General features: G+C 46.9%; 3 protein-coding genes and 1 pseudogene across 3 annotated transcripts; 1 reads left to right on the top strand and 3 right to left on the bottom strand.

The window, feature by feature from the left end:
* Window positions 1-32,996: 32,996 nt before the first annotated feature.
* On the bottom strand, window positions 32,997-33,875 carry LOC148517724 (uncharacterized). The gene has a single exon (XM_088478326.1). The coding sequence runs from the start codon at window positions 33,873-33,875 to the stop codon at window positions 32,997-32,999; it is 879 nt and encodes a 292-aa protein (XP_088334452.1).
* A 109-nt stretch (window positions 33,876-33,984) lies between these two features.
* Window positions 33,985-35,236, bottom strand: LOC148517723 (uncharacterized). Its single transcript, XM_088478325.1, has 3 exons — window positions 34,945-35,236; window positions 34,125-34,656; window positions 33,985-34,006 (listed from the first exon to the last, which is right to left on the bottom strand). The coding sequence occupies exons 1-3, from the start codon at window positions 35,234-35,236 to the stop codon at window positions 33,985-33,987; spliced, it is 846 nt and encodes a 281-aa protein (XP_088334451.1).
* Window positions 35,237-81,026: 45,790 nt separating this feature from the next.
* Window positions 81,027-277,019, bottom strand: WNT7B (Wnt family member 7B). The gene is made up of 4 exons (XM_088478371.1): window positions 276,495-277,019; window positions 163,213-163,439; window positions 88,149-88,420; window positions 81,027-82,394 (listed from the first exon to the last, which is right to left on the bottom strand). Exons 1-4 carry the CDS (start codon window positions 276,563-276,565, stop codon window positions 81,915-81,917), a joined length of 1,050 nt encoding a protein of 349 aa, XP_088334497.1. The 5' UTR covers window positions 276,566-277,019; the 3' UTR covers window positions 81,027-81,914.
* LOC148517722 (kelch domain-containing protein 7B-like) lies at window positions 125,194-139,118 on the top strand (annotated as a pseudogene).
* Window positions 277,020-288,358: the final 11,339 nt, after the last annotated feature.

Genomic DNA, 288,358 nt, shown 5'->3' with positions numbered 1-288,358 from the left:
GTGAGTTGCTGAGCACGCCTGGGAGCAGGGGAGGAGAGGGGCTGGTCCGGGGTGGAGCCGGTCACTGGAGGTGTGAGCGGTGCGGACCAGCAGGCGGGTGGGCTGAGAGCTTTCTGCACTGGTGGTCCCTGGTGGGGATGGGGATCTTTAGTGGAGGTCAGCCTGGATCGGTGTCGGGTTTGATGTGAGGGTCTCCAACGCGTTTCGGCACAGGTGCCTTCTTCAAGGAGCCCACTACCACAGTTTGCTTGACCAGTTTCCCTGTGTTGTAGTGAAACAGGACTTTTGGAAGTTTATGACCGATGAGGCAGCCATTTTGTGGGTTGAACCAATATCCATGAGATATGGCCCATCACGTTACATATAAAGTGCTTTATTCATCATATCATGAACATCTATAAATACTTTAAACATTAGGTACTTCCATTCTGTGTGCTACCAACAGCTCATTGCCTATCTGTGTGGGGTTTGCATGTTCTTACCTTGTTTTTTTCTCCGGCTGCTCTGGTGTCCTACCACACTCCAAAAACTTTACGGTAGGCTACTTGGATTTTGACAAAATTAACTAGGGAGGCCAATTCAGGCCCATTTCTTTAAATCCCGGGATTGAATTGTATTTAAATGTAACCCGCCCTCGCCGCTCCCCCCTTCCCCCGCTGCCCTGTTCAGAATTTACAAAAAAATAAAAGAAATCAGCACTTACTGACCGACCGGGGATGAAGTTTTGCATAGTGTTACAGTATTATTTTGTTGCCCGACTGGCCGGCTGTATGCAGCATGACCTCGCTGACGTCATGCCGCACACAGCAAGGCAGCTGGGGACGGGCAGCGTCTGAGGCCCAAAATAATACTGTGACACTATGCAAAACTTAATCCCGCGATTCCTCTTCTTTTATCCCCAGCATCTCCTGGCCTCCCCTATTTCTTCCTTGGCCCTTCCCCTTGAGGCCATGGCCCTTTTTCTGGTGTGTTTCTTGTGTCCCTATTTGAAAAATAATTGGGGGGGAGGGCCAATGGTCTTTCCTGCACAGGGCACCAAAAAGTCTAGTTAAGGCTCTGCACACAACGCATTAAATTGAATAGCTGCGGGAGCTCCCTCCCGCAGCTATTCATCACCGCGCTGAATTGAATTCCCCCCCTTTGACTGTAAGCTTCAATGCATACTTGCCTACCCTCCCGATTCGACCAGGAGCCTCCCGAAAATCAGGTGCCGCTTCCGCCCCCTGGAAAGGCAGGCAAGCCTCCCCGCGACCCGTCCGCTTCCACCCATTGCAGTGTAAATCCCCGGCAGCAGGGGGCCAGTGACGCGATTCGCGCTGAATCGCGTCATCGTGGCCCAGCCCCCTGCCTCACAATGCCATTAATATTGGCATTGTGAAGAGGGGGCGGGCCAATGGTGATGTGATCGCGCTGTCACGCCCCAAACTCCACCCCCAAAATTGCGTCATTTGCCGGCCACGCCCCATTTTTACCACGACCCGCCCCCCCCACCGAGAATGCCTGACAGCTCCCTCCCGGAAGGAGGGAGCAAGAAGTTGGCAAGTATGCTTCAATGGGGCACGGACTGATATGAATGATATATATTCTCTGTACAACGCTGTGAAAATTTGTGTCACTATATAAATAAATTATAATAATAATATATATGGAAAATAACTGAATATATTCTAGTCATGGCCTTGAGCATACCTCCTTGGGGTATATTTACTGGAATCGGTATGAATTACCGCTGGAACCGTGGCCAGCGGTTCAAATCCCGACAGCGGCTGGTCGACAGAGGAGGAAATCCCAATCGTCCCCAGGTAAGTATAAACTAACCTATTTTTCCCCCTAACCCTCCTTTAGGGTGCCTAACCCTAACCTCCTCACCCTGTGCCTAAACCTAACCCCCCCTTCCCTGTTGCCTAAACCTAAGTCCCACGGGGGGTGCCTAACCCTTATCTCCCCCGAGGGTGCCTAACCCTAACACTCCCTCCCCCTAGCCTAACCCTAACCTCCCGGGGGGGTGCCTAACCCTGAGTCCCCCCGGGAGCCCTAAACATAACCCTCCCCCCCGCGGCTGTCCGCTGCGGCGCCCGGCATCCTCTCGATCGGGATGGCGGGCGCCGGTCTCCCGGCATCGGTAAAATGACAGGCGTCTAGATTTAGACGCCTGTCATTCTTCCCTCGTCATGATTAAATTGTCTGGAAGCCGGTGGTCGGCATTCCGTCCGCCGGCTTCCTAAACGTATACCTATTTACTATAGTGCGGGTTTTTAGAAGTGGAGATGTTGCCCATAGCAATCAGATTCTAGCTATTATCGTCTAGAAGGTGCTAGATAAATGATAAGTAGAATCTGATTGGTTGCTATGGGCCACATCTCCACTTCGAAAAACTCTCACTTTAGTAAATATACCCCCTAGAGGCTCTATTTATTAACATTATTTTTACTAAAATAAAGTGAAAAAGGGTGTTTTCACACCCTTTTCACATTATTTTAGTATCACGTAAAGTTACTACAGGGCAATTGGAGTAGAACTCGTAAAATTCTACTCCAAGCCTTAATTATCACTTATTTTTAGTAATCAGATCGCATTTCCCATAATTGTAATGGGAAATGTGATCTGGCCAATGTTACTAAAAATAAATTGTGGAAAAATACCGGGGAAAGCCCTGTGATAATAACGCCACCTGGACGTGGCGTTATCCAGGGTCTCCCCTGGTTACCGGACTCCTGCTCCGCTCTGACGGGCAGAGCAGACCCCGGAGCCGGGCCCAGTGATCAGCTGTGTGGTCTAAACAGACCACACGCTGATCTCTGCTAAAACAAAGAAAAACAATTAGTAAAAAAACAAGGGACCGGTGATCGGGGCTCCGCGTGATAACCTCCCTCCGGTCAGCTGGTCTCCCAGTCTGCACTGGGGCCCGATCGTCACCTGACTGAGCACCAGTGCAGTATGGGATGTCAGCTGACCGGAGCCACGGAGGACATCACATCTATTTACTAAGCAGTGTTAGGAGACAGAGTGAAAAGTGATAAAGTACCAGCCAATCAGCTCCTAACTGTCATTTTTCAAACAGCCTGTGAGATGGCAGTTAGGAGCTGATTGGCTGGCACCTTATCACTTTTCACTCTGTCTCCTAACACTGCTTAGTAAATAGACCCCTTAAGCGGTGTGTTTAGTCACAAGAACTGACATTCTCCAACTAAAGTGTCGGCCGCAAGCTGTTAGCGCTAAGCTAAGCAGGAAAACAGCCGTGCGGCAGCCACTTAAGTCGGATTTCTTTAGTCGGATCCGCTCGCGAGCGCCGAGAGCTCGCAAGCAAGTCGATGTTGGGCCAGTGTGCATGCCGGGTCCGTCGTGCACATGCGCGAGACCCGGATAGCGACAGGCAAGCCGTCGCTATGGGTCTCGCTACAAAGGGGGCGTGCTGTCGATGGTGAGTGATAGCACGCCTCCTTTGATGGGCGTGCCAGGGGCGTGGCTGGCCAGACGGAGGTGTTCCCATGGGAACGCCTACCGTTTGGGGCCGGCCCCACTGACATCACATGTGATGTCAGTGGGAGTGCTTTTGGCTCTGATAGAGCCAAAAGCACTCCAGGGCATGCGGCAGACGAGACCCTACCACAAGGGTCTCGTCGCAAGCCCGATGGTCGCGATGGTCTTGACCATCGCGACCATCTTTTTGGCCGCTCGCTATAGCTGTGGGTGGCCGCTCTAAAATCAGGAAGGACAACCCTGATTCAGAGCGAGCGCTCTGTCAGAGCGTCCGACTCTGAATCAGGGCCTGAGTTGATTCAATTCCCGCTGAATTGAAACGGCCCCAAAGTTTTAAAATACATTCCTACAAACACCATGAATTTATGTAGAAGCCCCAGCTATTAACACATGATTTGGGAAATTATTTTCTCGAAAATCAACTTATTGATCCGCTATCAAAACTCATCCCTTGATCCGAACCTCAGCTATCTGCATACCCCACAGACCGTGCGACTAATCTCCATGGGATTTCATACAGAGATCTTCTCATCAGAAATGAAGTAATGTCCTCTACAAGATGGAATTCCAGGCTGATCCCCTCTCTGCCGCAGCTGATCACTGATACCAATCTTTGGCTTAAGTGCCCGGCATTAAAAGGTTTAATTTGAAAGTGGTCAACATTCCAAAGGTATCTAAAAACCGCGTGGCCCGCATTAGCACATACCCAGTGTGCTTCCTCCTGCCAATTTGGACAGGGTACAACCGGGAACAGATGCTCTGAATTCTAGGTTTCCAATTACAAAGCTGTCTTATCTGTGCTTTGTGTTTCAACACCATTTGTTCAATTACCTGCAGTTAATATTTTACATCAAATAGCTGTGTGTTCACGTGAAGTCTCACAAGCGCTGATAATGTAACGACAATTACATTAAGTGCTTGTGAGAGGGTCTAGTGCGGATGCCATTCCTCACATGTGGACCACACCCAGCAGCTGAAAACTCGTACATGTATGCCAGGGTCTGTGTGTGTGTGTGAGGACAGTGATAGAACATGCATTTATCCATTGAATAAAAAAATAAGTATCATTTGAAGGAAAGGTCCACATCCATGTTTTGTGTGGGGGGGTTAACCATATTCCTTAACACCTCCCACCCCCAAGTTGTCAGCATAGTCGTAAGGCAAATCAGTATTGGGGTACCATAGTTCTCAGATTCACACATTGATTAAAATTGAATTGCCCCCTTATGTTGGGTAGACTCTATGCGATATGTCGTTCAATCAGTCGTCAAACGACATATCACATAATGCCTCTGTAGGTCCACATATCAAATAGGCCCTGCTGCACAGCCGATGCTGATAACATGCGAGCCAGATGCTTCGCTCTGCAAGATAGATCAGTGCCACTGGCTATGTGTACAGGCGACCTGCCAACCGCAAGATACACTGGCCGCAGGGACCGCCAACACTGAGCTCTCAACTGAGCGGGCAAGTTTACAGGTCCACCCAGTTATGATGTCAGCCCATACATTTCTTGGTAAGTGTGTATTGGCATGCTAATTGCTAGGGATGTGCGCCGGACCATTTTTGCCGGATTTGGATTTGGTTCTAATTCGTCGTCCGGATTTGGATTTGGATTTGCCAAACTGCGGTGACTGGCTTTGGATTTGGATTTGGATTTGGATTTTTTTACAAAAATTGACAAAAAAAGCTAAAATCACATAAATTGGTCTTTTTTTTCTTCCTAGAGTATTATTAACCTCAATAACATTAATTTCCAGTCAATTTAGACCATATCACAGCTTATAATATTGTTTTCAACATTATTGGCCAAAGGTTGCAGTGAGCTGACTGGTTACTAAGCGACAAAGCAGCGGCACAACGACACAGACACCACAGTATAAAGCACATCTATGACACATTGCCACACAGCAGTGGCAGAAATGAAAAGTAGTGCACCCACCCAGTGGGGTACGGCCAGCAGAGTCACAGTACTTGTTTACAAAGTGGGCTACGGCCCTAGGAGTCACAGTGCACAATCTTATTAGCATTACACCGCACATAGGGCCTGATTCACATTACACCATAAAGTAGTGTCTCTTATTTATGTTACGACACACAGTAGTGCCCCTTTTACACAATGCCCACAGTAGTGACCCTTTTACACAATGCCCACAGTAGCGGTGTCCCTTACACAATGTCCCCCAGCAGTGGTGCCCCCTATGCAGTCCCCTTAGTAGTACGGTCCACTATGCAGTGCCCCCAGTTGAATGCTCCCCAGTAGTATGCCCCCCATTAGCAGGCCCCCCCAGTAGTATGTCCCCCATTAGCAGGCCCCCCCAGTAGTATGCCCCCCATTAGCATGCCACCCAGTAGTATGCCCCCCCAGTAGTATGGCTCCCCCAGTAGTAGGCTGCCCCAGTAGCAGGCCCCCCCAGTAGTAGGCTGCTCCAGTAGTAGCCCCCCCTGTAGTATGGGCCCCCCCTGTAGTATGGCCCCCCCTGTAGTAGGCCCCCCCAGTAGTATGGCCCCCCCAGTAGCAGACCCCCCCCCAGTAGTATAGCCCCCCCCAGTAGCAGGCCCCTCTGTAGTATGGCCCCCCCAGTAGTATTGCCTCCCCCAGTAGCAGACCCCCCCCAGTAGTGCAGACCCCCCCCCCAGTAGTATAGCCCCCCCAGTAGCAGGCCCCTCTGTAGTATGGCCCCCCCAGTAGTATAGCCCCCCCCCAGTAGCAGACCCCCCCAGTAGTGCAGACCCCCCCCCCCAGTAGCGCCCCCGGACCTTTGACAAGTAAAAAAATAAAAAAAATAAAACTTACCTGTATCCCCGCTCCCGCGCCGTCCGCTCTGTCACACGCTGAGGAGGGAGCCGGAAGACGGAGCTCATGTGTGAGCTCCAGCCGGCTCCCTCCGTGCAGCAGCCAATGAGAGTCTGTGTGACTCTCATTGGCTGCTGTAACAAACACACAGCTGCCGCTGGCGGCTGTGTGTCTGTGTCTGTGTAGGGCAGAGCGCTATCACTGCGCTCTGCCCTACACGCGAGGAGACCTGATGTCGGATTCTCTAGTGAGAATCCGACATCAGGCGGCCGCCGTTCGGCCCCGAACGGGGATCCGAGTCAGGCGGTGAACACCCGAACAGGGTTCGGGTGGACTCGGATCCCCAATGTTCGGAGCGGTTCGGATTCCACAGAATCCGAACCGCTCATCTCTACTAATTGCTCGGTTGGAAGATCCGTGAGTCGGCGGACAAGGTGTGTACCCAGCTTTAGTGTTTCTTTCCCTATTTATCCACTACGAAGTTACACAGGAGATTCTCCATTAATGTATATGTCAAAATACATATGTCACTTTAAACCCCTCCCCCCTCATTGACCGAATACCAAGAGTCTTCATAATGGAGGCGAGTTTACCAAAAATCTGGTATTTGGTATTCAATTGGGTGCAAGGTTTTGATTTTCTTCTGAAGCGCCTCCAGAGCAGGTCTAATATATATATTTTTTAAATCCACATTTTAAGGAAAAAAAAATTGTCGGGATTTGCTCTGAATCGCACCATTCATATAGACATTACTAAAAGGATATTTATCCCTTATCTTATATACTGAACCGGAAGTGATGTCACAGGAAATGATATCGCGTTCCTGAAAAATGCGGGAACTTCAGCCCTGTAACAAGGTATAAATAGCTGATCATACCTAAGGCATAACATCCCCTTGAAGAAGTCCATTAGGAGACGAAAAGCGTTGGCAGCCTGCACTTTACCGAAGATAAGATACTTATCAATTTTCCAGCCATTGATCTATCTATCTATTTATATGTTTTTATCTATGTTTTTATTTTCTTACATTTTTGTCTCATTTCGTTACTTGTTTTAACATTGTATGTATGTCATACATGTATTGTGACACTCTATTAAATTAATATATGTTTTATGTTTTAATATACCTGTCTGTGTGACAGTTTCTTACAAGGCCATGACCATATATGCTGGCTTATTAGCTGCATAATACAGTTCCTTGTGATAGGTCATCTGCACTATATATGCACCAATAGCACTTGCACTTTATACTGGTACATGTTAAGTTATTAACATATTGATGTTAAGTTATTTTTTGTATGATACAGTTCCATGTTATAGGTTATCTACACTATATATATATATATATATATATATATATATATATTAATAACACTTGCACCTTATACTGGTATACACTACATGGTATGGTATGACACCGTAGGCGCTCTGATCCAATTTCATTGTCTGCACACTTGTTTTTAAGGGGCTTACCACCCCCTTTTTATTATTGGAGTGAGCTGACATCCCGTTTTCTTCGGGGGTGCCCTGCCATCACTGACAAAAAATTTTTGGGTCTTTATACACTTGTACTTGTATGTAATCTATTGATTCCTGGCACGGATTACATATTGACTGTTTTTGCCTTACACGTCGGTAAATCACAACTTCCTGGCGCTCTAAGAATTCTCTAGCTACACATATATATATATATATACAGTACACACACACATTAGGGATGTGCGCCGACCCCCATATTTTGGTTTTGGATCTGGATCTCCCCTGGTTTTGGGGTTTTGGATCTGAATCTGGTTTTGGATTTTTTTCTTGGTATTTTGTTTTTAGGTTTTGGTTTTGGTTTTGGATCTGTATTTTTTCCCAAAAATTATATAAACAGCTAAAACCACATAATTTGGGCCTGTTTTTGTTCCTACAGTATTATTAACCTTAATAACAATAATTTTCAGGCATTTCTAGGCATTTTTAACCACCTCACAATATTGATTTCACTATTTGTCACCAAGGCTGCAGCGAGCTGGCTGGCTAAAGTAAGCAACAGAGCAGCGGCACAAATGCATGGCAGTTTAAAAAATTATAGGACATCTATGAAACATTACCACACAGCAGTGGCAGACAGGATGGCAGTTTAATAAACTATAATAATGTCAGTCAGCAATGCTCCAAATTGTGCCAAATGTAAAAGAAAGAGGTGCAAGATGGAATTGTCCCTCCCACCCACTCTTATGTGGGATATTAAAAATGGACATGCACAGTTTAACAAACCAAGCACTTAAACCTTCTATCGGATGAGGTGTTGTCATGTGTGCAAACCACTTATCATACTAACATAAAATAAAGACACTGAGACGTGGATTTGGCAGATAACTTGATGGCGATTTATTGGAGCAATAATAATTATTATTTATTTAAGGATGTATGGTGGCAAAGAAAGGACGGCCAGAAATCAGCCAGATCTGCTATGCCCACACACAAACAACAAAAGGCATAGCAGGCGTAGATCGCCCAGAGTGCATACACATAACCATGTAACTCATATCATCAACAAAAGGTAACGCTCACCCCCATCTTGACTTCCCACCCGTTTAGGTGGTGATACTGCCCCCCGTTAGGTTGGTACAGCCAACTACCAGTCAACGAAGGGAGCGCCCTTAAATCATAATTGCACCCGGACTGGCGACCTGCCGTTCTTTCCCGCCACAGCAAGGTTCTGCTTATAGAACCGCCGCACCGCCACCATACCAAGTACTACCCCAATAACGCCAACTCCTCAAAAAGATCCCCAATAAACAATGACAAACCCTCCTCTGTTAAATGAACTCCATCAGGTCTATACATATAACTAAATCGAAATTGAATGTTCTTATGGTAAATGAAACGGCCATAATTGGCCATCACAAATTTGGCAACTGCGAAATTAAGTTTCTTCCTAGCTTCGTCATTAGCAGGAAAACTCCTAACCCCACGCCAGACCTGTCGAGGTACAATGCAAGACCAAATTAATTTACACAAGGGCCAGGCCGATAGCACCCTCGCCAAATCGTTGACAATATCAACTCGTAATTCTACAGTGGACCTCTGCCCTAAGTCGTTGCCTCCTAAATAAGCCACCAAAATACGTGGCCTACCAAAAAGCCTTGCATACTCTAACAGTTTAGGACAAAAGGAATGACAATCTCATACCTCTGGAACCTATCCAACGGACCCTAGCTGAATATTAAAAAATTGGAGCTTGATCTGAACTCAAACCTAGCAGCCCAGAAAATATATGAGTGGCCTATAACCCAAATGTCCTGCGTGTCAAAGAGCAATCATAAAGGTGGAGGAAAGCAGTAAATAAAAAATTAGTAATTGTCATAAAACAATAAAATTTTATGGTGTATTAGTGGGATCTGATAGAACATAAGTGAGTATCTGCCAAAAAGAAAAATTTTCTATTGGTCGCCGACTTTACTATTTGAAGTGGCTGAGACAAACAGAAGACACAAAGGGGAAGAATGGGTGGGGAATTGGGAAAAAACAGGTGAACTCGGCAAGAGGTAAAATAAAAACCTGCTGAGGGATGGACTATGGCCTAATTAAATGATTGAGAATAGCCGAATTGAATCCGTCAGTTCAGGTAAAAATTGTAAAATCCCTCAAGACTCCCATTGCCAGCAATGGCGAGTAGCTAATCCCGAGTAGGACGGACAGGGGTAACAGACAAGACAGGACAGTACATGAGACAAGACAAAAACCAGGCAAGCATAAAATATAAACGTAACCGGAACAGACTGTGAAATGACTTTAAAACAAAGGGCCTTCACGCCTAGGTCGAATGTAACCTTTATAACTATCCGATTTCCAACGTCCTAGGTCCTTAATTTCTGATGCCGAGAAACCCGCAGCTGCCGCCGAAGTTGCGGCTCCGATCAGAAACGAGTGTGTACCAAAATCTTGAGGCGGGAGGCCTAAAACTGATACACACCTCTTCAAAAACCAACCAAACCGGTATTTGGTAAGCGGAGTCCTGTCCATATGCATGAGTCATGAACCAGGAACATCCGGCCGCAATAACTCATACCGCATAGCTAGTGCCACGGGGCAGATCTGTTCGTACCTAGATGGACCCAACGAGATCCACCTACCCCTACCAGTCTGGTCGGTCTTTGACCGCCGAATCCTACAGAGAACAGACCTCTCACTGACCAGGATATCCGAGAGGAGCATGGCGGCATCAACCCATTTGGATGATGCCACCAGCTCCGATACCCTCAAGGTGCCGTGAAAAGCCTCTGAAAACACCACTTGAATCAGGACCGCCTCATACGCAGTAAGAGCCACTCCGAGAACCGCCCCTAATACTGCCGGAAGCAGATGAGCGTCCACAGGTCTCCTACGGTCAGCTACTGGCCGGGAGACCCGTGCCCAACCCTTTAAAGCCTTCACAATCAGAAAACTTTTAGTAAAGTCAGGTTGGCCCTTCAATTTACAATAAAATGCAATGCCCCCCAAAGAGCGCGCAACAGAAGCCCTGGATCTGCCAGCCAAATGGAGACTCCAAATAAAAGAAAGCATCGAACGATGCTGACTCTTACCTGCCTGTTTGCTGCTACGGGAATAATCTTCCCATTCATTCCATGCCTGCCGATATGCTCGCAACGTGGAGGGGGCTAAAGACTGTTCTGCTAAGCCCTCCATGCCGGCTCGATCACCTGCCAAACATAAGAGGGGCAAAGCACAACGTCAGCACCAGGGGCCACAGATCGGGACCTAGCCCACTGGAAACGTGATAACGCATCGTCTATCTCATTCTCCACCCCAGGAACGTGTCTTGCCTTAAACATGATGTTACAGCGCAAACATGTGAGCACAGCTGCGCTAGCAAGCGCAAAACCAGCAGGGAAGCCGCATGTTGCTGATTGTATCGCATGGACCACGCCCAGGTTGTCACACCTGATAATGATGCTGCGATTGCGTAACCATTCCCCCCAGATTTCCAAGGAAACCATTATGGGAAAGAGTTTGAGAAGGAGTAAGTCCTTAGTCAAACCCTTTCCCACCCATTCTTCCAGCCAACGGCCAACGCACCAGGAGCCATCAAGGTAACATCCGAACCCTGTGGTGCCTGCTGCGTCGGTGAACAGCTGCAGCTGCAAATTGTCAGCGGCTGGAGACATCCACAACCGAACGCCATTAAAATCCCGAAGAAACGAGACCCAGACAGAGAGGTCCTGCTTAATCTCTGAGGATAAACGTAGCAAATGTCTCGGTTAGTGACACCAGCCGTGGCCCTTTCCAATTTACGTGAAAAAGCTCTGCCCATTGGAATTACTTTACAGGCCCAGGAGGGATTGCGCCTGCCGCAGGGTAATTCTACTGGAAGCCGTGCATTCCGCTATGGCATTACGCAACTTGACAGGCTTTTTTAAAACATATTTTTATTGTAAAACCGCAATAAACAATATAACATATTGATCAGAAAATGACAAGACATCAACAGGACCACAACAGTGATGTGCAATACAATGTATCCATGAGGAACGTAACAATACAGGAATTAAAATGGTGGTTCACCTGAAGACAAGGTTTCTTCATTATACCAGGCTGTAAGTTGAACTGCAGCTCGAAGCGTGTCTTTAACCTGAGGTGTTAATGTGTGAACATATGGGAGCCAAATATTAAAGAACTTCTCTGCTTCCTTGTCTTTATTAAGGGATAGTTCTAACCAATCCATATTAAATAGGTGCGTAATTCTAGGTTGTAAAAGACTGAGTGTTAAAGTGTCAGTGGATATCCATTGAGATAATATTGTTTTTTTCGCAGCTGCTGCAATCTTTGCTAGTAATAGACGGGCACCTCCAGGGGCACAGGATGATCCAGATGATGGTACAATATCCCACATAGCCCACTCGGGTGTTAGTTCAAAGGCAATTCCCAACTTGGTGGAAATATAGGTGTGTACCAAGGACCAGAACCTCTGTACCTCCGCACAGTGCCACATACAATGCATTAGATCCGCATCAGGTTGACCACATTTAAAACAATTTGAGTCTGTGGAAGTACCTGTGATGAGTCTTAATTTGGGGGTGAAATAGGCACGATGCAATAATTTATACTGCATTTCCGCGTATGAAGCCGAAATTAATTGCTTATTGAGTCTAACAAAAGATTTCAAAATGGTGGATAGGGGTATGTTAGGGAATGTGGAGCGCCACTTGGCAAATCCCACCGTCTCCACTTCCAAATTTATTTCCCGGCGTATATAGGTGTATAGCATAGAAGTGGAAAATGACATAGAGAGGCAGCGAGACAGCACATCATCCAAACCATTTTTCCCAGGTATAATGGGAATTTTAGGGAGTAAAGTATTGACATAACTACGTATTTGGAAATATATAAATAAAGGGATTTGGATACAGGGAAATTTTTCCTGTATTTGGTTATGAGAGTAAATAGTCATTGTGGAGAGATCCAATAATTGATATATGTAACGCAATCCCTGTGTGTTCCAGGTTTTGAAAGTCTGTGTTAGAAAACCAGCATCAAACCCTGGGTTATGGCCGATAGGAAGGAACAAGGAGACATTGGGAGGGACTCTCATTTGAGTTCTGGCTCGGCGCCAAGCCAAGCATGTAGTATGTAGTAGTAGATTTTGTGCTACGTGAGGTGGAAAGGACAAGGGTCGTGTGTGTAGCAAACTAGCTAATGGCATTTCAACACTAAAAGATTGCTCTATTAGCGTGTCAGCAAATCCATTTGTTCCTCTAATCCAGTCAATTGCGTATCGGTAATTTGACGCAATAGCATAAGATTTTAAGCAAGGGAGATTAATTCCGCCTAAAGCAGGTGGTTGTCTGAGTTTGAATAATGAAATCCTGGGTTTTTTGTTCGCCCAAATGAACTTGCTGATCGCTTTGTTAATCAATTTTAAATCAGATTCTAAAGGAAGCAAGGGGAGCATCTGAAAAAGATATAAAATCCTAGGAAAAGATATCATTTTAATTAATTGACATCTACCGAGATATGAGAGTGGGAGATGTTTCCATTTTTTAAAATCTAAAAGTGTACGTTGTATTAAAGCAGGGAAATTGACTGAGTATAGGGCGGAGGGATGTGCCGGGATATTAAGGCCTAGGTATTTTAGAGTTGTTTTGGCCCATTTAAATGGGAAAGAATTTTTCCAGTTTTTTGTGACGTCCGAGTGTAGGGCCAAGGCCTCTGTTTTGTTATAATTTATCAAAAAACCAGAGATAATATGGAAGTCTTTCAGGATATGAAGGAGTTTAGGTATGGCAGAATGTGGGTTCTCAATATACAGTAATAAGTCATCCGCATACGCGGAGACTTTCAAAGTATTATTTCCGATATTTATTCCCTGCCATTGTTGACATAGCAAAAAGGTGCGGATAAGAGGATCTATAGCCAAGTTAAATAATAAAGGAGATAGGGGACAACCCTGTCGGGTTCCCCTATGTAGTCTAAGGGATGGAGTATTCAGGCCGTTAACTGTTAGGAATGCTATAGGGGTGTGGTATATTGTTTTGAATAATGTAATAAATTCGGGACCAAAATTTTGTAGCTGGAAGATGCGCAGTAGGTGGTTCCACGACACCCTATCAAAGGCCTTGTCAGCGTCGCAGCTGACAAGGAGCGTTTGGTTATTTCTCATTTGGTGAGATTTAGTTAATCCTGCAATCAAATGTCGGACGTTGATCACTGAGTGTCGTCCTTTCATAAACCCAGTTTGTGCGGTGTGTATGAGATGTGGCAATACTAATTGTAAACGTTGAGCGATAATACCAGTGAGGATTTTGAAATCCTGGTTGAGCAGAGATATTGGCCTATATGATTGGGTCAGCGTAGGGTCTTTCTCAGGTTTCAAGAGAAGGATAATTCGGGCCTGGTTAAAGTCTGGTGGTGTTGAGGTTCCCTTCAATATTGAATTAAATAAGGAAACTAAATGAGGGGTTACAAGTGGATTTAATATTTTGTAGTACTCGGCACTAAGGCCATCTGGGCCGAGTGTCTTTCCGTTGGCCAGGGACTTGATAGTTAGAGCAACCTCCAACTCCGAAACAGGAGTTGTTAGGGAGTCGCGGGCCTCTTCAGAGAGGGAAGGTAGATTAGCCTCTTTCAAAAAGTTCATCCCCAGAACAGGGTTATCATCCTGTGCGGAGTATAAGTCTGTGTAATATTGTAAGAAAGAGGCCGCAATGTCCTCGTTGGTATGTAATGATCCTAGGGGACCTTTAAGAGAAAGAATGGGAGAGGATGTTTTCTGACTTCTCACTATATTAGCTAGCAGTTTGCCCGCTTTATTTCCCCAACGGAAATAGCGATGTTTCTGGAAATCTAGATAATATTGGGCTCTTTCAGTGCACAATGTGTCATATAAATTTTTGTTATTCAAATAATTCCGCCGTGTCTCTGTGTTGTTATTTTGCAGCATAATGGCATACGATTGTGATAGGGCGTTACTCAATTCCGTGAAACGTGTGTTAAGTTTACGGCGTTTATGGGAAACATATCCCATAATATGCCCTCTCACTACTGGTTTAGATGCGGCCCAGAACAATGATATGTCGCCAATATGAGAAGCATTATCATTATTATAATTAAGAAATTGTTGTTCTAAGTATTTTTTGAAGTCTGGAGAAGTGAATAAGTATGAGGGGAATCTCCAATTGAAGGAAGATGTTTTGGGGGTAGATAGTTGTAACGTGAACCATGTAGGCGCATGATCGGAGATGACTATGTTTTCTATATGAGATGTTTGAATCCTATTAATTAATGAGCTTGAGACCAGCCAGAAGTCCAATCTAGCTGAGGAGTGATGGGGGTGGGAGTAAAACGTGTAATCACGTGCTAAGGGGTGGAGGTGTCTCCATGGGTCTACTAGGGCGAGGGATTCAATTAGTAGTTGTAGCGTTGGAGATGTGCTGCCCCGCCACTCACCGGATGCTCCCGTTCTGTCCAGACTAGGAGAAAGAGTAGTGTTGAAGTCTCCTCCTATGACGAGGGCGCCTTCTGCCCAATTCTGGAGTCGGGCGTAGAGATCGGAGAAGAATGCATTGTTGTGACCTGTGGGAGCGTACAAAGTGACAAGCGTGATTAATTCACCTTCTAAATTCAGTTTAAGAAAAAGAAATCTGCCCTCGGTGTCCAGGATCGAGTCTACAACTGTGTATTTTAAAGATTTATGGAAAATCACCAGCACCCCTCTTTTTTTAGATGTGAAAGATGCAGCTGTATAATCTTTTATCCATGAGTCTCTAAGAGTATTAGGGTCACCCTGTCTCCAATGGGTCTCCTGTAGCACTGCTATGTCAGGTTTAAATTTTTTAAGTTGTTGTAGTATTTTACGCCGTTTACTCGGGGTGTTTAAACCCTCTACGTTCCAAGTTAAAAATCTTATGTTTTTTTGTGTTTTAGTGAGATCAGCAATAGAGTGAGACATTGTGTTATCCTATACCTGTTCTGTAGATCAAAAAAATGAACCATCGTAAAGAGACCATCACGCTCTCAGTCCCAGCATGCAGAGAGCGCCTGCAGTAAAACCTTGAAAGTGCCATTACAAAAATACACATAACACAAAAACAAAAACATGACCTGCCATAATGTATGGAATATAACAAACATAATGCAGTCTTACAATTTTTGAAAATTTTAAGAACCAAAAAATAAGGCTCTACGGGCCTATTTAAACCCAGTGAGGTATAAAAGTATCGATAATTGAAAAAAAGAAATAAAAGAAAATAAAAAAGGGGATATGAAAGAGGAGGAATGGTAAATGTGTAAAAGGAAGGGGAGAAAACAACAAACCAGAGATTATCTTGACAATTCTGCCGTTGACGTTTAGCAGTTGTTAAAATAACCAGAAATCTTGAAAACAAGCATAAGATATATATTTCCAATAACAAACTCTCCATGTTTACGATAGGAGACGGATTTGTACAATTAAATGTATCTTCTTAAGTCACGATATCATTTTGAGGAGTGATTTGGTCAGTTAGAGAGTCCAGGAAAGTCTTTGCAGACGATGGAGAATCGAAAAAGTGTTGTTTGCCGTTATGTAGGACTTTCAGCTTCGCAGGGTACATTAATGCAAATCTCAGTCCCAGATCAAATAATGCTTTACAAATAGTAGAGTATTCCCTTCTTTTCATTGCTACTTGATACGAGAAGTCCTGAAACAACAACAATTTGTGTCCCTGATAGGTGAGGCCTTCTGATTTGCGGTAGGCGTCCAGTATGCGAGTTTTGTCTAGGTAGTTCAACATTTTCATTATGACAGGCCTAGGTCTTCTCTGGTCAGAAGCACGGTCAGGGCCTATGCGGTGAACTCGTTCTATGATGAGGGTATTGGAAGAAGCCGAGCAATTGAGCTCAGAGGGTAACCATTTAGAGACGAAATCCATGAGATCTCTTTGCTTAACAGATTCCGGTAGGCCTATTAACCTTAAATTGTTGCGGCGATTCCTATTCTCTAAGTCTTCCAATTTTTCCTGCATAGCAGAGATCGCTGATTCCTGTGTACGTATTACGCTTTGTGCCTCTGTTAGCTCATCTTCAACATTGGAGATACGTTGTTCTGCTTCCGTAAAGCGTCGACCATGTTCCTTAAGTTGCGAAACTGCTGATTCTATAGCTTCTTTGAGGCCGGACAGTTTTTTGTCAAGCAAGGGAGAAAGAAGCTCAGATATTTCTTGGGCTTTAGCTATTGAGGCGGTACTAAATTGAGTCGATTTAGAGGTTCCGTCCAGAATATTGTCAGCTGGAGGTGAAGTAGGAGAGTCAGGAGATGATGATGGAGCTACATTTTTGTCTTTCCCTTTAGTAGTTTGACCTTTAGGTGCACGCTGTGGTCTGGCCACAAACTTCTCCATGGTATAGGGATGTGATGTGCGATTTAATCAGGAGCCACTAGGGGGAGCCCCAGGTGTTCAGGATATATATGACACTGGGTCTGTAAATTAAAACTTATAGTATGGCTTGTGAGCACTATCTTTGGACCAGACAAGACAAGATCACAGTATGAGGACCCAGCAACACCACCCTGCTCCCTGGTGTGAGCAGCAAACAGAGAGGATTGTGAAAGGAGGTAAGCGCTTGCTGCAGCAGCTTAATCAGGTCTCAAAAAATGGCGGCCGCGGGTGATGTGTGGCCAGCGGGGAGCTTGTAACTGAGGGACGTCCCTGAAACGGTGTCCAGGCGTCCCGCTTGTTCCTATGGGTCTAATAATAGCTCCGGTGGCTGTTGCTGAAAGTGGGGAGGGGAGAAATTATGCCCGGCCGCGATCCAAGATGGCGGCCGCGGGCAGTGCCGCTTTTCCAATGCGGCTGTACTCCGGTGTTGTGGGGCAGTGCGGGGGGCCGGGGCATGCGCCGCTCTTACCCGCGTTATCCTAGAGACCTCAGGGTGGCTTTGGGTGAGGCAGTGAGTCTCTCCGGCGGCGCTATGTCTCGGCTATATGGAGCCGGCTTGGGAGCCCATTAAAAGTGCGGCCAGGTCGTTTGGTCCGCCCACCGGAAGTCAACTTGACAGGCTTATTGAGAGGAAAGCGACAAGAACCCGCCGAGGTACAGATCTCGATACCCAGGAATGACAAGGGGAAGGGCCCTCCGTTTTGTCCGCAGCAACGGGAACTCCAAATGAGAAAACAGCGCTCGTAAAGAAAACAAAAGATAACTGCATCTGCCTGAACCGGAAGGGCCGACACACAGAAAGTCATCGAGATAGTGGGCTATTTCATGACTACCGCAAAAATTAAATAAATAAATTCCGCGCACCAGTGTAGGAAGGTGCTAAAATGCTCGAAAAACGCACAGGACACAGAACACCCCATAGGCAAGCATTTGTCTATGCAATATCCGTTGTCCAAGCTAAAAACCCATAAACTGGAATGACTCTGGGTGCAAAGGAAGTAGACGAAAAGCTGACTCAACATCTATCTTAGCCATCAGTGCGCCCGGACCATAACACCTAATGACGTCCAAAGCATCGTCAAAAGACTGGTACACCACCGAGGAAACCTCAACTGGTATGGCATAATTTACTGACGAGCCTGGCGGATAAGACAGATGTTGCATGAGCCTGTATTTTCCTGGAATTTTCTTGGGAACCACTCCCACCGGGGAATTCACAAGATCCCTAATGGGGGTTCTGCAAAAGGCCCTGCAATGCGCCTGACGCTAACCTCGCCAGCCACTTTTTTCCTAAGAATGTGAGGCAATTCAAAGGCAGACTTCAAATTTCTAGGCGAATATGTGTCGACATCCCTGCAAATAGGTAAACGAAAACCAAAACTGAAGCCTTTTAACGAAAATTCTGCGTCCTGCAGAACCGGGTACCAACTCAACCATTTTGCTATCGCTGTGACACGGACAGGGGATGGAACTTTACTTAGCACTTGTGCCTTTTGCTGGCTGTGCAGGCTGCTGCTGGGCACCCCCCTTGAAACACTTGGCAACTGGGTGATTGCCACCACATCGCAAGCAGAGGTGACGAAAACGACATTTTCGTCCCTGCGTACAGGTGGAATTATTAAAGGCGAAGCATTTTCCCCAGACGCCTGCTGTTAGCCCTGACGAACTGAACTAGCTGCTTTGCTCGCGTTGTACCCCTCATAGGCAGGACGCGAAGGCTGCGTGACCTCCAGCAATGTATATTTGTGGAAGTAGGAGCATAGCTGAGAATGGAGCTTCCCGGTGATAGCTGCTTGGGGCAGTGATTGCAATAATAAGCTGTGCACCCTGTAGAAATTCACTGTAGCACATGTATTCTGTCTATTTTGTAAGGTAAATGCTCAGAATACAGTATATAATACAATCTCCTCTATTGACTGATAATATGATTCAAAGGAGATAAAAGCTAGATCTTAGGTGCTATAGATAAAATATGAGATATGGTAAGAACTTACCCTTGTTATCTCTATTTCTACGAAGTCCATAGGGTTCCACAGGATACCTTGGGGTATAGGTGTGACGTCAGTCGCAGGGCACCAAAGAGTTAAGCTTTCAGCCTCCCAGGATGCACTAGGTCCCCCTCCTATACCCCGCCCCCGGGCCAAGGCACCTCAGTTAGTTACCAAGCCATAGGCCGGAGGAGGAGAAGGAAGAGAGAGAACAAAGATCTGGACACATACAAGAATCACATTCTCACCAGAGGGAGACGGAAAACCGGTGACCAGAGCAAAGCCCATCTGCAGCACAGGTGCGACAGGGCGGGAGTCCTGTGGAACCCTATGGACTTCGTAGAAATAGAGATAACAAGGGTAAGTTCTTACCATATCTCATATTTTCTACTTCAGGGTCCATAGGGTATCCACAGGATACCTTGGGGATGTCCCAAAGCAGTATCCTTTAAGGGTGGGGACGCTCCTGTGCAGAAAGGAGAATCCGCCGCCCGAAGGAAGCATCCTGAGAGGCGAAGGTGTCAAACCTGTAGTACCTCACGAAGGTATGGACAGAAGACCACGTAGCAGCCTTGCAGATCTGAACTGCCGAGGCACCACGTCGAGCTGCCCACGAAGGACCCACAGACCTAGTGGAATGAGCCTTCAGAGAAGGAGGGACCGGTAGGCCTTCATGAAGATAAGCTTCAGAAATAGCCATACGGATCCAGGCTGCCAAAGTTTGCTTTGAAGCAGGCCAACCCTTTTTACGGAAGCCATAGAGGACAAACAAAGCGTCCGACTTCCTAAACGAAGAAGTGCGGTCAACATAAGTCCTTAAGGCCCGCACAACATCCAAAGAGGCCTCACCCACGGAAAGACCCGGTGAGTTAAAGGCCGGAACAACTATTTCCTCGTTAACATGAAACTGGGAAACAACTTTGGGAAGAAACTCGGGCCGAGTGCGGAGTACTGCCCTGTTCCCATAAAAAACCAAGAAAGGGGGTCTACAAGAAAGAGCCCCTAACTCAGAAACACGTCTGGCCGAAGCAATGGCCAGAAGGAAAACAGTCTTAGCTGTTAGCCATTTAAGATCCACTGAGCCCAGTGGTTCAAACGGCGGTCCTTGGAGAGCCCTCAGGACCACAGCCAAATCCCAAGGCGCCACAGGTGGAACAAAGGGCGGCTGAATGCGGAGAACACCCTGCATAAAGGTGCGCACATCCGGGATTGTAGCAATCCTACGGTGAAACCAGACAGATAGGGCCGAAACCTGTACCTTCAAAGAAGCAAGGTGAAGCCCATGATCTAGTCCCGCTTGCAGGAAGGCGAGAAACCGAGACAGACGAAACTCCCGCGGTGCATAACCTCTCGGTCGACACCACTGGAAGAACGTATGCCACACGCGATGGTATATCCTCGCGGAAGACGGTTTCCGAGCTCGTAACATGGTACGCACCACAGAGCTGGAAAACCCCCGGGACCTCAGCATGGCCGTCTCAACAGCCACGCCGTCAAAGACAGCCGAGTCAGGTCCGGGTGAAGGCAAGGACCCTGAGACAGAAGGTCCGGTCGTAGCGGCAACCGCAGAGGACTGTCCACGGACAGACCCTGAAGGTCTGAGAACCAGTGCCGTCTGGGCCACGCGGGAGCTATCAACAGGAGCGTCCCTCCTTCCTGTTTGAATTTCCGGATTACCCGTGGAAGAAGGGAGACCGGAGGGAACAGGTATGCGAACCGGAACGTCCACCGGACGGACAGAGCATCCACCAGAGACGCGCCTTCGTCTCTTGTGCGAGACCCGTACACCGGCAACTTGTTGTTGTGCCGGGACGCCATGAGGTCGATTTCTGGAAGACCCCACCTGTCCACCAGTAGTTGAAAAACGTCCGGGTGCAGGGACCATTCCCCCGGATGAACGTCCTGGCGACTTAGAAAGTCCGCCTCCCAATTGAGCACTCCCGGGATGAAGACCGCTGATATGGCCGGAAGATTGCGCTCCGCCCAAACCAGGATCCGAGAGACCTCTACGAGAGCCGCCCGACTGCGAGTTCCTCCTTGCCTGTTTATGTAGGCCACGGTGGTAGCGTTGTCCGACTGGACCTGCACCGGGCGACCCTGGAGAAACCGCTGTGCCTGCTGGAGAGCATTGAAGACCGCACGGAGTTCCAAGATATTTATTGGAAGCTCCGCTTCTGTCGGCGTCCACCTGCCCTGGAACAAGTGTGGACCCGAAACTGCTCCCCAGCCCCGAAGACTGGCGTCCGTTGTCAACAGGACCCAATTTGGAACCCAGAACGGACGTCCCTTGTTGAGGTGGGTCGTCTGTAACCACCACGTAAGGGACAGGCGAACCTCCTGGGTGAGCACAATCGTCTGGGACTTCAGAGACTGAGTCAGCCCGTTCCACTTGGACAGGATCAGGTGCTGCAGAGGTCTGGAGTGAAACTGGGCGTATTCCACCATGTCGAACACCGACACCATGGAGCCCAGTAACCTCATCGCCGAGTGTAAGGACACCCGGCGGCTGTGCAGGCAACTGCGCACCCTTGACTGTAAAGTAGAGATCTTGTCCTCCGTCACGAAGATCCTTTGCTGTCCCGAGTCCAATAAGGCTCCAAGATGCAGAATCCTCCGAGACGGGATTAGAGTGGACTTCTGCCAGTTGATTAGCCAGCCGTGCCGTTGCAGCAGTGCAATGGTCAGGTCCAAGTGGCGTAACAGGAGCTCTGGAGATCCTGCCACCAATAACAGGTCATCCAAATACGGTAACATGCGGACTCCCTGCAGCCGCAGAGAAGCCGCCATGACCGCCATCACCTTGGTGAAAACACGTGGTGCTGTTGCCAGGCCAAAAGGTAACGCCCGAAACTGGAAGTGGTCGCTGCAGATTGCAAACCTGAGGAACTGTTGATGGCGCAAAAGAATAGGGACATGCAGGTAAGCGTCCTGTATGTCCAATGACACCAAGTAGTCCCCAGGTTCCAGCGCCAGAATGATGGACCGTAGGGTCTCCATCCGAAACTTCGGGACCCGCAAAGACTTGTTGAGTGCTTTGAGGTTGAGAATCGGACGATATGACCCATTGGGTTTCTGTACCAAAAATAGATTTGAATAGAAACCCTGGCCCCTCTGGGAGAATGGAACAGGCACTATAACTCCAGCCTGGAGCATAGTGTGCAATACCTTCCGCAGCTCCGTAGCCTTGTTCCGGTCTGATGGGAGACCCGTGGTGAAGAAGCGAGCCGGGGGTCTGTGCCGGAAGGAGAGGGCGTATCCGTGGGAAACCACCTCCAGAACCCAAGTGTCTGTCGTAGTGGTCGACCAACACTGGGCGAACTGTAGCAGGCGGCCTCCCACCCTGGGATCCCCCAAAGGGAGGCCCGGACCGTCAGGCCGCAGGCTTGTCATCTGGCTTGGGGGCCGGACGTCTGGTACTCCATGCCTGCTTCCGGGGCTTGACCGATTTCTTAGGGCCAGCCTGTCGAGGAAACGACTGTGGTTTGGGCCTGCCCTGGGCCCTAGATGACCGAAAGGACGATGGTCCCGAACCAGAAGGAGCAGCGGCCGACGGGAGACAAGCAGATTTGGCTGCCGCCAGCGTGGCCACAATCTTATCCAGATCCGGACCGAAGAGAACTTCTCCGGTAAACGGCAACGCTTCCAGACCTTTCTTAGAATCTGCGTCCGCCTTCCAGGATCGCAGCCACAAGGTGCGACGAGCAGCTACCGCTGCTGAAGAAATTCTAGACACCAGAGTACTAATGTCTAGAGCCGCCTCGTTGATGTAGGTGGCCGAATCACGGAGATTGCCAATCAACTCCGCCTGTTCAGCCGGACAGTCGGATTCAAAAGAAGCCTCTAATGAATCCGCCCAGCGCTCCATCGCTCTGGCAACCCAGCAAATGGCCATAGCCGGCCGTGCTGCCCCCCCTGCAAGGGAATAAGCGGACTTCAGGCAGATTTCTACCTTGCGGTCCGTAGCATCCTTAAGGGAGGACATGGATGGCATCGGCAATGTGGCACTACGGACAAGACGGGTCACGTGAGAATCCACCTGTGGAGGGGATTCCCACTTAGCAAAATAATTATCCGCGAACGGATAAGCCACCACCAGGCGTCTCTGCGGTTGGTATCTTTTGCCAGGTTGTTTCCACGCCTCCTCTAAATGGTCCACCAACTGACCCGAAAGAGGAAAGACTGTGGCATCGCCCTTCACATCTTTGAAAAAGGCATACTTAGATTTAGCCGCTGGGGGAACTTCGTCCTCAATCACCAAGGCTGTGCGGACCGCCCGAATAAGTCCAGGAATATATACTTTGGACTTAGCATCAGCGTCCTTAGTATGGAGAGGTTCCTGATCGTAAGGATCCAGAATCTCCCCATCATCAGACGTCCCTTCGTCATCCTCATAAGGAGCGGACAGAGACGCCACCGGCCTTTTATGAGGCCGATCACAGACTCCCCTTGCAACACATCCGACAAGTGCTGTACAGAACTCGTCAGGGAGTTAACCCACGCTGGCTCCTGAGAACCCGGGAGCGGGGAAATAGGGAGACTGTGGGGTACCACCAATTGTCGTGGGAACCCCTGCATGGGTGACGACACCACAGACTGCTGGGACAAACCCATCGGAGTAAACGCGGGCTGCGGAGCTAACTGGCCCACTAAAGCTGTTAACGCCTGAGCGAAACAAGCCCAGGGCGGCTCCTGTACCGGTGCTGTAACCGTAATAGGCCGCGCCATGGACAAACACTGCCGGCAAAGGCCCTCCGCGCTACCCTCCCCCTCCGCTAACGGTACTTTGCACGTGGTACACTGTAGCCGGAGGGGAAAATCACTTTCAGACATGATGGCACCACGTATGTGACCTCTCTCACCAATTAAGTATTAAATAGGCGAGAGACCACCTTGCAGCACCGCACCGCAAGGGCTTTAGCAGAAGAACAGGGACAGTAATAAAGCTGACAGTTTAGAGAAGAAAAGTTACAGGCAGCGCTAGCACAGTCACATACAATGCAGAGAAATAACAATTCCTGCACTAACAGCGCTGATTACTCAACTACACAGACACAGGGCCTGGTAGGACACAGCGCTGCATACACAGACCTGAGCCACAGCGGAGGAGAGGTATGCGGGGGGACCCAGACCACGATGCTTCCGTCCAGCGCTTCCAGCAGCGTTCACCATGCGTTCTGGAGAAGATGGCCGCCGAGGAGCAGAGAGGAGGCTGGCCTGGGGGAGGAGCGCTGCCACAGGACCAGTCGGCAGCATGCAGAGAGGGCTGTGTGCAGCGGGGGAGGCGCCGGCTGTGAGACAGGGAAGGCGCGCTCCCCTGGCATGCATTTAACCCCTGGGACGCCGCAGCGCTACCGCTCTGCTGCGGTCCGCTGTCCCAGGGGGTAGTGGAAGCGCAGGTTGGTCGCCTGGCTCCACGCTGCAGCCAGTCCCCAGGGAGCCCCCTGCCTGGGGACTTAGGACCATGTGATCAGCGGGGACCCACCGCGGGACCCCGCTGCTTACCTCTGTCCCCCTTGAATCCGGCCATGGTCCGGAGCATCTGGGGTCACCGCTAGCTGTGACCCCAGACGCCCACCAGCATCCCCGGATCAGTACCGGCGTTCTGGTACCGGCGGGGTGTAGGGAAGACAGCATGGACGTCAGGACTGACTGTCCATGCTGTTCATCCAGATGTGCAGCCACAGCTGCATGAAGAAAAAGCTTCAGGGGCTCTTCTAGCCCCCACTCCAACAGGTGCACCCGACTCCGGCCGGGCACCAAACTAAACTGAGGTGTCTTGGCCCGGGGGCGGGGTATAGGAGGGGGACCTAGTGCATCCTGGGAGGCTGAAAGCTTAACTCTTTGGTGCCCTGCGACTGACGTCACACCTATACCCCAAGGTATCCTGTGGATACCCTATGGACCCTGAAGTAGAAATAAAGCAGTGTCAAAGCCATTACCCCTTACTGTCAGATAACGCATCACTAAAGCATTCTATTCCCCCAATGATACCTCAATGCCCAGCATAATACTGACACTGTTTGCTGCAACTGTTTTCTACCATTAAGAGGGCATAATCAGCACTTAAACCATCTATAAAATACATCATACGAATGTACTGAATGATATAATTCTGGCATATACAGGACCAGCAAACACAGTAAGCAATTATATGTAGAAGTAGAGCCATCCTGTCTGAGCTGAATCTTTTTATTTCATGTGCAGGCTCCTTTACAGATCATATGAGCAAGTTGGGGAATCTGGGGGAGGGCAGAAAAAGAAACCATGCACTGTCCTGGACATAGATGCACAGATTGGTCCTGTTATGTACTGGATGGTGTATTATCCAGTATTAATAATTGATCCAATAGGTGATCCATATCAGTGCACCCCGTACAGTGCATGTTTTCCAGATCTAGTTGGTGCACAACAATATTCATTACTGGCTTTTTAACTTTTTCTACTGGCTGACACATTTAAATGATCAACAGGGACTGTAGTGCTAGTTATTTCATTTGTGACACTGAGGGGATCCTAAAAAACATGCAACTTTAGTATTATATGCTATTTCTATTGTAGTCATCATGGTGTGGGCTGAGGGGGGGTTCAGGCAAGGCACTCATAAACCCCTCCTGCATTTGCCTATGGTGCTGGCCACTGCAGCCACAAAGATGATATTGACCAGGGGCATTAAGGACTGAAGGGAAGCACCCCTCCCCCGCACTGGCACACCTTCCACAAAGCTGCTGCAGCAGCCTGAGGGGGGATAGAACTATCAATAGGGGAACCACACCTGCAGCTCCTAATAACATGGGGGCACTGTGGAGCCAGGGACCAGGGTCTGGGGAGGCTCATTACTAGGCAGGACATAGCTACACCCACCCCCAGCAGAACAAGAAATCAGAAAAGACAGTGATTGAGGACAGAAAGGAAAAGTAAAAGCAATGATATGAAGTAAATGAAAAGAGACTAAATACAATAAGGAAAAGGAGGAGAGAAGAAGGAGAAGCACTAAGAGAGTTTTATTAAGGAAAATGACAACTGACAAAATGCACTTCCCTGTCCTGGAGGAATCTGGAACAAAGAGGCTTTGGCCCACACTTTTATCCCACTATATAATGTTCCTGTTACAAACCCGCCCCTGCTTGCCATAGGCTAACTCCCACAAGTAATTTGCATACATGCCTGCCCCCATCCTAGAGGTTTAAAACACCTCTTTTCTTATGCAATCTTTCGGTTTCTCTTAGCCACTAGGACTGACACTTTCGTGGCTGAACTCCTTGGTTTGTTTGGGCCCCACAAAACATTTTTTGGAAGGACTACCTTCAATTATTAAGGAGGAGGTTGATGATGAGGGTGTTGGTGGTGGAGATTGCATGTGCTGGTCCAAACTGCTGGTAGCTGATACTGGACTGCTTGTTATTAATTTGCAAATTATAATTTCGTTAAACAAATTGCATGAACTCGCTGCAAATGATGTAACAAGGAGGAGGTGCCTAGATGGTTAACGTCCCTTCCTCTGCTAACTTTGGCTTTACAAATGGAACAGACGCCTTCACAACTGTTGTGAGAATTCAGGTTAAAATAATTCCACACCCAAGACATTGCTTTTCTGGCTTTCTTTTTATCATTAGCAAGAACTGCTGCCACTGGTGGCTGATTTACCCAAACCACATCCTTATCATCAACATCCACATTAGCATCAGATAGGACACAAATTTCCCCCTCATCCTCCTTTTGCACTTCCTCCACACTATCATCCTCATTTTTTATTTCACCATCTAATACTAGCACAGCCGTCATGGCGTCAGTGATCCGCTGTGAAACTGGGTGACAGCTGTTATACATACTTCCTCTATCAAAGGACTGTTTAATAGTCGATTGTTTTTTAAATGACTTCTGATCATGAATGAGGATGTTGATGATGATGCAGGTGTTGGTGGTCGAAGGTGCTTGGATCCCACAGAGAGGGAGCAGGTAGGTGACACTGGACTTGTTACGTTTTGAGTTTTGGAACTTGGCGACATACACTTTGATATTTGAATGCACTCCAAGTGACGTAACAAGGAGGAGGTTCCTAGGTGGTTTAGGTCCATCCCTCTACTCACTCTTGCATGGCAACAGTCACATATGGCTTGACAACTGATGTCCGGATTGGGGTGGAAATAATTCCACCCTGAGAAGTAGATTTTTTTGTCTTTTGTCCCGGGATGACAACAGTGGGCTTTGGCTTTTTCAATCCATGAGCAACACAAAGGACATCCTCGGCATCAACATCTTCATCATCAACATCCTCATCATCCTTAGCACCTTCAACTCAGGGTTGCCTACCCTCCCGATTCGGGCGGGAGCCTCCCGACAAACGGGTGCAGCTCCCGCCCCCCCGGAAAGGCAGTCAAGCCTCCCACCTGCCGCCGATCCCCCGACTCCCCCCGCCAGTACCTGTTAAACCCCTGCAGTAGGGGGGGGCGCTGACGCGATTCGCGTCATTTTGGCCCCGCCCCCTGCTTCACAATGCCTGTTTTTCGGCATTGTGTAGTGGGGGCGGGGCCACAATGACGCGATCGTGTGGGCCCCACCCCCTGTCACACCCACAAACTGCCCTCAGCCCGCCTGGCCGTGCCCCCTTTTGCCAGCCACGCCCCCTGTGCTGCCGATCTGGCTGCTCCCTCCTGGAAGGAGCAGCCAGATAGTCGGCAAGTATGCTTCAACTACCAAAATATCCTCCTCCTCTATGTGCAATTCCACAAAAGCATCCTCAATTACTACGTCTGCAAGATGTTGACTGCCCTTCCCCACATTTACAGGAGGCACACAAATGTTGGAACTTGGAGGATCCCCCAGTACACTAGTATTTAGGTCAGGCTCACACATGGCAACCACTCTCCTCTGGGATTTGTGATTTTGATTTCTCAGGGCACACAGTTGTTTTTTTCCGAAGGGCTATCAGAATCAGCAGTCTTCCTAAAGAAAGGCTAATGCCTTATACTTTCCTTGCCACTTCGTGTAGTGAATGGCATATTGCCAATTTTTTGTTTATCTAAAGGCAAATTTCCTTTCAATTTTTTTTTCTTAACTTCAGTACAAGTAGCTTTACCATATCGATGGCATGACTTAAGCCCAGGGGCATGGGCCTTCATAGAGGATGAGGAAGTTGACGGCCTTGCACTGCTGGCGGCAGCTACAACATCTGGTTCTTGGCCTTGCTCTCCTGTCATGTGACAGCCCTCCATATTTTCTGTGGTCTTGAAGCAGTGTCACAAGCACCAATAGTGTTGCCAAGGTGCGGTTACAAAATTCACACACGTGCAGTCGTGCACACACACAAAAATATTAGACAGAAAAAGAGAATTGATTTTGTATTTTTTTTCAGCTCCAGAACTTGAACCCAGAGCACCGATTGATCACGACTGGAGTCAGGCAGCACTAGGTTGCAACTTGCGTTGCTGGCTGGATCTTGTGCGGTTAAGCCTAACACGCACGCACACACACACAGAAAAATATTACTCTAAAAGACACTTTTATTTTATTTTTTACAATATATTTATTTTTGGGGGGAGTCCAGAACTTGGGCCCAGATGGACGCAGCACCAGCCCAGATGTATTCTGCACTAGCCCAGATGAACACAGCAGACAGCAGAGCACCAGCCCAGAATGGATTAGCACTCAGCAGCACCAGCCCAGAATGGATCAGCAGTCACCAGCCCTGGACACAGCAGGGGGCACAGCACCACTCTCCCAGCCCTACACTACCCACCCTCCCTGTTCAGTCTCCACAGTTGGAGTGAAATGTCGTCCGCCGCGTAGTTCCTATATACTACATTGATCATAGAGACGTAAGATTGCGCACCGCAAGATTTCCAACTCTATGGTTTTGTCTCAGTATTGAGATCCGAGTCAGGCGGGAAACTCCGAGCCTGCTTGGATCCGACACGGATTTGCAAAATTCGGGTGGGCTCGGTTCTCTGAGAACCGAACCTGCTCATCCCTAATATATACTGTGTATATATGTGTATATACTGTGTGTATGTATGTATTGTGACACAGTCAGGTTAGGGGGTCCCTCTCCTGGGTAGAGGACTCCTTCCTTACACACACAGCAGCTGGGAAACAGTACGCCAGACTGGATTTGAGTACAAGCTGGTCGGCGCCAGTCTTTATTGTACAATGTCAGAAATAACATAAAGAAAACATAAACATAAATCCTAGCCCTGTCGGGGCACTAACTTCACAAGTGACTTCCCTCACTACAAGAACCTGGCAGGGCCTAATGCCCTCGCCAGCAACAAAGGCACAGCACAGCACTTACAAATAGGTTTTTCAAGTGTCTCTGAGCAAACTCCCTGCCTGCTCTCCCAGGTGAGACACTCAGCCCTAAACACACTAGGCTTATATTGGCCACTCTCAGGTGGAAACCCTAACAAGCCTGTTACCAGGCTGCGAGAACCAAAACCTGGAGTGGCCGTGGGTGGAGCCCTCCCTCTCCTCTCACCCACAACCCCCAGGTCCCAAACAGGCTTTTCAAAAAGCCGAGACTCAAGCCTGCTACACTGCAGACTTTCTCCTGGAGGTTTAAAACACATAAGACAGGAATCTGGGACAAATGTACCTGCCACAGACCACTTTACCAGTGATCCTATCACAGTATATATATATATGTATATATATGTATACAGGTGTATATATATATATATACAGTATATATATATATATATATATATATATATATATCTGCATATGCACAACTTATCCAGACCTCCACCTGTGCAAAGTCATTTTCACCTGAGGGACTAAGGGCTCTATTTATTAACATTATTTTTACTAATATAAAGTGAAAAAGGGTGTTTTCACACCCTTTTCACATTATTTTAGTATCACCTACAGTTACTAAAGGGCAATTGGAGTAGAATTCATAAAATTCTACTCCAAGCCCTAATTATCACTTATTTTTAGTAAGCAGATTGCATTTCCCATAATTGTAATGGGAAATGTGATCTGGCCAAAGTTACTAAAAATAAATTTAGAAAAAATACCGGGGATAGCCCTGTGATAATAACGCCACCTGCAGGTGGCGTTATCCAGGGTCTCCCCCGGTTAACAGACTCCTGCTCCGCCCTGACGGGGAGAGCAGAGCCCGGAGCCGGCCCCAGTGATCAGCTGTGTGGTCTAAACAGACCACACGCTCATCACTGCTAAAAAAAATAAAACAAAAAAAATTAACTTACCTGACTTCAGGGACTGGAGTTCGGGGCTCCGGTGATGTCCTCCCTCCGGTCAGCTGGTCTCCAATACTGCGCTGTGGCCCGGTCATCAGGTGACAGGGTCCCAGTGCAGTATGGGATGTCAGCTGACCGGAGGACATCACCGGAGCCCGGATCATGCAGGTAAGCGTTATTAAAGGAGCGAGAGGGGGGGGTGTTGTGGGGGGCGGGGTAGCGATTGCAGGGGGTGGGGCTTGGCAATGGGGGTGGGGCTAAGCGCGGGGGTAGCAGCGGCGGTCGTTTGGCGCATGTGCGGGACACTTGTCACAGTATTTGTCGGCGAAAATACCGTAACTAGTGTGCTGAGGGGATTCGCAGGGACAGAGCTTTCTCGCAAGCTCTGTCCCTGCAAGGGATTTGTAGTAAATCCCTGTGATATTGCCTTAAACCTTCTATCGGATGAGGTGTTGTTATGTGTGCAAACCACTTATCATACTAACTTAAAATAAAGACACTGAGACGTGGATTTGGCAGATAACTTGATGGCGATTTATTGGAGCAAATAAATTATTATTATTTATTATTATTTAAGGTTGTATGGTGGCAAGGAAAGGACGGCCAGAAATCAGCCAAATCTGCTATGCCAACACACAAACAACAAAAGGCATAGCAGGCGTAGATCGCCCAGAGTGCATACACATAACCATGTAACTCATATCATCAACAAAAAGGTAACGCTCACCCCCATCTTGACTTCCCACCCGTTTAAGTGGTGATACTGCCCCCGTTAGGTTGGTACAGCCAACTACCAGTCAACGAAGGGAGCGCCCTGAAATCATAATTGCACCCGGACTGGTGACCTGCCGTTCTTTCCCGCCACCCAAGACAAACCCACTTCATACAAAAATTTATAGGGGAGGGAGGGCGGGAAATCTGGAACAAAGAGGGTTAAGCCCACACTTCAAGCCCATTATATAAAGTTCCTGTTGCAAAAACGCCCCTAACTGCCATAGGCTAACTCCCACCAGTAATTTGCATACATGCCGGCCCCCATCCTAGAGGTTTAAAACACCTCTTTTCTTATTTAATCTTTCGGTTTCTCTAAACCTTCTATCGGATGAGGTGTTGTCATGTGTGCAAACCACTTATCATACTAACTTAAAATAAAGACACTGAGACGTGGATTTGGCAGATAACTTGATGGCGATTTATTGGAGCAAATAAATTATTATTATTTATTATTATTTAAGGTTGTATGGTGGCAAAGAAAGGACGGCCAGAAATCAGCCAAATCTTCTATGCCAACACACAAACAACAAAAGGCATAGCAGGCGTAGATCGCCCAGAGTGCATACACATAACCATGTAACTCATATCATCAACAAAAAGGTAACGCTCACCCCCATCTTGACTTCCCACCCGTTTAAGTGGTGATACTGCCCCCCGTTAGGTTGGTACAGCCAACTACCAGTCAACGAAGGGAGCGCCCTTAAATCATAATTGCACCCGGACTGGTGACCTGCTGTTCTTTCCCGCCACAGCAAGGTTCTGCTTAAAGAACCGCCGCACCGCCACCATACTGAGAACTACCCCAATAAAGCCAACTCCCCAAAAAGATCCCCAATAAACAAAGACAAACCCTCCACTGTCAAATGTACTCCATCAGCCCTATATAAATGCCTAAACCGAAATTGGATGTTCCTATGATAAATGACCCGGCCATCATTGGCCATCACAAATTTGGCTACAGCAAAGTTAAGCTTCTTCCTAGCTTCGTCAATAGCAGGAAAACTCCTAACCCCACGCCAGACCTGCCGAGGTACAATGCAAGACCACATTAAGATACACAAGGGCCAGGCTGAGAGCACCCTCGACAAGTCGTTGACCATATCAACCCGTAATTCCACAGTGGGCCTTTGACCTAAATCGTTACCTCCTAAATGTGCCACCAAAATACGTGGCCTACCAAAAAGCCTTGCATATTCCAACAGTTTAGGACAAAAGGAATGCCATCTCATACCTCTGAAACCTATCCAACGGACCCTAGGTGAATGTTCAAAAGATGGAGCTTGATCTGAACTCATAAACCTAGCAGCCCAGAAAATATATAAGTGGCCAATAACCCAAATGTCCTGCGTGTCAAAGAGCAATCCTAAAGGTGGAGGAAAGCGGTAAAGAAAAATTAGTATTTGTCATAAAACAATAAAAATTTTACGGTGTATTAGTGGGATCATAAAGAACATAAGTGAGTATCTGCCAAAAAGAAAATTTTTCTATTGGTCACCAACTTTACTATTTAAAGTGGCTAAGACAAACAGAAGACACAAAGGGGAAGAATGGGTGGGGGGGAATTGGGAAAAAACAGGTGAACTCGGCAAGAGGTAAAATAAAAACCTGCTGAGGGATGGACTATGACCTAATTAAATGATTGAGAATAGCCGAATTGAATCCGTCAGTTCAGGTAAAAATTGTAAAATCCCTCAAGACTCCCATTGCCAGCAATGGCGAGTAGCTAATCCCGAGTAGGACGGACAGGGATAACGGACAAGATAAGACCAGACCAGACAGTACAGGAGACAAGACAAAAAACCAGGCAAGCATAAAATATAAACGTCACAGGAACAAACTGTGGTATGAACAGAGGACCTTAACGCCTAGGTCGAATGTAACTTTTATAACTATCAGATTTCCAACGCCCGAGGGCCTTAATTTCCGATGCCGAGAAACCCGCAGCTGCGGCCGAAGTTGCGGCTCCGATCCGAAACGAGTGTGTACCAAAATCATGAGGTGGGAGACCTAAAGCTGATACACATCTCTTCAAAAACCAACCGAACTGGTATTTGGTAAGCGGAGTCCTGTCCAAATGCATGAGCCATGAACCAGGGACATCCGGCCGTACCAATGCAAAGCGGGTAGCTAGTGCCACAGGGCAGATCCGTTCGTCCTTAGACGGACTCAACGAGATCCACCTGCCCTTACCAACCTGGTCGGTCTTTGACCGCCGAATTCTACACAGCACAGACCTTTCACTGACTGCGACATCCGAGAGGAGCATGGTGGCATCAACCCATTTGGAAGATGCCACCAGCTCCGATACCCGCAAGGCGCCGTGAAAAGCCATTGCAAATGCCAATTGGATCAGGATCGCCTCGTACTCGGTAAGAGCAATTCCGTGAATTGCCCCCAACACTGCCGGCAGCAAATGAGCATCTACAGGTCTCCTACGGTCAGCTACTGGCCGGAAGACCCGTGCCCAACCCTTTAAAGCCTTCTTGATCAGAAAGCTTTTCGTAAAGTCAGGCTGACCCTTCAACTTACTATAAAAGGCAATGCCTGCCAAAGAGCACGTGACAGAAGCCCTGGATCTGCCAGCCAAACAAAGACTCCAAATAAAAGAAAGCATCGACCGATGCTGACCCTTACCTGCCTGCCTGCTGCTACGGGAATAATCTTCCCATTCATGCCAAGCCTGACGATATGCTCGCAATGTGGAAGGAGCTAGAGACTGTTCTGCTAAGCCCTCCATGCCGGCCAAACATAAGAGGGGCAAAGCACCGCGTCAGCGTCAGCACCAGGGGCCAAAGAACGGAATTTAGCCCACTGAAAACGTGATAACGCATCGGCTATCTCATTCTCTACCCCAGGCACGTGTCTTGCCTTAAACATGATGTTACAACGCAGACATGTAAGCACCAGCTGCGCTAGCAAGCGCAAAACCAGCAGGGGAGCCACGCGTTGCCGATTGATCGCATGGACCACACCCAGGTTGTCGCACCTGATAATGATGCTGCGATTGCGTAAACGGTCCCCCCAGATTTCAAAAGAATCCATAATGGGGAAGAGTTCGAGAAGGAGCAAATCCTTAGTCAAACCCTTCGCAACCCATTCCTCCGGCCAACTGCCAACGCACCAGGACCCATCAAGGTAACAACCGAACCCCGTGGCTCCTGCTGCGTCAGTGAACAGCTGGAGCCGCAAGTTGTCAGCGGCTGGAGACATCCACAATCGAACTCCATTAAAATCCCGAAGAAACGAAACCCAGACAGAGAGGTCCCGCTTAATCTCGGAGGATAAACGTAGCAAATGTCTTGGCTTAGTGACCCCAGCCGTGGCCCTTTCCAGCTTGCGCGAAAAAACCTTGCCCATTGGTATGACCTTACAGGCGAAGTTCAATAGGCCAAGGAGGGATTGCGCTTGCCTTAGGGTAATTCTACTGGAACCCGCGCACTCCGCTATTGCATTGCGCAACTTGTCGACCTTATCGAGAGGCAGGCGGCAGGCGCCCGCCGAGGTGTCGATCTCGATACCTAGAAATGATAAGAAAGAGGAAGGGCCCTCAGTCTTGTCCGCAGCAACGGGAACTCCAAAATGAAAAAACAGCGCTTGCAAAGAAAACAACAAAAAACTACATCTATCAGAACCGGCAGGGCCGACACAGAGAAAGTCATCGAGATAGTGGGCTATCCCATGACCACCGCAAGAAAATTCCACGCACCAGTGTAGGAAACTGCTAAATCGCTCGAAAAATGCACATGACACAGAACATCCCATAGGCAAACACTTGTCTACGTAATATCCGTTGTCCAAGCGAAAACCCATAAATCGGAATGACTCAGGGTGTAAAGGCAAAAGGCGAAAAGCTGACTCAACATCAATCTTAGCCATCAGAGCGCCCGGACCATAAAACCTAACCACGTCCAAAGCTTCATCAAACGACTGGTACACCACCGAGGAATCCTCAACTGGTATAGCATCATTCACTGACGAGCCTGGCGGATAAGACAGATGCTGAATAAGCCTGTATTTTCCTGGAATCTTCTTGGGAACCACGCCCACCGGGGAAATCACAAGATCCCTAATGGGAGGTTCCGCGAAAGGACCCGCCATGCGCCCTAAGCTAGCTTCACCATAGACCTTCTCCCTAAGAATGTGAGGCAACTCATCACGCAGACTTCAAATTCCTAGGCGAGCCTGTGTCAACATCCCTGCAAATAGGTAAACGAAAACCAAAACTGAAACCGTTTAACCAAAATTCTGCGTCCTGCGGGACCGGATACCAATTCAACTATTTTGCTAACGCGGTGACGCGGACAGGGGATGGAGCTTTATTTAGCACTAGCGCCTTTCGCTGGCTGAGCAGGCTGTTGTTGGGAACCCGCTTTGAAACACTTGGCAACTGGGTGGTTGCCACCGAATCGCAAGCAGAGGTGACGAAAACGACACTTTCGTCCCTGCGTACAGGAGGCATTATTAAATGCGAAGCATTTCCCACCAGACGCCTGCTGTTGGCCTTGACGAACCGAGCTAGAAGTTTTGCTTGCGTTGTACCCCTCATACGAAGGACGCAAAGGCTGCGTGACTTCCAGCCACACCTCCACGTCCTTCCACCCTAGATCCACAACCTGTCTGCCATCCTGCTTGCGACGAAATTCTTCGTCATAAGTGCGCCAAGCCATGCCCCTGGCGGATAACTGCATGCTGTGAATTAAATGCAGATATCTAATGACGTTCAGGTGCTCAATTGGACGCGTCTCCAAATAGCAAGCCGAGAAAATGCAAAAACCGGCCAGCCAATTATTGTACGATTTGAACGCCTCTAGGCCTATACCGCCTTTTGCCCTGGCCGCCTTAAATGCCTTCTTAGCTTTCTCGGTAAGACCAAAGAAATCCACATAGTCTCCCTTGCGTATCTTACTGCGTCAAGTTTCCCTTAAACCTCGTAAAACTGCAGTGTTGTCGCAGTGTACGCCTGCGGCACCCTCCAACCCTTTCTCTATATTCTTACCCTTAGGGGTGCGATGCCTACGCCTCGAGCGCCGCCTTGCTTCCAGTTTTGCATATTTCGCCGCTCGCTTGCGGGCTCTGCCAGCGCTGTCCGCGTTGGAGATAGAGGAAGCAAAAGAAGATGTCAAGGAACTAGAGTCTGAGGAAGACCCACCTGAACTCTCCGATGCCACGGAATCAGAGGAAAATCGGGACGGCCCCTCCCCGACATCCATGTCCACCAACTCCCCTTCCTCGAGATCGTCATCTGAAACAGAAGAAAGGACACCCGCTGCCGCCTCTGCGGCAGGCGACGCAACAATCGCACTGCTCTGACTCAAACTCTGACTCAGCGGTAGGGAGGGTGCGGAAGCGCCTAAACTTTGCGGGGCCAAACTAGGTGCGATAGCCCTCAATGCCTGCACCAACTGCTCAATCTCCGACTCCCCTTGGACCCTCGCAGGGTTAGCGTAAGCGGGCGCAAGAGTTTGGTTAGGCAAAGGGCCTGCAGGCAGAGCTGCTAAAAATGGGGCGAACACAGCAGCCAGGGTTGACAATGCAGAAACAATGGCTGAGGGTTCTGGCTGTACAGCAGTGGAGGGAGGGGCAGCAACAGGCAACACTGCAGGGGCTGACTGTGATTGTGCCATCATACTAGCACTAGGAGCCTGGGACAAGCTGGCCGCAAGATGGCTGCCCCCTCTACTAAGCCCCACCCCCCACTCACTAACATGGCGGGCGCCCCGCTGCGAGCGGGGAACGGGAAGGGCCCTAGGCACAGCAGAGCCCTGCTGTGCCCTAGATGGAGCTCTGTGCCCCCGGCGGGACCGACTCCTTTTACCGGAGGTTATATCCCCAGTGTAGGACGGGAGCACACGCCCGCGTACAGCTGACGCGGCATGCCCCCATCCGCGACTATGAGAGGGAGCCACAGCCGGGCGCCGGCGCGAACTCCTCTCCCCAGCCACAGCGGCGTCAGGGGCAACACCCGCCGCATCCGCGGCAGGGGCCACCCCGCGACGACGAGACCCAGACAACACAGCGGAGGCAGCAGCTCCCCCACGCCGACGAGGGATCCGCGGCGATTCTTCAATGCCGCCGGAAGCAGCAGCCGCCGCATCCGCGGCAGGGGCCACCCGGCGACGCCGGTCAGCGTTAAGAACAGCGCCGGGAGCCGCACCCACCGCGTCCGCGGCAGAGGCCGCCCCCGAACCCCGGAGCGGGTCCCTCAACAAAGCGGCGCCATGAGCAGCAGCCTCTGCATCCGCAGCAGGGTCCGCTCCACGACGCTGGGGTGGGCCTTGGTCACCATCAGGGTGAATAAAACGGGCAGGAGGGGGCACAGAGCGGCGGGGACGCATGGTAAGGAGCGGGATGAATGAGGCCAGCAACAGGGAGAACTAAAGTGAAAAATGGACAGGCCAGGAAAGGGAGGGAAAGAAGGATGTAAAGAAATGAAAGAAGAATATGTATAGGGATAAATAGGGAGAGATAAATCAAGCAAAAAGCACCAATATAATCAGTATTAACTGTCAAACTCTGTCACTGACCGAAATCTGGAACAAAGAGGGTTAAGCCCACACTTCAAGCCCATTATATAAAGTTCCTGTTGCAAAAACGCCCCTAACTGCCATAGGCTAACTCCCACCAGTCATTTGCATACATGCCGGCCCCCATCCTAGAGGTTTAAAACACCTCTTTTCTTATTTAATCTTTCGGTTTCTCGAATTCGCAATGCGAATTCACTCGGTAATATCACACTACAATCTGCATTACCAATACGGATTTTAGTAAATAGAGCCCTAAATGAGTACAGGAGGGGGAGAAGCGCAGGCAGAGGTTTTGCCTAGGTTGCCTAGAAGCCTTGCACCGGCCCTGCTCCTAGGTCTCTCAGCGTCGCAGACAGCTTCCATGGACCGGCCAGGCACAGGACAGGTACTAACCCTTACCCCACTACTCCTAACCATGCACACACTACACTACACGTGCTCCCTGCGTACGCTACCTACACAACACTACACTACCACCGCTAATCTGCACCTACCCCCCGCGCACACTACCTGACTACACTACCACCGCTAACCTGCACCTGCTCCCAACACACACTACCTACACAACAGTACACTACCACCGCTAGCCTGCACCTGCCTCCCGCGCACACTACCTACACAACACTACACTACCACCGCTAACCTGCACCTGCTCCCAACATACACTACCTACACAACAGTACACTACCACCGCTAACCTGCACCTGCCTCCCGCGCACACTACCTACACAACACTACACTACCACCGCTAACCTGCACCTGCTCCCAACACACACTACCTACACAACACTACACTACCACCGCTAACCTGCACCTGCTCCCAACACACACTACCTACACAACACTACACTACCACCGCTAACCTGCACCTGCTCCCTGCGCACACTACCTACACAACACCACACTACCACCGCTATCCTGCACCTGCCTCCCGCGCACACTACCTGACTACACTACACTACCACCGCTAACCTGCACCTGCTCCCCACGCACACTACCTGACTACACCACACTACAGCTGCTAATCCTGCACCCACTCCCCACACACTACCTGACTACACTACACTACCACCGCTAACCCTGCACCCACTCCCCACACACTACCTGACTTCACTACACTACCACCGCTAACCCTGCACCTGCTCCCCACACACTACCTGACTTCACTACACTACCACCGCTAAACCTGCACCCACTACCCACACACTACCTGACTACACTACAACCGCTAACCCTGTACCCACTCCCCACACACTACCTGACTACACCACACTACCACCGCTAACCCTGCACCCGCTCCACACACACTACCTGACTACACTACACTACCACCGCTAACCCTGCACCTGCTCCCCACACACACTACCTGACTACACTACACTACCACCGCTAACCCTGCACCCGCTCCCCACACACTACCTGACTACACTACACTACCACCGCTAACCTGCACCTGCTCCCCACACACACTACCCGACTACACCACACTACAGCTGCTAATCCTGCACCCGCTCCCCACACACTACCTGACTACACTACACTACCACCGCTAACCCTGCACCCACTCCCCACACACTACCTGACTTCACAACACTACCACCGCTAACCCTGCACCTGCTCCCCACACACTACCTGACTTCACTACACTACCACCGCTAACCCTGCACCCACTACCCACACACTACCTGACTACACTACAACCGCTAACCCTGTACCCACTCCCCACACACTACCTGACTACACCACACTACCACCGCTAACCCTGCACCCGCTCCACACACACTACCTGACTACACTACACTACCACCGCTAACCCTGCACCTGCTCCCCACACACACTACCTGACTACACTACCACCGCAAACCCTGCACCCGCTCCCCACACACTATCTGACTACACTACACTACCACCGCTAACCCTGCACCCACTCCCCACACACTACCTGACTACACTACACTACCACCGCTCACCCTGCACCCACTCCCCACACACTACCTGACTACACTACACTACCACCGCTGACCCTGCACCCACTCCCCACACACTACCTGACTACACTACACTACCACCGCTCACCCTGCACCCACTCCCCACACACTACCTGACTACACTACACTACCACCGCTAACCCTGCACCCGCTCCCCACACACTTCCTGACTACACCACACTACCACCGCTAACCCTGCACCCACTCCCCACACACTACCTGACTACACTACACTACCACCGCTAACCCTGCACCCGCTCCCCACACACTACCTGACTACACCACACTACCACCGCTAACCCTGCACCCACTCCCCACACACTACCTGACTACACCACACTACCACCGCTAACCCTGCACCCACTCCCCACACACTACCTGACTACACCACACTACCACCGCTAACCCTGCACCCACTACCCACACACTACCTGACTACACTACAACCGCTAACCCTGTACCCACTCCCCACACACTACCTGACTACACCACACTACCACCGCTAACCCTGCACCCGCTCCACACACACTACCTGACTACACTACACTACCACCGCTAACCCTGCACCTGCTCCCCACACACACTACCTGACTACACTACCACCGCAAACCCTGTACCCGCTCCCCACACACTACCTGACTACACCACACTACCACCGCTAACCCTGCACCCACTCCCCACACACTACCTGACTACACTACACTACCACCGCTAACCCTGCACCCACTCCCCACACACTACCTGACTACACTACACTACCACCGCTCACCCTGCACCCACTCCCCACACACTACCTAACTACACTACACTACCACCGCTGACCCTGCACCCACTCCCCACACACTACCTGACTACACTACACTACCACCGCTCACCCTGCACCCACTACCCACACACTACCTGACTACACTACACTACCACCGCTAACCCTGCACCCGCTCCCCACACACTACCTGACAACACCACACTACCACCGCTAACCCTGCACCCACTTCCCACACACTACCTGACTACACTACACTACCACCGCTAACCCTGCACCCGCTCCCCACAAACTACCTGACTACACCACACTACCACCGCTAACCCTGCACCCACTCCCCACACACTACCTGACTACACTACACTACCACCGCTAACCCTGCATCCGCTCCCCACACACTACCTGACTACACTACCACCGCTAACCCTGCACCCGCTCCCCACACACACTACCTGACTACACTACACTACCACCGCTAAACCTGCACCCACTCCCCACACACTACCTGACTACACTACACTACCACCGCTAAACCTGCACCCACTCCCCACACACTACCTGACTACACTACACTACCACCGCTAACCCTGCACCCGCTCCCCACACACTACCTGACTACACCACACTACCACCGCTAACCCTGCACCCACTCCCCACACACTACCTGACTACACTACACTACCACCGCTCACCCTGCACCCACTCCCCACACACTACCTGACTACACTACACTACCACCGCTAACCCTGCATCCGCTCCCCACACACTACCTGACTACACCACACTACCACCGCTAACCCTGCACCCACTCCCCACACACTACCTGACTACACTACACTACCACCGCTAACCCTGCACCCGCTCCCCACACACTACCTGACTAAACTACACTACCACCGCTAAACCTGCACCCGCTCCCCACAAACTACCTGACTACACCACACTACCACCGGTAACCCTGCACCCACTCCCCACACACTACCTGACTACAGTACACTACCACCGCTAACCCTGCACCCGCTCCACACACACTACCTGACTACACTACCACCGCTAACCCTGCACCCGCTCCCCACACACACTACCTGACTACACTACACTACCACCGCTAAACCTGCACCCACTCCCCACACACTACCTGACTACACTACACTACCACCGCTAACCCTGCACCCCCTCCCCACACAATACCTGACTACACCACACTACCACCGCTAACCCTGCACCCACTCCCCACACACTACAGGACTACACTACACTACCACCGCTAACCCTGCACCCGCTCCCCACACACTACCTGACTAAACTACACTACCACCGCTAAACCTGCACCCGCTCCCCACAAACTACCTGACTACACCACACTACCACAGCTAACCCTGCACCCACTCCCCACACACTACCTGACTACACTACACTACCACCGCTAACCCTGCACCCGCTCCACACACACTACCTGACTACACTACCACCGCTAACCCTGCACCCGCTCCCCACACACACTACCTGACTACACTACACTACCACCGCTAAACCTGCACCCACTCCCCACACACTACCTGACTACACTACACTACCACCGCTAACCCTGCACCCCCTCCCCACACAATACCTGACTACACCACACTACCACCGCTAACCCTGCACCCACTCCCCACACACTACCGGACTACACTACACTACCACCGCTAACCCTACACCCGCTCCCCTCACACTACCTGACTACACCACACTACCACCGCTAACCCTGCATCCGCTCCCCACACACTACCTGACTACACTACCACCGCTAACCCTGCACCCGCTCCCCACACACTACCTGACTACACCACACTACCACCGCTAACCCTGCACCCACTCCCCACACACTACCTGACTACACTACCACCGCTAACCTGCACCCGCTCCCCACACACTACCTGACTACACTACCACCGGTAACCCTGCACCTGCTCCCCGCGCACACTACCTGACTACACTACACTACCACCGCTAACCCTGCACCTGCTCCCCACCCACACTACCTGACTACACTACCACCGCTAACCCTGCACCCACTCCCCACAAACTACCTGACTACACTACACTACCACCGCTAACCCTGCACCCGCTCCCCACACACACTACCTGAATACACTACCACCGCTAACCCTGCACCCACTCCCAACACACTACCTGACTACACTACACTACCACCGCTAACCCTGCACCCACTCCCCACACACTGCCTGACTACACCACACTACCACCGCTAACCCTGCACCTGCTCCCCACACACACTACCTGACTACACTACCACCGCTAACCCTGCACCCACTCCCCACACACTACCTGACTACACTACCACCGCTAACCCTGCACCCACTCCCCACACACTACCTGACTACACTACACTACCACCGCTAACCCTGCACCTGCTCCCCACACACTACCTGACTACACCACACTACCACCGCTAACCCTGCACCCACTCCCCACACACTACCTGACTACACTACCACCGCTAACCTGCACCCGCTCCCCACACACTACCTGACTAGACTACCACCGGTAACCCTGCACCTGCTCCCCGCGCACACTACCTGACTACACTACACTACCACCGCTAACGCTGCACCCGCTCCCCACCCACACTACCTGACTACACTACCACCGCTAACCCTGCACCCACTCCCCACACACTACCTGACTACACTACACTACCACCGCTAACCCTGCATCCGCTCCCCACACACACTACCTGAATACACTACCACTGCTAACCCTGCACCCACTCCCAACACACTACCTGACTACACTACACTACCACCGCTAACCCTGCACCCACTCCCCACACACTACCTGACTACACTACCACCGCTAACCCTGCACCCACTCCCCACACACTACCTGACTACACCACACTACCACCGCTAACCCTGCACCCGCTCCCCACACACTACCTGACTACACTACACTACCACTGCTAACCCTGCACCCACTCCCCACACACTACCTGACTACACTACACTACCACCGCTAACCCTGCACCCGCTCCCCACACACTACCTGACTACACCACACTACCACCGCTAACCCTGCACCCACTCCCCACATACTACCTGACTACACTACACTACCACCGCTAACCCTGCACCCACTCCCCACACACTGCCTGACTACACCACACTACCACCGCTAACCCTGCACCTGCTCCCCACACACATTACCTGACTACACTACCACCGCTAACCCTGCACCCACTCCCCACACACTACCTGACTACACTACCACCGCTAACCCTGCACCCACTCCCCACACACTACCTGACTACACTACACTACCACCGCTAACCCTGCACCTGCTCCCCACACACTACCTGACTACACCACACTACCACCGCTAACCCTGCACCCACTCCCCACACACTACCTGACTACACTACCACCGCTAACCTGCACCCGCTCCCCACACACTACCTGACTACACTACCACCGGTAACCCTGCACCTGCTCCCCGCGCACACTACCTGACTACACTACACTACCACCACTAACCCTGCACCCGCTCCCCACCCACACTACCTGACTACACTACCACCGCTAACCCTGCACCCACTCCCCACACACTACCTGACTACACTACACTACCACCGCTAACCCTGCACCCGCTCCCCACACACACTACCTGAATACACTACGACCGCTAACCCTGCACCCACTCCCAACACACTACCTGACTACACTACACTACCACCGCTAACCCTGCACCCACTCCCCACACACTACCTGACTACACTACCACCGCTAACCCTGCACCCACTCCCCACACACTACCTGACTACACCACACTACCACCGCTAACCCTGCACCCGCTCCCCACACACTACCTGACTACACTACACTACCACCGCTAACCCTGCATCCGCTCCCCACACACTACCTGACTACACTACCACCGCTAACCCTGCACCCGCTCCCCACACACACTACCTGACTACACTACACTACCACCGCTAAACCTGCACCCACTCCCCACACACTACCTGACTACACTACACTACCACCGCTAACCCTGCACCCGCTCCCCACACACTACCTGACTACACCACACTACCACCGCTAACCCTGCACCCACTCCCCACACACTACCTGACTACACTACACTACCACCGCTAACCCTGCACCCGCTCCCCACACACATTACCTGACTACACTACCACCGCTAACCCTGCACCCACTCCCCACACACTACCTGACTACACTACCACCGCTAACCCTGCACCCACTCCCCACACACTACCTGACTGCACCACACTACCACCGCTAACCCTGCACCCACTCCCCACACACTACCTGACTACACTACACTACCACCGCTAACCCTGCACCCGCTCCCCACACACATTACCTGACTACACTACCACCGCTAACCCTGCACCCACTCCCCACACACTACCTGACTACACTACCACCGCTAACCCTGCACCCACTCCCCACACACTACCTGACTACACTACACTACCACCGCTAACCCTGCACCTGCTCCCCACACACTACCTGACTACACCACACTACCACCGCTAACCCTGCACCCGCTCCCCACACACATTACCTGACTACACTACCACCGCTAACCCTGCACCCACTCCCCACACACTACCTGACTACACTACCACCGCTAACCCTGCACCTGCTCCCCACACACTACCTGACTACACTACACTACCACCGCTAACCCTGCACCTGCTCCCCACACACTACCTGACTACACCACACTACCACCGCTAACCCTGCACCCACTCCCCACACACTACCTGACTACACTACCACTGCTAACCTGCACCCGCTCCCCACACACTACCTGACTACACTACCACCGGTAACCCTGCACCTGCTCCCCGCGCACACTACCTGACTACACTACACTACCACCACTAACCCTGCACCCGCTCCCCACCCACACTACCTGACTACACTACCACCGCTAACCCTGCACCCACTCCCCACACACTACCTGACTACACTACACTACCACCGCTAACCCTGCACCCGCTCCCCACACACACTACCTGAATACACTACCACCGCTAACCCTGCACCCACTCCCAACACACTACCTGACTACACTACACTACCACCGCTAACCCTGCACCCACTCCCCACACGCTACCTGACTACACCACACTACCACCGCTAACCCTGCACCCACTCCCCACACACTACCTGACTACACCACACTACCACCGCTAACCCTACACCCGCTCCCCACACACTACCTGACTACACTACACTACCACCGCTAACCCTGCATCCGCTCCCCACACACTACCTGACTACACTACCACCGCTAACCCTGCACCCGCTCCCCACACACACTACCTGACTACACTACACTACCACCGCTAAACCTGCACCCACTCCCCACACACTACCTGACTACACTACACTACCACCGCTAACCCTGCACCCGCTCCCCACACACTACCTGACTACACCACACTACCACCGCTAACCCTGCACCCACTCCCCACACACTACCTGACTACACTACACTACCACCGCTAACCCTGCACCCGCTCCCCACACACTACCTGACTACACTACACTACCACCGCTAACCCTGCATCCGCTCCCCACACACTACCTGACTACACTACCACCGCTAACCCTGCACCCGCTCCCCACACACTACCTGACTACTCCACACTACCACCGCTAACCCTGCACCCACTCCCCACACACTACCTGACTACACTACCACCGCTAACCTGCACCCGCTCCCCACACACTACCTGACTACACTACCACCGGTAACCCTGCACCTGCTCCCCGCGCACACTACCTGACTACACTACACTACCACCGCTAATCCTGCACCCGCTCCCCACCCACACTACCTGACTACACTACCACCGCTAACCCTGCACCCACTCCTCACACACTACCTGACTACACTACACTACCACCGCTAACCCTGCACCCGCTCCCCACACACACTACCTGAATACACTACCACCGCTAACCCTGCACCCACTCCCAATACACTACCTGACTACACTACACTACCACCGCTAACCCTGCACCCACTCCCCACACACTACCTGACTACACAACACTACCACCGCTAACCCTGCACCTGCTCCCCACACACACTACCTGACTACACTACCACCGCTAACCCTGCACCCACTCCCCACACACTACCTGACTACACTACACTACCACCGCTAACCCTGCACCCACTCCCCACACGCTACCTGACTACACCACACTACCACCGCTAACCCTGCACCCACTCCCCACACACTACCTGACTACACCACACTACCACCGCTAACCCTACACCCGCTCCCCACACGCTACCTGACTACACTACACTACCACCGCTAACCCTGCATCCGCTCCCCACACACTACCTGACTACACTACCACCGCTAACCCTGCACCCGCTCCCCACACACACTACCTGACTACACTACACTACCACCGCTAAACCTGCACCCACTCCCCACACACTACCTGACTACACTACACTACCACCGCTAACCCTGCACCCGCTCCCCACACACTACCTGACTACACCACACTACCACCGCTAACCCTGCACCCACTCCCCACACACTACCTGACTACACTACACTACCACCGCTAACCCTGCACCCGCTCCCCACACACTACCTGACTACACTACACTACCACCGCTAACCCTGCATCCGCTCCCCACACACTACCTGACTACACTACCACCGCTAACCCTGCACCCGCTCCCCACACACTACCTGACTACTCCACACTACCACCGCTAACCCTGCACCCACTCCCCACACACTACCTGACTACACTACCACCGCTAACCTGCACCCGCTCCCCACACACTACCTGACTACACTACCACCGGTAACCCTGCACCTGCTCCCCGCGCACACTACCTGACTACACTACACTACCACCGCTAATCCTGCACCCGCTCCCCACCCACACTACCTGACTACACTACCACCGCTAACCCTGCACCCACTCCTCACACACTACCTGACTACACTACACTACCACCGCTAACCCTGCACCCGCTCCCCACACACACTACCTGAATACACTACCACCGCTAACCCTGCACCCACTCCCAATACACTACCTGACTACACTACACTACCACCGCTAACCCTGCACCCACTCCCCACACACTACCTGACTACACAACACTACCACCGCTAACCCTGCACCTGCTCCCCACACACACTACCTGACTACACTACCACCGCTAACCCTGCACCCACTCCCCACACACTACCTGACTACACTACACTACCACCGCTAACCCTGCACCCACTCCCCACACACTACCTGACTACACTACACTACCACCGCTAACTCTGCACCCGCTCCCCACCCACACTACCTGACTACACTACCACCGCTAACCCTGCACCCACTCCCCACACACTACCTGACTACACTACACTACCACCGCTAACCCTGCACCCGCTCCCCACACACACTACCTGAATACACTACCACCGCTAACCCTGCACCCACTCCCAACACACTACCTGACTACACTACACTACCACCGCTAACCCTGCACCCACTCCCCACACACTACCTGACTACACTACCACCGCTAACCCTGCACCCACTCCCCACACACTACCTGACTACACCACACTACCACCGCTAACCCTGCACCCGCTCCCCACACACTACCTGACTACACTACACTACCACCGCTAACCCTGCACCCGCTCCCCACACACACACTACCTGAATACACTACCACCGCTAACCCTGCACCCACTCCCCACACACTACCTGATTACACTACACTACCACCGCTAACCCTGCACCTGCTCCCCACACACACTACCTGACTACACTACCACCGCTAACCCTGCACCCGCTCCCCACACACTACCTGACTACACTACCCTACCACCGCTAACCCTGCACCCACTCCCCACACACACTACCCGACTACAATATACTACCACCGCTAACCCTGCACCCGCTATAGATCATTTTACTTGCATATGAATTTTGGACTTTTTGACAAACAGGCCGCCAAATGAATGACTGAGGCGCTTCATGCCCCCGTCATTATCTGCGCTGCTATGACTAGATAGGGCGCTGATCTGGATTTAAAGGTTGTGAACGGCCAATTACCTTGACAGTTCCAACAAGTGCAGATATTAATTTCAGCGGCTCCAGCTGTCGCTACCACACACACAGCACTGTCCCTGGCTGTCGGAATATGCAGCCAGGGATTGTGCTTACAAAAAAATTAATAAAGGTTTTTTTTTCCAATATTAGTCTGTCAGCCGTGGGTGACGCTGGAAAGCTTAGATTGGCGCATTGCTGAAAAAGGGAGAGTGTGATTTGACGTAAAGGTGATTTACCACTCTGCCTCTCCAGCAAATACATTTATAATACATACCGTCGGTAAGTGGTCCTGCTTCGCCACGATAAAGGGTGAAGTCGAGCTATGCATTTAACGAACTTTACACGCAGGAATAATACTTCTAACCCCAAATATGGACGAAAGTGGACATATGCCTCTATGCAGAGATGTATGCTATACTGTATGTGACCACACCACCCCCTAACCCTCCTCAAAACTGGCTTATATTCAACTCTGCTTCAGCTCCTGTCTTTTAGGGGTCTAGTTACTAAGCAGTGTTAGGAGACAGAGTGAAAAGTGATAAGAAAGTGATAAGGTACCAGCCAATCAGCTCCCAACTGTCATTTTTCAAACACAGCCTGTGAGATGACAGTTGGGAGCTGATTGGCTGGCACCTTATCACTTTCTTATCACTTTTCACTCTGTCTCCTAACACTGCTTAGTAAATAGACCCCTTAGTCCGTTGTAATGCTTTATTGTTAATTGGTTTAATTATTATACATAACTTTTTATTATATGGTGTTCTATCCATTCAAGCCCACGCATTGGGGCCCCTATTTATTTTTATCACCGTACCATTATAGTTCTCAAGCGTCTCAAATTCGAATTCCAAAATCACACAAATAAAATAACAATATAATACAGGGTGTTTCACTCGCTACTATAAGTTTTTCCACCAGATACTGAAAGGTGATTTTTGCCGGTGGATTCTGATCTCCAAACTGCTCAATAAATTGTCTTCGGCAGGCGTTCATCAACTCAGTTTTCCAGTACGTCTGGACAATAAATACGCGTTGTTCAGCTGTGTACCGGTTCATATCACACAGACATGCAGGCTCGGACTAGGCTGCCGGGGAATTGGGTAATTCCCCGGTGGGCCTCAGTGCATTGTAGCCAAGCCCCTTTCAGGGAGGGGGTGGGGCTTAGTGGGCCGCGAATGAAGGTACGCTGCCGTCAGGACGTAACAATGGGCAAGTGAAGCTCCAGACCTCTGCCCATTGAGCCAATTAAGCTCCGGCCAGTAACGGGCGGCCATAGCTCCACCCACTTCCCGGGTAAAGTAGTTTCCGACCATGTACCTCGGGATGTCACGCGCAGCAAGCGGGGGAGGAGCCCAGGCTGCTGCAGGCGCTCACTAGTCGTCACTACGCAACACAGAGCAGAGAAGCCATCCATCCTATCCTCCCTCTGGGCAGGTAAGTGTGACTGGTAGTGTGAGAAATGTTCTAGTGTTATCTAAAGGGGTTGGTATATGGGGAGAGGGGTGGATTTTTTTTTTTTTCCGGGGGATGCTGTTTTTTAATATTGTCTATGGTGGTGTATTAATGTTGAATGCATACCTCCCAACTGTCCCGCATTCAGCGGGACAGTCCCTTTTTTCTGGGACTGTCCCGCTGTCCCACCCGCGGGCCACAGTGTCCCATGTTGGGGTGAAAGCTGGGGGAAGCATACACCGCTGCTCTGCATAGCAGAGCAGCGGGTATGCAGACTGAGAATAGATGCTGTGCGCATGCACACAGCATGTATTCACAGCACGGGGTGAAGCCCGGGGGCAGCCCAGCATCTCGGAGATGCTGGGCACGCCTCTTAGTGATGTAAATGGGGGCGTGATGTTAGGCCACACCCCCTTTACTAACCGGCCACGCCCCCTTTCCAGGCGCGCTCGAAGTCCCACATCTCCTTTTACAAATGTTGGGAGGTATGTAAATGTGTGTGTCGGAGTGGGGTGTATTAATATTCCGTGTGTAAAGGGTGTATTCATATTTGTGTTATATTTAGGTCACTGATGCTCTCTGTATTATATAGGGCTCTATTTACTACAATCCGCATATTGAATGCGGATTATAGTGTGATATTACCGAGTGAATTCGCATTGCGAATTCAGGCAATATCACAGGGATTTACTATAAATCCCTTGCAGGGACAGAGCTTGCGATAAAGCTCTGTCCCTGCGGATCCCATCCGCACTCTAGTCGCGGTATTTTCGGAAAAAATACCGCGACTAAGAGCCCGCGCATGCGCCGACCCACCGTCGCTACTACCCCCCCACCGACGCTAAGCCCCGCCCCCGGCGCTAAGCCCCGCCCCCCGCGATCGCGGACCCCGCGACCCCCCCTCCCCCCCCCCCGCGACCCCCCCCCTTTCATTACACTTACCTGCACCTCCTGGCCTCCGGTGATCTTCTCCGGGCTTCCCGATCAGGTGATCTCCCATACTGCACTGGGACCCAATCACCTGATGACCGGGCCCCAGTGCACTGTGGGAAACCAGCTGACCGGAGAGGAGCCATCACCGGAGGCCCGATCACCGGTCCCTGGATTCAGGTAAGGAAAAAAAAAAATGTTTCTTTTTTTTTCTTTTTTTTACAGTAATCAGCTTGCGGTCTGCTTAGACCACACAGCTGATTACTGGTACCGGCTCCCGCCTCTGCTCTCCCCGTTAGAGCAGAGTGGGAGCCCGGTAACCGGGGGAGACCCTGGATAACGCCACCTCCAGGTGGCGTTATTATCACAGGGCTTCCCCCGGTATATTTTTACAATTTATTTTTAGTAACTTGCACACAGATCACATTTCCCATTACAATTATGGGAAATGCGATCTGCTTTACTAAAAATAAGTGATACTGGGGGTTGGAGTAGAATTTTACTAATTCTACTCCAATTGCCCTGTAATAACTACAGGTGAAACTAAAATAATGTGAAAAGGGTGTGAAAACACCCTTTTTCACTTTATTTTAGTAAAAATAATGTTAATAAATAGAGCCCTTAGTGAGCAATGTGACACTCTGCATTATATGGTAGGTGCTGCGGCACTCTCTACTAATATGGCGGTAACTGTGGCATTTACTGGATTATATTGTGGTCACTGTGGTACTGTGTAAATATATGTCGGTCACTGCGGCACTCTGCACTATTTGGTGAACACTGTGGCACTCTGCAGTATATGGTGAGCACTGCGGTACTCTCTGCATTATATGGTGAGCTCTGCAACACTCTGCATTATATAGTGAGGACTGCTACTCTCTGCATTATATGGTGAGCACTGCGGCACTCTCTGCATTATATGGTGAGCACTGCGACACTGCATTATATGGTGAGCACTGCGACACTCTGCAATATATAGTGAGCAATGCGACAACTCTGCGGTGGCACCTTAATGTAATGGGACTGACAATGGCTTTTTCCCTCAACATACAGACATTTCAGACATTACAATGCTGATAGCTGTATCCAAGCTAGCCCAGGGTGACTAGAGCCACAGCTTCTAAACCCTATGCCTTCAGGAGACTGGACATAACAATTATTACTTACCTGGTTTTAAACTATAGCTAGAATACCAGATTCAGTGTTATTGTTCTTATTTTTTCTTTTTAATTTGGCTCTGGACCTGTGCATGTTTAAAAATGTACTTATGCTCCTCTGCTAGCTAGCCACACCCCTTTAGCTTTGCACCGCCTCATTTCAATTTGCCCCTACCATTGCATTCCCCCTGTGGGCCCTTCATGTCCCGTCCGACACTGCAGACACGATGAATGTGGGCACCTCAGTACACAACACCAGTGTCAGAAGCAGGAATACCTGCTGACTAGCAGTGGTAGCTCCAGAGGTAGGGCTAGAGCCAGAGGCGCTTTAAGAGAGGAGGGGTACATGTGTACAGGCTCTGATCAGGCCCCCTCCTCTCTGGCGGTGCAGTAGACTCAGGCATTGAGCCAGAGTCTACTGCACATGTGCATATCTCCGGGAACGTGGTGCCCTCCCCGCGTTCCCGAGACATCTCTACTGGCATGCGTGAATCACCGGGAAATTGGCCACAGTGGCCATTTTCCCAGTGTTTTCTGCAGCCAGCGCTGGGCTGACGGAGAAGTAAGTATGTTTAAATGGGTGCAGGGTGTGCATTGTGTGGAACCCCACTGGGCCCAGGCACCCATTACAAATATGCCCCTGGCTACAGCGCAGTCCAAAATTCAATTAGGAGAACCACACAAACTGGCATCGTCACTGGTTATATACTCACTCGCATCCTCACTGGTTATATCCTCACTGTTACTGTATATCCTTACTGTTATATCCTCACTGGTTATATCCTCACTGGCATCCTCACTGTTATATCCTCACTGGTTATATTCACTGTTATATCCTCACTGGTTATATCCTCACTGTTATATCCTCACTGGCATCCTCACTGGTTATATCCTCACTGTTACTGTATATCCTCACTTGTTATATCCTCACAGGTTATATCCTCCCTGTTATATCCTCACTGGTTATATCCTCACTGGCATCCTCACTGTTATATCCTCACTGGTTATATCCTCACTGGTTATATCCTCACTGTTATATCCTCACTGGTTATATCCTCACTGTTATATCCTCACTGGCATTCTCACTGGCTATATCCTCACTGTTATATGCTCACTGGTTATATCCTCAGTGGTTATATCCTCACTGGCCTCCTCACTATTTATAACCTCACTGGCATCCTCACTGGTTATATCCTCACTAGTTATATCCTCACTGGCCTCCTCACTGGTTATATCCTCACTGGCATCCTCACTGGTTATATCCTCACTGGTTATATCCTCACTGGCCTCCTCACTGGTTATATCCTCACTGGCCTCCTCACTGGTTATATCCTCACTGGCCTCCTCACTGGTTATATCCTCACTGGTTATATCCTCACTGGCCTCCTCACTGGTTATATCCTCACTGGCCTCCTCACTGGTTATATCCGCACTGGCATCCTCACTGTTATATCCTCACTGGCAGTTGGTGTGTCTCCCCTATTTGAATTTTGGACTGTGCTGCTGACTAGGGTGGAGAACAGCTGCCTTCGTTTCACGAATGCATGTACAGCTGGCCTGGATGCTAACGGCTAACACTTTAAGCACTTGCTAAGACTGCATGTTTCTCATAGACCAAGGTATGTCTGTGTTACGTTTTACTAAATTACAGTACGTCAATTACTTTAAATGTTATAGGGAAAAACATTGGGGCCCATAGCGAGTGAAAACACCCTGTATATATCCATTGCTCCTATCAGTTACGTAACCATTTTTTATTTACCTCCTGTGTGTTTCTCTATTTCTCCCGTGATGAGCACCGCCTGCCAAATTTTGATTCAACCGCTAGTGACAGGATTGTGAAAGGTATTAGAAAATTATTATAGGATTAAGTGCGAGAATATTAATTTGAGCTCAGGAAACATGTTGGTTCCTTGTCCTGTGCAGATAGTGCAACAAACAAGGGCTGCAGGGGACGTGGCGAACAATCATCTAGATTTCAGCTATTTGTGTTACAAATTGACTCTGACCCTCGAGAGTATTCTAGTTCTCTAATTAGGGGATTATCGTGTGCTGATAATTCTAAGCTGCAATAATCGGGGTGGTTGTGTAAAGGGAGCCAAATTAATAACAACACAAAAAGAGGAGTTTGCGTTTCGTAGTCGTTTCATGTAACTTTTCCTCTTTCTTAGTTTGTAAATTAACTAATAGCATATAGGTACCTTATAAACTACCTATGCAATTTAGGGGGGGATTTTGCCGTAGAAAAGATGGATCTGTTGAACAGATCATTGACAACCTGAGGCTGTCTCCACGTCTAGAACTATAAAGTACAGCATGTTTTGCCCAAACATTTACCAGAGATAGCCCATTTGTGTAGAGGCATTAACATTATTTTATTACTATTATTTGTTTTTGCAGGTCTCCTGTGCTCAGAGACTGCAAGCATTTACTAAATAGGCTAATCCCACTTGCAAAATGACATAACTTTGGGCTCTATTTATTAACATTATTTTGACTAAAATAAAGTGAAAAAGGGTGTTTTCACACCCTTTTCACATTATTTTAGTATCACCTATAGTTATTACAGGGCAATTGGAGTAGAATTCGTAAAATTCTACTCCAAGCCCTAATTATCACTTATTTTTAGTAAGCAGATCGCATTTCCCATAATTGTAATGGGAAATGTGATCCGACCAAAGTTACTAAAAATAAATAGTAAAAAAATATCGGGGAAAGCCCTGTGATAATAACGCCACCTGGAGGTGGTGTTATCCAGGGTCTCCCCCGGTTACCGGGCTCCTACTCTGCTCTAACGGGGAGAGCAGAGCCCGGAGCCGGTCCCAGTGATCAGCTGTGTGGTCTGTACAGACCACAAACAAACAAAAAAAAGCCTTTATTATGAGGCTTTAATTGGCATACATTACATTTGGGGTGAGCGTCTGGGCGTAGGGCCCCCGAGGCTGTTCTGGCTGGGCCTCCTGAGGGCATCACCACTTAATACACATAGTTAATTTTCACATCACCTTTTTATATTTGTTTATTATTCATGTAATTTTTCACATATATTTTAACCCCTTAACACTTAGTAACTACTCGCACACTTCTATACTTTACACTGCACTGTCACTCTTTTTCCATTTTTTGTGTGATGCCCTGGGGGGATCCAGGGCTGGACGTTATTTTGGGGTGCTCTGCGCCCCGGACGTGAACCATTTAGTGTAGGGACTGCTAGTGACAGAGAAGCCTTGACAAGGCCTAGCAGCATCCCATGTATTTGCAAATGCATGCAACTAATATCTCTGAAATTCTATTACCATATAGTGTTCATATATTGTTGCTAGTATAATTCAGTGTGCTGAGGAACAATAGGGGGTTAAACCCCTCTCTCTTTTCTACTTGGTAGGACCCCTCCCTTTCATGCACCTGAAAAAAGTACTACCAAATTGATTGAGCAGCTGCCATTTTTTTGTTTGTGGTTATGAGATGCATGAATGAGCCAGCATTAGTAGGGCATGCTAGTTCTAGTAGTGCTAGTTGGAGTTCCCTGGGGTGACTCCCAGGTAAGCTGGCTCTCAATTCGGATGCATTTATGTATATGCCTTAATCATGAGGCCTTACATTTGCCAGAAATATATATGTGCCTTTATTATGAGGCTTTAATTGGCATACATTACATTTGGGGTGAGCATCTGGGCATAGGGCCCCCGAGGCTGTTCTGGCTGGGCCTCCTGAGGGCATCACCACTTAATACACATAGTTAATTTTCACATCACCTTTTTATATTTGTTTATTATTCATGTCATTTTTTACATACATTTTAACCCCTTAACACTTAGTAATTACATGCACACTTCTATACTTTAAACTTCCCCTTACACTCTTTTTCCATTTTTCATGTGATGCCCTGGGGGGGTCCTGGGCTGGACGTTATTTTGGGGTGCTCTGCGCCCCGGACGTGAACCGTTTAGTGTAGGGACTGCTAGTGACAGAGAAGCCTTGACGAGGCCTAGCAGCATCCCATGTATTTGCAAATGCATGCAACTAATATCTCTGAAATTCTATTACCATATAGTGTTCATATATTGTTGCTAGTATAATTCAGTGTGCTGAGGAACAATAGGGGGTTAAACCCCCCTCTCTTTTCTACTTGGTCTAAACAGACCGCAAGCTGATCTCTTCTAAAAAAAAAAAAAATAACTTACCTGAGTCCATGGACCGGTGGTCGAGGCTCCGGTGATGACTCCCCTCCGGTCAGCTGGTCTACCATGGTGCACTGTGGCCTGGCCATCAGGTGATCGGGTCCCAGTGCAGTATGGGATATCAGCTGACTGGAAGACATCACCGGGGCACCGATGACTGCAGGTAAGTGCTATTAAGGGAGGGGGGGTCGTGGGGGGTTCCGCGATGGCAGGAGGCGGGACTTAACGACCGGGTCCGTGACTAGTGTGTGGAGGGACAGAGCTTTCTCGCAAGCTCTGTCCCTGCAAGGGATTTGTACTAAATCCCTGTGATATTGCCTGAATTCGCAATGCGAATTCAGTCGCTAATATCACACTACAATCTGCATTACAAATGCGGATTGTACTAAATAGAGCCCTCTGTTAGAGCTGGTTGCACATTGACATTTTCAGCAAAAATTTTAACTCCTGTACGATGTGGGGATTTGCGTATATTAAGGTGTATGAAACATCAATGTATGACAAAGGTGGCCGAGCAGTGATCGTTTTAGTGAAGCAAGTCAATGAACGAACTAACGTCCGAGCACTTTCTTGGCTTACGCTGCCTAAACCGTTAAAGATACAGTATATCACAACAATGGACTTTTTTTATACCATGTAGAAATTGACACGTATTATCTTGTTTCTCCAGAAAAATTGATGAAAGCCATGTTTATCGATACAAAAGATCAGTAGTTTCCTTTTTTATTGTTCCTTTTTCAGGTGAATAACAATTCTATAATTTCAAACGAGTCCAATTCCCGGTAAGAGTCTGCTTTGGCCTGACAATAAATAAACACAAGGACAGACACTTAGGGGGGTATTCAATATGGCTACGAAAAGCCGTCATCGGCGATAAATTATCGCCGATGACGTCATTTTCGACTGTTTCAATTATCCCCATATTCAATTTCAAAGACTTTTCGAAAAGTGCAGAATTGGGGTTTAGGGGTGTAGGCTTAAAAAAAAAAAAATAGCCTGCACCCCTGGGAGAGTCCCCAAAAAGTATTTTGTGTAAAAAAAAAAAAAAGTCCTCAGGACACCCCAAAAAAGGTGTTTGAATTTTGGGGTTAAAAAAAAATAATAATGGGGGACAAACTTCTAAACTAACGAAATTGATTCCTGAGGGGTTCCCAAGTATGCGGCAGATGTTTTCTAGAATGCAGCTGGTAGCGGCAGGTGCATTTTTGAAGAATTTGCAAAAATTATTTTAGGGACTTAAAAATATGCTTGCACCCATTTTCATGTACCCCAAATTTGATGGGACTAGTTATTTCCCCCCCCAAAAAAAAGCTAAGTGCTATTCTTCACCACCTTCTTCCAGGCGCATTTATGCACCTGCCGCAACTATTTAAAAACCCGACTTACCTTTACCAGGCAAAAATGGGGGTAACCATAGTGATCCCCCATGTCTGGACATCTTTAGGGGGGTCCCAGGAACATTTCCCGAAAATTCCCTTTTACTTTCGATACTTACCTTTCCGCCGGGTCCTGTTTTCACTGATTCCTAATTGAATACAGGGATAAGCAGGCACGCGCCCGATACTTTATCCCCGTCAAAACCTCCGATGTGAAGCGAAAAGTCCAGCATGGACTTTTCGCTCCAAATTGAATATGCCCCTCAGGAGGATAAACGACTAGTGTATTTGATGTTTTGTTTTTCTTTTTGTTTTGTTTTTTTCTTCCAAATACACTGTAAATTCTCAACTTCTAGCAATAGTCCCATTCTGGGAAGTAAATGATGACCTATGGAAAACCCACCAAAAAAATGAATTATGTATTTGTCTCTATGCCTCCCTTTATCCAGTGATTCAAACGCTTTGTGGTCAGTGACCATCCATTTAAAAATCATTACTCCCCCCCCCCACCCTCCAACTTACAAATGAGTTGGCGAGAGCCTTGTACAGAGCAGTAGTAATGGCTCAATTATGGGCAATTGGCATCCAATATGCTTAAATGAAAATTGTGACAGTGGCAAGAGTTTCTTAGCTCAGCTTGCCGGCTACGCTCCAGGGCTCCCAAGAACAATCACTCAGAATGTTTTTGTCTGGCGCGTTTCTCCGCTAATTGCTATGGTTTCATCAAAGGAGAGAGCCACATGGTTTGGGTAGCCATCAAAGTCACACCATAACTGGCTGAGCTGTTTAATCCTTAGAGGATGAGTCTTGAGGTACAACGATGGTTTGGAAAAAGTAGAATTAGTAGAAAACTGTCGAATTGTGAGGGAGAAACCAAAAGTAGATGGGTGGGAAAATATAGCATCATGAAGGACAAAGCCAAATTCAGCTTAATATTATATGGGTGTTCTTAGAGGAAGCAATCGGGAAGCCGACTGCCTAAATACCGGCAGCCGGCTCCCGACTGTCATTTCCTGGCAAGGGTGAAATGCCGGGCGTCTAGATGTAGACGCCAGCATTTCCCCGACACCGGGAGACCGGCGCCCGATCGTAGTGATGCCGGGCGCCACGAGCGGACAGCTGCGGGGGGCGGAGGGTTAGGTTTAGGGCTCCCGGGGGGGACTTAGGGTTAGGCACCCCCCGGAAGGGTTAGGGTTAGGCTAGGGGGAGGGAGGGTTAGGGTTAGCCACCCCCGGGGGGGACTTAGGGTTAGGCACCCCCCCGGGGGACTTAGGTTTAGGTAGCGGGGAAGGGGGTGGTTAGGGTTAGGCACTTAGAGGGGGGATTAGGGTTAGGCACTTGGGGGGGAAGTTAGGGTTAGGCACCCCTAAGGAGGGTTAGGGGGGTTAGGTTAGAATATACTCACCTATCCACGATTGGGTTTCCAGCACTGAAAGGGCTTCCGCTGCTTCTAACTCTGCTTTTGTCGGGCTGCCGCTGACGGGAATCGAACCATTCCTTTCTGAGCAAGGTCAAAAGGTGATAAACACCACCTTTTGCAGTCTGTCCACAAAAAAAAAAAAAATTACAAAGTTGGGAGGTGTGGCTTTATGTTATCCTTCTGTGTAATCTATATGAAAACTTTTTGGTTCTTATAAAACCTGGCTTCCCCACATCTCATTCAATAAAATAGGATAAAAGTCCCTAAAATATAGTGAAGAGAAGTCCACACCACCCCCTTACTGTACATTGACTGCATTTAGGGCCGCTTCTATAAAGTCCTACAAACACCTGTCTGAAGCCAGGTACACGCTAGACGATGTCTAGTGTGCCCGAGATCTTCAGTGATGGGGCCTGGCGGGGGAGCCGGCGTCGGTAAGCGCATGCACACTCGCCGATGCCTGGAGCGACGGTGGGGGTCATGTGGCCCTTGCTAACAATATCCCCCCATCGGACTTGCATGCAGGGCCGACGGAGGATGTCACTGACAATGCGTGGGAGCGCGCATCGTCAGCAAGATAGCAGGTCCACACTAGCCGATGTTCCCGATATGTCGCTCCGATCCGCCGGATCGGACGACATATGCATACGGTCTAGTGTGCACTCGGCATAAACCCACCTTGTATTAGGGAATCACATGTCTAAAGATGCACATGCCAATTAACAGAAAGAGGAATTTGAAGCAAAAAATCAGCAACTTGCGTTTACGTTCTGAATAAGGGCCTGATTCAGAGGCACTCGCTGCTGGCGAGTACTCGCTCTGAATCAGGGCAGTTTTGTTTGTTTTTTTTGCCGCCTCCTGGCCGCTCGCCTAGCTGTCGATGACCACCCACAGCTTGTGCGAGCGGCCTGGCGATGGTCGCAATTATCGTGACCATTGGGCTTGCGACGAGACCCTGTGGTAGGGTCTCAGCTCCCTCAAGCCCGAGTGGACTTCCTGCTCTAATAGAGCAGTCACGAGAGATGTCAGTAGGGCCGCCCACAAATGGCAGGCGTTCCTAAGGGAACGCCTGCGTTTGTGCAGCCACCCCCCTTCCCTGCCTACAAAACGGGGCGAGCTGTCAGTCAACATCCACAGTTGCCCTGTCTTGTAGCGAGCCTCGGAGCGACTGAACTTCAGTCGCTCGCTGGGGCTCGCACATGCGCACCCCGGACGCAGCGCATGCGCAGGGGCCAAACATCGACCCGCTTGCGAGCGGGTCTGAATCAGGCCCTAAGGCCTAATATATCTCTACTTGGGAAAATTGCTGAAAGGTTTGGCATAAATTAGTATGGTTTCCCCTATTAGTATGGATGTGGGACTTGGTGGAATCTTAAAAGTTGTTTTGTTTTTTTATTTGATTTTTGCTCCTGTCTATGGTTCAATTCCAGAAAACAATAATAATTCTCCCAAATATGTTAAGAAAAGAAAGCCCCATTCTTCCCCCAAATAATATAAAATGTATTGGGCTGAATGAAAATAATTAAATGTTATCTTTGGTGAATGTCACTCTGTAATCATGTGAATATGGGTCTGGTCCTTGGGATGCAAATAAATCTAAATTAAAAGCTCCACTTAATGATTGAGAGTTAAACGAGGAAGTCATCGCAGCTTTCACCTAACTTTTGAAGCAGGAATATTGCGCCAAACCTTTTTAAGTTTGGTACACACTAAGAAATATATCAGACGATATATCATTCTGACGTGGATCAAAACACTATATCGGCCACATATGGGGGATCGCTTGCTCCCATGCGTCGTTCGTTGCACGGCAGATGAGAAAGTCCGGCAGCCGATTCTATGTTTCTGGATGCAGTGGGGGAACTATATATATATACACCATATTGTGCAGTTTGTACATGCTGCCCAATATATTGATTGTGCCATCACGTCTACAAGCGCTGGGTACACACATCGTCCAGTGCGTACGACTTATATGTTTTACTAAAAATGTATAAGAAATGAACGGACGATAACCCCAATTTATAACCAGCTTCCCTTTATGATAAGAACTTTTTACAAATTGGTATCTAGTCAAATCCAACCTGATGACGAACTCTTCAGCTTGATCGGTACCAGGGCTGGATTAAGGCTTGTGGGGGGCTCTGGGGCAACTAAGTTGTGGAGGTCCCCATCAAGCCACATGGAGCCTTGGCAGGGTCACACCGGCCCTATGTGGGCAGGGGTAAACATAGGATTTTTTGGGGGGGTTCTAATATAAATATTAGGGGTGTGCACCGGCCACTTTTCGTGTTTTGTGTTTTGGTTTTGGATCTGGATCTTTCTTCGTGTTTTGGATCTGGATTGGTTTTGCCAAAACCACCCTTCCGTGTTTTGGGTTCTGGGTTTTGTGTTTTGGATCTGTATTTTTTTTTTAAAAAGCATAAAAACAGCTAAAATCACAGAATTTGTAGGTTTTTCTGCTCCTATGCTATTATTAACCTCAATAACCTTAATTTCCACTCATTTCCAGTCTATTCTGAACACCTCACACCTCACAATAGTGTTTTTATGTCCAAAAGGTTGCACCGAGGTAGCTGGATGACTATGCTAAGCGACACGAGTGGGCGGCACAAACACGTGACCCATCTAGGCGTGAAACTGCAGTGGCAGACAGGATGGCAGTTTGAAAAACTAGGCCCCAAACTGTACATAATGCAAAGAAAAAAAAGAGGTGCAAGATGGAATTGTCCTTGGGCCCTCCCACCCACCCTTATGTTGTATAAACAGGACATGCACACTTTAACAAACCAATCATTTCAGCGCCAGGGTCTGCCACACAACTGTGGCTGAAATGATTGGTTCGTTTGGGCCCCCACAAAACAAGCTGGCAATTAATGTGTCCCTGCACAAACTGGCTCTATGGAGGCAAGATGTCATCCTCATCCTCCTCATCCACCGATTCCTCACCCTCTTCAGTGTGTACATCCTCATCCTCACAAAGTATTAACTCGTCCCCACTTGAATCCACCACCACAGGTCCCTCTGTACCTTCTGGAGGCTGGTCTCCCTGGAAGAGCTGATAATTCATTTTGATGAACATCATCTTCTCCACATTCTGTGGAAGCAACCTCCTACGCCTTTCGCTGACAAGGTTCCCGGCTGCACTAAACACTCTTTCGGAGTACACACTGGAGGTGGGGCAACTCAGGTAAAATAGAGCCAGTTTGTACAGGGGCCTCCAAATTGCCTCTTTTTCCTGCCAGTACAGGTATGGACTGTCTGCCATGCCTACTTGGATGCTGTCACCGATGTAATCCTCCACCATTCTGTCAATGGTGACAGTATCATATGCAGTGACAGTAGACATGTCAGAAATTGTTGCCAGGTCCTTCAGTCCGGACCAGATGTCCAAACTTGGTCCTGCCTGCCCTGCATCACCGCCAGCGGGTTGCTTAGGATACCTAAGTTTTTTCCTGGCAGCCCCAGTTGCAGGAGAAAATGAAGAAGGAGCCGTTGACGTGTCACGTTCCGCTTCAGCTGACAGTGTGTTCACCAGCAGGTCTTTGCACCTCTGCAGGCTTGTGTCGGCCGGAAAGAGAGACACCACATAGGCTTTAAACCTAGGATCGAGCACGGTGGCCAAAACGTAGTGGTCTGATTTCAACAGATTGACCACCCTGGAATCCTGGCAAAGCGAATGAAGGGCTTCATCCACAAGTCCCACATGCCGAGCGGAATCGCTCCGTCTTAGCTCCTCCTTCACTTTCTCCAGCTGCTTCTGCAAAAGCCTGATGAGGGGAATGACCTGACTCAAGCTGGCAGTGTCTGAACTGACTTCACGTGTGGCAAGTTCGAAGGGCTGGAGAACCTTGCACAAAACGGAAATCATTCTCCGCTGCGCTTGAGTCAGGTGCATACCCCCTCCTTTGCCTATGTCATAGGTGGATGTATAGGCTTGTATGGCCTTTTGCTGCTCCTCCATCCTCTGAAGCATATAGAGGGTTGAGTTCCACCGCGTCACAACCTCTTGCTTCAGGTGATGGCGGGGCAGGTTCAAGAGTGTTTGCTGGCGCTCCAGTCTTCGGCACGCAGTCGCTGAATGGCGAAAGTGGCCAGAAATTTTTCGGGCCACCCAAAGCGTCTCCTGCACGCCCCTGTCGCTTTTCAGAAAATTCTGCACCACCAAGTTTATTGTGTGAGCAAAACATGGGACGTGCTGGAATTTGCCCAGATGTAATGCCCGCACAATATTGGTGGCGTTGTCAGATATCACAAATCCCCAGGAGAGTCTAAGTGGGGTAAGCCACTGGGCGATGATTTCCCTCAGTTTCTCTAAGAGGTTGTCGGCGGTGTGCCTCTTACTGAAACCGGTGATACACAGCGTAGCCTGCCTTGTAACGAGCTGGCATTTCTGAGATGCTGCTACTGGTGACGCTGCTGCTGTTGCTGCGTAAGGTGATACATCTACCCAGTGGGCTGTCACAGTCATATAGTCCTTAGTCTGCCCTGTTCCACTTGTCCACATGTCCGTGGTTAAGTGGACATTGTGTACAACGGCATTTTTCAGGACACTGAGGACACTTTTTCTGACGTTTCTGTACAGTCTCGGTATCGCCTGCCTAGTGAAGTGGAATCTAGACGGGATTTGGAACCGGGGACACACTACCTCCATCAATTGTCTAAATCCCACTGCACCAATGGCGGATACCGGACGCACGTCTAACACCAACATAGCAGTCAAGGCCTCAGTTATACGTTTTGCTTCAGGATGACTGCTGTCGTACTTCATCCTCCTCGCTAAGGACTGTTGGAGGGTCAATTGTTTAGTAAAAGTAGTGGTGTTCCTACTTCCTCTCTGGGATGATGAACGACTCCCAGCAGCAGCAACAGCAGCAGCGGCAGCAGTAGGCGTAGCAATGCAGGATCCTCCAGAGGAATCCCGGATAGGAGAGTCAGTCATGCCAGTGACATGGCCTGCAGGACTACTTCCGATCCTGACTAAGGAGGAAATTGACGAGGAGGGAGTTGACGGTGTGGTTTGCAGGCGCTTGGATACAACAGGACAACGGGATTTAGGTGTCCCTGGACTGCTTACGGTCTTAGCCAAAGTTTCTGAACTTGACAGTAACTTTTTATGAACGCGCTGCAGGTGCCGTATAAGGGAGGATGTTCCTAGGTGGTTGACGTCCCTACCCCTACTTATTTCACCTTTACATATGGTACATATGGCAAGACAGTTGTTGTCCGGATTTGGATAGAAATATTGCCAGACCAAAGAGGTGGAATGTTTGGTCTTCTGCCCAGGCATGACCGTGATGGGCTTTTTCATCCCACGGACAACAACTGTCTCCCCCGGAGCCTGATTTAAACAAACCACATCACCATCAGAATCCTCCTCGCCAACTTCCTCCTCAGCGCCAGCTACACCAGTATCCTCATCCTGTTGTACTTCAACAGTGACATCTTCAATTTGCATATCAGCAAGTGGACTGTGGGTGCTCCTTTCAGCACTTGCAGGGGGCGTGCAAATGGTGGAAAGAGCCACCTCTTCCCGTCCAGTGCTGGGAAGGTCAGGCATCGCAACCACCACCACACTTGGACTCTCCTTGGGGATTTGTGATATCTTCTTAGAAAGCACAGTTCTTCGCTGTGCTTTTGCCAGCTTAACTCTTTTGATTTTTTTAGTGGGAGGAGGGCTTCCATCGTCATGTGAAGCTGAACCACTAGTCATGAACATACTAGGGATCGACCTTAGCCGTTCCTTGCCACTCCGTGTCGTAAATGGCATATTGGCAAGTTTACGTTTCTCTTCAGCTGATTTAAATGTCTTTTTCAAGGTCATTTTCCTGAACTTTGCCATTTGGGATTGTATGTGCCCTCTACTATGACATTGGGCATCGGCCTTGGCAGACGACGTTGATGGCATGTTATCGTCTATGTCATGACTAGTGGCAGCAGCTTCAGCACTAGGAGGAAGTGGTTCTTGATCTTTCTCTATTTTATTTTTAGCGGAGAAAGTTTGGTCCTCCATTTATGTTATATCGATTTGATATATACGTGCGGCTAAACACAGAAAATAATTTTTTTTTTGGTTTGGACTGGAGTGTACTTTGTGGGTTACAGCACCCTTTAACGGTCAAGCCAGCCGGCCCTTTACTTATGACACAGGCGCACGCTTGGCACTACTTTGTTGATGCACGTGCGGCTACTGCGCACACAATTCACAAACACAGAAAATAATTTTTTTTTTGGTTTGGACTGGAGTGTACTTTGGGGGTTACAGCACCCTTTAACGGTCAAGCCAGCCGGCCCTTTACTTATGACACAGGCGCACGCTTGGCACTACTTTGTTGATGCACGTGCGGCTACTGCGCACACAATTCACAAACACAGAAAATAATTTTTTTTTTGGTTTGGACTGGAGTGTACTTTGGGGGTTACAGCACCCTTTAACGGTCAAGCCAGCCGGCCCTTTACTTATGACACAGGCGCACGCTTGGCACTACTTTGTTGATGCACGTGCGGCTACTGCGCACACAATTCACAAACACAGAAAATAATTTTTTTTTTGGTTTGGACTGGAGTGTACTTTGGGGGTTACAGCACCCTTTAACGGTCAAGCCAGCCGGCCCTTTACTTATGACACAGGCGCACGCTTGGCACTACTTTGTTGATGCACGTGCGGCTACTGCGCACACAATTCACAAACACAGAAAATAATTTTTTTTTTGGTTTGGACTGGAGTGTACTTTCGGGGGTTACAGCACCCTTAACGGTCAAGCCAGCCGGCCCTTTACTTATGACACAGGCGCACGCTTGGCACTACTTTGTTGATGCACGTGCGGCTACTGCGCACACAATTCACAAACACAGAAAATAATTTTTTTTTGGTTTGGACTGGAGTGTACTTTCTGGGGTTACAGCACCCTTTAACGGTCAAGCCAGCCGGCCCTTTACTTATGACACAGGCGCACGCTTGGCACTACTTTGTTGATGCACGTGCGGCTACTGCGCACACAATTCACAAACACAGAAAATAATTTTTTTTTTGGTTTGGACTGGAGTGTACTTTCGGGGGTTACAGCACCCTTAACGGTCAAGCCAGCCGGCCCTTTACTTATGACACAGGTGCACGCTTGGCACTACTTTGTTGATGCACGTGCGGCTACTGCGCACACAATTCACAAACACAGAAAATAATTTTTTTTTGGTTTGGACTGGAGTGTACTTTCTGGGGTTACAGCACCCTTTAACGGTCAAGCCAGCCGGCCCTTTACTTATGACACAGGCGCACGCTTGGCACTACTTTGTTGATGCACGTGCGGCTACTGCGCACACAATTCACAAACACAGAAAATAATTTTTTTTTTGGTTTGGACTGGAGTGTACTTTGGGGGTTACAGCACCCTTTAACGGTCAAGCTAGCCGGCCCTTTACTTATGACACAGGCGCACGCTTGGCACTACTTTGTTGATGCACGTGCGGCTACTGCGCACACAATTCACAAACACAGAAAATAAAATTTTTTTTGGTTTGGACTGGAGTGTACTTTCGGGGGTTACAGCACCCTTAACGGTCAAGCCAGCCGGCCCTTTACTTATGACACAGGTGCACGCTTGGCACTACTTTGTTGATGCACGTGCGGCTACTGCGCACACAATTCACAAACACAGAAAATAATTTTTTTTTTGGTTTGGACTGGAGTGTACTTTCGGGGGTTACAGCACCCTTAACGGTCAAGCCAGCCGGCCCTTTACTTATGACACAGGCGCACGCTTGGCACTACTTTGTTGATGCACGTGCGGCTACTGCGCACACAATTCACAAACACAGAAAATATTTTTTTTTTTGGTTTGGACTGGAGTGTACTTTGGGGGTTACAGCACCCTTTAACGGTCAAGCCAGCCGGCCCTTTACTTATGACACAGGCGCACGCTTGGCACTACTTTGTTGATGCACGTGCGGCTACTGCGCACACAATTCACAAACACAGAAAATAAAATTTTTTTTGGTTTGGACTGGAGTGTACTTTCGGGGGTTACAGCACCCTTTAACGGTCAAGCCAGCCGGCCCTTTACTTATGACACAGGCGCATGCTTGGCACTACTTTGTTGATGCACGTGCGGCTACTGTGCACACAATTCACAATCACAGAAAATAATTTTTTTTTTGGTTTGGACTGGAGTGTACTTTGGGGGTTACAGCACCCTTTAATGGTCAAGCCAGCCGGCCCTTTACTTATGACACAGGCGCACGCTTGGCACTACTTTGTTGATGCACGTGCGGCTACTGCGCACACAATTCACAAACACAGAAAATAATTTTTTTCTTGGTTTGTACTGGAGTGTACTTTGGGGGTTACAGCACCCTTTAATGGTCAAGCCAGCCGGCCCTTTACTTATGACACAGGCGCACGCTTGGCACTACTTTGTTGATGCATATGCGGCTACTGCGCACACAATTCACAAACACAGAAAATAATTTTTTTTTTGGTTTGGACTGGAGTGTACTTTCGGGGGTTACAGCACCCTTAACGGTCAAGCCAGCCGGCCCTTTACTTATGACACAGGCGCACGCTTGGCACTACTTTGTTGATGCACGTGCGGCTACTGCGCACACAATTCACAAACACAGAAAATAATTTTTTTTTTGGTTTGGACTGGAGTGTACTTTCGGGGGTTACAGCACCCTTAACGGTCAAGCCAGCCGGCCCTTTACTTATGACACAGGCGCACGCTTGGCACTACTTTGTTGATGCACGTGCGGTTACTGCGCACACAATTCACAAACACAGAAAATATTTTTTTTTTTGGTTTGGACTGGAGTGTACTTTCGGGGGTTACAGCACCCTTAACGGTCAAGCCAGCCGGCCCTTTACTTATGACACAGGCGCACGCTTGGCACTACTTTGTTGATGCACGTGCGGCTACTGCGCACACAATTCACAAACACAGAAAATAATTTTTTTTTTGGTTTGGACTGTAGTGTACTTTCGGGGGTTACAGCACCCTTAACGGTCAAGCCAGCCGGCCCTTTACTTATGACACAGGCGCACGCTTGGCACTACTTTGTTGATGCACGTGCGGCTACTGCGCACACAATTCACAAACACAGAAAATAATTTTTTTTTTGGTTTGGACTGGAGTGTACTTTCGGGGGTTACAGCACCCTTAACGGTCAAGCCAGCCGGCCCTTTACTTATGACACAGGCGCACGCTTGGCACTACTTTGTTGATGCACGTGCGGCTACTGCGCACACAATTCACAAACACAGAAAATATATTATTTTTTTAGCACTTGGGGGGAGCACCCCTGATGGACAGAGCACCCCCTGGACAACACTTCAGCACCCCTTTAGGACTGGGACACTGCACAGGACTTTGGAGTGGACACAGCCCCTATGGAGAACTGACTGCACAACACAGTCCAGCCAGCCCCTATGGACTTTGAAGTAGTGGACACAGCCCCTATTAACAACAGCAGCACAGCACAACACAGCCAGCCCCTATGGACTTTGAAGTAGTGGACAACAGCAGCACTACACTACACTACACTACACTACACAGCCCTAACTCCCACCCTCCCTCTTCACTGTCCACAGCCGAGTGAGAAAATGGCGCCGACGTGTGTACCTTATATAGGATCCAAAACCCGCGAGACTCGGAAGGCGGGAAGATGACGTTTTGCCTCGATTTCAGATCCGAGTCAGGCGGGAAAAGTCGAGCCTGACTCGGATCGGACTCGGATCGGGGGGGCTCGGGGGGGTTCGGATTTCAGAAATCCGAACCCGCTCACCCCTACAATAAACCAGTACACAACACATACACTTACATTTATGCAGCAGATGCCGGTTGGTAATGGGGGTGGGCACCTCACATCATTAGGCCTCGTAATGCTGCGATTCACTTCGCCAGCTGTAAAGGGGCATTTGTCCATCGGGTGGGGTTCTAAGTACTCAGAAACCCCCTTGCATGGCCTAGTTGTGGGGGCCCCCTGTTGTCCTCGCTTCCCCCCCTTCCTCTGTCCCTGATTAGTACGTTGCATTCCAATGAAAAGTAAAGCACTTGCATGATATCTAGTTAATTACACAGGTCTGTGAAATTTAAGGTACTGAAAGCTTTTTTAATAATACTTTTATATTCTTAATTATACTCCTGTGCACATCAATAAATAGTATATTAAAAAAAATTACCACATCACATTTACCTATAAGGGGGTTACATACATTTTTAAGAAAAAAAACAAGAATTTTAATTGTTATTAACATTTATTGTGAAATACGAAGAAGTGTAGATGATATCACTGTGTTTTTGTGTTAATTACATAATAAAATAACAATAAAATCAAACAATGATAGAAACAAAACCATAATTATTGAAAAAAATCGTTAATATCTTGTTTTTTTGTCTTATAAGCTGTTTCTGTGTCATCTCTGTGTATCATCCAGCAGTAGTCAGCCATCATGCTGATGTCCCAACGACCCTGGTATCTTCTTTCTACATCTTTAACGTCTTGGTGGAACCGTTCACCCTGTTCTTCACTGTGGTCTCCGTGATTATTCGGGAAATGCGCAATATGGGAATTCAAAAAATGTACCTTTTATTGCAGCCAAGGTTTCTATAACTTTTAAGCATTTCCCTGACAATTTCTTTGTAGTTTGGATCCTTGACATTGCCTAAATTTTTTTAAATCACTTGTACTGTATGAGTGGTGTGTACTGCATATGTACTATGTGTGTACAGTGTGTACTACAGTGTGTACTTTGTATATGTGTGTATGTGGTGGTAGGCAGGGATTAAAATGAGCTGGCATGGGCCAAAACTGTTTTGTATCTCCTGTATTTGGTTCCATCTTCGCCAGCTCACCTTGTAGTTGTTGTGTGTGCAATGTTCCTTTAGACAGTATGGGGTTTAGGCCCTTTGTAAATTTCAGCTCCAGGACCATGTGGACCTTAATCTGGCACTGGGCAGGGGGGAAGTTTTATGACGAGAACCGAATTGCAACGTTCTATACAACCGACTGAATTCATATGTTTTATAATAAATGTAGGCAGAATACATTTATTACTTTAAAGAATATGAAAAAAATGACTTATTCACAAATAGACAGTTTGCAGAAAAACGTGCTGTGATATGCAAAATTGGGAGTCATTTTCATGTCCAGAAGCCAAAAATCTATAAGTATCACATAAATTCGTTAAAAAAAAGCTTTTTCATCGCAGACCTGTGTTATTGGCACAGAACCCACCTATGTTAGCTGCACAGGCCCCTACAGCGGAGTGCGTCGCATTTTCCGAAAGCAAAGGGCGCGCATAAATGACCACGGATTCACATCGGAGGTAGATTTCAGCCATTGACAGAGTTAGCATCATGGTTTCAAAGCTCTTTACTCCCTTCTTCAGTCTGGCTTCTATTTGAAATGCAGACAGCTGTCCCGGAAAGAATTAGGGAAGAACATTAGCTTGCAGAATATATACCACTGAGCTAATGATTTTGACACATCCACAATACCAGCTTTGTAGATGGCCAGTTCTGTTTTTCTATCTCCTATTTTTTAATGGGTGACTGTTTGTAGGAAACAAAATGGATTTATTATGCTCAATCCTAGGTATAATATCAAGGCTTATCGAGTTCCGGGCCTCGGGACTTCAGACAACTAACAAAACACATCTTACTTCTGCTTCGCTAGCCGCCTGTTATTCTTTTCACAGGCAGGAATAAAGGCAGAGGGAAAAATGGAACTAGAAAGTAAATCAGCGTCCCTTCTCGCCTCACGTCTTACCGTACAAACCAATGTATTAAAAAAAAAAAAAAACCCTGGAAAAAAATTTCCGGAAGCGATTGTGATTCACCGCCAATTATCTGTCGAGGAATAAGATGTTTATTCAGCTCGTAACTGCCGCCGTGCAGAGGAGAGTGAGCGATGACACTTAGGGGTATATTTACTAAAAGTGCAGGTTTTTAGAAGTGGAAATGTTGCCCATAGCAACCAATCAGATTCTACTTAGCATTTATCTAGCACCTTTTAGAAGATAATAGCTAGCATCTGATTGGTTGCTATGGGCAACATGTCCACTGCTACAAAACCTGGGTAAATATACCCTGTAGAGGGGGTTTCCAAAAACTTTTCGCCTGATAAAAAGTTTCATGGTGCGGTTTGTACGTGCTCTTTGAAAGGTTTTGCTATTTACGTGGCTTTTTCTTTCATGTACAGATTTTTCTTATGTTGCCCTTGGGTATGACAATGTTTAGCTTTGGATATCATCCTATCCACCGTGCAGTTGTGTGTTGTATCCAAGGGCGAGAAAGAAGAAACAACTCTAGAGGACCTTGAGGTGTTGGATATAAAGAAATAAAACTCAGATGGAAGTCAGAAATGTAAAGCCACATATTTAGTAAAAGCTGCAGGAATGCATGTGCAAAATGATGAATTTAAGTTGTCTAAAGGTGGGAAATTTCTTAATACATGACTGTTTAACACAGTTTGATTTCACCAGGTCAAATCAATGTTTTCCAGCAATCATGAGCTTGTGTTAACTGAATAACAATAAAGCTGCATACACACACAACGATTTTTTGAACGATTATCGTTAACAATATCGTTTATCGTTCAATCGTTGTAAAAATCGTTCACTTTCTGAGTTAAAACGATGAACGATTATCGTTCATGCGCATTCACGTTTGTAGTTCGTAGTTCAGTCAGACTGACCAACTGAACGATTTTCATTAAGGGAATAGGCAAAAATCGTTTGTAGTTCAAAAAAATCGTTCATTACACTTTAAAAAATCTGTCAGAAAATCGTTCATAAAATCGTTGGTAACAAAATCATTGTGTGTATGCAGCTTTACTCCTAGATAGGCTCCATGGCTCATGTTTTCTCTAATGACAGTTCGGCCCTGAAGACTTGCATGTAGAATCTGCTGTTCAGTGCTACTCTGTACACTCAGATTTTCCAAAATGGATTATTTTACACAGGAGCATGAATGCTACAATATGTCTTGTCATGTTGGGTCAACTTCTGTCTATGGTGCCCATTATGGTAGGGTCAACATCGATAATTGATATTGTGCGAGCATGATGTTTTACACCTCTCTGAATGGCTTTCATGATTTCTATATACTATTAAATGTATTGTGTTCTCTTTTTGGATTCTTTCTGTGCCTGTTAGCCATGCAGTTATATCATCGGACAGAAGTGGTGTTGCCCTGAGATACCACACAGTTCTGTCACATTCTTTGCATTGCATAAAATTATAGCAACTTTGTGTAATATGCAAGGGACGATGGAAATAAATAACTACCAGGTTTACCAGGTAAAAGAGACATGGATGAAAAGCACAGAAAAAAAAAGAGCCATAAAAGAAATGTGTTTTGTAATCCGGCGATCAAACATGGACATAATGTAAATCTCAGCTAAGCAGGTTTGTATCAACTTGAGGGATAGAAATCCCAGCTTACTGTAGTTTTTGTTTTGCCATAAATAGTGGAGAAAAGAAAAACCAAATACAGTACTGGGTCGGCACGTACTGTAGGTGCGAAAATTCTCACAGCTGTGAAATGCGCATAGCCGCTTCATTCCACCACTGGGGGCAGCGCAGGATGTGTCAATCAGATAACATGGGGGGCTCAATGGTGAGTTATCATATTTATTGTTCCTCGATGACAAATTTCACAGAAACTTACGTTATCAAATCCCATCCCCACTCACTTAACTAGGGAAGAGTAGGCAAGTGTACCATACAGTGGGTCCCTTGTGATCCCTCGAGAAGCCAAGATGGGGTTGGGACCCAGCAGTGGCAGATTATTGTGGGGCTCCAACCGTCCATAAATGACTCTATCTGAACCACATTAAACTTGAGCAAAGGAGGCTGCTATTAGTCCATAAAGTCATCATCCCCCCGACCCTCCTCAACCTAGTGGAGGGGGCTAATAAGTGGCAACACAAGGGCCGAGATTACTCTTGGTGGCCTCGGATCCATACATTGATCAGATGGCTTGTGGCATTCAATCTCAATCATTTAAGTGGCCATCGTTTCAGTCCCACCCAAAGATGAAAAACAACTTTACTGAGGAGAGAATGTGGGAATGAATGGGGCATATGTGGACTATGGGCCTGATTCAGCAAGGAACGCAGCCGCAATTTCGCACGCACCAGTTGATTGTATCACTCTGCGCATGTGTATGCATTGCAGTGCGCATGCGCGAACCAGCTCCCTGCGATCGAGTAGCGATCGCAGGGAGCACGCAGTCTCAGTACACATTGATTGACAGGAAGTGACCGTTTGGGGGGTGATGACGGGAGGTGCTGAGTGAAACGCAGGCGTGCCAGTGCGTTTGAACGCCGCTACAGGGGTGTGCATAATTAAGTCTCTGCGACAGAAGACGCAGTCAGGCTCTACATGCACACAGGAAGCGGCCCGAATCCTGAGTGAGGTCACGTCAACCACTATTATTCTAATGGCTTCAATGGTTCTCGATGTTACCGATGTGAGTGGCATTATGTACTGGTGGGTGTCTGGTTCTTGTGCTGTGGTGTCATTGCGATTGGGTTCATTAGCATATTTACGCAGCGGACAATGTTCTTATTAAAAAAAATGGAGGACAGCACAATGTAATGGTTATCAGCAGTTGTCCAAGTTGTAGTAGGGTACCCAGGCTGGCCCAGTAACACACGACCACTTACATCAGGTGTCAGGGAACTTTTTTACCTTTTACCCCAAAATATATTTAGATACGCCGATGTTACCCCCTTGATTTGAAAGGAAGGAAATCATATAGTAGTGCCCCCATATAATTCCCCTGTAGTAGTGCCCCCATATAATTCCCCTGTAGTAGTGCCCCCATATAATGACCCCTTAGTTATGCCCCTGTAGTAGTGTCCCCATATAATGCCCCTGTAATAGTGGCCCCATAGTTATGCCCCTGTAGCAGTGCCCCCATAGTTATGCCCCTGTAGTAGTGCCCCCATATAATGCCCCTGTAGTAGCGCCCCCCATATAGTGTCCCTGTAGTAGTGCCCCCATATAATGCCCCTGTAGTAGTGCCCCCATATAATGCTACTGTAGTGCCGCTTGTAGAAAAAAAAACACTTACCTTAATCCCCACTCATGCATGCGCCGCCGTCCTGACCGCCCGGCTGCTCCTCGGAACTATGGGAGAGACGTCATGACGTCTCTCCCATAGTGCGCATGGAGAGAGGCGGAAGCTGGAGTTCAGAAGAGAACTCCAGCCTCCGGCTAACGTGGCGCTGCAGGGAAGGAGCCGAGCGCCTGCTGGTAATAACATCTCAGCGGGCGTGTGGCTTAGAGCCTCCCTGCGACACAGCCGGGCATGCATATGTATCATTCTATATTATAGAATGATTCATATGCATGCCCGGCTGTCCGTCCATTACCCCCAGGAATTTCATTTTTACACCATGTGGGGTAATTTACCCCTGTTCCCCAACCACTGACTTACTAGACGTGCATCTCTCCTAAGTGTTGATCTTCACAAATGTCCCTAATTATTCAACATAAAAACTGCATTTCAGGCAGATTAGAAACCTGAGACGAGATAACCCCTGATCAGGGGCGAAATAATTAATCATCTGCACAAGTCGATAGCTGGTGTCCGTGGCATTTTCCTGCCTCTCTCCCCCACCAACCTGTCTGTGCTGGCGAGTGACATGTGACCTTACATCGCTGTATTTTGTCATCACACCACGTTGCCATGGAGATGATTTTTGATGCCATGAATAAAAGTCTTTGTGCGACTCCCGGGTTCCTGGGTCCGGGTGAGTCATTGGTAAAACAACACACACACACACAAAAAAAACTATTTAATCAGTTAAACATTATTAGACAATATATTAAACGTCTCCAGTTTGGAGAACCAGCTACAGTAAGTGAAGTTGGCCTTTATGGAGAAATAAAGCGTGGATTGGCTAATATAGGAACAACTGCAAAATAACCGTTACAGGATTGCCAATTTGCTAGAGAATATAAACATTGAGATCCCAAGAGCTGACACTTCATGATTTGCATGTATGCCATAGTGTCTCAGTTGTGCCCTTCCCAGCTGTAGCAGGGACCTCTGCTGGCAAAGTACATGGTTGGAGAGATACGGGTAAGCTGCAATGACAACAAAACTGATCGGCCCATTCTTGGATGGAAAACTAACTTGTAGTATTGTACACTTGATATATGAACAATAACAATAATATTTTATAAAACTTCACTACATGTGATGTTCTAGAAATGGGATCCCGGAAAAGGGAGCGTGGTCATATCATGATTGGGCACTGTCATGGCACGTTGCAGTATGCCACGTCAAGGTGGGTGCTCTTATTACTTCTGAAACTCTACAACCCCGTGGCTAAATGACACTGCCCCATAGAAAGAGAAGTTGTGCTAGGCGCTTACCTAGACAGACAAAGCATGTATTCTGAGAATCGCATTCGGCATACTTCACATGAGAAGGGGCACTGTGCGATTATCTGGATTGACAAAATAGAGGCAGGTTTTAGTAGTGGAGATGTTGCCCATAGCAACCAATCAGCTTCTACTTAACATCTAGCACATTCTAGAAGGTAATAGCTAGAATCTGATTGGTTGCCATGGGCACTTCTGAAAACCCGTACTTTAGTAAATATACCCCATACACTGAGAACCATCATTCATGAAGAAAGACCTAGCTTCATGTGTGAACCTACAATACAACTGGAAGCCATGAATAAGTTACTGAAAAATCAATCAAGACCATTAATTGGCTTGGGATCCTTTATCTACACAGCAAGATCATGTAATTAACAACTTCTGAGGAATCATTAAGCCTGGAAGAGGAATTATGGGGATGTATGATGGTTTTATTGCGGCATATATTTTCCATATGATTATAGACTGTTTAATAACTAAACATTTAATAGCTAATAACAGACTTTCATACTTGTCTCAACTTTTTAGCCGATTATAGGAAAAGGCATGGTTTTTGTATTAGTCCGTTTTCCAGCTAGAAAGATGTTGGATCTATACAATACAAAATAGGAGTTCAGCTGTTCTGTAAATACTGTATGGGGTTCAGGACCAGAGGCAGGAGGCTATAGGGGCAGCTGCATAGGGTGTGAGTAATCTTGGAGGCTTAAGTCTAGCGCTGCACATAATGGGCCTGATTGTAAGTCACACGTAAAGCCGCCCATAAGTGCAAACATCCGCCAGTATTCTCACTCGGCCGTATCGATGCGATTGCACCACCCCTGGCCCTCCACTTGTGAGAGCAGTTGTCCTTGGTGCTGGATCCAGCTTAAATAAGACAGATCTCTGCACGTGCCCAACTCTGAATAACCCACAGCGATTGTTCGCCATTGTGTATGCGTATAAGCCACACTGCACGTGTGCAGCAATTGCATCGTGACTACGGACACACAGATGAATCCGTTGCAGAGTGAGTGCCAGGTTGTCAGCATTTGAAGTAACGGGGGGTGGTCAGTAGTTGCAGCCCTGCTTCCATAAGGGCACCTACAGTAAAACAACTTTCTATGGTAACTACAAATGAATCAGTCAATGACCACAATCCACAGAGTCACCAAACTTGGTCATTGCCGCATACCATGACCTTACAAAGTCCAATCGCAAAAAAAAACAAAAACGAGTTTCCCGCTCAAAACCTGGCTTTTGAAGGCTTGTCGCCCCACCCCCCTGATGAAGCCATGCGGTCTAGTTTGTTGACAAACCCATAGAGAAAGTGACGCTCCAGAGACTTCGCTGGCACTGTAAAAATGCAACGTGTAATCTGATCCCAAAGCATTTCTGCATATCGGGAATAAAGGGTGAACTTCCTCATTCTTAACTCTCAGGAGCAGGTGAGGCCATAGAGCCTTGGGCTGCAAGCCACAGGGCGGGAACCGGTTGCCAGTCTCTCCTGTCTCAGGAGTCATCTCTGTGATACATACAGGTCCAGTCTACTGTAACGCATGCAGGGGATTATGCTGCGGAGGCCTTCAGGCCACCTGAAATAACTCTGTAGGTAGAAATGAGTCTTTTCAAGGCCTGCTTACCCTAGGAAAGAAAACAAAGGCTGAATTCCAGATAGAGTTAACATTAAAAAGAAGAAGAAGAAAAAAAAAAATAAGCCTGGCGCACACTTTCCATGAACAAACAGTCTGTGATCTGTCGTGATGGAGCGAGCGGTATGATTGACAGGCAGCAGATAAGGATCGCCTGGCCCACCTAAGTCAGACGTTTGTTCTACCTGCTGCAAATCCTTGGAAACCTGTGTCCTCTAGTTGTTTTTTTTTTTACTTGGATTTTTTTTTTTTTTTTTAAATTCTTTACACCAATGTAGACTAGAGTTGGACAGTGCCACCTAGTGGCCAAAATGTCATGAAAGTATGTATCCTATCCTGCAGCTTTTACAAGACACACAGCCTTCCAGCTTGTGACCGATAGCTGATGTGCCTGATTCAGCTTGTATAGCAAGTCTGAATTCGCAAGCACCCGCACGTAGTGAAAATATGCAAATTAATGCAATCGCAGCACTATACCAAGACTCCCCCCAGCTCATAAAGCCGCCCACTTCCCATTACATACATCCGCAAGTCAACATCGGTAACATCGAGTAACATGAGACCCATACGCAGAGTTGCGGTTGACCTTGACATGCCTCACAACCTGCGAAGCTTCCTGTCGCCATGTAGAGCTCTGGCTGCGTATGCCGTCGCTGGGGCTTAATTATGCACGCCCCCGTAACGGCTTCCAAACGCACAGGCACGCCTGTGTTCCTTTGACCGCCCCCCTTTCCACCTCCAAATGGCACTTCCTGTCAATCATTTCTCTGTGCCGCTGCGTTCGCAATACCCGATCGCAGTGGCCGGCTCGAGCACGTGCGCTGCGATGCATACTCATGCACAGAACGCAATCATCCACCGGTTGCGTGTGTCCGTAGCCTTGCAATCCCACCTAAATCAGGCCCTAAAAATGCAGAGCTAAAAATCACCAAATACAGCCACCGTACAAAGAGAGTTGCTAGAGGACTGGTAAAAGCCAATAAACAGTGTTATCTAGTTTACAATAGATTTCCTCGATCATTAGTGAGAAAAGAGTTTTATGTGTAGTGATTTCCATAAAATACTCAGCAGACAGCGTTAGAAGCTAAAGACTCGTCTCAGCTATCAGCACCTTTCACTAAAGACATCAGCTGTCACCAGGCTGGTTACACAGAATATGAAATATGCGTTCACCCTCCCCCAGCTTACACACATACCTGAGCACTGAATCCTGCGTCTGTTTAAATAACCTGGTCTGTGCCATAAAACGTCCATTCCTCTGCTTAGTGTGTATTCTTGCAAGCGGCGATACTAATTTTTAAGTGTATTTTAGCAGTCTGGTTATTCTTTAAAGGAGAACTCCACCCACATATTACATATTACGTATAACATATATCAATCAGGGGGGTTGGTGGGGGTGGGAGACATTAGGGACAAGCAAACACAGCCCTGGCACATCGGTAATGCCTGGTTTTTCCCCACCAGCGTATATTTAGTCTCTGTGCTACGGACTCCGGTGACACCGGCTGCAAGTCCCCAATTCACATTTTTGTGCCGGATTACCCTCATCATTCATCGTGCTCTATATTATTTATTGAGCTATTATGGGTTTAAATTGACATTAGCACACACAGGACGTTACATCCCCCATCCCAAGTGTTTTATAATATATGACACAAGCCTCATAGTTCTATAAACTGCACGAAGGAGCTAATATTCCAAATCTCCTATATAAGGGCCTGATTCAAAGCCGCTCGTAAGCGGCCGCTTGTTCGCTCCGAGCGATGTTTGCCCAACTGCGCATGCGTACGTATCGTAATACCCATGCACGAACCAGTCAGTGCGGCCGAAAATCGTTTGTTCGCTAAATAGCGAATGCCTGATAATTTTGAGTGACAGAATGAGGCGTATGTGGGTGGTAACAGGGGAAGGTGCTTGAAAACGGGGAGTGGAGATCAGATCACGGGCGTTTTAAGGGTGTGCATAATTAATACAGCAGCGTCATTGACCACGTCACTGGGTTATTTTGTAGCCAGAACTGCTCGCAAGATTGTGGTAGCAAAAACCAACCACAAGAATAGCGAGCAGTTCATATGCTGGTCGATGTACTCGATTAATCTAATAAATAGCGGACATGAAGTAGGATGCGAGCGGCCAGGGGGCGTATTTTTTCCAAAAACGACCGCAAGTTTTGTTCGCTCGTTCAGACATAGAGGCGTGAACAGACCGCAAAGAGCGAACGGTTCATTTGAATAGCCGCCCCTATTTTCTGAACGAGCGAGCGCAAATAGCGTCCGGCTCTGAATCAGGCCCTAAATGCATACTGTACTGCCAAGTCCTCCGCAGTTTCTCCATTTGGGCCAAATGTAATGGTTTGCGGATTTGTAAAAAAAAAATGCAAGTTTAGCTCTCAACTCGTGTTTTTTACTCACTCGCAAAAAGTAATAGGGTGCGACTATAGTAAAACTCGCATTTTTCAGGCTTTACTATAACTCGCAAAAACAGCATCTTGCATACAGATGTTTTCCCATTCTCTAGATAGAACTTCGGCAATGTAGTAGAGTGCGACAGCTTCGCTCGCACATATTACTGCCTGAGAACTCGCAAAAACGATAGACCAGCTTCAGGATAGCGACTTTATCCTGAGCAGGTCAGAGCAACACAGAAACATGCACATATCCATGAGATACGTGCATGTTTCTATCTGTACATATGAAAATACTTTAAAAAAAATATATAAAAAATGATGTGCAACCCCTTCCCAAGAAGCAAAACCAGGCCCGGGCTCTGTAGAGCCTGTGCTGGTTCTAAAAATACAGGGGACAAAATGCATGTATTTTAAGTACCAGCACTGGGATTTTCTGATCCGATCCTGGTTGTGGAAATACAGGGGACAAAATGAGTAGGGGTCCCCTGTGTATTTGCCATAACCAGCACTGGACTCTATCTAGCGGGGTGGTAATGCCACAGCCAGGGAAACCCATTCATCGGGTTCCCCGGCCAAAAGCATTACCCCTAACCCCTAGTCAGCCCAGGCCGGGGATCCCTGGGGAGATAGGGACCCCCCCAATAAAGGGGTCCCCCTCTCCAGGGCACCCCAGGCCTGGACTAACAGCCCTGGGTTATCTCCGGCACCCCTGGCCGGTGGGTGCCGGGTTGACAGTGTAAATGTGGTGTAAAAGATAGAAGAGAAAATATTGTCTTTTGCAATAGAACTACAGGTCCCAGCAAGCCTCCCCCGCATGCTGGTACTTGGAGAACCACAAGTATCAGCATGCGGGGCATTACGGGCCCGCTGGTACCTGTAGCTGTACTGTAGTCTTAGGTGGCACAATCTCTTTTAAAGGATGAAGAACAATTATAAACCCCATGCAGAGCTCATTGGAGACAGCAGCTGTTGCAGAATTTCTAAAACACAAGGACACAAGCAAACAGCACTTAGTAGCTTCTTAGCGGAACATTAAACCAAAACCAGTTACCGTTCCAAAAAAACGAGTGTTAACATTCACAAGTATAAATGGCTATAGATTCTACAAGTATTGCCTCTGACCACCTGAAGTAGCTGGTAACAGAGGACAGCAGCTTACGTTTAAGATATATATCTATGAATAGTAATTGGCTACATTCCATACTGGATCAACGTATACTTACGTTCTAATGCCCCTTTAAGCTAGACCCACCTTTCTACTATAACACCCCCCTGGTGTCATTAAAACATTCAGTAATGATTTTGTCGTGATTCCACTGTACTTTTGCTTGAAAAACATTAAAGAAGCTTCTTTAATTTGTCTTTACTCAGTTCTACCCTGACGATCAATGGAGGCAGCCATCTTTCTTTCTCCTTCTTCCACCAATTTTAAATACATTATGGCTGCACTGAGCAAGAAATGACCACAAAAAGGGAAGAGAAGGCCTAAAACAGGAAAAAAATAATAATTTGCAAATAACTACAAAGTAAACATTTATTGAACAAATAGCGAGCATTATACAGTACGTAGGTAGTTGTGTTATATGCCATTCCTGGAGGCTTTATTCTGTACAGGAAGCCCTGTAACAGCTGAGGTCTATTTTGGACAGAGGATGAGGGGTGTACGGATGGTATGATATCTAATCAATAATATTAAATCTAACAATCTGCTGTCAAACAGCCTCTGTTTATTGATCCCCGACTGCGCTATCCAGCAGGGGCTGACGCAATCTTAATACTTTAATTCTGTCCCGTTACGAAATAATAATAAAATAAAATACAAAAGTTTAGGACCCCCTCTATCAAGAGCTCAGTAGCACGAAAAATAGTTAAGAAAAAATAAAAAAACATATAGTTGTCTAACTTACCATGCATCTTTGTATAAGTTTAACATTTAGTCGAGAATTAAGACACAAGCTACCCGTTAGTGCTCAGAATTTGTTCATACTATCAAAACATAAATTAATAATAATATATTTTTTTTTTTATGTTCATTACAATAATTCCAGTGTGACTGGCAGGTGATACAAATAGTACTTATTTTAACTGATAGTTGAGATTTTTTTTTTTGTATTAGTTTATTCTGTTTGGTCCCCTCCTCAGCAGTTCTACAGTTCTCATAATATAACGTCGTTATTCCTCTCTCTGTTCATTTAGACTTCTGTAATATGTATAATTTAAAAAAATATCTACAATAACCCCTCCAGCGTATAAAGGTGCAATGCTCCAAGTAGAATAGCAGATCCGTTGCCAACGAAGCATTCCCTCCCTGCCTTTAAGAAAAGGGTCTAATTTTCTTAATAAAAGAAAATTAAGTGTGCAAAATGGCGCCATAGTGGTCCGGTAATGTCTTCTGGTCGATCGGCACCGGCATGCTTTATTTGCAGGTGAAAACCTCTGTCCTTTCGCTACAAGTGTTGCATTTGACGAAACAGCACCAGTGAAACTTGCAGTTGCACTGCCACACCTTGGTGTACTGGTGAGTGTTGTAGCCCCGGCCACAGCACATCAGGTCACAACCGTCCACGTGCGGGGAGGTGCGGTTGCAGAGCCGCCCCGCCGTCCCCACGCTCCCCGTCTGGCTATCTTCCTCGCAGTAGTTCGGAGAACGCTCAATGTACACCAGTTCCGTCTCCATGGGCTTCTGGTAATTTTTTATTTTTTTGATCTTGAGGAAAGTGGGTTGGCGTAGCCGGTTGGCCCTCACCACTTCCACGTGTACCGCGTCGTTGTACTTCTCTTTTAACATGAATCCGATGTCCCGAAACTTGGGCAGCGTGTTCCAGCAGGTCTTTGTCGTACAGGAACCAGACACGCCATGACATTTACACTCCAGTTTCATCTGCTCTTCTAGTACCTGATTGGGAAAAATATATATATTATAGAATCAGGTTTTATGGCCACACTCAACAAACGTGAACACTTATTGAGTCACTGAAAATGTGCATTTAAAAAGGTTACATGGCACTTGTATCCCTTTGTAATACTTCACTATAATTTACAGACTATTACAATGAACTAGGGTACCTAAATAGGTCAGTTTGTAACCAACCAACTAACCTCTCCTTGCACCAGTGCCCTACATAAAGGTGATTCAAGTAGGTTTATTTGAACGAGCTGTCACCTACACAGTGTAGGAAGGGGGCGGGGTGCAGCCATTTTCCTGGATGTACTAATATACACAAGTACCAGGAACCAAAACATTAATGAGGCGCCTCATGACTGATGAATATCAAGCCTGACTAATATTCATGAGGCCTGACTAATATTCATAAGGTCTGACTAATATTCAGTGGGGCATAATATTGATGAGGCACTGGTATAGGCCACTATAGCACTTCAAGGTTTATTATAGGAGGTGATATTAATTGTACTAGTCAGCTTAATACTGTATAATGTAATTTACCTTGTGGCTTCTTAACTGGAAATTTTAATTAATTATAATTTAAAGACTAAAACATGTATTTCAAAATAATAATAATAATAATAATAAAATAATAATAAAATTATTATTATTTATATTATTATTATTATTAATAATAATAATAATAATAATTACATTTATGACAAATATAATAATTTCTCCCAAACAATGTTTATTCATACAAGCAGCATGTATGTAAGGTTTTAGTGACAGCACAGAATAGCTGGTTGTGATTATATACATGCACCTTTTGCCCGGGTGCAACCACAAGGCTGGTAAAGAATGATATTTTTTTTTCTAAGCCGTAAGTTAATACTTTCAAGGGTTTGGCAACCTCCTCACCTAAATTCCTCAGAAAATGATGCTCTATGAGGAATATTAATTCCATGCTTGACTTATTCTCTGCAAGCGTCTTAGGACATAGACTTCTGCGGAATTCCCACCACTGGCCTCCAGCCAGGTTATATAGTTAACCAGCTTTACTAGCGGCTGCCAGGGAGCCCCTGATTAAAGATTGAAAAACCATTAGCTCACCGACCCCTATTATCCTGCAGATCCATTAATCATATATCATGCCCTCACATGCAGCCTTGCAAAGTTCCACATATTGCTCCAATGCCCATGGCAAGTTTCCATTCTTACAGCCGTGTCTGAGGCTGTTGCGGTGCGTTCCATGTGCCCAAACAGAACATTGCACAACCGATGAAATGCAAAGCAGGTGTCAAGGTTTGGCGCTGGTTCAAGGGAAACTAAAACTAAAATAAGTGATAGACCAATGTTATATGATGACTTAAAATGGTCACATATATATGTAATAGATATACCACTCTTGGGTGTGCAAATGAGCCCTGATATACGCACGCATTGGTGTGCATTCAAACGCGACTGCACACCCAAGAGTGGTATAGCTATCATTGTACCAGCCATCTTTGGTGAGGATTGATGTCAGTTCCTTTGAGGGATGTGGTAATTCTTCTATATATTTTTTTTTCTGTCAGTTATTTGTATTTCTGTCAGAGTGAGGCAGTGATGAGTTGCTTTTCTTGAGTAGGCTCTCTGTGGGGGATGGTATTGTTTACACTTGTGGAGTGATACTGCTGTGATTAGGTTTTGATCACAGTATAAAATAGTTCAGGCATGAGGTCAGGCTTGGAGGTGTGTGGTCATTGGGAAATATTATACAGTCATGTGATTTAGTGTGTCCAATAACAGAATCGGTATGAAATACTGACGGAGGAGATGCCGGTTGTCAGTACAGTGATAGCGGTATCCCGATGGTTGGAATCCCGACAGGGGAATGGTGAGTACTGTTCCCTTGTCCTATTTACCCCCTAATCCTCCTTTTTTGTACCCTAATACTAACCGTAATACTAACCCTCCTGGTAAGTGCCTAACCACAACCCTCCCCCCCTTAGTGCCTAACCCTAACCCTCCCCCCTTAGTGCCTAACCCTAACCTCCCCCTGGTGGTGCCTGAACTTAACCCCCCATCTGAAGCCTAACTCTAACCTCCCCCCTCCCGCAGTCTAACCCTAAGTCCCAAAGGTATACCTCGACAAAGGTCCAGAAGTGACCGAAACGTCTGTGTTATTATCTGCTGCCTATATGGCATAAAATTTTTTTCAATCATACTGTGGATACTGGTGAGTGCACCCCTAACTCTTGGAGATATATATATATATATATATATATATGTGAGTAACAATAGGCTGCTCCATAGGAGGCTGATAGATATATTTAAAAGCCTTACATTACATTCCCTTACAGTACCCTGCTGTTTGTTTTGGGCGGTATGCGATCATCGGAGGAATAGCACATTCTTGTAGCAGATCAGAATTTACGGGCCCTTGGTATCTGCTTCGTAGACATAAAATAACAGGCTTCTGCTAGCCGTCAATCAACATTATTGTGAGCTCAGCCCCTGACTGATAAAAAAAAAAAAAATGACATTTATGTGAGGAATCTGATCCGGAATCCGAGCTGCAAGTTATAATTATACATTCAGCGTAGACACCTTCTCTTGTAACCTTTCAGCAATGTTAGCGGCCTGCAATGTATTTAGTTCTGCAGTGGTTACGCACAGATAATTGCCAGCATGGCTATTGGAGTAGGGACTTACTGGTTCTATAGTAAATCAGACAACAGTACTAGTAAATGGACCGTAAGAGACGGTAAGTCTTGGGCATAGCATTCATTTGGCCATCTAAGAAAAATGACTAATACACAGAATGTTTTAAAGGACAGCCAGGGGCAAGATTCCAATCGGTCCACGCTGCACGCTAACCGCATGTTCACATACAGTAGTTGATCGATTATTTGCTCCTGCACATGTGCAAAATAATTTGGAAACCCCTACAGCGCATGCATCACCTTGTCTGTACGCACAAATGCAGTTGCGTACGGGACCGCTGGCATCAACACTGGCGAGGAAAAGCCATAGGCGTTTCTGTGTGGTTACTGGGTGTTGGCCTGTAGAGAACGCAAAAAACATCCGTCACGTGGGCGTCTTTTGGGAGCGTCGCAGGGGCGTGCCAGGGAAATCTTCTGCATTTTCAGACGCAATACGTCAGCCACAGACGCCATGTTCAGACCTGCCACAGGGCTGGCGCGAGTAGCGATGGTGCATGCGATTTTGCACTGACGGTGGATTGCTTAAAACCACCGGCGGTGTTGCAACATGCACGGGCATTGAAAGTGGGCTCCTCATGGCTTGCACATTCCGGCGCGCGCTGGTACAGAAGGGGAAAGCTGAAATTAGCATTTGGATATTATCGCCACAGCGACACTGTGAAAAGATGCAGCCGCAGGGGCGACTGCGAGAATTTTCAATCTGACACGATGTCTTCCATGGATTATCCTACATCTAACAAGTATTTAATATACATCTCCACTTACATATCATTTTTTTTTCAAATTCTATACCTCAAATAGTCATAAAATGACTTGTAAACCATTGTTATTAATATGCTTCCTTATGATTGAAATACAGCACTTAAACATGAAAGGGTTAACGGTGTGAAAAGTCATCACATCAAGTCTGCATGATAATAGCTGCCAGCAACCAGGGCGCATGGTAAGTGTTCCAACAACTTTATAAATTAACTTGTTAAAAATGAGCTACATCCTGCTACAGATAAAAATATATTGTGCTAAAACAGCATCTGTAAGGTCCCTATGTCAACCATAAAGGTGATGCTGCTGGTGAGTGCTGGTATATTACTGTGAAAGTCCGTCCCATTTGCAAAGTCAAAATGATTTCCCAGACTGCTGAAGAACAATTCCACTCCTGTGTTTGCGCAAATACACCGGTTTTTACAGGGAAGGGTATGGATTTGTGGGCCACGGTGGCAGCATTGCAGGGATGTACATCAGGGATGCTGCCAAAAGGAGGGTAGGTATATTTTGAGAAGAACTCGCTGGAAGAAGTGCTTTGAACTTGAATCTATGTACAAAAAGCAGAGTGTCCCTTCACAACAGTTTAATGGCCAGGCCAATAATACTACTATAGTTAATGTAGTATTTCCACATTAACATAAGTAGAAAACATGGATCACCACAGTGGTTATGCCATTTGCCCCTAAATATATAATGCTAACATACAAGGAACAGCACCATCGTTCTAATACTGGTTCAGCCAACAAAATGGCTGCCACCTCTGTGAGTAGGCGGTGAGCTCACATTAAAATGCCGTGAGGTGGCTCCATGGAGAATGATTTGTAGAAAATTAAACAGGAAACAATCTCTTCAACTTAATGCTGTGACTGAGAATATCTCAGTCACAGATTCGTCCATTTCCCTAACGAGGGCGGTCAGGGAACCAAGAGTCAGCAAATGGCTGCCTGTCACACGAAAACAAGTCAGAGGTGTAAAAATTCCTCTGTCCAACTCCAAACCCATCACACAAGTGCACCGCTCCACTGTGTTAAAATGTGCCATTGTTTTGATGACAGCTTTATGCCGTCACGCCAATAATTGTGCATCTTCTTATCAGTACAACAGATGAGCTTGTTCCCTCCAGGCAAATGATTGGCATTCTTTGTGGCATATTTATGAGTCCCTTTCACCTCTCACACCCACGGGCCTCTGTTGAACATTTTAAGAGGGATAATTTAGTAAATAGCCCTTTTCCTGGCCATGCAGCCAACTCTTGTCGTTGTGAGGTTAGATGACGAAGGGTCAGGTCTGTGTGGTCCCTCGGCCGCAGACACTGGCTGAAAACCCGTTTCACACATTACCTCACCTGCTTAAAATTCAGTTTGTAAAACTGTTCATACATCACTGTTAAGCCATTTTAGGGCCTGATTTATTCAGCATTAAAGGGAGGTTAACAGCGTAAGCCAAGCAGAGTCAGCGAAAGTTAACTTTCATCGAACCGCGGTTTAATGGCCCCCTTCGATCTGCCAGAGACGATCATGTTTTACTGTTGATAATGATGGAAATATTAAGCAGGAAACAAACAGTACAATCCATATGCACAACCCTGAGCTATCCACCACAGCCAGTTTACAGTATATTGCTTTTCCTCCTGATGAGGCGGGAAGGCTGCCAACAACTGGATACGAAAATTGAAATGAATGAACTAGACATGCAGCCAACTATAGTTTAGGAACGGCCATTATCTCAATGGGCAAAGTGGGCGGTGAAGCCGATTACCGTGGAGCGTCACAGTCAGACCAGAGGCGGATTATGGCCCACATGGGTCTGGCCCAGACCGTCTGGGGTTGAAAATTATGAAGGGCCTATCGGTAGAATTGGAGGAGCTGTGAGCAGTGCTCTGTGTGTTTGGCTGGTGCCATGTGTGAACCCGATAATTAGTAAATATGCCCTTTTATCTTATGATTTGCTGTGATTTTCAGTCAGGTCTTCATATAATCATGGGGAATGGTTTATTGCTGTTTTACCTCCCTGATACAAAGCTGCTCTCTGTATATAATATTCAGAGCTGTGTCATATCCAAGGGCAACAAAAATCGGCATCTCTGATAATATAATTACGTGACTGAAAAGGAAGGAAAGAATCCACTCAACTAAAAACAACGTATTTAGTGAAAGTTGTCGGATGCCGCGAATAAACGGAAGTAACCTGTAGGTGGGTGACTGCTATAAAGCTTAGATTTTAGATACCCCCAGCACCTTCCCCACTTTAGCACCCTTATTAATGTGACTTGGTTTACCCTGATCTAGAATACCTTTCTGCCGGCCTCGTTATTGTGCAGGTTCATCAGGCGCCGCGCGTTCTTCCTTATCTCTCTGGCGTCCACGAACTTCCTGGAGAATTCGATGCCATATTTGATGTCGGCGGAGCATCCCCCCCACTTCCAGCCTTCCTCTTGATTGTAGTAACCCTGTTTCTCTCGATCACAGCCACAGTTACTGAAGTTCCCTTGGCTGCAGGCGGAGGTCACTGCGTGCGCTACCCCAGCGGCAGTAATGGCGTAGGTGAATGCCGCTTCCCTGCTACCTGCGGAAAAAGCAGACACCTGATAAATGAGTCCGATAAATCTACAACCTTCATTCACCCCAAAAAAACAAAAACGTTTGCATAAAGTTTCACCACTGCACGCAATGAAAAGTCAAATTATTTTTGGTAAAAATAGATAACGCATTGAACAAAAAAAAAAGAAAATTTTTTTATATATTGAAAAAATACTTAAAGAATAAAATGTTATTTTTATGGCTTTGCTCTGTTATCTGCTACTTGGGATCCTGCTATTGCTGCTGTCATAATTCTTAAGTACATAGGCATAGCTATGAATACCAGTGTTATTGCTGAGGATAACAATGCTATTGCCCATTGATAAATTGGGAAAAGAACAAATGACCCTTTGCCAGTGACATATCTATAATTCGTGCAGGGCGTGTAGTGAACAAGCCACACCGTGTATCCATTACAATGACTCACCAGACACTATGGGCCTGATTCAGAGCCGGACGCAATTAGCGCTCGCTCGTCCAGAAAATAGGGGTGGCTATTCAAATGAACCGTTCGCTCTTTGCGGTCTGTTCACGCCTCTAGGTCTGAACGAGCGAACCAAACTTGCGGTCGTTTTTTTGAAAAATACGCCCCCTGGCCGCTCGCATCCTATGTCATGTCCGCTATTTATTAGATTAATCGAGTACATCGCCCAGCGTATGAACTGCTCGCTATTCTTGTGGTTGGTTTTTGCTACCACAAATTTGCGAGCAGTTCTGGCTATAAAATAACCCAGTGACGTGGTCAATGACGCTCCAGTATTAATTATGCACACCCATAAAACGCCCGTTTTGACCTTTAAGCACGCCTGCGTTCTGATCTCCACTCCCCGTTTTCCACAATACCTTTCCAGCAGAACACATACTGCTAAGAATAAAGACTACTGTATATGGCATTATGCTAACTTTTTGTAAAATTATTATAATATGGGGGGTGGAGGCACTTTGGTATTTTTGCCTTAGGGGCCAAAAACCCTTGACTTGACACCTACAAAGTGAGCGTCTAACCACATTCCCAAAACTACCTGTAAAATGCAGGATATTTGACACTCTATGTAAGTTTGCTAAATACTGTAGTATTTGAAATACAATTTCCTTGTGTTCCAACCACAATAGCAAGTTGTGAATCCATTAAAGTCTACACATTACCTACACTTAGCAGAGGCAGCCATTTTGAAGACGACCAGTTTTTTTGAGGATAAAAATTCACTAGTAATTAGAGACGTCACTGAAGCATTGAGGCATAATGCCAATAATTCCTAGCCAATTAATTGGCTGCAGTCCCATAAATGTTGGTTCACACACCACAAAATGGCTGCCAACACTGTGTGTGGGCAAATGGTACACATTAAACATTAGCAACGTGTCATTCCATTTTTGTTTTTCATTCCAGAACGCACAATCTAGTTGTCTCACTACCTAGTCTTGCTTAACTAGTGTAAAAATAAAAAGATACCTCAAAAAAACTATGAGCAATATCATTAGTAATTATGTAAACGTTTCCTGTCACACAGGATTAGCAGCAAAAAAATACAGGTCTGGATTCCTGAGGTACTGTATGTAGTACACACAATAAATATCTGAAATCTTTCTCATTGTTCAGTAACTTGAAAAAAAGTATTTGGAAGTAGGTATGTGCAGGCTCGGATTAGTTCGGATTTTCCCGCCAAAAATCGGGTCTCATAAAGAGGCAAAACATCATCTTTCATGGACAAACATCATCTTTCATGGACTTTTGTCCAGGATTGATGATGTTTGTTCATGAAAGATGACTGTTTTTTCCCGGCTCGGATTAGTTTGGATTTTCCCGCCAAATTCGATTATTTTATTTTTTTTTCCCGTCAAAAATCGGGTCTCAGAAAGAGGCAAAATGTCATCTCATGGACAAACATCATCAATCCTGGACAAAAGTCCATGAAAGATGATGTTTGTCCATGAAAGATGATGTCTTGCCTCTTTATGAGACCCGATTTTTGGCGGGAAAATCCAAACTAATCCGAGCCTGCACATCCCTACTTGAAAGTGCAGTTATAGTGGAATACCAGAGAGAGATTATTTATGTCAAGGTCAACCTGGCTCATTCTTTACATACACAGACCAACATAAACATTACTATATGTAATGTGTCACCTGGGGCTAGCATGGAGGACTAAAGTGCACCCATCACCTACATACAGGAGAGGCAGCCATTCTGTGGAATAAGGGCCTGGTTCATTACGGATCGCTACTGCGTTTACGCACGCGTACGCATCGCTGTGCACGTGCGCAAAAGCACCACTGCGATCGCAGAGTTCACGCGGACCAATTGCAGAGTGAATGACAGGAAGTGAGCGTTTGGGGTGTTGACGGGAGTGGTCGGTGAAACGCAGGCGTGCCAGTGAGTTTGAACGCCGTTACAGGGGGCGTGCATAAATGAGCCACTGCGATGGCATACGCAGCCTGAGCTCTCACTGCGTACCAGAGGGTTACCGATTTCTGAGTAAGGTCTGACCTTGTGCAATTGTGCGTGAGGCTCCGAAGTTACTCGATTGTACCGATGTTTTCAATGACTTGCAAGGTATTACGGATGTGAGTAAGGGGAAGTGGGCGTCTTTATGTTGGGCTGCGACGGCATTGCGATTGCAAACATTAGCATATTTTCTAAGCGTGTCAGCGTGAGTAATCGCAGCTTCGGTCACTGTCGCTCCGTCGTGCGCATGCAAGCCGTCGCTCCGGGTCTCGCTACAAAGGGGGCATGCTGTCGATGGTGAGTGACAGCACGCCCCCTTTGGTGGGCGTGCTGGGGGCGTGGCTGCCCAGACGGAGGCGTTCCCATGGGAACGCCTACCGTCTGGGGCCGGCCCCACTGACATCACAACTGACAGTGGGAGATGTCAGTGGGAGTGCTCTCGGCTCTGATAGAGCCGAAAGAACTCCAGGGCTTGCGGCAACGAGACCCTACTACAAGGGTCTCGTTGCAAGTCCGATGGTCGCGATGGTCTTGACCATCGCGACCAACTTCCTGGCCGCTCGCTATAGCTGTGGGTGGTCACCCACAGCTATGCGAGCGGCCAGGAGGACGCTCTAAAATTAAGAAGGACAGCCCTGATTCAGAGCGAGCGCTCGGTCAGAGCGTCCGGCTCTGAATCAGGGCCTCTGTCTCCTAACACTGCTTAGTAAATAGACCCCTCAGGCCCTAAGAAAATATTTCTAAGAGTGTCATGAGGATCAACCCTGCCCAGATGTAGCATTAGGCGCATATGACTTATGTCTAGCGGCAGTTTAGGCACAATGGGTGTTTTTATTTTATTTGTTTATTTTTTAATTGAAGGCCATAAAAATTTTATAATAATATAATAATAATAATAATAATAATAATAATAATACTTTATTGTCAATAACAACAACAGAAGTGATGTCAACGGAAAAAAAACAAGCTGCAATTTACACTACTATTAAATAAAAAAAGTAGATAAACTTCATAGCATTGGGTTGATAGAGAAATATGACCTGGCATGGGTTAAACTAAGGTAGAGGAAAGGTTAACTTATACCCCTTTTACACCAGAGCTAAAACCCGGGTTATTGCAGGGTTAACCCGGGTAGCTCCTTGGTGTAAAAGGGGAAAGGGTTGGATTCCCAGGTCGAGTTACCCGGCAATCCAACCCAGGTAACGTGCAAGGTTTAACATGGGAATAACCCATGAAACCCTGCAGTGTAAACGGCGCCATCCGGGTCAGGGTGTCCTGGATTGTGCCGCTTGCCTGCTAATTGGCCGGCTACAGTGGCGCTTGGAGATTACGTCATCTCCAAGCACCCACTTCAACGCCGGAATAGCCGGGTCTCTGCAGACCCGGCTCCGGTGTGAACGGCGCCGACTTGGAAATATCCTGAAATTCCAGGTCCTGTTTAGAACCCTGTTTTAACCTCCGGATCAGAACTGGAAATATAAAAGTGGAATCAATTGGATGGAGGCTGGTGTACCTGGGGAATGATATAACTGGGGCAAAGTAGTGTAAATATCCTGTAGCGTGGTGGCACTGCCAGCAGTAGTGAGCATGGTGTGGCTATAAGCTTCATGTGAGGTACTGTAGTGTAAATATGTCCATCATAAGTACCAGGTGCACCATGAGAGCTTTTAATAATCAACTAATCAGTTAAATTAGCTACAAACAGGCTACTTCTATGGGATATTTGCCTACTTTATGGGCCCCAATTTCGGGAGATCCCTGACAAGTACATGTGACAAGCAGGTGCGGAACTGTGGGAGACAATGGAGGCTCCTGCCGCCGGGCTCCAGCACTGAGGGGGCACCTCCACCATTGCCCACAATATATTCACCCCACTTAGGGCTGTAACTATGTACCCGGAGTGTACCGTCAGGGCCACCCAATACATGGCACCCCATCCTGGCACCTGGGAAGCCACCATACACTAGTGAAGAGCAACATGTCAGACCATCAGCTGCCACCTCCATCTATCTATAGCCTGTCCCTTACTCATTGGTGTCCCTGCTCCTCAGCAGCTTCTTATGTCAGTGTGACACGTCCAGCGCCCCCTCTCTGTCTCACTGCTCCCTGCAGACAGCCCTAGCCGATCGGACCCGTGCAGCAGTCCCGGTGCATCCCCTCACCAACAACTCCCTGTCCCACTCCTCCCTGGGGAAAGTCCTAGTGGTGAACCCGTGCAGCAATCCCTGCGCCCACCACACCCACAACTCTCCGTCCCAGTCCTCTCTGGCAGCATCCCTAGCCGCAGCAGAGTCCTGACTGACTGGCCCGAGGATAAGCGCGGCTGCAGATCTTACAGCAGCTGGATGTCAACAAGGATGCATTGAACGGAGCTGCAGGTAAAAGGGCATGGGAGTCTGGGGGCAGATCTTTGGTGGAGCCATTTTCCGGCATGTGATGCAGTCAACAGTAGTCTGGGCATTTTGTGATTTGTAGTCCCACCACAGTGGCAGCCTTACAGTATCTTGACTTAAACTCAGTCCTCAAAGCCACTACATCAGGTGGTTTTCCCCTCCGACAGGGGTATCAGGAGGGCTCCTCACCCCACATCAGGTGGTTTTCCCCTCCGTCAGGGGTATCAGGAGGGCTCCCCACACCACATCAGGTGGTTTTCCCCTCCGTCAGGGGTATCAGGAGGGCTCCCCACCCCACATCAGGTAGTTTTCCCCTCCATTAGGGATATCAGGAGGCCCCCCCACCCCACATCAGGTGGCTCTCGCCTCCATCAGGAGGACTCTGAGCCTCATGCTAATTGCACCATACAGGTCACTATCTTATCTGTGACTAATGCATACAGATGTGTCCATCATGTGAATCGGACGCACAAGCAGCTTCTGCTGATTACAATGATATGCGGCATGCGTATATTCTGTGTGCCACTGCGGCAGTATCTGCATGTGAAATGCTACGTTACAGTGTCAGCGGCTGTGACGGGGGGGGGGGGGGGGTTACCAAATTATAACTTGCCACCAGGCATCTGGGATGAACTGACGCCACTGGTGGCAAGTGTGGGGTTATTGCATCAATAGGGCCCAGAACGGTTTTCAGCAGCATGCTATGGCACGCGGGATAAAGGTGCGTACGTGCGTATTGTACTTACCCATATTTGTAGACTCCTCTATGGGAGAAGCCCCGTGAGGAGATGCGAATGTGATAGGATGAGGACGGGGCCGGGTGGTTTGCGTCAATAAACCCTAGGCCTTCATGGAAAAGTATCACTAATCATGGGTCGATGGGGAGAGGGTGTGACCACTATGACGCACAATACAATCACGTCATATTGATCCCACCCATACTGTACAGACCAGCGATTCCCGCCATTATCCGAATCGCCATTATGCTCCCCTTCCGCTCCACTTCACTTGGAAGTGGGCAGTATGCAGGAGGGACGTCTACTATTTCGGGGGTCCTGGCAGTTGGGGAAAGTAGGTAAGTATGGCACAATGAATCGCATCATAAAGTCCCATCCCGCACACTTCTCTAGACGGCCTACTTGCCTGGGAGCCTATGATGACTACCTAAAATTGAAAAGTCTCCCAGACATTTCAGGACAGCAGCCAAGTAAGGTGTCTGGAGGATCATGTACTAACATGAGATTCCAATGATGGTATCTACCAGACCGTAGGGCTCCCAAACATGTGAGTGCATTGTGATTCTCACGCAGGAGTGGATTAGCCTAGGTCAGGCCTGGCCAACCTGTGGCTCTCCAGCTGTTGTGAAACTACAAGTCCCAGCATGCCTTGCCACCGTTTTGTTATTAGGGAATGTTAAATCTGTGGCAGGGCCTGCTGGGATGTGTAGTTTCACAACTACTGGAGAGCCACAGGTTGGCCAGGCCTTGCCTAGGGCCATCGAGAGCAGTGACGGCTGGGTACGGGAAGGGGGAGAGGCCAAATTACTGAGAGGCCACGCCCCAACCCCAAAAATGTTTTACAAAAAAGTACTAGGTCAATTGACTGAACGGCCGATAAATCGTATGCACATCAGCCAGTGTACAGACGATATGTCTCATCGTGCTGTGTGTACGGGCGGTCAGCGGATTGCCCGTACACTTACTGCACAGGCCGGCGGGAAGGGGGTCACAACGCGAGCCCTAGCCAGCGGGATCCTCGGACAGAAGCAGTGATGGTTGTTCTGTGTTAATGAACAACCATCATCTGCAGATATATCCCCGAGCAGTCTCCCAGTGCAGCCCAGCACACAGCAGCGTGTGGTGGGCTGCTGTGATGTAAGAGGGGGGACGGGGGGGCAAGCCCGGGCCTGGGTAATTAGTACCCGCTTCCCCCCCCCCTCTATGCCCCTGCCCAGCTTTAGCCTGTGTCATCTGTTTACAGCCAGCAAATGTGCAAATTGGAATGCCTTCATTTTGGCCAAATACTGTATTTTTTTTTTTGGAAATGTTAAATTATATTTTGTGTTATAGTTTTTATTGGCATATTCCGCCCAGTTCTACAATGGTTCTATTTTTCCAGTGATAATTCTCGGCAGCCTCCTGCGCCTGCTGTATTATCCGTGTAACATCCAGGGACTCGGGGAGAAAACATTTATACATTTATACACAGAGGCTCAGTTTTCTAATCATTTTCTAACATGAGCCAACGTCTGACAGCTCGCTCCTCGTGCCAGATATTTTTGGGTAAAATCGATGGCTGACGGGTGCGCATTTTTCATGGCTTATTATACATTAGCTTCCACGATTCCTCCTCACCACTCCTCATCAAACGTTAAACATAAAAAGATGACTTTGGTATTACAGAAATGCTAAGCATTGCTCTGGCAGCCTGAAGACATTCCCTGGAAACCCCATTCAGGATGTAATGCTGCCTGGATCCCGGCTGGAGAAGTAGCTAGGAATAAAACTCTGCCACCGAAATACACCCACATATGTGCAACATGACCACACGTAAGAGTTACCAGTGTATTTCCTATACGAGCCTTTAAATTAGTGCTTTTTTTTTTTTCAGGAGCTGTAAGGAAAACCAGTGTGACATTTGGGACATGACTGCAGCTCGGCTCATACTTACAAGAGCTTCCCAAAAAGTCACCTCTTTAGGGGGTGGCCCTGGATCTGCTGGATCTCAAGACCAGCTACTTAGGTCTCCTCTTCTGGACTCCTCTTCTACTAGAGGGCCCCTCCACCAGCTTACTGTATCCTGTGACCCTCTGACTGATATTAATCAGGAAGATGATCTGGGAATGTTATGCTCCCTCCAGCTGGGTGATAGGCCACCAATGTAGTGGTCATCGACCCCAAGATGGCCGCTGATGCTTTGGTGAAACACATCCTCAGAGGTAAGCCAAGCACTAGAGGCTACAATCCCCTAGTACAGGCCTGGACAGCCAGTGGCGCTCCAGCTGTTGTGAAACTACAAGCACCAGCATGCCCTGCCACAGTTTTGCTTTTAGGGAGTGCTAAAACTGTGGCAGGGCATGCTGGGACTTGTAGTTTCACAACATCTGGAGAGCCTTTTGCAAAAAAAAAAAATATTAAAAAAATTGGCTTCTAGCCTTAGTGTAGTCCTTCTGTAACTGATCCCTAATGATCGGGTTGGGTATGAAATACCGGCAGCTGAGTAGTGGCTGGTGCCTAACCTTAACCGCCCAGGGGGGTGCCTAACCCTAACCTGCCCCCGGTGGTGCTTAACCCTAACCCCCCCCTCCCCGCAGCCTAACCCTCCCCGGGGGGTGCCTAATCCTAGCTTCCCCCCTGGGGTGCCTAAACCTAACACCCCCTTCCCCGGGCTGACCGCGCATACTTACCCGGATCCTCGCTCGGGATTCCAGCAGTCGGGTTGCCGATGCCGGTTTCCTGATCTCATTCGGGATATTGGCATCGGCATTTTGCTGGGCGCTGGGATTCTGGTGTCGGTATTTCGGCATCCGGCATCCCTTCCACTGGCATATTGACTACATCCCCTAATGATTACATGGCATTTATTTCCAGCTGACAGGCTTGTTAAATCATATGACAAGCAACAAAAATATTCCTTGGTGGCATCTGGCTGGATCCTATGGTCCCTTATGATTACCATACTTGGCAAGTTAAATATTTGAGGTAACTTTCTGGTTAGAATTGTAATAAATAGACTTCCCCAAATCTTATCCACATTAGAGGTAGTACTGGGCAGGGAAGTCCATTGACAGCCGTTATTTTTGTTTTCCGATGTTTACCCAGTTCAGCGATTATGGGTAAATCCTACATACGTCAAAGCCGCATTGCACAGGCGTCAAGGTACATTACCGTTGGTCGCAGCAATTATCAGTCAGGGAACATTTAGGGAAGGTAACGGGAGTGGTAGCAACAATGCTCTGAATGAGGTCCTATATGTCTCATTGTGCTGTGTGTACGGTCGGTCAGCGGATTGCCCGTACACTTGCTGCACAGGCCGGCAGGAAGGCAGCTGCAAACTGTTGCCTGAACCAATTGGTCAATTTGGTGAAACAAAAAATGATTATATATATTAATTTGTCTGAAATTCTTGAAATTTGGGTAAAAAAAAAAAATTAAAACAAGCAAAATTTGAGGATTTCACATGTAAACTTACATATTTAAAGAAAATTCTGCAGACCTTGGTGCCGATTCAGCAGCTGACGAAATGCAAAGCCGCACACTAGGGGCTGTGTAATTCTGTCCTGCTGAAATTCAAATGCTGCAGGAGGCGCCTGAAGTAAAGAGACGCCTCTTGTCAGTATCTGCGATCTCAGCGCTGCGAACGAGGTCGCAGCTTGGGATCACCATCGCTACTAAGCATCAGATTACACAGGCTGGCCTGCTTGCGACACCAAAAAGTCTGCATCCATGAACATTCCTGCAAGACCCCGGCAACGGGTCCAGCACATGCGCAGATTCCTAATAATCGGGAATCTGCGCGATTATCACCATCTGCTTCTTCTTCTGAATCAGCCCCCTTGAACGGTACATGAAAGCGGCGCACCTTGGAAGCCGATGGCAAATGGTCAACCTCAAACATGTGCGGCCAACATCGAACGGTAAAATTAAATTGAATTGCTAACTCTTTTAAAATATTCCAGCAATCATAATTATTAGAACCTAATAAACTTTCCCTCTATTGTTCCAAATGTGATATACGACATTCACGCACGGAGATAGCGTCGCTGGCATTGATGTTCTCTCCAGGAAACGTTACTTATTTCAGACTCTTCTGGCCCAATTTCCGGGGGCAGGTTTCTGAGGCAGGCAAAAAAAAAAATGTTTTCCACAGTTCACGTGGATAATAGTGAATCTACCTAGCGTTCATTTCTCCATCCGAACCAGATCTAGCTCAAATGGTGGCTAAGGTCTACCAGACTACCAGATATAAAAACGTCATTGGGCGTCTGGTTGTTATCGCCAGAGATTCAGAGTTAGGTTCACACTGGATCATCCGGTGCAACAGTGACTTCTCTTCCATCTTTAATGGTATGCAAGACCACCAAAAGACCTGAAGCAATTGATCAACCAATCATCCATTTCTATTGTCACCTTTTGGATTTTTGCATTGAGAAATGCAACCGAGAAGTGAAACCGATCTCGTCTGACCCAACTTTCGGAACAATCTAGACTTGGCGCCCGGATGCTTCCTTATCACAGTTTTGCACCTGAAAGGGGATGAGGACCAGGTGTAGGCTGGCTTATGACCTAGCGCCAAAGCACATAAGTGATTGCACTTGCTCCTAGTGATACATTTTGAATTAACTTACCGGCTAAGGCAGGTTGCCAACTGGCAATGCAATGGCGTTTAATGGCAACTACTAGTAGTTTCTGGGATGCCAAGGTACAGGGGGTGGAGGCATCGCAAATTAATACTTTAATAGTTTAAATGAGGCATATTTGTATGCTATATAAATAACAGGTAATAAATAAATAACGTAAATCGTTTTGGGTTTATTTTCCAAGCGCCAGTTGGTGACATTGATAGGGTAAGAAATATTTTCCTGCCATCTAAGTTTGTGTATAACATAGACGCACCTTCTGGTCTTTTTTATAGAAACCAATAAAAAATTATTTATAATCAGTAATATAATCCTGAAACAAATCTAGTTCTATATTATAGATTGGAACCTGGTCAGTTCTACATTATTACCTATGTGATTTATAAGATTGCAGACAAGTTCCATAACTTTCAAATCTAATATGGCCAAAATAGCGTAAGTAAAACCATCATACTGTATCAACTTCTGTCTGTATCTAACCCAAAGGGAATCGTCATCTAGAACTGTAAAGAGAACCTGTCGCCTTTGATGTAGTTTCTCGTATATAACAAGTTTGTAACTTTGTACTTAAAGTTTTACTCATACCCCAGGTGTTCTCGCTATTACTGGGTATGACCAGTGATAAACATCGTAAAACAGAAAGAGAAAAAATTGCAGTATTCGACGTGAAAAGATCTTGGGGCTCTAAGGAAGTACGGATAACTCCAGATCTCACAAGTCGGTCCCGTCATGCCGGCGAGAGTCGGACCCCCATCAATCTGGCGTTGCCCATTTATCCTGTAAGCCATAAGTAACATTTCAACAGCTTGTAAAATGTAAAAAACAGCCCTAATGCATCATGTGCCGTGCACACAGCCCAGGAACATTAAGGACCATCAACCACTAAGACCTTTCCTGCATGCTCTGGAGAGCGTATCCCAGGCAAGCTGCAGGCCAGGATGGGCTGCTATGATGTCATGCAATGAAAAAGCCAAGGAGCTAATTAGGATCACAAGCATCACTGCCCCTGAGAAGATCTCTTTGAAAGCCACAGATGAGGTGTTGATGGGAGACAACATCCATCACCTCAGAGTTGAATATGGCGCCCTGAACTACCCAAGTGCCATAAACTCCTTCATGCAGAAATATCTATTAACTCTTTTACTACTATGGTAAAAATGAACTTATTCTCCGGGCCCAATACTAGCTCTTATTATTATCCTTAACTATGGTAACTTTTAGTTCAAAACCGAATGCAAATACAACCTAAAACACAAATACAAACAAATACAAAAAAATAAGCACTGCACAGATCACATTGATCTGTGCAGGCTTCTCAGGGCTAAAACTAAAAGCAATTTAAGAGTTTATTTAGTTTTTATTTTTTGTTAAATGACGTGGGGTCTCCCCCTAAATCTGTAACCAGCACTGGACCTTTCAGCCTGGTCTGTTCATAGAAAATCGTGGGAAAAACCAGTGGGGGGGTTTCCCTTATCTTCCATTAAACAGCACCGGGCTGATCATTCCCCTGCCAAAGCATTAACCAACTCCAAACTGGTCAGCCCAGGGTTATATGGGAAAGATTTCTGGACTGCACAACCTGACTATATATATATAATGGGAGGTGCTACCTGATGAGACTAATTGCAGGCACAGAAACAGACAAATCTCAGGTGCACAACTCCAAATTATTAATAATATATATAAATGCAATAACATTTTGCAATCAATACAGGTTTTTAGCATAATCATGGCCAAGCTTATGGGCATACCCACCATATCCAGGTAACCTCTTTCGGGTAGGTCCCTAACATACTAGGGTTCAAATCCAGAGCGCAGGACCTCCCAAAAAAAACGCCCCAGCCAAGCCGCCCCAGGGCACCAGCATAGTAAGAAAAGTGCATACGATCGTGATGCCGGGCGCCGCGAGCAGACAGCCGCGGGGGGGAGGGTTAGGTTTAGGGCTCCCGGGGGGGACTTAGGGTTAGGCAGCCCCCCGGGAGGGTTAGGCTAGGGGGAGGGAGGGTTAGGCACCCCCGGGGGGGACTTAGGGTTAGGCACCCCCCGGGGGACTTAGGTTTAGGTAGCGGGGAAGGGGGTGATTAGGGTTAGGCACTTAGAGGGGGGATTAGGGTTAGGCACTTGGGGGGGAAGTTAGGGTTAGGCACCCCTAAGGAGGGTTAGGGTTAGGGGGGTTAGGTTAGGTTAGATCGGGATTTCCAGCGCTGTCGGGCTTCCGCTGCGTCGCACTCTGCTCCTGTCGGGCTGCCGCTGTCAGGAATCGAACCGCGGGCCATGCGGCCGGCGGTATTTCACACCAATTCAGTCTTACTTGCTTAGAAAGGGAGAGTTGGCCCTTGCAAGTATTATATGGGCATGGGTGTCTTACTTGCTTAGAAAGGGATAGTTGGCCCTTGCAAGTATCTCACTTACCATTAAGGGTTGTGTGACATCTTTTGCCTAAGTCAAGCTGGCGCCGGTGGCTTGCCGTTCTTTCCTCTGCCACCATACTCATTGTTATAAATAAATAAAGCTGACCTATTATTTTAAATGGCATTAACTGGGTCTGTGTCTTTATTTTTGAGAAAATATGGTTTGAAAGATCTTGTGGTTACATCCATCATCTGACAATAGAGAGTTTAACCCTAGTGTGTATGGGCTCTATTTATCAACATTATTTGTACTAAAATAATGTGAAAAAGGGTGTTTTCACACCCTTTTCACATTATTTTAGTATCACCTATAGTTATTACAGGGCAATTGGAGTAGAATTCGTAAAATTCTACTCCAACCCCTAAGTATCACTTATTTTTAGTAAAGTAGATCGCATTTCCCATAACTGTAATGGGAAATGTGATCTGACCATAGTTACTAAAAATAAATGTGAAAAAAATATCGGGGGAAGCCCTGTGATAATAACGCCACCTGGAGGTGGCATTATCCAGGGTCTCCCCCAGTTACCGGCCTCCTGCCCTCCTCTAACGGGGAGAGCAGAGTCGGGAGTCGGTCCCTGTAATCAGCTGTGTGGTCTAAACAGACCGCAAGCTGATTACTGTAAAAAAAAAGAAAAAAAAAATAGTAAAAAAAAAATTACTTACCTGACTCCAGGGACCGGTGATCGGGCCTCCGGGGATGACTCCCCTCCGGTCAGCTGGTCTCCCACAGTGCACTGCTGCCCGGTCATCAGGTGATCGGGCAGCAGTGCAGTATGGGAGATCACCTGACCGGAGGAATGGAGAACATCACCGGAGGCCTACAGCATGCAGGTAAGTGTAAGTAAGGGAGAGGGGGATCGCGGGGGGGAGGGCTTAGCGCCGGAGTGGGGGTAGCAGCGGCGAACGGACGGCGCATGCGCGGGCACATAATCACGGTATTTTTTGCGAAAATACCGTGATAAGGCTCCGAAGGGGGTTAGCAGGGACAGAGCTTTATTGCAAGCTCTGTCCCTGCAAGGGATTTGTAGTAAATCCCTGTGATATTGCCTGAATTCGCAATGCGAATTCACTCAGTAATATCACACTACAATCTGCATTACCAATGCGGATTGTAGTAAATAGAGCCCATGTGTGTGAGCATGCAGTAGGGAATATAGAGGGTGATTTAATAAATCTTGGAGAGAGATAAAATTGGAGATAAAGTACCAACCAATCAGCTCCTAACTGTCACTTTACGGGCTGTGTTTGAAAAATGACTGTTAGGAGCTGATTGGTTGGTGCTATGTATCTCCAATTTTACTGTATCTCCAAGCTTTATTAAATCTCCCCCATAGATTGTAAGATCCACTGGGGCAGGGACTGATGTGAATGGGCAGATATTCTCTATAATGCGCTGTGGAATATGTGTGCGCTATATAAATAACTGGTAATAAATAAATAAAAGATGCGACCGTCATCCCCTTTCCAGAAGAACGCGTGAGGCAACCCCACGTAGATCAGGTTAGAGAATCAGGTACAGGCAGCATGTTGCTTTCACACCGTTATATATAGTGATTATTATTAATATTAAAATAAAAAAATAAAAGTGCATGGACCTGTTAAAAAAAAATAAATAAAAATAAACTAAAGTAAAAAACAAATAAATGAAAAGAAAAGGAATACATGCATTGTACTCAGGGCCTGATTCAGAGCCGGACGCTCTTTCAGAGCGCTCGCTCTGAATCAGTGCCCTCCTTCTCTTTTTTAGAGCAGCCTCCTGGCCGCTCGTATAGCTGTGGATGACCACCCACAGCTATAGCGAGCAGCCAAAAAGATGGTCGCGATGGTCAAGACCATCGCGACCATCAGGCTTGCGACGAGGCCCTTGTGGTAGGGTCTCGTCTGCCGCAAGCCCTGGAGCGCTTTTGGCTCTATGAGAGCCAAGAACACTCCCACTGAGATCAGTTGTGATGTCAGTGGGGCCGGCCCCAGACGGTAGGCGTTCCCAAGGGAATGCCTCTGTCTGGCCAGCCACGCCCCCGGCATGCCCACCAAAGGGGGCGTGCTGTCACTCAACATCGACAGCACGCCCCCTTTGTAGCGAGACCCATAGCTTCGGTTTGCGTGTCGCTATGCGGGTCTCGCGCATGCGCACGACGGAGCCGGCACCCTCGTGCGCATGCGCACTTGGCCACCATCGACCCGCTTGCGAGCGCTCAGTGTTTTGTCACAGTGGGTAATGTTCAGGGGGGAACCCAAGGAATTGGATATAAGGCAGTTCGAGGGGTGAGGGGGGGGGCTTCCTGCTGTTTTAGGATATAATGCCCTGGTTTTGGGATGATGTCACTATACCGTGGGACAGGTAACCAGTCAATTGGGCACTGTGGCCGAGATCCTTGGGTTTTGGATATATGTGGCCTCATGTGGATAACTGGTTGCTTTCCCCTTAAGAAATAAATAAAAGACTGTGCCCATATCACATGGTGTCCCAAATATTGTGTTATTTCGCCCCATCCTATACCCAGAACACACAAAACAAACAAGTGTACAGTATATACTGTATTACGTGTAACAAGAAGAGCAGTGTCTGATGGGGTTCTATGCTGGGACTAGCAGTACATTAGTTTCACCCCGTTAGGTTAGAAGAGTCTCCTTTGTGCGGTTAGTTAATTAGCAATAAAATATTATGTGATGAGAACTGAAGTAATTTCAGTGAAGCAATGAAGTGCCTGTTCTCATCCCACCCTCATGCCTTTGCCTGTCTGTTTATAATGGCTACGCCTATCCTGAGAGCTAGTTATCATCACACCTGCGGTGAAGTGTATACGAATCTCTGGGTGGGTTTTTTTTCAGTCGTGTTACTAACAATCTGTCAGGGAATCAGCCTCTGGAGAGAGGACATCACCATTTATCATGCCAGATAATCAGATGCAGGACATCGAGAATGTTTTACTGATGTGTCTAACTCCCGCTTAGGCTCTCCAGCGTACAGATGACCTAAGCTCAGCCCTGGCCAGGTGTATCAGCCCGTGTTCAGTGATTATGGACCTGTGGTCAGCGTAATGTGATTTTAGCCTCTCACATAGATTATAAATAAAAATATCAAGTGTACAGTATAATTACTATGCTATATCTCTTCTATAGTTCATATATTACTACATGGTAGAAATCTACTTCTACGGAGCGTATCTTGTATGTTTTTGCTCTGCACGTGCTCTGGAACCTAGCGTACACAATTACGGCCGATGCTGAGATATAGGCACACTGAACTGATCTTCCCTTGTGACTGAAGGGAGGCAGCAGGACTGTAATAAGGCGCTGTTATATAGGATAAGATCAGTGAGGGCGAATTGACGGAATTGCGGGGCTTTGCAGAACTGTGCATATGCCGAAATGCGCCTGTTTTCAAACGTATCTTTTGCGCCGAGAATAGGGCTGGTGTCAGTGTGCACTGATATAGTGATGGAGGGTATGAAGCCAGCATACATATGGAGGGCTGTCCAGCCGCAGAGAGGCGTAAAACTCTGCATACGGGTAAATATGCGCATTTAGGAGCTCATTCAGACCCGCTTGCTAGATGCGGCCGCTCGCTCCCGGCGTATGGAAATTCAGCTAAGTGATGTCAAGACTGGCGCACGCACGGCAAGGCATAAGCACGCCCACTATGTCTTGGCGAGCGATCACTTTGTGTTTATAGACGCCCACCAGCCTGTCTTTAGCCGCCCACTTGCGTACATCATCTCCAGAAGTATATACAGCCATCGGTACATCGGGTTTCATCGAATCTGTCCGCAGCGCTTGCGGTTGACTGTACCCTACTGCGAGCACTGCGAGCACTTCAGTGTAATATTCAACCAGGTGACGTGTACTATGACGCTGCCTGTTAATTATGCACGCCTCAGAAACGGCGTGGAAACACTCTGGCACGCCTGCGTCCGCAACTCCACTCCCCCTTTAGTACTGCCCTGCCCCTGTTACCACCCACAAACGGCCTCTCCTGTCACTCAATCCACTGGGCTGTCTTTGCAGGGCGAGCGAGCACTTTCCGATCACTCGTACTAGTTTGCGCATGCGCGCTGCGAACTACACACATGCGCAGATTAGAGAACATCGTCTGCAACGAGCGGCCGCTTGCTAGCGAGCGGGTCTGAAACAGGTCTTTAGTTCCGTGCACACAATGCGGGAGCAATTATGGCCGACTTGCAATAAACTTTGCATCAGTCTTAAAACAAGAAGTGATGAGTGCAAATGACAAGTCCCTTTCCCTCACCGGGAAGAGATTTTGAGTTTAGCCAAGATTTAGAACTATACCTTTAAGTGTATTATATTACGTTAACATTCAGAATGTCGACAGCCTAAATTCAGTTTAACATGCCGACATTCACAATGTCTACAGTGACATAAAGTCGACAATGGTATTTTACGGTAAACACTAAACCTAACCTTAATTGCAACCCTAAAATCACGTGTCGACATTAACAGTATCGACATTTTGCCACTATTGACAACTCAACATTGTCAGTGTCTACAATATTGGCCTGTTGAACGTGGACATTCTGAATACGTCGATATTCTGATTGGCAACATTCAGACCATGTCGGCATTCTTATGACGACACTCTGAAGGTCGACATAAACCTTGACATTGAAGCTTTGGATTTATCGTGAAACCTCAGCACTACTATAAGGCAGTGGTTCCCAAACTGTGCACCGTGGCACCCTGGGGTGGCTTGGAGCACTTGCAAGGGTGCCTCAGGTTGGTGGTCCAGCACCAAATCAAATTATTTATGGTCAATGTAATCTAAATATGTGGACAAACAGAAGCGCAAACCTGTCCCCATCACATAACTGACCCTAAGGATGACAGGTCAGCACAATTTTCCTCACTTTACTACATTATTTTCTTAATTTTTCTTAATTTTTCAAAAACAAACTTTTGGCTTAGGGGTGCCGTGGAAACAATGCTGATACTCTAGGGCGCCGTGATTCAAAAAAGTTTGGGAACCACTGGGTTAAGGAAAGCTCCCCCCCCCTCATTCTGCGCAATAAAACCAACATGAACGTCTTCTGAATCCAGTTCTCGAAACCAGTTTACAAATACAGTCAAAGCATCTGGTAAGGCAGCCGTGCTGCTCTACAGATGAGAAAGTTAACACAATAGAAAAACATCTACGGTTCAAGTACTAGTGCTCTCCTGAAGCCAAGAGAAAGACAGCCTGTTCGCGGCTCGGTGGTCTCTAAGAAAGGCGTTGGCACAGTGTAGACATAAAGCTGCTTGGGTTTTATTTTGGATAGTGCCCCACTAAGAATGACACAACAAATACTCGCTGGGTTTTGCCTGCCTTGCACTTTCCATTTGTCCCTGAGCTTGAAGAGGTAGCAGACATCTTGGTCTTCTCATCAAAATCCCTTTGAGGCTGGATAAATGAGTTACATGGAGAGCTGGCATTCAATATGGTTTACTAAGGATCTGCTCCATAGTATGTTTAAATTCCTACTGGAAGTTTGTGCTAAGAAACTGGCTAAAGCACCACGGGGTCTAGGGAGACGTCAAAGAAACTTCCCTCTGTATAATGGCCTCCTACGTGAGATTGATATACCTTTTTATTGTGAGAGTACCCGGGGAGGGAATGCTTCTAAGCTCGGGGGTTGGGGGAAAGGGAACATCCCATTAACTATACTTCTCTCGTTAAACTGTTGCTCTAACATTGAAGAAGAAACACAACTGATTTACACGTAACAGCTCCAGCACCATTCGGTGGGCAGAGAAATGCATTAAATAAGTAATAGGATCTCACCCTTGTTGTAGACCGGCAGCATTGCCAATCAGTGATATCCAGTCCATGTACAGTGGGCCTGATTCCTCTTTAAGAGCGCTCGCTCTGAATCAGGGAGTTTTTGTTTTGTTTTTTCGTTGCAGCCTCCTGGCCGCTCACCAAGCTGTGGGTGACCCACCCACAGCTTTTGCAAGCGCAAGGTGATGGTCGCGATCATCGGGGCTTGCAACGAGACCCTTGTGGTAGGGTCTCGTCCGTCGCAAGCCCCAGAGAGCTTCCTGCTCTAACAGAGCAGGAAGCTCTCCACTGACATCACTGGGGCGAGCTGTCGAACAGCCACCCCAGTGATGTCAGTACCCCAGTGTGCGCAGTACCCCACCATCGACCCACTTGCGAGCGCTGCCCACAGTGAGAAGTTGAACAGCTTTTGAATATATTTTGGATTATTACAATCTCTTTAAAGTATCCTATGTGGCTGCTTTAAGTACTGCCAGGAACCTATATCAGTCCTCAGTGTCAGGGACCTGTCTGAGCAGGATAATACATTTTCCTCAAAATGATTATTATTTTTTTTTCATAGGGATGTCGGTGTCACTGTTGTAAAATGTAAATACTTTATTTTTTTATTAACTTTTTTGCTTTAAGTATTAAAATAACAAGGTTTATATCATTATTATTTCCTATAATAATCTTGCTGTGTTCTTAAGATACGTACTAGGGGTGAGCGGGTTCGGATTTCTGAAATCCGAACCCCCCCGAGCCCCCCCGATCCGAGGCAGATCCGAGTCAGGCTCGACTTTTCCCGCCTGACTCGGATTCTGAAATCGAGGCAAAACGTCATCATCCCGCCTTTCGAGTCTCGCGGGTTTTGGATCTTATATAAGGTACCCGCGTCGGCGCCATTTTCTCACTCGGCTGTGGACAGTGAAGAGGGAGAGTGGGAGTTAGGGCTGGCTGGGCTGTGTAGTGTAGTGCAGAGTAGTGTTGTGCTGTGCTGTGCTGCGCTGTGCTGCTGTTGTCCATAGGGACTGTGTCCACTACTTCAAAGTCCATAGGGGCTGGCTGGACTGTGTTGTGCAGTCAGTTGTCCATAGGGGCTGTGTCCACTCCAAAGTCCTGTGCAGTGTCCCAGTCCTAAAGGGGTGCTGTAGTGTTGTCCAGGGGGTGCTCTGTCCGTCAGGGGTGCTCCCCCCAAGTGCTAAAAAAAATAAATAAATTTCTGTGTTTGTGAATTGTGTGCGCAGTAGCCGCACGTGCATCAACAAAGTAGTGCCAAGCGTGCACCTGTGTCATAAGTAAAGGGCCGGCTGGCTTGACCGTTAAAGGGTGCTGTAACCCCCAAAGTACACTCCAGTCCAAACCAAATAAAAAAATATTTTCTGTGTTTGTGAATTGTGTGCGCAGTAGCCGCACGTGCATCAACAAAGTAGTGCCAAGCGTGCGCCTGTGTCATAAGTAAAGGGCCGGCTGGCTTGACCGTTAAGGGTGCTGTAACCCCCAAAGTACACTCCAAACCAAATAACAAAATATTTTTTCTGTGTTTGTGAATTGTGTGCGCAGTAGCCGCACGTGCATCAACAAAGTAGTGCCAAGCGTGCGCCTGTGTCATAAGTAAAGGGCCGGCTGGCTTGACCGTTAAAGGGTGCTGTAACCCCCAAAGTACACACCAGTCCAAACCAAAAAAAAAAATATTTTCTGTGTTTGTGAATTGTGTGCGCAGTAGCCGCACGTGCATCAACAAAGTAGTGCCAAGCGTGCACCGGTGTCTTAAGTAAAGGGCCGGCTGGCTTGACCGTTAAAGGGTGCTGTAACCCCCAAAGTACACTCCAGTCCAAACCAAAGAAAAAATTATTTTCTGTGTTTGTGAATTGTGGGCCTGATTCAGAGCCACTCGTAAGCGGCAGCTCGTTCGCTCCAAGCGATGTTTGCCCAACTGCGCATGCGTACGGATCGTTATACGCATGCGCGAACGAGTCAGTGCGGCCGAAATTCATGTGCTCGCAAAATAGCGAATGCCTGCTAATTTGAGTGACAGAATGAGGCGTATGTGGGTGGTAACAGGGGAAGGTGCTTGAAAACGGGGAGTGGAAATCCGATCGCAGGCGTGCTTAAAGGTCAAAACGGGCGTTTTATGGGAGTGCATATTTAAAACAGCAGCGTCATTGACCACGTCACTGGGTTTTTTTAAGCCAGAACTGCTCGCAAAATTGTGGTAGCAAAAACCAACCACAAGAACAGCTCATACCCTGTTCGATGTACTCGATTAATCTAATAAATAGCGGACATGACGTAGGATGCGAGCGGCCAGGGGGCGTAGTTTCCCAAAAAACGACCGCAAGTTTTGTTCGCTCGTTCAGACTTAGAGGCGTGCACAGACCGCAAACAGCGAACGGTTCATTTGAATAGCCACCCCTATTTTCTGGACGAGCGAGCGCTAATTGCGTCCGGCTCTGAATCAGGCCCTGTGTGCGCAGTAGCCGCACGTGCATCAACAAAGTAGTGCCAAGCGTGCGCCTGTGTCATAAGTAAAGGGCCGGCTGGCTTGACCGTTAAAGGGTGCTGTAACCCCCAAAGTACACTCCAGTCCAAACCAAAAAAAAAATTATTTTCTGTGTTTGTGAATTGTGTGCGCTGTGGCTGCACGTGCATCAACAAAGGAGCAGCGCCAAGCGTGCGCCTGTGTACCATAAGTAAAGAGCCAGCTGGCTCATTTCTTAAAGGGTGGTGCAACCCACAAAGTGCACTACTCTCCAGCAAAAATAAAAAAAGATTTTCTGTGTTTGTGTGCGCTTTAGCCGCACGTATATATCAATATAACATAAATGGAGGACCAAACTTTCTCCGATAAAAATAAAATAGGGAAAGATCAAGAACCACTTCCTCCTAGTGCTGTTGCTGCTGCTGGGAGTTGTTCATCATCCCAGAGAGGAAGTAGGAACATCACTACTTTTACTAAACAATTGACCCTCCAACAGTCCCTAGCGATGAGGATGAAGTACGACAGCAGTCATCCTGAAGCAAAACGTATAACTGAGGCCTTGACTGCTATGTTGGTGTTAGACGTGCGTCCGGTATCCGCCATTAGTGCAGTGGGATTTAGACAATTGATGGAGGTAGTGTGTCCCCGGTTCCAAATCCCGTCTAGATTCCACCTGCATCCTCAAAGCAGCAGCGACATGCGTGCGTCTGTCTGTTAAAGGATGGTGTAACCCTCAAAGTGCGCTCCACAAACAATAAAAATATTCTTCTTTTTTTTTCTGTCTTTGTGAAATGTGTGGGCTGTAGCCGCACTTGCATCCTCAAAGCAGCAGCGACAAGCGTGCGTCTGTCTGTTAAAGGGTGGTGTAACCCTCAAAGTGCGCTCCACAAACAATAAAAATATTCTTCTTTTTTTTTCTGTCTTTGTGAATTGTGTGGGCTGTAGCCGCACTTGCATCCTCAAAGCAGCAGCAACAAGCGTGCGTCTGTCTGTTAAAGGATTACATCGGTGACAGCATCCAAGTAGGCATATCAGACAGTCCGTACCTGTACTGGCAGGAAAAAGAAGCAATTTGGAGGTCCTTGTACAAACTGGCTCTATTTTACCTGAGTTGCCCCCCCTCCAGTGTGTACTCCGAAAGAGTGTTTAGTGCAGCCGGGAACCTTGTCAGCGAAAGGCGTAGGAGGATGCTTCCACAAAATGTGGAGAAGATGATGTTCATAAAATGAATGATCAACTCTTCCAGGGAGACCAGCCTCCAGAACGTACAGAGGGACCTGTGGTTGTGGATTCCAGCGGGGACGAATTAATACTCTGTGAGGATGAGGATGTACACAACACTGAAGAGGGTGAGGAATCGGTGGATGAGGAGGATGAGGACGACATCTTGCCTCCGTAGAGCCAGTTTGTGCAGGGACAGATTAATTGCCAGCTTGTTTTGTGGGGGCCCAAACGAACCAATCATTTCAGCCACAGTTGTGTGGCAGACCCTGGCGCTGAAATGTTTGGTTTGTTAAAGTGTGCATGTCCTGTTTATACAACATAAGGGTGGGTGGGAGGGCCCAAGGACAATTCCATCTTGCACCTCTTTTTTTTCTTTGCATTATGTATAGTTTGGGGCCTAGTTTTTCAAACTGCCATCCTGTCTGCCACTGCAGTGCCACTCCTAGATGGACCACGTGTTTGTGCCGCCCACTCGTATCTCTTAGCATAGTCATCCAGCTACCTCGGTGCAACCTTTTGGACATAAAAACACTATTGTGAGGTGTGAGGTGTTCAGAATAGACTGGAAATGAGTGGAAATTAAGGTTATTGAGGTTAATAATAGCATAGGAGCAGAAAAACCCACAAATTCTGTGATTTTAGCTGTTTTTGTGCTTTTTCTCAAAAAAATACAGATCCAAAACACAAAACCCAGAACCCAAAACACGGAAGGGTGGTTTTGGCAAAACCAATCCAGATACAAAACACGAAGAAAGATCCAGATCCAAAACCAAAACACAAAACACGAAAAGTGGCCGGTGCACACCCCTAATACGTACACACCATATGACGGTGTAACCCGGCGATGTGATGTAACGAGACATCGTGCCTGCCGTACGCACTGCACGAACTGGCGTACGACAGCGCAATTTATCATCACATGCTGCATGTAACAGCACTGCGTCGTCCATTGCATCGGCCCATCCAGGGGCGTTTCTAGAGAGGAGGGGTCCCGTGTGCAATCTCCGAAATGGGACTTCTCCTCTTTGGCGGCCAGCTCCGGAGTTATAGACTCTGCGCACTAGAGTGCACCCAGAGTCTATAAAGTATGCGCAGGTCACCAGGAAAATGGCCGCGGTGGCCATTTTCTCTGTACTGTGCATGCGCAAACGACGGAAAAAATGGCTGCGGCGGCCATTTTCCAGATGTTTTTACAGCGCCGGACCTCCACGCCGACGTGGGACTCTGGAGAGGTAAGTAATACTATGGGTGCAGGGTGTGCGGTGCGGGGCCCCCCTGGACCCATGGGCCCGTGTGCCCTGCACACCCTGCACCCATTATAGATACGCCCCTGGGCCCATTTGCTGCCCTGCATGGAAATGACAGATCGGGCATACACACTATACGATGTGTACGATATATTGTTCCGATCCATGTTGGAACGATATGTTGTACGATACATCGTAAGGTGTGTACCCAGCTTTACTTTATATCTCGCCATCGCCAGACTGGACTTTACATTTCACCTCCCCTGCGCTCACATTGGAGGCCATACTATGACGGACAGTCTGCACCTAGCGTGGGGCTAGTGCAAGTCTCTATGGTGCAAAATTTGGATGCAAGAGCTGTGGATTTCAGAGGGCATTCCTGGGAGATTACATGGAGGGGGTAAGAGGAAGCGGGCATGTCGCTGACAGGGGCTGCATCCAAAGACGCACATCTGCTCACGCAGGAGCCTGAGGTCAGACGGAGAAGCTGCCAAAGGTGGAGTTTCGATGGTGCGTCAGACGGTGACACGCCAAGACTGAAATGTGCCGTATCAAGGATGCTGCAAGTGGGCGTCTCAGTATAGAAGCAATTGCACCCGGTATTAGCACAAGACGCATACGTGGCCGCGACCGAATCCAACTTATAATCAGGCCCATGGATTTAAAGCTCATGTTATAGCAGCGTTATTATATGACGACATCAGAACTCATCATTTCTGAGATTAGTATTTATACATTTATTACAATCACTTGTGTATAAGATGGCTACACAGCACCAGTAGTGAGGGGTGACCCGACTAAGCACTTGCACATATTATAGTATAGTAGACATATAATAGTTCTGGTAAGGGTTCCCTAAGTCTTAGGGGTCTATTTACTAAGCAGTGTTAGGAGGCAGAGTGATAAGGTGCCAGCCAATCAGCTCCCAACTGTCATCTCACAGGCTGTGTTTGAAAAATGACAGTTGGGAGCTGATTGGCTGGCACCTTATCACTTTCTTATCACTTTTCACTCTGTCTCCTAACACTGCTTAGTAACTAGACCCCTTAGTTTGGGAATCTCAGCTCTATGGTAACAAATGACTGGCGTATAAATATCAGTGTTTGCATAGTACCTGGCACAGCCGGAACACACATTCTCCACAACACAATACCGTCAGGCAACTCAATTAGGGTATTGGAGGTTGGTAAACTAAATGAGTTTGTCTTCAGGGCTGCTCACAGACCAGCTCCTTCATTGCTTTCATTCACCGATCCTTGTGTCATTAAATAAACAAGCTGCTTCACCACTTTACAGCCCCCCCCTCCCCCTCACCACCATGGTCCCAAATCCACCCTTTCAGCCCCAGTTGGCATTTGTTACTGGCAGCGAAGGGGTTAGAAGTACATACAGAAAATCTAAGAGCTGGAATATCGACAAGATGTAAATGGACTACACTGATTTAAGCAATCTGCTTTCCATAGACTGTAACCTGTGTTTTCTGAGAACCAGTGTAAGATACTCCCCACTTTCTGTGCTCACAACTCCTGTATGGTTTGACGCAGTAAGGAAAGAATCAGTGGCCACCATACGGTATAACAGTACATGACGGCGAGGCGTTTAGTCATCTCTGCTGCTCAGAGACATGAAGTGGAAATGTTTATGCCACTGACTGGTTGGAAGGATTCTGTTGGCCAGTTTAGGCTTGGCGGTGGCTGTTGCACTCTAGAGTCTAAAGGACCCCGTTCGTTCTTCACCAGGATTCGCCACAAGATGGCATGAACATGGCCAGGAACCCGCAGGCCGCGGCCCTCTAACTGCCTCTTAATGTGACTACACCGTAGGTTTCTGTTAGGAAATGCTATTTATAGATGGCGTTGCCTATTGGGTGTAAGCTTGGAAAAGTTTCACTTTCCAGAGTTTAGTACATAAGGAAAATGTGGTCAAACCTCTGAAAATGGCACTTTTCGGAGGTTTGTCTGTATTTTAGTGTTAAGGGGCAAAATGTATTAAGCATCGAATTTTAAATGTATTACATCCCGCCACTTACCACACGCGTAGCTGTGTTTATTAATGCCGTATGCACATAATTTTGCTATTAAAACCGCAAAGGACACCTCTTCCGATAAGAACTGTCCTACGGTGTGAGGAATTCCTGGTTTAAGACACGGGAGTAAGGTTGGCCATTGACCATCGATGATTCATAATCATCGATGGTTTATGGACAATGTCAAATGCTTTTACCATCCATGGGGGTGGGGGGAGAACCAGAAGGTTTCCCTCCATCATTGGAACAACATAACCGAATGGGGTTGTTTTTTTTTTCAAAGTGCCAGGACACGAAGCATAGTTCCTCCCCTGAAACCCATGATGCCCCACCCCCAGATTCTGTTTGGCCCAAGGACCAGTCAGTCAAAGAACAGGGATGACCATCGGTTGGTGAAACCATCGATGGTCATCCATGGTAATTGTATAGCTGGTAACCATCGATGGGCGCTTGCAATATAGCCATTGAAGGTAGCCGTACCGATGACCTACACGGGAGTCCTTCTGTGCATGTACAGCCGTTGGGCATGCAAGAATTGCGGGGGGACCCTGGGAGCGATCTTATTGGTTCCCTCTCAGGGAATTATCTGAAAAGAAGCTCATATGCTTCTATTAGGCAGCGCCATCTATAGAGGTTAGTACATCCTGCCCTAGGTAAGCTGACAGGCTGTGATGGAGTCTGTCAGCCTGTGGAATGAGAGAGACTCGATGCCCAGCATAAGATGCCAGACAAGGTGGTATGTACAGTTCTGGGGCACCTATACACCATCATACCGCTCTATCCACCACATTATTACATTAGATTAAGGGCCTGATTCAGAGCCGCTCGCAAGCGGCCGCTCGTTTGCTCCGAGCGATGTTTGCCCAACTGCGCATGCGTACGGATCGTAATACGCATGCGCGAACCAGTCAGTGCGGCCGAAAATCGTTTGTTCGCTAAATAGCGAATGCCTGCTATTTTGAGTGACAGAATGAGGCGTATGTGGGTGGTAACAGGGGAAGGTGCTTGAAAACGGGGAGTGGAGATCCGAACGCAGGCGTGCTTAAAGGTCAAAACGGGCGTTTTAAGGGTGTGCATAATTAATACAGCAGCATCATTGACCACGTCACTGGGTTATTTTATAGCCAGAACTGCTCGCAAGATTGTGGTAGCAAAAACCAATCACAAGAATAGCGAGCAGTTCATATGCTGGTCGATGTACTCGATTAATCTAATAAATAGCGGACATGACGTAGGATGCGAGCAGCCAGGGGGCATATTTTTTCAAAAAACGACCGCAAGTTTTGTTCGCTTGTTCAGACATAGAGGCGTGAACAGACCGCAAAGAGCGAACAGTTCATTTGAATAGCCACCCCTATTTTCTGGACGAACGACCGCAAATAGCGTCTGGCTCTGAATCAGGCCCTTAGTTCGGACTTAACGATACCTTGAGTTGTTGCACCACATACTAGTCCCATGGACATTCCTTCTGTATAGTATTTAGGGCTTGTCTGTTTGGTTAAAAACCATCCTCATTTTCCCCACCAATATGAAGGACCCAAAGAGATGCACAATTTCCCACCCTGCAGCGTGCTGTGAGTCTGTCAGAGTCTGTCTCTGTGACTGTGTGTTCAGTTGAGGTACCCGTCTGTATCAGGACAAAATAAGCCCCACCCCTGATACGCCATAGCTCCACCACCATCGGCACAACCCCCTCCCCTATTTGCTACATTCGCGGCAAAACCACTAATTGGGATTGTTCCACCAAAATGAGGACAGTGGGGAGGGCTGCCCATGTGTACTCTATGCCAGAAGTTCCCAAACTCAGGGTTTGATTCAGACCCGCTCGCGAGCGCACAAAGCGCGCAAGTGGGTCGATGGTCTGCCAGCGCGGCACGCGCAATGCGCGTGCGCTAACCCCGAAGTGATTGAGAACTTCACTCACTCCGGGGCTCGCTACAAAACGGGGCGGCTGTTGAAGTTGATCGACAGCTCGCCCCGTTTTGTAGGCTACTGCACAAACGGAGGTGTTCCCGAAGGAACGCCTGCCGTTTGTGGGCGGCCCTACTGACATCATTTGTGACGTCAGTATTCAACTTCCTCTTCTATTAGAGCAGGAAGTTCACTTGGGCTTGCGGGAACCGAGACCCTACCACAAGGGTCTCGTTGCAAGCCCGATGGTCGCGATAATCGCGACCATCGCCAGGCTGCTCGCAAAAGCTGTAGGTAGTCACCCACAGCTATGCGAGCGGCCTGGAGGCGGAAAAAAAATATCTGCCCTGATTCAGAGCGAACGCTCGCAAATAGCGAGCGCCTCTCAATCAGACCCTCAGTCCTCATGGGACCCTAGCAATCCTGGATTTAAAGATATCCATGCTTGACCACAGGTGACTTAGGGCCTGATTCAGAGCCGCTCGTAAGCAGCAGCTCGTTCGCTCCGAGCGATGTTTGCCCAACTGCGCATGCGTACGGATCGCAATACGCATGCGCGAACCAGTCAGTGCGGCCGAAAATCGTTTGTTCGCTAAATAGCGAATGCCTGCTAATATGAGTGACAGGAGGAGGCATATGTGAGTGGTAACAGGGGAAGGTGCTTGAAAACTGGGAGTTGATTTCAGAATGCAGGCGTGCTTAAAGGTCAAAATGGGCGTTTTAAGGGTGTGCATAATTAATACAGGAGCGTCATTGACCACGTCACTGGGTTATTTTATAGCCAGAACTGCTCGCAAATTTGTGGTAGCAAACACCAGCCACAAGAATAGCGAGCAGTTCATACGCTGTTCGATGTACTCGATTAATCTAATAAATAGCGGACATGACGTATGGTGCGAGCGGCCAGGGGGCGTCTTTTTCAAAATTACAACCGCAAGTTTTGTTCGCTCGTTCAGACATAGAGGTGTCAACAGATTGCAAAGAGCGAACGGTTCATTTGAATAGCCACCCCTTTTTGTTGAACGAACGACCGCAAATAGCGACCGGCTCTGAATCAGGCCCTTAATTAGTACCTCAGTCAATTTGATGTAACCACCTGTGCTCAACCATGGATATCTGTAAAACCAGAACTGTTGGGGTGCCTTGAGGACCGCTGAGTTTGGGAACCTCTGCTCTATGCAAAATAGTTTATACACATAGGGCCAGATTCAGACCCGCTCGCAAGCGCATAACGCTCGCAAGTGGGTCAATGGTGGCCCAACTGCGTGTGCGCGAGCCACGGAGCGAGCGCAAAAAGCACTCGCTCCGTGGCTCACTACGTTTTGTAGGCGTGGCCGGGGGGTGGCTTCACAAACGGAGGCGTTCCCAAGCGAACGCCTGCCGTTTGTGGGCGGCCCCACTGACATCACCAGTGATGTCAGTGAGACTGGTGATGCCAGTCTGTGGGCGGCCCCAGAGGCTCTATTAGAGCCAGAAGCTCTCTGGGGCTTGCGGCCACGAGACCCTACCACAAGGGTCTCGTCACAAGCGCAATGGTCTTGACCATTGCGACCATCATCCTGGCCGCTCGCAATAGCTGTGGGTGGTCAACTAAAAAAACCAGTGCCCGCCCTGATTCAGAGCGAGCGCTCGCTTTTTGCGAGCGCCTCTGAATCAGGCCCACAGTGCCTTATGGCAGTTGGGAAGGTATGCATGCCAACATTTTTATTTTACAAAAAATTCCGTTAGAATTACTTATTACATCGATCTAATCACATCAAACCTTCATCTAATACTTCCCAATAGTTCTGATTCTCTAACACTAAGCGACCATGGTTTTGTTACTTATAATCAAGCTGATATTGAGTCAATAACTCACAATTATAATTTAAAACCTCATCACTTTCCACATAGACAGATATTATTTACTGCAGAGTATATTTGTGTATTATAAAAGCATACACACTGACTTAAGATTGTGTAAAGCTGGGTACACACTGGAACGATGTCGCTCCGAGCCTCTCATGTACTATGACGTAATGTCCTGGGTCAAAATGTCCATAAGGTAAGTTTTATTTTAAAGTCCATTTTGAGTGCCTTCTTTTCTAAATACAATATATGGGATGGGTAATGGATGTCGGCGCTCGGGATCCCAACAGGGTTAGGAAACCGACACCTCTCAGTCAGTATTCTAACCCTCCCCCTCTGTAGGGAGATGCAGTAGGGAGTAGCGCGTGCGCAGTTGCACAGGTCGGAGGCCGCGCCTCCGGCATCTGCCGCTCCTCCGGGTCCTAGTAACGGGCGGCTATCACGGATGGAGACACAGCGCTGTGAGCGCATTCCCCTAACAGGGAAACCTGTTTATGATGAAACTCTTGCACCCAGCATTGGGCTGGAACAAGTGCCGACACTAACGGCATAACATCAATGGGCGTAGCGGGATTCCAATTGAAGACGCGCGAACCCCCCGCATTGGCCCTACGGATTCCCGCATTAGCATAAGGAAGTAAACCAGGCTTCCGCGGCTGCCTGCAACTACAGCCATTTTGCCTGTGACCCAGTGCTGGCCATTGACCAATCAGAGTTATAGAAATTGGTGACAGGCCCATTGCCCTTCATGAATCGGTCGCCAAAATCATTGATTGGCTATCCAGCAGTGTAATTGGCGAATGATCAGCACTAGCCGCTAGAGTGCCAAGACCTGTCACATGGGTATGACAGGACGTGTCACATGGGTATGAAAGCACCTGTCACATGGGTATGACAGCACTTGTGCGTGTCGCAGATAGACAGTATGGGGCTGTAGGAGGATTGCTAAGAAAATGAATGGGGACTCCGCAAAGGGTTGCACCAGAGTCTTAGGGGACTGCTTTCTAAAATCACCACAGATTGGGGGGTTTGCATTATCTTGTATATATGGACAACCCAACTGACAATTGTCATAGGGCTATGAAGTGTCATTTTCATAAAATTTAGTGGATCAATTTGCGGACTGTACTAACTATGACTCCATCTTACAGCCGCATGAGAGGGGAGGGGGAGAGTCATCATTCTCTCTAGAAATTCTGCACTTGGAGATTCTCGCTTTTTACCCGCTATATACGGCACCACACAATGGCGACCATTGTCCGGTTAATGAGTTACAATGAACGTTTGTTTTGTTGAAATTGACAAAAAAAATGAAAACTATGATTTCTCACGTGCTCTAATTTCCCTCTTATCACTTATTCTCCATTTTTAACGGCTCCGTGCACGGATCTACTGTACGATAATGGTTTTCCTTTAAAGATGTTATAGCACAATAACTAATGGTTCATTTGTATCTATTACCTGATATCACTATCTCTCTGGACCTGAGAAGGTCTTCCCAGTTCTGGCATCGGCAGATGGACCTTCATTTATCATTTTTGGCACTGATCACAAAAGAGGCCACTATACTACGGCTTACTAATCTCCGCATACCTGGCATAGTTTTGTTATTATTAATGTGTTTTTTTACAGTTTCTTTTATGTAAATATCTTCAGAGCTTTTAACATTCTGAGCAGGCAAGCCGAGTTGGAATAGCGATACAGGAATAGTCCCGAAAAGCGTTGCATAATAATCACTAGATCTAAGTCAGAGGAAGCTTATCCAAGCCAAAGTGTATATCCCCAGAGCTTTGCTATGTTGAGAATTATAGTTAAATAGAATTGGGGTTCCTGATACAGGGTCACCAAGCTGAATGCATGGCAGCAGTAAGTGAGGTTATATATGAACCATCTCACCACAGAATCTATGTTTCTCCCAGCACACTCATGTCACTCAAGGTCCAAATCTGTCCAATTAAACAGACGCGTTTCATCAGTATAGAACCAATTTCATCAGAGGTGTGATGACTACTTAGTTTGTGTTCATGCATTTTAAAGTAGGAGACTGTCCTCTTTAGAAAAAAAAGGGGCTTCCACTCTTACAAGGACAACAGGATGGCCCCAAGGCAAATGCTATTTTTGCCCCTTTATTAAATGTCCCTGAACAATGCTGAGTGTTTTAATCAAGTGATTGGCGGCATTGAGAAACCTCCACAACAATGCATTATTAGTGGACAATAGCAACCTCTTCATCTGTCCCACTGCTGCTCCAAACACATCCTATCTGCTGAACGTCACCTTCTCTATTCTGTATAGCGCCCCTGTGAGAGTGTCTTAGGATTCGATTGAGCTACCAATACGACGTAAGAGTATGTGACACGATTCCCCTTGATACATCCGTTCTACGTGTAATAACATCTGAGGAGCCCACACAGCAGCATGATAAAGCCAGACAGCTTCCCTTTCCAACGCAGAATTCCATACAGTCACCGACAGCCTCCTTATCCACACAGAGAAAGAAGAGACATCTAGGGGCCTATTCATCAACCGATAAATGGCCCGGTAACCATGCAGAAACACTAGTTTCCGCATTTTTTAGTAACCGGGCCATTCATCATTAGGGGTCCGACCCCCCGGTATTCAGCAAACTCCGAAAACTGAAAGTTTTCGGAGTTTGCTGCATAGAACAAGCGCCATCTTCAGGCGGTGATTGTTCTCAGATCCCCACTCCTTCCTATGGGAAGGAGTCCTGGGGATGCGAAGAGGGATCCGAGCAGATCCCTCAGCTGCCTCCTCACTCCCTTCCGGCGGCTGTGCGCATGCGTGACCAGGACGACAGGGAGCAGGTAAGTAACGCAGCTACAGACAACTGCTTTTTAGAGCAGTTGTCCCCTCACCGGAGCAATGATGATTTGCTCCGGTGTCAGGCTTCCCCCGCTGCGAGTTGGATGCTAAAGTATCCCTCACAGCGAGATCTAAACTTCATCATCGGAGGCCATACGGCCTTTGATGATGAATAGGCCCCCTAGTCATGAATTAGCAAGTCATAAAATAATAGTACAGTACAGGTATGGATCTATTATCTGTATAGCTCTTATCCAGACAGTTCTGGCCACCAGCAAGAAGGAAATAAGAAAATTATTGCTGTTTTTCCAGTGATTATTATTATTATAAAATTTTATTCATAAAGCGCCACAAGTGGTCCACAGCGCCATACATACAGCAACAGTAGGACAGTACAGGCTACACAGAACATTACAATACAGTAACCAAAACATAAACAGAGCACAAGTAACAATCAGCACCACAATTCTCAGTACACAATACAGCTGGGAAGGTGAAGGCTGTCTATGAGGAATACATACGAATTACTGCCGGACTTCCTGACAGCGGCAGGCCGACACGGCTGAAAATCCCCAGGTAAGTATCAACTAACCTAACCTAATCCCCCTAACCCTCTTTAGGGGTGCCTAACCCTAACCTTCCCCCCAGTACCTAACCCTAATCCCCCCTCTAAGTGCCTAAACCTAACCCCCCCTCCCCCTAGCCTAACCCCAACCTCCTGGGGGGGTGCCTAACACTAAGTCCCCCCCCGGGAGCCCTAAACCTAACCCTCTCCCCTCGCGGCTGTCCACAACGGCGCCCGGCATCACTTCGATCAGGATGCCGGGTGCCGGTCTCCTTGCGTCAGTAAAATGACAGGCGTCTAGAATTAGACGCCTGTCATTTAACCCTTGCCAAGATAAAGCAGGTGGAAGGCCGGCTGTCGGGCTTACGTCCGCCGGCTTCCCGATTGCATACCGTCTATGAAGTTGCTAGAGAAGAGAATTGTGAGAACAGGAGGGAGGAGGACCCTGCTCCTAGGAGTTTACAATCTAGGGGAGGGGGGGGGGGACTGAGGACGTTTAACTATTTGTATAAAAGTGGTTTAATTATGGGGGAGATGTACTAAGTCCTGGAAAGTGGTAAAGTGTATGGAGATAAAGTACCAACCAATCAGCTCCTAATTGTCATTTTTTCAAACACAGCCTGTAAACTGACATTCAGGAGCTGATTGGTTGGTATTTTATCTCTCTCCACCTTATATTTCTCCAAAACTTAGTACATCTCCCCCATATATAACACAGACAGACTTCATTATAATGTGCTTGATAGGTTGTTTGTGAATGCTCCAATAATGCAAATCTCATCCCCCTAACCCTCCCCTCTGTTTCTTACTCATATTCTCACCTCCTCACTTCCCATCACCGCCCCCACCATTTCCCTTTACCTAATTTCCTGACCCCACCACTCCACTCTCAGTCCTTACCACCCCATTTCTATACCCCCCTCCATCACTGCACGCCTTCACACTCTCATCCCCTTTCCTCCTCTTCTCCACAGATTATTTAAAAAGCGTCCAACGCACGGAAATGGCGAAGCACACTGGTGGATCATGTGACAATGACATTGTTGTGCCTCCTGTCAATTTGGGAGACACAGCACAGATCCGGGGGAAACGGTATGTAATCCCGCCATCCGCATGGATCAAATCCCGGTAGCGCTAGCCCGGCAGGGGTGGAAATCCCGACTGCTTCTAAAGGTAAGTAACACTAATCTACCCCCCCTTAACCCTAACCCTCCCTTAGGGGTGCCTAAACCTAACCTCCCGCCCAGTGCCTAAGCCTAAACCCCCTCTAAGTGCCTAAACCTAACCCACCCTTCCCCTAGCCTAAACCTAAGTCTCCCGGAGGGGTGCCTAACCCTGTCCCCCCGGGAACCCTAACACCTAACCCTCCCCCCCTCGCGGCTGTCCGCGCCCGGCTTACCTTCATTCCGCATGCCAGGCGTCGGGCTCCCGGCGTAGGTCTAATGACAGGCGTCGGGATTTCGACGCCTGTCAGTGACTTGTCAGGATTAGACAGTCAGAAGCCGGCGGTCGGAATTTCGTCTGTCGGATTCCGACTGCTTCCCAATCCGGGTGTCTCCCTGACTTTGTTGGAGAGAATATCAACTGCGCCTTAGTATTCCCTCAGGATAAATGGAGAGTGAGACTGACCTGCACACAAATATATAACAATGAGATATAGCTCGAGCTACTAAAAAAAAAGGAATATTCCTTATGTAGTATAGACCTACAGCAATCTACCTCTAATGTTCTGTGTACAGGACAAGATCTTGTAGCACACCTCCTCCAGTTATAGGGATGGTTATGGACCATCGCTGGTCAAGACGGTCCAACGGTTCTCCACTGTTGATGGCAATGTTTTTATACCCCCGATGCAGGGCAGATGGCACTTAGCCTCTCCCCCGGTCACAACACTTCCCTGATTGGCCCACCGTGGTCATTTATCAAAGAGTAGAGATGCAAACCATTGATTTTTTCTGTTGATGGTTTCTGTTGACGGCTGATGGAACCATCGGTGGATACCATCAATATGAAAACTTCAACAGTCATGCCTATCCTGTTAAATAAATTAGGGAGTGTGCTTCAAGAAAATCTCCCCCCATCTCTTATTCACACAATTATTTTTTTTCCCATAGTTTCTTCCATGTTGGGCGGTCAGTGGTGACGTTACATAAATAGCACTATCACACTGTGCCTTGCTGCATGGCCCACCTTGCGGGATATTGGCTCTCTCGGGAGCATGGGAGATCACCTACAGTCTCAGCAGAGTAAGCATCTATGCTTTAGGTATTATGACACAAAGAACAATTATATCATTTTAATCTTCCTGGCGTCAACTCATTAATTTTGTTTTTTGAAAAAGAAACATTTTCAGCTGATCCTAATCCTTCCACACAGTCATACTATTTATTATGAGGAGGAACAATATAAGAGTTCTGCCAAAATAAAAATAGTGTCTATAAACGATTGTAAAACAGTGTCACCCGAAAAGGTCTCAAAAAAAAATTCCATAGAACGTATGAATTAAGGTGCATATTTACAAAAAAGCTTGTTGTCCTACAGCGACAAAAACAAAGGTGAATTAAAACATATTTTTATTTTTCCAATGTTCAATATTTTATTAAAAATATATTTTTCAATGTTGTGTTTTTAAAATCATTTTTTTTTCTGTAAGCAGGATGAAGGGTGCCAGCGAGTGTAGTACAGAATGCGATCCGTCTCTCCCACAAAGGAAGCGCTTTTCTCTATGTCCTTGATCTATGCTATTCTCTGAGCGAGCGGATAGAAGGATAGACTGTCACTGCTTTGTACTGCACTAGTATTAAATGTAATGTGGAAAGTTACTTTTTAAGGTATTACAATCCAGATTCTAATTTTCTTGAGGTATTAGAGAGCAGAATAGATTTCATTCACGGGCTAATATTTCAGATACAATTCATTTAGGATAAATGTAAATCAGGATTCACTCAGAGAGTCTAAGGGGTAAATTTACTAAGATGGGAATTCTATTAAGAAGTGATGTTGCCCATAGCAAACAATCAGATTCCAGGTATTTTCAAGGTGCTAGATAAATGAGAAGTAGAATCTGATTGGTTGCTATGGGCAACATCACTTCTTATATAGAACTCCATCTTAGTAAATTTACCCCTTATTGTTATTTATCAGAATCTTTAGTAAATACACACCTCTGTACCATAAAATATTACAAATTGGAACAGTGTTAATGTCCCGCTGAGAAAAGGCGCACTCCCAAAAAAATGGCCTTGGAACATCCATTTCCTCAACAGCACTGAGCAGCCCCAATGCTCCCCATCCCCTAAAACATCTTTCAGCATAATGCAGCTACCACAGTGTACGCCATAGTCCTAATGGGGCACCTATTAGCATGGAACATCTCCCAACTGCCACAGTGTACGCCATAGTCCTAATGGGGCACCTATTAGCATGGAACATCTCCCAACTGCCACAGTGTACGCCATAGTCCTAATGGGGCACCTGTTAGCATGGAACATCTTCCAACTGTGCTGGAAAGGAGAAAAAGTTTTGATGCGTGAGATTGGGTCTGTCCCACATGGGGATGTAGTCACAATGTCAACACTACCAATGTTGACATAAAAAATGTCTACAGTTACTATGTCGACCTATATTGCCAGAATGTCGACATGACCAAAATGGGATCGGCAGCGGAGGGTTAAAGTTGGACCACGGGATTGGAGGGTGAGCGTTAGGCACTGGGTTGAGCGTTAGTGTTAGGCTGTGGGAGGGGAGGATTAGGGCATACGTGACTACATTCCCGGAAGTTGCGGGAGACGTTAGAATTTGCGGACAGTCCCCCGCACCCCCGGTAGAATATGCAGTCCTCCCGCATCCAGTGCCCACTTCCTAACAAAGTGGGCACTATTGGGAGGTTAGCACCGCAAATCGGGGAAGGGGGGCAGGGCCAACATGACATGTTTCTATGCAAACACGTCATACTGGTCCCACCCCTTAACAATTGACTAACGAATCTCGGCATTCCTCGTGAGCGGGCGGGGTCTAATTACGTGTAGTGCCGGGCCCCGCCGCCACCAGTTATCTGGCATCTCCCCTATGGGCTTCTCCTTGAGGAGAGAACTGTCAAAGTAGGTAAGTATGCATTAGGGTTAGGCACTATGGGGAGGGTAAGGGTTAGGCTACGGGAGGGGAGGGTTAGGTACTAGGCAGAGGGTTAAGGTCAAGCTACGGTGAGGGGAGGTTAGGGTTAGGCATTAGGCAGCGGGTTAGGAGTAGGGATACTTACCACGGGAAGTGATGCAGGATCCGCCGGAAGACATCCTGACGTCGCCGCCAGACCTGGAAGACACTACTGGATCCCGCCGTTCCAGGTACGTCACCACTAGACCAGCAGGTACGTTTTAGCGATGTTCCAATAATTTAATAATTTCATCAGTGTCGACATTATGAATGTTAAGCTTGACCATGTCGACAAAATATACACCACACCCCCCTCATATAAACTGGGACAGTTGGGAAGTACGGAAAAGGATTTAATACTCTTAAATCCTAAAATTAGAATACGGTGTATCACTAAAAAAGGATATGCCCTACATACAACACAGATCTCTTCAACACGCCTGTTGTATAGAACAGTTTGGAAAATGGATGCAGGCTTCTGATTGGTAGACTTGGCCAAGCACTGTTAATGAATAATAATCCCGCTGGTTACTGCAGAATAAACCACAATCTGTTTTTTCTTTGCAAATACGGAATACACAAAGCTGTGCTGGAACACAAGAGTGTTTTGCGTGAGTCGCAGGATTCAAAGCCGGACAGTAACTTCAGCCGTCTCCAGCTTAGCACTGAGTGAGGAGAACAGATGCATTGTCACCCGACGCCGGGCTAGTGACAGATAATTGTGGGAAACACATCAAAGAGAAGGATAAAATTATATAAGTACTCTATGGGAGAGAAGTGCACATTTGTGTCCAGCTAAACTGTTAACAATTGTCAGTCAACTCCATCTGTAGTAAGTGCAAAATGCAAACCCCATTAGCACAGGAGAGGAATGGACAATGCAGGCAAATGACAAATTACACAGTACATTTAAAAGGTCTGTAAAAACAAAGTGGGTTGTTTTCTAATAAAGGAATCAAATAAGGTTGTAGCATCCAATTAGATGCTGGCTTTCATTGTCCAACTTGCAGTAGGTTGAGCAAAGCTAATTCCTGATTGGTTGCTATGTGTTACCATATATAAGCAGAAATGTTAGTACACCGGGCCTGATTCAGAGCCGGACGCTCTGACAGAGCGCTCGCTCTGAATCAGGGCCGGCCTTCTTGTTTTTTAGAGCGGCCTCCTGGCCGCTCGCATAGCTGTGGGTGACCACCCACAGCTATATCGAGCGGCCAGGAAGATGGTCGCGATGGTCAAGACCATCGCGACCATTGTGCTTGCGACGACACCCTTGTGGTAGGGTCTCATTGCCGCAAGCCCCAGAGAGATTTCGGCTCTCACAGAGCCGAAATCTCTCCCACTGACATCACTCATGATGTCAGTGGGGCCGCCCCCAAACGGAGATGTTCACATGGAAATGCCTCCGTTTGGGCAGCCACTCCCCCGGCCCGCCCACCAAAGGGGGCGTGCTGTCACTCAACATCGACAGCACGCCCCCTTTGGTACGAGACCCGGAGCGACGGTTTGCCCGTCGCTATCCAGGTCTCGCGCATGCGCACGACGGAGCCGGCTCCATCGTGCACATGCGCACTGGGCCACCATCGACCTGCTTGCGAGCGCATAGCGCTCACGAGCGGGTCTGAATCAGCCTACACCAGGTCGACACATTCTGGACGTTGACAGTCAAAAGGTCAACATGGTCATTAGGACATGTATTTAGATTGACAGGGTTAAATGTTTGACACCTACAAAAGGTCGACATTTGCAGTTTCAACATAAAAATGGCTACTTTTTTTTAACTTATTTTAGCCTAACACGAACCTCTAACCTAAATGTAATCCTAAACCCAACATTAAACCTACCCTTTCAGGTGCAAACGAAGAATTTTTATGTTTTTTTTTCTCTCCATATTATAATTATATATAGGCTCACCCCATAGAGGGCGCACCCCTCCCCAACATCCCGATTTCAGCAGGACAGTGTTGTCCCGCTGTTCCACCCATGGCCCGAGGGTGGTCAAATCGGAAGGTTGGGGACCCCCACCACAGCAGCGTTCATGGAAGTAGCTGAATGGATGCTGCTCGCATGCGCACGGCATCCATTCAGTGCCAGGAGATGGCTGGGGGAAGCCCAGCTAGTGACGGAGTGCTGGGCTTACCCCCAGCCTGACGTTATTTGAAAGCGTGCCATGCGGGCAAGCCTCCAAATAATGTCACTTATGGGGTGTGGCCTATAATAATTAGACCACACCCCCGCTCTCGGTTGCACGCGCCAGCGCTGTTAACAGAGCCGGCACAGAGGCCCTGATTCAGAGCCGGACGCTCTGACAGAGCGCTCGCTCTGAATCAGGGCCGTCCCTTTGAATTTAAGTGCGGCCTCCTGGCCGCTCGCATAGCTGTGGGTGACCACCCACAGCTATAGCGAGCGGCCAAAATGATGGTTGCGATGGTCTTGACCATCGCGACCATCAGGCTTGCGACGAGACCCTTGTGGTAGGGTCTCGTTGCCGCAAGCCCTGGAGTGCTGTCAGTGGGGCCGGCCCCAGACGGTAGGCGTTCCCTACCTCTCGTGCCTCCGTCTGGGCAGCCACACCCCGGCACGCCACCAAAGGGGGCGTGCTGTCACTCACCATCGACAGCACGCCCCCTTTGGTGCGAGACCCATAACGACGGCTTGGCCGTCATTATTCGGGTCTCGCTCATGCGCACGACGGAGCTGCCTCCATCGTGCGCATGCGCACTTGGCCAACATCAACTCGCTGAATTAGGGTCTGAATTAGGCCTGAAAATTCAGCGCTCGCGAGCGGGTCTGAATCAGGCCCAGAGACACAGCAGAGAGGTTTCAGTTGACGCTGGGGAGCTGCCTGCTGCTGCTACAGCTGGCTAGGAAGAACAGTGTGCCAGGACTACTTCACACACTGTACAATCTAATGAGTGACAACTACCTCAGCGTGCTGAAGGACTCTGCCATTTATGGGCATTTGACTGGCTGGGAGAGAAAGCGGATTCTCCAGCTGAGAATGACAGGAACACTGTCCCTGTGCAAAGTTGAGGCCAGGAGCACATGTGACTGGAATACGAACATCGGGAGTCCGGCGGAGGCAGAGCACCCTCAGGGCCTGATTCAGAGCCGTTCGTAAGCGTCTGCTCGTTCGTTCCGAGCGATGTTTGCCCAACTGCGCATGCGTGAACCAGTCAGTGCGGCCAAAAATCGTTTGTCCGCTAAATAGCGAATGCCTGCTATTTTGAGTGACAGAATGAGGCGTATGTGGGTGGTAACAGGGGAAGGTGCTTGAACACGGGGAGTAGAGATCCGAACGCAGGCGTGCTTAAAGGTCAAAACGGGCGTTTTAAGGTTGTGCATAATTAATACAGCAGCGTCATTGACCACGTCACTGGGTTATTTTATAGTCAGAACTGCTCGCAAGATTGCGGTAGGAAAAACCAACCACAAGAATAGCGAGCAGTTCATACGCTGGTCGATGTACTCGATTAATCTAATAAATAGCGGACATGACGTAGGATGCGAGCGGCCAGGGGGCGTAGTTTCCAAAAAAACGACCGCAAGTTTTGTTCGCTCGTTCAGACATAGAGGCGTGAACAGACCGCAAAGAGCGAACGGTTAATTTGAATAGCCACCCCTTTTTTCAGAACGAACGACCGCAAATAGCTTCCGGCTCTGAATTAGCACAACTTCTCTCGCTTAACATGCAAACAAACCACTGGGAAATAGTGACAACTATCCCTGAGGAGGCCTGCCTGGTAGGATGCAGCATATGCTCCATCTATAACCACCTATTCATTGCAGGAGGCCTCCAAAAGACCAAAGAGGGCTCGGTTTGCAGCAGCACATTAATGTGCTATAACCAGTGCCAGATTAAGGTCCACAAGGGCCTGGAGCTGAAATCTATGAAGGGCCTATTGTGTGCCGCCGCAAGAGGTGTGTTCAGCACTGCGGCTGGGGGATGTAGTCAAAATACCGACGGACGGGATTCCGTCTGTTGAAATCCCGGCGTCGTAATCCCAACCCGGGACTAAACATAGGCGGCTAAATCGCGAAGTCAGCCTACACATCTACGCCGGAATCCTGACATACGACATTCAGATCAAAGGCAAGCGGGGCGCCCTTAGCTGTTAGCCACGGGAAGGGGGGGTTTAGGGTTAGGTACCACTGGGTAATCATAACCAACCCCAGCGGGTGTGACTAGTGATGTGGGGGTGTAACTAGCATTGTGGGGGTGTTGTCTGCACAGGGATGTGGCCTGTCCTGTGTGGTGTGACTAGCCCCTACCTATAAAAACCTCAATCTCTTTTCCCTTTTCACTTATATCAATAGTGTAAAGCGAGATTCAGCAAAGGAACAACTTCTTAAAATGGCACATGGTGATGACGTAAACCTGAAAATATCTCTATTAAAGAGCACATGGGTCACTTAGTGATGTCATGAATGTGACATCGCTATCTCTCTCTATATATAAGAATACCTTATCTTATTAATAGTTATAGGAGGGAATTCAATTCAGTGCAATGTAGAATAGCTGCGGGAGGGAGCTCCTGCAGCTATTCAATACACCGCGCTGTTTGGGCGGGCTAAGGATTTCTTCTCCCACCCCCCTGGGGATGCGAGGAGAAATCTGACAAAAGTGCCGGGCGCGCAGCTGTTTGCCGGCTTAGCGCAGTGCTAATAGCCGCGCGCCTGCCACTTTAGTTGGAGAATGTCAGTTACAGCACCTTAACACCCAGGTTAAGTCGCGAGAACCGTCTTTCTCTGACTTTCCTGCTTCCCGACAAGGCACACAGCACATTGAATTGAATAGCTGTGGGAGCTCCCTCCCTCGGCTATTCAGCATCGCGCTGAATTGAATTCCCCCCACACTGAGGTGTTAGATCTAGAAACCATAGTGAGATCCAAAACAGAGTCACTTGGGGCCTGATTCTGCAGGTACTGCTCCGCCACAAGAAACGGAAAGTGGGCGTCTCAGTATATTAAAATTTAAATCTTGTCAGTGCCTGTATATCAGTAAACATTGCTCGCAGCAGCCAGCAGGTAACAACATTGTGGGCTTGATCGATTAGCAGAAGATAAACGAAATGACTGTATAGGAGTGGAGAGGGTTAAACTGCCTAGGCTGGGGGCAGACCAGTGTGAGGAATCATGTGATAATTAGGGCCAATGGGTTTTTAGGGTTGTAGGTTATAGCAGGGATATTAGAGATTGTTGGAGGCGGAGTCAGCCTCTTTTGTTCCTGTCTTGGGAATGGGTAAGTGCTCTTACCTGAGCTCTGTTATATTTTCTTCATAGCCATCCTTCTGTTTTTCTTTCCTCTTCTTATCTTTGTTCTTCACCTTCTTCATCTATCCCTCTCTCTCTCTGCCCTCCCCCACCTTTGCGCTCTGCATTTTCTAACAATCCTCCTAACCCTTATAAGGACTGTGACTCCCCCAAATTGGTAGCATGCCCCGCCCGCACCGCTCATCGCGGATCCCCGCCCGTTACCGGGCACAGGAAGAAGGCCCAGGGAGTTCTGGGGAGGCTCCTGCCTCTCAAGAGGGAGCTGAAGGGGCTAGCGCGAGTCGCGCAGCCCCGCGGCGTCATGGGCGGCCGGGCGCGGCCGCGCTTACCCGCGGCCGTCAAGCAGGTGCTGTCAGGGCGGCTGGACACAGCCGCCGGCGGGGGGAAGGCGCGGCTGCTCTGAGCAGCCGCGAGAGGCAGTTAGTGAGCCCGCGGGAGGGCAGAGCTGCCGCGATTAGGGCGGTGAGCGCTCGCTCCCCGCGGGTTCAAAGGTCACAGGCGCACACGCGCACCGCAAGGAGGGCTGCTAATAGCCCTGTTAGTGCCCGGAGGGGCAGGGGGGACTCCCCCACAGTTAATGAAGTGGGGAATGTCGAGGTGGGGGAGATGGACAGCCCTGGCAGCACATTAGGGGCTTTGTCAGTCAGGGAGGCAGCCATTTTAGGACAGGGAGAGCTGATGAAAGGGGGGCACTTGCACTTAATATGGAGGATGATTGGCAGGCTAGTCAGCAATCAGCAGACAGGGCCATGTCTGGGGCAGCAGCTTCTGGCTATGTGGATACTCAGGTCCCTAGTGGGGGTGCAAGTCAGTCCTTTGACCCTGCAGCTTTTGCGGCCATGATGTCATCAATGACATCTGCTTTTGCTCCCATGGTTGCGGCATTGGCTCCTAGCCAAGCAGATAGTGAAAGGGTGGATCAGAGGCAGCGTTCAATTTCTGCTACTCTAGGGCCAGCGGTAGATCAGTTCATGCAGGCTTGCAAGGCTATGGGCTCCGCTGCGGCTCAGTTGGCAAGACCAGAGGCGTCTGGGGCTGGTGCGGCTGTGTCTTCTCCTGCTGTGTCGACCGTGCCCAGGGTTTCGGCCCAGGGGGCGGCTTCATCGTCTGTTTCAGATACTGCTGAGGGCGAAGCTATGGAACAGGATTTCAGCGTCGAGGAGGCTTCATCATCGGTCGTGTCCGGGAGGGAGCAGTCCGGATCGTCAGGTGAGATCTCAGAAGATGATGATGTTGCTGACTCTGCCTCCTCTTCTTCCTCTGTCTCTGACTTGTCGTCGACCTCTTCTTCTCTGGCTTCTTCTGTCAGCAGCGCGAAAAAGGCGCGGAAGAGGGCTGCTAAATATGCGCGCAAGGAGGCGGATAGGCGGGATAAGCGGGCTAAGCGGCAGCGTCAGAGTAGTAGCGCGCGGAAGTCCAAGAAGCGTCAGCATCAACCAGGTGTGGTGCATTGCGACAATACAGCAGTATTGCGGGGTCTGCGCGATTGTTGCAAGAAAAAAATCAGGAAGGGCGATTATGTGGACATGTTCATTTTAACTGAGCAAGCCAAAAAAGATTTCAAGGCAGCTAAGCTTAAAGGCGGGGTGGGGTTGGAAGCTTTTCGTTCCTATGATAACTGGCTTGCTGGGTTTTGCGTATTCGCAGCATGCTACTTGAAAGATCGCCCAGGGGAGCACCTGAACGTAATAAGGTATATCCACCTGATTCATGGGATGCAGCGTAAATCCAGGGGCAGCGCCTGGAGAACATATGATGAGGAATTTAGGCGCAAGCAGGACGGATCCAAGCGCTTAGATTTTGGGTGCAAGGACGTGGAAGTGTGGCTTGACGTCACGCAACCACCAAAAGGTGGAGTGGAGGATTCTCGGGTAGGCGGGGATACTCATAAGGGGGGGTCTGGGGCGTGGCGCCCGAGTTCTGATCCCTCCCCGGGGCGTCGACAGACGGGCCCCGGTCGGCTTTCTGCGCAGACACCTTTTAAAGGTAAATGTTTTGCCTTTAATAATGCCTCCTGTTCCCAGGGCCAACGGTGCCGTTTTCGACACCTTTGCTTGCGTTGCAACGGATCGCACCCCGCCTCTAATTGTTTCAGGTTGTCAGCCCAACAGGGATCCAAGTCGGGAGGAGGAGCTATTCCCAAAGCGGGAGGTAGCGCAGGCGCTAAATAGGGCACCAACCCCTATCCGTTTGGATGCTATGTCCAGGTGGCTAGGGTGGTACCCTAATAGGCAGGACGCTAAGTTTTTGTTTTTCGGGTTCAAGTTGGGTTTTCGTTTACCAGTTATAGGGGAAGTTCGAGTCGGTTCCCCGAGAAATTTACAATCAGCTCGACTTTTTCCTGACGTTCTTCAGTTAAAAGTCGAGAAAGAGGTTCAGTTAGGACGTATGGTGGGTCCATTTGCGCATCCTCCAATGGGGAATCTGATTCTTTCCCCAGTGGGGGTGGTGCCTAAGAAAACTCCAGGAAAATTTCGGCTGATCCAGCATCTGTCTTATCCATTGGGGTCCTCCGTTAATGACGCTATACCTCCTGAATTCTGTTCAGTGAGGTATCAGTCTTTTGATGATGCTCTCAGTATCGTTAGGGCATATGGACGCGGGGCCCTCATGGCTAAGATGGATGTGGAGTCAGCTTTTCGTTTGCTTCCTTTGCACCCCGAATCGTTTAGGTTCATGGGTTTTCGCATTGGGGGGGAATACTTCATAGACAAGTGCTTGCCTATGGGGTGTTCGATTTCCTGCGCATACTTTGAAAAATGTAGCACTTTCCTTCATTGGTGCGTAGAGTTTTCTTGTGGGGGTCATGGGATAGCGCACTATCTCGATGACTTCCTCTGCGTGGGGCCCGCTGGGTCAGAGCGTTGTAACGAGTTACTTGGTTCCATGAGAGCGCTGTTTTTTCATTTTGGAGTACCTGTGGCAGACGAAAAGACAGAGGGACCCCTCTCGTGTTTGTCATTTTTAGGTATCGAGATTGATACCTTGGCTGGATCCTGTCGGCTGCCGCGCGATAAAATTGACAAATTGCGAGATTCCATTTCAGAGTGTTTGGTTGCGCGCAAAATTTCGCTCAGGCAGGCCCAATCACTGTTGGGTTGTATGAACTTTGCCTGTAGAGTTATACCGATGGGGAGGGTATTTTGCAGAAAGCTAGAGAGGGCCACAGCGGGGATTTCCAAACCTCACCATTTGATCCGTTTATCGTCAGAAATAAAGAGAGACCTGGAAGTTTGGGTTTCCTTTTTGGCAGATTTTAATGGGATCAGGATATGGTTATCCCCTCTGGTGGGCAATGTCGATTTGCAGCTTTTCACCGATGCAGCAGGATCTTCGGGGTTCGGTTGCTACCTGAGGGGATCCTGGTGCGTCGCAACTTGGCCAGAGGAGTGGATTCGTGCAGGTTTGACAAGAGATATGCTGCTCTTAGAACTGTTCCCAATAATGGTCGCCTTGGAGGTCTGGGGCGAGCGCATCTGCAATCGCAGCATTCTGTTCAGATGTGACAATCTGGGCGTGGTGCATGCGGTAAACGGGCAGCGAGCAAAGTCGTTGCTGGTTTTGCGTGTGCTAGCGCAGCTGGTGCTTGCCTGTTTGCGCCATAATGTGCTGTTTCGAGCTCAACACGTACCCGGAGTTGACAACGGGATTGCCGATGCGCTGTCCAGATGTCAATGGGGTCGGTTCCGTACATTGGCTCCTGATGCAGAGACTGATGGTGTGCTGTGCCCCTCTTATGTTTGGCAGGTTATCAAGCCGGACTGGAGGGGTTAGCGGAGCTGTCCATTGCACCAAGTACCTTCAAGGCTTACCGTCGGTCTTGGGAAGAATGGGAAGTTTTTTCCCGTAGCCAAGGCCTTGGAGGTAAGGGTCAGCATCAATTGATGCTTGCTTTTATTTGGCAGCTGTATGTATCTGGCAAATCGAGAGCGGTAGTTTCACGGTACCTGGCAGGTATTTCGTTTTTCTCCAAATTGAAGGGAATCCCTGACCTTACAAGGAGTTTTGTCATCACAAAGGCCTTGAAAGGTTGGGCGCGCGCTGAGCCGGTTAACCCCGATAAAAGACGGCCTATAGACATTTATCTGTTACCGTCCATTCTAGGAGCGGTTGCGGACGTGGCGGCCTCCGGTTTCGAAACGCTTTTGTTTAAGTTAGCTTTTTCCATGGCTTTTCATGGTGCTTTCCGGGTGTCGGAATTGGTTGCTCCCTCCAAGTGGAGGGATTCAACTATGCTGCGTTCGGATGTGAAGGTGGGTGAGAGGTCCTTGCTGTGCAGATTGCGTCGTTCTAAGACCGATCAGTTAGGCAGGGGTCGCTGGATAACATTGGTCCCCTCGGCGGATTGTCGAATTTGTCCGGTCGGCTTGGCCACTCGTTATGCATCTGTCAGACCCTCAGCGGAGGGCTCATGGCTGATGCATGGCGATGGGCTTCCGCTGACAAAATTTCAGTTTAGTTGGATGCTGCGGCGATGTCTTTGCAGCGTGGGCCTCTCACCAGGGGAGTTCGGCACGCATTCGTTTCGAATTGGTGCTGCCACTTCCGCCGCTGCTGCGGGATTTCCAGAGTCACAGATTCAAGCTCTGGGCCGATGGAAATCAGCCAGTTATAAGCGTTACATTCGACCGAATCATTGAGGTTAATGTTGTGCATGCACGTTACATATGGTTTGTTATGTTTTACGAAATGTCATTGGTCCTGGTCTTGTTTGTTTTCCCCTGTCTTTCCTACTCGGGGACTAGCTACTCGCCATTGATTTCAGTGGGAGTCTGGAGAGTTTTGACGATTTTTTTACCTGATCTGACGGATTTAATTCGGCTATTTGGTTTATAATTACAATTATATGTCCCTCAGCAGGTTTTACGTTTTCTCTCTGGTCGAGTTCACTTGTGTTATCCGATATCTCTCCCAAACCCCCCCCCCCCGCTCTCCCCCCCCCCTTCTTTTTTATTTTAACTTATCCTCTTATGTCTTCATGTTGCTTCAAATTGGCACAGAAGCTTGTTGATCTTTAAAGATTCAAATCAAAATTTTTTCTTTTTGGCAGATCCTCAGTAATATGTTCCCCGTTAGATATACATGATTAAATATGCTAAAATTTTACAATAACTTTAATGTTTTCTTTGTTTTTCCCTCATTATAGGAATGGCTTTTGATGATTGTACTGTATGGATAATTGGCCATTCATTTGTTTTTTGGGCGGCTAGGTTCATGCAGGCGCAGGACGCGCCGTTGTTTCCGGGGGCTAGTGGAGTTAGATGGATAGGGGTCAGAGGTATGTTGTGGGAGAGCCTTAAGCCTAAACTCTTGCAGCAGGTTCAGCGGTATGGCTTACCGAGAGTCGTGGTTATTCATCTAGGCGGGAATGATTTGGGCAAGAGGACATCTCTGGATTTAAGGCATGCGGTGGTGGAGGATTTGGGTCAGATTATAATGGCATGGCCAGCTTGCACAATAGTTTGGTCTTTCATGGTCCCTAGATTGTGTTGGCGTGGTGTGGTTGACGGCAGAGCCATTGATGAAGCCCGGAAGAAAGTGAACTTTACGGTTTCAAAATTTGTGTTGGAAAATGGTGGGGCAGTGGTCAGACATCCTAGGATAAAATTTCGGTATACTTACCTTTTTCGGTCTGACGGGGTTCATTTAGCGGAGGAAGGTATGTTTATTTTTCTTGAGGATCTGTTTGAGGTTGTGGTTTCTGTGCGTTAGTTCTATGGTGGCGGTGCAAGGTTTCTTTTGGCAGAACCTTGCTTTTGGCGGGAAAGAACGGCAGGTTACCTATTAGCACTGTGAATATTTGTTTACTCATTGTTTTGCTCACCTTCGTTGACTCATAAAGTCTGCTGGACCACCCTGCCGGGGGCAGCATCATCACCTTACCGGGTGGGTAGTCAAGATAGAAGGCTTGAGCGTATTGTGTTGTGGTTGGAGTGTTTATAGTGTTAGGCTTGGGCTGTTGTTAGCCGTTCTTTCTTTGCCACCATATTTAAATTAATTTAATTAATATAGTAACTAATTCATTATATGTTTTTAAATAAATAGCTAACAAATTCTGCCAAATACAAGTCTCCGTGTCTTTATTTCAATTAAGTATGTTATTGTCACTGATTCACACGCAGGTCAATCCTCAGACGATGGGAAGTTTAGATAAACGAAATGACTTTATAGGAGTGGAGAGGGTTAAACTTCCTAGGCTGGGGGCAGACCAGTGTGAGGAATCATGTGATAATTAGGGCCAATGGGTTTTTAGGGTTGTAGGTTATAGCAGGGATATTAGAGATTGTTGGAGGCGGAGTCAGCCTCTTTTGTTCCTGTCTTCCCACCCTCCCTCCCATAAGTTTATTTTTATGGGCTCTTTTTGATTTGGGTTTGGTGATTGTTTCGTTGGCTATTTTAGGCGGGAAAGAACGGCAGGTTACCTATTAGCACTGTGAATATTTGTTTACTCATTGTTTTGCTCACCTTCGTTGACTCATAAAGTCTGCTGGACCACCCTGCCGGGGGCAGCATCATCACCTTACCGGGTGGGTAGTCAAGATAGAAGGCTTGAGCGTATTGTGTTGTGGTTGGAGTGTTTATAGTGTTAGGCTTGGGCTGTTGTTAGCCGTTCTTTCTTTGCCACCATATTTAAATTAATTTAATTAATATAGTAACTAATTCATTATATGTTTTCAAATAAATAGCTAACAAATTCTGCCAAATACAAGTCTCCGTGTCTTTATTTCAATTAAGTATGTTATTGTCACTGATTCACACGCAGGTCAATCCTCAGACGATGGGAAGTTTAGCCAGACAGCCAGCAATACTGACACCTCAGGAGGATCAATCACCTGGCCAGGGCCTCTTCACAGAGCAGTGGGTTCACAAACAAAATCAGAATAAAAAACTGTTTGCTTTCCGCACTGTAAATATAGTCAGTGTGATGGAATAGCTTGTGTGTTTGGGGTTACTTGTCTCAATGATTCATACTTTTATTAAGTTTTATTTTGGCATTGCAAGTTTGTTTTTTTCACAGCTCTCTTTGAAGGACCTTCTATGGAAAGAGGAGGGGGGTAGTTTAAGGTGGGAGATGTCAGCAGGGGTCATGCTTGAGGATGGATACGGGATCCCGGCGCTGGCATCCTGAAAGGGTTAGGATACCGTCACCTGTCGGTCTGTATCCTGACCCTCCCCCTCCCTCCACAGTGCCTGAACCTGACCTCCCCGTAGTGCCTAAGCCTAACCTCCCTGCACACTAACCCTAACCCTTCCCCCTTAGTGCCTAACCCTAACCCTTCCCCCTTAGTGCCTAACCCTAACCCTCCCCCTAGTACCTAAACTAACCCTCCCCCTAACCCCGCTACTTACCTTCGGGATTCCAGAGGTCGGGTTGCCAGCACCAGGATTCTGACAGGTGTCGGGATTCCAGTGGCGGCATTCAGAGAAGGGAAGAATCACCCTTATTTAGTGATGTATGGCAACACCACAAATATGAGGAAAGAAAGGTGGCACTCTCCAATGTAAAGGTGAAAAAAAAAACTTTTAAATGTAAATTAACATCGGTACAGAAAAGTCGACATTTCAGATCCTACCGGCTTTTTCATCAGGACTGTACATACATAAACAAACATCTGCGGGGTGTGCGCTGGCAGCGCAGTGCTGCGACGTCAATCTGGCATTGGAGCTCCCTGGTGTAATCCGTGATGAGCAGGCAGACTGTGGACACTGCCCGCCGAGCCATGCTCCAGCCCTGATTCCTCCCTTCATGGTGTGATCCGCAGCAGGGGGAGGGACAGAGCATCGGACAGCAACTGAAAATGGCCACTCGCAGCCTGCTGAGGTGGATGGGGGCGTGGCCTAATGCCTCCTTCCTAGGGTGATACGCCGCATGGGGAGGGGCGGAGCATTGGACGGCCACTCACAGCCTGCCGGGTGCCGAGTGCCCTGACGCCCCCTTTCTGGTGTGATCTGTCGTGGGGGGAGGGGCAGTGCATTGGACAACCACTCGCAGCCTGCTGGGGGGGGTGCTCGTGTCCCGCGGTCGGGGGGTCGGGGCATCGGACGGCCACTCGTAGCAAGATGCTATGGGCCTATTTTGACAGGGGGCCTGGAGCTGTAGCTCCATTCGCCCCATTGCTAATCCGGCCCTGGCTATAACCCTCTGACTGGCATCTGTAGCAGACTGGCACAAATGATAACAGCAAGGTACCACCTGAAGCTCCTCCCGCTTGGCGGCTCTCTGTACGCCATTGGAGGAAAGGGCCTGCACACTGTGGAAAGATACAATCCAAGATCAGACACCTAGACCCTCGTGGCTCCCCTTCCTAAAGACTCGTTCCCAGTGGTGCATGAAGCTGCTGTCTGTAGGGGGAAGATTTACATCACAGGAGGAAATTGGTATTACCGCCTCTTCTACTACAAACCCAGCAGTGACAGGTGGAAAGAACGTCCTTATGAAGCCTGCTGGGGATGCTCCTGCGACATGGTGGCAATCGGGCGCAACCTTTACAGATTTGACATCGGTAAGGACTGCGTCAGTGTTATCCAGTACAATACCGCCGCCAAGAAGTGGTCGCAGTACAGAACATCTTTCCCAGGCAGTGAGGTTCCATTCAGATGCGCTGCACTGGGTGACACCATATACTGCGTAAACAGCCAGACCACTGCGCACTTCTCAGAGAACAACAGAAAAGCTGCATTGACATCAGCGTATTTCAGCGCGGGTCCCCGTCCAGAGTGTGGACTGCCCTTGCCTTGCTGCTTTACATCTGCGCGGGCCAACATCATGAACATCTATATAAATCATTTAAAGACTTTTTACACCTTATTGTCTTAACCACTTAACTGACGCTGTCGTATGGGACGTGAACGCAGCCAACTGTGCTTCAGCTGACAAGGTGTGAACACACCTCCCCGCTGTGTTTTTGAAAAGGAAATTTGTTCTACACATGTGCAGAATGGATCTCCTTTGACTTCCCGGACTTTCCTGCGGACCCGGTAATTTCTGACCAGTTTTGCTGGAAAAATCGTCAGTTAAGTGGTTAATAAAATAAGCGCAAACGATTGCGCTATGTGTTAACATCAAATTTGTTTGCGGTTATTTCTTTTAGTTTATTCATTATTCTGGTTTTATTGGTGCATACAATGGTGGGTTTGGGAAAATAATAATAAAAAGTAATAATACTGTGTCTCCTGTGTCAGCAGGTGGGTCAGTACCTGAATAGGCTTTGATATCATTTGAAGGATCTGAGATGGTCTCCTTGCCAGAAAGTAAAACAAATGCAAGAAATATGGGCTAAATTTACGAAGAGGCACTTTTCAAAGCCGCTGGGTCTTCGGTGGCTTCGCCCAGTGAATTTAAAGGGGAAATAATTTTACAGATGCAATCAGGCGATTTTTGAATGTAATACTATTGCCCCTTTAAATCCAGTGGCCAAAACCGCCGCAGACATAGTGACTTTGAAAAGAGCCTGCCTGTCGATTACAAGTGCCAAAAGCATCCCAATAAACAATGTATAATTGCTCACCCACTCGCGTGAAGCCATTGAAGTTAATGCTACTGTATCCAATGGCATCATTCCTGTTAGTGACCATTTTTGCACTGGCTCATGTCTGCATAGGTGGGTAATAAAGATGTTTACTGACCATAGAGCTAATAAGTACATAAAACAGACCTGAGGGGTTTGGTATGAAATACCGGCGGCCCAATAGCGGTTCAAATCCCGACAGCGGCATCCTGAAGCATGAAGATCCCGGCAGCGGCGGTAAGTACCCTAACCAGTGGCGGATCTAGACTTTACTTATAGGGGGGGCAGTTTAAGAATTAGTACTGATTCCTCCCCTCTCTATTCATTACTCCTCCTACTTAGTTATGCCCCTCCTATTTTCAACAAATACTGAAAAAATTAAACAAATTGAATAAACATTAACAGAACATAGATCATAATAAATAAAAATGTGCCTACAAAAATGTACAACACCTGAGCCCCTCAATGATAATTTGCCACACAAAGCAGGTTCCCCCCAGCCCCACATGTGCACCTGACCTCCCACTCCCAATAATATTATGCCCCACAGTGCAGGATTCCCCCCAGCCCCACATGTGCACCAGATCTCACCCCCAATAATATGCCCCACAAAGCATGTTCACCCCCAGACCCACATGTACACCAGACCACCACCTGAGCCCCCCCAATAATATTATGCCCTCACAAAGCAGGCTCCTCCTTGCCCCACATGTGCACCAGACCCTCCCCAGGAGCCTAATGATATGCTCCACTCCAGAATGACTTACAGCCTGGGCCGGATTAACGGGGGGCGACAGGGGCGGCCGTCCCTGGGCCCCCACACGTAAAGGGCCCCCACACCCATTGAGGTTAAGGTGCGCCAGTAACCAGCGGGCACCTGGTTCTCTCCCCTCAGCAGACATCAGAGCCGGAGCTCACTCGTGAGCTCCGACTTCCAGCTCACGCAGTGTGCACATGGGAGGGACGTCATGACGTCTCTCCCATAGTGCAGAGGAGCAGCCAAGCGGACCAGACGGTAGCAGCGGACGTTGGAGCGGGGTTTAAGGTAAGTATTAGTTGTTGGTTTGTTTTGTGTGCAGGCAGCTTTATTACTGGAGGCAATACGTGGGGGACATTATAACTGGGGACAATGCTCGGGGGACATTATTCTCGGGACATTAATACCGGGGCCAATACTCGGGGGACATTACTACTGGGGTCAATGCTCGGGGGGCATTACTACTGGGGGCAATGCTCGGGGGGCATTATTACTGGGGGCAATGCTTGGGGGGCATTATTACTGGGGGCAATGCTTGGGGGGCATTACTACTGGGGGCAATACTCGGGGACATTACTACTGGGGAAATACTCAGGGGGAATTACTATTGGGGGCTCTACTACTTGGGTGCTGTGCATTACTACTGGGGCACAGTACAGAAGGAGCATTACTATTGGGGGCACTAATACAGGGCCATTACTACTGGGAACATTTATACAGAGGGTTCTACTACAGGGGGCATTACTATTCGGGGCTCTACTACTGGGGCCATTTATAAAGGGGGCATTACTATTCGGGGCACTACAATAGGGGGCATTACTACTGGGGGGGCATTACTATTCAGTCCTCACTGCGCATGGCAGAAATCTGACCTTGCACATGTGCAAAGGAGGACATTGGGGACAGCCACGGAAGAGACTATTACCTCAGTCTCAGCTGGCCCGCTGCCCAGTCAGCCCAGCCCAGCCTCGGAGAGTCTGGTGTTTGTCACAGACAGACGGTCACTCACATCGCAACGTGATGCGCCGTGGGCTCGCACGGCTGCACTGCTGACAGGCAGCAGCACCAGCTAAGCGGGGTTCTCGGGAATTGTGGCGCTAAGGACGATCGCCCCCCCCCTGGATCCGCCACTGACCCTAACCCTTCCCTTCTCCGCCCCTAACCCTCCCTTAGTGGTGCCTAACCCTAACCTTCCCCCAGGGGTGCCTTACCCCCCCTTCCCGCACCCTAAACCTAACCCTCCCAGGGGGGTGCCTAACCCTATCCTCCCCTTGGGAGGTGCCTAACCCTCCCCGGGGGATGCCTAACTCTAATCTCCCTTCAGGGGTACCTAAACCTAACCCCCTATCCCCGTGGACAGTGATACTTGCCCGGCGTCCGGATGTTCGGGATTCTGGCGGTCGGGATGTTTATGCCACTATCCTGATCTCACTCGGGATAGCGGCGTCGGCATTCTGCCAGTGATCGGTATATCGGCATCGGTATATCGGCAGCCGGGATCCCGTTCGTTGTCTTTTTAACTACATCCCGACCTGAGGAGCTTCCCAAATCACTTACAGAAATGCTCACTTTCTGAAAGATACAGATACAAATATTTTTGCACCTAATCTGCAATAAAGACATTTTGGGACTGATACAGAGGTGGACGCTAATCCCTGCGTGACTGCGTCTTTTTACGCAATGCAACTGCGAATTTCTGCTAGAGCTGCAGCCGATGGAATGCATATAGAGACGCCCTCCGGCTGCATCTGTAATCTGGCGCTTTGCATGAGAAGTCGCACCGTCGGTCGCACATCTGTCGCACCAGCGGACATTACAACAGCCCAAAGGTTGCTCAAAATGTCCTTCTCAATATGGCCGACAAAATCACTGCAAAAAACCACGACTGGCCTGCAACATGTCCATGACAGGTCTGCATCTGTATAGCCGCTCCCCTGCTACCACACATAAACGCCCATTCACATACCACTACTCTGTGTCCGAATTCCCACTGCGTCCCCCACCGGTAATCATCGGATGCATGCGCCGTGCGACTATGACGCATGCGCAGTACAAAAATCAGCAGACGACTATACAAATATCAGCGCTGCATGCACTTGTGAATGAGGCTCTTTCCCCTCTCGCAGGGGCGTATCTTCCTATTGGCCAGGATGGCACTCGCCAGGGGCGCTGGCCGAGGGGGGGCGCCATGGCCACCCGATGGTGCCACCCAAAGCCAGTTCTATCTCTTTGTGGGCACACCGATTCCCTGCTGCCCGCCCCAGTAATTTCCTATCTACCCGGCGCTTAGTATACACATACACACTGAGTCTGTCACAATCACTACAGAGTGACAGACACAGGGGCCTATTCATCATACCTAAACTTTCTCTGGAGGTAATTTAGGTTTAGAACTCTCATGGAGCTCTACCTAATTACAGGAGGAATTCATCATTCCTCTCCATAACTATCTATTCCAGAAAGCTGTCATTTTTGCGATGTCAGCTTTTCGGGAAATAGACAGTTATCTCTATCTACACTAACTTACCGCAGCTGGAATCCGTTCTGCACATGCGCTGTTACATCTGTAAAACCAGCACATGCGCAGCACTATCTACAGCTGCGGTAATTTTGTGTGCCCCCCGACACCCCCTCCCCCCTCCACTCACCTCCCCCCGTCCCCACACTTACCTGCCCGCTGCAGCGCCTCCGGCTCCGATGGCTGGTCTGACACGTGTTCTCCCAGCTGACCACAGTAGTTTAGAAAAAAAAACACATTATTTTTTTTCTAAACTTTATTGTGTTCTGCTGGGAGAACACGTGTCAGACCAGCCAGAGGATAGACCAGAGCGCTGGAGGGAGACGCCGGGGGACCTGCCCACGCTGACACAGGTAAGTGTTACCTGCTATTCACCAGGATAAGGATGGTGATGAGGGGATGAAGACAGTGATGAGGGGCTGAGGGAGGGAGTGGGACCACGTGATACTTGCCTACCTTTGGCTTCTCCTCCTTGGTAGGGGAAGCAGGTGGGCTGTGACAGGGGCAGGGCCTAATGAAGTTGTGTCATTAAGCCCTGCCCCTTCACAATAAATTGACGCTATTGGCTCAAATTTAAATAGGGGGCGGGGCTAAATTATGCTACTAAATGAGAATTGCGTCATTAAGCCCCGCCCCTACACAGGAACCCGCGATCGCCGCAGAAATTCTCCCCATTCTGCCCACTTCACTAGGAAGTGGGCAGAATGCGGGAGAAGTGCCTACCCGGGGGTGCGGGGGGTTACTCGAAAAATCGGGAGCCTCCCGCGAAATCCGGGAGGGTAGGCATGTATGGGCCAAGTTCCAATCCACTGGCCAGGTCTGGACTCTCTGGAGGGAGACACTCACTGGTCTGGACTTTCTGAAGCGACTGGAGGCTGGTCTCCTGCAATTAGCTCTGCAGCTATCTGTGACAGCCCAGCAGGTGAGCTCACTCATGCCTCCCATCCACTAGAAGACTGCACGATTATAGACATTGTAATCATGCAGTCGTTTGTCTGTCTGTTTATTATGTGATGTGCCTACACTCAGTGGCGGGCTGGGCCGGGGGGCAGGGTGCCATGTGCCCCCCGGGCCGCAGCGTCATGCGGGCCGCGGGCCGGTGCAGTCTGTGTCACTGTGACACAGACTGCACCGCGTGTGTAGCGCTGACCGGACGGAGTCCGGTTAGCGCTACACAGCACAAACAGCGGCTGCTGTAATCAGCAGCCGCTGAGAGTCTGTCAGACTCTCAGCGGCTGCCGCTGCTCCCACTACGGGAGCCATCTTCCGGCTCCCGCAGTGGGTAATGGGAGAGACGTCGTCATGACGACGTCTCTCCCATAATGCAAAGCGGCCAGAGGAGCCGGTGGAAGCGTCGGGACCAGGAGCGGGGTTTCAGGTAAGTGTTTTTTTTTTTTTTTTTTATTAAGTCTCTCTCTACTATGGGGGCACTACCAAGTGGGGGGATTACTATGGGGGCACTACCAAGGGGGGATTACTATGGGGGCACTACCAAGGGGGGGGTTACTATGGGGGCACTACCAAGGGGGGGATTACTATGGGGGCACTACCAAGGGGGGGGTTACTATGGGGGCACTACCAAGGGGGGGATTACTATGGGGGCACTACCAAGGGGGGGGATTACTATGGGGGCACTAACAAGGGGGGAGTTACTATGGGGGCACTACCAAGGGGGGGTTACTATGGGGGCACTACCAAGGGGGGGGATTACTATGGGGCACTACCAAGGGGGGGTTACTATGGGGGCACTACCAAGGGGGGGGATTACTATGGGGGCACTACCAAGTGGGGGGATTACTATGGGGGCACTACCAAGGGGGGGATTACTATGGGGGCACTACCAAGGGGGGGGTTACTATGGGGGCACTACCAAGGGGGGGATTACTATGGGGGCACTACCAAGGGGGGGGTTACTATGGGGGCACTACCAAGGGGGGGATTACTATGGGGGCACTACCAAGGGGGGGGGATTACTATGGGGGCACTACCAAGGGGGGAGTTACTATGGGGGCACTACCAAGGGGGGGTTACTATGGGGGCACTACCAAGGGGGGGATTACTATGGGGCACTACCAAGGGGGGGGTTACTATGGGGGCACTACCAAGGGGGGGGGATTACTATGGGGGCACTAATAAGGGGGGGATTACTATGGGGGCACTACCAATGGGGGGATTACTATGGGGGCACTACCAGGGGGGGATTACTATGGGGGCACTACCAGGGGGGGGATTTCTATGGTGGCACTACCAGGGGGGGATTACTACTGGGGGCACTACCAGGGGGGTGGATTACTATGGGGGCACTACAAGGGGGGGGACTACTACTACTCGGGGAACTACAAGGGGGGACTACTACTACTACTGGGGGCACTACAAGGGGAGGGGACTACTAATAGGGGCACTGCATAGGGGGGTGGGGACTACTACTAGGGGCACTACATAGGGGGAGGGGACTACCACTGGGGGCACTGCGAGGGACCACTGCTGGGGGCTCTATATAAAGGGCAATACTGGGGGTACTGCATAGAGGGGAGACTACACCTGGGGCCACTATTTAAGGGACATTGCATAAGGGTTACCACTATTGGGGGCACTGCATGGGGGGGTGGACTGCTACTGGGGGCACTGCTTAGGGGGTACCACTATTGGGGCACTATATAAGGGGCCTACTACTGGGGGCACAAGGGGCACTGAACGGGGGGACCACTACTGGGGGCACTACTGGAGGCCTGCATAAGGGCACTACGACAGGGGGCTGCCCCTAATCTTTATTTTTACATTACATTAATCCCATATGGACCCACCTTCTCCCTGAAACACTTGAGGGGGGGCGGCGCCGTAGCACGCTTGTTCTTCGGGCACCGTAGCTACACGCTACTCCTCTGCCAGGACCGCCTGCATGCATTTGCCCCCCAGGCTAAAAGTTGCCAGCCAGCCCCTGCCTACACTGAACGAGCAGTCATTCAGTGTACGGACATCAATCATCTGCTAACACGCTGTCGTCAGGTTGACCAGCATGTTTGCACGATGATAGATGGTCTAAAACGCGCATCGCTGGTCGTTGTAGTGAACGATCTTCAAACGATTAATGAACGATTGAACGATAACGACATCATTATCATTATCGTTCAATCACTCAATTTAATCGCCTAGTGGATGGGCACTGTCAGTCTTCTGTATGGGGCTGGGGGGAATTAATGTTTGTTTTTATTTATTTTCTGGCTGTGGGGGCAATGTCACACATACCTCACACACACAAACACATATGTCACATATACAGTACATTACAAAAAACGTACTTGCAGCAGATCTGACAGGATCTAGCAGGCTGGCAGTAGCACAATGTTATTAAACAACGCCCCCTCACGACATATTGCCGCGATTCGCGGGTGAATCGGAAGGGGGCAGGGCCAAATGACTTGATTCTAATTAAATCGAGTTATACTGGCTCCGCCTCCTCCATATTGACCCACGAATCGCAGCAATTTGCCACGAGGGGGCGGGGCTACGAACGCAGTCCCTGCACTCCAGTCTGTCAGGGGGGGGTTCTGGATACTCAGAATCTCCACCTGCATGCGCTACTGCCTTTAAGCCTAAACCTAACTAACCCCCATACTTGCCGACAATCAGCTCCAGCCTTCCGGGAGGGAGCTGATTGTCGGCTAATAGCGGGGGGCGGAGACGGCCATTGGGGCGGAGCCGGCCATTTTGGGTCACACTGGGGGCGGAGCCGCACGATCGCGTCATCGTGACTCCGCCCCCTCTTCACAATGCCGTGATTTTCGGCCTTGTGAAGCAGGGGGCGGGGCCACGATGACGCGATTCTGCGCGATTCACGTCACCGGGCCCCCCGTTGCGGGGATTTCTATTTTTTTCAGGGGGGAGGTGGGGAGGGTGTGAGACTTCCGGGAGGCTTGCCTGCCTTTCCGGGGGGCCGGGAGCGGCACCCAAAAATCGGGAGGCTCCCGGCCAAATCGGGAGGGTAGGCAAGCCTGCTAACCCCTAACTCTAAAAATCATCAAAAAACCATAGGTTGACATTTTCTATGTCAACCTTTTGAATGCATCGACTAATTAACCCAGTCGACCTAAATACATGTCTACATATTGGTGGTTGACCTAACAACCATGTTGACTTCTCGAGTGTCGACACTCAGAATGTGTCGACCTTCTGATGTCGTCATTGTGAATGTCGATCTTTTTACTGTCAACTGGATACCAATCACTTATATTTTTATTGCTTATTAAAACTTTTCTTTTTTTTACAATAATGACATATTTACTGACAGTACATATAATTTACTTATACAATCGCACACTTCTCGACCAAGAATGACCGCGCTCAATGGGTCATGAACTTAACTTATTTCAAATTGACATTTCTGTGGAAAACTTTACATAAACATCCACACGGATACATTCCGTTGCCGCAGGTATCATCAGTGCTTGTACAGATAACCTCCCTTTATATAACCTAAGGCCCAAGCTGTCAGCAGGACACATTCCCCTGCTCCATAAAACGAGCACAGTTCCCGGAGCCCTGACGCTGGCCCTTTGATGGGTTTGCGCCCGATGGCAGTCCACGGGCTATTTTTCTTGTGTTATCTTGAGAACATAATGCACTGACACTGTTTTCTCTGCGGCTCTTCCTGAAGCTTATTTAAGGCCTGACACGTTGTTTGGGAATCTCGTATCACTGCCATAGTCATTCAGCTGCTGCCTCAGCATATTCTGCAAGGGGGCTGAGCTTTGTCTTAGATAACTTCGCCAAAATACATCTCCTACTGTACTTACTGGTCCGATAAAAGGAGAACAAACAAACAGAGGGCCTAATTCAGACCCGCTCGCGAGCGCTGAGCGCTCGCAAGCGGGTCGATGTTGGCCCAGTGCGCATGCGCACGACGGAGGTGGCTCCATCGTGCGCATGTGCGAGACCCGGATAGCGACGGGCAAGCCGTCGCTATGGGTCTCGCTACAAAGGGGGTGTGCTGTCGATGGTGAGTGACAGCACGCCCCCTTAAAAAGTGGGAGGCACATATAGAAACAGTTGTAATTCCTAACCCGTTCACCTGATTTGGATGTAATTACCCTCAAATTAAATCTGAAAGTCTGCAGGTAAAGCACATCTTGTTTGTTTCATTTCAAAGCCATTGTGGTGGTGAATAGAGGCCAAAATATGAAAGTTCTGTCAATGTACCAATATTTATGCACCTGACTGTAAATATTATATGGTTGTATCCTGACAAAGGGGTTTCGTACCCCGAAACGTTGCAATAATAAACCACTGACTGATACACCATTTACAAGCCTCCGAATGCTGCTCTTATTTGCTGTGATATACAGTATGTGGCTGGGTTTCATGCCGAGCGAAGGCACCGAAGCAAGTTAGCCCATGTGGCCCCCGTGAGTGCCGGGAATTGGTGCGTTTATATATATATATATATATATATATATATATAGCAAGTCCAAGTGAATGATACTGTATATATATACCTCCAGGGCTGCCAAGAGAAATTCTGGGCCCGGGTACTGCAACATCCTGTGGGACCACATCATGTATGGCTGCACCCATTTGTGAGTGGGTCTAGCATGTGAGATGCACCCACTCACAGGAGCATGGCATAGCACCCAGCAGCTGGAACTAAAGTAGTCACTACTGTATTAGGATGGCGGGACAGTCCCATAATAGCTGCATTTCTTGTCAGGCTGTATATAGATGCTAAAATGTAACACACAAATTAAAGTGCTTCTACTTTACTTTGTACATCTCTCATGTAAATAACACAAACAATCTATTTTCTATCATAGAGATAGATGTATGAATGACTTAATTTTTACATAACATCAGGTCATCTTATACACACACATTCCGCAGCACATATCCTAACCCACTGCTCCATGCTCCTTCTTAACTATCTACCCCTCTGTGTCGCCCCTCTCTGTCTGCCCTTCCCCTTTAGAATGTAAGCTCTCACGAGCAGGGCCCTCATCCTCACGTGTTTCTCCTCCCCCTACTTATAGTATCATTTACTCCTAACTCCCCACAACGGCACCTAACACCTGGTTGCTCATGTCCTGCTGCTTGTGTTTTGCAGCTGAGTTTATAACCTTGTCCTTGTCCTGCATTGTTTTGTATTACTATTAGGGGTGAGCGGGTTCGGATTTCTGAAATCCGAACCCCCCCGAGCCCCCCCGATCCGAGTCCGATCCGAGTCAGGCTCGACTTTTCCCGCCTGACTCGGATCTGAAATCGAGGCAAAACGTCATCATCCCGCCTTCCGAGTCTCGCGGGTTTTGGATCCTATATAAGGTACCCGCGTCGGCGCCATTTTCTCACTCGGCTGTGGACAGTGAAGAGGGAGGGTGGGAGTTAGGGCTGTGTAGTGTAGTGTAGTGTAGTGCTGCTGTTGTCCACTACATCAAAGTCCATAGGGGCTGGCTGTGTTGTGCTGTGCTGCTGTTGTTAATAGGGGCTGTGTCCACTACTTCAAAGTCCATAGGGGCTGGCTGGACTGTGTTGTGCAGTCAGTTCTCCATATGGGCTGTGTCCACTCCAAAGTCCTGTGCAGTGTCCCAGTCCTAAAGGAGTGCTGTAGTGTTGTCCAGGGGGTGCTCTGTCCATCAGGGGTGCTCCCCCCAAGTGCTAAAAAAATAATATATTTTCTGTGTTTGTGAATTGTGTGCGCAGTAGCCGCAGGTGCATCAACAAAGTAGTGCCAAGCGTGCGCCTGTGTCATAAGTAAAGGGCCGGCTGGCTTGACCGTTAAAGGGTGCTGTAACCCCCGAAAGTACACTCCAGTCCAAACCAAAAAAAAATTATTTTCTGTGTTTGTGAATTGTGTGCGCAGTAGCCGCACGTGCATCAACAAAGTAGTGCCAAGCGTGCGCCTGTGTCATAAGTAAAGGGCCGGCTGGCTTGACCGTTAAGGGTGCTGTAACCCCCGAAAGTACACTCCAGTCCAAACCAAAAAAAAAATTATTTTCTGTGTTTGTGAATTGTGTGCGCAGTAGCCGCACGTGCATCAACAAAGTAGTGCCAAGCGTGCGCCTGTGTCATAAGTAAAGGGCCGGCTGGCTTGACCGTTAAGGGTGCTGTAACCCCCGAAAGTACACTCCAGTCCAAACCAAAAAAAAAATTATTTTCTGTGTTTGTGAATTGTGTGCGCAGTAGCCGCACGTGCATCAACAAAGTAGTGCCAAGCGTGCACCTGTGTCATAAGTAAAGAGCCGGCTGGCTTGACCGTTAAGGGTGCTGTAACCCCCGAAAGTACACTCCAGTCCAAACCAAAAAAAAAATTATTTTCTGTGTTTGTGAATTGTGTGCGCAGTAGCCGCACGTGCATCAACAAAGTAGTGCCAAGCGTGCGCCTGTGTCATAAGTAAAGGGCCGGCTGGCTTGACCGTTAAAGGGTGCTGTAACCCCCGAAAGTACACTCCAGTCCAAACCAAAAAAAAATTATTTTCTGTGTTTGTGAATTGTGTGCGCAGTAGCCGCACGTGCATCAACAAAGTAGTGCCAAGCGTGCGCCTGTGTCATAAGTAAAGGGCCGGCTGGCTTGACCGTTAAGGGTGCTGTAACCCCCGAAAGTACACTCCAGTCCAAACCAAAAAAAAATTATTTTCTGTGTTTGTGAATTGTGTGCGCAGTAGCCGCACGTGCATCAACAAAGTAGTGCCAAGAGTGCGCCTGTGTCATAAGTAAAGGGCCGGCTGGCTTGACCGTTAAAGGGTGCTGTAATCCACAAAGTACACTCCAGTCCAAACCAAAAAAAAAATTATTTTCTGTGTTTAGCCGCACGTATATATCAAATCGATATAACATAAATGGAGGACCAAACTTTCTCCGATAAAAATAAAATAGAGAAAGATCAAGAACCACTTCCTCCTAGTGCTGAAGCTGCTGCCACTAGTCATGACATAGACGATAACATGCCATCAACGTCGTCTGCCAAGGCCGATGCCCAATGTCATAGTAGAGGGCACATACAATCCCAAATGGCAAAGTTCAGGAAAATGACCTTGAAAAAGACATTTAAATCAGCTGAAGAGAAACGAAAACTTGCCAATATGCCATTTACGACACGGAGTGGCAAGGAACGGCTAAGGTCGATCCCTAGTATGTTCATGACTAGTGGTTCAGCTTCACATGACGATGGAAGCCCTCCTCCCACTAAAAAAATCAAAAGAGTTAAGCTGGCAAAAGCACAGCGAAGAACTGTGCTTTCTAAGAAGATATCACAAATCCCCAAGGAGAGTCCAAGTGTGGTGGTGGTTGCGATGCCTGACCTTCCCAGCACTGGACGGGAAGAGGTGGCTCTTTCCACCATTTGCACGCCCCCTGCAAGTGCTGAAAGGAGCACCCACAGTCCACTTGCTGATATGCAAATTGAAGATGTCACTGTTGAAGTACAACAGGATGAGGATACTGGTGTAGCTGGCGCTGAGGAGGAAGTTGGCGAGGAGGATTCTGATGGTGATGTGGTTTGTTTAAATCAGGCTCCGGGGGAGACAGTTGTTGTCCGTGGGATGAAAAAGCCCATCACGGTCATGCCTGGGCAGAAGACCAAACATTCCACCTCTTTGGTCTGGCAATATTTCTATCCAAATCCGGACAACAACTGTATTGCCATATGTACCATATGTAAAGGTGAAATAAGTAGGGGTAGGGACGTCAACCACCTAGGAACATCCTCCCTTATACGGCACCTGCAGCGCGTTCATAAAAAGTTACTGTCAAGTTCAGAAACTTTGGCTAAGACCGTAAGCAGTCCAGGGACACCTAAATCCCGTTGTCCTGTTGTATCCAAGCGCCTGCAAACCACACCGTCAACTCCCTCCTCGTCAATTTCCTCCTTAGTCAGGATCGGAAGTAGTCCTGCAGGCCATGTCACTGGCATGACTGACTCTCCTATCCGGGATTCCTCTGGAGGATCCTGCATTGCTACGCCTACTGCTGCCGCTGCTGCTGTTGCTGCTGCTGGGAGTCGTTCATCATCCCAGAGAGGAAGTAGGAACACCACTACTTTTACTAAACAATTGACCCTCCAACAGTCCTTAGCGAGGAGGATGAAGTACGACAGCAGTCATCCTGAAGCAAAACGTATAACTGAGGCCTTGACTGCTATGTTGGTGTTAGACGTGCGTCCGGTATCCGCCATTAGTGCAGTGGGATTTAGACAATTGATGGAGGTAGTGTGTCCCCGGTTCCAAATCCCATCTAGATTCCACTTCACTAGGCAGGCGATACCGAGACTGTACAGAAACGTCAGAAAAAGTGTCCTCAGTGTCCTGAAAAATGCCGTTGTACACAATGTCCACTTAACCACGGACATGTGGACAAGTGGAACAGGGCAGACTAAGGACTATATGACTGTGACAGCCCACTGGGTAGATGTATCACCTTACGCAGCAACAGCAGCAGCGTCACCAGTAGCAGCATCTCAGAAACGCCAGCTCGTTACAAGGCAGGCTACGCTGTGTATCACCGGTTTCAGTAAGAGGCACACCGCCGACAACCTCTTAGAGAAACTGAGGGAAATCATCGCCCAGTGGCTTACCCCACTTAGACTCTCCTGGGGATTTGTGATATCTGACAACGCCACCAATATTGTGCGGGCATTACATCTGGGCAAATTCCAGCACGTCCCATGTTTTGCTCACACAATAAACTTGGTGTGCAGAATTTTCTGAAAAGCGACAGGGGCGTGCAGGAGACGCTTTGGGTGGCCCGAAAAATTTCTGGCCACTTTAGCCATTCAGCGACTGCGTGCCGAAGACTGGAGCGCCAGCAAACACTCTTGAACCTGCCCCGCCATCACCTGAAGCAAGAGGTTGTGACGCGGTGGAACTCAACCCTCTATATGCTTCAGAGGATGGAGGAGCAGCAAAAGGCCATACAAGCCTATACATCCACCTATGACATAGGCAAAGGAGGGGGTATGCACCTGACTCAAGCGCAGTGGAGAATGATTTCCGTGTTGTGCAAGGTTCTCCAGCCCTTCGAACTTGCCACACGTGAAGTCAGTTCAGACACAGCCAGCTTGAGTCAGGTCATTCCCCTCATCAGGCTTTTGCAGAAGCAGCTGGAGAAAGTGAAGGAGGAGCTAAGACGGAGCGATTCCGCTCGGCATGTGGGACTTGTGGATGAAGCCCTTCATTCGCTTTGCCAGGATTCCAGGGTGGTCAATCTGTTGAAATCAGACCACTACATTTTGGCCACCGTGCTTGATCCTAGGTTTAAAGCCTATGTGGTGTCTCTCTTTCCGGCCGACACAAGCCTGCAGAGGTGCAAAGACCTGCTGGTGAACACACTGTCAGCTGAAGCGGAACGTGACACGTCAACGGCTCCTTCTTCATTTTCTCCCGCAACTGGGGCTGCCAGGAAAAAACTTAGGTATCCTAAGCAACCCGCTGGCGGTGATGCAGGGCAGGCAGGACCAAGTTTGGACATCTGGTCCGGACTGAAGGACCTGGCAACAATTTCTGACATGTCTACTGTCACTGCATATGATACTGTCACCATTGACAGAATGGTGGAGGATTACATCGGTGACAGCATCCAAGTAGGCATGTCAGACAGTCCATACCTGTACTGGCAGGAAAAAGAGGCAATTTGGAGGCCCCTGTACAAGCTGGCTCTATTTTACCTGAGTTGCCCCCCCTCCAGTGTGTACTCCGAAAGAGTGTTTAGTGCAGCCGGGAACCTTGTCAGCGAAAGGCGTAGGAAGTTGCTTCCACAGAATGTGGAGAAGATGATGTTCATCAAAATGAATTATCAGCTCTTCCAGGGAGACCAGCCTCCAGAAGGTACAGAGGGACCTGTGGTGGTGGATTCAAGTGGGGACGAGTTAATACTTTGTGAGGATGAGGATGTACACACTGAAGAGGGTGAGGAATCGGTGGATGAGGAGGATGAGGATGACATCTTGCCTCCGTAGAGCCAGTTTGTGCAGGGACACATTAATTGCCAGCTTGTTTTGTGGGGGCCCAAACGAACCAATCATTTCAGCCACAGTTGTGTGGCAGACCCTGGCGCTGAAATGATTGATTTGTTAAAGTGTGCATGTCCTGTTTATACAACATAAGGGTGGGTGGGAGGGCCCAAGGACAATTCCATCTTGCACTTCTTTTTTTTCTTTGCATTATGTACAGTTTGGGGCCTAGTTTTTCTAACTGCCATCCTGTCTGCCACTGCAGTGTCACTCCTAGATGGGTCACGTGTTTGTGCCGCCCACTCGTGTCGCTTAGCATAGTCATCCAGCTACCTCGGTGCAACCTTTTGGACATGAAAACACTATTGTGAGGTGTGAGGTGTTCAGAATAGACTGGAAATGAGTGGAAATTAAGGTTATTGAGGTTAATAATAGCATAGGAGCAGAGAAACCAACAAATTCTGTGATTTTAGCTGTTTTTATGCTTTTTAAAAAAAAAATACAGATCCAAAACACAAAACCCAGAACCCAAAACACGGAAGGGTGGTTTTGGCAAAACCAATCCAGATCCAAAACATGAAGAAAGATCCAGATCCAAAACCAAAACACAAAACACGAAAAGTGGCCGGTGCACACCCCTAATTACTATTAACTGTTTTTCTTGTGTGCTCATTTATGTACTGTGTAAGGCGCTGCGGAACCTTTGTGGCGCCATATAAATAAAGGATAATAATAATAATAATAATATATTCCAATAAATCCACACTCACGTCTCATATAATCAAATGCTGGGGTGTCACCTGGTAGGAGCACAGCGGCTCTAAAGACATATATTCAAAAAAGGTGCACTCACCAGACTTGTATAGCAACCAGGGGAACGTTTATTCACAATTTAGTCATTAGACCGGATCGCCGTTTCAGTCCTTCCTGGGACTTTTTAAAAAGTCCCAGGGAGGACTGAACTGGCGATCCGGTCTAATGACTACTTTCTGAATAAAAAATTTTGTTTTCTATACAAGTCTGGTGAGTGCACCTTATTGAACACATATATATATTAGGGGTGTGCACCGGCCACTTTTCGTGTTTTGTGTTTTGGTTTTGGATCTGGATCTTTCTTCGTGTTTTGGATCTGGATTGGTTTTGCCAAAACCACCCTTCCGTGTTTTGGGTTCTGGGTTTTGTGTTTTGGAACTGTATTTTTTTGAAAAAAAGCATAAAAACAGCTAAAATCACAGAATTTGTAGGTTTTTCTGCTCCTATGCTATTATTAACCTCAATAACCTTAATTTCCACTCATTTCCAGTCTATTCTGAACACCTCACACCTCACAATAGTGTTTTTATGTCCAAAAGGTTGCACCGAGGTAGCTGGATGACTATGCTAAGCGACATGAGTGGGCGGCACAAACACGTGACCCATCTAGGCGTGAAACTGCAGTGGCAGACAGGATGGAAGTTTGAAAAACTAGGCCCCAAACAGTACGTAATGCAAAGAAAAAAAAGAGGTGCAAGATGGAATTGTCCTTGGGCCCTCCCACCCACCCTTATGTTGTATAAACAGGACATGCACACTTTAACAAACCAATCATTTCAGCGCCAGGGTCTGCCACACAACTGTGGCTGAAATGATTGGTTCGTTTGGGCCCCCACAAAACAAGCTGGCAATTAATCTGTCCCTGCACAAACTGGCTCTACGGAGGCAAGATGTCATCCTCATCCTCCTCATCCACCGATTCCTCACCCTTTTCAGTGTGTACATCCTCATCCTCACAGAGTATTAATTTGTCCCCGCTAGAACCACAGGTCCCTCTGTACGTTCTGGAGGCTGGTCTCCCTGGAAGAGTTGATAATTCATTTTATGAACATCATCTTCTCCACATTTTGTGGAAGCAACCTCCTACGCCTTTCGCTGACAAGGTTCCCGGCTGCACTAAACACTCTTTCGGAGTACACACTGGAGGGGGGGCAACTCAGGTAAAATAGAGCCAGTTTGTACAGGGACCTCCAAATTGCTTCTTTTTCCTGCCAGTACAGGTACGGACTGTCTGACATGCCTACTTGGATGCTGTCACCGATGTAATCCTTTAACAGACAGACGCACGCTTGTCGCTGCTGCTTTGAGGATGCAAGTGCGGCTACAGCCCACACAATTCACAAAGACAGAAAAAAAAGAGAATATTTTTATTGTTTGTGGAGCGTACTTTGAGGGTTACACCACCCTTTAACAGACAGACGCACACTTGTCGCTGCTGCTTTGAGGATGCAAGTGTGGCTACAGCCCACACAATTCACAAAGACAGAAAAAAGAAGAAGAATATTTGTATTGTTTGTGTAGCACACTTTGAGGGTGTCACCACCCTTTAACAGACAGACGCACGCTTGTCGCTGCTGCTTTAAGGATGCAGGTGCGGCTACAGCCCACACATTTCACAAAGACCGAAAAAAAAAGAACAATATTTTAATTGTTTGTGTAGCACACTTTGAGGGTGTCACCACCCTTTAACAGACAGACGCACGCTTGTCGCTGCTGCTTTAAGGATGCAGGTGCGGCTACAGCCCACACAATTCACAAAGACAGAAAAAAGAAGAAGAATATTTTTATTGTTTGTGTAGCACACTTTGAGGGTGTCACCACCCTTTAACAGACAGACGCATGCTTGTCGCTGCTGCTTTGAGGATGCAAGTGCGGCTACATCGCTTACAAGTCACAAACACATTAAAAAAATAGTTTTTTATTTTTTGGAGCACTTTGAGAGTTACACCACCCTTTAACAGACAGACGCACGCTTGTCGCTGCTGCTTTGAGGATGCAAGTGCGGCTACAGCCCACACAATTCACAAAGACAGAAAAAAAAAGAACAATATTTTTATTGTTTGTGTAGCACACTTTGAGGGTGTCACCACCCTTTAACAGACAGATGCACGCTTGTCGCTGCTGCTTTGAGGATGCAGGTGCGGCTACAGCCCACACATTTCACAAAGACCGAAAAAAAAAGAACAATATTTTTGTTGTTTGTGTAGCACACTTTGAGGGTGTCACCACCCTTTAACAGACAGACGCACGCTTGTCGCTGCTGCTTTGAGGACAGTATCATATGCAGTGACAGTAGACTTGTCAGAAATTGTTGGTACGTCCTTCAGTCCGGACCAGATGTCCAAACCAGCCCTTGACTTATGACACAGGCGCACGCTTGGCGCAGCTACTATGTTGATGCACGTGCAGCTACATCGCACACAAGTCACAAACACATTAAAAAAATAGTTTTTTATTTTTTGGAGCACTTTGAGGGTTACACCACCCTTTAACAGACAGACGCACGCTTGTCGCTGCTGCTTTGAGGATGCAAGTGCGGCTACAGCCCACACAATTCACAAAGACCGAAAAAAAAAGAACAATATTTTTATTGTTTGTGTAGCACACTTTGAGGGTGTCACCACCCTTTAACAGAGAGACGCACGCTTGTCGCTGCTGCTTTGAGGATGCAAGTGCGGCTACATCGCACACAAATCACAAACACATTAAAAATATAGTTTTTTATTTTTTAGAGCACTCTGAGAGTTACACCACCCTTTAACAGACAGACGCATGCTTGTCGCTGCTGCTTTGAGGATGCAAGTGCGGCTACAGCCCACACAATTCACAAAGACAGAAAAAAAAAGAACAATATTTTTATTGTTTGTGTAGCACACTTTGAGGGTGTCACCACCCTTTAACAGACAGACGCACGCTTGTCGCTGCTGCTTTAAGGGTGCAGGTGCGGCTACAGCCCACAAATTTCACAAAGACCGAAAAAAAAAGAACAATATTTTTATTGTTTGTGTAGCACACTTTGAGGGTGTCACCACCCTTTAACAGACAGACGCATGCTTGTCGCTGCTGCTTTGAGGATGCAGGTGGAATCTAGACGGGATTTGGAACCGGGGACACACTACCTCCATCAATTGTCTAAATCCCACTGCACTAATGGCGGATACCAGACGCACGTCTAACACCAACATAGCAGTCAAGGCCTCAGTTATACGTTTTGCTTCAGGATGACTGCTGTCGTACTTCATCCTCATCGCTAGGGACTGTTGGAGGGTCAATTGTTTAGTAAAAGTAGTGATGTTCCTACTTCCTCTCTGGGATGATGAACAACTCCCAGCAGCAGCAATAGCACTAGGAGGAAGTGGTTCTTGATGTTTCCCTATTTTATTTTTATCGGAGAAAGTTTGGTCCTCCATTTATGTTATATTGATATATACGTGCGGCTAAAGCGCACACAAACACAGAAAATATTTTTTTATTTTTGCTGGAGAGTAGTGCACTTTGTGGGTTACACCACCCTTTAAGAAATGAGCCAGCCGGCTCTTTACTTATGGGACATAGGCGCACGCTTGGCGCTGCTCCTTTGTTGATGCACGTGCAGCCACAAAGCACACAAGTCACAAACACAGAAAATATATATTTTTTTGGTTTGGAGTGTACTTTGGGGGTTACAGCACCCTTTAACGGTCAAGCCAGCTGGCCCTTTACTTATGACACAGGCGCACGCTTGGCACTACTTTGTTGATGCACGTGCGGCTACTGCGCACACAATTCACAAACACAGAAAATAATTTTTTTTTTGGTTTGGACTGGAGTGTACTTTCGGGGGTTACAGCACCCTTAACGGTCAAGCCAGCCGGCCCTTTACTTATGACACAGGCGCACGCTTGGCACTACTTTGTTGATGCACGTGCGGCTACTGCGCACACAATTCACAAACACAGAAAATAATTTTTTTGTTTGTGTAGCACACTTTGAGGGTGTCACCACCCTTTAACAGACAGACGCACGCTTGTCGCTGCTGCTTTAAGGGTGCAGGTGCGGCTACAGCCCACAAATTTCACAAAGACCGAAAAAAAAAGAACAATATTTTTATTGTTTGTGTAGCACACTTTGAGGGTGTCACCACCCTTTAACAGACAGACGCATGCTTGTCGCTGCTGCTTTGAGGATGCAGGTGGAATCTAGACGGGATTTGGAACCGGGGACACACTACCTCCATCAATTGTCTAAATCCCACTGCACTAATGGCGGATACCAGACGCACGTCTAACACCAACATAGCAGTCAAGGCCTCAGTTATACGTTTTGCTTCAGGATGACTGCTGTCGTACTTCATCCTCATCGCTAGGGACTGTTGGAGGGTCAATTGTTTAGTAAAAGTAGTGATGTTCCTACTTCCTCTCTGGGATGATGAACAACTCCCAGCAGCAGCAATAGCACTAGGAGGAAGTGGTTCTTGATGTTTCCCTATTTTATTTTTATCGGAGAAAGTTTGGTCCTCCATTTATGTTATATTGATATATACGTGCGGCTAAAGCGCACACAAACACAGAAAATATTTTTTTATTTTTGCTGGAGAGTAGTGCACTTTGTGGGTTACACCACCCTTTAAGAAATGAGCCAGCCGGCTCTTTACTTATGGGACATAGGCGCACGCTTGGCGCTGCTCCTTTGTTGATGCACGTGCAGCCACAGTGCACACAAGTCACAAACACAGAAAATATATATTTTTTTGGTTTGGAGTGTACTTTGGGGGTTACAGCACCCTTTAACGGTCAAGCCAGCTGGCCCTTTACTTATGACACAGGCGCACGCTTGGCACTACTTTGTTGATGCACGTGCGGCTACTGCGCACACAATTCACAAACACAGAAAATATTTTTTTTTTTGGTTTGGACTGGAGTGTACTTTCGGGGGTTACAGCACCCTTAACGGTCAAGCCAGCCGGCCCTTTACTTATGACACAGGCGCACGCTTGGCACTACTTTGTTGATGCACGTGCGGCTACTGCGCACACAATTCACAAACACAGAAAATAATTTTTTTTTTGGTTTGGACTGGAGTGTACTTTGGGGGTTACAGCACCCTTTAACGGTCAAGCCAGCCGGCCCTTTACTTATGACACAGGCGCACGCTTGGCACTACTTTGTTGATGCACGTGCGGCTACTGCGCACACAATTCACAGACACAGAAAATAATTTTTTTTTTGGTTTGGACTGGAGTGTACTTTGGGGGTTACAGCACCCTTTAACGGTCAAGCCAGCCGGCCCTTTACTTATGACACAGGCGCACGCTTGGCACTACTTTGTTGATGCACGTGCGGCTACTGCGCACACAATTCACAAACACAGAAAATAATTTTTTTTTGGTTTGGACTGGAGTGTACTTTCGGGGGTTACAGCTCCCTTTAACGGTCAAGCCAGCTGGCCCTTTACTTATGACACAGGCGCACGCTTGGCACTACTTTGTTGATGCACGTGCGGCTACTGCGCACACAATTCACAAACACAGAAAATAATTTTTTTTTTTGGTTTGGACTGGAGTGTACTTTGGGGGTTACAGCACCCTTTAACGGTCAAGCCAGCCGGCCCTTTACTTATGACACAGGCGCACGCTTGGCACTACTTTGTTGATGCACGTGCGGCTACTGCACACACAATTCACAAACACAGAAAATAATTTTTTTTTTGGTTTGGACTGGAGTGTACTTTCGGGGGTTACAGCACCCTTTAACGGTCAAGCCAGCCGGCCCTTTACTTATGACACAGGCGCACGCTTGGCACTACTTTGTTGATGCACGTGCGGCTACTGCGCACACAATTCACAAACACAGAAAATAATTTTTTTTTTGGTTTGGACTGGAGTGTACTTTCGGGGGTTACAGCACCCTTAACGGTCAAGCCAGCCGGCCCTTTACTTATGACACAGGCGCACGCTTGGCACTACTTTGTTGATGCACGTGCGGCTACTGCGCACACAATTCACAAACACAGAAAATATATTATTTTTTTAGCACTTGGGGGGAGCACCCCTGATGGACAGAGCACCCCCTGGACAACACTACAGCACCCCTTTAGGACTGGAACACTGCACAGGACTTTGGAGTGGACACAGCCCCTATGGAGAACTGACTGCACAACACAGTCCAGCCAGCCCCTATGGACTTTGAAGTAGTGGACACAGCCCCTATTAACAACAGCAGCACACCACAACACAGCCAGCCCCTATGGACTTTGAAGTAGTGGACAACAGCAGCACTACACTACACTACACTACACAGCCCTAACTCCCACCCTCCCTCTTCACTGTCCACAGCCGAGTGAGAAAATGGCGCCGACGCGGGTACCTTATATAGGATCCAAAACCCGCGAGACTCGGAAGGCGGGATGATGACGTTTTGCCTCGATTTCAGATCCGAGTCAGGCGGGAAAAGTCGAGCCTGACTCGGATCGGACTCGGATCGGGGGGGCTCGGGGGGGTTTGGATTTCAGAAATCCGAACCCGCTCACCCCTAATATATATATATATATATATATATATACAGTTTATATATATATATATATTTACAGTATACTATATATACTATATATACAGTATATATATATATATATATATATATATATATATAATATATATACATATTTACACAAACAGGTATATAGCACTACTGTGTACAGTATGTACGTCAGGTACAATATGGTGGAAGCACCCGTGTGCGCACTCTGCTACTGCTGGATCCTGCCTGTCCTGCGCACATTCCAGACAGCTCTGGGTAACCAGTTACGTAACCAATCAACATATCGTTGTGTATTTTATTGTTAAGTAAGACTGAGACTGCCAGCTAATAGACCTGTTACTGCAGCGCCACAGAGGGATAACACTCTAGAGGGGGAATCAAAGGCCAAGTTTACCTTACAGGCAAAATACACGCAGCACGGAAATACAAGAAAGGCAGAAATCACATAGAAATTAAGAGTATGTATAAATAATAGATAAATAAGTAATGAACTCAATGGTCTTTCTCCAACTTTTCGACAAACCATAGCAATCATGCAGATAGTGTCCCTGCTTTTGTGGTATACCATCAGAAAAAAAAATAGACAACAATAGCAATACTGCCACCATACTATCAATAGACAACAATAGCAATACTGACACCATATCCTTTATTGGACATAGGTGATAGGAACAACAGGTGACTGCTTATGTAATCTTGTATTTGGGTGTTTTTAGCACATCTGCTGTGACCCTGTAGTGATTTTAGTCACATGTTATTTGGGGGTCTATTTAACAAGCAGTGAAAAGTGTAGAGAAGTGGAGCAGTTGCCCATAGCAACCAATCAGCTCCTACCTATTATTTTATAGACTGTACTTGATAAATGCTACTTCAAAGCTGATTGGTTGCTATGGGCAACTTCTCCACTGGACCCACTAGACCCCATTTCCGTGCTCCTGCTCTGTGCTATATTGTACTGCTACCTTTATCTGCTTGTGTCTCCGACTATCCTGTCCTGTCTGCTGACCGAATCTTTTGTCTTTGTCACAGACTGTCCTATCTGCAACTCGGGACAGAGTTTTGCCCCTGGCCCCATCATTGCCGACACTGCTGATTGATCTGTTCTCCTGACAGCGCAGCTCATTATTCCGCACACCTCTACAACGGTCTGAATAGCTCACTCCTGTTCTGCTGGGCATTACTTAACTTGGTGGATAGTCAACTTCCACCAATGTTTATCAATCATCACTAGAACTGCTCTACACTGCCACATGATTACTGGCCAAACACTGGTACTACAACGTGATTTTAATTTATTTTCACATTATGGCCCGTAGTCAATTTGGAGCGAAAAGCCGAGATCGGTGAAAAAGTTTTGACCATGACGTCATTTCACCAGGTGGAAAAGTATCGCCGTATTCAGTTTCAAAGACTTTCCGCCTAGGCGGATGGTCAAAGCTATGTAATAGGCGCAAAAGTTTCGCTTATGAATAGCAGGCGGAAAAAAGTGCAGAATCGGGGTTTTAGGGTGCATAGGTGCGGGAACCCCCGTGCAGCCTTAAGATAGTCCCCCAAAGATAAACTGAGTCAAAAAAATCTTAAAAAAGACTTAAGAACACTATACTGCCACCATACTATCAATAGACAAAAATAGCAATACTGACACCATAAAAAAAAAAAACTATACAGCAATACAAGAATAAAAATATTTTTTTTGTGCCGCAATAATATGAGAAAGCGATTTTCTTACAGGGAAATACCAAAGGAGACACAAGACTCACTGACATGACACAAGACAGAAAAGTCATCACACATCATTCACAATACACATAGAAGCCGCTTACCTACTCGTAGCTCTTGTCCGAACACCGTCCTCTCTCCAAGTGCTGAGCAGTTCCATCTTGAGTACCGGAACTGGTATTGGCATTCATTGATCCCCATCTGTGCCCCTTCTCCAATAACTATAATGGCATCTGGGCGGCTCTCGCAGATGGCTCTTTGCCGAGGCGCCAACCCTGGGATCTTGTTGCAGATTATATTTGCTCCCAAAGCCACCACGGATGACAAAGCTCTAGAGAAAAACAAAGTGAGCTATCAGAGATGAAAGGCAAGCGCTGTGTGCAAGGGTGCGTGCGTTACGTTTACAGAACACATCGCAATCATAGGACACAGTGGGAGCGAGCTCCCGGAGCTATTCAATTCAGTGCGCTGTGTGGTCGGAGAATGCCGGTTATCGCGCCTTAACAAGGGTGTTAAGGCGTGTTAACCGGCATTCTCTGACCAAAGTGCCGGGTGCGCGGCTGTTAGCGCCGTGCTAAGCAGAAAAATAGCTGCGCGCCCGGCACTTTGGTCGGATTTCTTCTCACATCCCCAGAGGGGTGCGAGAAGAAATCCTTAGTGCGCCCAAACAGTGCGGTGAATTGAATAGCTGCGGGAGCACCCTCCCGCGACTATTAAACATTGCGTTGAATTGAATTCCCCCCAGTGTGTGTGTTTTATTCTAGTTGTTCCTTTCTATATAGGCTTGACAGGTCATCCCTTTAATTCGGGACACATGTGAATTACACAGGTTCTATGGCTGATTAAAACCAGGTGAGATGGAGACTTGAAGTCAACCAGCCCCAGAATCTGTGTAATTTCATATGTATCCTGAATTAAAGGGATGATATGACAAGCCTATATCTATATTCATTTTTGTTAAAGCAAACCAGGAAAGGGACATTGGCATGGATGTTTTTTTTTTTGCAAACGTCGATCTTTTGAGGCCCGATGTTTGATCCACACACAGATCTCCTATTTATGGTCATGTGTCAATGGTATCGATGTTAGCGCTTAGATATCTCATCCCTAATGCAAGCTCTGTCTTAAGGGCAGGGCCGGATCAAGGGTCACATGGGCCTGGAGCTCAAAATGTTCAAGGGCCTATACTGAGAAGGGGAAGAGCTGTAACCAGTGCTGTGTGGGTGTGGCCAGAGCCAGGTGGATGTGTACACCCCATACAACCTATGGCCCTCCAGCTGCTGTAGAACTACAGATCCCAGGATGCCCTGCCACAGTTTTAGCATGCGGTTATATCAAAACGGTGGCAGGGCATGCTGGGATGTGTAGTTCCACAGAAGCTGGAGGGTCAAAGGTTGAAGACCCCTGCCATACACGATCAGCCTCACGGTCTCCCTAAATACATAAAAATGTTAAAAAATGCATGTGAGAAAACTAAAAAAAAACAAAAAACATTTTAATTCTTTTAGAATTTATGGCTGACTGTGCGACCAGCTAGGCAGCTGGCCATCATCATGCTGATAATGGGCCTAATTTTATGTGGAGGCCTGGTGCTGTAGCTCCATCCGCCCCATTGTTAATCTGGCCCTGCTTAAGGGGCCCCTACATCTGAGACACATTTGACCGATTCCCTAATCCGTTCCGCTGATCAGAAGTTCAAATCAGCGGCCATCAATGATCGACGATCCATCAGGGAATTGGGGGAACTCTGCATGTTAAAAATATTTCTACCATTTTTTGGGATGTGATCGGGGTATCGAGAGCTTTCAATATGTTGAATATTTCTGATTCCCCGACAACTGAAGTCAGCAGAACGGAGAATTGCCCCAATTTGTAGTTGATGTACGGGGGTCCTTACCTTTATAGTAATATAGGCTAGAATAATCAATGTAATAAGATTGTACAATTCCAGTAACCTTTATTGGACACAGGTGATAGGAACAACAGGTGACTGCTTATGTAATCTTGTATTTGGGTGCTTTTAGCACATCTGCTGTGACACTGTAGTGATTTTAGTCACATGTTATTTGGGGGTCTATTTATCAAGCAGTGAAAAGTGTGGAGAAGTGGACCAGTGGAGCAGTTGCCCATAGCAACCAATCAGCTCCTACCTATTATTTTATAGAGTGTACTTGATAAATGCTACTTCAAAGCTGATTGATTGCTATGGGCAACCTCTCCACTGGTCCCACTAGACCCCATTTCCGTGCTCCTGCTCTGTGCTATATTGTACTGCTACCTTTATCTGCTTGTGTCTCCGACTATCCTGTCCTGTCTGCTGACCGAATCTTTTGTCTTTGTCACCGACTATCCTATCTGCAGCTCGGGACAGAGTTTTGCCCCTGGCCCCATCATTGCCGACACTGCTGATTGATCTGTTCTCCTGACAGCGCAGCTCATTATTCCGCACACCTCTGCTGACTGCTGACTATTTATGTATGTGTTTGCAGGATCGGTCTGAATAGCTCACTCCTGTTCTGCTGGGCATTACTTAACTTGGTGGATAGTCAACTTCCACCAATGTTTATCAATCATCGCTAGAAGTGCTCTACACTGCCACATGATTACTGGCCAAACACTGGTACTACAACATGATTTTAATTTATTTTCGCATTATGGCCCGTAGACAATTTGGAGCGAAAAGCTGAGATCGGTGAAAAAGTTTCGCTGATGACGTAATTTCACCAGGCGGAAAAGTTTCATCGTATTCAATTTCAAAGACTTTCTGCCTAGGCGGATGATCAATGCTATGTAATAGGCGAAAAAGTTTTGCTTATGAATAGCAGGCGGAAAAAAGTGCAGAATCGGGGTTTTGGGGTGCATAGTTGCGGGAACCCCCGTGCAGCCTTAAGATAGTCCCCCAAAGGTAAACTGCATAAAAAAAAAATCTCTAAAAAAGACTTAAAAACACCCAAAAAAATTACTTTCATTTTGGGGCGAAAAAAAATCAAAGTTGGGGGACAGAGTTAAAAACTAGCGAAATAGACTCGAGGGGGGGTCCCCAAGTATGTCCCAGGTATTTTTTTGATTGCAGGTGCTTGCGGAAGGTGGATTTTTCACGATTTTTTAAACTTTACTTTAGCAACTTGTAAATATGCTGGCCCCCATTTTCAGGCACTCCAAATTTGCTGGGAATAGGTTTTTTCTTAAAAAAAAAGAACTGCTAAATGCTATTCTTCACCTTTTATGCAAAGACGCTAATTAGAACCTATTGAGAACATTTAAGTACCCCAAATACCTTCAGCGGGCCTATTCGGGGGTATTCATAGTGGTCCCCCATGTCAGTGCATCTTTTGGGGGTGTCAGGCTGATTACCCCGTTTTGGAGAGGACTTCCCGCCTGTTCAAGTATCGCCGGGTGCCGTTTTTGCGTACTTTCATATTGAATACAGGGAATTGCGGGGACGCGCGCAAAAAGTTTCTTCACCCAAAACACGCGATATAGTCGAAAAGTCCACCAGACGAAAAAGTATCGCGGGAGTGAAACATATTGAATACAGGTCTAAATTTACAACAGTACGCAGCATTTTTTTCAAAGAAACCGGGCCTTCAGCAATTATGGCCCCTAGATTTTAAAGGGGCAGTTACACTCAATACAAAGCCTGGAGTGTATCGTATTAAATGTCATTGCGTTTTTAAAGCCTGAGCCTGTGCCAGAAAGTTGCAGCGTCTTTAAAAAGAGGTGCATAGCAAACTTAGTCCTGCGTCTTACCTTGCTCCTAACTAGGGATGGCCATCCACCAGCGATAATTCAAAATCATCGACGGTTTATGACCGATGTCGAATAGTCTTAACATCAATGACAGAGAGCCAATGGTTCTTTGCCATCGATGTATGAGTATCAGCCGATCTTTTTTTTCATGGACGGGACGAAGCTTAGCCCGGTGGCAGCTAAGCCCCACCCCTTTTATGAATGGCCCGCAGGCCCCGTTCCCACCAGCAGCAGTGGCTATCCTGGGGTGCAAACCATCGATGGTTCACCATAGATGGTTTGTGTACCATTGATGGTAACCGCCGATGGACCCATCGATGGTAATTATCGATGGACACCCCTCCGATGGCCATCCCTATTCCTAACTATGCCACGCTGCTGAGAGGAGTACTGGCTGAACTTGGGTACTGCGTCCAGACTCTGGGTATGATTAAGGCCGCATGGCTGGCTTGGAAACAAATGCGGATTCCGTATGTACTGACAGAATTGGGCGCATCTATGTGGCTGCACCGCCCATATATATATATCTGCTAGTGAAAGTAGCCATCATCACTATCAGCACGTTATATGCACCAGCCTCATCCTTGGTGCAAGTGATCCGCCTGAGACCAGATCAATCTCTGCATGCGCACAACTCCGAATATCCCAGAATTGGATATGCGTACAATGAGTCATTTGTGGTTGTTCAAAGTTGTGTATGCAGTCATTCCTGCAATCAGGCCTCCGGTGCGTTTCTACTGTGGTCCTGCTGTTTCTTAAGGGGGCGGAATCAACGCCAATAAGGCTGCTGCATGCAGTGCAATCAGCCAACGACTGTACCTGTATGTCTCCCCGTATTTCCAAAGGCCAAAGACGAGCGTAGCCAAAAATAGCCAGAGACTTACATGCAACAGAAAACTGACTTAATATTAACCAGTCAGGCAGCCCTCTTTGCCTCCACCCACGGCATGGACAGCAGCCATCAAATTTGTTGCTATGGATATTAATACCCCCAGGGTGTTGGCAGTTGGAAGACCGAATAAGTTGGAGGTATGAAGCCCAGATATAGGCTACGCCAGAGGGAAGAAGGGAAGAATCAAGAAAAAGAGGTAAACACTGTGGGCCTGATTCAGAGCCGGACGCTCTGACAGAGGCTCGCTCTGAATCAGGGACGGCCTTCTGTTTTTTCAGAACGGCCTCCAGGCCACTCGCATAGCTGTGGGTGACCACCCACAGCTATAGCGAGCGGCCATGATGATGGTCGCAATGGTCAAGACCTTCGCGACCATCGGGCTTGCGACGTGACCCTTGTGGTAGGGTCTCGTTGCCGCAGGCCCAAGAGTGCTTTCGGCTCAATCAGAGTCGAAATCTCCCCCACTGATATCACTTGTGATGCCAGTGGGGCCGGCCCCACACGGTAGGCGTTCCCACGCCCCTGGCCTGCCCACCAAAGGGGCGTGCTGTCACTCAACATCGACAGCACGCCCCCTTTGGAACGAGACCCGGAGCGACGGTTTGCCCGTCGCTATCCGGGTCTTGCGCATGCGCACGACGGAGCCGGCTCTGTCGTGCGCATGCGCACTGGGCCGCCATCGACCAGCTTGCGAGCGCATAGCACTTGCGAGCGGGTGGGTCTGAATCAGGCCCTGTACTCACTCAATAAGGACAGTACTATATATATATATATATATATATATATATAATTTTTTTATTTTTTGTCCCTCTACGACGCTATTCTAGTTTTCATTGTGATGAGTTCTGCTGGTATACAGGTACCTACCCTTAGTCACCATTTAGCGACCTGCAATTGCGCCAGAGAGAGTTTGCATCTCATATTATGTGCTAGATATAGAGGAGGCATCAGTAGGGGAACCACGGGACAGGCGTCCCGAGTTTCACCACTGATCGGGGGGGGAGGGGGGGGGGAATGAGGATCCCTTCTAATACAAACTAAATGTAACTATCACAAACATCACGAAAGCACTTAGAACAACAAAATAACAGATGGGTATATTACATTTGAGAGATTGATGAGTCATACAGACATTTCTGAGAGATGGTAAATGTGATTATCTATGAATATATTGTAACAGAGCTAAAGGAGATTCCACGGGGGGGGGAAACAGAATCGCCACAACAAGAGACATTGAAAGCTGAAAAAATGACATAATGAAAAACACATTGCTGCCCTTAATAAACAGATATAATGCACATAAATGTGATACGCAGGGTATATTTTTCCCCTAATAATACTGACTCTGGTAATTGAGTGGAAAACAAAATGCAGCATATTTTCCATCATTTATAATTGCCGGTGACTATTAACGTCAAGAAAAAAAATGAGTGGTGCAGATCCCGCAGTGTAAAACTGTGATATACATAGTATACAGAACATCCTCCCTTATATATTATACTATATATAATATATGTATGTTACGTGCACACGTATCAGTCATACTGCGTCCTGACCTAGAACAGTCTACAAGACCCAGGGCCTGATTCACAAGTGGAGGCAGCAGCGATGTTGGACGCAAGCTAACAATGCTTTAAGTCTGCGCCATGCGTTGGAGCCGCACTGTGCATGTGTCCCGATGGTCAGTGCCAGGTGACGCAGAAGGAAGACAATTTCAGTGGGTGTTCCAAGATGGTAATGGAGGGAGGGGGGTGGGGGCTATCCAGAAGCGGGCGTGTGGCGGTCAGCGTCTGTACTTTTTTTCCCCGCATTTGCACTGACTACGGCAGCCATGTTAGATGGACATTCTGAGTCTCCACCGGGCTGGTGCAATGTCCGATGGCGTGGCTTTGTACACAACGGCGCATTAGCACCGCAGCCAAAGGGCATCTTTGCATGTAGCCCATCGGTTGCAGCATTAACATAGGGGAGCATTCACGCTGCGTTAGTTACGCTGGCATTAGCGTCCACCTCTGAATTAAGGCCCTGATTCAGAGCCGGACGCTCTGACAGAGGCTCGCTCTGAATCAGGGCCGGCCTTCTTGTTTTTTAGAGCGGCCTCCTGGCCGCTAGCATAGCTGTGGGTGACCACCCACAGCTATAGCGAGCGGCCAGGAAGATGGTCGCGATGGTCAAGACCATCGCGACCATCGGGCTTGCGACGAGACCCTTGTGGTAGGGTCTCGTTGCCGCAAGCCCCAGAGAGATTTCAGCTCTTACAAATCTTTCCCACTGACATCACTCGTGATGTCAGTGGGGCCGGACATGGGAACGCCTCCGTTTGGGCAGCCACTCCCCCGGCCTGCCCACCAAAGGGGGCGTGCTGTCACTCAACATCGACAGCTCGCCCCCTTTGGTACGAGACCCGGAGTGACGGATTGCCCGTCGCTATCCGGGTCTCGCGCATGCACACGATGGAGCCGGCTTCATCATGTGCATGCGCTCTGGGCCACCGTCGACCGGTTGCGAGCGCTCGGCGCTTGCGACCAGGTCTGAATCAGGCCCTAAGCCCTCTGTGTCCATTTCATAGTCAAAGTGTTTCTACCCGCAGGATAGTAGAGGTACTGCAGGTGATGTTTGCTTTTTTTGTTTATTTTTAAAGGGATTTATGACACGTATTGGGTCTTAAGGAGCATACATACAGTCAGATTTGTCAGATCTGTCAGATGAACGATTTGAACGATTTGACCAAAGATTTGAACGATTTTTGACTGCATTAAAATGAATGGAATCGTCCAAGTCTGACTGCAAACACATCAGATGTCAGATATCGTTATCCGACCATCGGGAATGCGCATCGTTCAAATCGTTCATCTGACAGATATGTCAGATATGTCAGATTTTCCTTCAGATAAAAACGATTTTTTAAATCGTTATCGTTCAGAAGAAAAATCTGACCGTGTGTATGCTCCATTAGGGGTCTATTTACTAAGCAGTGTTAGGAGACAGAGTGAAAAGTGATAAGAAAGTGATAAGGTACCAGCCAATCATCTCCCAACTGGCATTTTTCAAACACAGCCTGTGAGATGACAGTTGGGAGCTGATTGGCTGGCACCTTATCACTTTCTTATCACTTTTCACTCTGTCTCCTAACACTGCTTAGTAAATAGACCCCTTAGTCACAGACAGTCAGATGTAAACATACTTTTTTAAATGCGAATGCACGTCTCTTGGCAATGTGCATCTTTTTTCAAGCGACTGTTGTATGACCAAGGGGCTGGGACAAGGGTTGGTGTGTACTGCCACGAAAATGGCCGTTGAAAACTCACAAGCGTAGTTGGCTGGAGGGGTCGGACTTGCAGGTGCCTTAGCCCTGGAATAAACCGCACACGCTGATGATGATAACTGCGTCTGGTTACAACCATTAAAAACACGCCAATTTATTCAAAAAGTGGAGCTGCTGCAACTGTGTTTTACATGTAAATTCACACCCCACTGCGCTGCGCACTTGTTTTACACAAATAAAGAATGCTTCGCACTCAGATGGGGAAACCGGCACATTTATTTAAAAGTATTATGAAAAAAAAAAATTATAGCAATATTAATACTATTTGCATCAGTTCTGCTCCACCTTTTAGGTGCTCCAAGCCATTTTGGTGCTTACTACCTACCATTAGCGGTACAGTACTTTCATTGGATACCTTTGTGTATCATAGGCAGGGGGGGTTTACAGTTCCCTGGAAACCCCCCTCTCTAGCCCACACCATGATGACCAAAATAGAAATAGCATATAATACTAAAGTTGCATTTTTTTGAAGGCCCCATCAGTATCACATATGAATTAATTAGCACTACAGTACCTGTTGATCTTTTAAAATGCGTCAACCGGTAAAGACTATACTTGTGCACCAACTAAGAGATCTGGAAAACATGCACTGTTAGGGGTGCACTGATATAGACCATCTATAAGGTCAATTATTAATACTGTATAATAATACACTATCCAGTACATAAGGAGACCAATCTGTACATCTATGTCCAGGGCAGTGCAAAGTTCTTTTCAAAAACAGCACAATAAAAAAAAAAAAAATGCCTTGACTGGAGCATAGACTTATTTGTTTTATGAGGCAAACATGAAATTGACCATCAGAAACATACTTCGTTGCAGAGTTTTTGGAAATTGGATTTCATTTGTATAAAATATTTGAGGTAAGCATTGGTGAGATAGATGAAGAACATGACTAAGCAGTAACTTGTATAATAAACTTGGCCAGGTTACATACAGATCTGTCATCTCAGTGAACAGGCCAAATCATCAAATGTGTCTTTTGATTTTTAGGGTAACAGTAATAATATTGATTATAATCTATAGTGAAATCCCCAGATATGTTTGCTACGCTCATACATTTGGGCTGAGTCTGCCATCCCAGTTTCCAAAATTTGAAAAAGCTAATTTGTCCAAAATAGTCCCCACCCCTAATTTATGCAAACTCCACCCCAACTCTACCGTCATCTGTGTAACCACACCCACACTTGGGGCGGGATTCCTGACGCATCACAGTTTGAAATGCATCCCGCTCCTCTTTGCAAGCAGGGGCGGTCGTCCCGGGGCTCCCACACACTGTCCCCGACCCCCGGCCACATCCCCCAGATCAGGCCCGGCCAAAAGGTTGATCGCGATCTACTGGAAGCTCGTGGAGCTCCTGCCAGTAGATCGCGACCTACTTACTTAAAGCAACTGTGAATGCTGGCCTCTGAATCCTCTGATCGCCTCAGAGGCCAGCGTTCCCAGTGATACAGTGCGTGGGTGCGGAAGGGGCACAACTACTGGGGGCATTGCAGAAGGGGCACAACTACAGGGGGCATTGGAGAAGGGGCACAACTACTGGGGGCATTGGAGAAGAGGAACAACTACATGGGGCATTGGACATTTGACAGGTAGCCTGACGTGTGTGTTTGTATATATATATATATATATATATATATATATATATATATATATATATAGCGGGTAAAATAAGTATTGAACACATCAACATTTTTCTAGGTAAATATATGTATAATGGGGCTATTGTAATGAAATTTTCACCAAATGTCAGCAACAACCCCTGCAATCCACACATACAAAGAGAACAAACCATAGATGTCCATACATTAAGTTATGTGTAATAATGTGAAATGACACAGGGCTCTATTTACTACAATCCGCATTTGTAATGCAGATTGTAGTGTGATATTACCGACTGAATTCGCATTGTGAATTCAGGCAATATCACAGGGATTTACTAAAAATCCCTTACAGGGACAGAGCTTACGAAAAAAGCTCTGTCCCTGCGAATCCCCTCCGGAGCTTTATCACTGTATTTTCGCAAAAAAGACCATGACAAGTGCTGACACATGCTCCGACCGACCACCACTAAGCCCCACCTCTCATGGCATACTTGCCGACATTGAGGGGATAGCCAGGTGGCATAGCGGGGGGCGTGACATGGGATGGCGTGGCCAGGGACATTACCCGGTATTAGGGACGGAGCGGGGGGGGGGCATCATGGCTACGACCCACTACATAGATTACTGGCATTGTTGAGCAGGTGGCGAGGCCCTGGTGACACTATTCAGCACCAATCCCATTAACACTCCCTTTTGTGGGGGCCGGCCTTTCTGGGAGACAACTGCTTTTCCAGGTGGCTGGGAGCGCCACCCGAGTTTCAGGAGCCTCCTGGCCGTTCCAGGAGAATAGGCACGTATGTCTCAGGGGGAGTTGTAAATAGACGCCCATAAGCTTCTATTGGGCAACACTACCTAAGGTTGGCATTGCCCGTTGCATCCAAGCCCTGGAATGTATCGCATTTTGGAGCTTGGTGCATATGCGGTGAGCGGCCAAACCTCCGATAACGTCATTTTCTGAGGTTAGACCGCAATATCTGCGACGGTGCATACCGCCCTTGATGCCATGCCCACTTTCCAGGAAAGTCCCACCTCTTTTGGGCGATATGCTAATTGGAACTTTCACCGGGTATTCCTATAACAATAAAATAATTTAGTATTAGAACTACATAAGTCATATGCTTAAATGGCAAAAAATTTTTTAAAAAAGACAAAACATTCTGGCTTTCATTCTATAACAACTGTTGCTACTGACCGGCCGAATTAATCTTTGACAAACTATTTGGTTATATGCTTTATATATATATGTGTATATAAATATAAATAAATATATATATATATATATATATATATATTATTTTTTTATAGAATTTTATTGGAAATGGTAGGGGTAAATTTACTAAAGTGAGAGTTTTTAGAAGTGGAGATGTTGCTCCTAGCAACAAATCATATTCTAGCTATTATGTTCTAGAAGGTGCTAGTTAAATGTTAAGTAGAATCTGATTGGTTGCTATAGGCAACATCTCCACTTCTAAAAACTCTCACTGTAGTAAATGTACCCCTTATTGTCCTTTTTTTGCTACACAAAATAATGCTTGTCCACTGCTGTGGAAGCAGCTGAAACGATTCTGAACGTGCAGGCTATCAACTCACCCGGGTCCGGTGACATCACTAAGGCACTTCCTGTCCCAGTAATAGCACAAAATGGCCTCCTCAACTGTGTCATTGCCATGGACAAACTTTAAGGAGAAGAGGGCAGTTTGGAAAACTTGTACGCATCTATAGAATCAGTAATAAATTATTTCATGAATACATGGAGCTGTCTTGACAGCAACGACAGTGACCCCTTTTTCCTATTACGTAATTTAACACAGTTCACAAACTCTGCCATTACAGTACAGGTTTTAAGGATATCCATGCTTAAAAAACAGTTGACTTAATTAGTACCTCTGTCAATTTGATTTAACCTTCTCGGCTTAACCATGGATATCCTTAAAACTTGGACTGTAATGGCGGGGTTTGGGAACATCTGATTTAACATATATTTGCTGTTTCCTCTTACACATCAAAATCATCAGCGGTGCTGACCTGGAAATGACCGCCTCAGTAGGCTGTTTTAAGTTTCCAGCCCATTTCGTGACTTTGCTCTGCGGATAAAGATTATCGTCCTGTCTCGTTGGCAGTTTCATCTTTTTCCTAAAGGAAAATGGGGGGAGGGGAAGCCATCTTGTACTCAGAACTAAGTGCTCTGTCTGGCGCTGAAGCAACAACAATGTAAGGACCTTGCAGAGCATGTTGTGACAACACCAAATCTCAGGAGTAGCCTAAGCCCCGTGTTCTTAAAAGCCACTTACAGTGGAGGTTGGGACGGTGGCTACAATGCCAACATGGAATGAGAGGGCACTTCTGTCTTGCAGCCATGCCAGGCCTCAAATTGAGGACAGGTCGGCTACAGATGTGCCCATACATCTATTCTCTGTGTGCAACAAGTCGCCTGAGTGCTGTGCGGTATGCCTATATTCTGTGTGCAGCTGCGGTTATATCTGCATGCAAAATGCTATGTTACAGTGTCAGCGGCTGCGACACTGTAACGTAGCATTTCGCATGCAGATACACTCGCAGTTACGCACAGAATATAGGCATGTCGCATATCCATGGACGTAGAGAGTGCCACCGGGCCCAGGTAAAGAGGGGGGCATGGTCTAATCGCGGGAGGCGAGGCCATGCCCCCTTGAACAAACCCCCCCCAAAAAAACATACTGTCTCTGCGAGCCGGGGAGGAGGCGCTGTGAGCCCCTCAGCCCGGCGCAAAGCCAGGGAGGGGGGGTGCGATCAGTGTTATCGCTCCCCCCCTCAGGCATAGGAGATTGCTGTGGCTGCTGCGAGCGATCTCCCACTGCATTGGCTGCTGCGAGGGAGGAAGGGAGGGGGGGCGGCACTGGGCCCCTCTGGAAGCCCGGGCCCGGGTAAATTGTACCCGCTCCCCCCCCTCTCGGTGCCCCTGCGCATATCATTGTAAATCAACAGAGGCTGCTTGTGCATCACATTGCGAATAAGATGCATTTTGAGGGGAAAAAAAATGCACGGAAAGAAGCCCAGCGCTAGCGAGTCGCACCACGGCATGGTGCGACTAGAAGGACTGTTTAACGCGCCAGCAGGTTAGATATATGAGGACACAACTGTAGGTCCATGTTTATGTTTGTAGTGGTTCTTGAGGCCGCAATCTTGTCACTTTGAACTTTTTTTTTTCCTTTGGTTGTTTTGTGTGTTTGTACTTTTTTTACCTACATATTAGAAACAACTAACCATGGACATATTTTTTTGCAGATTGGCTACTGTGCTTACTTACTGACTGTACTAATCTATGCTCTGGGAGAAGCCTAGAGAGGAGAGGCAGGTGATGGACTATTCCCGTCATTAGGCCATGACCCCCTCTCGGCATAATGCCATGAACTGCAGGTCTAAGAAGAGGGGCGGGGCCAACATTGTGCAATGATCATTGAATCACATCATACTGGCCGTGTCCCCTCTCCACGGGCCCTCAGTATTATTCTGCCCCTCCGGCCCACTTCACTAGAAAGTGGGCGAGATGCAAGTGGACCACCCATTCTTCCGTGAGCCCTGGGGGACTCCTCAAAAATTTATGAGGAGATTATTCAAATATGGTACAGTAGGATTTGGGCCATCATTGCCTATTCTCCGAGAACGTCCTGAGGTATTTATGAATTTTGGGGAGTAACCATAAACTCCTGGGAGATTAAATCACCCTCCGCATCCCACCCATATATATATATATCTGCTTCCTGTACTTACTGCTTGTGTTTTGGGACCTGTACATGATAAAAACAAATCCAGGGCCTTATTTACCTCTATAAGGGACTGATTAAAAAATGGGCGTAGCGTCAATGTTTGCACGGTTGAGCGATTATTTGCTACTGCGCATGCGCGAAAAGTCAATGCAAAAGGCCGTATCATGGGCGTGTTATAGGAGTATAGGGGGTGTCGGTGAAAGTGGCTGCAATGCAGAGCCTTATCTACAGAGGCCATGATTGGAAAAAGTTCAGTAGGAGATACTGCGTCAGTCACAGAGCGTCAGAAGTGTCAACGGTAATCGCCATGGTGCGCTGATGGTGGAGTGCTTCAGTCCAGCGGCGAACTACTGTACCACTGTTCATGGACTCTTAAAGTGGGTGTCTCAGGGCTTACAATGTCCGGCGCTGGCTAGTACACAAGCGGAAGGCTGAAACTAGCATTTGAAAATTTTCACAGCAGCAAATCCAAAAGAAATGGCGGACGGGCTTGCAATAGATCACCCGTCTCTGAATCAGGCCCTAAATCAGCGGTGCCCTCACCATGTTACCAGATAGGACAATGGGCCTCATTCAGGGCTGTGCCCTATGGCGATGTTTTTGCAAGCGTTTATTGGCAAACTTCGCATATAACGCACTAAGCGTGTGCTAAAACGAATCTGCGATCCAGCACGCATCACTTACCTTCACGCAGGGTGGATTGACAGGAAGGAACCATTTTCGGGAGGTAACGGAGTGGTGTAAAAAATGCAGGTGTGTAGCGGACATATTATGGGCTATCTCTGCCAACCCATACGGTAATAGCATGCCTGCTGCGGCGTCTCAGTTCAGGTAGACATGCTGCACGGCCATGGCGTTACTTGAGCGGCCGAATTATCAGAGGATCTGCGCATGCACTGCGAATGAGTTGCTGTGTCTATTGCCATTGCATCCACTGGGATCGTCCATATTCACTTATGGGCGGGGGTTACACTTGCGCACTTTCTCCCATCCGCAGCCTGCAAAATGGCAGCTGCGATCGGCATAGCGTACAGCTCTAAATCAGACCCTGATATTATAATCCAGTATTTGGAGAATTTATTCCGATGTGTGATTTTTTGCGTGATGTGTTCTCTTTTCTCCACCGCTCTTCTCATAGTGTTTCACAACTTTCATTTTGTTTTCATTTTACATTTTCTTTATGTGTTTGTAATTTGCACACTGTCAGTAAAATGACTCACCCTATAGAGAAGTATAGGTCTACATAAACACACTCTGCACGTGAGAGGCTGGGAATTTCCATAGGGAAAAAAAACAGGCAAGACATTTAAAACACATGGTTAAAGGGGATCTAGTGATTGCCTGGAGGAATTACACTGTAAAAATAACAATACGTATTGAAATAACTTACATATGACAACCGCGTTTAGAATCTCAACCACCAAGATATACAATGAGGTCGCAGACAAAGTAACATCAGATTAGTGCAGGGAGAGCTTCTGCTCTCAGCGCTTAAATGATGTGAATGGACGATGCCGTGTAACAGCCCGAACACAAATCCCCTAAATGTCTAGGGTAACATTCCCTGATAAAAATCTAATTCCTGATTAAATTTAAAATTAAAAGGTCTATGTACTAAGCCTTGGAGAGAGATAAAGTGGACGGAGATAAAATACCAACCAATCAGCTCCTAACTGTCGCTTTACAGGCTGCGTCTGAAGAATGACAGTTAGGAGCTGATTGGTTGGTTCTTTATCTCTCTACAGGGCTTAGTACATCTACCATATCATTTTGATGCCACATTAATGTAACGGGCCTGATACACAAGTGTTAAGTTCTGCAAATGTTGCAGCCGTCATCTTCTATAAAGAGACGGCCACCTCCGGCTTCTCAGCTACGCCGCTAGCGTCCGGAAACGCAGCATCGGATGAACATCGGAAACATTGGTCGCTCGGTGTAACCCTATGGTTTCTCAAAATGCCCGTTGCAAGTAAGACACCGGGCCCCGTGACACTGCGTCCAAAGACCCATTTGCCGGCTTCGGTGCCCCTCGAAACGATTGTGACACGCCTGCGTTTTTGCCGCCACTCCCCCGTTACCTCTGTGAAACGATAAAACACCGGTCACCAGCGACCGAATCTAAATGGCGTCCAGTCCACCCATGAATCAGGCCGTAGATGATCGGCTCATAGCGGCCAGGCGTTACTCTAAAGGTAGTGAGGAAGTGCCAGCCGACATAGGGGGTCATTCAGACCCACTCGCGAGCGGCAGTATGCTCGCAAGTGGGTCGATGTTCCCCACTGCGCATGCGCACGACGGAGGGAGCTCCGTCGTGCGCATGCACGAGACCCAGCGAGCGAAGGACTTTCCATCGCTCCGGATCTCGCACCAAAGGGGGCGTGCTGTCGATGTTTGGTTGACAGCACGCCCCCTTTGTTGGGCGCGCTGGGGGCGTGGTTGCCAGACGGAGGCGTTCCTATGGGAACACCTACCTTCTGAAGCCGGCCCCACTGACATCACTAGTGATGTTAGTGGGAGTGATTTTGGCTCTGATAGAGCCAAAATCACTCCTGGCCTTGCGGTTGTGAAACCAGACCACAGGGTTTCACTCGCAAGTCCAATGGTCGCGATGGTCAAGACCATCGCGACCATCTTGTTGGACGCTCGTATATGCTGTGGGTGGTGACCCACAGCTATACGAGCGTCCAGGAGGACGCTCCATTTTAATGGAGGTGGGCCCTGATTCAGAGCGAGCGCTCTGGTCAGAGCGTCCGGCTCTGAATCAGGGCCATAGTGCACATATCACATACAGTATATAAATATTCCTGGTGACTCACAGCACTCTCCCAGACTGATTCACGCCAGGTACGGCCTATCTAAGCATGAAAACATTTCCTGATAAGCTCCAATTTAACAATCAACCTCCAATAATAACAGCAGGGTTATTATAATAACATATCTCACACACATTCACATGGATGAACTGATTTATACCTACCTACAGTAGCTGAAGTAACCGGCGTTGCCCAGGTTTTAAATCTTCAAGTTATGAAGAACCAGAACAGGCTCCCTGGGTCAAAGTTCTGCCCAGCGTACACCGACAGGAGGTCCGACCGGGACCTAATCTTCGAATTATCAAGTCAAAGTTCTGCCAAACCTCCCCGGGGCAAAGTTCTGCCCAGCGTACACCAATGAGAGGTCCAACAGGGACCTCAACCCCCCTAGTATGTCTTCTATGATCCGATGTTACCACTCTGTGAAGTTTTTGTCCAAATCCATCCAGTGGAAGGCTTGGAACAGTCTTCTCTTTGGTAGCTAGTGAATAAGATGAAAGCTCCAGTCTTCTTGTTCTTTAATAACTCTCAGTAATGCCCACAGCTACGCCTTTCAGATTTGAACTGTGGGGGTGATTTAGCAGAGGACGGATAACCTATCGCAGCTGCTCACATATTAGCAGCTGTGATAGCTTTAATATGGAAATGCAGCAGGAGGCGTCACACTTCCTGCTTGCATTACTGATCCAAGCTGCATTCTCGGACGCAGCATCGGACCACCTGTGTGTCTATCTGCCGGCTGGGTGACCCATGGGGTCACGCAAGCCGGCCGCCGCAAATGCCTACAAGAGGCCAGGAATTCTCCATCAGCTGACGGAGAACCTGGCCTCTTCCCTCACCCCCAACGTCGGCGACACGCCTCCGTTTTGAGAAACGGAGGCCGTTGCCATCCCTCCCCGTCTGGAAATGGTTGCAAGCTGTCATTCGTTTGACACTCAGCTGCCGGACAGCGTGTGGGATAGCAGACCCATTCTGCACAGACACAAAATGGGCCCTGTGCATGCGCAGATTCCTGAAAATCAGGGCTCTGCAATCAGCGGACTCACGTTTTGAGACAATCAATAGCTTTACATACTACTGAGTTGAAACCACCGATGTTGGCTACATGATGCATCGGTGTGGGTCAGGCACAGGGAATTGACTGCATATTCTGCCCCACAAAGTGGTAGATCTGTTAGACACAGTAGTTGTTCTACATTTGTATAATACACCATACAGGTCTATTTGTCCATTCAAACACCTAATAAATTACTGACTCTTTGAAACCTGTGGAGGTCAGGTATAACTGTCAGAATTTAGAAATCGTGCAGCAATGCTGTCGGGAGGCAATCGGGAAGCCGACTGCCTAAAGCCGGCTTCCCGACTGTCTTATCCCCCCGGCAAGGGTGAAATGCCGGGCGTCTAGATGTAGACGCCCGCATTTCCCCGACGCCGGGAGACCGGCGCCCGGCATCACGATCATAGTGATGCCGGGCGCCGCGAGCGGACAGCTGCGGGGGGGAGGGTTAGGTTTAGGGCTCCCGGGGGAAACTTAGGGTTAGGCACCCCCCCGGGAGGGTTAGGGTTAGGCTAGGGGGAGGGAGGGTTAGGGTTAGGCACCCCCGGGGGGGACTTAGGGTTAGGCACCCCCCCGGGGGACTTAGGTTTAGGCAGCGGGGAAGGGGGTGGTTAGGGTTAGGCACTTAGAGGGGGGATTAGGGTTAGGCACTTGGGGGGGAAGTTAGGATTGGGCACCCCTAAGGAGGGTTAGGATTAGGGGGGTTAGGTTATGTTAGTGGATACTTACCTATCCATGATCAGGATTTCCAGGGCTGTCGGGCTTCGCTGCGTCGCACTCTGCTTCTGTCGGGCTGCCGCTGACGGGAATCGGCCGACGGTATTTCATACCAATTCCATGCTGTCATAGTGCATTTTGTAATTCCTTAGTAAAGATTACTGTACAATATATGTGGACTAAGGATATCAGAGCCGGCCACAAAACGAGCCTCTTTTACTACTGAAAATGTCACCTGCAAAAGAAGAGTATTTCCTATGCAGTGCACGAAACGCGTTCCGGTCACCAACAGTAGCATATGTGCCAGGTTTAAGCCAATCACTTGTCACAGACACTCACACCCCCCACATGGCCCCAAATTTCTTACACACAGCAAGCATTGGCTATTAACCATATACAAAACTGCTAACATCTTTCTAATACAGCAGAAACCACAGTGTCAGTAAAGCGTTCGCAAACAGCCACCCACGCGTTTCACTACAGCTGAGGACTGACATTATCATCAAAAGAAAGTTACACCTGTCCCTGACCATCTGCAGATAATACGGCCCTCTCCTAGCGAAATGCTCTGCGATTGCACCTTGCTGTGCTTGATCTGCATTAGAACGCATGGGTGCGTATGCGCTACAGCAATTGGCGTAGTACTCGCTCTGCATCAGGCTCTGAGAGAATTGTATTAGTTGTACAGGGACATGCTACTGTGCATTTACACAACATTAAACAAATAAGGTATGGCACAATAGTTTAACAGAACGAGTTGTACAGACATGGATAAAATAAGGTTAATTTGGCAGCAGACATCCAGAATAAACAGAAATTCCCAGCGAAATACAGTAAATCAATAGACATATATGTAAGTAGGACGTCTGTGCTCCACAGGATTCACACTATAGACTTTGGGCTTGGTACTGACACATCCAAAGAGCAAGGAGGGAAGGCTGAGTCACACTACCCATCCTGCATATCTAATGCAATGCCCCATGACACAAAGATGAAGAACAGCATCTCGAGATTGGAAATACCATCTACATTTACTAAACAAAACAAATTGCATCACTACACTCAGCTATGCGGAAAAATAGACGATTGTGCAGTCACTTTTCTTTTACACAATATTTGCTCAGCTTGAGCACATGGTAAATATAATACAGCAATACTGCCTACGAAACCCAGACACCCATTCCTCAGGGGTGACTAATAGCCACTAGCCGCAGATCAGCAACCGTGCAGGGTCCTGTATTCATACCTGACAACATTTCCACATGGTTTCCAGGGGACTTTATTACCTGGTGGAAGGATCTCTCTGCGTATCCCTCACAACTATCTACAGTAGGTGGACAGTGGTGTTAATTGAGAATTGGGGACAGTTGGCAGCTGTAATGTCCATACACATTCTGTTGTTTCATTGATCCTCATGTACTTCAATCCCTAATTTAACGGCCAGAGAATCAATAAGTGAACTTCATCTAATATACAGGGTAAATAAATAATTTTATTGTGCAATAGTTATAAAAAAAAATAGGGAAGTTTCCAGGATTAAAAACATTTCAGAGACAAATATTTAAAATATAATTGATGAGTCTTATATCTAAGATACTGCATTTACAGTATGATTCAAATTCTACTTTGCTGTGATTCTATTCAATGACTCTAGCAGGTGACAACATGCATTAATTTAAGGAGCAATCCCACATGGGACATGTATATTTCATTTCATTTACCAGCAAACAACAAAATAGGTAAATTCTCAGCATGCATCTGTCATTTTTCTTAGCTGTTCTGCAAATCATTATGGGGAATATTCATCATCGGAGGTCGTCAAGGAGGTAGTGAGGAGGCGGCGGTGGAATCCACTCGGATCCCTCTTCGCATCTCCGGAACTCCTTCCCATAGGAAGGAGCTGGGTTCCGAGAACAAGCACCGTCTGAAATGGAGCTTGTTCTTGGCAGCAAATTCCGAAAACTTTCAGTTTTCAAAGTTTGCTGTATATCAGGGGGTCCATTTGGGACCCCTGATGATGAATGGCCCAGTAACGTAAATATGCGGAAACGAGTGTTTCCGCATGGTTACCGGGCCATTTATCGGTTGATGAATAGGCCCCTATTTCATTTTCAAATTCTTTCCCTGCCACAGATAATCTTCACAGACACACGCTGACAGGTCCTAGCATGTCCTGTGATGGGGACATGAAGAGGGAGGATGTCACACTGTGAGAGAGAGGGAGGGGTGTTCCAAAGCCTCTCTGCTCATGACATTATGGGCCGTATTCAATTAGACGAGAAAAGCCACTTTCTGCGAAAAAGTGTCGTGGATGACGTCATTTTGCAAGAAAAAAACTTTTCGCCGTATTCAATTCCAAAAAGTTTTTGCGTATGCGAAAACGCATTGCAATGTAATAGGCAAAATAGATTCTCCTATGAATAGGTGGTGAAAAAAAGAGCAGAATTGCGGGGGTACAAACTTGTAAACTAGCGAATAGACTTTTGGGGGGTCTGAAAGTATGGGGGAGATGTTTTTTTGTTTGCAGGTGCTTGCTGACGGTACGGTTTTTTATAACTTCACTTTTGCGATTTTAAACCACGCTACCCAAAAACCTGCTTAATGCTATTCTTCACCACTTGTGCAAAGACGCTAATTAGAGGCAATTGACAGCACTTAAGTACCCCAAATAGCTTCAGCAGGGCTATTCTGGGACATCTATATCGATCCCCAATTTTTAGTGCATCTTTTGGGGGTTGTCAGGCTGAGTTCCCCATTTTTGACAGCACATTTCACCCTGTTATAGATTCGCCGGTACGCGTTTTCGCATTCTTTGAAATTCAATACGGCGAATAGCGGGGGCGCGCCCGATAAGTTTCCACGGCCAAAACACACGATGTAGGTGAAAAGTGCGGCAGGCAAAACCTTTCCGACCTTTCACGGCTAATACGGCACTATTAATGGGAATGGGTATGATATACCGCCGGCCGCATGGTGCGACGCAGCGGAAGCCCGACAGCGCTGGAAATCCCGATCGTGGATAGGTAAGTATCCACTAACCTAACCCCCCTAACCCTAACCCTCCTTAGGGGTGTGTGGAAGGCTGTGCTGGGATCACGAGTTTGATCCCAGCATCAGCCGACGTGCAGGGGCAGGCAGAAGGGATGTGTCCTCTGCGGGACACATCCATTGCCGGCGCTGGGACAGTAATGTCCCTAGCGTCGGTGCAGATACCGCGGGCACCTGGTGAAGGGACCGCCTGGTCCCTTTCACCAGTGCCGGCGGTACTGTGGCGCCGGGAGAAGCTTGGCTCCGGGCGCAAGCTCAGCGGAGCTTGGCGCCCGGCAGCCAAGAAGCGGCGGGTAGCCGGCGCTGGGAGAGAGTACCTGCTCCCAGCGCCGGTCAGGCGTTGGGCGTGGCGGGCGTTTGGCTCTGGCCGCGAGCCAAACCTGGCTCGCGGGCCAGCAGCCAATCAGAGGCGGACGCGACGAGCCAATCGCGGCTCGCCGCGTCATAGCCCCGCCCACTCGCGCCGTCTTGTATTAGACGGCGCCGAGCGGGAAAGAGCAGTTCGGCGGCGGGGAGGGAGGAGAGAAGACCTGCCGAAGAGTGGAAGATTGGCGCGGCAACAGGGGCGGCGGCCGTGGAAGAGGCCAGAAGACGCCGCTGTCAAGAGAGAAGACAGGCGGCGCCGGCTGGAGGAAGAGAAGAAGAGGCGGCGCCGCTGGCCAGGACGGGCCAGCGGCAGAAGAATGCGGCTGAGGACCGGAGAGGACTGCGGGGGAGGGAAGTAAAAGAGCGTCACGAAGCTCCCCCCCGCAGCCTCTTCCAACGTAGCAGGTAGGCCCTCAGTGAGGCCCACCATATACCCCCCTCCCTAGACCGCCAGGGTTGTCGGGCGCTAGGCCCGTGTAGCATTGTCGGGCACTAGGCCCGTGGGCAATTAGTCGGGCACAAGGCCCGGGGCACTATAGCGGGCATTAGGCCCCAAAAAGGATCCCCTCTTAGGTATAAGTGGCCTGGGTACTAGGCCCAGGTCACTACCCAATAAAGTAGGCGGGCACCAGGCCCGTGGCCATAAATCAGGCATAGGCCTGTACCCATACAGGAGGGCACTAGGCCCTATATATGAGCCCGATAGGCAGGCAAATAGGCCTGAGCCCCATAATAAGTGATCTGGCCATTAGGCCTAGACCACTACCTACCACCGTTTGGCAGGCACCTAGGCCTGAGCCGCATGTAAGACCCTGGGCGTTAGGTCCAGGGCCCTGAGCCCATTAGGTGTGCCCCTCATATAGAAAGGTAGCCCCCGCATAGATGATTAGAGGTGTGAGCAGTGGTGGAGAGCTGTACGGCTTCCACCCATGAGGTAGTGGTTTCCCCAGTCACAGAGAAGAGGAGCTGGCCAGCTCTGAATAGGTAGCAGACATTTAAAGGGACAGCACTGTGTTTTGCTCTTGTGTATTTAGTCTGTGTTTGGTGTTCCGTGCAGGGCAAATGTTTAGTTTTTGTTATATCTGTCGCACTACACACACTGTAGGTTGAGGGTGATGCCGTTTTAGTATGTGTAGTTGCTTGACATAGGTTTAGGCCCTGCACGGCTGTGTTGTGTATCTCCTTACAGGGACCTGTAGGCGAGTGAGTGGACGAAGAGCAAGTGTGGACACGGTGAGGAATATCTGTGTGTACTGTCTCTCCCTGTTTGTCACTATCTATCTCCTTCCTTCTGGGCGGACGGTGAACCTTGCAACCCGGTGCAAGGACGGATCTTCACCTGGTGCGTGAGTACCGATAGGTGAAAATTCGGGATCTGAGGCCAAAAGTGCCAATGATGATCTTCACTTAAAACCTGAATTTATCCCCCGGTTTGGTAGGGCGCGTCGGTCGACGTGAGGAAGGACGGTACTCACCTCGTCTCCTTCCCCCTAGGTCATCGTGTCCGTGTTCTATTCGGAGGTTCCAGGACCGTCTGCTCAACACACGGCCTGAAGGTGAGAGGGTGCGACGCAAGGTAAGTAACAGACGTACACCTGCACGGCAGCAGGCATTGCACCGCACCCGCCCCTCACAGGTGCCTAACCCTAACTTCCCCCCAAGTGCCTAACCCTAATCCCCCCTCTAAGTGCCTAACTCTAACCACCCCCTTCCCCGCTGCCTAAACCTAAGTACCCCGGGGGGGTGCCTAACCCTAAGTCCCCCCCGGAAGCCCTAAACCTAACCCTACCCCACCGCGCGGCTCTCCGCTCGCGGAGCCCGGCATCAGTACGATCGTGATGCCGGGCGCCGGTCTCCCGGCGTCGGGGAAATGCGGGCGTCTACATCTAGCCGGGATAAGACAGTCAGGAAGCCGGCTGCCGGTATATAGGCAGTCGGCTTCCCGATTGCTTCCCCTATTAATGTGCCATGTGACTGTGGTTGCCAACAGACCTGCAAGTGTGTGAGGAGGGAATTTGTCTGCTTTGGCTATGATTGCTGACAAGTTGTGGCCACCCTGATGAGTGGATAAAGGTGCCCATGACACCAATAGGATTGTTTGAACCAAACAGGTCTCAATTAATAAGGTGTAGGGGACCAAAAAGTCCAGGATTTGTTAATAGTTCTTTACGAGCATATTCAGGGATATATGAAATGTTTCCCACGTGGAATCTGCAAAAAAAGAACAGAATACATAACCAATAAAAAATAAATAAAAATTAATAAATAAAAAATTGCTTTATTAAATTTAAATAAAGCACTTTTGTCAATCCAGAATTAGGGGGAAAATATATATATATATATATATATATATTAGGGGTGTGCACCGGCCACTTTTCGTGTTTTGTGTTTTGGTTTTGGATCTGGATCTTTCTTTGTGTTTTGGATCTGGATTGGTTTTGCCAAAACCACCCTTCCGTGTTTTGGGTTCTGGGTTTTGTGTTTTGGATCTGTATTTTTTTGAAAAAAAGCATAAAAACAGCTAAAATCACAGAATTTGAAGGTTTTTCTGCTCCTATGCTATTATTAACCTCAATAACCTTAATTTCCACTCATTTCCAGTCTATTCTGAATACCTCACACCTCACAATAGTGTTTTTATGTCCAAAAGGTTGCACCGAGGTAGCTGGATGACTATGCTAAGCGACACGAGTGGGCGGCACAAACACGTGACCCATCTAGGCGTGAAACTGCAGTGGCAGACAGGATGGCATTGAAAAACTAGGCCCCAAACTGTACATAATGCAAAGAAAAACAAGAGGTGCAAGATGGAATTGTCCTTGGGCCCTCCCACCCACCCTTATGTTGTATAAACAGGACATGCACACTTTAACAAATCAATCATTTCAGCGCCAGGGTCTGCCACACAACTGTGGCTGAAATGATTGGTTCGTTTGGGCCCCCACAAAACAAGCTGGCAATTAATGTATCCCTGCACAAACTGGGTCTACGGAGGCAAGATGTCATCCTCATCCTCCTCATCCACCGATTCCTCACCCTCTTCAGTGTGTACATCCTCATCCTCACAAAGTATTAACTCGTCCCCACTTGAATCCACCACCACAGGTCCCTCTGTACCTTCTGGAGGCTGGTCTCCCTGGAAGAGCTGATAATTCATTTTGATGAACATCATCTTCTCCACATTCTGTGGAAGCAACCTCCTACGCCTTTCGCTGACAAGGTTCCCGGCTGCACTAAACACTCTTTCGGAGTACACACTGGAGGGGGGGCAACTCAGGTAAAATAGAGCCAGCTTGTACAGGGGCCTCCAAATTGCCTCTTTTTCCTGCCAGTACAGGTATGGACTGTCTGACATGCCTACTTGGATGCTGTCACCGATGTAATCCTCCACCATTCTGTCAATGGTGACAGTATCATATGCAGTGACAGTAGACATGTCAGAAATTGTTGCCAGGTCCTTCAGTCCGGACCAGATGTCCAAACTTGGTCCTGCCTGCCCTGCATCACTGCCAGCGGGTTGCTTAGGATACCTAAGTTTTTTCCTGGCAGCCCCAGTTGCGGGAGAAAATGAAGAAGGAGCCGTTGACGTGTCACGTTCCGCTTCAGCTGACAGTGTGTTCACCAGCAGGTCTTTGCACCTCTGCAGGCTTGTGTCGGCCGGAAAGAGAGACACCACATAGGCTTTAAACCTAGGATCAAGCACGGTGGCCAAAATGTAGTGGTCTGATTTCAACAGATTGACCACCCTGGAATCCTGGCAAAGCGAATGAAGGGCTTCATCCACAAGTCCCACATGCCGAGCGGAATCGCTCCGTCTTAGCTCCTCCTTCACTTTCTCCAGCTGCTTCTGCAAAAGCCTGATGAGGGGAATGACCTGACTCAAGCTGGCTGTGTCTGAACTGACTTCACGTGTGGCAAGTTCGAAGGGCTGGAGAACCTTGCACAACACGGAAATCATTCTCCACTGTGCTTGAGTCAGGTGCATACCCCCTCCTTTGCCTATGTCATAGGTGGATGTATAGGCTTGTATGGCCTTTTGCTGCTCCTCCATCCTCTGAAGCATATAGAGGGTTGAGTTCCACCGCGTCACAACCTCTTGCTTCAGGTGATGGCGGGGCAGGTTCAAGAGTGTTTGCTGGCGCTCCAGTCTTCGGCACGCAGTCGCTGAATGGCGAAAGTGGCCAGAAATTTTTCGGGCCACCCAAAGCGTCTCCTGCACGCCCCTGTCGCTTTTCAGAAAATTCTGCACCACCAAGTTTATTGTGTGAGCAAAACATGGGACGTGCTGGAATTTGCCCAGATGTAATGCCCGCACAATATTGGTGGCGTTGTCAGATATCACAAATCCCCAGGAGAGTCTAAGTGGGGTAAGCCACTGGGCGATGATTTCCCTCAGTTTCTCTAAGAGGTTGTCGGCGGTGTGCCTCTTACTGAAACCGGTGATACACAGCGTAGCCTGCCTTGTAACGAGCTGGCGTTTCCGAGATGCTGCTACTGGTGACGCTGCTGCTGTTGCTGCGTAAGGTGATACATCTACCCAGTGGGCTGTCACAGTCATATAGTCCTTAGTCTGCCCTGTTCCACTTGTCCACATGTCCGTGGTTAAGTGGACATTGGCCCTCATTCAGAGCCGTTCGCTATTTGCGGTCGTTCGTTTAAAAACAAGGGGTGGCTATTCAAATGATCCGTACGCACATTGCAGTCTGTTCACACCTCTAAGCCTGAACGAACGAGCAAAACATACGCTCGTTTATTTGTTAAAAACGCCCCCTGGCCGCTCGCACCATACGTCATGTCCGCTATTTATTAGATTAATCGAGTACATCGACCAGCGTATGAACTGCTCGCTATTCTTGTGGTTGGTGTTTGCTACCACAAATTTGCGAGCAGTTCTGGCTATAAAATAACCCAGTGACGTGGTCATTGACGCTGCTGTTTTAAATATACACACCCATAAAACGCCCGTTTTGACCTTTAAGCACGCCTGCGTTCGGATCTCCACTCCCCATTTTCAAGCACCTTCCCCTGTTACCACCCACATACGCCTCATTCTGTCACTCAAAATAGCAGGCACTCGCTATATAGCATACAAACGATTTTCGGCCGCACTGACTGGTTCGCGCATGCGTACTAAAAAGCGTACGCATGCGCAGATGTGCAAACATCGCTCGGAACGAGCGTACTGCCGCTAACGAGCGGCTCTGAATGAGGGCCATTGTGTACAACGGCATTTTTCAGGACACTGAGGACACTTTTTCTGACGTTTCTGTACAGTCTCGGTATCGCCTGCCTAGTGAAGTGGAATCTAGACGGGATTTGGAACCGGGGACACACTACCTCCATCAATTGTCTAAATCCCACTGCACTAATGGCGGATACCGGACGCACGTCTAACACCAACATAGCAGTCAAGGCCTCAGTTATACGTTTTGCTTCAGGATGACTGCTGTCGTACTTCATCCTCCTCGCTAAGGACTGTTGGAGGGTCAATTGTTTAGTAAAAGTAGTGGTGTTCCTACTTCCTCTCTGGGATGATGAACGACTCCCAGCAGCAGCAACAGCAGCAGCGGCAGCAGTAGGCGTAGCAATGCAGGATCCTCCAGAGGAATCCCGGATAGGAGAGTCAGTCATGCCAGTGACATGGCCTGCAGGACTACTTCCGATCCTGACTAAGGAGGAAATTGACGAGGAGGGAGTTGACGGTGTGGTTTGCAGGCGCTTGGATACAACAGGACAACGGGATTTAGGTGTCCCTGGACTGCTTACGGTCTTAGCCAAAGTTTCTGAACTTGACAGTAACTTTTTATGAACGCGCTGCAGGTGCCGTATAAGGGAGGATGTTCCTAGGTGGTTGACGTCCCTACCCCTACTTATTTCACCTTTACATATGGTACATATGGCAAGACAGTTGTTGTCCGGATTTGGATAGAAATATTGCCAGACCAAAGAGGTGGAATGTTTGGTCTTCTGCCCAGGCATGACCGTGATGGGCTTTTTCATCCCACGGACAACAACTGTCTCCCCCGGAGCCTGATTTAAACAAACCACATCACCATCAGAATCCTCCTCGCCAACTTCCTCCTCAGCGCCAGCTACACCAGTATCCTCATCCTGTTGTACTTCAACAGTGACATCTTCAATTTGCATATCAGCAAGTGGACTGTGGGTGCTCCTTTCAGCACTTGCAGGGGGCGTGCAAATGGTGGAAAGAGCCACCTCTTCCCGTCCAGTGCTGGGAAGGTCAGGCATCGCAACCACCACCACACTTGGACTCTCCTTGGGGATTTGTGATATCTTCTTAGAAAGCACAGTTCTTCGCTGTGCTTTTGCCAGCTTAACTCTCTTGATTCTTTTAGTGGGAGGAGGTTTTCCTTCATCATGTGAAGCTGAACCACTAGTCATGAACATACTAGGGATCGACCTTAGCCGTTCCTTGCCACTCCGTGTCGTAAATGGCATATTGGCAAGTTTACGTTTCTCTTCAGCTGATTTAAATGTCTTTTTCAAGGTCATTTTCCTGAACTTTGCCATTTGGGATTGTATGTGCCCTCTACTATGACATTGGGCATCGGCCTTGGCAGACGACGTTGATGGCATGTTATCGTCTATGTCATGACTAGTGGCAGCAGCTTCAGCACTAGGAGGAAGTGGTTCTTGATCTTTCTCTATTTTATTTTTATCGGAGAAAGTTTGGTCCTCCATTTATGTTATATCGATTTGATATATACGTGCGGCTAAACACAGAAAATAATTTTTTTTTTGGTTTGGACTGGAGTGTACTTTCGGGGGTTACAGCACCCTTTAACGGTCAAGCCAGCCGGCCCTTTACTTATGACACAGGCGCACGCTTGGCACTACTTTGTTGATGCACGTGCGGCTACTGCGCACACAATTCACAAACACAGAAAATAATTTTTTTTTGGTTTGGACTGGAGTGTACTTTCGGGGGTTACAGCACCCTTTAACGGTCAAGCCAGCCGGCCCTTTACTTATGACACAGGCGCACGCTTGGCACTACTTTGTTGATGCACGTGCGGCTACTGCGCACACAATTCACAAACACAGAAAATCATTTTTTTTTGGTTTGGACTGGAGTGTACTTTCGGGGGTTACAGCACCCTTTAACGGTCAAGCCAGCCGGCCCTTTACTTATGACACAGGCGCACGCTTGGCACTACTTTGTTGATGCACGTGCGGCTACTGCGCACACAATTCACAAACACAGAAAATAATTTTTTTTTGGTTTGGACTGGAGTGTACTTTCGGGGGTTACAGCACCCTTAACGGTCAAGCCAGCCGGCCCTTTACTTATGACACAGGTGCACGCTTGGCACTACTTTGTTGATGCACGTGCGGCTACTGCGCACACAATTCACAAACACAGAAAATAATTTTTTTTTGGTTTGGACTGGAGTGTACTTTCGGGGGTTACAGCACCCTTTAACGGTCAAGCCAGCCGGCCCTTTACTTATGACACAGGTGCACGCTTGGCACTACTTTGTTGATGCACGTGCGGCTACTGCGCACACAATTCACAAACACAGAAAATATTTTTTTTTTTGGTTTGGACTGGAGTGTACTTTCGGGGGTTACAGCACCCTTAACGGTCAAGCCAGCCGGCCCTTTACTTATGACACAGGCGCACGCTTGGCACTACTTTGTTGATGCACGTGCGGCTACTGCGCACACAATTCACAAACACAGAAAATAATTTTTTTTTGGTTTGGACTGGAGTGTACTTTCGGGGGTTACAGCACCCTTTAACGGTCAAGCCAGCCGGCCCTTTACTTATGACACAGGCGCACGCTTGGCACTACTTTGTTGATGCACGTGCGGCTACTGCGCACACAATTCACAAACACAGAAAATAATTTTTTTTTGGTTTGGACTGGAGTGTACTTTCGGGGGTTACAGCACCCTTTAACGGTCAAGCCAGCCGGCCCTTTACTTATGACACAGGCGCACGCTTGGCACTACTTTGTTGATGCACGTGCGGCTACTGCGCACACAATTCACAAACACAGAAAATAATTTTTTTTTTGGTTTGGACTGGAGTGTACTTTCGGGGGTTACAGCACCCTTAACGGTCAAGCCAGCCGGCCCTTTACTTATGACACAGGTGCACGCTTGGCACTACTTTGTTGATGCACGTGCGGCTACTGCGCACACAATTCACAAACACAGAAAATAATTTTTTTTTTGGTTTGGACTGGAGTGTACTTTCGGGGGTTACAGCACCCTTAACGGTCAAGCCAGCCGGCCCTTTACTTATGACACAGGCGCACGCTTGGCACTACTTTGTTGATGCACGTGCGGCTACTGCGCACACAATTCACAAACACAGAAAATAATTTTTTTTTTGGTTTGGACTGGAGTGTACTTTCGGGGGTTACAGCACCCTTAACGGTCAAGCCAGCCGGCCCTTTACTTATGACACAGGCGCACGCTTGGCACTACTTTGTTGATGCACGTGCGGCTACTGCGCACACAATTCACAAACACAGAAAATAATTTTTTTTTGGTTTGGACTGGAGTGTACTTTCGGGGGTTACAGCACCCTTTAACGGTCAAGCCAGCCGGCCCTTTACTTATGACACAGGCGCACGCTTGGCACTACTTTGTTGATGCACGTGCGGCTACTGCGCACACAATTCACAAACACAGAAAATATATTATTTTTTTAGCACTTGGGGGGAGCACCCCTGATGGACAGAGCACCCCCTGGACAACACTACAGCACTCCTTTAGGACTGGGACACTGCACAGGACTTTGGAGTGGACACAGCCCCTATGGAGAACTGACTGCACAACACAGTCCAGCCAGCCCCTATGGACTTTGAAGTAGTGGACACAGCCCCTATTAACAACAGCAGCACAGCACAACACAGCCAGCCCCTATGGACTTTGAAGTAGTGGACAACAGCAGCACTACACTACACTACACTACACAGCCCTAACTCCCACCCTCCCTCTTCACTGTCCACAGCCGAGTGAGAAAATGGCGCCGACGCGGGTACCTTATATAGGATCCAAAACCCGCGAGACTCGGAAGGCGGGATGATGACGTTTTGCCTCGATTTCAGATCCGAGTCAGGCGGGAAAAGTCGAGCCTGACTCGGATCGGACTCGGATCGGGGGGGCTCGGGGGGGTTCGGATTTCAGAAATCCGAACCCGCTCACCCCTAATATATATATATATATATATAAAATCTCTCTCTCTCTCTCTCTATATATATATATTATATATATATATGTATACATTTATTTTTACAAGTGGAACTCAAGGGAGCCTAAGGGGTCAATTTACTATCCGTCTCTTTCGCCGGCCGCTTTGAGTGATTGTTGGCAGCTGTAATAAAGGCTAAGGGCCGTATTCAATTAGCGTCGAAAAGCCATTGTGTGCAAAAAAGTTTTGCCTGTGACGTAATTTCGCCAGCGGAAACTTATCCCCGTATTAAATTTTTGCGAATTTTCGCCGGAGCGAAAAAGCAATGCAATGTACACGGCGGAAAAGTTTCACCTTTGAATAGCTGGCGGAAAAAAAGTGCATAATTGCGGTTTTGAGGCGCAAAAGTGGGGAAACCACCCTGCACCCTTAGGACAGGTCCCCTGCATCAAAAAAATCCTAAAAAAGAATTAAAGAACACCCCAAAAAATGACTTTGAAAAACGGGGAGAAAAAATTCAAAGTTGGGGTACAAACTTAAAAACTAGCGAAATAGACTTTGGGGGGGTCTGCAAGTATGAGGGAGGTTTTGGTTTTTTTGACTGCAGGTGCTTGCTGAAGGTTCGTTTAAGACCTCACTTTAGCAATTTTTAACCATGCTTGCCCCCATGTCATGTACCCCAAATTTATTGGGACTACTTATTTTTGCCCCCAAAAACGTCAATATGCTATTCTTCACCACTTGTGCAAAGACGCAAAATAGCGCCAATTGAGAGCATTTAACAACCCCAAATACCTCCAGCAGGGCTAATCGAGGGTATCCATAGTGATCCCCCACGTCAGTGCATATTTTGGGGGGTGTCAGGCTGATTTCCCCACATCTGCCAGCACTTTTCGCCTGTTTGAGTTACGCACGGACGCGTTTTCACGTCCTTTGGAATTGAATACGGGGATAAGCGGGGACGCGGGCGATACTTTTTTGCATGCAAAACCAGCGGTGTCGGCGAACAGTCCAGCCTGCTAAAAGTACGGGACTTTGCGCTCCAAATTGTATACGGCCCTAAATCTGTCTGGTTTAGCATTTATTAAAGGTGCCATTTTAAATACATCGGTCAAAGCCGCCGGTTATTAAATCTACCACCCTGTCAGGGCTTCCAGTATCTCTGCACGTGTTATAAAGAAGAAGATTCTCTGAGTGTGGGATAACATTAGCCGGGAGGGGTATAAAACGCTGACACCAAACAAGCAACAGGTAAGGGAGGGAGCGAGAGACCTAGGGTAGGAGACAGAGACACGCAGGTGACTCAAAGACGTGTTATGCACTGATGCAAGAGGGAAGGAGAATGAGGAAAGTTTGTGGTATGTTGGTGCTATATAGACAAAAGGTTAATAATAATAATATTTGTCAGTACCTATATGACATAGATCTGTAGATAGATAATTATTTCAGCCCAGTATAAAAAAATAAATGAAGTAATTATCCACCTTATTTTTAGCATACAGTATGAATCTAGTAGGAAATAATGACATGGCTGAGGGGCTGATTCAGAGATGGCGGGTAATGCAGCTGCGGTCGCAATAGCGATTGCAGGAATATGTGAATGCTACTCTCAGCCGCCCTTTGTGCGGGACGCTGTGATGAAGTGTACGAGCAGTGAGGCGCCCACTCTCAGGCTGCGTGGTCTGTGCAATTGTGATGGAGATTGTAAACACACCAACATAGATACAACATCGCTCTACTCTACTGATCTTCTCTCGCTACTCTCCGCAAATCCAACTAAACATGGCCTCTGAAGGTGTGGATTTTCGATTGGGAGCACAGTAGCGCTCCCATAAGTGTCCGCAACAACACACTAACACGCTCCTGAAATGGCCTATTTTTGCGATCAGTTTAGGTCACCTCCCAGTCTCCACCCTGATATGTCCAGTGTTCGCAAACTCCTTCTGAAGTGTTAGCAATGTCGTACGCAATTGCGAATACCATCGGACACTTGGGTTTGCATGTGCGCAGTAAGGAATACCTGGACTTTTTTGCACATGCGCAGTAGCAAAACATCACACAGCTGTGTATATATCAGCGCAGCGTCTATCTTGGAGGCATGAGGTAACGCGTGTGTCTTACAGTTTCTAGGGAAATATTACACTGTCAAGAATGTTCCCTCAGTCCATACAAACAATTGTAGCCTGTCAAATGCTCTAAACTTAAGGATAGCTTTAGTTACAGTGATGTATTTATTTAGCATCCCCTCGCGGCTGCTGAGATTGTCCATTGATGCTCAATGGGTTCTTTTTCCACCATCGGGGAAAAACCATCAATGGTTCACAGCTGGACATGTTCAGATTACAGAAGACACAGCCGTGCAAGCATAATACAGAAAAGTAATGGACTTTTTACCATCGGAAACCTCCCCATCGATGGTAAAGTTAATGACCATCGATGGTTGATGGGCAACCCTGCTCACCACTCAACTAGTGGAACTGCTGGGGTTCCATGCTAGGAGGTCATGGAATTTGCTAGAACTTGCCCCAAACGGGCTCTTGCCCAAGCGATGACAACCAGGAAAGGGGCACGTGCAATCCGCTCCAAAGACAGGTGATGTGGCTCTGTCTGCCGACACATTACATTTGCACTCCTGGATGTCAACACAGGGACATCAAGCATTGCACACGTGGAAAAGTTTCCAATAACAACCAATCGACTTCTAGCTGTCATTTTATAGAATGTACTTGATAAATGATAGCTAGAAGCTGATTGGTTACATCCCCTCCCAAGTGTATTTTGTGGGTAATCTGACATGATGGGAGGTAAGGAATGAGTTTATAAGTGGTTGCTGTGGGGTCTCATTGTGCTGATTAAAATACAGGCAGTATAACCAGTGTCTAACAATTGTCCCCGTTGGTGTCATGGTGACCTGGGCCTGCCATCATGAGATTAGCGTGTGATGGCCTTAATAGCATCATCTGTGCCAGGCTCATCAGGGTTTCACACAAACCCACAGAGACCTCATGCAGGGGGAATGAGCCTAAAAAGGCTTAGTGACAGCCGTCCCATCATCTCAGAGGAGGTAATGTGGTTGCTAGGTCCATTCTTCTCGGGAAGGTCACAGGCATTCACCAGATCTGTTCACCCATCTGTAATGGACATTTTACAACCCCGCAGACCTTACACATGCTATCGGATTATGAGGTCAATGGTTCAGCCTGAAATAAAGGTCTGCTTGGCCTGTTGTCACAAATCTCTGTTGTAGACAGACAGGTTCATGGGTGGTGACACAGCAGCCCCATTCCCTCAGGAACACACAACCTCCCCAATCACGGCATAGTGGGAGACCATGTACGTCTGCTGTCCACCCCCAGCAATTAGCTGTCTTTTCAATGCAAAGCCTTTAGTGCCATTTACATGAGCTCAGTAAGGCCTCCATTTATCCAGAAATTTATTTACAAGCTTGAGGACACAGAAAGAATTCTATTAGGGATCCCATTACCTTGGTTTGGAGCAACCAGTTTTGGAAGAACTACAGTATGGACGGTCTATGTGATTGCTCTGGATAGACAGAAAAGAAAGTAATTGCTTGCTTTTATATACAGGTCGCTTCCTTCACAGCTACTGAACATAACCAGCTATTGCTCTCTGTAACACTTAGGGGAGATGTATCAGGTGTTGCCCATAGCAACCAATCAGATACTAGTTATCAGGGCAGTAGCTTGGTTTAGTGCGGCCGGTGCCATCGCACAGGGCACCACAGGTCAGGGGGCGCTGTTTGGGCCTGTCAAATTTCTGTTTATTATCATTCTTGCTTGTAGCTTCCTCTTATTTCATTCCCACCATCTCCTGGCCTCTCCTATCTCTTCCCTGGCCCTTCCCCATGAAGCCATTCCCCTTTTTTGGGTGCATTATGTCCCTTTGAAAAATGAAGGGGGCGCCAATGCTCTGTCTGGCACAGGGCACCAAAAAAGTCTAGTTACGGCTCTGCTAGTTATTTTATAGAACGCCCTAAATAAGTGATAGATCCAATCTGATTGGTGGTTACGGGCACTTGTAGATTTTTCTTCAGAAGGTTTTTCATACATCTCCTTCTTAATGCTCTCATTACATTTATCTCACAGGGTGGGGGGTATCAATCCTTAAGTAGGGAAGTTGCCCAAAACTACCAGTCAGCTTCTGTCATTTATCGAGCACAGTCTTTGAAATGACAGTTAGACGCTAATTGGTTGCTTAGAGCAATTTCTCCACATTATCTCTCTCGAAGGTTTGATTCATCTCCCCTAGGGTCTTTACAGTGACGCTCACTCGGTATGTAATCTTGGCAGTAGAACAACATGATAGCTGCTTGGCAAGATCTAAATATACTCGATAGTACATCTGAATAATACAAAAGTAAAAATAGAGCCTGTTTGCACATCATATCTTGTTTTGTAAGGTCAACAAGGGGATCTCCGTTCTGGAAGTATACTGTAGGTGTTTCTCGAAACAATATCTAGAACCAACCTGGGAATTATAGGTGGAGGTGGTGCTGTGCGGTTGTCCTCAGTTACAGACAGAATAAGAAAGAAAGAGGCGCACATGTGTTAATTATCAGAAATTGGTCCCGGTAATTATAGTTTATCATCACCACCTTTCGCGGCGATCTGGGCCGGCATTAGGCTTCCCTGCGCCCAGCACCGTCCGTGCTGCACTGCCGCTCCCCTTCCCTCCTGAGTGTTTAAGCAATAACGACAGTGGGAGGGTGGGGGCGGAGTTTTCCTGTAATGGCGCGTTCAGGCAGGGCTGCACTCCTGGCGACAGCACTGCTAGCCCGTGCCTAGAACTGCCACTGGCGGCATTAAGAAATGAAGGATCGCCGGGATGTAACATTATTCACGTACAAGGACAGGGGACACGGTTGGAGCCCATTTCTGCGATGTGATAGACGTAAAGTGATCGCCATGGCAATGCAATCACTTAACTTCCTGGTTTGGGACCTGGCCTTGCTACAGCGCGGTCATTGGACTGCACATGTGCCAGTAGTGGCCTACCGGGAAGGGATCCCGGAAACATTTGCGCAATGTAGCCCGTAGGCTGAAGATGGCGTTAGCTGCCAGGGCCAAGCTTAGGATGTTTGACATTTTTGCAGCCCCCAGCTATGCATGCCCCTGAAATACGGGTATTTTTTAGTGTGAGTAGCATAGAGTAGATGAGACACTGCACTGTATAATTGTCCATATACAGGTTTGGTACAGACGGAACAGGATTGAAATGCTGACAGCGGATGGCTGACATGAGGAGATCCCGACTGGGGTAGGTAAGTATACTAACCCCCCCTGTCCCCCCCATAGCCCTCCCTTAGTGGTAACCCCAACCTCCCCTCTTAGTGCCTAACCCTAACCTCCCCTCTTAGTGCCTAACCTCCCATCTTAGTGCCTAACCATAACCTCCCCCCCAGGGGTGCCTAAACCTAACACCCCCTCCCCGCACCCAAAGGCCAACCCTCCCGGGGGGGTGCCTAAACCTAACCTTCCCCCGGTGATGCCTAACCCTCCCTCCTAGGGGTGCCTAACCCTAATCTTCCCCCCCCGAACCTAACGCTAACCCCGCTAGACTCCCTAATACTAACCCCCCCCCGCAGCTAACGCTAAGGGCGCCCTGGACTTACCTCGTTCGGGCTGGCGTCCTCGGCGTTCCGGCGTCGGGATTAACATGGGCGCAGTTATTTTGACACCTATATTGCATCCCTTGCTGGGATTCCGCTGTGGGCATTGAGACCGTCGCCCATGCGGCCGCCGGTCTCATCATTACATACTGTACAGACAGTGCTAATAACAACCAGCCAACAAAATGAATAGATAAGGTCTTCTTAATATATGGAATATATACTTAATATATAATACGCAATGGCTTACTGTAATAAATAACAGGAACCCAGTCTAAGACAATGGGACTGATTCAGAGATGGAGGCTATTGTGACATCGGACGCGAGCTGCCGATGTTTTCAGTCTGCACCGTCGGGGGACGCAGAGAGATGCAATTTCAGTAGGTGTGTGTGGTGACAGGGTGGTGGCTGGCCAGACGCGGGCGTGTCACGGGCCACGTTCAGATGGACATTATGCGCCTCCACAGGGCCGGAGCAATGTTTGCTGGTGGTACTGATGGTGCGTCTTAGTACGCAAAGCGGCAGATTAGCGCCACAGCCGGTGGGCGCCTCTGTACAAATTCTAAAGGCTGCGTCATTAGCATAAAGGCGCAGTCACACTGGTTAAAAAGACGTAGCCGTGGCTGCATTACCGGTTACCTCTGAATCAGACCTAATAACTTTTAAGGGCAATTTAAAAAAAAACAAAACACAACAAAAACAACAACATAAAAATATTACTGTAATCTTAATATTAATGGGTGCACACTGCCATCACAACAAATAGGAACGTCCCATTATACTATTATCTCATATCTGTAATCAACAGACAATAGACCTGATTCACCTCCGTACGCAAATGCATATGCAATAGCGATTACACGCAGTTCAACTGCGATAGTATGCTAATCCATTGCGATCGCAATGCCCTCATAGCACAATACAGGAACCACCATCTTACTTACCACACATCCGTAATGTTTATCAAGACTGCGATACCATCGGTACAATGGAGTACCATCGCAGCCTCACGCACACTTGCACAAGCCCTGACATTACTCACAAATTGCTAACTTTATCACACGCTATCAAGCCTTAGGCTGCGTTGGCCACCGCAGTGGATAATTTATACACGCCCCTGCAACAGTGTTCAAACGCACTGGCACGCCTGCGTTCGCCTGACCACACCCCGTCACCACCCACAAACGGCACTTCCTGTCAATCACTCTGCGATGGGTCTGTGTAGTCACTGCGATCTCAGTCCCGATTGCAATAGCTAGTTCACGCATGCGCACTGTGTGATACATGCGCAGAACACAACAATCGGCTGATTGTGTGCGTATTAGCAACTGCGTTCCTTGCTGAATCAGGCCGAATAACCATTTGTTCACAGCAGTACATATATAATCTCTGTATCACAGACCAATCAGTGACAGCGTATCACAGGAGTACATATATAACTCCCTTATCATGGACCAAGTGACTTAGTATCACAGGAGTACATATATAACCTTTGTATCACGGACCAAGCAGTGACTTAGTATCACAGGAGTACATATATAACCTTTGTATCACGGACCAAGCAGTGACTTAGTATCACAGGAGTACATATATAACCTTTGTATCACGGACCAAGCAGTGACTTAGTATCACAGGAGTACATATATAACCTTTGTATCACGGACCAAGCAGTGACTTAGTATCACAGGAGTACATATATAACCTTTGTATCACAGACCAAGCAGTGACAGCGTATCACAGGAGTACATATATAGCTTTTGTATAACAGACCAATCAGTGACAGAGGGGCCTATTCATCATACCTTAAAACTCTCTGGAGGTAATTAGGTTTAGAACTCGCATGGAGTTCTACCTAATTACCGGAGGAATTAATCATAATTATCTATTTCGAAAAGCTGTCATTTTTGCGATTACAGCTTTTCGGGAAATAGATAGTTATCTCTATCTACACTAACTTACCGCAGCTGGAATCAGTTCTGCGCATGCGCTGTTACATTCGTAAAGCCAGCGCATGCACAGCACTGCCTACAGCGGTGGTAAGTTTGTGTTCCTCCCAACCCCCTCTCCCTCCCTTGCTCACCCCTTCCCCATCCCCGCACTTACCTGCCCGCTGCAGCGCCTCCGGCTCCGTCCTCTGGCTCCTGGGGCTGTGCTGTCACGTGTTCTCCCAGCAGCCCACAGTACAGTATAGAAAAAAAACAAAAAAAAAAACATTTTTTTCTAAACTTTATTGTGTTCTGCTGGGAGAACACGTGTCTGCACAGCCCCAGGAGCCAGATGACGGACCAGAGTGCTGGAGGAAGACGCCGGGGGACCTCACCAGCTGGAAGCAGGTAAGTGTCACCTGCTATTCACCACCTCAGAGTGGCGAATAGTAACTCCATCAAATTCCGAAAATACATAATTTTCGGAATTTGATGAATACCATAATTTCCACATCCCCATACTAATGTATGGAGAGTGTGGAAATTAACGCAGGGGGACTTAGCAAGGAGATATCAGTGATATCTCCTGTGCTAAGTGGCTTCATGAATACCAAAATAACGTTATTTAAGGAAAATGTCCTTAAAAACGTTATTTTAGTGTTGATGAATAGGTCCCAGAGTATCACAGGAGTACATATATAACTCCCTTATCACGAACCAATCAGTGAAAGTATCACAGGTGTACATATATAACCTTTGTACCACGATCCAATCAGTGACAGAGTGTCACAGGAGGGGCAGAATCCCTGGGCGAAAGCTGTAAAAGGGGCCCAATCATTCTCTCTGTTAAACCTGCGGAAACAGCACCTCCTGCATGATTATCGCTATAAAGCCTATAACATAGGAGGTACATATCGCAGATAGCTCCTGCATTAATGGAATAATCGGAGTATACCGCCGCCCCCATACACTGTATAATAATTTTAAGAGCTTGATTCTGAAAGGGAACACGTTTTCCAATGGCGTTAGCTGACTCTTTGCTGCTCCGATACCTGCTGTCATCCCTCCATTACCGCTGGCAGCCACCTCCTGCGATGCTGCCAAATTTACCAATATCTGGACTGCGATGCATTTCAGATATTGGCCCTCGCAGCTACCGCCATCTGAAGATGACATTAGCCGCTGTAGCCTATGGGCTACACCGTGCATAATTAGCTGGCAAAGGGATCCGCCGGAACCCTCTCCGGCTATGGCGGCTGTGCATGGCTGTGCCATGGTACAGGCTGTGTTTGAAAAATGGCAGTTAGGAGCTGATTGGCTATTACTTTATCTCCGTCCACTTTATCTCCATCCAAGGCTTAGTAAATAGACCGTTTAATTAATTAAAGGCTTCACAGTCACATATATTGGTGCAGCCGATAAGGTAGCTGCCTGGTATAGGAGATGGGGACCATTTAAAGATTAGTGTCTGCATGGACCCCTACCCCACAGTCTCATTGACTACAAGTGCTCGCTAAATATTTATAAAGGGGGGAGGGCATGTTCCAAATGATCACAGGGACCATCTGTTCCATTCACGATGATAAGAATTAAGATTCCTGAAGATGAATACTCAGAACTCGGTCCATGCCAGCATTGCATCTAAATTGGAATCTTGGCAGCTAGAACGATCCGATTCCCCAGCCAGATGCACTTCTCTTTGTTATTGTCCAGCACGGTAATTAATTACGATCGAAACAAATAGAACTGGTAGAAATTTACGGCTTTGACACACAAGACATTGCAGAAGCAGAGGCAAGGACCACTGAGAGGAAACAGAAACTGCGCTACAGAAGCCTTGTGGCGCCATATAAATAAAACATTACAATGGTAGGAGCCGAGCTGTTCCTCTCATGCTGCCGAACTGGAAGACAAAGGCCCCATAAATAAAGCAACAGCCATGACCTTAGACAGGGACATTATCTGACTCTCTGGGGGAGATTGATCAAGCTTTATAAACAGGACCAGTGCAGGCATTTCCCATCGCAACCAGATTCTAGCTATCATCTGTCTACTACATTCTATAAAATGATAGCTAGCATCGGATTGGTTGCTATAAGCAATGCCCGCACTGGACTTCTTTAGAAGGTTTTGATAAATCTCCCCCCCTCTGTTCCACAATTAAATTAGAATTACTCATTCAATAATGGACATGACACCAAGCAGTGAAGAGAAGATGGCTGCAGCCTTATATTTAAAGTCTTTCCCTTTTATAGCTCTTAAGGGGTGAGGCTTACTGGCAACCCAATGCCCCAAAGGCCACGTATATTGCGCCAGATAATGCAACAATCCAAGGATCACGTTTGCAGTGCTCAGTCTAGCCGGCAAGTGCCACCTTATGCCACCATCCTGGTGACAATCCAAAACCGGAATACAATAATAACCCATCACCAAGGGTCGACAACCCATCTCGAAGCACCAGACCACCAGGCTGTGGTGTTCTCCATGAAATATATCCGTATGGCCCCATTTTAACTGTGGATAACAAACAAGCCCCCTCCCCGTAACTGCTGCACAGAACAATACAATTTTGGTACACCATGTATACGCTTATAAATTATTAATATTATTATTATGATGATGATGAATATTATTATTATATTATTATTAAATTTTATATACAATCCTCCTTTGTTAGCATTTATCATGCTCTCTAGACCCTTCTTTTTTTTTTAAAAGAACAATAAACCAATAAAACGTTGTAACAAGAACCTCCCTTGACATACACTATAGCTCATCTAAGCCCATTTGACAACAGCGCGACCCACGTCAGGCACCCCTCTGTGGTCATGACCCGCAGGTTGAATCCTTGCCAGGGGTTTTCATACACAAATATGGTGCTAACACTGATTCTAATAGCTTCCTGGAAAGAGATGTGTCCTCATGCATCTAGCCTCAATACGCCATGCAGCGCGCCTTGCAGTGGCGGGCTGGGCCGGGGGGCAGGGTGCCAAATGCCCCCCGGGCCGCAGCGTCATGCGGGCCGCGGGCAGTCTGTGTCACTGTGACACAGACTGCACCGTGTGTGTAGCGCTAACCGGACGGAGTTCGGTCAGCGCTACACAAGTGACAAACACACAGCCGCCGGCTCCGGCAGCTGTGTGTTTGTTTTGATCAGCAGCCAATGAGAGGCTGCCAGACTCTCATTAGCTGCTGCTGCGCCAACTGCAGGAGCCGCTCCATCTTCCGGCTCCTGCAGTGGGCAATGGGAGAGGCATCATGACGTCATATGACGTCCTCTCCCATAATGCAGAGCGGCCCGGCCCGGGAAGGACAGACGGAGGAGCGGATGGTGACAGCGGGAGCAGGGAATTCAGGTAAGTGTTTTTTTTGTTTTTTTTACTATGTGTGTCTACTGGGGGGGAGGCTGGCACTACAAGGGGGGAGACCACTACTGGAGGCACTGAAAGGGGGGGGACTACTAATAATGGGGGCAATACAAGGGGGGGACTACTACTACTGGGGGCACTACAAGGGGGGGACTACTGGGGGCACTACAAAGGGGGAACCACTACTGGGGGCACTACAAGAGGGAGGGACTACTACTGGGGGCACTACAAGAGGGAGGGACTACTACTGGGGGCACTACAAGAGGGAGACCACAACTGGGGGTACTACAAGGGGGAGATCACTACTGGGGGCACTACAGGGGGCGCACTACAAGGGGGGACCACTACTGGGGATTATAACTGGGGGCATTTCAAGGGGGGGGACTACTACTGGGGGCACTACAAGGGGGGGGACTACTACTACAAGGGGGGGACTACTACTACTATGGGCACTACAAGGGGAGGGGACAACTACCAGCGGCACTGCATAGGGGGGAGGGGACTACTATTAGGGGCACTACATAGGGTGGAGGGGACTACCACTGGGGGCACTGCATCGAGGGACCACTGCTGGGGGCTCTATAAAAAGAGCAATACTGGGGGTACTGCATAGGGGGGAGATTACAACTGGGGCCACTATTTAAGGGGCACTGCATAAGGGTTACCACTATTGGGGGCACTGCATAGGGTGTGGACTGCTACTGGGGGCACTATATAAGGAGCACTGCATAGGGGGTACCACTACTGGGGGCACTATATAAGGGGCTTACTACTGGGGGCACAAGGGTCACTGCACAGGGGGGACCACTACTGGGGACACTGTATAAAGGGCACTGCATAGGGAGGATCACTACTGGGGGCATTACTGGAGGTCTGCATAAGGGGGTCCTCTCCTGGGGCACAGGGGGGCACTGCATATGGGCACCACGACGTGGCTGTCCCTAATCTTTATTTTTACTTTACATTAATCCCATATGGCCTGCCTCCTCCCTGGAACACTTGAGGGGGGGGGCGCCGTAGCACGCATGTTCTTCGGGCACCCTGGCTACACGCTACTCCTCTGCCAGGGCTGCCTGCATGCATTTGCCCCCCAGGCTAAAAGTTGCCAGCCAGCCCCTGGCGCCTTGCCTGGCGTTAGTGAGTTGCCAAGTCCCGTGTTGCTCTGCTACCGTCGGGCATCTTTTTTTTTGCCGAAAATACATCTTAGGCCCGATTTCAATTAGAGGTGAAAAGTCGGAAGGGTTTAGCCTGTCTGACTTTCCACCTCGTTCGCCTGTTTCAGAGTCGAAAATTTTTCATGCACGTCTCCGCTTTTCACCCTATTCAATTCCAAACCAGGCGAAAACGGAAAGCGGAAAATGCGGAACAGGCGGAAAGTACTGTCAGAGGTGGGGAAATCAGTCTGTACCCCAAAAAAGATGCACTAACATAGGGAATCAATGTACATGTGTACTTATAGCCCTAATAAAAGTGTTTGGGTACCTAAGTTGGTTCAATTGCTTCTTATTAGCGTCTATGCAAAAGTGGTGAAGAACGGCATAAAGCTGTATTCTTTGGTGAAAATAAGTAGTCCTGTCAAATTTGGGGTATTTGAAAATGGGTGCTAGCATGTTTTAATGTTTCTAAAATTAACTTTTAAATAATGTCAAAAACGCTCCTGCTACAGCTACATGCCCCTGCTATCCCCAAAACATCTGACCCATCCTTGGAGACCCCCAAGAAGTCTATTTCGCAAGTTTTTATGCTTGTCCCCCTACTTTTTACTTTTTCTCCAAAAAAATTAAAGTACTTTTTTGAGGTGTACTTTTTCGCCTATTACATTGTATTGAGTTTCCGCTAAACTTCCCATCGTCTGAGGATTGACTAGTGCGTGAATCAGTGACAATAACATACTCAATTGAAATAAAGACACAGAGACATGTATTTGGCAGAACTTGTTAGCTATTTATTTAAAAACATATAATGAATTAGTTACTATATTAATTAAATTAATTTAAATATGGTGGCAAAGAAAGAACGGCTAACAACAGCCCAAGCCTAACACTATAAACACTCCAACCACAACACAATACGCTCAAGCCTTCTATCTTGACTACCCACCCGGTAAGGTGATGATGCTGCCCCCGGCAGGGTGGTCCAGCAGACTTTATGAGTCAACGAAGGTGAGCAAAACAATGAGTAAACAAATATTCACAGTGCTAATAGGTAACCTGCCGTTCTTTCCCGCCTAAAATAGCCAACGAAACAATCACCAAACCCAAATCAAAAAGAGCCCATAAAAATAAAATTTAGGGAGGGAGGGTGGGAAGACAGGAACAAAAGAGGCTGACTCCGCCTCCAACAAACTCTGATATCCTTGCTAGAAACTACAACCCTAAAAACCCATTGGCCCTACATGACACATGATTCCCCACTCCGGTCCGCCCCCAGCCTAGGAGGTTTAACCCTCTCCACTCCTATACAGTCATTTCGTTTATCTTAGGCAAAATCCGTCTGGAATTGAATTTGGAGACAAGTTCCGACCAGATAAAAAAATCGTCAATACGCAAAACTTTTTCGCCGATTACAGCTTTTCGCCGCTAATTGAGTACGGGCCTTAGTCACAATGTGATGAGACTAGGAACACCAGCAGACTGTGCTGATTAATGTAATATATGACACTTGTATATCTGTGTGCACTTGAGTTTGTACATGATGAGCCACAACAGAACTTGGAATGTATAAAGCTGCGGCCATTACATTGTAGCACTTCGTATACAGATTCAGAGACTCAGTCACACACAGATATACAAGCGTCACATATCACATTAATCAGCACAGTCTGCTGGTGCGTCCTAGCTGCATTGCATTGCGACTTAGGCCCGTATTCAATTTGAGGTGAAAAGTCCAGACTTTTCGCCTGCTGGACTTTTCGCCTCCTTCGCCTGTTTTCCAGCCGGAAAAGTATTGCGCGCGTACCCGCTATTCCCCGTTTTCAATTCCAAAGTAGGTGAAATCGGGAACAGGCGAAACTTGGATCGGCAAAAAAATACGGGAATTTTCGGGAAATAATTGTAGGACCCCCCTAAAGATGTCCAGACCTCGGGTACCCCCGTTTTTGCCTGCAGAAGAAAGTCGGCATTTTAAATAGATGTGGCAGGTGGTTATTTTTCCCGACATTGAAGAAGTGATGCAGAAGAGCACTTAGGGTTTTTTTTCATTTTTAAAAGTGGTCCCATCAAATTTGGGGTACATGAAAATGGGATAAGCATATTTTTAAATTCCTAAAGGTAATTTTTTAAATTCTTAAAAAATACATCTGCCACTACTCTATGCAATGGAAAAAACACCTGTCACATACTTGGGGACCCCACCAGAATTAATTTTGTTAGTTTGGCATTTTGTTTTCACTTTTTTTTTCACCCCAAAATTTTAAAATAATTTTTTTGGGGGGTATCCCGATTATTTTTAAACTTTTTTGACGCAGTTCACCTTTAGGGGACTGTCTTAAGCAATGTTGTACCCCAAAACCGCAATTCTGCATTTTTTTCCGCCTGCTATTCATAGGCGATACCTTTTCGCCTATTACATTGCATTGACTTTCCGCCTAGGCGAAAAGTCTTCCAAATTGAATACAGAGGAAACTCAAAACAGGCGAAAATGACGTCATCGGCGAAAAAGTATCGCGGAAACGGACTTTTCGCCTCAAATTGAACACGGCCCTTAGATGCATTTTCCCACAAGTAAAAAAAAAATTGTACATTTGGGAAAGTTTAAAATAAGGAAATCAATGCACAACACTATTTTCAATAGGCCGCAGAGGTTTATTGCGCTGAAATGTGTGTTTGCGTATCCGTACATTGTGAACATTCCATGCCAATACACATCTGTATAGTATTATAAAATATATACCTAATGTTAATCTAAACAAATATATCCAGTTATATTTTTTGTTACTTATACATTACTAAACAAGAACAAAACGCCCTGCTGCAGTGCATGTAGACAGCTCTGCAAGCTATCTAGAAATGCTTTGACGTGTAAAACGTGGATAGCAGCAGCGTAAAGTGTTGCTGTAATACTGAAATCCACCCAAAAAACAAAAACAAATAAAAGAAAACCATAACAGAGATGAATTATTTTGCTGTTATCGTTCTCCGTCACAGTCTACTGATGATTTCAGAGTCTTGATGAATATCTGAGGATGAACTTCCATCCATCATGACCAAAATACATGAGGTAAATATTCATTAGGGACTGGTTACTGGTGAACTGATAGATTGTATTCCCATTAATATTAATTCAGCTTAAAATGGATTTCTTTATGTGTTCAGCTTTAAGTTTCTGAATTTTATAGCAACATTATAAGAACACCAGCATAGGGCAGCCATCTTGTTTGAAGCAGACCTCAAATGAGGTAGCTTACTTATTCTAAAGTGAATGTAGATAGAATTTTGACATTCAGAATGTTAACAGATTCGGGATGTTAACAATCAATGTTGATATATTCGGTCAGAAAGAATATGTTGACACTAACAAAATGTCCCATTAGCAGTTAGCCACAGACGGTGTACTGGTTAGCATTACTGCCTCACAGCACTGAGGTTATGGGTTTGAGTCCCACCACGGCCCTGTGTGGAGTTTGTATATTCTCCCTGTGCTTTCATTGGTTTCCTCTGTGTCTCTGGTTTCCTTCCACACTCCAAAAATATACAGGTAGGTTAATGGGCTCCCAACACATTTAGCCCTAGTGTGTATGTGGTAGGCAATATAGAGTGTAAGCTCCACTGGGGCAGGGACTGATGTGAATGGCCAAATATACTCTGTAAAGCGCTGCGGAATATGTGTGCGCTATATAAATAACTGGTAATAATAATTAGATTACAGCAAATTATGAAAAGAGAAGATTTTATCCTATACTGGTTTTGCCTGACTAATTTTTTTAAATTTCTGAATCCACCCCCTCCCCTCTCCCTTTCTCTCCATCCCTCTCCTTCTCCCCCTCTCTATCATCCCAACACTCTCCCCCATTCACTCTTGCCCACCCCAACATATTCTCTCTATCTCTCTCTTCCCCCGCCCTCCCTCACTCCCTCCTGTGCATCTCTGACAGAGGTGGGAGGGGTTAGCGGTCAGGACAACTGTCATTACATTCCAACGTGATGACATTTTTATCAGCAGCCAGTTTTATTATATAGATTAAAGTGGTGGTGAAGAGTTTCTGTGCTAAATTCAATGAAACTTTTTTTAAAAATGTATGAAAATACAAAAACATTTTTTTTAATCTGTGCTTTGTGTGTTGCTGTTGTGGAGCTCTCTGGTCCAGCACGCTTGCAGCATTTCCTCAGTAGTTTAGATAAGAACAGTTGAATAATGGGAATTAATCAAAGTAGCACGGGAAACTTCAATGTCATTTAACTGTACGAACTGTGATAAATGTGGGTGATTGTAACCGCACACAGGGGCCTATTCATCAACACTAAAATAACGTTTTTAAGGACATTTTCCTTAAATAACGTTATTTTGGTATTCATGTAGCCACTTAGCACAGGAGATATCACAGATATCTCCTTGCTAAGTTCCCCTGCGTTAATTTCCACACTCCCCATACATTAGTACATTAGTATGGGGATGTGGAAATTATGGTATTCATCAAATTCCGAAAATTATCAATTTTCGGAATTTGATGCAGTTACTATTCGCCACTATGAGGTGGCGAATAGCAGGTGAAACTTACCTGTATCCACGTGTGCAGGTCCCCCGACGAGTCACTCCGGCGCTCTGCTCCGTCCTCAGGCTCCTGAGGCTGGTCTGTCATGTGTGCTCCCCAGCAGAGCACAAGAAAGTTTAAACAAAAAAAAAAAGTTTTGTTTTTTTTCTAATCTGTCATGTGGTCTGCTGGGAAACCACATGACAGACCAGCAGGACGGAGCCGGAGGCTGCTGCGCGGACAGGTAAGTCGGGGGGGGGGGGGGGGGGGAAGGTGAGCGGAGAGGGGAGGGGGGAGCGGGGGTACAAAACTTAACGCATCTGTAGGCAGTGCTGTGCATGCGCTGGTTTTACAGATGTAACAGCGCATGCGCAGCACTGTTTCCAGATGCGATAAGTTAGTGTAGGCAGGGAAAAGTATCTATTTCCCGAAAAGCTGTCATCGCAAAAATGACAGCTTTTCGGAATAGATACTTATGGAGAGGTGGAATGATGAATTGCACCTATAATTAGCTACAACTCCATGAGAGTTCTAAAGCTAATTATCTCCAGAGAAGTTTTACGTTTAATGAATAGGCCCCACAGCACAAAGAAGGGTATCAGTATGTATGACCGCCAGCGGTTCAAATCCCGACGCCGGAAGACCGGCAGCAGTGAAGATCCCGACAGGGGATTTAGGTAAGTAAAACTAACCCTGTTCCCCCCCTAACCCTAACCCTCCTTTAGGGGTGCCTAACCCTAATCTCCCCCCCTAGTGCCTAACCCTAAACCCCCCCTAAGTGACTAAACCTAACCACCCTTCCCCGCAGCCTAAACCTAAGTCTCCCGGTGGGGGGGGTGCCTAACCCTAACCCTCCCTTCCCCTAACCTAAACCTAATCTTCGCCATTAATTGTTTACCACTGAGGTCAATCCACCAATCACACATTCACAAATATATTTATTCTGCGTGTTTATTTCTCACGGCGACGCATAATCTGTGCAGATAAAGGGCCTGATTCAGACCCGCTCACGAGCGCATATCGCTCGCAAGCGGGTCGATGGTCAGCCAGTGCGCACGCGCGGCGTGCGCAATGCATGTGCGCGAGCCCCGAAGCGAGTGAGAACCACTCGCTCCGGGGCTCGCTACAAAAGTTTTGTAGGCGGGGAGGCTGGACAAACGGAGGCGTTCCCGAAGGAACGCCTGCCGTTTGTGGGCGGCCCTACTGACATAATTCGTGATGTCAGTAGTGAACTTCCTGCTGTATTAGAGCTCCCTCCAAACCAGGGGCCTGATTCATTAAGGATCGCTATGGCGAATGCAATAGTGTACGCATGCAGTTCAACTGCGCTAGTATGCTAATCTATTGCGATCGCTATGCCGCCGCAGCACAACATAAGGACGCCTCACGCACACTTGCACAAGTTCAGACTTTACTCATGCTAACTTCAGCGCAAGCTATGAGGCCTCAGGCAGCGTAGGGCATCGCAGTGAATAATTATACATGCCCATGCAACGGTGTTCAAATGCACTGGCACGCCTGCAATTCGCCGACCACCCCCCCATCACCACCCACAAACGGTACTTCCTGTCAATCGCTCTGCGATGGGTCTGCGTAGTCACTGCAGTGGCCGGTTCAGCGCATGTGCAGTACGCAAAAATCGTCCGATTGCGTGCGTATTAGCAGTTGCGATCCAAGCTATATCAGCTCATGTCCTGGCCCCTAAGTCAAAGTTAGTCGCAAATCCAAAGTAAGTGCATAAGTTGCTCCTGTGCACTTAGAAAAAGAGCAAGTTACGGTTATAAAAAGCTGCAACTTGCGTTTAAGTCCGACTGGGCCATAAAGCCCTCTGGTCCATATTTATCAATGAATATCTGCAGAATATCCCCTCAAATATTAAGTACGTGTACTGCAGCAGATATTGGAGATAGAGGCTGCAGTCCTCTGTTTTCGATCGCAATTATTGCCAAATTTACTAAGCTCCGTGGGCCCCGGTAGCTAACGTCATCTTCAGATGCGCAGTAGCAGACCAGGGTCCTGAAGAAGTAGTGCAGTCATCGCATTAGCGGACACTTCACTTCTAGCACATGGCAGGGACAGGCACCTTTCCAAGCCCCTGTATGAGTGTGTTGATACATCTGGGTGATCCTTCATTTCTTATTGCCCTGATAAGAGTATAAAACCAGGAAAAAGTAAATATGTCCCTCTGGCTCTAGAACCTGCTGGCTCCTCTGAATACACTAAGCATGTACATGGCATTCTCAGAAGTCTGAGCGGCAGGCGATAGGAGACCTGGGAATCCTTAAATAGTGGTACCATCGGAATCGGTATGTATTACCACTGGACCTAAGCCCGGCGGATGAAATCCTGATGTCGGAAGGCTGGCAGAAGAACATCCCGACTAATATAAGTAAATACCCTAACCCTCCCCTCTCCCCCCCTAACCCTCCCTTAGGGGTGCCTAACCCTAACCTCACACCTATTGCCTAACCCTAACATTCCCCCTTGGGTGCCTAAACCTAACCCCCCCTCCCCGCACCCTAAACCTCCTGGGGGGTGCCTAACCTAACCTCCCCCCAGTGGTGCCTGACCCTAACCTCCCCCTTCCCCTAGCCTAACCCTAACCATCCCAGGGGGCGTGACTAACCCTAAGTCCCCCCGGGAATCCCTAAACTTAACCCCCTCCCCCCAGAGATATGAGCTTCCGACGCCCAGCTTACCTACGTTCGGTATGCCGGGCGTCAGGATTTCGGCGTGGGGCTAATGATAGGCGTTGGTATTTAGATGATTATCATTAGTCCCATGCCGGGCTTTCATTGTCGGGAAGCCGGCAGTCGGCATTTCGACCGCGGCTTCCTGACTGCATCCCGGTACCAGCATGCTCCCATTTAAAACCCCTGTATCTTGTTAACTTTTGTTATAACAATAAAAAAATGACCCTGTATCTGCCAGGTGAGGTGGGACTATTAGTATAAGTGCCACGTTCCCTTTAATGTTACAAGTCTCTATGTTGAATTCATATATGCTAAGAGTAAGACACACATTAAACACAATGGTATTAGCTACATGAAAGTCTTTGTAAAAAAATAAACCACAGCCACCATGCGTAAATGACTGGCAAACTCCACTTAGCTTATTGCTCTCGCAAAGGAAGGCTTAAGCAAAGCTTTTCACAGAAATCCCACACACACAAATTATAGCAATGATCTTTTTGGAAGGTGGCTGCTCCGGGAATGACTGTCCTTCACCAGTTACATCATCATTTATACCTGTAAGACATGCTCAAGATTGCTGCAAAGGTAGTAATGCATTCCTGAGTGCTTACGTGAGGGGAAACAGGAACCCGAAGATCTCTATTTCCCACAATTGCAGCCAGCACGTGTGTCAACCAGGACCTGTCTGGACGTCTATATGCAGTCTATGGTTGGTCAGCAGTTGACCAATGTTCCAAGCTTGGGTGAACCCGAACAATCCAAACATCTGTCATGAAAATGTGCCTTCATAAGCAACCGCTACCAGCCATCTGTAACTTTACTAGCATTCAGTATAAAAATTAACCTACAGTAAATTTTTTAAAAATAATAGAGATCAGTGAAATTATAAAAACACTGATGTCATCAATTTTTTATGTATTAAACTTTTAAATGCTATATATGTATTAAAAATATACATATACTAGTAAAGGGATCTAGCATATGCCGGGTCGCATTAGTCTGCCCCCAGGCTCTGCTGGCCCCCAGCTCTGCCCTGCCCCCCTGCTCTCTCTATACCCCTCTCTGCAGCAAGTCAGTAATGCTAACCACTATGCCACCATGTCTTCATTAGCTCCTTTTCAAAAAAAGCTCTGCGGGGCACAAAGTATGTCTGCCAGCCACACGGCATTTCATGTAAAGGCAGAAGGGGGAGGATATTACAGCACACAGGGCCTGATTCAGACCCGGACGCTATGCTGCGCTCGCTCGCATTGAGTGATTTTACGCAATCTGCGCATGCGTATGAGTCGCAATGCGCGTGCGCGAACCAGTCATTGCGATGGGAAAGTGCTCGCCCGTAGCCCCCAGTCGGGCCGCTATTTTGAGTGACAGATACTGCCATTTGTGGGTGGTAACAGGGGAAGGTGCTTGTTAAAGGGGGTGTGGATGTGCGAACACAGGCGTGCCCAGCCGTCAGAATGGCGTTTAATGGGTGTGCATAATTAGCAAAGTAGCGTCATTACACACGTGACTGGGTTGTATTTTAGCCTGAACTGTTCGCAATGTTGTGGTGGGAAAAGGCTACCACAAGCGCTGCGAGCAGCTCCGATGGCTCTCGATGTTCCCGATTAATCCTACAACTGCCGGAGATGACGTGTGTTGCGAGTGGCAAAGGGGCGTCTTTATACAGGTGCGAGCGCAGTGCGGCCGCTCGCTATCACTTAGTGGGCGGCTTTACGCGACGCAGTGCGAGCACATGATTTAAATAGCCGGCCTCTTTTAGCCAGCGAGTGGCCAAATATAGCGTCCGGGTCTGAATCAGGCCCACACAGCAGACAGAGGCCCTGATTCAGAGCCGGACGCTCTGACAGAGCGCTCGCTCTGAATCAGGGCCGGGCTATTTTTTTTTTTAGAATGGCCACAGCTATAGCGAGCGGCCAGGAAGATGGTCGCGATGGTCAAGACCATCGCGACCATCGGGCTTGCGACGAGACCCTTGTGGCAAGGTCTCATTGCCGCAAGCCCCAGAGAGATTTCGGCTCTAACAGAGCCGAAATTTCTCCCACTGACATCACTCGTAATGTCAGTGGGGCCGCCCCCAAACGGAGGCGTTCACATGGGAACATTTTGGGCAGCCACTCCCCCGGCCCACCCACCAAAGGGGGCGAGCTGTCACTCAACATCGACAGCTCGCCCCCTTTGTTGTGAGACCTGGAGCGACAGAGTGCCCGTCGCTATCCGGGTCTCGCGCATGCGCATGACGGAGCCAGCTCCGTCGTGCGCATGCGCACTGGCCCACCATCAACCCGGTTGCGAGCGCACAGCGCTCACGACCGGGTCTAAAATCAGACCCAGAGCTCATAACATTGGCCCTCATTCAGAGCCGCTCGCTAGCGGCAGTACGCTCGTTCCGAGTGATGTTCGCACATCTGCGCATGCGTACGGTTTTTAGTATGCATGCGCGAACCAGTCAGTGCGGCCGAAAATCGTTTGTACGCTATATAGCGAGTGCCTGCTATTTTGAGTGACAGAATGAGGCGTTTGTGGGTGGTAACAGGGGAAGGTGCTTGAAAACGGGGAAGTGGAATTCGAACGCAGGCGTGCTTAAAGGTCAAAGCGGGCGTTTTAAGGGAGTGCATAATTAATACAGCAGCGTCATTGACCACGTCACTTGTTTTTTTTAACTCAGAACTGCTCGCAAAATAGCGGTTGAAAAAACCAACCACAAGAATAGCGAGCAGTTCATACGCTGTACGATGTACTCGATTAATCTAATAAATAGCGGACATGACGTATGGTGCGAGCGGCCAGGGGGGCGTTTTTATCAAATAATCGAGCGTATGTTTTGCTCGCTCGTTCAGACTTAGAGGTGTGAACAGACTGCAATTTGCTAACGGATCATTTGTATAGCCACCCCTTGTTTTTGAACGAACGACCGCAAATAGTGAACGGCTCTGAATCAGGCCCATTGTTCCAAGGTCTCTCTGCTCGCTACATCATGTGACATGTTACTGTGATTGCCATGGTAGTCACATGCCTCTGTACAGAATTCTAAATAATTTACAGCAGCCTGAAGAAATAAACTAAGAAACAAAGGGCCTGATTCATAGTCGCTCGCTCTGAAACAGGGTCCTCCTCCATGAAAATGGAGCGGCCTCCTGGCCACTCGCATAGCTGTGGGTGACCACCCACAGCATATGCGAGCGTCCATGATGATGGTCGCGATGGTCTTGACCATTGCGACCATCGGGTTTGCGACGGAGACCCTGCGGTAGGGTCTCGCTGCCCCAAGCCCTGGAGTGATTTTGGCTCTATCAGAGCCAAAATCACTCCCACTGACATCACTAGTGATGTCAGTAGGGCCGGCACGTCTGGCAGGCACGCCCACGGCACGCCCACCAAAGGGGGAGTGCTGTCAATCAGCACGCCCCCTTTTGTGCGAGACCCGGAGCGACGGAGAGCCCGTCGCTATCCGGGTCTCACGCATGCGCACGACGGAGCTCCCTCCGTCGTGCGCATGCGCAGTTGGGCAACATCGACCCGCTTGCGAGCGTCCTTTGCTCGCGAGCGGGTCTGAATGACCCCAATGGTCAATACCAAGGAACTCGTTATAACCTGCTACGATGATTTATGTGAAAGAAAACACATTACATTTTTTTTTTTATCATGGGATTGTTGACTTAGGTCCAATCAAATGTACTAATACTGCAAGCACTCACTATCAGAACAATATCTTCTATTACAGCTTCTGCCAAGAAATATTGGCCCTCATTCAGACCCAGTCGCAAGCGCTGAGCGCTCGCAACAGGGTCGATGTTTAGGCCCTGCGCACTCGTGCGCAAGCCCCGGAGCGAGAGAGAAATTCTCTTGCTCCGGAGCTCACTACAAAAGGGGCGGCTGTCGATGTTGATCGACAGCTCGCCCCATTTTGTAGGCGTGGCGGGGGGGTGGTTTCACAAACGGAAATGCCTGCCGTTTTGTGGGCGGCCACACTGACATCAGCAGTGATGTCAGTGGGGAGCTTCCGGCTCAATCAGAGCAGGAAGCTCCCTTAGGGTCTCGTCGCAAGCCTCGATGGTCGCGATGGTCTTGACCATCGCGACCATCAACCTGGTCGGTCGCTAAAGCTGTGGGTGGTAACCCACAGCTTAGCTAGCAACCAGGAGGCCGCACTAGAAAATTCAAGCGGCCGCCCTCATTCAGAGCGAGCGCTCGCTTCTTGCGACCGCCTCTGAATGAAGGCCATTGTCTCTCAAGGGGAACAACGCTGCATTTGGTGCGTTTTCCTAATAACTCTGCAAATACACAATATAGGAAAATGATTATTCTTTCTCTAAACTCTATCCAAGAATAACCAAAAAGAGCTAGGACACCTGCTGAGGCTAATTTGTTCTGGAAGCTTTGATTGTGCAGGCAGTTCATGTGCGCCTTCGTTTTTTGTACAGATTGGCAAATGCAAAAATATGCAAATATCAGCTTGACGGGACTAAGCAAACCCTGCCATGCCCACTCTGCATATCTGAGCAGTGCTCAACTGTGCTGGTGACTCCAGTCTCTCTGCCATCGCCACACCATTGGTCGCAACATTAACTCCCCGAGCAGCCCCTGTGTGGTGCACAGCCTTCCTTGTAACTTTCTCATAATATGGTAACAATGGCTGCAGTGCTGCGAAAGAGAAAGCAGCTGCATGCTGACACACACCCATGACACACCCATGCCACTCCCATAACACGCCCATGACACTCCCATAACACACCCATGACACCCCCATAACACCCATGACACTGCCATAATACACCCATGCCACTCCCATAGTAATACGCCCATGACACTCCCATGACACTGCCATAATACGCCCATGCCACTCCCATAATAATACGCCCATGATACTCACATAACACGCCCATGACACTCCCATAACACACCCATGACACTCCCATAACACACCCATGACACTGCCATAATACGCCCATGCCACTCCCATAATAATACGCCCATGATCCTCACATAACACGCCCGTGACACTCACATAACACGCCCATGACACTCCCATACTACATGCCCATGACACTCCCATTATACACGCCTATGACACCCCCATAGCTCACATATGACCCGTGCATGACACTCCCGTAACATGCCCATGACACTCTCATAAAACACCCAAAAGACTCTCATGACACACCCCACAACATGCCCATGACACTTCCATAAAACGCCCATGACATTTCCATAGCACACATATGACACGCCCGTGACACTTCCATAACATGCCCATAACACTCTACACTCCCATAACACGCCCATGACACTACTATAACATACCTATGATACTTCCATAAAGCGCCCATGACACTCTCATAACACCCATATGACACACCCATGACACTTCCATAAAATGACCATAACACTCCCATAACATGACTATGACACTCCCATAACACACCCATGACACTTCCATAACATGCCAATGACACTTCCATAACACGCCCATGACACTTCCTTAACACGCCCATGACACTTCCATAACACACCCATGACACTGCCATAACACACCCATGACACTCTATACTCCCATAACACATCCATGACACTCCCATAACATGCCCATGACACTCCCATAACAAATATATGACACACCCATGACACTTCTATAACACGCCCATGGCACTCCCATAACACACATATGACACACTCATGACACTTCCATAACACGCATAGGGCACACCCATGACACTTTCATTACACCCATATGACACACCAATAACACTTCCATAACACGCCCATGACACATAATATGCCCATGACACTTCTATAACATGCCCATAACACTCCCATAGCACACATATGACACACTACACATCCATAACACTCCCATAACACGCCCATGACACACCTATGACACTCCCATAACACACATATGACACACCTATGACACTTCCATAACATGCCCATGAGACTCCCATAACACACATGACACACCCATGACACTTCCATAACACACCCATGACACTCCCATATGACACACCTATGACACTTCCATAACACTCCCATAACACACATATGAGAGACCCATGATACGCCCATAACACACATATGACAGACCCGTGATACTTCCATAACACGCCCATGACACTTCCAAAACATGGCCATGACACTCTACACTCCCATAACACATCCATGATACTCCCATAACATGCCAATGACACTTCCATAACACACCCATGATACTCCCATATGACACACCTATGACACTTCCATAACACGCCCATGACACTCCCATAACACACATATGACAGACCCATGACACTTCCATAATATGCCCATGACACTTCCAAAACACACCCATGACACTTCCATAACACACATATGAGAGACCCATGACATGCCCATAACACACATATGACAGACCCATGACACTTCCCTAACATGCCCATGACACTTCCAAAACATGGCCATGACACTCTACACCCCCATAACACATCCATGACACTCCCATAACATGCCCATGACACTCCCATGACACACCTATGACACATCCATAACACACCCATGACATGCACTCCCATAACACAAATATGACATACCCATGACACTTCCATAACATGCATAGGGCACACCCATGCCACTTCCATGTCACCCATATGACACACCCATAACACTTCCATAACATGCCCATGACACTCCCATAACATGCCCATGACACTTCTATAACACGCCTATGATACTCCCATAGCATACATATGACACTCTACACTCCCATAACACATCCATGATACTTCCATAACACCCCCATGACATTCCAATAACACACATATGACAGACCCATGACACTTCCATAACACGCCCATGACACTCCAATAACACACATATGACACACCTGAAACTTCCATAACACACCCATGACACTCTACTTTCCCATAACACATCCATGGCACTCCCATAACACACCTATGACAGTTTAACACGCCCATGACACTCCCATAACACATATGACACACCTATGACACTTCCATAAAACGTCCATGACACTCCCATAACACACATATGACACACCTATGATACTTCCATGACACACCGATGACACTCACATAACACCCATGATACTTCCATAACACACCTATGACAGACCGATGACACTTCCATAACACGCCCATGACACTCCCATAACACACATATGACACACCTGACACTTCCATAACACATCAATGACACATCCATGACACTCCCATAACACACCTATGACAATTTAACACACCTGTGACACTTCCATAACATGCTCATGACACTCCCATATCACACATATGTGTCATGTGTTTTGTGAGTGTCATTGGCATGTTATGGAAGTATCATGGGTGTGTCATATGTATGTTATGGGCGTGCTATGGAAGTGTCATTGGTGTGTCACCCATGACACTTCCATAGCACGCCCATAACATACATATGACACACCCATGATACTTCCATAACATGCCAATGACACTCACAAAACACCTATATAACACTCCCATAACACCCATATGACACACCCATAACATGCCAGGACACTCCCATAGCACATATATGATACAACCATGACACTTCCATAACACGCCTATGACACTTCCAAAACACACCCATGACACTTCCATAACACTCCCATAACACACATATGAGAGACCCATGACATGCCCATAACACACATATGACAGACCCATGACACTTCCATAACATGCCCATGACACTTCCAAAACATGGCCATGACACTCTACACCCCATAACACATCCATGACACTCCCATAACATGCCCATGACACTCCCATGACACACCTATGACACTTCCATAACACACGCATGACACTCCCATAACACACTTATGACACACCCATGACACTTCCATAACATGCCCATGGCACTCCCATAACACAAATATGACATACCCATGACACTTCCTTAACATGCATAGGGCACACCCATGCCACTTCCATGTCACCCATATGACACACCCATAACACTTCCATAACATGCCCATGACACTCCCATAACATGCCCATGACACTTCTATAACACGCCTATGATACTCCCATAGCATACATATGACACTCTACACTACCATAACACATCCATGATACTTCCATAACACCCCCATGACATTCCAATAACACACATATGACAGACCCATGACACTTCCATAACACGCCCATGACACTCCAATAACACACATATGACACACCTGACACTTCCATAACACACCCATGACACTACTTTCCCATAACACATCCATGGCACTCCCATAACACACCTATGACAGTTTAAACGCCCATGACACTCCCATAACACATATGACACACCTATTACACTTCCATAAAACGTCCATGACACTCCCATAACACACATATGACACACCTATGACACATCCATGACACTCCCATAACACACTTATGACAATTTAACACACCCATGACACTCCCATAACATATGTGACACACCTGTGACACTTCCATAACATGCTCATGACACTCCCATATCACACATATGTGTCATATGTGTTTTGGTAGTGTCATTGGCATGTTATGGAAGTATCATGGGTGTGTCATATGTATGTTATGGGCATGCTATGGAAGTGTCATGGGTGTGACCGTCCGGTCAGCGCTACACACTTCACTCTAGTATAAGCCGAGGGGGTACTTTCTCAGCACAAAAAATGTGCTGAAAAACTCGGCTTATACTCGAGTATATACGGTAATAGCTAGAATCTGATTGGTTGCACTTGCTATGGGCAACAAAACCACTTCTAAAAACCCGCACCTTTGTGAATATAGCCCAAGATGTGCTTTAATTGCAGACTTTCAGATTTAATTTGAGGGTAATTACATCCAAATCAGGTGAACGGTGTAGGAATTACAACGGTTTCTATATGTGCCTCCCACTTTTTAAGGGGCCAAAAGTAATGGGACTATCAACTCAAAAGCTATTTCATGGACAGGTGTGGGCTATTCCCTCGTTATTTCATTATCAATTAAGCAGGTAAAAGGTCTGGAGTTGATTCTAGGTGTGACATTTGCATTTGGAATCAGTTGCTGTCGACTGTCAATATGAGATCCAAAGAGCTGTCACTATCAGTGAAGCAAGCCATCATTAGGCTGAAAAATCAAAACAAACCCATCAGAGAGATAGCAAAAACATTAGGTGTGGCCAAATCAACTGTTTGGAAAATTCTTAAAAAAAAGAATGCACCGGAGAGCTCAGCAACACCAAAAGAGCCGGAAGACCACGGAAAACAACTATGGTGGATGACAGAAGAATTATTTCCCTGGTGAAGAAAAACCCTTCACAAAAGTTGGCCAAATCAAGAACACTCTCCAGGAGGTAGGTGTATATGTAAAAGTCAACAATCAAGAGAAGACTTCACAAGAGTGAATATAGAGGGTTCACCACAAGATGTAAACCATTGGTGAGCCACAAAAACAGGAAGACCAGATTAGAGTTTGCCAAACAACATCTAAAAAAGCCATTACAGTTCTGGAACAACATCCTATGGACAGATGAGACAAAGATCAACTTGTACCAGAGTGATGGGAAGAGAAGAGTATGGAGAAGGAAAGGAACTGCTCATGATTCAAAACATACCACCTCATCAGTGAAGCATGGTGGTGGTAGTGTCATGGCGCGGGCATGTATGGCTGCCAATGGAACTGGTTCCCTTGTATTTATTGATGATGTGACTGCTGACAAAAGCAGCAGAATGAATTCTGAAGTGTTTCGGGCAATATATGCTCATATTCAGTCAAATGCTTCAGAGCTCATTGGACGGCGCTTCACAGTGCAGATGGACAATGACCCAAAGCATACTGCAAAAGCAACCAAAGAGTTTTTTAAGGCTAAAAAGTGGAATGTTATGCAATGGCCAAGTCAATCCCCTGACCTGAATCCGATTGAGCATGCATTTCACTTGATGAAGACAAAACTGAAGGGAAAATACCCCAAGAACAAGCAGGAACTGAATACATTTGCAGTAGAGGCCTGGCAGAGCATCACCAGGGATGAAACCCAGCGTCTGGTGATGTCTATGCGTTGCAGACTTCAGGCTGTAATTCCCTGCAAAGGATTTGCAACAAAGTATTAAAAAGTGAAAGTTAGATTTAGGATTGCTTAGTTTGTCCCATTAGTTTTGGCCCCTTAAAAAGTGGGAGGCACATATAGAAACCGTTGTAATTCCTACACCGTTCACCTGATTTGGATGTAATTACCCTCAAATTAAATCTGAAAGTCTGCAGTTAAATCACATCTTGTTTGTTTCATTTCAAAGCCAATGTGGTGCTGAATAAAGGCTTTAAATATGAAAAGTCTGTCAATATCCCAATATTTATGCACCTGACTGTATATGACACACCTATGACACTTCCATAACACGCTCATGACACACATATGACACACCCATGACACTTCCATAGCATGCTCATAACACACATGACACACCCATGACCCTTCCATAACACGCCTATGACATTCCTATAGCACCCATATAACACTCCCATAACACACATATGACACACTCATGACACTTCCATAATACGCCCATGACACTTCCAGAACACACACATGACACTCCCATAACAGCCATATGACACACCCATGACACTCCCATAACATGCCCATGACACTCCCATAGCACACATATGACACTTCCATAACACGCCCATGACACTCCCATTGCACACATATGACATTCCCTTGACAGTTCCATAACACGCCCATGACACTCCCATAGCACACATATGACACTCCCATAACCTGCCCATAACACGCCCAATACTCTCCCATAACACGCCCATGCCACCTCCTCTTTTTGCGATCACTTTAGGTCACCTCCCAGTCTCCACCCTGAAACGCCCATGTTACACATAGCATTGCAGTACGTAAATGCGTACACCATCGCGCACATCGGTTCGCATGGACGCCTTAGGGGTTTTCTAGATTTTTGCGTCTTTGCAGTAACAAAAGATCGCTCAACTGCGCAAACATCGGTACTGCCTGCCCCTCTAAATCAGGCCCTGAATGTGGGATCGGTGTACTTATTCTTCTCATGTAACGTCAACAGGCAAAATGAGAATTCAATTGAACAGTGGGGTTACACGTTTCTGCCCCCAAAAGTACCATGCTCTTGGTGGTGGTGGAAACCAGGCTTCAGCCTACAGCACCTACACTTGGGATGCAACTTCTAGGTTCACTTGGATGTGACTTTACTTAAATGTAAGTGTAGTAACATTCAGATGTACGATATTGATTCACAAACACAAATCGGGTGCCGCTCTCAGCCCCCAGAAAGAGTAGGCAAGTCTCCCGGAATGGCCGCCGTCCACCCGTACCTCCCGCACCCGCTTAGCGTGTTGAGTCGCGTCATCGGAGCCCCGCCCTCTGCTTTACAATGCCTTTAATATGTAAAGCAGGGGCGGGGCTGTGATGATACAATTGCGATGACACACCCCCATACCACCCACTTAAGCGCCCTCTGCTGCACCGGCCTGGAGGGGGCTGCCAGAATGTCGGTAAGTATGCACTGGGTTTTTTGAATGATGACTGCCCACGTAGGGTCCGCTTAGAAAGTGACGTGTTAAAGCGTTCCTTCCCTCACAACCAGGGCCGGCAACAGAAATATTTGGGCCCGGTACACTGATGTCTGTGGGGCCCATACCTCCTCACAACCACCCCCGAGTACCACCACCTTCGACACCGTACTCACGAAGAGGGTCTGAGCCACCTGGAAGGGCCCAGCGCTGCCCGGGCCAGGCTACAAGGGAGATGCGCGGTAGTGGGTATGGGTCTCGGCAGCCGCCCCCGACCACTGCACTGACTGGACCATTGAGCCTGTGGCCCCATTTGCGCCCATATGGACCTCGGGGCCCTGTACAGGTGTACCCTTAGATCCCTCCTGTCGCTGGGCCTGCTCACAACCTATGCGCCAGTGATGAGGTAATTTTTCTGGAGAAAACTGATCCTGTTGTTAATCAGTATCAAGGATCGGAGACCGCACGATTATAAACGTGTTATATGACGCTCATTCCACAGACCCAAGCACTGCTGGTGCATTGTGTCCTCTCACCCAGCTATTTATTGCAATGTCACTGGCTCCCGAACGACAAATGCTTTGACCGCCATTCACCGCGGCTTCAAAGAACTTATTGTCATCGGCACCATTTCAACACAAGCACTTCCACGCTTATCTGCAGCGACAGATGCATTAGTCAAGTCTCGGCCCTACTAGAAAGCATGACCTGGCATTTCTAGAGGATTGCCAGCAGCAGGTCCCTAAAAATATTGAAATAATCATTCAGAAAATAGCTATGCAAAGCTTCAGAACACAGAACTAGGGGCAATCAGAGGTCTCCTGTATTATAATAATAATAATAATAATAATAATAATAATAATGTTCTATCATTGGGTTAGAGAATTGTGCTGCTGTAATGATGATGCAAAGCATTGAAGGTAAAGATAATATTTTAGCATAATGTTGAATAGCATAAATGCCACTATGGATGGAACTGGGGTACTGGGAGATCATGCGGCTGGCAGGCAGGTTTGAATTTATTTAAAGCTTATTGTGGTTAGTGTTAAGATTCCACATGGGATCAACAGTGTCAACAGGACACAGAGCAGCTTTCCCACGGTCTGACCAATCAGAGAAGCTGCTCTGTAAAACCGGTGTGACAGTCTTTGAGGGGTCTAGTTACTAAGCAGTGTTAGTAGACAGAGTGAAAAGTGATAAGGTGCCAGCCAATCAGCTCCCAACTGTCATTTTTCAAACACAGCCTGTGAGATGACAGTTGGGAGCTGATTGGCTGGCACCTTATCACTTTCTTATCACTTTTCACTCTGTCTCCTAACACTGCTTAGTAAATAGACCCCTAAGTCTGTTATGCGTGACGGGGCACGGCAGAGGTCCTGCCTCCTGCCTGCGGCGCCATCTTCCATGTCATATTTTCAGAAGACGGCATATGGGCAGTAGATACAAAAGGCTGTGGCACGGTGCCACCGTCTTTGCTATCATCTGCACCGTCTTCCAAAATATATGCCACAAAAGATAGCACCGCCATCTAAAGGTAGAGGGGATGTATGCCGTTCTGCATACAGGCTGTGCGGTGTGGGGCCTCCTTAGCCCAGGGGCCTGTGTGCACCTTGCTCCCGTTATAGTTACGCCAGTGGGGCTCCGCCAGAGAGAACTGCAGGGACATCTATTTTCTCGGACGACAAATCTCGGTTGGCATGGTCATTATGGTAGATTCATTTTTATGGCTGTATAGTCTTCAAAGCAGTTGGTAATATTTCATCTCACGACGCATGATAAGCTGTAATTCCTGTTTTTCACTGTATACTAAACTCAATAAGGTTCCGGAATCCAAATTTCCTTCAAAGCAGGACGACACGGCAATAATTAACGTTACTTTATTCCTGTTTAGCACTGGGCCAAAGAACAATATTCTGTCTTGTGTAATTAGGTAATATGGAGAGTGGGAATCCATGACCCCCACGAAAGGTTTTCCTTTGCTTACCCGTATCTAAGCAACAACCTATAATTACAGATCCATTCATCGCTGAGTGAGCAGTTCCTCCAATACTAGATAGCGGGGGAGGACTGTGCAAACGATGCACAGATGAACAGCAAAAAGTTATTTTGCTGCAAAAAAACCCAACAAAACACAATATATACAACGTGAACTAAGCTTTGTACATTTCAAATAGTTTTTAAAGCATTAGGGGTTGATTCAATTAAATGCAAATTACTTGGGCACGACTAAGGGCCTGATTCAGAGGCGCTCGCTGTTTGCGAGTGCTCGCTCTGAATCAGGGTGTTTTTTTTTTTTTTTGTTTCGGCCTCCAGGCCGCTCGCAAAGCTGTGGGTGACCACCCACAGCTAGTGCGAGTGGCCTGGCGATTATCGCGACCATCGGGCTTGCGGCGAGACCCTGCAGGAGGGTCTCGGCTCCCGCAAGCCCAAGTGGACTTCCTGCTCTAATATAATGTCAGTAGGGTAGCCCACAAACGGCAGGCGTTCCTAAGGGAACGCCTGCGTTTGTGCAGCCACCCCCCCTCCTCGCCTACAAAACGGGGCGAGCTGTCAATCAACATCGACAGCCGCCCCGTCTTGTAGTGAGCCCCAGAGCGATGGAACTGCCGTAGTTCGCTGGGGCTCGCACATGCGCACGCTGGAGGTGGCACATGCGCAGTGGGGGAACAGCAACCAGCTGTATGCCGCACTTACAGTACCTACGGGCTTGCAGATCTTTGTTCGCAATTATCAGTTAGAGAATGGGCGTGTCAGATTATAAATAATCCACTTTGGCCGGATAAAAGATGTTTTCACCATCAGCATACTGTAAGGGAAGTCAAACTACGGCACTGTACCAGGGTGGTGATGGTCGATATGTTTTCTAGATGTGATGGTGTATTGTATAGCTAATTTGCAGCGGTGATATCTCCCCTATAATCATTAGAAACATTATTGGGGTGACTGATCCACGGAATTATTCTAAAGACCATTTTTGGCAATAAATATCATGTATTATAGTGAGAACTTGATGCATGTTTTTAGCCTGACAATGGGACCAAAGTATTTTATCACTATCACTGTATAAATAAGAAAAAAATAAAACAATAAACATAAGAGACCCAAAGGGTAACATTTGTAATTCACCTACTGCCTACCTTGCGCTGTTTCCACAAATTCCGTGCTGGGACTTGTAGTCCAACAGCAATCTTGACTGTCTCCATTAATGAACTCACCACCCCAGAAATGAGATTTCCATGACACGAGAGTCCCATTTCTGTGCAGTTTGTAAACTATGTAGTATGATGAAAAAGTGACATCATACACAGATTCTTAGTGATCAGCAACATTGCAGAACAAACGGAGAACTGCTGTGTGCAGCTAGGATGCTACATTCCCGAGGGACCAGACTGCTATACAATTTGTCAGGCCTAAACCCATGAGCAAAGGGGAGGAAAGAAAAGGTCTCTAATGGGGCACACACATTTAACCCCGCAAGCACCAGATGAGCAGGCTAAAGACTTGGAATTAGCGCATATTGATGTCATCATTGGAATCATTTTGTAACGAATAACTCATCCCTACTTGGAATTATAATGGATATTATAATAATGGATAATACATCCACATTCTGTATGAAATCATCTGGCTAGCGATGAGAAAACTTTTTTAAACTGTTTCGCAAAGTATCTGCTGACTTACGCGTTTGACCGCAAAATTCCACACCTTTTGCTGACGGAATTTGGCCTTAAGTGTTCCTAGTCCAAACCCAACCACAATACAATGCAAGATGAGCTGACTAATGTCACCCTGGCTCTATAACCAAATGTGTTTTCAAATATGAGGCCTGATTCAGCAAGGATCACAATTGAAAAGCAGCACGCAAGCTGCTTTGCAATTGTGATTTTTGCAATAATGCAAATGCAGCAGGAGGTGTATGACACCCCCTGTATGACACCCCCTGTATGCAGGGGGCTGCATTTGCGATCTCAGCATTGCGACGGAGGTCGCAGGCTGGGATTACCATCACGACCATTGGTGGTCGATGGTCGCGATGGTGGACTGCACCAAGCCTCTGGCCTGCAGATCCTTGGCTGGCCACTCCTGGAAAATGGGGCGGACACCCCTGTTTCCGGGAACGCCGGCCACCAGCGCCCTTGCCCCTTAAATGCCTCTGCCTGACAATCAGGCATTCAAGGGTCTGTGTGAGACTACGCAGAACCCATTCTGCACACTTGCAGAATGGGTCCTGCGCACGCACAGGTTCCCGATAATCGGGAATCTGCGATCAGGCCCACAGTGTGAAAGGGCAAAACAAAAGCGAAATGCAGAGGTTATATAGACGGATACACAAAAGCGAAACGCAAAATTGCACCTCTGCGAAATGTGCAGTGATTTTGCCTATCTCTATGCCTGGTCTATGACTCTCTGCTTTATTTGTTCCTTGGGGAATTCTAATTTACTTATTTACTAACCAAATACAAAAATATAATGCACCAATCAGATTTTTTGGATTGGTGGCTGGGGGCACTATACCTTATGGATCATTTACAAAAAGTATCATTTACAAAAGACCAACACATATTCCTGTATATTTGGTAAAAATGTAAATCTTAAATCCTAAAGCAAGACATGTCAGTAATGCTTGCTGAGACATCTCTGCAAAGTCCAACCTACCAAGACTTTAAATAATGTAAGAATTTTTTTTTTTTGACAAATATGTCAGTAAAATATATACACTAATGATGACAACCTCAAATAAAGCATAAGTTATTGAATTTGAACTATGAGCTCCCCCATAAAACCAAGGGGTCGATTCAGACCCAGACGCTAAGCTGCGCTCTCTCGCAGTCAAAAGGGTCCCGGTATGCAAATTCCGCGATCGCACTGTCTGGTGTAAGGACGCCCTCTATATCGAATGGTGCACACACACGGAGCGATATATCGGTATGATATGAATGATAACGATATCCTTTATCGATATATCGTTCATATCGTTAATTTTTATGCAGTGAATGACCAACGATGCGCATTCCCGCATGAACAATAACGATATCCATATCGTCAACTTTGCCTGTTCAGAGATGTGGCAGGATGACTTCACTGAAAGATTTCTTTCAAAGATATTTTTCAAGTTGTTGGTGGTACAGATCGTACCGTGTGTATGCAGCTTTAGAGAGCGACGGCAGAGCGAACACGCGCTGGTCATCTCCAGGAAGTGTATGATTAATCAGAACCATCGAGAGCCATCGGAGCAGCGCGCAGTGCTTGAAATCGGAGCAGCGCGCACTGCTTGAGGTAGACCTTACCCCGCCGCAAGCACTGCGATCACTGCAGGCTGAAATACAACCAAGTGACGTGTACAATGACGCTTCCATGCTAATTATGCGCACCCATAAAACTCTGTTTTGACGCACAGACACACCTGCGTTCTCAGTACCACTCCCCCATTCACAAGCACCTTCCCCTGTTGCCACCCACAAATGGCACTATCTGTGACTCAAAGCAGCGTCCAGTCTGTGTTCTACGAGCGCACGATTCCCGGAGGCAGTGACTGGTTCGCGCAGGCGTATTTTGACGAAGATAATCGCCCGCAGCGTGCGTTAGCGGCTTAGCGAGCGGGTCTGAATCGGGCCCCAAGTGCGAATGCACAAATGTAGTGACATCACAATAGAGCATTTGTGTTGCCTATGCTTATATCCAACTCCCTGACGACACACTCATCTTACCAGACCATGCGTACAATGACGCTGGCCGATAGCTCTGCCCTCAGCCAAAAACGTCACAATGACCGCCAGCTGTTCTGCCACCCACTTGCGACTGCTTCTGCACCCGGTTAAATGGAGGGCATATGCAAGATTAAAATTGTTCATGCAGAGGACACTTAGGGGCATATTTACTGATGTGTGGGATTTTAGAAGTGGAGATGTTGCCCATAGCAACCAATCAGATTCTAGCTATTATCTTCTAGAAGGTGCTAGATAAATGTTAAGTAGAATCTGATTGGTTGCTATGGGCAACATCTCCACTGCTAAAAACCCTCACTATAGTAACTATACCCATAGTATTATATAGGCAATGTGGCATTATTTATTGAGTATCACCAGGGGTCCGCATTGTGGGATTGATTCAGAGATGGACGCTACTGCGATTTTCATACAGATCGAGCGGTTGTTTGCCAATGCGCATGCGTATAAGCCACATTGCATGTGCGCAGCGATCGCATTGCGATTACGGATGCACGGAGGATCCCATCGCAAAGTAACTGACAGGTTGTCAACATTTGAGTTGATAATGGGGGTTGGTCAGAAAAACGCAGGCGTGTCTCACCGTTTAAATGCCGTTACATGGGCATGCATAAATGAGCCCCTGCGCTGTCCTCCGTAGCATGAGAGCCCTCTGCGTGTCAGGGGAGCTACAGAGTCTGCAGCTGGTCAGACCTGCCACACGGGCAAAATGGCCGGTCGATGTGCGTCGATGTTACCGATATTTACGTAGATAAGCAACGTGGTATGCAGGTAAGAAGGCAGCAGTGAGCGTCCCTATGCTCGGGTGATTTTTTTGAACCATTAACATATTTTCACAGCTGCGTTCCGTACGATATCGCAGCGGCGAACACATTAGCATCCATCTTTGAATCAAGCCCTTAGTTTCACATGCCTGACTAATATATCAATACCTATGTACCTGCCAAAGTGCCCACAGGTAATGCAGACCTGTAATAACCTGTGCACTGAGCAGGCCGGACTCTGCCATAGGCCCGTATTCAATTTGAGCTGAACTGCGATACTTTTTCGCCTCCTGGACTTTTCACCTACATCACGTGTTTTGCAGGCGGAAAAGTATTGCGCGTGTATCGTCGTATTCAATTTGAAAGTAGGTGAAAACGGGACCCGGCGAAACTTAAACGAGCGGAAAGTACTGACTGATTTTGGGGAAATCAGCCTGACACCCCCCAAAAGATGCTCTGACATGGGGGTTCACTATGATACCCCTCGATTTGGCTTGCTGAAGGTATTTGGTGTTTTTAAACGGGCTCAATAGCTGCTAAATAGTGTTTTTGTATAAGTGGTGCAGAATAGTATTCAGGAGGTTTTTTTGCAGAAAATAACTTATCCCAGCAGATTTGGGGTATTGGAAATGGGGGTCAGCATATTTTATAGTTGCTAAAGTTAAGTTAAAGAAAAGTGAAAAATCCGCCTGCCACAAGCCCCTGCAATGAAAAAAACACCTGGGGCCATACTTGGGGACCCCCCCAGAGTCAAGTTCGCTAGTTTTTAACTTTGTCCCCCAACATATTTTTTTTTCGCCCCAAATTCAAAGTGATTTTTTTGGGGTGTCCTTAAGTGTTTTTTTTTTATTATTTTGACGCAGTTTACCTTTGGAGGACTGTCTGAAGGCTGCAGGGGGGTTCCCGAAATGTTGCACCCCAAAACCCCAATTCTGCACTTTTTTCCGCCTGCTATTCATAGGCGAAACTTTTCCGCCTACTACATTGCATTTACTTTCCGCCTAGGCGGAAAGTCTTTCAAGTTGAATACGGTGATACTTTTCCGCCTGGCGAAATGACATCATCTGCGAAAAGTTTTTGCCAAAAACAGGCGAAAACGGCTTTTCGCTCCGAATTGAATACGGCCCATACAGGGAGAAGTGGTACAGGCTTATAGATTCAGCCCGCCAGATGCTGCTACAGAACTGATTTCCGTGTTGAGCGGGGAAAACACTATAGGAGAATCCGCACTGACATCAGCGATAAAACCATCAGGATGTGAGATGTGGATTTTTAACACCGATTTGCATCAGTCGGACAAAGTTGAATAACCTCAGCAGGATCATCAAAAGGAGAACAGATTTGTTTTAGTGATGCAGAGAACAATTGTATCCCCGTCCTAAGAATGCATGGGAATCCTAGGGAGAGATGTCTATAATTACACTGCATGAGCAGAACCGCACTTGAAGTATCAATGAGATTCAAAACCACGAGAGTCTCTTCTTCAGCTGCCCAAAAAGAAAGGAAGACTGGTGTGGTTTCTGAATCCTACACAAAGTAAGCAAAATAACCAACCTTTCCTTCAACAAACCATATCTTGTGCCTACATTTCTGGCTTAACCGCTGCAGTACCGGTGTCAGTTAGTTAAAAGCTACAAAGAAAACTTCTAGCAAAGGAAGATGAGGTCTGACTGCACAGTTCTCTATTGGGCTTTTGCAGTCCCCTCTCCATAGGGTTTGCCCCCCCCTTGGGTGATAGCTAGGAAGGAGAGGGCCTGGCTGCGGATTGCTGGTGCTGGTGTGCTAGCTGTATAAGATGTGGGCAGGCTCGCTGTGTATATAAGGAGCACGGGATACACAGGAACTTTGGTAAATGGGTAAACGTATTCTAACGGGTAGCAGGTCATCAGCAACCGACAGTTTTAAAGTGGCGGTAGGAATGAATGTTAAGCTAGGCTTGTTTAGTATTCATTCCCTATTGCCGTTTTAAAACGATGGGCCGATTGAGCGATTGCACACGGACAGCAACAGAATTGTGATTACGCTGACAGGGGAATCGCTCTCGAGTGACAGGGTAGTCAGCGTTTGGGGGAGGTAACGAAGGAGTGGCTAGAGAAACGCAGGCGTGTGGAACCATTGAACACTGTTTTCTGGGCATGCAGAAATTAGCCACTGCGTTCTTGCTCGCAGCAGGAGAGACCCTCTGCGTGTCTGGAGACCCGCTGCGTCTGCAATAGCTTAGACATAATCAGAAGGCTGGTGGCCGCCCGATCTGTGTTCCATGCTTCGGTTTTGAGCATGAGCGGCGGATGTGAGATGCTGTCACTGGTGTCTCTAAGCCCTGGACGGTAAGTGTGTCATTAGCATATTTACGCAATTGCGTTCCCTATAAGTCAAAACCGCAGATGGTCAGTGGCTTTTTTAGAATTTCAAAGCATATTAGATACTATTACATAAGTAACGTACAATTGTTAAGATATCATGGATGCTGTCTGCGCTCCGCGGAATAGTTGCTGCAAACTGACATAAATGTTTCCATAGGAGGCCGCCAGGCCGGGCTTTCGTGGGAAGAGTGTCTGCTATAATTGTCCATCCAGCAGTATGGGCTTCCGTATAGATGACTTGTGTTATACCTTAACCAATTTTAAGAGACATTTAAGGTCATGCAAATCGTCTCTGCTGTAACGATATATATGGCGCGTTTTCCAGATCGATAGTAAGAGCCTGTTAGAACATGAATGTGGGGGTCAGCTTGCAGTATAATGAGTGTCTATGCTTGTAACAGGCCATCCGCGAGAGGAGGGGTCTTCATAGATAAATGTATTGGGGTCCTTATGATAGTAATGGGAGTGGTCGGACCATGAAAGAAGGGGCAGAGAATAATAGGAAAACATGACTCTGCTCCTGTGGTAGATGCAGGTCCTGTGGTATTTATTAGGTGACTATTTGAGACCTTGACCTCATTTTTTGATCCAAGTTTTAGAGTGTGGAAGGCTCATTTTCCAGTATTCCTCCAAGGTGAGTTCTGGAAAGACAATGGCCCTGATTCAGAGACGGACGCTCTGAACGAGGGCTCGCCCTGAATCTGGGCGTTTTTTGTTTTCTTTTCGTGCGGCCTCCCGGCCGCTCGCATAGCTGTGGGTGACAACCCACAGCTATAGCGAGCGGCCAGGATGATGGTCGCGATGGTCAAGACCATCGCGACCATCGGCCTTGCGACGAGACCCTTGTGGTAGGGTCTCGTGGCCGCAAGCCCCAGAGAGCTTCTGGCTCTAATAAAGCCGGAAGCTCTCCCACTGACATCACTGGTGATGTCAGTGGGGCCGCCCCCAAACGGCAGGCGTTCCTTCGGGAACGCCTCTGTTTGGCCAGCCACCCCCCCTGCCCGCATACCAAACGGGGCGAGCTGTTATTCACCATCGACAGCTCACCCCCTTTGGTGCGAGACCCGGAGCGACGGAGCACCCGTCGCTAGCCGGGTCTCGCGCATGTGCGCGACGGAGCCGGCTCCGTCATGCGCATGCCCAGTGGGCAAACATCGACCCGGTTGCGAGCGCTCAGTGCTTGCGACCGGGTCTGAATCAGGCCCAATGATGGCGGGGATGTCAATGTCATGTTCTCCTTTACAGCAGATCTTGGTATTTTTGCTGTATATCTGGCTTAGGAGACTGTGCTGGTGTAAAGTCTTAGGGGCTGATTCAGCACAGATCGCAATTGCGATCGCAGCTCCATAATCGCAAGCAATGCATCTGCAAAAATATGCTAATGTCATGGGCTTTCCACCAGCACAGTGCTATAAGCCAGATATACAGCAGAGATACCCCAATCTGCAGTAAAGAGGACCAAGACTACATGCCCTGCGATTCATCACATCATCCAGAATTCACCTTACAGGTACAAGTGACAACATCAACATACATTCTGCACTCTAAAAGGTGTATTAAAGGATGAGGTCCAGGGCTCAACGGGTCACCTAACACCGGAGGATTGCATCTACCTTACAAGCAGGCTATGACCTTGCTGTTGTTCTCTAACGCTTCTCAGGGTCAGTCTACTGCAAGTTTTCCACTAAGTGCAGATTGCATCCCTGATAGCTGTATGTTCTATCTACTTATATACAACTATTTAATGAATACATTTTGACATTTTACCTTGTAGTAAATGACTAAAGGGGTCTATTTACTAAGCAGTGTTAGGAGCAGGGGCGTTTCTAGATAGGAGGGGGCCCGTGTGCAGTCTCCGACACGGGCCCCCTCCTCTCCGCCCGGCGGCCGGCAGCGCGCTGAGCTGTGCGTGGCCAGCGCCGGAGTTATAGACTCTGGACACTAGAGTGTGCCCAGAGTCTATGATGAATGCACAGGTCACCGTGAAAATGGCGGCGGCGGCCATTTTCCCTGTACTGCGCATGCGCAAACGACGGTAAAAAAATGGCTGCCACAGCTATTTTCCGGTAATTTTCCAGTGCCGGACCCCCGCGCTGACGTGGGACTTCGGAGAGGTAAGTAATATTATGGGTGCAGGGTGTGCGGTGCGGGGCCCCCCTGGACCCAGGAGCCCCCGTTCCCCGCACACCCTGCACGCATTATAGATACCCCCTAGGTTAAGAGACAGAGTGAAAAGTGATAAGGTGCCAGCCAATCAGCTCCCAACTGTAATTTTTCAAACACAGCCTGTGAGATGGCAGTTAGGAGCTGATTGGCTGGCACCTTATCACTTTTCACTCAGTCTCGTAACACTGCTTAGTAAATAGACCCCTAAATGACGTACACCGGCTTGTGTTATATCTTAGAATAAATGTTTGCACCACAGTACCTGTGTATGTGTAGGGCTACTCATACACACAACGAAGCTGGCCACATCTTATATACAGTTAGCACACTCCCATCTAACTAGTCCATCAGGGCCCTGTCCCTTTTCCTTCACAGAAGACATCTAGTTTTTGGACTCGGGTGGGGAAATGTATTTAGATAATTATTTGTTTTTGTGTGTTGGAAAGATTAAATAGCATCGGGGTTAATTCAGAGATATACGCAAACCGATGGTTTACGTACATCCACGATATGACCTGAACTGCACAAGCCCCAGGACCCGTCTGCACAGGTCATCGGGCGCAGCGCCCCCTAAGCCGCCGCCTGATTGGCAGGCTGCAGCCATTTGGTAGAGGGGAGGGGCGGCGACAGGAACCATTTACCAAAACGTAGACGCAAAGCTTCCATTTTGTGGGAGTGCCAAGGCCAGGTTCTGTGCCTTCCGATGCAGATTTACTGGTCTCTGCACTGCAAATTTCCTGGTCATCCTGAGCAACCTGAGATGTTCACGCAGATGGTCCGATGCCGCATCCTCGGACGCAGTGGCAGATCACACAAGCCTGCAGCATTAGCATATTTTCCTATTTTCCCCCAGCAGCTGCATCTAAAAGATATAGCTGCTGATCTCACTGCGTCCGTCTCTGAATCAGACAAATTATACCTAGTTTGTATATTTTCCTTTATAATGTATATTTTGTCAACAATCCATCGCTTTTGCCCTAACTGCCTATTTGTCCATGTTAAAGCTATAAACACTACACTTAGGAGCTCATTCAGACCCAATCGCTAAGCAGCAGCCGCTCGCTTGCAAAAGGGGCCGGGTATGCAAATCAAGCGATCGCACTTTGCGGTGTAAGGATCCTAAGTCCTAGAGAGCAATGGCAGTGAGTGTACGCAGGACTATAAAATAGGGATGTGCAGGCTCGGATAGGTTCGAGTTTGCACGCTGAGTTCTGATTTTTCCCTCCAAAAAAACAGAACTCAGAAAGAGGCAAAACGTCATCTTGCATGTACAAACATCATCATTCCTGGAAAAGTCCAGGAATGATGATGTTCGTCCATGCAAGATGACGTTTTGCCTCTTTCTGAGTTCCGTTTTTTTGGAGGGAAAAATCCGAACTCAGCGTGCAAACTCGAACCTATCCGAGCCTGCACATCCCTACTATAAAACCACCCACCTGTCACTCGCTGCACACGTCATCTCCATGAAGTGTGTATTTAATCGGAAACATCTCGAGGGCCATCGGAGCTGCTCGCAGCGCTTGTGATAGACCCTACCCTCCCGCAAGCACTGCGAACAGTTCAGGCTAAAAACCAACGAAGTGACGTGTTCAATGACGCTACTTTGCTAATCATGCACACCCATTAAACTCCGTTCTGACGGCCAGACACGCCTGCGTTCGCTCATCCACACACCCCATTCACAAGCACCTTCCCCTGTTACCACCCTCCAACGGCGCTATCTGTCACTCAAAGTAGCTGCCAGTCTGTGTGCAACGAGCGCTCGATTCCCGATCGCTAAGACTGGCTTGTGCACGCGCATTGTGAACCATACGCATGCGCAGATGTGCGATTATCGGCAACAGTGAGTGGCCGCTGCTTAGAGATCGGGTCTGAATGAGCTGCTTAATGCGTTCCCAATTTATGATGCCGACCAGCAGAGTAAAGTCAAATTATTGCATAAGAACAAAATATATCAGAAAAAAATGTTACATTGATCTTACTGACACAACTAATGCCGCGTATCCACTAGGCGATTTAAATGAGCAATTGAACAATTACGACATCGTAATCGTTCAATCGCTCATTAATCGTTCTCAAAACGGGCATGAAAATGTCAAAAACGACCAGCGATGCACGCTCCCGCTGGTCGTTTCTGACATCAATTATCGTCTGAACATGCTGGTCAATCTGCCGATCATGACAGATTGACCATGGGCCTGATTCAGAGCCGCTCGTAAGCGGCGCGTCGTGCGTTCCTACCGATGTTCACACAACTGCGCATGCGTACGGATTTTCGTATAACGTATTTAGGGGAAGATTCAATTAGCTCCACTTAACGTGGACTTCTTTTCAGGTCTCATTGGACCCGAAAAGAAATCCCCGATAACTGTGCTGTCATTGGGTGATAACAGCGAGTTAACGCATGAATAGGTGAACTTTTCACGGATTCAGAGGTCCGTTTACTAAGCCTTGGATGAAGGTAAAGTGAACAGAGATAAAGTACCAGCCAATCAGCTCCTAACTGTCATGTTACAGGCTGTGATTGAAAAATGACAATTAGGGGTATATTTACTAAAGTGAGAGTTTTTAGAAGTGAGTTTTAAAAGTGATGTTGCCCATAGCAACCAATCAGATTCTACTTAACATTTAAATAGCACCTTCTAGAAGATTATAGCTAGAATCTGATTGGTTGCTATGGGCAACATCACTTTTAAAACTCAGTTCTAAAAACTCTCACTTAGTAAATTTAGCCCTTTGTAGCTGGTTGGCTGGTACCTTATCTCCGTCCATTTTATCTCCATCCAAGTCTTAGTAAATAGACCCCTCAAGTGTGTTAATGCCTGATAACCAGTATTAATACCCGTCAACACATTAATTTAACAAGCGTTAACACAGCTATCGGGCGAATTTGGGAAGCTAATTGAATAGCCCTGGGCATTAAAGCCCAAGGTTACGTCCAGTCATTACCTGTGGTAACTTACTGTGGGTAATTGAATTCTCCCCATAATGCGAGGAAAGAGTTGTGGGAAATGGCGGCTCCACAGCAGCACAGTCCAAAATTCAAATAGGGGAGCCGCACCAACTGCCATTTCAAACGCTGCCAAACATCACCGGCCGGGACTCACAACCATCGGGATGCCGCTGTCAGTATTTTGACAGGAGGCATCCCGACATCCGGCATTAAATACCAATTCCGCCAGTTAAAATGTACTTATTATAATTAAACATCAGTCTCTGATTGGTTGCTATGAGTAACATCTCCACTTCTAAAAACCTGCACTTTAGTAAATATACCCCCTTGAACCTATGTAATCTTGTTGTATGATCTATCCCCTATGTACAGCACTACAGAACACTTGTGTTAGTATATAGTTAAAACATAACAACAATAATAACTTCAAGATATAATGTATATTGTGACGTATATTTTAAGACATTAGTTTTGCGTCTTGTCTAAACTATTTTGTTACCCTGTGACAAAAATGCACCAAACTGGAACAGTTTTTGGGTTATGCAATCGGGAAGTCGGCGGACGTAAGCCCAACAGCCGGCTTCCCGACTGCTTTATCCCGGTGAGGGTTAAATGACAGACGTCTAATTCTAGACGCCTGTCGTTTTACCGACACCGGGAGACCGGCGCCCGGCATCCCGATCAAACGGACAGCCACGGGGGGAGGGTTATGTTTAGGGCTCCCGGGGGGGAATTAGGGGTAGGCACCCCCCCTGGGAGATTAGGGTTAGGCTAGGGGGAGGGAGGGTTAGGGTTAGGGACCCCCGGGGGGAGGTTAGGGATAGGCACCCCCCCCGGTGGATTTAGGCTTAGGTGGCGGGGAAGGGGGGGTTAGGCTTAGGCACTTAGAGGGATTAGGGTTAGGCATTGGGGGGAAGGTTAGGGTTAGGCATCCCTAAGGAGGGTTAGGGTTAGGGGGGGTTAGGTTAGGTTAGTTGATACTTACCTGGGGATGATCAGGATTTTCAGCCGTGTCAGCCTGCCGCTGTCGGGATTTGAACCGCCGGACTTGTGTCCGGCAGTAATTCGTATGTATTCCGTTTTTGGGGGATCATACATAGTATGGAGGGGATAGAAATCTCTCATGTCAACACAACATATTAAAAATACTATGCAGTCCTTCATAAATAGACCCCTCTGTACGCTTTATGAACTTTAAAAACCCTAAATATGTACTTGTGAGATCAGTTCCTTAACAGGGCTCTATGCTGCCCTGTGCTTGCCCCGCCTTCTAAACCTATGACATCATGATGACGCCCAGGGTCTGGGGCCGCCGGGTCCGGTAAATAGAGCGCTGCGGCTCCACTGGCTGCAGGGCACCTGTCCTGCGCATCCCTTGGACCATCGAGACGCATCTGCATGTGGCTTCCAGGCACCCTGCAAGCCTTATGCAGGTGTGGGGTGCAAGCGAGCGCGGCACCCACAGGGCCTGCGCTCTGTGCTGCGGAACCGATTGCACACCCGTACCTAATTACGGCCCTGCATGAGATTCTCAAAGTTAAAATCATTATTTAAAATGAATTTTATCATCCATAGATGAACTCTAAATAATTGGTACCTCAAGTGGCTGAAAGGTAAGCTAGTTTGTCTTTACCAAATAATGTTTGGTTAGATTTACTAAAACTTTAAAATGTAAAGTGGAGCCACTACAACCAATCAGATTCTAGTTATGATTTTCTAGAATGTACTAGATAAATGAGAGCTTAATTGTGATTGGTTGCTACCAGCAACATCTCCACTTTTGCTTTTCAAAGTTCCAGTCCATTACTGAGTGGGTCGTAGGCAACTTTACCCAATAAAAAGCACTCATTAGTTAAGATTAGGACAATTCTACAGACTCACATTTAAACAGGTAGAATGTTTCATTTAATTAACTTGGCCACAGGCCTTTTAAATTGACTACTTGCTCCTGTAGAACCTCTTCAGTAAAGGTGCCCATACATCAGCGACGGATTGTCGCGATGTAGCAATGCGATCGGAAATGCCGTTCTTCCTGGTGGAAATTCCGACCGCCCACCATCGATGTAGTAATCCGTCGCAGGATCGCTGAATTTTTACATGTTAAATGTCCCCGATTAGACAATCACGATCATTTTTTGATCTATATCATCAAATCGGGAAAATCCAACATGTTGGATCCTGATACCGGGTTGCAGCATCGCAGGACCGCGGCAATTCGGCGCTGATGTATGGGGCCCTTAAGGGAAATGGAACTATAATAGGCCTGAAACCTCCAGCCGAATAGCAACCAAACCCTGCCGGAAAAAGGAGCCTCTCATTATATGCAGCCCTCCGATTATCTAGAAACCAGTCTGAACACCCCCTGCCAGTAACTTTTGTTTTTGGACAAGTTACTTGTCATTGTGCCATTGGCACGCAAATTAAACTATTTTTTTACAGTGCGAATTCGACGTGCATGTTAATGGTGCAGAGTACAGATCGTCACTGTGATTCCTCACAATGGCGCTTATTGGTATAGAAAGCACATTCTCCCCACTCGTGATTCACAACTAAATAAAAAAAATATATAGATTTTATTTTTTTACCTTAACTTGTGGTCAAGAGATATCTCAGGAATTCATAGAAAAATAAACTTTTCAAGTGAAATGGGATGAAAAATTGTCACGTTAAATAAAAAACAAAGTCTAAAAATAGAATCAATTATGAATCAAGGGTTTTAATTGGTTGACAACTTTCAGCTCTTAAGGTGCATACACACTCAACGATTATTTGAACGATTATCGTTAAACGATATCGTTTAACGATAATCATTTGAAAAAATCGTTCACTTTCTGAGTCAAACGATGAACGATTATTGTTCATGCGCGTTCACGTTTGTAGTTTGTAGTTCAGTCAGACTTGTCAACTCAACGATTTTCATTAAGTTAATATGCAAAAATCGTTTGTAGTTCATAAAAATCGTTCAATACATTTAAATGAACATAGTAAATGAACAACTTTAGTAAACGATTTTAGTTCATTTTTTCAAGATAGAAAATCGTTTACTAAAATCGTTCATTAACTCAATCGTTGTGTGTGTATGCACCTTTAGGGGTAAATTTACTAAAGTTTTTAGAAGTGGAGATGTTACCCATAGCAACCAATAAGATTCTACTTACCATTTAACTTGCGCCTTCTAGAAGATATTAGCTAGAATTTGATTGGTTACTATGGGCAACATCTCCACTTCTAAAAACTCTCACTTTAGTGAATATGGGGCCTATTCATCATCGAAGGCCGTATGGCCTCCAATGACAATGTTTAGAACTCGCTGCAAGGGATACTTCAGTATCCAACTCACAGCGGGGGAAACCTGATACCAGAGCAATTCATCATTGCTCCGGTTAGGGGACAACTGCTCCAAAAAGCTCGGATCCCTCTTCGCATCCCCGAGCTCCTTCCCATAGGAAGGAGCGGGGATCCGAGAACAATCGCCGTCTGAAGATGGCGCTTGTTCTCGGCAGCAAACTCTGGCAGGGTCCTATCGGACCCCTAATGATGAATGGCCCGGTAACTTAAAAGTGCGGAAACTAGCGTTTCCGCATGGTTACCGGGCCATTTATCGTTTGATGAATAAACCCCTATACCCCTTAATGTTAAGAGTGCGTGTACAGTAGGTGGATGATTCCACAGGGTTGCACCTAAATCTATATTCCATTCCATTCACAAGGTGTTGAAAGATGCCGGATCGTAGAAGAAACTTTTGAGCACTTCCCAATAGTGCCCATTGTCACAACACTGTGATGATTTCTAATTACCATTTAAACTATAGTGACAATTGTCATGGATATAATGTGCCTTAATTGTCGACATTTTTAAATTATTTTCAGAGACATCTCTCTCGTCATGTGCGATGCTGATCTCTCGCCAGACCTAGGTGTACAAGACACTGCAAATTAGGACAGTTCTAGTAAAAAAATAAATAAATCAGATTTATTTATGCATAAGTGCCAATTAAATAAATGGAATCCATTTCATTTCACGGGGCTGGCGCTGTGGTATTCGGTGAGATCTGCAACCTGGTGTATCATTTCATAATGTACACTAAAACCAACTCCATCTGCATAATTTATTTTTCCATGTGTTGACCAACTCCTCATGAAAGCACATTGGTTAAAGGGACTTATCCACTACAAACGTAGCTGTGGCTTGTACTGAGGGGGGCTTACATTTGGCCTTAGTCTGTGGGGACCGCCTCGTGGTGACCACAACGTGAACTAAGCTGGGCGTGGAGATCACTGGGAACTTCTCCTCCGTTAGGCTGTGTCCAAAATTCCCTCACAGAAATCACACATTAGCTGAGCTGTAATAACTACTGTTTATTAAGCTATTCAAAGTCACTGTCCTGTAAAAATAAGCTGCAAAAACACCTCCAGCGTCACAAATTTGCATACGGGATAAAAAAAAAAGAAAGACCGGCACTTGCCGAGCGTGGGAGCTGAGCAGAGGGACATGTTCAGTGGCAGGGACTGCAATGCAACAAGTTAGTGTGGAACTCTTCAACTGATAATGGCAATCTGATCGGCAGCTAAGGGACCAATGGGCCTTTGTGTTGGAACAACCAATGGGAGCACTAAAGAGAAGTGGTTACCCAATACAATATAAAAGTAAAACAAGGCAATGACTAAAGTGATAAAGTGACATAGTGACGTTAGACCCTTTATGCATAAAGGTGTGAAGTATCCTATTCACATGCAGTTAATAATAGTTACTTTCCCAACAGCATAACATTCAAATTTGCTTTTCGAAATAAACATACAGAGATATAATACCAAGGCCTATGCAAAATGATTAGCGTAAAACTACAACACCATAAAAAAAAATTGCTAGTGGAGTAGAGCGTGATGGTGACAATCGCTACCTCACATTGGTTAATAATATCACTTCATCCAGTGCCCGGAACAGGCGAATGGTTACAAACCTTTGTTTTCCGTCCTATTGTTTTCAGTATCACAGTAATTGAATCTGACTACTTTAATGACATACAACAAGCCTGTGATAAAATTTCAGAATAGTAAATACAGTATTTAATATTAATATACTGTGGGTAGATTTACTAAAGCTTCTAAATCAGACAAGTGGTGATGTTGCCCATAGCAACCAATCAGATTCTAGCTATCATTTTTCTATTGCATTCTAGAAAATGATACACAGAATCTGATTGGTTGCTATGGGCAACATCATCACTTGTCTGTTTTAGAAGCTTTAGTAAACATACCCCTGTATATGAAATTCTGTGTGTAACTGAGCTGGATAATATAAGTGAAATAACTGTACAGTAGTTATTATAAATAAAATATCTCCTCTTCATGCTCTATTCCAGGCCTGGCCAAACTGATGGCTCTCCAGCTGTTGTGAAACTACAAGTTCCATCATATCCTCCGACTGATCAGCTGGTAAAGCATGCCGTGACGTGTAGTGTCTATTTCATTCCTCTGCAGCTTGCTGCGATGTTAGGAGGAAGGTGACTGACAGTCTTGCACTTGCAGACATGCTCTAGATCAGTGGTTCTCAAACTCGTCCTCAGGACCCCACACAGTTCACTTTTTGTAGCTCACCCAACAGGTGCACAGGTGTATTCATTACTCACTGACACATTTTAAAAGATCTACAGATGCAGCTAATTATTTCACTAGTAATTTATGTGAGGAGACCTGCAAAACATGCACTGTTTGGGGTCCTGAGGACCGAGTTTGAGAACCTATGCTCTAGATCACAGGTTCTCAAACTCGGTCCTCAGGACCCCAAACAGTGCATGTTTTCCATGACTCCACACAGAATCAAGTGAAATAATTAGCTCCACCTGTGGACCTTTTAAAATGTGTAATTGAGTAATGATTTTAGGACAGATTTGCGGGTCCGCGAGGAGGGGGCGGAGTTAAACTATGTGAATTGTGTCATTGTGTAATTTAGCTCCGCCCCCTCCTCGCAGAACCACGAATCGATAGCTTGCTAGCAAAGGGGGTGGTGCCTAATGACAGCTGTAGCCTTTCCCCACCCCCCCCGAAGCCAAGATGACCACGTTGCTCCCGGAAAAGGTTCAGTATCTCACGGACACTCACGATTTGCACATATTTTGCACGATTTGTCATTCCGATATGTCGAAATCGGATGGTGATGATGAATCACGTCATCTCGGGCGCGCGGCCCTGCCCCCTGCTTTGTCAAACCGGCGCTAGTATCCTACCATTTCTCTGCCCTCGCAGTGATTTTAGCCACCAGTTTTATACAGTATGTAGTGAAAAATATATAATATACTGTATGTCCAGTTGTCCTGCGGATCAGGACTACATTTGGGAGATGTGCCCACTGACAGATACCTATTGTCCCAGCAGCAGGTGGGTTTCTAAAGGAGCATTAGGGGACTGGATGGGGACTAACTCACTTGGCACACCCCAGCGTGACGCAGTCATGCCCCCATGTAGAGGGACCATGCACCTTTCTCTTGTACACCCCACCACATGCTGCACAAACAAAAGTAGGGTGCTGTAAGTTCCCATACTTGCCAGGACTGGGCGATGACATTTTGGTGTACTTATTTCCATCTGCGGTAATTGTGTTAGAAGAGAAGAATTGTGCCCATTCCTCCCTCTGTCCTGCCCTTAATATAAAATAATAATATATGATTACAAAATACTACCAAATAAAATCACTTATGTCTTCTGAGGAAAAAGAAATAATACATAAGTCGCCTAAATGCAACGCCATAATTGTTCCAGTCTTAATGGCGCAAGGGGTTAGTATGTATATGTCATGGAGTAACAGTATTTGTAGCATTAGAGAGAATTCAGTACACTAATCATTTGCATACTATTATAGCACATAAATGAAGTGGGTGACACAGATATAATAATGAGTCACTCGCAGACGCGGCCACTTTTCCCTTGAAATCCTGAGCAAACGATATTGTGCCTACACATGGAACGATTGACCAAACGATATAGATGGGTCGTTAACGATGGCAAATCGTTAATGATATATCATTTGCGGCAAACAACCTCACGATGCTGGCACAAAATAGTGGAGCGGAGTGGCCAGGAGCAGTGACGACAAATCGTCCATCGCATCGTTCATCGTGCACACACACACGGAACGATGTGTGCCAAATCGTGAAAGATAGGTCGATATCTTTCTGCAGGTTCAGCGACAGCGAGAGAGCGGATCGGCATCGTTATCATTCCCACACACGGCACTTTTTAAACGATTGGTCGTTCCAATCGATTGGAAATAGTAAAATCATGTAAAAGATCGCACTGTGGGCCTGATTCAGACCCGGTCGCAAGCACTGAGCGCTCGCAACCGGGTCGATGGTGGCCCAGAGCGCATGCGCACGACGGTGCCGGCTCCGTCGTGCGCATGCGCGAGACCCGGATAGCGACGGGCAATCCGTCGCTCCGGGTCTCGCACCAAAGGGGGCGTGCTGTCGATGTTGAGTTACAGCACGCCCCCTTTGGTGGGCGGGCCGGGGGCGTGGCTGCCCAGACGGAGGCGTTCCCTTGAGAACGCCTAACGTCTGGGGGCGGCACCACTGAAATGACAAGTGATGTCAGTGGGAGAGCTTTCGGCTCTGTATGAGCCGAAAGCTCTCTGGGGCTTGCGGCCACGAGACCCTACCACAAGGGTCTCATCGCAAGCCTGGGTGGCCACCCACAGCAATGCGAGCGGCCAGGAGCCCGCTCCATAAAAAAAAAAAAAGACGCCCTGATTCAGAGCGAGCGCTCTGTCAGAGCGTCCGGCTCTGAATCAGGACCAGTGTGTGGGGGCCTTTACTGTGTACGCCAGTGATTCCCAACCTCGGTCCTCAAGGCACACTAACAGTCCTGGTTTTAGCGATATCCAGATGGTTTAATCAAAATAACTGATGTACTAATTAAGTCGCCTGTGCTCAAATATAGCTATCCTTAAAACCTGGACTGTTAGTGTGCCTTGAGGACCGTGGTTGGGAACCCCTGGTGTACGGTGTGTGACAGTCAAGGGCAGACTAATATGATACCATCATCATACACTGTAGGCCCTGTTTACTCCTTGGTTACAATGCAACAATAAAACATGTTAATTACATCAGGCCAGGCTTGGACTAAGGGACTATAAAGTATAAACCATGATATTACCCGGTCACAAATGCCCCAAACATACTGGGGAAATGGCTTAGCAGCATTGAATGGTAAAACCTTCCCATTTATGCAAATGCTGCACTCACTAAGGCTAAATGATCCCTCTTATACTTGTGGTGCCCTGTGCAACGGCACCGAATGCCCACCCAGAATCCCTCCGATGCCAAAACACCATACATAAGAAATCAGCAACTAATGACGCAGGTGACCTGATATCAGCACTGTAGGAGGAATCCTGGCCCTGCATGGATCTCCAGCTGCTGCAGCAGCTCTTGCTGAGCTCAGTGTGATAACTAATATCAGACTCACTCACTACGCAATATGAATCTCTTAGGTCTGTGCAATGCCAGACTTTGGTGCATGGTAATAACACAGACCCTCCAACATGACCCCTTCCATCAGGTACAAAATGCTCAGCTCCTGGACTTCTCACCCAGTGTATGATTGCAGCCAGCTGTTTTGAACTAGTTAATTAATGAGACAGGTGTTTCAGCACAGGTGACTGCAATCAAAGATATAGGCCGGGAAGTACTAAGGTTGTGGTGTACATCCCGCCAGTCACAGCAACCTTACTAATCGCATATGTACTAACATATGTGATTAGTATCGCAAAGGACAGCTCTTGAGATAAGAGCTGCCCTTTGCGAAGCAGCCAATGCCGGGTGAGGGGGTCTCCGTGGGACCCCGCCCCCACTCCGAGCCCCATGAACTTCCTGCTGGTGACCTGTGCAGGAAGTCCCGGGCTCCTCCTCCTCCTCCCTGCACCCGGAAGAACATTAGGAGGCGCAGGAGTGCAGGCCTGTGACCATGGAGAGTCAGGTGAGCGGGGGCCATTGCTGGGCGTCTGCGGGGCGGTGGCGAAGCGTCGGTTGCGGGATGTGGTAAGAAGCCCATAGGCTTCTATAGGGTAATGCCAGGTTTTTCTGGCGTTACCCTCTGCACCGATAAAAGGGCGACCGGGGGTTCGTACATATGCTTAGTACATATGTGGTAAAAACCCCGAAAACGGGGTTTCTACAGTACATACAGTACTATTGGTAGTAACAACTTTGTATCAGTAAATTATGCAATCTATTTAAAAAAGCAACCTATGGCTTTTCAGTTGTTCTGGAACTACAAATCCCAGCAGTCTATGTCATCTGGAGACCCATAGGTGATTATCAGGCAGTGAGCAGGAACAATTCGTTTGCTAATTCCATACAGTTGAAATGTCTAACCAATGAATCTATATTATACATGTGCCAGGTATACTGGATTAAACTCTGTACACTCAATTTATACAAGTAACAAACATCTGATATATACCCTGTATACCCACCATACATGTGCCAGGCAACCCAGATTGTACCCTTTATAGACATGTCACACGTGTCAGGCACCCCAGATTATCCCATGTATAGCCATGTTGTACATGTGCCAATCAACCCAGATAATATACTGCGCACCCGTGTCATACTAGTGAGAAATGCTGAGAGCTGTAGTTCTACAACAGCTGGAGAGCCACAGCTGGTAATACATTATCCTTATATTGAAATGACCTTGAATAAAAAAAATGCATCCTATGGTTTCTGCAATCATTCACTTGTAACTCCTTCAGCAACGGCCTCCTGGCATCCAGTCCTCACAACGTATAATTATGTCACACAGTCAGGGTAACCACTAGCATCTCAGCATCTGGTATGCGGTTGAAAACTTTTGTTTCAAGATCAGAACTATTTATAGGGAGTAAAAATGTTCAGGATAGTAATTTCCTATACGGTTTTATAAAAAAAAAAATATGGCTACATTTATGTAAAAAAAAAAAAAAAAATTCAGATATTATGAGTGTTTTTTAAAAATTTTTATTATTATTATTTTTCCGGGAGCCAAACCAGGGGGTCACTCAGCGCTTTACAGATGGCGACCTTAAGATCTTCTTTGAAAGAAAAAACACAAATCTATTTAGTGTGTCGAAAAAAAAAAATTTCAAACCAAACAACCAATATAATCTTATTTCTTGTTCCATAAATAAGTCATCTCTAGGCAGCAGAGGCCAACGCATGTGCATCGCATTAGGGTACAAGCCTGCAAAAGAACACTTTAATAGGATAATTGAACAACTCTCTACTACATAAATCAAGGTTGCAATTGAGCCAGAACCTGCAAGGGTGATTTGGGATACTCAGTAAACAGTTTTTGCAAGAACGATATAAATTATTATAAACGGTATATATGCTTCCACTGAGAGGACATAAAAAAATAAAGCAAAAAACGAATTAAGCAATTACAGTTATTAGACATTTCACACCAGTTTAAAATAATTCCAGCAGTCTACTTTCACCGACGGCAATTAAAGGTTCGTGGGCGACAGACCTAGGCAGCTAATATCGTGCACGTGAAGCAAGAGACAGATTAGTGGTCTCCCTGTGTATTTCCGTTGTGTAGATTAGAGATTCTTTGGCAGGTGGACAAGTCTTTGGCACATTGTCCAACCCATTCTGAAATCAACCTCAACCGCCTGCTCTCAGGTCAGGCTTATTTCCAACAATCCATCTCTGTTTCGCTAATGAAGAACAGATACCTTCAAGTGTTGGCAAATCTGTTACCGTTTCGATTGGACCACGATCTGTATGATGACTGATGGATCAGAAAACACCTATCCACCCCCCCCCCCCCCCAATGGGCATATCTGTTTGTGATGAGAGACCAGGAAAAAAAAAAACATTAAAAAATTTCACAAGACTTGCCAGTGCTCAATGAGAACAACCTCAAAAACTGGTTGAGGTTGCAAATGATGTTCTGTGGCATAGATGACCTACACGTTCTTCTGTGAGCTACAGGGATTGAGGTTCTCCCACAATCAGGAATGATCCCAATTTTGACCCTTTTATCGCCATCACAGAACATATATCAATATCACGTAATGTACATCTGCCGTACAATAGTCCATAAATCAAAATGGCAATATATATATACACATTCCAGCGTTCTACCGCACAAGCACCTGCACATTTTTGGGAAATAAATCTATAAAAAGAAATGTCCATTAACAAGCAAGTTTATCATCACTTTACGCAGATGGAGCAGAGATAAGATATCAATGTCATCCATTGGCGCTGTCTCTCAGCTCACAAGGAATAATTGCACACTATAATGCACAGGTGTCTGAGCTACATCGGTCAACTCCTGCATCCTGTGGTGTCTGCATCTAACACCAGCACCTCGTCTTGCCTTTGCCCATTCATTCGAAGCAATACCACCTTGTAAAAAATAGATTATCACATGATACAATCATAAATTAGGAGTGCATACACTTTTTTGAAGGGGGGGGATATAATTATTATTATTATTATTACTTTTTTTTTTTTTTTTTTAAGCAATGGCAACTTTTTGTAACTTTTTGAACTCCAAAAACTCTGTTCCAGAACATGGGAAAACTAACCCCTTCTCCTGCAACTCTATTATGGGAAGCCAACTGGGATTTTAGGAAGACACGAAAATGTAAAATTCAAAAAAATTCAAAAAGACTTACAGGTAACTGCCACTGGTAAGGATGAGGAAAATCTGGGGGTAATACACTGAAAGTAAGACACTGCGAGATGTCAGCAGAATCATGGCTGTCGTCCTCCCACAGGTAGATAGATCCTTATAATTCCTTTTAAGGGCCACCCCCCAAATCCTTGACCCCCTCCCCAGATTTGATAACAAAGGTCCAGTCCCTTTGGCTTGGATGCTCCCCCTGCTGAGCTTGACCCCTCCAACTGCTGGCAAATCAGTATAAGCGCATTGGGAGCTGTTTAAGCTGCTGTCTTGGGACCGGGTCTGTCATGTCTCAGTGGTTGCAAGTTTACAGACTGGGATCTCTCTGATGATGGTTTAAAGGATTTGGATGGCAGGGAGCACCTCTCCTGTGTCCCCCTCTCCCTCTCTCTCTCTGGCTTTCATGAGCCTGCGAACAACCATTGGGCAGAGTGATACTGCAGTCCGCCTACTTGTTTTTTAGTGAAAGGGGGAGGCTGACAATAGGGGGTGACAGTGATACTGCTTGTGTATTCACTGGCTGGGATGCTGCCATCCCGTTGTAAATGTTCCAGCCACTTTCTCATCCCAGCTGTCCCGGACACACTGCTCAGTGCTTGGACCGAGTACAAGGGGAGCACAGAGAAGTAAGGACACCTTGCCAGGCTGACATTGTAGTGCAGTAAAGCCTATCAGCTGTCCGGGCCTTATGTAACAATCACTCTGCCCTTAGCGATCATTATCACTATATTCTTTTCAAGATTTTCAAAAATAAAGTTGCTCAAAAATGTACACGGTCAGTCTGACTGTCCCAAGTGGTCATCTCCCTTTTTGTAACACTTTTCAAGAAATTAAAAAGGTGATTTACTAAACTAGGTACCCATCAGCAGCATTACGGGTCCGATTTCACCTTCATCTGATCTGATTATATTGGGGGGGGGGATATAGGATTTGATAGAATGAAGAGGAACTGGCGTCACCCCTTAATTAGTGTTAAAGGGGTAATATCGTATCGCCTTACCAAATCTGCATGTCTGTGTGACCATATTAATGTATATTTCAAAGCCTGATGATTAATTCAAAGCCAGTGACGCAAAATCACAGGCAACTGGCCCTGATACTGCAACCCCTAGGCGAAAGCTTCTGCTTAAATTGATAGAACCATTATCAGGCATGGCGAAACATTTGCAAACAAGGGTAAGGAGAGATGTCATCTAGTCGGCACACCAGCTGCCAAGGCCTAGTCAATTTTCCACTTGGAATATCACCGAATTCAACAATTATAACAAACAGCGGTAAGAAGTCGGAAAAGACACAGCCAACGGCGCTAGAAGCAGAAGCAAATGTATGCGTTTACAATATTAATACATCCCTTAAATGTTATTAAATACAAAAATGTCCCAAAGTAGGGTAAACTGGATATCGTCTCTTGTTGTGAAAAGAATCTTCATACAAAGGGACGATATCCAGTTTACCCTACTTTGGGACATTTTTGTATTTTTTGTATGTAATAACATTTAAGTGATGTATTAATATTGTAAACGCTTACATTTACTTCTGCTTCTAGCGCCGTTGGCTGTGTCTTTTCCGACTTCTTACTGCTGATTGCGAAACATTTGGTTGGAGGATCGGTATTGGGCAAGTGTGCGCAATTATCTTCCAACTTCACTAGCAGGGCACAGAACAGCCGACTGGCTGTTTGTGTGGTCAAATGTATTTACGATCCTGTCAGTGGGAATGGCCTATGTCTAGACATGAGAAGAGCAATCTAGGGGACTGTGGGTTCCACTAGGCGCCACACTGGCGTATGTCTAGCCTGGTGGAGGAGTGACTTAGCGGACCAGTAAGATGGTATTACCACTGGCAGGGCTACCAAAGGAGGCCTCAGTGTTTTGTATCTCTCTCTCTCTCTCTCTCCCCCCCCCCCCCCCCCTCACGTATTGGTACTTTAACAAGCCTGTTGCAGAATATATACCATCAGCAAATAACTGCGCTTAGAACTTTGCTATCTGTATTCTTATGGACTCACATCACCTGTTCACTTACCTCAATAGGGGCCTGATTCTGCATTGCATGCTGCTTCGACCTCTTTGGGGTCTTTTGCTGTACACTCTGTCATACTACAACCTCCAATGTAAGTGATTACGGGGTCTGTACTAAGCAGTGATAAGTGACAGAGTGAAAAGTGATAAGTCTGTGATAAGGTGCCAGCCAATCAGCTCCCAACTGTCATTTTTCAAACACAGCCTGTGAGATGACAGTTGGGAGCTGATTGGCTGGCACCTTATCACAGACTTATGACTTTTCACTCTGTCACTTATCACTGCTTAGTCAGGGCCGAAACCAGGGCCGCAACTAGGGGGGGCTGGAGGTGCACGTGCACCGGGTGAGCCGCTGTACCTGGTGCCAGTGACCTCCAGCCCGGCGCTGCAGAGAGGCTCCAAGCCGGACGTCCGCTGGTAATATTTATTACCAGCGGGCGCCCGGCTCCTTCTCTGCAGCGACGTGGTGGAGCCGGAGGCTGGAGTTCTCTCCCGAACTCCAGCTTCCGGCTCTCCCCACGGGCACTATGGGGGAGACGTCATGACATCTCCCCCATAGTTCCAAGGAGCAGCCGGCGGACCGGACGCGACGCTGGATGCAGGAGCGGGGTTCAAGGTAAGTATTTTTTTTTTTTAATAAGCTGCACTACAGGGGCATTATTATGGGGGCAGGGGCATTACCACAGGGGCATTACTATGGGGGCATAGGCAATAAGGGGCATTAATAATGGGGCATGAGCACTACAGGGGCATTACTATTGGGGCATGGGCACTACAGGGGCATTACCACAGGGGCATTACTGTGGGGGCATGAGCACTACAGGGGCATTACTGTAAGGGCACTACAGGGATATTACTATGGGGGCATGGGCAATACAGGGGCATTACTATGAGAGCATGGGCACTACAGGGGCATTACTATGAAAGCATGGGCACTACAGGGGCATTAATATGGGAGCATGGGCACTACAGGGGCATTACTGTATGGTGGGCACTACAGGGGCATTACTACATTACTATGGGGGTATTAACATATGGGCATTACTATGGGGGCATTACAATATGGGCACTACTGCAGGGGGAATTACATGGGGGGCGCCAAATTACTGTCTTGCCCCTGGTGACAAAAATCCTAGTTTCGGCCCTGCCGAAACTAGGGATTTTGTCACCCGGGTCAACACAGTAATTTGGTTCCCACCCCACCAACCTCCCCCCGGTAATTCCCCCATAGTAATGCCCCCTGCAGCAGTGCCCCCATAGTAATGCCCCCTTCAGAAGTGCACCTATAGTAATGCCCCTGTACTAGTGGCCATATGGTAATGTCCCCATAGTAATGCCCCTGTAGTGCCCATATGGTAATGCCCCTGTAGTGACCAAATAGTAATGCCCCCTAGTAATGCCCCTGTAGAGCCCCCTAGTAATGCCACCTGTAGTGCCCACTGGTAATGCCCCTGTAGGTAATGCCACTGTAGTCCCCCTGTAGAGCCCCCTGGTAATACCACCTGTAGTGCCCCCTGGTGATGCCCCTGTAGAGCCCCTTGGTAATGCCCCTGTAGAGCCCCCTGGTGATGTCGCGGTAGAGCCCCCTGGTGATGTCCCTGTAGAGCCCCCTGGTAATGCCCCTGTAGAGCCCCCTGGTAATGCTCCTGTAGGTAATGCCACTGTAATTCCCCTGTAGTGCCCCCTGTTAATGCCCCCATAGTGCCACATACACACACAAAAAAAAAATACTTACCTTAAACCCCGGTCCTGTGACTGCCACCGTCGGGTCCGCCCGGCTGCTCCTCGGAACTATGGGAGAGACGTCATTACGTCTTTTCCATAGTGCCTGTGGGGAGAGCCGGAAGCTGGAGTTCAGGTGAGAACTCCAGCCTCCGGCTAGCACGGCGCTGCAGAGAAGTGCCGGGTGCTCGCTGGTAATAACATATCAGCAGGCGTCCGGCTTGGAGTCTCCCTGCGGCGCCGGGCTGGAGGACACTGGGGCCGGGTGCATTGGTGCACCCGGTGCACGTGCACCTCCAGCCCCCCCCCCTAGTTGCGGCCCTGGCTTAATACATAGACCCCTGAGATCGCAACCAGTGACTACGCAGATCCATCGCAGAGAGAGGGGGGGTGGTCAGACAAACATGGGCGTGTCAGTGCATTTGAACGGCGTTGCAGGGGCGTGCATAAATTATCCACTGTTATAGTCTATCTGAGGTCTCATGACGTGCGTGGTTGTTAGCAATTTTGAGTATGGTCAGGGCTTGTGCAAGTGTGCGAGAGGCTGCGATGGCACCATACTTGCCTACTTTTGAAAATGCATTTCAGGTAGAGTGTGAAAGCAGCACCTATGAGTGCGGCGGTAAAGTGGGCGTGTACTGCTACATCTGAGAGGCGGGCAGTACATGTGAGAGGCGTGTCATACACTGAGGGGCGTGTCATACATCTGGTCTGAGGGGCGTGTACAGCTACATCTGAGAGGCGTGTCATACATCTGGTCTGAGGGGCGTGTACAGCTACATCTGAGAGGCGTGTCATACATCTGAGGGGCGTGTACTGCTACAACTGAGAGGTGTGTCATAAAATTGACTTACATCCAAATGTAAATGAGCCCCAAAGCAGCCAGTAAGATCTATTTGTTGATGAAAACACACTATCACTTTTCAGAAAATGCATGTAGCCATAGGGATCATTGGCCCTCATCCAGAGCCGGACGCTATTTGCGGTCGTTCGTTTAAAAACAAGGGGTGGCTATTCAAATGATCCGTACGCACATTGCAGTCTGTTCACACCTCTAAGTCTGAACGAACGAGCAAAACATACGCTCGTTTATTTGTTAAAAACGCCCCCTGGCCGCACGCATCCTACGTCATGTCCGCTATTTATTAGATTAATCGAGTACATCGACCAGCGTATGAACTGCTCGCTATTCTTGTGGTTGGTGTTTGCTACCACAAATTTGCGTGCAGTTCTGGCTATAAAATAACCCAGTGACGTGGTCAATGACGCTGCTGTTTTAAATATACACACCCATAAAACGCCCGTTTTGACCTTTAAGCACGCCTGCGTTCGGATCTCCACTCCCCATTTTCAAGCACCTTCCCCTGTTACCACCCACATACGCCTCATTCTGTCACTCAAAATAGCAGGCACTCGCTATATAGCGTACAAAGGATTTTCGGCCGCACTGACTGGTTCGCGCATGCGTACTAAAAAGCGTACGCATGCGCAGATGTGCAAACATCGCTCGGAACGAGCGTACTGCCGCTAACGAGCGGCTCTGAATGAGGGCCATTGTGCCTTATAACCAATGCAGGAAAATGATACTAATGATCCAATTTGAATGTAAATATCTCTGTTTATTTTTATATATAACATATTCATAATGGCAGTAAGTTAGAATCAGGGAGATTGCTAGGCTCTTCAGGGAGACAGGGAGATTGCTACTGTTTCAGGGAGTCTCCCTGACAATGAGGGAGAGTTGGCAAGCATGGATGGTACTCGACTGTACCGATGGTTTTGCAGTCTTGCTAAACATTCCGGATGTGTGGTAAATAAAGTGGGCATCCTTGTGTAGTGTCGCGAGGGAATAGTGTTTTCAATGAATTAGCATACTATCGCAGTTGAACTGCATGCGTAATCGCTATTGCATACGCAGTTGTGTAAAGTAGTGAATCAGGCCCACAGTGAGGGAGCCGGCACTGCAAATAGACTGGTTCCCGGGGAAGTCTGCATCTCCGGCACTCCCTGAGTGACAAAAACAGGTGTTCGGGCAGCAAGGCCACGCCACCACCCGCAATTCCACGCTCCTTTTTGCCGCTCACCCCTATCCGCACCAGGTGGCACAACAGGTAGGGATGCCACTGCACCAAAGCAAAGTGGAAGATGTCTATCTTCCACTGTGGCACTCTAACACAGCACTAACCACAGTGGCCATCTTGGAACAAGGAATTAAGCTTCCATGGAAGAACAAAATGGAGTTTGCGCAGTAGTGCACTCCACTATCGACAGTATGCTTATGCTTTTCTAAATTATTCTCATGCTTTAAAATAAATTATATAGTGCGTCAAAATGTTATAGCTGACAGTTGGGACTCTAGTGTTAGGTCTCAGTGACACTTTGGGGTCTATTTACTAAGCAGAGTGAAAAGTGATAAGGTGCCAGCCAATCAGCTCCCAACTGTCATCTCACAGGCTGTGTTTGAAAAATGTCAGTTGGGAGCTGATTGGCTGGCACCTTATCACTTTCTTATCACTTTTCACTCTGTCTCCTAACACTGCTTAGTAAATAGCCCGTGGAAATCTGCCTGTAAGAAGGTGGTAACCCTTTTTTAAACTAAAACAGCTATAGAAAACTGTTGTCTCTATGCTGTTTATTTTGGTGTCTGAATTACAGGAAAATCACTCATCTCAAGTGCCCTGATTTAGGAGACTGTCATACCATCTGGCCTGCGGGTACTATTGTGAGGTGTGTATAATGCAATGCTGGGGTGTTTTCATAGGCGGGATTGGTAATGAGAATGGGCATGTGCTTTAGAAGTGCTAGACAAGCCCCCAAGGTTGGCACACGCCCCCATAACACGGGCACGTTCTCAGAGTGATGTAACTATTCCTCCTGTGTGATGTTACCACTCCCCCCTTTCAGAGGAATGACGCTGTGCCCAGAATAACAATTTTCCAGTTCTTTGTAGGTATAAGAAAATAAGCATTCTTTGTTAAGATCTTATATATAGTTATATATATAGTTCCCTAATAATTTTCCTATGACTCTTGAGCACCCCTTACCCCAGTTACCTCCCTCTGTCACGTGACTACACCTGCCCCAGTCATCTACCTCTCCCATAGCCACCCTCCTGGCCAGTCACCACGCCACTCCGCTGCACATTTCTCTCCTATGCCACACAGAGAGGAAGTTAGAATGTTTAAACCAACTTCCCCTCTGAGCATGTCATACTAGAAAGCCTGCCCACGTGCATGGCACTGTGAGGGGTCACTCAGCATTAGAGATGGTCATCAAAAGGGTGGCATTAAAGAGTTAAATGGTTTCCACCATCGCATAAATGTTAACGATGGCGTGCTACCATTGTCCAGGTGCCATTCAATGGCTTGACGATGGTTCAACATGTTCAGGGGCAGAAGTTACCTGCGGTCAGTGTAGTAGGACATTAGCAAAGCCACTACTAGGCTAGCAATCTGGGCAGGGGCTACCACTTGGTACAACTCTCTGAGAAGCGTAAAAGTGATAGCCAATCATGGCAAGCGGTTTGAAAGCCTCCAAAGACCAAGTATTTTCAGCAGTGTGTGTGCGTGTGTGTGTGTGGTGGGTGGGAGGGGCTAACCATACTGTCACTATCGGATCTCCACTAGTCAGTTACAGCAAACATCGTAGTGCCGCCATCGAATGGGATTTGTGTTTCCATTGGGAAATTGGGAAATAAAACTCAGATACGCTACATTTTGCTGTGTGCCGAATGCTTAATTGTCTTTATTGAGGAACTTAACACCTGCCTATTTTCATGTAGGGGAATTGAGACAAATGGGCACACACTGGGATTGGTTGCATATCACAGAGTCTTGACCAGAGATTCCTACACACTGTATTGGCCCCATACCTAACCTTTCTGATGTGAACAGCGAGATTACGCACCCAAAGGAGGACTGTCCTGCCAAAATCTGGACAGATGAGAGGTATCTATTGCTTTCTTATATGTACGAGCTGCCGGAAGCCTGGTTTACTACGTTATGCTAATGTGGGGGCTCGTTCCCCTGCAAATGGAAACCCGTGTCGCCCACTGATTTTACAATGTCCACCGCAATTGTCATCATCAGTATCGGCACTTGCACCAGTCCCATGCTAGATGCAAGAGGCTGAAACGTCCCTTCCCTGTATGCACAACTCCTAATTGCACGGATCCTTAGATACACCCCTACGACACACCCACAAGACAGGGCGGTTCTGTACGCTCGCATTGTTGCCCGCATAGTGGCCACACCAAAACGCTTAGTTTCATGAAAAGACAGATCCGTCCAAGTTCTCTGCGTATAGGAGGAACATACGCAAAAATACCTAAATTCGCATCTACACGCGCGATGTATGCAAAATCACACTGTTTGCGCCTGTGATCCGGAGATCCGCCTGACCCAGAATCAGTTGCTAAGTGATTAAAGTACATTTAGAAGCTGGTTCAGTAGATAATTAATTGACTGGGGTGAGATTGATTCCTTTGATATAACTTTTAGGGGCATATTCAATTAGACGCGAAAAAGTCAGAAAGGTTTCGCCTACCGTACTTTTCGCCGATTTTGCGTGTTTTGGAGGCAAAAACTTTTCGTGCACGGCCCCGCTTTTCGCCCTATTAATTTCAGCGAAAACGGGACCCGGCGAAATGCAAACAGGCGAAAAGTGCTGGCAGATTTGGGGAAATCAGCCTGTCAGCCCCCAAAAGATGCACTAACATTGGGGATCAATGTAGATGCCCCCGAATAGCCCTACTGAAGGTATTTGGGGTACTTAAATGCTCTCAATAGCTTCTAATTAGCGTCTTTGCTCAAGTGGTGAAGAATAGCATTTAGCAGGTTTTTTTGGAGAAATAACTAGTCCCAGCAAATTTGGGGTACATGAAAATGGGTGCTAGCATGGTTAAAAAACGTGAAAAATGCACCTTCACCAAGCCCCTGCAATAAAAAACACCTCCACCATACTTGCAGACCTCCCAAAAGCTTATTTCGCTAGTTTTTAAGTTTGTAACCCAACTTTGTTTTTTTTTTCGCCCCCTTTTTCAGTGTAATTTTTTGAAGTGTTCTTCAAAATTTTTTAGGATTTTTGTGATGAAGGTAACCTTTGGGGACCTGTCCAAGGGTGCAGGGTGGTTTTCCCACCTTTGCACCCCAAAACCGCAATTCTGCACTTTTTTCCGCCTGGTTTCATAGGCGAATCATTTCCGCCTATACCAATGCATTGACTTTCCGCGTAGGCGAAAAGTCTTTGGAAATGAATACGGGAATAAGTTTTCACCTGGCGAAATTACATCATCGGCAAAACTTTTTCCCCAAAATCGTCTTATCGCGGCTAATTGAATATGCCCCTTCATGTGTTAATAATGCATCTATATCTACCGGAGTGGGTCACAAGGAGTCCCTAATTGCGTATGAGCAAGTAAGGTCTGGCTCAGAAGTGAACGCTATGCCAATGGCGGCGGAATTGAGTGATTATTTGCTACTGCGTGTGGCGCATGCATTACTCTGAGAATACGCTCAAATGCGCTGTTGCATACGGGATCGCTGGCATTAGAAACTGCGAGGCAAAACCATGGGCGTTCCCGGGTGGTGTCTGGGAGGTGGCCTGATGGGTGCGCAAAAAGGGTATGTCTATGGGAGTGTCGCAAGCGTGTCTCTATCATTTGCATATTACAAACATTGCATTAGCGTCCATCTCTGAATCAGTACATCATAATGTTCCACAATAATTAGTATCCACTATACAGGCTCCTTGGAATGCCTAGTTCCTTAAGAAAGGACGCCACTGGTTCCTGATGAATTGATAGTCTGCATTCCTGTGAATATTGGTTCAGATCACAGAATGGCACCTTCCACTGTGTGTATGTGACGTGTGCATTTTAAGAGTATTAGCCAAGAAGGATTTTAAATGTTAATCCACTTGTGCAAGAGAGCAAACAATGCAAGGAATGTCAAATATTAAAGCACCTGAAACACCTTGCAAGGGATGGGTACTGTAGCTTCACATGTTCCGTTTTGACATTAAATAATATCCCTGGGACTGGAGATTAGAAATGTTGAAAACTGTGCTGCTGAACATTCCTTTCATTTGTAAAGGGGACGCGTTTCACCGCTGCTATTGGCTTTTCATGGATCCTATTCCTACCAAACCCTAAAACACAGTCGCAATCCCAGCTACATTCATAGGTATGCAGCTGACTCTGCGTCTATTGCCTAATATCCACAGAACGTGTGTCCCACTCTGTGCTGCATCTCTGAGCGTAAACAATTGGGGCTTATGTGCTGTGTGACATAGACGCATGCATCAGCCAACTGCGTGCGGCATGGCCACTGCTTCCGAATCAGGCCCATCGACTATAAGATAAACAGCACCACAGCATAACGTCCACGTCTGCCCACCATGGGCCTTATTCAGAGACAAAGGTGAAAGTAATTTACAAAGTTTTAATGCGCTGAACCTTCGACTGCTTACGGGCAGGGCCAGGATAGGATGGACATGCAGATGTAGGCACTGGGCATGCAGACAAGCCCAGAGTACAGATAAGGCATGGCGTGTAGTCGCGAATTACGACTACAATGGGTGGATAAAAAAAAATGACAAACGTACCCGCTTTTAGTGGTCTGACTTGCGGGTGTACAACCCTGGTGTGAGCTGCACACTGATAATGATGACTGTGTCTGATTGATGGCACACATTTAAAAACACACCCATTTCTGCAAAATCACTGAAACCGCGGAACAGTGTTTTAAAAGTCGATTTTCGACGCACTAAAGCGAAGCCACGCCACCAGTTGTATTCCAGCCATATCTTGCCCAGGAGGGAGCCACATCTACAGACTTGCTAATGCGACCAAATCTGAAAAGTTTGCAAAAATACCGGCACATTTTGCTACTCTGTTTGCATCTGGCTTTGTATATGTTTATATTTATTTACACATACACTCTCAGTGGTCACTTTATTAGGTGATTCTGTACATCTACTCGTTCAGGGAAAGTATGTAACCCGACAATCATGTGGCAACAAAGCAACGCATAAAAGCATGATAACATGGTCAAGATGTTCAGTTGTTGTCCAGACCAAACAGCAGAATGGGGCAGAAATGTGATCTAAGTGACTTTGACCATGGCATGATCATTGGGGCTAGGCGGGTTGGTTTGAATATTTGATAAACTGATTATCTCCTAGAAATTTCATGCACAACTGTCTCTAGCATTTACAGAGAATGGAGCATAAAACAAAAAATAAATAAAAACATCCAGTGAGTGGCAGTTCTGTGGCTGAACATGGCTTGTTAATGAGAGAGGTCAGAGGAGAATGGACAGACTGGTTCAAGCTGACAGTAAGGTGACAGTAACTGAAATAACCATGTTACACCAGTGGTATACAGAAGAACATCTCTGAATGCACAGCACATCAAACCTTGAAGTGGATGAGCCACAGCAGCAGGAGACCACACCGGATTCCTCTACTGTCAGCTAAGATCAGGAAACTGAGGCTACAGTGGCCACAGGATCACCAACACTGGGCAAATGGTAGGGTCAGAATTTGGTGTAAAGAACATGAATCCATGGATCAGTCCTGCCTTCTGCCAGCAGTTCAGCCAGGTGATGGCGGTGCAGTGGTGTGGGGTCTGTTTTCTTGGCACACATTACTCCCCTCAATACCAAATGATCATCGTTTACATGCCACAGCTACCTAGGAATTGTGGCTGACCACGCGCATCACATTATGGCCACGTCTAGTCATCTAATGTCTAATTCCAGCAGGATAATATGTCACACACAGCACATGTCACCTCACACTGCTTTCACAAACATGACAATCCAATGGCTGCCACAGTCACCAGACCTCGGTACAATACGGCACCATGGGGGATGTGGTGGAATGGGGGATTGGCAGCATGGATGTGTAGCCGACAAATCTGCAGCATCTGCGTGACGCCATCCTGTCACCATGGGCCGGAGTCTCTAAGGAACATTTCCAGCTCCTTGTTGATTCCATACCACAAAGAGTTCAGGCTGTTCAGGGGGCAAAGGGAGGACCTTACCCTGTACTAGAAAAAGGTGTACCAAATAACCGAAGGGCGGCAAAATTTTCAATCCGTTGCTTTGTATAACTGATGATAATTCCTTTTAAATCTTCAGTATACACTTTGGTTATACTTCCCTGTCTGCAAGTACTTGCTTTATTCCAAATTTACATCTATACAGTATCTATTATTAAGTAGGGGAAACCAATGTTTCGACCAGTGGGACATAAAGAAGAGCACTGAAGCAGTGTCGCCATCTAAAGGCCATCAGGAGTACTGCACATGCAAAATGAACTGTGGCAGAGTCATGACATTTGATTAAGATGGGTATCAGATATTACATGGTGATATTACATACTTTCCGCAAAACCTGTAGGACATATAGGCTTTCTTGATATTCTGTATATCAGTGGTTCTCAAACTCGGTCCTCAGGACCCCACACAGTTCACATTTTGCAGGTCACCCAGCAGGTGCACAGGTGTAATAATTACTCACTGACACATTTTAAAAGATCCACAGGTGGAGATAATTATTTCACTTGTGATTCTGTGAGGAGACCTGGAAAACGTGCACTGTTTGGGGTCCTGAGGACCGAGTTTGAGAACCTGTGCTGTATAATAACAGCTATGTACGAGTTCTGTTCATTCTCCTCTTCTGGAGGTTTTCCCGATAATTTCCAGTATGCTGGATTTAATTCGCAAGATAACTTTTATGTCGTAAATAGAGAAATTGCAAGTACTACTTAATTTTAACGGCATACGGTAGAACTGTATCACGATTGTGTGTAGTGATGTTCCATACTGCAATATAGCGCTTGATCCTATTAACTGCGAGTAGGTGCGACTATATGCCACATTTACGGTACCTCGGGACTCGCTGATTTTTGTCCGCATGCCCCCGTAGGGCAAGCGAGTCCTGGGCAAGACAGGACCATGAGGGGGCGAGATGCTGTGCTGATGCCGGCGTTTTTACGTCTTTCCAACTGCATCCCGTACCCTTCACACCTAATAGGATCAACCCCTTAGATTGAAATCAATAGAAAACCGTCACCACACTGCACTATTTATCATGATTGGCCAAACAGGGTGTCTAAACTATTTAGCGATCCGCGACAGATTACGATGATCATTGTATAGTTTGTCCGGGCAAATCCATCCAATTTATCGTTTGATGAACTGGGTGGTTGCATTGTCCCATCTGCTGTGCTGCACATCAGATGGGACGTATACGTGGTGTTGTTACAAGATGCATGTAATGATATATTGCGCTTTTGTACGATGCACCATGTAGTGTGTATGGCTATGCGATATACTGTTACATCGCAGCGCTATGCCGCTGGATCACACCGTCGTTTAGGTGTGTACCCAGCTTTGGGCTGGGACCAGAGACAATCACATGATGATTACATCCAATCCTATGTCGCTGACAAGCTTTCTTCTACATTTTTGATAATTGTCTGTGGTCATATTATATTGTACTGTACACATGCTTGAAAGGAAGTACACAGTGCAACAACAATCTACTGACGTCTCTTGTTTTTCTTCTGTGGGTTTGTGTCAGATGTTGGGGCATAGGGTTCCAGGAATGGGGGGGGGGGGGGGGGCAAAGCATATTCTTGCACCTGAACCCGATACTGTTTCGGAATGTGACTGTATGGTTTGGTGTGTTTGTGTGAATCACTGGGCAATAACACACCTGGTGGCCATTGTACATCCTTATTCTGACTTACAGATAAACTGATGCAATTTTTTGTACAAACTCACGATTTCCTGCTCTGATCAGTAGAAAGTGGCAATGAAATAGCTCTGAATTGTACATAACCCTTGTTTCAGTCTATGGAATTGTTTGTTCTCAAATAGCCAGCAACGTGCACACAATGGACCTGATTCAGGCCCGCTCGCTAGATGCGGCTGCTCGCTCCCTGCGTATGCAAATTCAGCTAAGTTATGTCAAGGCAGGCGATCGCGCGGCAAGGCATAAGCATGCCCACTATGTCTTGGCGAGCGATCACTTTGTAGTTATAGATGCCCACCAGCCTTTCTTTAGCCGCCCACTAGGGCACGTCATCTCCAGGAAGTATATACAGTACAACCATCGGTACATCGGGTTCTATCGGATCTGACCGCATCGCTTGTGGTTGACTGTACACTGCGAGCATTTCAGTGTAAAAACCAGCCAGGTGACGTGTACTCTGACGCTGCCTGTTAATTATGCACGCCTCTGAAACGGCGTTGAAACACTCAGGTACGCCTGCGTTCGCAACTCCACTCCCCCGTTACTACTGCCCTGCCCCTGTTACCACCCACAAACGGCCTCTCCTGTCACTCATTCCGCTGGGCTGTCTTTGCTGCGCGAGCGAGCGCTTCCCGATCACTTGAACTAGTTCGCGCACGCGCACTGCGATGCATACGCATGCGCAAATGCATAACATCGGCTGCGTGCTAGAGAGCGGCCGCTTGCGAGAGGGTCTGAATCAGGCCCAATTTCCAAAGTGTCCAAATTCACACCTTTATTTCTTATCAAGTTATAATGTTTCTTATGAATCACAAACTGAGAGATATATAGTGGAAGGAGCAGAGTCCCCAGCAGCACAGAGTATATCAGGAGATGAGTGATGTGTTAGTGAGAACAGGGCTGCCTGCATGTGGCAGGGGCAGCAGGGCCGTAACTAGGGTAGGGCGACCAGTGCCATGGCACAGGGCACCGCAGGGCAGGGGGCACTGTTTGGACCTGTCAATTTTCCTGTTTATTATCATTCTCACTTGTAGCTTCCTCTTCTTTTATCCCCAGCATCTCCTGGCCTCTCCTATCTCTTCCCTCGCCCTTCCCCATGAGGCCATGGCCTTTTTTCAGGTGCACTATCTTATGTCACTATTTTAAAAATGGGGGAGGGGGGCGCCAATGCTATATGGTGGAAAGAGCTGGGTCCCCAGCAGCACAGAGTATATCAGGAGATGAGTGCTGTGTTAGTGAGGACAGGGCTGCATGTGCCAGAGACACAGTGACATGATGTGAGGAGGGGAATGGAGGCAGCAGGAAAACACAGATTGAGAGTTATTTAATGGAAGTAGAATGGTCCCCAGCAGCACAGAGTATATCAGGAGATGAGTGATGTTAGTGAAGACTTGGCTGCATGTGACAGGGGCAGTGATATGATGTGAGGAGGGGAATGGAGGCAACATAAAGCCACAGACTGAGAGTTATAGAGTGGAAGGAGCAGGATCCCCCATCAGCACATAGAATATGGTGACAATCTAATCTCTATGAAAAGAAGCTCATACATCAAACTTGTTTTTATTCTGGAAGGCATATATAAGAAAAACATTGGTAGGATTATGAGACCAGAGGCCATTCTGCTTTGATAGGACCACGCCAATGTAACCGTTCAACAAATCCAAGTCTGCTGCTACTACGCGGTGTGACGTAATACACAGACCTGCTACACAATAACATCTAGTACCCTATAATCTCTGACTCAGATATATCATCTGCTCTGCTATACATTGCCCACTAACACTGCTCTCTTATATAGGGTCATCCAATGAATTGCTTTGATAAATCGCATCTGCTAATCCTATTTTTCCTGTGGCCTCACACAGTCATATACATAAATGACATTTCATTCTGTTGACTTTATATAAAAAAATAATGTTGGTGCCATTTTCCAATTCAGGGGTTCATTTGTCAAAATAGAGAACTAATGTTATAATAGTAATAATAATAATAATAATAATAATAATAGTCTTTTACGACATTCCACCAGGCAACTTCCTAATGGAAAGAGTGTGAGCGTCAGTATATTATGAAAATAGCATCCTGAACTCCTGTTTCCCGATGCCCATGATATGGGCATCTCCATACATTAATTTAATGTCAGCCAATAAGATGACCACCAACTATGAAATAATTATGTGGCTCTTAATATATTGTTAGTAAGCATGAGTACGGTCCTTAATAAATTGGGAACATGTATGTTATCAATTGGCTCCGATATTTTTGTCATGCTAACATCAAAATTTTGGTCAAAGTAAAAAAAAAAAAAAACAACATTTTCCACATATAAAATATAACCTTCCCGGGGGGGTGCCTAAACCCCCCCACCACCACCGAGGGTGCCTAACCATAACCCCCCCTCCCCACAGCCTAACCCAAACCCTCCCCAGGGGGGTGCCTAACCCTAAGTCCCCCCCGGGGGGTGCCTAAACCTAACCTTCCCCCGCGGCTAAGACCTAAGAAGTCCTGCCTACCTTCCTTCGGGATGTCAGGATTTCAGTGTGGGACTAAAGATAGTCTTTCGACGGCTATCTTTAGTCCCAGATCGGGCCTCCACTGTTGGGATTCTGACGGCCGGCATCCCGCCCTCAGGTAATGTAATCCCTTATATACAATACTTCTGATATACAATACCTCTACTGCAGTGGTTGCCAAACTGAGTGGCGTGGCACGCTAGGGTGCCAAAAGGCACTTGCAGGGATGCCACAGGTTGGTTTGTCTAGGACCAAATCAAATTATTTATTGTCAATGTGATAGGCAAAACCAGTGCCAGTAGCTGCCAATTATAAAATATGTGGACAAACCCTGTCCACTGCCACATACCTGACCACATACCTTAACCTATGGATGACAGATTAGCACAATTAACTTCATATAACAATTTTTGATGCATTTCTTAATAAGAAACTTTTGTCCTAGGGGTGCCACGAAAAAAATGCTGATAGCCTAGTGCGCTGTGATTCAAGAAAGTTTGGGAAGCACTGCGCTATTGCACTGTTCTGGTATACTGCAGGACGTAAAACATTCTATTGATATACAGCAACCTCTAAAATATTTCTCTAATATACAGCAGCCTCTGAAGTATTTCTCTAATATACAGCAGCCTCTAAATTATTTCTCTAATATACAGCAGCCTCTGAAGTATTTCTCTAATATACAGCAGCCTCTGAAGTATTTCCCTAATATACAGCAGCCTCTGAAGTATTTCTCTAATATACAGCAGTCTCTGAAGTATTTCTCTAATATACAGCAGCCTCTAAAGTATTTCTCTAATATACAGTAGCCTCTAAAGTATTTCTCTAATATACAACAGCCTTTAATACATTACTCTGATATACAGCAGCCTCTAATACATTATTCTGATATACAGCAGCCTCTAATACATTACTCTGATATACAGCAGCCTCTACAACATTTCTTTAATATACATCAGCCTGTATATTATCTAATATACAACAGCATTTAATACATTACTTTGATATACAGCAGCCTCTAATACATTACTCTGATATACAACAGCCTCTACAACATTTCTTTAATATACATCAGCCTGTATATTATCTAATATACAACAGCATCTAATACATTACTTTGATATACAGCAGCCTCTAATACATTACTCTGATATACAACAGCCTCTACAACATTTCTTTAATATACATCAGCCTGTATATTATCTAATATACAAGATCATTTAATACATTACTTTGATATACAGCAGCCTCTAATACATTACTCTGATATACAACAGCCTCTACAACATTTCTTTAATATACATCAGCCTGTATATTATCCAATATACAACAGCATCGAATACATTACTTTGATATACAGCAGCCTCTAATACATTACTCTGATATACAGTAGCCTGTATATTATCTAATATACAACAGCGTCTAATACAATACTCTGATATACAGCAGCCTCTACAACATTTCATTAATATACATCAGCCTGTATATTATCTAATATACAACATCGTCTAATACAATACTCTGATATACAGCAGCCTCTAATACATTACTCTGATATACAGCAGCCTCTAATACAATACTCTGATATACAGCAGCCTCTAATATTTTTTTCTCATATACACTAGCCTCTGATACATTCTTTAATATACTGCAGCCTCTAATACATTGCTTTCGTATCTGTTAGCCTCTGATACACTGTTCTGATATAAAACAGCCTCTAATATATTTAACTGTTATACACTAGCCCCTAATACATTACTCGGTTATACAGCAGCCTCTAATACATTGTTATGATATACAGAAGCCTCTAATACATTGCTCTGACATACAGCAGCCTCTGATACATTGTTCTGATATACAGTAGCCCCTAATACATTTCTCTGATATACAGTAGCCCCTAATACATTTCTCTGATATACAGTAGCCTTTAATACATTATTCTGATATACAGAAGCCTCTAATACATCGATTTGATATAATATAGCCTCTGGTATATTGATTTGCTATGAAGCAACTTCTTACACACTCCTCTGATATAAAGTAGCCACTAGTACAGTACGTTGCTCTGATACACAGCAGCCTCTAATACATTCCTGATATCAGTCAGCCTGTAGTGCATTTTGTCTACATAAAGTAGCCCCTAACACATTACTCTCATAGAGAGTATCCTCTAATTCTTTGCTCTGATATAAATCAGCTTATAGTGCTTCCATCTGATATAAAGTAACTTCTAATTAATTGTTATGATATGATGCAGTTCCATAATGCATTCCTCTGACACACAGTACAGTAAAGTATGCTCTAATTATACATTGATCTGATATAAATCAGCCTCTAATACATGTTCTGATGTAAAGTAGTCTCTAATACATTTCTCTGATATTAAGTAGCCTCTAATACATCCCTCTGATTTAAAGTAGCCTCTAATACAACCCTCTGATATTAAGTAGCCTCTAATACATCCCTCTGATATTAAGTAGCCTCTAATACATTCCTCTGATATATAAGATAGCCTCAAATACATCCCTCTGATTTAAAGTAGCCTCTAATACACCCCTCTGATATTAAGTAGCCTCAAATACATCCCTCTGATATTAAGTAGCCTCTAATCAGGGGTGTTTCTAGAGAGGAGGGGGCTTGTGTGTAGTCTCCGACACTGGCCACCTCCTCTCCGTCCGGCTGCGCACTGAGCGGTGCCATGCCAGCGCCGCACTTATAGACTCAGGGTACTAGAGTGTGCCCAGAGTCTATAGCCCATACACAGGTCACCAGGAAAAGGGCGGCCATTTTCCAGTCGTTTTTACAGGCGCAGACACCGGAGCCGGCGTGGGACTCCAGAGAGGTAAGTTTTATGGGTACAGGGTGTGCGGTGCGGCCCCCCCTGGACCCAGGGGTCCGTGTGCCCCACACACCCTGCTTCCATTATAAATACGCCCCTGCCTCTAATACATCCCTCTGATATTAAGTTGCCTCCAATACATTCCCCTGATATAAAGTAACTCATTAAGTCATCTGATATATTATCCTCTAATACATTCCTCTGATGTAAAGTAGCCTCTAATACATTCATTCATCTGATATAAAGTAGCCTCTAATACATTCATTCATCTGATATAAAGTAACCTCTAATCAGGGGCGGATTGAGAACTAAAAGTGTCCCTGGAAAAATTTGTGGTAGTGGCCTCACGTGGGCGGCACCAAATCAACACCTATTTCCCTATAGATTGTAAGCTTGCGAGCAGGGCCCTCTTACCTTAATTTCTGTCTCTTACAACCCAGTCTTGTTCTGTTAATGTTGTTTCAAATTGTAAAGCGCAACGGAATATGCCGCGCTATATAAGAAACTGTTAATAAATAAATAGATATAAAGTAGCCTCTAATGCTCCTCTGATATAAAATAGTCCATAATACATTCCTCTGATATAAAGTAGCATTCAATACATTCTAACAAATCTAATACAGTACATCCCTCTTATATAAAGTAGTCTCTAATACAGTCCTCAATACATTCCTCTGATATAAAGTATCCTCTAATACATTTCTCTGATATAAAGTAGCCTCTAATATAGTCCTCTGATATAAAGTAGCCTCTAATACATTCATTCCTCTAATATAAATTATCCTCTAATATATTCCTCTGATATAAAGTAGCCTCTAATACATTCATTCCTCTGATATAAAGTAACCTCTAATACATTCATTCCTCTAATATAAATTATCCTCTAATACATTCATTCCTCTAATATAAATTATCCTCTAATATATTCCTCTGATATAAAGTAGCCTCTAATACATTCATTCCTCTGATATAAAGTAGCTTCTAATACATTCATTCCTCTGATATAAAGTAGCCTCTAATACAGTCATTCCTCCGATATAAAGTAGCCTCTAATACAGTCATTCCTCCGATATAAAGTAGCCTCTAATACATTCATTCCTCTGATATAAAGTAGCCTCTAATACAGTCATTCCTCCGATATAAAGTAGCCTCTAATACATTCCTCTGATATAAAGTAGCCTCTAATACATTCATTCCTCTGATATAAAGTAGCCTCTAATACATTCATTCTTCTGATATAAAGTAGCCTCTAATACATTAATTCCTCTTATATAAAGTAGCCTCTAATACATTCCTCTGATATAAAGTAGCCTCTAATACATTAATTTCTCTGATATAAAGTAGCCTCTAATACATTCCTCTGATATAAAGTAGCTTCTACTACATTCATTCCTCTGATATAAAGTAGCCTCTAATACATTCCTCTCATATAAAGTAGCCTCTAATATATTCCTCTGATATAAAGTAGCCTCTAATACATTGCTCTTGTATAAAGCAGTCACAAATGCATTCTTTTTTTTATGTAAAAAGCATATAATACATTCTTTTAAAGTACCCTCTAGAACTGTATATTATTCTTACATACAGTAGCCTCTAATACATTATTCTCATATAAAGTAGCTTTAATACATTACTCTCATATACAGTATTATCTAATACATTCCTCTAACATAAAGTATCCTCTAATACAGTACATCCCTCTGATATAAAGTTGTATCTAATACAGGGGCCAATTCATACCCGGACGCAAAGTAGCGCACTTTCGCTGCCATCAGGGGCAGGGTATGCAAATTCTGGAGAGCCATCGGAGCTGCTCGAAGCCCTTGATTTTGAGCCTACCCCACCGCAAGCACTGCGATCACTGCTGGCTGAAATACAACCAAGTGACGTGTACAATGACGCTTCCATGCTAATTATGCACACCCATAAAACGCCATTTTGACACTCAGGCACGCCTGCGTTCGCAGCACAACTCCCCCATTCACAAGCACCTTCCCCTGTTACCACCCACAAACTGCACTATCTGTCACTCAAAATAGGGTCCAGTCTGTGTACTACGAGCGCAGAAATTCCCGAGTGCAGTGTGTCTTGTGCATGCGCAAATTGATGCATACGCATGTGCAGACAGACAACTATTGGCCATAGCGTGCATTTGCGGCTTAGCGTCCGGGTCTGAATCAGGCCCACAGTCCTCTGATATAACATATCCTCTAATACATTCATTCCTCTAATATAAAGTATCCTCTAATACATTCATTCCTCTTATATAACGTAGCATCTAATAGTCCTCTGGTATAATATATCCTCTAATACATTCCTTTGATATAAATTATCCTTTAATACATTCCTCTGATATGAAGTATCCTCTAATACATTCATTCCTCTTATATAAAGTAGCATCTAATTGTCCTCTGGTATAATATATCCTCTAATACATTCCTTTGATAAAATTATCCTCTAATACATTCCTCTTATATAAAGTAGCCTCTGATACATTCCTCTGATAGTAAGTATTCTCTAATACAGTACATCCCTCTTATATAAAGTAGTCTCTAATACAGTCCTCAATACATTCCTCTGATATATAAATAGCCTCTAATACATTCCTCTAATATAAAGTATTATCTAATAAATTCATTCTTCTAATATAAAGTATCATCTAATACATTAATTCATCTAATATAGAGTAACCTCTAATACATTCCTCTGATATAAAGTAGTCTATAATATAGTCCTCTGATATAAAGTAGCCTCTAATACATTCATTCCTTCTTTTTTTATATATAAAAAGCATATAATACATTCTTTTAAAGTACCCTCTAGAAATGTATATTATTCTTATATACAGTAGCCTCTAATACATTATTCTCATATAAAGTAGCATCTAATACAGTCCTCTGATATAATATACCCTCTAATACATTTATTCCTCTGATATAAAGTATCCTCTAAAACATTCCTTTGATATAAATTATCCTCTAATACATTCCTTTGACATAAAGTGCCTCTAATACAGTATTTCTCTCTAAAATAAAGGAGCCTCTAATACAGTACATCCCTCTAATACAGTCCATTGATATAAAGTATCCTCTAATACATCCAATCCTCTAATACATTCCTCTGATATAAAGTATCCTCTAATACATTCCTCTGATATAAAGTATCCTCTAATACATTCCTCTGATATAAAGTATCCTCTAATACATTCCTCTGATATAAAGTAGCCTCTAATATAGTCCTCTGATATAAAGTAGCCTCTAATACATTTATTCCTCTAATATAAAGTAACCTCTAATACATCCCTCTAATATATAAAGTAGCCTCTAATACATTCCTCTAATATAAAGCAATCTCTAATGCGTTGCTCTGAAGAAGTCACAAATGCATTCTTTTTATATAAAAAGCATCTAACACATTCCTTTAAAGTACCCTCTTTACTGTATATTATTCTTACATACAGTAGCCTCTAATACATTATTCTCATATAAAGTAGCCTTTAATACATTACTAGCATATACAGTATTATCTAATATATTCCTCTCATATACAGTATTCTCTGATACATTACTCTCATTTACAGTATTCTCTAATACTTTACTCTCATATACAGTATTCTCTGATACATTATTCTCATAGACTATTCTCTGATACATTATTCTCATATACTGTACAGTATTCTCTGATATATTACTCTAATTTACAGTATTCTCTGATACATTTCTCTCATTTACAGTATTCTCTGATACATTTCTCTCATATACAGTATTGTCTAATACTTTACTCTCATAGACTATTCTCTGATACATTATTCTCATATATTGTACAGTATTTTCTGTTATATTACTCTCATTTACAGTATTCTCTGATACATTTCTCTCATATACAGTATTCTCTAATACTTACCTCTCATATACAGTATTCTCTGATACATTATTCTCATAGACTATTCTCTGATACATTATTCTCATATACTGTACAGTATTCTCTGATACATTACTCTCATTTACAGTATTCTCTGATACATTCTCTCATATACAGTATTCTCTAATACTTTAATCTCATAGACTATTTTCTGATACATTACTCTCATATACTGTACAGCATTCTCTGATACATTACTCTCATTTACAGCATTCTCTGATACATTACTCTCATATACAGTATTTTCTAATACTTACCTCTCATATACAGTATTCTCTTATACTTAACTCTCATATACAGTATTCTCTGATACATTACTCTCATAGACAGTACTCTCTGACACATTAATCTAATATACAGTATTCTCTGATACATTACTCTCATAGACATTATTCTCTAATACATTACTCTCATAGACAGTATTCTCTAATACTTTACTCTCATAGACAGTATTCTCTCATACATTACTCTCAAATACAGTGTTCTCTACTACATTACTCTCATATACAGTATTCTCTACTACATTACTCTCATATACAGTGTTCTCTACTACATTACTCTCATAGACAGTATTCTCTAATACTTTACTCTCATAGACAGTATTCTCTCAGAAATTACTCTCATATACAGTATTCTCTCAGAAATTACTCTCATATACAGTATTCTCTGATACATTACTCTCATAGACAGTATTCTCTCAGAAATTACTCTCATATACAGTATTCTCTGATACATTACTCTCATATACAGTTTTATTTAATACATTACTCTCATGTACAGTATTCTCTAATACATTACTCTCATATACAGTATTATTTAATACATTACTCTCATGTACAGTATTCTCTAATACATTACTCTCATAAACAGTATTCTCTAATTCTGTACTCTCATATACAGTATTATCTAATACATTACTCTCATATACAGTATTCTCTGATACATTACTCTCATAGACAGTACTCTCTCATACAGTACTCTCATATACAGTATTCTCTAATACATTACTCTCTAATACTTTACTCTCATATACAGTACTCTCTAATACATTACTCTCATATACAGTACTCTATAATCAATTACTCTCATATACAGTATTCTCTGAAACATTACTCTCATATACAGTATTCTCTGATACATTACTGTCATATACAGTATTCTCTGAAACATTACTCTTATATACAGTATTCTCTGAAACATTACTGTCATAGACTATTCTCTGATGCTTTGCTCTGATATAAATGAATCTCTAGTACAGCCATCTGATTTAAAGTACCCTCTACAACATTATTCTTATGTACAGTAGCCTCTAATATATTCATCTGATATGTAGCAGCCTCTAATATGTTACTCTGATATACAATAACCTCTAATACATTGCTCTTATATAGAACAACTTGTAATAAATAACATTGCAGTTTAATTTCCCCTGATATATTGCTCTGATATACAATATCCGCTAATATATTGGTCAGTTACACTTATCTCTCTTATATATTACTCTGATATGCTAATGCATCTAATACTAACCTTTACTACATTGCAGATATAAAGTAGCATGTAACCCACTGCTGTGATATACAGCAAAACATTATAACTTCTATTCACACTGTGTTTCAATATAATTTTATTGTGTATAAATCAATTAAAACTGTGCTTCCAACAGACCCTGCGCACTATTTACAGCATACATGGGGTCAACATGAAGGGTTATGCACTACACAAGAAATACAAGCAGTTTATTACATAACAAACTGTTATCTCATATCATTTCTGTTATTAAGGAAAGGATAATACCATTGTGTTGTCAGTGTGCAAAATGTAAGAGTAGCCAGATTTATAAATATATATCAATTGTAAAATGCAACGGTATATGCTGTCACTATATAAGTAACGTTTAATAAAAAAATAACATCCTGAAATATTGTCAAAGTTCTATATATATATAATATATATATATATATATATATATATATCCATACAAATAATATTCTTGTAATGTTTAGTTAGAGAGAAAAGAATTATAAAATCAGTTACATTTCCCCACTAGGGAAGAAAGTTCTGTTGTTCCAGTCAGATAAGCTAAAAGGTAGTTTCTCATTCAATCCCCACTATGCAATACAGTATATATATATATATATATATATATATATATATATACTGTATTGTATATATATATATATATATATATAAGCAAACTTAGAGTAATAGTACAGAATAATATAAATATGCTTCTTTTATTAAAAATAAAATATAATAATAACAATGATTGCAGATAGGTGTATATGGGAATCATTCTTTAGATACAGTCACAAATCAGCTACAGTATTTCCACCAATCGCTGCCAGGCGATGAAACAGTTCAACTTCTAACTAAAGTAATAAATGTAGACCTTCTGGGCAGCTGTTAATAACTGTTATTATATCACATAATAGGTGTATAGACTAATGTGTAGGTAAAAGTACCCTATGAATACAATTGCTATTAGTCCTGAGAGCAGATAACAATAAATGAACGCAGTTGATCACCCTACAGGGCATTTATATAAAGCCTTTAGTCTTGCACCTTTCCTAGTATTAATGTAGTACAGTAAATGTGCCCTAAGGCAATTTATCATGGGTTCTTGTTGTTAAGGGATATCACATGCAGTTTTTTGGAAGATTCCTGCTTTCCCCATACAGGTAGATGACAGTCTATAACACCTGAGACTGCAGCCATTGTCTCTGGACTATGAAATCACAATCACTTAGAGCTGCAGGTCTGGTACAGGACTGGAAGGGGCAGTAACCTGAGCCTGTTATCCGATAGGTGGCAGCAGCGAGCGTCCAGGTGACAGGCAGTGCAGACTATCACACTACCTGTCTATCTCCTGCCTGCATCTCCAATGACCACCTGACACAGATGAGATACAACAGCAGCTCAGCTTCAATTTTAATCATAGAAATAGCCACAAGGCAGATTTCTCTTCAGTTTTTTTTTTCTTTCACTCTTTCCTTGCAGTGTTTGCAACAAAACAGGTAAGGACTCAGCTAGGTCTCAGGAATGTGGAAAATCAACTCAGCCTCCTGGAACCAGGCATATTAATAAGGGCACCCAGGAAAGGAACTTGGCAGGTGGGATAGGTGCAAATAAAATATAATGATTGCAATAATCGCGATCATGTATCCAGGTGCAAACACGAGGCTGCTGCAAAGTGGCTTCAGCAGGTCTGGATGTGCCATACAGCCAGCCTGCCAGACAGGTAAGTTCCCCTTAGCAGGACACTCAACCCAGGGAGGAAGACACTGTCAGATCACTGTCATCACCTCCTCCTGATGTGCAGATTCCCCTACTCTGTCCAGTGCAGGAGGAATGAGAGCAATTTCTGGCAATACCTACACCCAGCTCAATTTTCACCCTGTCTAATTGTTATTGTAGCAAAGTGAGTTCATCTACTGGGGATTTAAATGTCTCACTTGTCAGCAGCAGCAGGAGCAATAGGGCAGTAGCCTGGTGCAAATAAGAATGATACTTTATTATAACATTAATCCTATTGACACAGAATCCCCCTGACAGTATCTCTGCACGATCTCAGCCATTTAGCCCAGGTCATTTATTCCTATTTTATTTTTGCAATTCTCCAAGACATGTAGTGCATTTAGAGGTACTCACCCTAATTTCATATAGATGATTCCAAAGCAGAGAAAGACATAGAAAATCCACCTCCGGGAGTGCCTGTGCATGGTCTAGACAAAAGGCTGATCCATAAAAAGTTATGAAAAAATGAGAGTAGAGCTCATAGTATATCCCAGCAATTGCATGTTTCAGTTAACCCAGGAGAAGTCGGTTTGCTTGTAAAAACAGAGAGCTGAGGCATTGTGCCCTGTCTGGGTGCGCGGAGAGGGGGTCTGATGGGCAGAGGGCACTGGGGAAGGAGGACGAGGCTCTTAACCCCAAAAGAAGTGAGAGGCAGAAACTCTCTGTTTAATGATCACATCCAGTGTAAAGACCAATGTGCCCCTACATGTCCTGACTACTCCAGGTAATAAGCTGCCTGTGTGAGAGCAGGTAGGAGGAGGGTCTCTCAGCATGAGACACTGTCACTCTCCCTCTCTTCTCAGCTGCCTGTCTCTTGCTGGTTGCCTCTCTCTCTCCTCCTCTGCGTTCGTCTCACCTGCTGTCTCTTTCACCTGACTGTCTGCCATGCTCATTTTACACTGTACAAACACACCTTACATTGTGTGCTTATAGCCCTGCCACAATAGGCTGTCTCACTCCCAGGCTGTCACTGCAGCAACACAACCTGTCTCTTTCACTTCCCATGGCACAGGGGATGTCTCTCTCTCTCATGTTACACTCTGCCAGGGATGTGATTGTAGAGATCAGCTACAGTGATGAGCATTGTTATAGATGTCTCATTGTTGCTTATGTCTCTCCTGCTCCTATGTCTGTCTGTCTCTTCCCTTACTGTCTGCTCATCACACAGCTGTCTCTAATGTGTTCATTACACTGTCACCTTACCTAATGAGACTGTCTAATGTTGCACTGAAGTGTTCCCCTATCAGCTTAAATTAAAGAGTAAGCCTCTCTCTCTCTCTCTCTACTATACAATGTCTGTCTACCTGACTTTCTATTAATGTGCAAGTGTTAACTGTGGAACTACAAGTCCCAGCAGGCAATGCCAGATAGTTGGCCATCCACTGGTTGTTTCATTCTCACATTTCACCTTCCAAGTCTGTCTGTCTGTCTGTCATTCTATCATTGTCTCACATTAGCACTTTGCATGGGATCTTGTATCTTGTGCCTGTCTCTTGTGTCAGTCTGTGCTGGGTATGTGTCCTCCGCAAAGAATGACCTGATACTTTGTATGCGAATAGCTACAAAGCAGACGATCCACATAGGAAGTCATTACACTGGCTCAGTAACCCTTTCATTGCCGGAGTCATTAGCAGGCAGAGAAGGTGTTTGAGACACCACTGAAAGTTCTCTCTCTCTCGTAGTATGCATATGGGCATTTATAGGGGATGCAGTCAGGAGGCCGACAGTCGAAATGCCGGCTTCCCGACTGAAATCCCGGCAAGGTACTAATGACAGGCGTCGAAATCCCGACACCTGCCAGACCTATGCCGGGAGCCCGAAGGTAAGCCGAGCGCGGACAGCCACGGGGGGCAGGGTTAGGTTTTAGGACTCGCGGGGGAGACTTATGGTCAGGCACCCCCCGGGAGGGTTGGGTTTAGGTTAGGGGAAGGGAAATGTCTTCCATTGCATATGCAGTAAATCTGTTAGAAACAGCACTAAACCCAGAAAGGGAAGTGGCACTCCCAGGGGGAGGTTAGGGATAGGCACCCTTAAAGGATGGTTAGGGTTAGGGTAGGGGGTAGTTTAGGTGTACTTACCGGAATTAGCGATCGGGATCTTCATATTTACCGGCCTTCCGCTGTCAGGATTAGAACCACCGGCCATAATGATTCCATTTATAGGACACGGTGGAGAGGTCCATTCGCACCCAAGATCCTGCACCTACAAATATCAGGGAGCTGTAGGTGCGTATCCAGACAGCATGGGTCACCATCTCTCCAGAGGTCTTTTGCCCACTTGTGGAATCGATGCCACATTGAGTTGCTGCACTTCGCCAGGCTAGAGGGGATCCTACACAATACTAGGCATCTATATCTCATATCTATCTATCTATCTATCTCATATCTATCTACAGTATCTATCTAATATCTACCTACCTACCTATCTATCTAATATATATCTACAGTATCTATCTAATATCTGTCTATCTATCTATCTATCTATCTATCTACAGTATCTCTCTAATATCTATCTATCTATCTAATATCTATCTATCTATCTCATATCTATCTACAGTATCTATCTAATATCTACCTATCTATCTAATATCTATCTACAGTATCTATCTAATATCTATCTATCTATCTATCTAATATCTATCTATCTATCTACAGTATCTCTCTAATATCTACCTATCTATCTAATATCTATCTATCTATCTATCTATCTATCTATCTATCTGTCTACAGTATCTCTCTAATATCTACCTATCTATCTATCTAATATCTATCTATCTCATATCTATCTACAGTATCTATCTAATATCTACCTACCTACCTATCTATCTAATATCTATCTACAGTATCTATCTAATATCTGTCTATCTATCTATCTACAGTATCTCTCTAATATCTACCTACCTATCTATATATCTATCTATCTAATATCTATCTATCTCATATCTATCTACAGTATCTATCTAATATCTACCTACCTACCTACCTATCTATCTAATATCTATCTACAGTATCTCTCTAATATCTACCTATCTATCTATCTATCTATCTATCTAATATCTATCTATCTACAGTATCTCTCTAATATTTACCTATCTATCTATCTATCTATCTAATATCTATCTATCTCATATCTATCTACAGTATCTATCTAATATCTACCTACCTATCTATCTATCTATCTAATATCTATCTACAGTATCTATCTATCTATCTACCTATCTATCTCATATCTATCGATCTATCTAATATCTATCTATCTAACTCATATCTATCTATCTAATATCTATCTACAGTATCTATCTAATATCTATCTATCTAATATCTATCTATCTATCTATCTTTCTATCTATCTAATATCTATCGATCTATCTATCTATCTATCTATCTATCTATCTCATATCTATCTATCTATCTAATATCTATCTATCTTGGGCAGCACAGACAGTGTAATGGTTAGCATTACTGCCTCACAGCACTGAGGTCATGGGTTCAATTCCCATCATGGCCCTACCTGTGTGGAGTTTGTATATTCTCCCTGTGCTCCTACACAATACTAGGCATCTATATCTCATATCTATCTATCTATCTATCTACAGTATCTATCTAATATCTACCTATCTATCTATCTACAGTATCTCTCTAATATCTATCTATCTAATATCTATCTATCTCATATCTATCTACAGTATCTATCTAATATCTACTTATCTATCTAATATCTATCTACAGTATCTATCTATCTACAGTATCTATCTATCTGTCTACAGTATCTATCTAATATCTATCTATCTCATATCTATCTACAGTATCTATCTAATATCTATCTACAGTATCTGTCTATCTATCTATCTACCTACAGTATCTCTCTAATATCTACCTACCTATCTAATACCTACCTATCTAATATCTATCTATCTCATATCTATCTACAGTATCTATCTAATATCTACCTATCTATCTAATATCTATCTACAGTATCTCTCTAATATCTACCTATCTATCTAATATCTATCTATCTACAGTATCTCTCTAATATTTATCTATCTATCTATCTCATATCTATCTACAGTATCTATCTAATATCTACCTATCTATCTAATATCTATCTACAGTATCTCTCTAATATTTATCTATCTATCTATCTACAGTATCTATCTAATATCTACCTATCTATCTAATATCTATCTACAGTATCTATCTACAGTATCTATCTACCTATCTATCTAATATCTATCTATCTAACTCATATCTATCTATCTAATATCTATCTAATATCTTTCTATCTATCTAATATCTATCTATCTATCTATCTCATATTTATCTATCTATCTATCTATCTCAAATCTATCTATCTAATATCTATCTATCTTGGGCAGCACAGACAGTGTAATGGTTAGCATTACTGCCTTACAGCACTGAGGTCATGGGTTCAATTCCCATCATGGCCCTACCTGTGTGGAGTTTGTATATTCTCCCTGTGCTTGTGTGGGTTTCCTCTGGGTACTCCAGTTTCATCCAACACTACAAAAATATACTGGTAGGTTAACTGGCTCCTAACACAAAAAATTAACCCTAGTGTGTATGTGGTATGGAATATAGATTGTAAGCTCCACTGGGGCAGGGACTGATGTGAATGGAAAAATAGTCTTTGTAAAGCGCTGCGGAATATGTGTGCACTATATAAATAACTGGTAATAAATAAAATAAAAAATCTATCTTAGTTTCCAGAGATATATGAGGGGGGTCTGCCTGCCTATAGTAACTGTAGCGCACACCTTCTCTTCTTGTCTTTTTACATTTTATAGTGGTCCATAAAGACAAAACCTCAGCTGCTGCGGAACCTCCAAATGACCACATCCATGCCCCAGATCTGTGTATTTACAATTCCAGAACTATTTAATGGCATGAGGCAAATACTCTGTGAAGAGTAATTAAACAGACATCTCACTGTGGTATCTGGATGGAAGATCTACAGTGTCCGGAGAGACAGTCAATAGGTCGACACCAGATGGTCGAGATGCAAATGGTCAACAGGGTCAAAAGGTCAACAGGGTCAATATGTCAACACACATAAGGTCGACATAGAATATGTTGGCACATGGTTTTTCCTGATTATTAGGGTTAGGCACCTGGCGGAGGAAGGGGAAGTTTAGGGTTAGGTACAAGGGGGAGGATCAGGGTTAGGCACAAGGGGTTAGGCACAAGGGGGATGGTTACAAGGGGGAGTATCAGGGTTATGCACAAGGGGGAGGGTTAGGATTAGACACAAGGGGGAGGGTTAGGGTTAGACACAAGGGGGAGGGTTAGGGTTAGGCACAAGGGGGAGGGTTAGGATTAGATACAAGGAGGAGGGTTAGGGTTAGGCACAAGGGGGAGGGTTAGGATTAGACACAAGGGGGAGGGTTAGGGTTAGGCACAAGGGGGAGGGTTAGGGTTAGACACAAGGGGGAGGGTTAGACACAAGGGTTAGGGTTAGACACAAGGGGAGGGTTAGACACAAGGGGGAGGGTTAGGGTTAGACACAAGGGGGAGGGTTAGACACAAGGGTTAGGGTTAGACACAAGGGGGAAGGTTAGGGTTAGACACAAGGGGGAGGGTTAGACACAAGGGCAGGGCCGAAACTAGGATTTTTGTCACCAGGGGCAAGACAGTAATTTGGCGCCCCCCATGTAATTCCCCCTGCAGTAGTGCCCATATTGTAATGCCCCCATAGTAATGCCCATATGTTAATACCCCCATAGTAATGCCCCTGTAGTGCCCACCATACAGTAATGCCCCTGTAGTGCCCATGCTCCCATATTAATGCCCCTGTAGTGCCCATGCTTTCATAGTAATGCCCCTGTAGTGCCCATGCTCTCATAGTAATGCCCCTGTATTGCCCATGCCCCCATAGTAATATCCCTGTAGTGTCCTTACAGTAATGCCCCTGTAGTGCTCATGCCCCCACAGTAATGCCCCTGTGGTAATGCCCCTGTAGTGCCCATGCCCCAATAGTAATGCCCCTGTAGTGCTCATGCCCCATTAGTAATGCCCCTTATTGCCTATGCCCCCATAGTAATGCCCCTGTGGTAATGCCCCTGCCCCCATAATAATGCCCCTGTAGTGCAGCTTATTAAAAAAAAAAATACTTACCTTGAACCCCGCTCCTGCATCCAGCGTCGCGTCCGGTCCGCCGGCTGCTCCTTGGAACTATGGGGGAGATGTCATGACGTCTCCCCCATAGTGCCCGTGGGGAGAGCTGGAAGCTGGAGTTCGGGAGAGAACTCCAGCCTCCGGCTCCGGCTACACCGCGTCGCTGCAGAGAAGGAGCCGGGCGCCCGCTGGTAATAAATATTACCAGCGGACGTCCGGCTTGGAGCCTCTCTGCAGCGCCGGGCTGGAGGTCACTGGCACCAGGTACAGCGGCTCACCCGGTGCACGTGCACCTCCAGCCCCCCCCTAGTTGCGGCCCTGACAAGGGTTAGGGTTAGACACAAGGGTTAGGGTTAGACACAAGGGGGAGAGTTAGGGTTAGACACAAGGGGGAGGGTTAGACACAAGGGTTAGGGTTAGACACAAGGGGGAGGGTTAGACACAAGGGTTAGACACAAGGTGGAGGGTTAGGGTTAGACACCAAGAAGAGGATCAGGGTTAGGCACTAGGGGGAGAGTTAGGATAAGGATTAAGATTAAAATAACAAAAAAAATAACGTGTCAAACTTTTCAGTGTCGTCCAGTTGTGTCGATCTTTTGACCATGTCAACCATTTTGCCCTATCTACCGTCTGTTGTTGACCTATTGACTGTCTATCAAAACACTGTAAATCTTTCAATCCACACCCCTCACAAAACATAACCCGATTGATTGTAGATGTTAGCATCAATTTTATATTTATAATCTTATATTTGCATTTGCCCCAAATTATTTAAATAAATGAACCTCTGTCTTATACTGGATCATTACTTCAGACAGGGGAACATGTCTGACATCTGAGCTTTTCAAGATGTTTTACAGCAGCTGAGGTCCTCTATGACTGACGGGTGACGTTGGGGGAAACCAACTGGAGGGGACAGTTGACATTAAATTATCCTGGCTACAATCTCGGTATAGTGATTCATTCAGTGAAATGGGATATTGTTAAGATTACAAGTTCACATTATTTGCTTTGCAGCAGACTCTGCAGAGAATGAAGGGTATATTTACCACAGGCCGATTTTAATCGATTTAGATCGATTTAAAATCGATGAAAATTGATCAATATCGATGATGTGTTCCTGGGGCTAAATCACATATTTACTAACAGACAATTTTAGATTTTTTTAGGTGTTAGTAAATGTGAGATGTAGCCCCAGAAATACAACATCGATATTGATTGTTTTTGATTGATTTTAAATTGATCAAAATCGACCTTTAGTAAATATACACTGTAGCGAGGAAAATAAAATATGAATTGAAGTGGGTGAGTAATGGTCACCATACTGCTAAAGCCAGCTGCTGGTTCTCTGTTGGACTTGGTCATATACAGTATGGTCATGTGCAGTACATGCTCCAGGTCTGTTCCTGGAAGCTCAGTCCCTGTGCACCAACAATAATAAATGCATGGAATCATTTTCATTACCACATTACGAGTTGAGATGTAATTATCACGTCGCAACTGGCGATAAATACGCCCTTTATTGTCCTTCTCATTTGGCATCTAATATGAGTCAGATGTTGTTCAGCATCACTTGCACAGGCAAACGCAGGGGGGTTTCCGTCTGCCTGGAAACCCCCCTCCCCAGCCCACACCATGACCACGATAGAAATAGTAATATAATAGATTGTTACTAGTGCTGCATGTTCTTCTCAGTATCACAAATGAAATAATTATCACTACCTGTGGATCTTTTAACATGTATCAGCCAGTAATAAATAACCTGTGCACCAACTAGGAGATCTGGAAAACATGCACTGTTAGAGATGCACTGCTATAGAGTCCAATATCTACATATATTTTCAGGGCCATGCTAGGTTCTTCTTCTGTTCCTTCAGGCTCCCGAACTTGCTCCAATAGTCTGGAATGGTGCCCACATCTAAAATAAATACGTTCACCTCAGGCAGGATGGCCTACTGACGCATCTAATGGCTTATTGTGATCACTGGTCCTGTATATGCTTGGAATTATTACACACAATACACTTTGTATGATGGTTATTAAAGATGATTAAGTACTAATTCTGCCCTCTTCATTGACTGGCCACACTCGCTCTAAAATTAAGCATTTGGAAATCCCCCTCTGGAAATCCTGCGTTTGCCACTGACTTGGCACCAACACATTGCAATTCTATGGCCAATTAGGTCTATAACAGCTGGCCATCCCACCAACTTCCCCAGTGAAATGGCTGGTCTGGGGGATTGATGAGTCATTATGGACCTACCCCCTCCCACTCACGCACAATGCCGCAATGGGTGGGCCTGCAAAAACGTGACTCACTGCATCACGCCCCCAGTGCCTCCAACCAGGACCATCTTATCCTTGCTCTCTCAGAGGACTCCCTTTAAAAAATTGGCAACTATGATTTATCAGTAGGACCCTTAGATTTTTAAATAGTTATTATAAGTGGGGATTAAAAAAAAAAGAAGAAGCTTATGGCAGCAAAATGATATAGAATAGATAATAATTCTGTGTGAATACTGGGCTGTTCTATCCATACTGGTCCGGAGTGGTAACATAGTAACTTGGCGCTTCACCGGCCAGCCTTTGCAGATTTGCGCAGTGCAAGTTTCTTTCATTATGTCCTCGTGTGGCATACTGACGTGCCACTGATATTCACATGGTTAAAATCTCCACACCCCTATATCTTCATTGAATTTTACCATAGATTTTAATGGACCATAAATACAGATGCAGTAAGTATCTATTTACTAATACAGTACATATTTAAATGTTCCATAAACATATAGGAAGGAAATATAAGTAAGTTAATCTCTGCTCATGGAGATGGTATTTTTTCTATCAGACTATTTAGCTGCAATCTGTCAGTCACACCTCGCTGTGCAGGGGGGCACATCCTGCGAGTCAGACAAAAATGTTTAATATCACCCAAGGTATCTAATTGCCAGTTTTGGATGGTGGTGAGTGACTATACAATATGATGGTAAAATGCGTAACACAAGGAAAATCCCAATGTGATCCTATAAATATGTCATGAATAATTCCAGACATAAAATGCGGTTCTAGCTATTTACCTATTAATTAATGCATACTGTATGTTTCTAGGGGGCAGTGTGTGAGCAAATCAGGGCAGAAATTGCACAGGTCAGGGAGTTAAGTATTAGGCTGTAGTGGGTTAGGGTTAAGAACTAGAGGGAGGGTTAGGGAGAACGCTGCAGCGTCAGAGGTCTGACCCGAAAGTGATGGTCACATGACCACATGCTGCAGTTATAGGGCTCAAGGTAAGTCACCACTGGGCCACCAGGGATGATATGTCGACATTGTAACATGTCAGCATCTTATAACTGTCTACATGGTGAATCTTGACAGTATGATTGCCAACACATACCACAGCCATGGTTGACAGCTTGGCGTTCTCCTATACTAATCGATGGCGATGATCCATTGTTGCCTCCTAGACCTTATGTAGTGACCCAAACTTTTTTTTTTAAATTCTTTATTTTGGTCACGAAGATAACAAGAGTAGGCAACAGCATAGATGAACAGTGAATACAATAGCACAAATAACAGATAAAACAGGCATACATGAAAAGACATAACTCGTACACACACCGGAGAAGTAACAGGTAATGGTAGTGTGGGACCAGATTTAATTGTTGTTGTGAGGTTAAAAGGGGTGAGAAGGGGAGGTTGGGAATTGGGAAAGTAGAAGTGTCCGGGAAAGGGAATAAGGGTACAGACTGAGGACCTTATTTATCAATGAGTTTTATCATTCACGAGTGATAAATCTTGTTGTGTATGATAATGGTGCTCCAGCCAATCAGCTCCCAACTGTCATCTGTTTGAAAAATGACAGTTGGGATCTGATTGGCTGGATCACCATTTATCATCCGCAACGAGTTTTATCACTCATTGTGAATGATAAATCTCGTTGATAAATAAGTCCCCTAGAATGACAAGGGGAGGAGAGTACTGGTCATTCACATAGGTGGAAGCTGGCGACACAAACTTTTGAACTACATTTGGTATAAAATCCAATACATTGTAACACTACATCACATCTTTTCAGTAGTAACATTCCTTTTTAAATGAATAATCATGAGGCGCACAGTCTGTTTATTATGGAGTTATCTGAAAATTAAACAAACTAAAACACAAACAAAAAATTTACTTATTGGGGTAGATTTACTAATGTGTCTAAAACAGACAAGTGGAGGTGTTGCCCGTAGCAACCAATCAGCTTCTGTCTATCATTCATTTTCTAGAATGTATTAGAGAATGATAGCTACAATTTGATTGGTTGCTATGGGCAACACCTCAACTTTGAATTCTTAGAAGCTTTAGCAAATTTACCCCTTTGTTTCATGTTAATTCACATATTCAAGGTTCTAAAAAAGGGAATGAGAAATTTACATGACTTCCACCATTAATGACTTTAGTGTATTGAGTTGTACATGCCCGCCTGCAACTTTATCTAAATGTACTACTTTTTAAGTTTTGTATTCCCTCTGTGCATTTTAGCTATGACTTTATATCATGAAGATGGGTTGTTTATTTCTGTTTTCCCGTGAGATAATATGCAGGTGCTCTCTTGATATAACTGCATGTAATGCAGAGCTGTGTCATATCTCAGGGCAGGAAAAATACACTCGGCTTGATGATATATGATAAGATATATATCGTAAATACGTTACAGAAGAGAACGGAAGATAAAACATTGTATTCAGTAAAAGTTGCCATGTACAAAACAAGTTGCCATGTACAAAACAATCAGCACCAATCAGGTACATTGATGATGTCACCTGAGAGTGATGAAACGCGTTGGGTAACCTGCAAGAGAACATAACTATTCAATAACAGCGCTGATTCCATGCCACCTGTGGCCTGCACTCAGACACTCCAGCGCGGAGGTTCTAGAAGACAGTCGGACCATTGGGGAAAAACGGCATTGCTCACCTCAGCCAAACCAGCCAGGGGACGGCTGCAATGGACTCCAGCGGCTAACAGTAGGGCAATGTAGGGAAAGTAATCACCTTCAGCGATCGTTGTATCCTGACTGTTTCCACAAAGGGGCTATAAACATATACATTTGTGTTTGCTTATGTTCAGTCCACTTTGTTATAGAACACTTACATCTGGAAACATTACAAGCGCTTCCATCATGCTTTTAAAACTGTAATCCTTGAATTATTGGAAGCTGTAAACACATAGCATTGGGAGCGCTCGATCATCATTTACAGGAGTATTACAGGAGTATTGTTATTAGCATGTACAAAACCATAAATTAAGATTACATGAAGGTCTGAGGTGCCTCTAAGTATTTGTAAGAAAATAGATGGTGGGGAAAACACTTTGAGAAAACTGGTGTAAAGTGACAAAACCAGAAAAAGACACATTTTCAAAGGATTTACCGCCACAGTTTAGTATTTTGCGCTATATTTTTTTTGTACTTTTATTTTTTATTATTTTAGTGATGGGCCGGTGCGGTTTGCTCGGCTGGGAAGAGACGGGGGTGTGCCGCGAGGTCAGGCCCTCATGACTCGCGGCACCCCCCTTTGAAACTTAACCACGCCCCCCTTTGCGAGCCTAAGGCGCGCACACGGGGCAGACTGGGGTTTAGCTTTTTAGGGGTGCCAAGAGGGTTGGGTGGGTTTAGCCTTTTATAAGGGAAACGCAGAAGGTGCGTGATTTACCCCCTTGGTCCCACCTCTTCTCAGTATCAGGGCCCATCTGTCGGCATCCCTGTTTTGTTACAGTAAACAACATGGGGTGATGTACAGTATGTACCAGGGCAGAAAATGTTGAAAGGTTAAACCTAACCGCTACTTGTGAAAGCTTCAAAATGAGAATTGTGATAATCACAGTGGATTTTATGGAGGTCCTTCATCACTTGTCATGTCTCCTTTAGGAAATAAACTTATGTCTGCGTTTTTTAAATTCACGTAAGGATCTGCGCCTGGAATGCCTAAAGGCCCCAATACACGGCAAGATATATGTGTCGATCCGACGGATCGGCACGATATAGGTGCTATATCGTGCCGTGTATGGGCACGATATCGTACCTGATATCGTGCTGCGCACTCCCGC

Source organism: Taudactylus pleione, unplaced genomic scaffold (genome assembly GCF_031769625.1).
Source record: "Taudactylus pleione unplaced genomic scaffold, aTauple2 ptg000212l, whole genome shotgun sequence".
NCBI lineage: Eukaryota > Metazoa > Chordata > Amphibia > Anura > Myobatrachidae > Taudactylus > Taudactylus pleione.
The sequence above is the reverse complement of the archived record's forward strand: the minus strand, read 5'-3'. Positions and strand labels throughout refer to the sequence as shown.

Excerpts from the sequence above, each read along its gene's own strand:
- WNT7B (XM_088478371.1), bottom strand. The coding sequence starts at position 276,565 with ATGCACAGGCACTCCCGGAGGTGGATTTTCTATGTCTTTCTCTGCTTT. Across the intron at positions 88,421-163,212 it reads CGGACAAGAGCTACGAGTAG|GTAGCAGGGAAGCGGCATTC; the intron begins GTAAGCGGCTTC and ends CTTTTTCCGCAG. Across the intron at positions 82,395-88,148 it reads ATAACGAGGCCGGCAGAAAG|GTACTAGAAGAGCAGATGAA; the intron begins GTATTCTAGATC and ends TTTCCCAATCAG.
- LOC148517724 (XM_088478326.1), bottom strand. The coding sequence starts at position 33,875 with ATGGAGGGCTTAGCAGAACAGTCTCTAGCTCCTTCCACATTGCGAGCA.
- LOC148517723 (XM_088478325.1), bottom strand. The coding sequence starts at position 35,236 with ATGGCGGGTCCTTTCGCGGAACCTCCCATTAGGGATCTTGTGATTTCC. Across the intron at positions 34,657-34,944 it reads TGAGTCATTCCGATTTATGG|GTATCGAGATCGACACCTCG; the intron begins GTTTTCGCTTGG and ends TATCATTTCTAG. Across the intron at positions 34,007-34,124 it reads AATCGCAGCATCATTATCAG|GCAAGACACGTGCCTGGGGT; the intron begins GTGCGACAACCT and ends ATCATGTTTAAG.